The sequence below is a fragment of the Perissodus microlepis genome, chromosome 14 (assembly GCF_051167445.1).
Source record: "Perissodus microlepis isolate ML-2025 ecotype Zambia chromosome 14, ASM5116744v1, whole genome shotgun sequence".
In the NCBI taxonomy this organism is placed as follows: domain Eukaryota; kingdom Metazoa; phylum Chordata; class Actinopteri; order Cichliformes; family Cichlidae; genus Perissodus; species Perissodus microlepis.
The window spans coordinates 29,759,294-30,047,651 of NC_140474.1; the positions used below are offsets into that span (position 1 = coordinate 29,759,294).

General features: G+C 42.2%; 11 protein-coding genes, 3 long non-coding RNA genes and 4 pseudogenes across 21 annotated transcripts; 12 read left to right on the forward strand and 6 right to left on the reverse strand.

Moving 5' to 3' along the window:
* Window positions 1–2,596: 2,596 nt before the first annotated feature.
* LOC146374154 (uncharacterized) lies at window positions 2,597–201,565 on the reverse strand. 3 transcript variants are annotated; one of them, XM_084950691.1, is made up of 4 exons: window positions 201,082–201,565; window positions 15,234–15,336; window positions 7,868–14,138; window positions 2,597–7,786 (listed from the first exon to the last, which is right to left on the reverse strand). In XM_084950691.1, exon 3 carries the CDS (start codon window positions 10,966–10,968, stop codon window positions 9,118–9,120), a length of 1,851 nt encoding a protein of 616 aa, XP_084806817.1. In that variant the 5' UTR covers window positions 10,969–14,138; window positions 15,234–15,336; window positions 201,082–201,565; the 3' UTR covers window positions 2,597–7,786; window positions 7,868–9,117. The 3 variants fall into 3 exon arrangements, with proteins under 3 accessions (XP_084806817.1, XP_084806816.1, XP_084806818.1); XM_084950690.1 differs by lacking the exon at window positions 201,082–201,565 and adding an exon at window positions 16,743–16,858; XM_084950692.1 differs by lacking the exon at window positions 201,082–201,565 and adding an exon at window positions 16,408–16,725.
* LOC146374155 (uncharacterized) lies at window positions 41,011–57,073 on the forward strand. The gene is given in 5 exon segments (XM_084950693.1): window positions 41,011–41,126; window positions 42,532–42,634; window positions 43,730–50,204; window positions 50,207–51,802; window positions 51,884–57,073. Coding segments are annotated over 2 exon segments (1,788 nt in total). The 5' UTR covers window positions 41,011–41,126; window positions 42,532–42,634; window positions 43,730–48,620; the 3' UTR covers window positions 50,411–51,802; window positions 51,884–57,073.
* LOC146374156 (uncharacterized) lies at window positions 63,892–74,532 on the forward strand. Of its 3 annotated transcripts, none has more exons than XR_014802200.1 (5): window positions 63,892–65,039; window positions 66,095–66,199; window positions 67,122–72,083; window positions 72,612–72,727; window positions 72,834–74,532. It is a non-coding gene; the product is annotated as an uncharacterized LOC146374156 (long non-coding RNA). The 3 variants fall into 3 exon arrangements; XR_014802199.1 differs by having other exon boundaries at window positions 64,333–65,039; window positions 71,929–72,083; window positions 72,609–72,727; window positions 72,834–74,442; XR_014802198.1 differs by having other exon boundaries at window positions 64,339–65,039; window positions 71,929–72,083; window positions 72,834–74,442.
* On the reverse strand, window positions 74,610–80,831 carry LOC146374157 (uncharacterized). Of its 3 annotated transcripts, none has more exons than XM_084950695.1 (8): window positions 80,731–80,831; window positions 80,564–80,622; window positions 79,798–80,224; window positions 78,710–79,382; window positions 78,519–78,624; window positions 78,142–78,383; window positions 77,881–78,039; window positions 74,610–77,764 (listed from the first exon to the last, which is right to left on the reverse strand). In XM_084950695.1, the coding sequence occupies exons 3-8, from the start codon at window positions 80,198–80,200 to the stop codon at window positions 77,635–77,637; spliced, it is 1,713 nt and encodes a 570-aa protein (XP_084806821.1). In that variant the 5' UTR covers window positions 80,201–80,224; window positions 80,564–80,622; window positions 80,731–80,831; the 3' UTR covers window positions 74,610–77,634. The 3 variants fall into 3 exon arrangements, with proteins under 3 accessions (XP_084806821.1, XP_084806822.1, XP_084806820.1); XM_084950696.1 differs by lacking the exon at window positions 80,731–80,831 and having other exon boundaries at window positions 74,610–77,544; window positions 77,626–77,764; window positions 80,564–80,723; XM_084950694.1 differs by lacking the exon at window positions 80,731–80,831 and having other exon boundaries at window positions 80,564–80,723.
* LOC146374158 (E3 SUMO-protein ligase ZBED1-like) lies at window positions 82,248–84,095 on the reverse strand. The gene is made up of 3 exons (XM_084950709.1): window positions 83,723–84,095; window positions 83,275–83,425; window positions 82,248–83,169 (listed from the first exon to the last, which is right to left on the reverse strand). Exons 1-3 carry the CDS (start codon window positions 84,025–84,027, stop codon window positions 82,723–82,725), a joined length of 903 nt encoding a protein of 300 aa, XP_084806835.1. The 5' UTR covers window positions 84,028–84,095; the 3' UTR covers window positions 82,248–82,722.
* LOC146374159 (uncharacterized) lies at window positions 85,085–87,502 on the forward strand. The gene is made up of 3 exons (XR_014802202.1): window positions 85,085–86,474; window positions 86,988–87,098; window positions 87,197–87,502. It is a non-coding gene; the product is annotated as an uncharacterized LOC146374159 (long non-coding RNA).
* Window positions 87,598–101,373, forward strand: LOC146374160 (cullin-9-like; annotated as a pseudogene). The gene is made up of 24 exons (XR_014802167.1): window positions 87,598–87,630; window positions 88,815–88,956; window positions 89,028–89,215; window positions 89,566–89,752; window positions 89,837–90,049; window positions 90,126–90,285; window positions 90,490–90,691; window positions 90,768–90,958; window positions 91,033–91,229; window positions 91,314–91,462; window positions 91,540–91,628; window positions 91,839–91,944; window positions 92,015–92,242; window positions 92,332–92,422; window positions 92,894–93,065; window positions 93,147–93,252; window positions 93,331–93,426; window positions 93,497–93,672; window positions 94,096–94,223; window positions 94,754–94,945; window positions 100,189–100,295; window positions 100,373–100,555; window positions 100,640–100,797; window positions 100,872–101,373. The product of XR_014802167.1 is annotated as a cullin-9-like (transcript).
* On the forward strand, window positions 101,266–108,945 carry LOC146374161 (TRPM8 channel-associated factor homolog). The gene is made up of 10 exons (XM_084950699.1): window positions 101,266–101,369; window positions 101,487–101,829; window positions 103,529–103,830; window positions 104,035–104,209; window positions 104,482–104,576; window positions 105,222–105,435; window positions 105,838–106,074; window positions 107,177–107,394; window positions 107,555–107,668; window positions 107,931–108,945. Exons 2-10 carry the CDS (start codon window positions 101,787–101,789, stop codon window positions 108,171–108,173), a joined length of 1,641 nt encoding a protein of 546 aa, XP_084806825.1. The 5' UTR covers window positions 101,266–101,369; window positions 101,487–101,786; the 3' UTR covers window positions 108,174–108,945.
* On the forward strand, window positions 116,352–124,489 carry LOC146374162 (TRPM8 channel-associated factor homolog; annotated as a pseudogene).
* On the forward strand, window positions 138,949–140,793 carry LOC146374163 (uncharacterized). Its single transcript, XM_084950705.1, has 5 exons — window positions 138,949–139,100; window positions 139,656–139,769; window positions 140,066–140,134; window positions 140,217–140,419; window positions 140,504–140,793. Exons 1-5 carry the CDS (start codon window positions 138,966–138,968, stop codon window positions 140,700–140,702), a joined length of 720 nt encoding a protein of 239 aa, XP_084806831.1. The 5' UTR covers window positions 138,949–138,965; the 3' UTR covers window positions 140,703–140,793.
* On the forward strand, window positions 145,436–152,166 carry LOC146374164 (TRPM8 channel-associated factor homolog; annotated as a pseudogene).
* LOC146374165 (endonuclease domain-containing 1 protein-like) lies at window positions 155,117–157,110 on the reverse strand. The gene is made up of 6 exons (XM_084950701.1): window positions 157,020–157,110; window positions 156,749–156,861; window positions 156,542–156,639; window positions 156,233–156,347; window positions 155,923–156,079; window positions 155,117–155,627 (listed from the first exon to the last, which is right to left on the reverse strand). Exons 2-6 carry the CDS (start codon window positions 156,824–156,826, stop codon window positions 155,236–155,238), a joined length of 840 nt encoding a protein of 279 aa, XP_084806827.1. The 5' UTR covers window positions 156,827–156,861; window positions 157,020–157,110; the 3' UTR covers window positions 155,117–155,235.
* LOC146374166 (uncharacterized) lies at window positions 164,062–166,383 on the reverse strand. The gene has a single exon (XM_084950156.1). It carries the CDS (start codon window positions 166,381–166,383, stop codon window positions 164,062–164,064), a length of 2,322 nt encoding a protein of 773 aa, XP_084806282.1.
* On the forward strand, window positions 171,727–172,563 carry LOC146374167 (E3 SUMO-protein ligase ZBED1-like). Its single transcript, XM_084950158.1, has one exon. It carries the CDS (start codon window positions 171,727–171,729, stop codon window positions 172,561–172,563), a length of 837 nt encoding a protein of 278 aa, XP_084806284.1.
* A 26,814-nt stretch (window positions 201,566–228,379) lies between the features above and the next one.
* LOC146374168 (uncharacterized) lies at window positions 228,380–230,223 on the forward strand. The gene is made up of 5 exons (XM_084950704.1): window positions 228,380–228,530; window positions 229,086–229,199; window positions 229,496–229,564; window positions 229,647–229,849; window positions 229,934–230,223. Exons 1-5 carry the CDS (start codon window positions 228,396–228,398, stop codon window positions 230,130–230,132), a joined length of 720 nt encoding a protein of 239 aa, XP_084806830.1. The 5' UTR covers window positions 228,380–228,395; the 3' UTR covers window positions 230,133–230,223.
* Window positions 230,224–234,866: 4,643 nt separating this feature from the next.
* On the forward strand, window positions 234,867–241,631 carry LOC146374169 (TRPM8 channel-associated factor homolog; annotated as a pseudogene).
* A 2,950-nt stretch (window positions 241,632–244,581) lies between these two features.
* On the reverse strand, window positions 244,582–246,575 carry LOC146374170 (endonuclease domain-containing 1 protein-like). Its single transcript, XM_084950702.1, has 6 exons — window positions 246,485–246,575; window positions 246,214–246,326; window positions 246,007–246,104; window positions 245,698–245,812; window positions 245,388–245,544; window positions 244,582–245,092 (listed from the first exon to the last, which is right to left on the reverse strand). Exons 2-6 carry the CDS (start codon window positions 246,289–246,291, stop codon window positions 244,701–244,703), a joined length of 840 nt encoding a protein of 279 aa, XP_084806828.1. The 5' UTR covers window positions 246,292–246,326; window positions 246,485–246,575; the 3' UTR covers window positions 244,582–244,700.
* Window positions 246,576–279,165: 32,590 nt separating this feature from the next.
* Window positions 279,166–280,157, forward strand: LOC146374171 (uncharacterized). The gene is made up of 3 exons (XR_014802204.1): window positions 279,166–279,255; window positions 279,510–279,542; window positions 279,965–280,157. It is a non-coding gene; the product is annotated as an uncharacterized LOC146374171 (long non-coding RNA).
* The last annotated feature ends 8,201 nt before the right edge of the window (window positions 280,158–288,358 follow it).

A 288,358-nucleotide genomic window follows, 5' to 3' on the forward strand; every position in this document is an offset into this window, starting at 1 on the left:
CTTCTTATGGCCTCTGACAGTGGACTCATCTCTGTGCTTGTCCTGCTAGACCTCAGTGCAGCGTTCGATACTGTTGACCATAATATCCTATTAGAGCGATTAGAACATGCTGTAGGTATTACAGGTACTGCACTGCAGTGGTTTGTATCATATCTATCTAATAGACTCCAATTTGTGCATGTAAATGGAGAGTCCTCTTCACACACTGAGGTTAATTATGGAGTTCCACAGGGTTCAGTGCTAGGACCAATTCTGTTTACATTATACATGCTTCCCTTAGGCAGCATCATTAGAAGACATAGCATACATTTTCACTGCTATGCAGATGACACCCAGCTCTATCTGTCCATGAAGCCAGATAACACACACCAATTAGTTAAACTGCAGGAATGTCTTAAAGACATAAAGACCTGGATGGCCGCTAACTTTCTGCTTCTTAATTCAGATAAAACTGAGGTTATTGTACTCGGCCCTGAAAATCTTAGAAATATGGTATCTAACCAGATTCTTCCTCTGGATGGCATTACCTTGGCCTCCAGTAACGCTGTGAGGAACCTTGGAGTCATTTTTGACCAGGACATGTCCTTCAAAGCACATATTAAACAAATATGTAAGACTGCTTTCTTCCATTTGCGCAACATCTCTAAAATTAGAAATATCCTGTCTCAGAGTGACGCTGAAAAACTAGTTCATGCATTTATTACTTCCAGGCTGGACTACTGTAATTCATTATTATCAGGATGTCCAAAAAACTCACTGAAAAGCCTTCAGCTAATCCAAAATGCTGCAGCAAGAGTACTGACAGGGACTAGAAGGAGAGAGCATATTTCTCCTGTTTTGGCTTCCCTTCATTGGCTTCCTGTTAAATCCAGAATTGAATTCAAAATCCTGCTCCTCACATACAAGGTCTTAAATAATCAGGCCCCATCTTATCTTAATGACCTTGTAGTACCATATCACCCTATTAGAGCACTTCGCTCTCGCTCTGCAGGCCTACTTGTTGTTCCTAGAGTATTTAAAAGTAGAATGGGAGGCAGAGCCTTCAGTTTTCAGGCCCCTCTTCTGTGGAACCAGCTTCCAGTTTGGATTCGGGAGACAGAAACTATCTCTACTTTTAAGATTAGGCTTAAAACTTTCCTTTTTGCTAAAGCATATAGTTAGGGCTGGACCAGGTGACCCTGAATCCTCCCTTAGTTATGCTGCAATAGACGTAGGCTGCCGGGGGATTACCAAGATGCATTGAGTTTTTCCTTTCCAGTCACCTTTCTCACTCACTATGTATTAATAGACCTCTCTGCATTGAATCATATCTGTTATTAACCTCTGTCTCTCTTCCACAGCATGTCTTTTATCCTGTCTTCCTTCTCTCACCCCAACCGGTCGCAGCAGATGGCCGCCCCTCCCTGAGCCTGGTTCTGCCGGAGGTTTCTTCCTGTTAAAAGGGAGTTTTTCCTTCCCACTGTCGCCAAAGTGCTTGCTCATAGGGGGTCATATGATTGTTGGGTTTTTCTCTGTATCTATGAAGCGCCTTGAGGCGACTTTTGTTGTGATTTGGCGCTATATAAATAAAATTGAATTGAATTGAAATTGAATTGTATCTGCAGGTGAATCAGTGAAGCTACATAAACATTTACATTAGCATAGCTTTCCGGCCATCATGGAAAACCCGGTAAGAACACAGTGGGGGGGTCGCTTGACATTCTAACTTTAAACCGAGGATTTTAAAAGTGTTTGGTGTAGGTTAAAGCAGTGCACCAGTAGGCTACATGTTTGACATCCACCACACAACTTTCACTGAATTACAACAACTGTGGATCGTCGTTGATCGTCAGCGTATAGTGCTTTGGAGTTGACGTCACGCCGCAATGCATTGTGCAAGGTAAGTCAGCTCGAGTACTGCGTGTGAAATGCGTTTGATTTCCCTGCAAACATTCACATTAGTGCAGCATAAATTCATTCATGAGGGGAAATTACAGTGAGAACATGTGGAGGCTGTTAGGTGGATAACATAGTGAGTTCAGTGACATTGTCCTGAAGGATTTAGTTATTCTTTATGGTTAAAGAAATTGCAATGATTTATTCATATTATTATAAATAATTCTAATTATACATCTTACTTCCATATTTGTATCTTGTGTCACTAAAAATACATTTTATTTTAATTTTATACATTGATTAATGACCTGCAGAATCTCCTTATCATATTAAGTGATTCATAATTGTCACTTTATGCTTTCTCCATCTCTAAAGTGATGACATTACACATTACATACTTTAGGTTCATTTTCTGCAGGCAGGTTTCTGACAGAGAACAGGCAGATTTAGAATATAACATGCAGCGTTCTATAGATGGATACATAAAGAAATGAAAAATTACATGTATGTGCTAACTTTCTAAACACTTTGTTACATTTAAGTAGATAAAACACATTTATGTCGGCCTTGGCTCATAGTTCTTGTCTTTAAATGAACTTTGTCTGTGTGTGTTTCAGGTACTGCACTCTCAAAGACTGAATGAACCAGCATTACGACTGTTAAGAAATATACTCTAAAACACTTCTTCGGTAGAGACTCAGAGAAGAGAAACACACAGAACTTCTTGCTAGCAAGGGCAGCCTCCAGCACTGAGACTCGCGCTGAGAAACTGCCCCGGTCTTTATTTATACTTCAGTGGGTGCTTGTGTGTGTGTGTGTGTGTGTGTGGGGTCAGAGTGTGACCCCATAAAGACTTCCCTAAACCTGCTGGTCTCGAAGTCCAGCAGTTCATCAAACCAAAAAGCACTTAGACTAAAACAGATATAGCTACGTTAATCCTACCGTAAAACAATAAGACAAGGTACGACCTCTTCTCATGCTCCTAGGATGTGGGGGTGAAGCCAGAACACCTTAGAATGTTACAGGCCCCCTAGGATGAGACATTCTTTCAATATGTCACCAACTATATACTTCTAAACACAAATGATTACATGCAGTACTCTACCATATGCAAACTTATATCATTAAAAGATTATACTGACTACTAAGTACAATTTTCCTATTAACATTCCCTCCTGTTGTCAGTAAAAATTTAAATGAGATATTAGTATGTAACACCTTGTTGTACATTTTCTGTCACATCATCATTAATCACACAAAGTCTTCATGTTTCAACAGGTCGGGGTCATTATCATCATCACTTGTCATGGCTATGTATGCAGCAACAGCGGAAAATATTATGCGGTTAATCATGAGTTTTAGACATGGCAGTATACATATTACAAAGACACAAAATAAAAGTAAAAATATTTCAACTCCGATGAGTAGTCCTTTTAGCACCTGTAACCAGGAGCCAGTGTGAAGCCAAGAAAACCAGTCACTTGTATCACTTACATAGTCCTGATTTTGGGCCTGCTGGATCTGTCTCAAAGCATTCAGGGCGTCAGTCATGTTTAATGAGTGTACATCGTCCAGTATGTAAGTGCAGCATGTGTTGTTGAAAAGGACGCAAAATCCCTCTCTCTCTGCTAATATCATAAAGTAGTTCTTCCCTGGGAGTTGGTCCAGGAACACATATAGTGTGGGGTATGTTGACGTGCTGGGTAGATGGGAACAGACATAATAGTCTGTATTTGCCGATTCTGCTTTTGTTCTGTCGTGAATATAACGGTACCAGGCATTGTTCATCCACGGATGGATGTGGTCTTGTGTCATGTCTCTTAGGTGAGAGTTGTCATGTGTCCATCTTTTCTGCCTGCCTCCTGGTTCAGCTGTTGTTGGCATCAGCTGGGGTCCTGCAAGGGTGAGCGTCGTAGTCAAGGTAACCAAGAGGGTCCTGGTTGCACACAGGTCCGTCACGCCTCGCACTTGGTTGCCCTAGAGTTGATCAGAGGCTGGAGGTTGAAGTGCGAGCTTACCCTACGGGGGCTCAATCAGCACTCCCCCCTCACCACTGAAACAACCAAGTGTGAGATTTCCCTAATGTGCTGTCTTGGGGGTGCCGGGGTTTCCTGGGACCTCAACCTTTTTGCAGTGGCTCTGATGTATCCAGGAGGGTCTCTCCGCTATTTTGCAGGCAGTTGAAGTGGTCAGAAGCACTTGAATTGGCCTCTATCAACCCCCATCACCTCACTTCAGGCCTTCATCCTGCGGTAGGAATACTTATGACTCTTCTACTGTCCATCCTCTGCAGAAAAACCCCTCTGTGGAAAGGGTGCTGGGTCCAGTTATCTTACTGCTGTTATGATCCCAGCAGTCTTCAGTGTGCCAGCATATGCACAGTATAGTGACACAGCATTAGGTGATGTTCATAGGAAACTGCTGTCATCACCACCATAGCTTCTAGTTCCTGTGCTTTCACAGAATCATGATGACATCCTTAGACTCCCTCTGCGCTGTCGATGGAGCTTGGCACGCTCCCCTCATCCTTCAGGTGCCCGTCCGTCGTCCACAATCTCCTCTGTTGGCCTCTGGAAAGCCCCCTTGGCACAGCTCTCATTCCAACACAGTTTCATGGTCCTTGCTGTGGCTCCAAAGTCTGATCTCACGATGGGCCCCAACCAGCTCGACCTCTGACCTCAACCACTGCCTGGGCTGTCAGCTATGCCTGGAATGGTTCTCGCTTCTCACTGGGCCTCTGAAGATTTCTCAGGAGATTACTGCTGCACCTGTATTTCCTTGCTAGGAGGAAAAACTTCTATTTGGAGAGCATGTCAACAATCATCAAACCACATTCTTTTGTTCAGTGAACTTCACTTATAGGCCATCAAAGCCTCATCTAAACATGGATGCACCACTTGCATAGGTTTAATACCCGTTGAATGAACTGTTAATCACACAAATCGCTGCAAAAATCATATAAAACAAAATTTAATGTTAATTCATTGTTTCATGTTAATCCTGGATCCCTCCTCTTGACACATGGACACTCCCATGAGTCAACTCATCAAAACCAGATTCCTGTCTTAAAGAAAAAGGTTAGCTAGATCACATCCCAGGCAACATCAGGGCGTCTCCTCCTCTGGAGCAGCACCACCCTGGACCTATAATCCTGCAATAAAAGATGTTAGTGTGTTTTGCATATTAAATTTGCTTAAAAACTGGCTCCGCCAGGAGCCTGCATACACACCATCATGGCCTGGAAAGCAAGATCTGGAAGTGAAATCAAACTTCACACCTATAAACAATTGTATCATAAGAGTAATAAGTATTCAGCACTAGCAAGACAAGTGTCATGTGCAGGTTTTCTCAAATCAGTAAACTACAATTATTTCCATAATTTGCCTCAGACATGGATCATCCCTTGTACTCAGTCAACATTAATGTAATCGGTGACTTCTCTTAAGCAAAGTCACTCCACTCATCAATCACTATGAGCTCAAAAGTGGCCAGCTAATGGGCACCATATTAAACTATTCCATAAACACTGCATCTCTTATTTGTTTTTCTCATGTCACTTGTCCGCTTCTGCTGAATCCTCCATATGCACTCTTAAAGAAAACAAACATTAGCAATACACATTGACCATCGGTGGTCAGGCGCAGGTCGACAGGTTCCAGAGGTGCCATAAAAAGACCATAAAATTAGCCATCCATAGCTGTGGAAAGAATGTTATTCACATCATCAAAGTAACCTTCACATTTTCCCAACAACACAGTGTAACAGCATCACCAACTCATAACCTGTAAACACAGTTTTCTTCACACATAAACCCAGAAATCCTGTAGTAGAAAAACATTAACTAGTCCTCTTATAAATCACATGATCAAACACATGAAGAAATGTAGTGCTGTAGAAAAGAAAATACAAATGTTAGAGCTGCGCAGGCGTATGCATACTTTATCACAGTTACCTCTGTAAGCAACACAAGATAGTGAATAACACCCCCTGGTAGATGCACAGACACAGAAAATGGCATTTAAAAGGTAAAACCATCACGCAACCTCGAATGTTGCTGTGATCTTTCTGCTCCTGTAACAGGAAACACATAAATTCATCCACCCTTTTGTCCTGTCTAGGTGGAGGTTAACCTTGAGTCGTGGTCAAGTCTTGTCAGCTTTTACCAGTCAGTCAGTTTGTTTTTATTTCCATTCATTCATTCATCCATTCTTTCTTTCTTTGCTGATAGTGGAACCCATCGTCGCATTTAGTTTCCACTTTCAGCAAAATGACGTCATTTCAAAAAGAAAAAGAGGAACTTTAGATCGGATTACCTCGCTGAATCCTTTTTAGGGAGGGACTCTCATTTTCTAATTGTCCCAAATAAGTGGCTTTCTCCTGAGCCCATTTTAATGTGGAGAAACTCACTTGTAACGGTTTTCTCGACATGTCGTATAGCACTTTTAATTCCCGACGTGCAGATCTGCTTAAAGAAAAGAAATTGACAAACAGAAATCAGTGCCTGTTCAAAAAATGAAAAATAAAATGAAAAATAACAGAGATTATCAAACAAAACTTTCAGTGCACTGTGAAAGTATCAAAATAAAAAGGCCTTGTTAAGTCATGACACAAGCTCCTCATCTCAGGAGGGTAAATCATACCATTAGCATGGTTTATCATACCATCATACTAATTGGCAGGCTCAACTTCACAACAAAAGAAAAATCATCAGCTAGATTCACTCCAAACCAACCATCAGCTGCACAACACACAACATAATCCTAATATGTCTTATTAGCTATGAGTTTAATCCCCAGGTCTGTGCTTTTCACTCATTTAGGCCATAGATCTATTTTATCCAGTTTTTCTTTTTTCCCGTCATCATAAAACGTGTGACATGTTGTCATGCACTTCACAAAACACCTTTGTTCTGACGTATTCAGAGTTGTGTATCTAGGTACAGGATTCACTCGCACATCAAAACAGGAAACTCAGTGTTTTAGAGTCTCCACTCAACACACAACAAACTCCAACACATCCCATTCACTCGTGCTAGAATTCAGTCACCTTTCCTTAATCTAAGAACAATCAACTAATTTGCATATCAGCTATTAACCCACTAAGATGACAGGACAACAGAAATGCATGTTCAAAATCTTATCACAAAAATAGAATTTCCCTCATACAGTAAATTACTTGTGCTGCATCAATCAAGCAGGAAGCATCTCCCAATTTACTATATCAACGACTAAATTTATTGTCTGATCACTGGTTGGTCAAACCAGAATCTTTTTTCCCACGAAAGTTAAAACTGTTGTCCTGCAACCTAGAGAGTCAATTTTTTGCATTGGATAAATTCGGTATTTGATAACAAGTGTCGGCAGTGTTAAAATCGACACTATTTTAACACTGATGAGAGATAACAAGCTAATTTTCATTGCATGTGTGTTTGTATTATTAGGCAGGTTTAATGCATGTCTGTGGAGCTGCATATCCAGCAGAGCATGTTCTTAAAGCTGCCTTTCCTACACACTTCTCTGCTATTATTTAATCATTTTGTAACTGATGTGCTATGAGTCCACTGATCTTTGCATCACTTCTCATCACACTAAGTGACTTGGACAAGATGGTAAACAGACTCACATGCTTAAGATGTTGTCTAATCTTCATGAGCTCTCTTGTGTTTGGAAGTGTTAGTAGGGTTAATGCATGTTCTGTCACGGTTTGCCATGGCAGACCGTGGGGGGTGTAGGGAAGGAGGACCCAGGCGCGGTGCTCTGTGTGCGAACAGTGCGTTTATTTACAGTGTGGTACAAAACAACAATAAATCCCCGTGTTCTCCCCAGACTCCCGTGTCGTGTCCTCCTGGTGCTCTCTGCTCTCGTGTCTGCACTCCCGGTGCTCGCTGCTCTTCAGGCCTTCCACGCTCCTCCTGCGGGAAACAATAGCGGCAGCTGTCAGGACACTAAACAATGGCAGGCATGCACTAACTCAGTTCAACTGGATGACTAACGTGGAGACTCAGGCAATGATCCCGCGTCGGTGGGAGCTCCAAGACTCTCTTAAGTAGCTCCCCCGACGAGGCCTGATCAGCAGCAGGTGTGTGGCTCCGGGTGTGGCCAGTCCCCTAGCAGGGCCACACCCACCAGGCCTGACGGCGCCTATAAACGAGTGCTCAGACACACAGCCACCCACACACACACATATGTACAAGCATAGAGAAGAAGGGGAAGCAACACCAAAAATACATAATAATATAACAGGTCCATGACTGCCCAGGGGTCCTGGGCCGCCCAGACCCAGGACCCTGACATGTTCTGCTTGTGTGTGTGATTTTGTATGTTTCTTTTCGCAGTGTTTCAGACTCCTTCTCAATTTTCCACTTAAGCAGTCAGTTTTGTTTTCCCCTGGTTTGCTAACCCAAATTTTGATTTCCCACATTAAATAACAAAATTCCTGTGTTCTCACCACTCCTCTCACTCTGTTGTCCTCTCCCACTTCAACAGTCCAACAGCCGGCAGTTCTCCTTCAGCTTTGTCCTGTCTTTCACTGTCTCTTCTTGCCATTTTACTCCAAAGGTGGCAAATGTCAAACTCCAACAGTCTCCTCAGTTCTCCTCAAATGTTCTTGTCACATGCACAGTGAAGTTGCAGCTTGTTGGAAACACAGTGCCATTCATCCAATCAGGCAGGATGATGGGTTTGCTCTTCTTCTCTGATGCTGTTTGTCCACACTGCTGCTGCTTGCTGGGTCTCTTTGCTCAGGACTTTGCTGCTGTCTCTTTATCTGCCATGTTATTGCTCTTTGGAGCTGCATTCCTTGTCTTCAGGGAGGAGTGAGAGCTCGCTTGTGAGGTTGAGGGACACATGGTGCTGTAAATAAGTTAGCCAGAAACTTGGCCTGCATGTTTCCAATGATGTTAAACTATAACTTTCTTCCGACCGCTGCATGTGGAAAATTGATTCAGGTCTGCTTTTCACCTGAAAGTGACAAACTAAGACATTTTCATTATTATCATCACTGCTTAATCAACACACATCTCTCTCTCTCTCTGTTTTTGTGAACAGTCCTTCCTTAAAAGCAGAAAATGAGATTGTAGTTGTTCTTGGCTGATCAACACAAAACCTTTTTCCTATTATTATTTTTCATCTACAATGTAAATTTTGTCTCTTTTTCACTCTTTTTTTTTTTTTTTTAAATAGCTGGTGACCAGAACAGAACCGAAACAAGCAAAAACCACAAAAGAACAACCCCCCCCCAAGGTCACAGACCCAAAGTCCGACCGCGCATCCCGCAGCGGAGCAAAAAAGAAAAACGCCACAAAACAGTCTCAGGCGGCCCATCATTACAACACAAGAGTTCAGGAGGCCTACCTCGGGTCCCGTGACGGCAGTAGGACGCTTCAGGCGGCCGACCTCGAGTCCAGTGGGGGCAGCGTTGCAGCTCCGGCGGGCGGCCATGGGTCCGGCAGCAGCAGCAAAACGGGTCTGGGGGCCTGCCACTGATCCAGTGGCGGCGGAGCTGCAGCTCCGGTGGCTTGCCACGCGTCCAGAGGTGGCGGCGCTGTACCTCCGGCGGCCTGCCACAGGTCCGGCAGTAGCGGCAAAACGGTTCCGGTGGCCTGCCCCGGGTCCGGTGGCGGCGGCGCTGCCCCTCCGGCGGCTTGCCCCGGGTCCGGTGGCGGCGGCGCTGCCCCTCCGGCGGCTTGCCCCGGGTCCGACGGCAATGATGCTGCTCCTGTGAGCAACAGCGAGGAGTGGCACATGGCCTATGAAGCGCCGGTCGCTGACGTGGACGCGCTAGACGTGGGCGGCGTGGAGGGCGCGCTAGACGTGGAGGTCCCTCTGACTCGCTGACCTCCAGTTCTGGCTGAGCAAGTCCCTCCAGATCGCCGAGCTCCAGCTCCGGCTCGCCGAGCTCCCCCGGCTGCGGCGCGGGCTCCTCCGGCTCGCTGAGCTCCTCCTGCTCGCCGATCTCCAGCTCCGGCTCGCCGAGCTCCTCCGGCAGCGGCGCTGGCTCCACCGGCTCCTCCGGCAGCGGCGCTGGCTCCACCGGCTCGCTGAGCTCCTCCGGCTCCTGCTCGCTGAGCTGCTCCTCGGCAGGCGGCGCAGGCTCCTCCCGCTCGCCGAGCTCCTCTGCTGGCAACGCCGGTCGCTCCGGCTCGTTGAGGTCCTCCAGCAGCGGCGCTGGCTCCTCAGCTGGTGGCTTGCTGAGCTGCTCCTGCTCCGGCTCGCTGAGCTCCTCCGGCAGCGGCGCTGGCTCCACCTGCTCCGGCTCGCTGAGCTCCTCCGGCAGCGGCGCTGGCTCCACCTGCTCCGGCTCGCTGAGCTGCTCCTCGGCCGGCGGCGCGAGCTCCTCCGGCTCCCGCTCGCTGAGCTGCTCCGGCTCGCTGAGCTGCTCCGGCTCGCCGGGCTCCTGCTCCTCGGCTGGCGCGAGCTCCTCCGGCTCGCCGGGCTCCTGCTCGGGCAGCGCGAGCTCCTCCGGCTTGCTGGGCTCCGGCTCGGGCTGGGGAGGTCCGGGTGGCGACATAGCAGCCGGTGAAAAAGATGGCAGAATGGTGGCTGCAGGCAGATGAGACGACGGCGGTGCTACAGCTGCAGATGGTGAAGCAGCGAGTGGTGTGGAGACCTCTGACCGAGGTGATGTTACCTGCGCTGTCGGCTTGTCCACTGCAGACACAAACACAGATGGTGAGGGAAATGGAAAATTGTCCGTACTACTCACCACAGCCGGCTCTTGAGATGTCCGTGGATCAGGCTGCGGTGAGGAACGCCGGCGGCGCGAACGTCGTTTCCGTGTAGACGTCGGGGCCGGCGTCTCAGGCTGTGAAACCACCAGCTGTCCGGGCCGGTGAGCAGCCTGAGGAGGAGAGTGGAGGTGGAGGGTGGAAAGCAGGAAGTCCAGGACAACTGGATTAAGGGAGTCCATCAGCCAGGGGAATTTAACAAGCGTCTCCTGCAGCCGCCTCTCCACGGCGTGACGCAAACCTTCCGCGGGCTTCTCCCACCACAACTCGCATAGGCGGTAAACCTTGTCCATCACCTCCCTCCTGAGCCTCTCCTCAGAGACCGCTGGGTCCATGCTTGGCGGGATCATTCTGTCACGGTTTGCCATGGCAGACCGTGGGGGGTGTAGGGAAGGAGGACCCAGGCGCGGTGCTCTGTGTGCGAACAGTGAATCACCACTCTCACAATCAGAGGCAATTACTTTTACACAGTGCACAAAAACACTGTGACGTCAGACACATTCACACTCACTTGTTCATCTGCGTAAATAAATCATTTGGCCAGTGGCATGTGCCATGGTGATCCATAAATATGATCACAAGTTTATTTAACTATTTTTCAAACCAACAAAACAAATAAACAAAAACATGATGCTGATGCTATGAACACTCTACACACATGAGTCAAGATGCAGGAAAACTGCTCACGGAAACTCTGCACACTCCAGTTATCATAGTTATCATAGTTCTGTTTCCCTCTCTTTGAAGAGTTCTCAGGCAGCTCTCGATCTGATAATGTGTAGCTTGCTCATCAGCTCAGAAGAGACCACAACGCAACCTCACAGTGGTTTCATATTCAATTCAGCTTCTCCATCATGTAGTTTTCAGCTGTTTCATACCGGGTTCAGCATATTAGTTGTTTTCACAGGTGTGCTCTATATCTCAACAATGGCTCATATTAGGATGACAGTTTTTCAGACAGGTCAAGTGCCTCTATACACGTAATTAGTTAAAATATTTACCTATTTCACTCCATCTCAATATGTACTTAATTTGAGCAACCCTAAGCTTAATGCAGGTTACTTTCAACAATTATCCACCTCACATCATAACTGACTGAGGTGCCTCTTCATATTAATATTATTTCATCATTAATGCTATTATTTTTTATATAACAGCAATGGTATATTACAATATGTTATTTATATTTTACTTTGTATCCACCAAGGGCTGTGGGTGATCTGCAGTTTCACTCTTTCTCAAGCTGGAGACACTTTCCTTTTCACACACTTTCCTTGGCTGAACAATGACACAACCTTAATATACTTTATGCATCCCTCTATTTCATTTAATATGTGTTTGTGTGAATTATCTGCTTTCATTCATTCTATTCTGGGCATGATCTTCATCCCAACTATGTTTCATTATTAATACCAGTTTATAGGTTGTTATCCTTGCTATTATTAGTTTGAATACATTAAAGTTAAGTTGTAATTTAGCCTTTTGTTTATTTTACTTTATTCCTCTTGTATTTATATCTATTCAGTCGGGTCTGTTTCCAACCCTTTTTGAACTACTTTAAACTACTGTGATCTCTAATTTTCACTGGGTGAGGGATTATTACGTTCTTCCTAGTCTGAACTGCTCTCTTCACCTGAGCTGCTATCCTATTCTGAGTTACTGTCTTCTTTGTTTCTTACAGTCACGTACAAAATGTCCCTCTTTTCCACACCTCCAGCATGTAGTACTAAAGCCACTGTTTGGTGTGTGTGTAGCTCTGCCTCTACCTCTTGCTCTTCCACTATGCATTCCTCTCCCTTTCTTTTGGATTAGTCCTGCTCCGGCTTGCTGTTTTTCTAAACATTTCTCATCAGGTGTTAATTTTGCTTGTTTATCCCCCATTTTCAAAGATTTTGCTGGGCCGTCGCTGGCACGCTTGACTTTAGAGTGGTTTACTGATACGGCCTTCAACTTCACCCTAACGGTGAAGCGGTATCAGTTTTATGAGATGAAACTCAACCGTTCTCCTTTGTCACCAGTACGTGAGCCTCAGCAAAGAAAACAAAAATGGAAGTAGTTCAGCAGCGTATTGTGCTGTAAAACCAACTTACTTCCAGACACATACACACACATAGACATTCGCGCGCTAATTTGTCACGAAGTAATTTCGGCTACCTCTAAAACCCAAGTCTAATTCAGCTCCTTTCGGCGAACCCAACCTATTTTAATTTCTCTGTCTCAACGTGTTTTCATTTGCCTAAACGTATTTTAATTTGTCACGAAGTAATTTCAGCTACCTCTAAAACTTAAGTCTAATTCAGCTCCTTTCGGCGAACCCAACCTAATTTATCACGTTTCTTTAAACCTTTGCGGCCGTTTTATATACCAAAATAGTGTTTCTCACTCTCCGACGTCTCACTGGTGATTCAGATCATCGGACTGAATCCCACCGCCGTGGACCAGATTAAAAACACCGGCCCAGACCCGAATTTAACGTCCTGGGGCTCTCTCCTCGTCCAAGAGGGCTGTGTACAGGTTTCGGTGCTGGCTCCCCACGGCGTCAGGAATCAGTGCTGGATCCTGGAACAGAGTCACAGATAACAGTTCTGATATTTTCTGCTCCGGCTACGAAGGACCAAATAATGTTAAGAAATATACTCTAAAACACTTCTTCGGTAAAGACTCAGAGAAGAGAAACACACAGAACTTCTTGCTAGCAAGGGCAGCCTCCAGCACTGAGGCTCGCACTGAGAAACTGCCCCGGTCTTTATTTATACTTCAGTGAGCGTTTGTTCCTTACATTGGAATGTGGAGGTGTGTGTGCGTGTGTGGGGTCAGAGTGTGGCCCCATAAACGACTTCCCTTAACCTGCTGGTCTGGAAAATCCAACAGTTCATCTATATGTAAAAAAGCACTTAAACTAAAACTGACATAGCTACGTTAATCCTACCGTAAAACAATGAGACAAGGTACGACCTCTCTCATGCTCCTAGGATGTGGGGGTGAACGCCAGAACACCCTGGAATGTTACAGACCTCCTAGGATGAGACATTCTTTCAATATGCCACCAACTATATACTTCTACACACAAATGATTACATGCAGTACTCTACCATATGCAAACTTATATCATTAAAAGATTATACTGACTACTAAGTACAATTTTCCTATTAACAAGGTGTATATTTCGGCTCCATAGCCGGCTGAAGGTTTTTCCACAGATGTCACAGCTGTATGCCTTAATTCCAGAGTGGGAAACTAGATGTCTCTGTAAGCTGCTACTTTGAGTAAAAGCTTTACCACACTGATCACAGCTGTACGCTTTAACTCCACTGTGGACGACTTGGTGTGTTTTTAGGGCTTTCTTCCAGGAAAACGACTTTCCACACAAGTCACAGCTGAACGGTCTCTCTCCAGTGTGGATGAGCTGATGTTGTTTTAGTTTAGACTTCGAAGTAAAACCATTCCCACACTCATCACGGATGTATTTTTTCTCTCTCTTTCTTCTGTGAGGTTTGTCGGCCTCCTGAGAGCGCTGACTTCTCGGTCCATGTTGGTCCTGCAGTGACAGAGATACAAGCAGAGGCAGTGAGTGAAATGCAGTCATTAAACAAAATGAAGCTTCAAACTCCCTCCATTAACACTAGTTTTAAACCTGAAGGTGGAGTGTGGCACCAAACACCTTAAAGGTCTCTTATCCCCACCTACTGGTAGTAGTAACACATTACATCCAACCTGGTGTTAAAGATAATTAATGACTGTAAACACTCTAAAACCATGCCCATCCCTCCTGCTTGTACACAAATATTAATGCTAACACACTCAGAATAGTAATAAATGTTTACCAGGTCTGTACTTTTTTTATATTTCCTGTTGCTGATTCTTATTATATATTTCTACAATTTTCTAATTTATTCAATGATAATGAATGAAATGTAACAGTTACTAGCTTGGTTCAGTGAAGGATGATGTCAGAGTCTGATTGTAACCTGACATTTTTTTTACTTTTACTCTCTACATTAAAAAAAAAAGAAAAAAATCTGTATTTTCTACTCCTTACATTTTCAAAACAGGCTTGTTACTTCTGGTTTAAGGCATTTGAGGGGAGTTATTTCATCACTGCAGGTATCAAAGATCAAATCGATTTGAGCCTAAACAGTAACACGTGAAATCCAATCATGATCATGTACTAATCATAAGAGATGAAAGAGGCAAAACTGTGTGCTTTAGTCAGGGGTTAAATTGGGCCAGTGTTTATGTTTTCTGGCACAGAACCTGAACGACTGCAGGTGCTGATAAGGTGCAGTCGCTGTATTTCAACATCTAGCAATACAAAGACAACAAAGAAAGAATGGAGTAATATTTTTTATGTGGCAGGTAATTTCAAATGCAGCGTTTCTATCAGCTCAACAAACATCAGCAAACACACAACTCTTTGTGTGCATTTTGTCTCACAGTGTGATTTAAAGACTGCCGTAAAAATCCTCTGCAGGTTAGTGCGGGATAAGCAGGCAAGTTTACTGTTTACTGCATTGTATTATTACATTATTATTACATTGCATTAATATAGCACAAGGTTCAGTTAGTTTAGCATAAAACATATATCGGTACTTCAGCTTTTAATGGAGTATTTCTTAACACTAGTATCTGCCACCTTCTGTGTTGAGCTCATTGTTTTCTCTGCAGTGGCTGAGCTGAGTCCAAGTAGCTGTTGTTCCTCTGCTGCTCCGTCAGACTCTTCTCCTCCTGCTGATCAGCTGGGACACAAAACAGATCTTTGTTAGACTCCACACTGCACTGAAGTGTCTCATATGTTCATTTGAGAACACAAAGAACAAATATTTAGCTTCCCTGGGTGGGCAACTTGGTTTGAGCACCGATACCAAATTTAGCAGTATGGCACACCAGTACCAGGAGAGCAATTCCTGTTTAAAGAATGCCCTGGCCAAAAACAAACACAAAACAATCAATGGAGCTGCAAAAACTACTACAGTGTTTACTGTGCCGTGGCACATACGTGTGCCGTGGGGCACATACGTGTGTCATGAGAAATGATCAGGTGTGCCGTACAAGATTATCCTGTCTGAGTGGGTGTAGAAATCTGAGCCATGATCTGAATAACCCTCATCACTCAGTCCACCCACACTTGGATTCTATACATGGATCAAGTCCACTGCACTACTTTCAAGCATTCTGAAACCTGTCCTCTAATGTGTGCCTTCCTCCTCTTTGTATTTACTCCTCTTCTCTGTCATTTATTCTAGCTGTCTTACTATTTATGTTTTCCAAGCACAGTTGGTATGGAGCACCCACAATTTAGCTGAATATGTACAATGACAATAAAAGACTATTCTATTGTATTCTATTCTATCTATCTTTGTTCCTCCATTTCAGATTTGTTTGCAAACATGAAAATTATCTCACCCTCCAAAAAATTATGGAGCTTAAAAAAAATCAGCAGTACTTTTAAATGTGATAAAATTAGAGCACAGATCCCCTCTTAGGGTTCGAGGCTGTATTTGTTTTAAAAATGCATCTCTGGTATCTCTGGCCTATCATTATTATTTTGCTAACAGTTAAGCAGACTCACTCGCTGAATACTGATCAGTATATATCAAATAATCTTTGAAATGATTCTAACAACAGGCCTCTCAGAGTGAGGCCAGTTTTTACAATCACATGCCCTGTGGGCCGACACAACTTTGCGCTGATAAGACAAAGGCAGCTGTGTTTTAGCCTGGAATACATTTCTTTTTATATTTCTCATAAATGTATTTTATTATAGCACTTTTAAGCCAACATGTTGGAATTTTTGGAATTTAAGTTACCTTAAATGGATGAAGGGTGGCGCTAGCTAGCTTGGTTAGCTAGCTGCATTCAAAAACTGTGCAGGTGCCCCAGAGATGCTAACTAGCACTTAGTACGAAACCAAAAAAATAATAGAAACTCTGATTACACTAAGCTCATTTTAAAGCTTTCGTCTAATAATAACACTGTTTTCTTCTCTGTGTTTCATTAGCATTTGTTGATATTTTCTTGTAATTTAGTTTATAGCAGCTTGACTTGATGTAGAGGCTTTTTCTTTCACAGAGACCGAGGAGAGCAACAGAAAACTTCACTCAGGAGCTAAACTCAAGATTGACTGAACTCAGATCAAAGTTACCTTAGTGCTTCTCTTTAGATGAGCCAGAACAATAAACTAAAACACAAACGCAATCAAGCGGGAACTCTGCGGCTTCTTCTTCTTCTTTTGGGTTTTTCTTTGGCGGTTAAAGCTTTAAGGTGCATTACCGCCACCTGCTGGACTAGATGGTTAATATCCTAAATGTCATCATTCCTTTTTTATGTCTTAAACTATTTCTCATGAAAGAAAAAAGCTAATTGAGTCTCACTCTTTGTGAGCTAAAACTAGAGATTTGAAAGTATTTTAATAAACAATAAAAAATAAGACAAAATGTGTCAGTGTGTTTTATTCATGAACATAAACATCAGATGTCTTCAGCTTACCATTAGCTCCATTTATTTAAGAGGTTTTGCTTTCTGCAGGCCGCCACAGCATACATGTTGTTTTGCCTGATTTAATAAAGGTTACACTGACACACTTCTCTATCATCAGATCAAAGTGTGACATTAGCCATAATTTCCCAGGAGGGTACTTGGGTTTGGAGTCACAGCACAGTTTTCAGGTTTAATTAATGGGTTTGAGTACAGCCTGATAATTACAGGCATTCAAACTGTTTGCTGATGAACTTTGGAGGTAAAATTATAGAGAGCTTTAGAAGGTTTTTCATAGGAGAAGTATAGATAGATACTTGGTCCCACTGAATAAGGTTAGATCTTTTACTGGTTGATTGATGAACCTCACAATAACTTGTGTTGCTTTGCAGATAAACTCGGCCTGGTTGGTGCAAAAAGTCATTCATCTGCACCATGAAGCCATGAAATCTCTGAATAAGAAACACACGAGATAGGAACATTTCTTTTGTCTTCCATGTAACAATCCCTAACTCTGTAATTAACCAATGTGACATTTTATCTTGGATGTCTAAACTGGCTCATCCCAGTGTGGTTGTTGTTGCTCAAGATTTAGCACAAGTCACCTTCTGATCAGAAGCTTTGTGGTTTGATCCCTGGCTGCTCCAGTTTGTATGCCACATATCCTTGGCCAAGATACTAATTCCAAGTTGCTTTCTGATGCATCCACCGGAGCGTGAATGTTTTATGGAATTTGTCAAACAGTTTTACGTGTGGTCACATTGTTTTGTTTTTGTGTTCGGATTGAAGCGCACGCTTGTGAGTCCTCAGAAGTTACACAACATTCACTGAAGATGAAGACTTTTTAAAATCTTAGTTTGCACTTGTGGATCATACTGTGTGCATTTGTAACACTTCTGAAACAGATCTCTAAATGAGCAGTGTTCCCTGAATGCCTCACATACAGCTGCAGGACATTCAGTCAGCTTTCAACACAATCTTTCATACATTCTTCTCCCGTGTTGCATTTTGGTCTATGGGAATGATTCTCGCTTCAGGTGTGAGAGGTCCCGGGTTCAACTCCCGGACGAGCCCATGTGGTGTTATATAAACTCTATGAACATTAGATCTTACATATTTCTAGATCAGATGCCATTTGAACCACATTCAACTCTTTAACAATAAGTCTGCACCTGCTTTGTGGAGGCAACTAATTGATTTGATAAGAACTTTCCAAAAATCTCATCCAATTAATTCTCCTTTACAGATTGTATAACTGTCACTTTTTACAATAAGAATTCTCCAACAAACCTTTGGAAGAAAATTATTTTTCTTTCATTTGTTTTGACCCCAAACTAAACGAATGTAATGCTTCTTTTCATCAGCACAATAGTTTCTCAATTTCACGTTGGTCTATATTCCCCACATCCTGTTATGTCCTTATTCTCTTTGGGAATCACAGATATGAATATAATCAATTGATTAATTAACCATTGAATTCCACTGATGTGTTCATCCACAGCCTCAGGTCTTTGTTACTCTTGGAGGTGCTGGATGACCCGGTTCTTCTGGATCCATCTGTGTCTGCCTCTGGCTCCTGGGGGCCGTTATTGCAGCTTCCCACCCTCATCATCAAGTACAATGGTGACAAAGAAACACACATACTCTCTCTCTCTAACAGACACACCACAAGATGATTGCTGGTTTATGCATCTGTGGATTTATCTTCATGTGCAGTGGTTATTTGTAAAAAATAAAAAAAATCAGCAGACGTAGTGAGACGTAGACTGTGACAACACGAGCTTGACACGGGGTCTCATACTGTGATAGTGAATATAGAGGATTGTAGCTCAAGTTAACATGGAAAGATAGACGTCTAAGGTCTCTAAAACATTTGGATGTTCAGTCTCTGAAGAAGGTTTGGAGACATGTAGAAAGTTCAGTTTTGAATTGGTGAAACAAATATTTTATTTACAGTTTCTCATACACAAGGCAGATAATATTTTTCATGTACATTATTTTTACAAATACTGAAAGTACAACAAACTAAAACAAAACACATTTTCATAAATTCATCTGTTATTATATACAAAACTTCTGATGGTGTTCTGTCTCCCAGTAAGTATTTTGGATCGAACAAACTGTATTTAAAATAGCCATAACTGAATTAAAATAAAGGGCCAAAAATTCACCCAGTTCCTTTTATTTACTGGAAGAGATCAAATCTGAGACTCTGATATGTTGAGCTACATGAAGACAAGAAGATTCAAACTTAATACAAAAAAGCTGATATACATTACAATATTTGTAATTAAAGGAGCATTAGCTGCTGGCAAGGCTCTAATTTGCTCCTTCAAAACTTGTGTTGTCAACTCTGGAGTTGTTTACATTCATACCAGTGTTTAAAACAACAGGGTTGAATTCATGATGTCTGTTGCCTGGTGGCATCAACCAGCCAAACATCTGGGGTGAGGTGGGGAAGGAACACTGAAATAAACCAAACTAAACACGAGGGCACAAGACACAAAGCCTGAGAACAAAACCATAAACTGAAACACAAGATTATAAAATTCAAAACGGGATAACTAAAGAATCAGAACATAAACCATAATACAGATAAATACCAAAATACAAGAAACTGAAGATGCTGGGTGAAATGACCCAGAACTGTGACAGACAGATATGGAGGAAGAGAGGATGTTCTGCCTATTCCCAAATAAAATAGAATAACTTTAAATGCTTTGTTCACATGTCAACAGTTCATACGAATGTTCACTACAAGCAATTCAGTCTCTAAAATACACATAAGGAATATATCACAACATATAAAGTGTATTTTGTATAAACAAACTGGTCCATTGGTGAATTACATAAGCACGTGGGGAAGCGGCCTCACAGCAGAAGCATACTCCCAACCTATAATACGATTGTGTCATTCACTATTATATATAATGTATTTTTTGGTCTATTATGTTTACAAATGTCAAGAAGTCACAAGTGAAGGGAGACCACACCATGAATCATGTTTAGGTTAATATGCAGGTGATACCAGTCTACCATCTTACACAGCTGATTACAAATTTATAAACGACCTCTTGCAGCCTCACTTTGATATCACTGGTATAAAGAAATGGAAAACCTGCCGCCCAATACTACAAACAGGTCATTATCTGTGAGATTACACTTTCTTTTCTTCAGACATCAGTGGTTAAAATAATAAATTGCAGACAACGATGAATATTCAGTAAAATAAGGTGGAAAGTTGTAGTAGAGCTCATTTACTTGAAGACTTTCTAAGTGTTTTTTTTCCAGTTTTCTAAATGATGAATCAATGAATTTGGATCAATGAGGGGAAAAACATGAGTGTTTCTCAAGGTTACTAGAACATGAACTGAATTAATTTTGTGGGCAATGTTGTGCCTGGACCTCAATGGACCTTTCACAACTCGCCCCAGATGTTTGGCTGGTCGATGCCACCAGGCAACAGACATTATGAATTCAACCCTGTTGTTTTAAAGATAAGATAACTCTTTATTGTCATTGCACAGTCATACATAGTACAATAGTACAATGAAATTGGAAAACTGTCCTACGTCGGCACTACATATAACACAACACGACCTGATACGACACATCACAACACAACACAAACAACACAACACAGTATAATAACTTAGTAATAAAAAAGAAGAATAAGTGTATTTGTGTTGCACACTGTTATTATTGCACATTAATTTTTATTGCATTTTGTTATAAATATAAATATTATTATTGTTACTGTTTTTACCGTTGTTACCTCCCCCCCCCAAAAAAAAGTCCAGGTAGGTAGCCAGTCAGGTCAGCTGTTTGCATTGATCAGGGCTATCACCCTGTTGTAAAAGCTGTCCTTGAGTCTATTTGTTCGGGACCTCAGCAGCCTGAACCTCCTGCCAGACGGCAGCAGCTTAAACACCCCGTGTCCTGGGTGTGTGCAGTCCCGTAGGATGCTGCGTGCCCTCTTGAGACAGCGAGTGCTGTACAGGTCCTTCAGGGAGGGAAGAGGATGTCCAATGATTTTTTGGGCCATATTGATGACCCTCTGGAGTGCCTTTCTGTGTGCTTTGGTGCAGCTGGAGAACCACACACCAATGCAATATGTCAGCACACTTTCAATGGAGCAGCGGTAGAAGACGGTCAGCAGCTCCTTCTTCAGGTCCATTTTTCTGAGGATTCTCAGAAAGTGGAGACGCTGTTGGGCCTTCTTTAAAACCGCAGAGATGTTAGAGCTCCATTGGAGGTCTGTGTCTATGTGCACACCCAGAAACTTGAAACTGGAGACCCTTTCCACGCACTCACCATTGATGCTGACAGGCTGCAGCTCACACTTCCTCCTTCTGAAGTCAACTACCAGTTCTTTTGTCTTGGTGGTATTGAGGTCCAGGTTGTTATCTACACACCAATCTAACAGCCTCTGAACTTCAGCTCTGTACGCCGTCTCATCTCCCCCAGAGATGAGCCCCACCACGGTGGTATCATCTGCAAACTTGATGACTGCGTTGTCTGGGTGTCACGGTTCTGGGTCAGTTTGACCCAGTATTTTGAGTTGTCTAAGACACGAAAAAGAGAGCACATTACACCAGTGTTACGTTCATTACACTGGCTTCCAGTGTATGAATAGCAGCATAATATAATGGCAGTGACGGTATGGTATAGCTAAGCAGGTTCAATTGTTTTTGTGCTTATTTACTACGGTGATAGCTCTGGGAAAGAAGCTATCCCTGAATCTGTTTGTCCTGGTTTTATGTGACCTGTACCGTCGGCCTGACGGTAGTAGTTCAAACAGTTGATTGCTGGGGTGAGAGTAGTCCTTGATGATATTGCCAGCTCTGCTGAGGTACCGAGAGTTTGCAGTGACCTCCAGGCTGGGCAGAGAGCAGCCAGTGATCTTCTGGGCTGTGTTGATGACCCTCTGCAGTACTTTCCTGTCCGCAGCTGAGCACCCTGCATACCATGTTGTTATGCCGTACGTTAGGATGCTCTCTATGGTGGCTCTGTAAAATGTCACCAGCAGCCTCTCCTCCAGGTTGTTCCTCCTGAGCACTCTCAGAAAGTGGAGACGCTGCTGGGCCTTTTTTACCACCGCCGTGGTATTTGCAGTCCAGGAGGGGTCATCAGAGATCTGCACGCCCAGAAACCTCATGGAGTGTACCCTCTCCGCACAGTTCCCGTGAATGTAAAGTGGGGCCGGGTCTGCTCTTCCTGAAGTCCAAGATAAGTTCTTTAGTTTTCGTGGTGTTCAGTTGGAGGTTGTTAACTGAACACCACTCAGTCAGTCTGTTGACCTCATCTCTGTAGTCCGACTCATCCCCCCTTGAGATGAGTCCAACCACTGTGGTGTCATCCGCGAACTTTATGATGGTGTTTGAGAGATGGGTAGGGGAGCAGTCGGATGTGTAGAGCGTAAACAGGAGGGGACTCAAAACACATCATTGTGGAGACCCGGTGCTGAGTGTGATGGTGCTGGACAGGTGGGGGCCGAGTCTGACAGACTGTGGTCTATTTGTCAGGAAGTCCTTGATCCAGAGGCAGATGGAGGTGGAGAGTCCCAGGTGAGACAGTTTCTGGACCAGGATCTCCGGGATGATATGATTGAATGCTGAGCTAAAGTCCAGAAAGAGCATTCTCACATAGCTTCCTCGGTGCTCCAGGTGACTCAGCGCAGTGTGGAGCGCTATGGTGATAGCGTCCTCGGTGGATCGATTTGACCTGTAGGCAAATTGGTGGGGGTCCAGAGTGGGAGGCAGACCGGCCCTGATGTGCTGACAGACCAGTCTCTCAAAGCACTTCATCACTACAGGCGTAAGTGCAACAGGCCTGTAGTCATTTGGGCTGACCACAGCTGTCTTCTTGGCGATGGGGATGATGGTGGAGGTTTTGAGGCAGGGCGGGACGGTGTTTGATGACAAGGAAAGGTTGAAGATTTTAGTGAAGACTCCGGTCAGTTCGTCAGCACATGCTCTGAGAACCTTTCCATGTATTCCATCAGGACCTGCCGCCTTCCTGGGATTCACTGACCTTAGAACACACCTCACTTGATGCTCCCTAAGTGTTAGTGTGCCAGTGCTGGAGGCGGGTGGAAGTGGTGTGACAGCTGAGGGCCTGGTCGTCTCAAAGCGGGCGAAGAAACGGTTTAGATCCTCAGCCAGCGAGGCATCAGTCCTAGATGTCGCCTGGTTATTGCTTCTGTAGTTGGTAATGTGATTGATCCCCTGCCACATTTTTCTGGGGTCGTTGTCAGCAAAGTGATCTTCAATCCTCCTCCTATAGGCAGCCTTAGCTTTCCTGATGCCTCTACTCAGGTCTGCCCTGGCCGCCCTATACGCAGCCCTGTCCCCTGACTTGAAGGCAGTGTTGCGGCTTTTTAGGAGGGATTGCACTTCGCTATTCATCCAGGGTTTTTGATTTGGAAACACCCTGACCCTTTTGTTGACGGTGACATTGCCAACACAGTTCCTGATGTACGAGAGTACAGTGTCCGTGTACTCCTGGAGGTTGTGGCTGGAGAATAAATCCCATACAGTTGTTGAGAAGCAGTCCTGCAGTTGAGAGAGGGCTCCTTCAGGCCAGGTTTTTATTGTCTTTGTCTGGGGCTTTGTTTTTCTCAGCAGGGGGGTGTAGGTGGGGGTGAGGGACATGCAGAGGTGGTCAGATCCAGCCAGGTGGGGGAGGGGTGTTGCTCTGAAAGCATGCCTGATGTTTGAATAGACATGGTCCAAAGTGTGTTCTCCTCTCGTAGCAAAGTCCACAAACTGGACAAATTTAGGAAGCACAGTCTTTAGGCACGTTTTGTTAAAGTCGCCGGTGACAATAAAAACCCCATCGGGGTGGGCAAGCTGTTGTTTGTTTATGGTGTTGAGCAAGAGGCTGAGAGCCGTGCCAACGTTAGCATCCGGCGGTATATAAACAGCTATCACAATAACTACTGTAAACTCCCTCGGGATGTAAAAAGGTCTGCACGAGACTGCCAGAACCTCCAAATCAGGAGAACAGTGTGTGTGAATGATCCTGCTGTTACAACACCACTCGTTATGCACGTAAACACATAGCCCCCCTCCTCTGCTTTTACCTGAGTTGCTGTTTCTGTCATGCCAGTGTAGCGTGCGGCCTGCTAACTCGACTGCAGCGTCGGGAATCAGCGGGTGAAGCCACGTCTCCGTAATAAGAATAATGCTGCAGTTACGTGCAAAGCTCGTGGTGGCTATCTGTAGCTACAATTCGTCCAATTTGTGGGTGATGGATCTGGCGTTCGATAGGAAAAGGCTCGGAAGTGCTGGCCGGTGTGGATGTTTGCGTAGCCTAGCGTCTGAGCCCGACCGGCATCCCCTCTTCTGCTTTCTTTCCCTCCGTCGCCTTCTACGCTTGCTGGGCGGGCAGACCATCCACGGCGACCCTGGCGGTCTCGCTATCTCCTCCAGGATGTTGTGTGTTCGCTGATAGTCACCAGAAACAGACAAACTATATTTAAAACCTAGGTCAATTAGGTTCTGGCGACTGTAAGAGATGGCGGCGTTGCAAACATTCAAAAATATCCACATTAATAGTAAAAACAAGCACCAAACTGGAGAGCTAAGAGCCGCTGCACCCGTGCGCGCCGCCATCTTGGAATCGGGTATGTGCGTACCTGTATGTATGTGTGAGTGCACGTGAGTGAGTGTGCGTGTGGATGTGTGAATGTAACAGCTTAAGCACTGTGTGTGTGTGTCTCTGCGTACGTGACTTCCTGGGGGTCATAAAAGTAACCTCACCCAAGCTACACCAAATTCCTTTAGACCACATACAAAACAGAGTTAACATATTACAAATATTGAGACCACCACTCTGCATCCACTGGGTCGTTGGCCTCTTGTTGTCTTACATTTACAGATCAGGTGGAGAGTCTCCTGCAAACCTACTTCTAAGTTATAACAATTAGGACTTTTTATTAAAGGTACAAGCATCAGCATCAGCAACCCCCAACTGTAGCTTCCTGACTCCTTTTATTTATGACACCAGACCCCCAGTGTCCACAAATTCCTTTCTCTCTAAACAATTACACACACTCTCAGGCCACAGCTAAACCACACTGAAACACAGACCAATCCTTCCTTATTACTGTGATCTAAACAAATTTAACACATTACATTCTAATAATTATTTTCTTGTACTCACAGTAACTAATTACTATTTTCAAGTAACTTGACCAACACTAGTACTATCACCTAATGGAAAACCCTAAAAAACCATGTCAAGCCGTGCCAGGCTGACGTGAGTAGGGAGAGTAGGTACTAAAGGAAAAAAGCTGACCACTGCCCAGTAGATGTACATGCTTGAGAAGGTAGCTCTTTGGCGTTGTCTTTCATTGGTTTTTTGTTTTGCCCCAGTGATCACTGGAGTGCTTTCAGCACTTGATACAATATTGCTCTGTTTGTCCCTAAGGGACCTGATCCTTGGGCGGACCAACGTTTGGTTTAGCATGTTTTGGAGTAACATGCTGTTCCTATACTCGTTACACATTAAGGATCACCAGTGTTTTTCATTTAGGCAGCGACTGTCCTTCTTCTCTCACCTGGAGAATTCTTTAGGCATCTTCCCGCCTTTGATAAATGCCTATCTGGGATAACCACATTTATTCAGGGTTTCTTTAATATGATGTTCTTCAGCTTCTCTGCCTGCTGTCTATGTGTTCACTCTTTGTTGCAGTGACCCGATGCCACCTAATTTGCGCTCCAATGGATGATTAGAGTTAAATGTTTAAGAGTTAACCTTAAATACATTGGTTTATAGTACACTTCAACTGTGATTGCAACCATTTCCCATTTCTGTGAAAAGCATGCATGGCAATTGATCAGTAGCCATGAACTTGCATGTTAATGATGATGAAAGTGAGCTGGTAACTCAGTGATAGCCAAAGGTTTACAAGGCTTTCACTGTCTTACAATGCTGTGATTGCAGCCATTCCCCAACTCTCTGTGCAGAGTACTCATGACCAGTGGTCATGATGACAATTTGCATATCACAAGATAAATGTGTTTGTCGGTGGTGCTAGTTTCTGTGATTATGCAAATGCACTGTTTATAAGGTTAGTGAAACCTGCAGCCAGCTGAGACTGAAGAAGTCACTTGGAGGAGTGTTAAAATGTTTATCCCACTGAAAATGCAGGAACAGAGGAACAGAATCAACTTTCTGTGATTTCCTTACCCGGATGATTGAGCATGCATCAACACTTTCAATACTAATATAATTTCCCTTATTATACATTATATTCCACTCATCTTTGCACAATTGTTGTAATTCAGTTAAAACAATTGCAGGGATTTCGGGCATGAACCGCCTTTTTAAAGTCATGCAACATAATCTCAATCAGGTTCAGGTCAGGACTTTGACTAGGCCACTCCAAAGTCTTCATTTGATTTCCTTAAGCTATTCAGAGGTGGACTTGCTGGTGTTTTCAGCATCATTCTCCTGCTGCAGAACCCTAGTGCGCTTCAGCTTGAGGTCACAAACATTTTCTTTCTGATATGTTTTGGTGATTGGCAGAATTCATGGTTCTGTTTACCACAGCAAGCCTTCCAGGTCGTGAGGCATCAAAACAGCCCAAGACCTTCACACTACCACCACCATGTTCCATACACACCTTCCAAAAATTTCAGCTTTTGTCTCGTCAGTCCACAGAGTATTTTCCCAAAAGTCTTTGGGATCATCAAGATGTTTTTTTTGCAAAACTGAGACCTTTATGCCTTTATGTTCCTTTTGCTCAGCAGTGGTTTTCATCTTGGAACTCTGCCATACAGGCCATTTTTGCCCAGTCTCTTTCTTATGGTGGAATCATTGACACTGACCTTAACTGAGGCAAGCCAGCAGTTTTAAATTTCCCTCAGTGTCGCCTGCTCTGGCCCCTGGAAGACGATTGACTATGGTTGCCAGTGTCTCTAGCCTCACATGTCTGAGAACAGAATCACCAATTACCAGAGTTTGACCCGGGTGTGTCGCAGAGTGGGGAAAAACGGTTAGACACATGAACAAGTATCATTACTGCTAAAGGAGGCCGAGGAGTAACTAAACATCTGACACAATAAGTAGGACAGTGCAGGACGGACAGGTGAAGTAGCCATGGTGATAGTGAGTTGGCTACGAGCTAAGCTAAGTTAGCGAAATAGTACATACACAGTGAGTGAATACTAGTAGTGAGTACACAGAAAGTGTGCTTCGGATGAAACACATGAAGATTATACTATGAAAAAAGAATGTATTTAAAAGTTTTTAATTAAATTGCTAAGCAGATAAGCTACTCAAAACACCACCAAAAACACAGCAAAGAGAGCAAACACCAATATGGCATGATTCAGAGTTGTAGCAGAAGTCAGGGGTGTGCAGGGTGAAGAGAAGAGGGGAAAGCTAGTGTCCTGTGTATCGGGTAATCTCGGGGTAGTTTTGTGAAGCGCGTATTGAGGCTTGCTTTGGTTACGTATGCAGTGACATTCGAATTCGCCAGATTCTAAATAAATTGGGCAGCCAAACACAGCTGATTCCCCCATCACATTTTGTTGTGGAATTGGATTACATCCCAGTTACATACTTACTTGAGCATTTCTTCTTCGATGGAACCAGCAAGAAAGAAGATTTTCCCCAGTCTGGCAACATTTAGATCTCATCTCTCCTAATAAAGTATGCACACAGTAATAAATATCACAAATGATAAGTACCACAATATAAATCAACAACACCACAGATCTTATAATCTCATTGTGAAATGCACTTCACACACGTACACACACGCACAGTTGTTTGTCGCCAGATGCCACGTTTATTTATCGTTTTCATTTGTTATGACCGACCACAGTCTGACAGCTCCGGTCTCAGCTGATTTCCAGCCTCCCTTCCGCTCCTCTCCCGTCTCACTATAAAAGGGAAGGAAACCATCATCAGTCCAAACGCCATCAGCTATTCTCACCTGCGTCTCCAGCACCGCCCCGTTGAGCTCACTGCACCACTCCTCCCCTGCAGCCGCACCCGGGACCACACCTCCGCCACACTCATTTCTGTCTTTTAGTTTATTAAAAAGTGAAGCAGTTTGTGTCATTATCCAGATGTACATAAGCATGATTACACAGTTACACAATCATACCAAAACTCTGTCCTGATAGTTTCCACTTTCTCTTTTATATCAGACATACTGAGAAAATATTTGGGATAAATAACCATGAAAACAATTTATTTAAGTTTAGAGGTTTTCACATGACATCATTATAATCATTGAGCCTATTTGACTTTAATCGTCCACTTGATGGCGCAGTAGAGCCAATGAATCATCACAATGCTTCGAACCATGAGTCGACCAGTTGGATGGAAAGCTTCAGTTCATCACAAGGCTTCATCTCACCATCACTAGTGTGCAGGCAGGAGTGGTGAAATGGAGCACCCAAAGTGCAGACTCCGGAGACAAACATGAACTCAAACAGCTTTAATGCTGAACTCAAACAGAACAAAACTAAGACTACGTTCACACTGCAGGCAAAAGCGCATCAAATCCGACATTTTTGACCCTATGCGACCCATATCCGATCATGGTATGACAGTGTGAACAGCACAAATCCGATATTTTCAAATCCGACCTGGGTCACTTTCGTATGTGGTACTGAATCCGATACAAATCTGATGTTTTAGAAAGCGACTGTTGTTTGAATGGTCATGTCGCATTAAAGCTGTCTTTTACATCACTGACACAAGACAGACGCCAATTATCAGCGCCCGAGAAGACATCAAGAACGCTTCCTGGGCATTGAGTGTAGATGTTAGTGAAACTGTTGGGAAGACAATGTTGAAACATGAACATTTTATTTGTACTTCATAATCTGCAGATTCTGTCAGAAATCTGCAACTATCCTTTGAAGCACCGCTCCTCTCTAAAACAGCAATAAGGATATTTATTAGGCCATATGTAAATAACACAATAACTTTATAACTTAAAGCGAAATTGGGAAACGTAAAGTCCAAAAGTCTTTATATTAAGGCCATCAGTCAAACAACACTGTTTGGTCTGGGTCTAAACAGAGCGCACCAACGGTAATGAGACAGCTTACAGGGAGGAGGTCAGCGCCCTGACCCACTGGTGTCAAGACAACCATCTCACCCTCAACGTCGCAAAGACAAAGGAGCTGATAGTGGACTTCCGGCGGTGCAGAGAAGTACACACCCCCATCACCATCAACGGCGTTGCTGTGGAGAGAGTGAGCAGCTTCCGGTTCCTTGGTGTACATCTGGCTGAGGATCTTACGTGGTCAGGACACAAACAATACAGTGAAGAAGGCGCAGCAGCGCCTCTTCTTTCTCAGGAGACTGAAAAGATTTGGCATGAGCCCCCGCATCCTCAGGACCTGCTATCGCTGTGCCATTGAGAGCATCCTCACTGGATGCATCACCACCTGGTATGGCAACAGCACCGCTTACAACCGCAAAGCTCTCCAGAGAGTAGTGCGGTGCTCTGAACAGATAATTGGAGGTGAGCTTCCCTCCCTCCAAGACATCTACAGGAAGCGGTGCCTGAGGAAAGCGGGAAGGATCATCAAGGACTCCAGTCACCCCAGCCATAAACTGTTCAGACTACTTCCATCAGGAAGGAGGTTCTGCAGCATCCGGTCCCGTACCAGCAGACTGAGAGACAGCTTTTTCCAACAGGCCATCAGACTGCTGAACACTTCATAGACACCTCACCTTTACTACTGGAACTTCAACATTATGCACTCCACACTGTATATAAATGCCACTTGTTTTGCACATGTCCAACTACCAACCTCTGTAAATTTTATATATTTTATTTTATTGTTTACTCTATTTAATTTGTAAAATATGTATGCACACACACACACACACACACACACACGTAGAAAAACATATTTAGTATACACATCCAGTAATGCATACACTCTTATATTGTACATATATTTATTACTCTCAGATTTAGCCATTCTTATATTTTGCTTGTTTTATGCTGTTGTATTTTTACACACCTCTGTTGCTTGTGAAGCTCGCACACAAGAATTCCCCTCGCATGTACCAGTGTACCTGCACATGTGATGTGACAACAAAAGTGATTTGATTTGATTTGAGATCACGACACAGACACAGAGAAACACGGGGCTTAAATACACAGAGGAGCAATCAAGGAATGGGAAACAGGAGGGAAACACAGCTGGGGTGTGACAAAGTGGGTGAGAAAACCATTTGTCTATATTCTTAGTTAACATTCTTGTTTTATTTAACCATATTTCATATATAGTCTGCAATAGGCAAACATCTACTATCCTGGGTTTGTTTAGGTTTTGCACTTTTACAGATTATATAATATAACATCTTGGTTTAAATCAATTCCTACAAGTTTGTTAAGTTAACATGTTCTTTATTTCAACTGTTAATTTGTATTGTTTAGAACTTACCTTACCTACCTGTCTTCCAGAAACAAAAGGAGGAAATGTAGTTTTACTTCCTGCTTTATAGCTTCTGGGTTCATTTGAGGTCACAGGAAGAGACCAAGTGCAGAAGGGGAAGAACTCTTATAATTTAATAAAGTTGATTTTAGAGGGTTTAGGAAGAAATAGATTTATTGTTGTAATATGTATTAATTACACCACAGAGTTTGTTGCCAGTAAAGAGGAGTAGTAGAGGTTTGAATATAATCATGTTCATCTTACCTACCTACTGAATGGAATAGTCCAGAGGAGAAATTGTTTGGTTAAGTGGACTATTTAAGCAGAAGAACTCAGGTGTTTCAAGGAAAAGGTTCAGGTCAGTGTAGCTGTGTGCAGTTTGACCTTAATTTCCGTTGATTTAAGTTCAGTTATGTTTATTTGAACTGAGTTAATTATAGAGTTGAGTTTCTTATTTGTTTCTTTGTATATATTGTTTGGGTCACAAAATGGTGAATAAATCACTTGCTACACTGGACAGCATCAGTCTCCTGCACTTCTTTGACTGCTTAAGTCAATTCCTACCACATTGGGAAAATCTGGCCTAACGAGACAGGGGAAGCAAAACCAGACACATTAATATAAGACATGGACCTTCAAAGTAAAACAGGAAACAAAGAGATGCAGACTTGACACGGGGATACAGCAGACAGGGGATACAGCAACTATGGATCACAGACAGAAAACCAGAACACAAAAACTCTAACAAAACCCACACAGAGGACCTAAACTAAGAATAATCCTATGACCTATAAGGCAAAGCTAGAATATAATGAAATAAACAAAATCAAAGAACCAAAAACACAAGATGTGTCACCAGGGTGCAGGGGAGGCATCCCCCCCTCTGTCCCCTTCTGGCTGCCTGTGCCTCAATTTTATCCCACAACTTAGACATTCACATTACTCACACTCTCATAACACATACATATAGGATCTTGGGGGTGGGCATGCTACACGGAATCCAAAAGACCATCAGGGTGTACAACCTCACCCCTGGCGTTGTTGCCCACCTCTCAATTTTGAATACACGTAGAAACTGAGGGCTATCAGGAGGGGCTATGCACTTACCTGCTGCTCTCTGGCAGGTAGCTCCATGCCCTCCTGGGTTTTAAATGCACCTTAGAACACACAAGCATCAACACTACATATGAGCGGGCTGAGGGAGGTTTGGAGTCTTCACACACCCCCGTTCTCTGCGGCCTGCTGGAGCGGGAGGCTAGGAGGAGGAGTTGGCCGTCCGATTGGGGTCTGGAATGTGGGGCCTCCCTGCTGCTGCCGAGTTTGGGCAGTCTGCTTCTCTCCACCCCAGGGAAAAGGGTGACACCACCTGGGTCTGGGTGCAGTTTCCCCCTCCAGGGGCAAGGGTACCTAGACCCGGGGGTTTTTTGTGTCTGGGGATGGGCGTCCGGGTACCCGCCGGCTCACTCCTTGTTGGCTGCTTATCGGGGCCTGGAGCCTGGGGCTCGCTCAGGCCACTTCGGGGGTGGGGTGCCCTCGGCCTCTCGGCCTGGGGCTCTGGCACAGCTGGCTGCCGGCGGAGCTCACGGGCATGTCACTGCAACCCCCCCTGGCTTCTGCTCCGCGGCTGCTGAGTGACCCCTCATCTGGGGCTCTCCTCAGCTCTTTTTGGGATAGTGGCGCGGCTGCCCCTCTGTTGGTCTTCCTTGGTCTCTTGTGTTCTGGGGGCCTCTGGATGTCTGGAGTCTTGATCTCCTCCATACCTGCTTCATGCCCTGGAGGACGGGGCTGTGGCTCCCCACACCCTCTAGCAGATCATTACATGAAGGAACCTTTAAAATACAAGCGTGCTCATGCTCACAGGTGTACACACGGGTGCTCACAGACACAAACTACACCCTTTTTGGCTCCTACCTCAAAGCACACTGTGCGCTGTCGATCTTGCGTGCTGCACAATAATGTTTAATATGTAGTATTTACTGTTATATTCCCATAGATCATCATGGTGTTGTTTATTATTTTGCTCTTTTTTTTCTTCGGCTTGTTTTCTCTTTTTTCTTTGATATATGTATTTTTTTGTCTGCTTATTTTGTTGGTTTTTGGTTTTTGCCCTTTATTCCCATCCTTCTTCTCCACTGTTTTTCTTTCCCTCTTTCCTTCTCCCCTTTCTTTCCCACAGTCAAGTCTGTCCCGTATTTAGCAAGTGAAAATAAAATAAAATAAACAATAAAAGGTGAATCAAATAGACCATTACGGCAAGGCTGGGATGGTCCATTTGGTAAAGCAGAGTGAGACAGGATAAATTATCTGAATATGCTGTAAAAATATATAATTTTTTAATGTACATACAACTTTTTTTTTTACTGCAGTTCTTTTTTTTTGTTAAAATGTGAGTACAAGAATAAATGAATGAATAGATAAATATTATTTTCCAGCTATCTCACAGTGTTTTGTATTTATTTTTGTAGTGTCTAATCGTTGCTAAGTTGTGTTTTTGCACATTGGCTGGTTTTGTGTGGCTTTTGACAGTAGTGGTTGATTTTGAGTAAAGTTCAAATAGTTTTGGGTCAAACGTTTGGTTTTGCAAGACAAGTTAAAGGTTATGTGAGTGTAACTTGAATTTTACACTTTGTGTTTAGTGTTTTGACACAAAGAGATGAGATTTTAGGAAATGTGTTTTAGCAGCTCAGAAAAACTGTAATGACAAGTACATTCCTGTCAGGTGAGTTCCTGTGTTCAGACTCTCACTGGACCTGAGTCATCACCTGTTACACCTGTGTGTTGCCTTCCTTGATGACTCTCACGTGTGCTGCGTGGAGGCCTCTGTATCCCATTTCTCACAATAAAGATCTGCCAGGCATTTCAGAAAAGCTTACTGTCATCGGAGCAACTTTTTTGTTCATTTGTCACACACGATTGTTAGAAGATCTGATGGTTTAAATATCTATTTTTTAAAAGTGTTGTTTATTCACAAAATTGGCCCCATAACCATGCATTCGTGTCACAGTGCAATCATGGTTGCAATGCACCAGCGATCATCATTGACAGGTTGCTCAGGTCTTAAAAGAGAATTAACTTGTATTTTTTAATGTATATATTGTTTTGCTCTTATTTACGAAGTACCTGTTATCCAGTACTTTAAGATAAAAAATTACTTTATTTATTAATTTTAGGGTTTGTTTCGTTTTTTGCGCTACATTACACAACATCAAAATAGCCTTGTCAAAAATGACAACAGCGTTGGCATTTTTGTTATTTGTGTTTTGTAATCTTGATAAAAAACCTAGAAAAAACATCTCTTTATCATTGATATATTGCGAGGCGCTGTAGACACCCAAGTTTGTAATAGTGTAGATTTTTCAAAACAATACCATGATTGCATCTACTGAAACTCTCTGTGAAGCTTAAATCTCAGTGACCTTTACTTCAAGGTCAGAGGTCAACTTTTCTGAAAATCAGAGGAGTTTCACATTTATAATACAGGTATGTCTACTAGGAGGCTGAAGGGTAGCACTTTATATTTATAAACAATCAAAAACAACAATTATTACACAATTTATTTCCAATTTGTATGGAATTTATTTCTGTAAACATGGTGTTTTAGGTCTGATTGAAGGACTGATGTGATGGTAAGGTGTCCACTGCTGCGCTTTGAATATTGGTAGGCTTTCTTTTTTATTTAAAATTTTCACAGGAATTGCTACTTCCCCTTGAGTTTTGGCCACTCCAACAATCAGACGATTCCCTATGAGCAAGCATTTAGCGACAGTGGGAAGGAAAAACTCCCTTTAAAAAGGAAGAAACCTTCGACAGAACCAGGCTCAGGAAGGGACTGCCGCGACTGGTTGGGGTGGGGGGAGTGAAAATTTAAAAAAAAGAAAAAGCCAAAGTGGTCATTATTGGAGCAGCTTAATTATTTTTTCCAGTGTAATTTGCTGTTAATATCCTTTTCCAAACCCAGTTTGTGTCTTTATCACTTTTGTCCAGGGTGGAAGATGCCATGCTGGAGACTGATTCTGTATGGTTTTTCATTGTCGATACATGGGAACCTGTTAGAGAGGCCAGGGCTGAAAAAGGGATGGCGGAGAACCTCCGAGGGTGTTATCTGCTGGTTTGCATCCAAGGCCAACATCTGTTTAATAAGGGTGACAAATAAGCTTTGGCCATTTTCTAGTCCTCGTCTAAACGTCATCCAGACGTGTCAGTTTTATGTATCTTGTCTCCAAAGATTCATATCCTGTCTCATATTTAAATTGTTGGTCAGTCTTGAAGGTCCAGCGCTGTTGGTTGTAGTTGTAGTTGTCTTTTGTGAAATAGTATTCAGTGTACACGCCAGAGTCTAGAACATGATCTGGTGGCTGACCCTGAGTCTCTATGATGAATTTTAAAACATCATAATATTTTTTTCCAGGGTAGAGTGGCACCCCTGTAACAAGCTCCACAGCCACCAGCCCCAGAGACCACATGTCACTTGCTTTGTTATAAGGAAGGCCAAGCATAACCTCAGGTGCACTACAACCAACTGTCCCCACGCGGTCACCAGGCATCACTGCAGACGCAGGACATGCGAGGCCAAAGTCTATAAGTCTGACTTTGACTGGAGACTCATAGCGGTTTACAACCATGATGTTTCCAGGTTTGAGGTCAGCGTGCACTATTCCCAAAGAACCCAGGTGGGACAGAGCATTTGTTAGTTGACCTAAAATTGGCCTGACTTTTTTTGCCGGTTGCAGAATATCAGAGTGGTTCTTGTTCACCTTAATAGTCACAGCTCGGTTCCCCCACATTCCTGCCCACACCCACAAACCTCCTTAAAAGCCCAGGAGAATTGCTCTTAAGTCTTAAGTCCGTCAGTCTTAAGTCACCTTCCTGCTTGGTTTGGAGCTCTTTCAGCAGAGATACTTATTCCAGCTTTCCTGTTTTAATCACTGGCATTTCAAAGATGGAAGATTGTGGGATGCACTTTTCCCCAGGTTTGTACTCAGCATTGTTGTCTGTGAGCTAATATGAACAGAGTTGGCTAACCTCTAAGTCAACTTGCTAAAATACTCTTTTACTCTGTGTTGTAAGTCCTGATTGCAGAAGTCACCATTTCTCCCTCCACAGCTGAACAGAGTCCACTTTAAATCCTTTTTGGTTTTAAAGAATGTACAAATATCCGACTTCTTTTTTTTCTACTTTGTGGGAAACTTTTGTGTTTACGATTCATTGTGTTGATGCTCAGTCATCAGGTAAGTAAATCCCTGAAGGTTGATTCAGTTCACCTGGATGTAATGTTTTCAATGGAAGAAATGTTTGTGACTTCTTCAGTCTGAGACCTTTTGGGATTTAAGACTCATCAATTTAACCTTTGTTTATTTTTTCTGTTAGAAATCAGTCGTGCCAAAACATATCAGCAACAGATCAACTGAAGATGCCATTGCTACAACGCTCCACACCACCATCTCTCACCTGGAAGTGCAGGGCCGTTATGCCAGGCTGCTCTTTGTTGACTTTAGCTCTGCTTTCAATACCATACTCCCGGACAGACTAATACTTAAACTGCTGGAAATCGGACTTCCTTCTACCACCTGTCGCTGGATCAGAGACTTCCTCTCAGACCGTGTACAGAGAGTTAGAGTGGGGCCTCATCTTTCCTCAGCCCTCAGCCTTAACACCGGCTCTCCACAAGGCTGCGTACTGAGTCCCCTACTGTACACTCTGTACACACATGACTGTGTTAGTACCCACCCAGTGTCACAGCGAGTGGGATGAGCCGTGTGGAGAAATAAAGGAGAATCCAAACGCAGGCACTAAAGGTGTGAGGGTGGTTTATTAAACACAAAATGAAAATGGACAAATGGCAAACGGAGCAAGGACTAAACTATACTGGGAACAAACTGACTACTGAACACGAACCTGAACATGAATGAAATCGAGCAGAAGCAGACGACGGATGACAGCAGGGAAACCACACGAGTGAGACATGGGTGGATACACAGACAGACCAGCAACTACAATGACAGAAGACCAGTGTTGGGACTAACGCGTTATTAAGTAACGCGTTACAGTAACTACGTTATTATTGTGGTAACGAGCACGGTAACTAGTTATTATGCCAAAATCAGGAACGTGTTACTCGTTACTGGGATTTAGATAGGCTCGTTATTCGTTACTTCGTGTGGTGGCTATCGCGGAGCTTCCACAGATTCAGTAACATTAGCAAGTGGTGGAGGCCAGCAGGTGCATGAGAGAAAGGGGAGGCAGGAGGAGAGACCCGAAGCGGCCGCCTGTCCCAGTGTCAGGTGAACTGAACTTCAGGTAAGAAGTTATGACCTGCAGTCTATCTGGGTCAGATATAAACCAAGTTTAGTTGGAGTTTATTTTCGTTGTGCTGACTTTTTCGTACTGCGTGCTAGCTAGCATGACGGGGTTTCTATACAGCTGGGTGGTGCTATGTTGCTGATGTTGAACTTTATTTTGTTAATACAGTTAATTATTAGAGTTGCCAACCGTTCCCTAAAAAACGGAATCGTCTCATATTCAGATAAATTATTACGCGTTTCGTATTTAGGTGAAAAGGAACAGTTTGTCCCGGACTTCAGCTACAATGAAAAAGACACAAAGCTGGAGTTATTCTGTGTCTTTGCTGCACAGCTGCCTCTTCTCCTCTCATTCTCTCCCCTCCCTCTCCTGTTGCTACTTTAATCATGAAACTGATCAATGATCAGCTGATCGGCTTTTCCCTCTTGTTTATTTATCGTCCGCTTTGCGCCAGAAAGAGGAAACCACCGGATGTCACGTTAAACAACAGCAGCACGTTTGATCAGCTGTTGTTAGAATTTATTTAATATTACTTTCTAGTATCAGCTGATGTTGGCTGGAGCCACAGCTGTAAAGCTGCTGGTCATGAGATCGGTTTGTATATGTGGTGAGATGGAAACATGAAGATGAAACCAGGAGATGTCCTTACTGAATCATCAGAGCTGAACAGGTGATGGAGAAACAGGTTTACCTTTTAGTTAACATGAATGAGTTGAAGGGAAGTTATGAACTGTTTCTGAGAGATAAATAACACCAGGATCCTTTTCTATGTAGCTGACAGCTGGTAACTGTGCAGGGGCGGGTCTAGCAAAGTTTTGCCAGGGGGGCAGGTAGGGCATTAACAGGGAGAGGGGGGCACAAAGAAATACTTTCTTATTCTCATTTAAAATGTCTAGCTTTTAAAAAATAATTATCTGAGTCTTACAACAAACGATTGATAGATTGATGCATATATACCATCAAGACAGTGTACATCACTGTCACAACAGTGTTTGTTTTCATTCAAAGGCTTTATGATTTTTGCTATAATGGTGGGCCGGTCTATAGTCAAAATGCCCGGGCTGATTTTTTGTCCCAGTCCAGCCCTGTATGCAGCTCATCTGCAGTCTGGTGTTACCTACATCGTCCTATTCAGAAGGCAGAATTTCCGAGTTCTGAGTACAATCGAAAGCACCACGACTGCAGTTTTTGTGTTGGATGTAAAAAGCGCACATGACGCTGTAACGTAGGCTAGAATCATGGCGGTGGTCAACGACGGTCCAGGCGTGGGATTTCTCTCGTGGAAATATGCACATTATTTTTTCCTTTGGTAGGTGGCACAGTGCACTTGTGGCAAGTAAGAAAGCTAGAAGACTGGCACTCTTGCTGGGTATCCAGTTAGCAACACATTAACAAGAGAAGTCTGAGTAAAACCAAAGTTACTTTCCCTAGTAACTAGTTACTTTGAAAGTAACGAGTAACTTGAAGTAACTGAGTTACTTTTGATGGAAGTAACTAGTAATGTAACTAAGTTACTAATTTAAAGTAACTTACCCAACACTGCAGAAGACGCGACTTAAATACACACAGAGAAACACAGGGAGATTACACACAGGTGGTGGACACAGCTGGGAGTAATTAACGAGACGAGACAAGGGCGGTAAAACTGAACACACTCACATGAGACGCAGACCTTCACAATAAAACAGGAAACAAGAAAACACTACACAAGGACGCAGACTCGACACTGAGAGACAGACAGAAAATGACACATGGAACTAGAACTAAACCTGCAATAAACATGAGAACACAAAACCAACGAACTAATCCCTAAACAAGAATAACTGAAGCATAGATTCATAATCATCATCATCATAATAAGAAAAGAATCCAAAATGCAAAAACACACCAAATCAAATCAAATCAGTTTATTTATATAGCGCTTTTCACAGGATAAAAACCACAAAGTGCTTCACAGTAATATAAAACAGAAATACATAAAATACATTAATAATAAAACACACAGCACAAATCTAATTAAAAGCCAATCTAAATAAATGAGTCTTAAGCTGCTTTTTAAAAGAATAAATACAATCAAGGCAACGTAATGATGGAGGGAGAGCATTCCACAACCTGGGGGCCACCGCTCTAAAAGATCTATCACCTCTGGTTTTAAAATATGTTCGAGGGACTACCAACAGCCTTTGATTAGAAGATCTCAGGCTGCGAGAGGGAGCGTGGGGTTCTAAAAGATCAGAAATGTAAGCAGGGGCATCACAATTCAAAGCTTTAAAAGTCAGTACCAAGATTTTGAAATGAATTCTGAAATGTACTGGAAGCCAGTGTAATGAACGTAACACTGGTGTAATGTGCTCTCTTTTTCGTGTCTTAGACAACTCAAAATACTGGGTCAAACTGACCCAGAACCGTGACACCCAGACAACGCAGTCATCAAGTTTGCAGATGATACCACCGTGGTGGGGCTCATCTCTGGGGGAGATGAGACGGCGTACAGAGCTGAAGTTCAGAGGCTGTTAGATTGGTGTGTAGATAACAACCTGGACCTCAATACCACCAAGACAAAAGAACTGGTAGTTGACTTCAGAAGGAGGAAGTGTGAGCTGCAGCCTGTCAGCATCAATGGTGAGTGCGTGGAAAGGGTCTCCAGTTTCAAGTTTCTGGGTGTGCACATAGACACAGACCTCCAATGGAGCTCTAACATCTCTGCGGTTTTAAAGAAGGCCCAACAGCGTCTCCACTTTCTGAGAATCCTCAGAAAAATGGACCTGAAGAAGGAGCTGCTGACCGTCTTCTACCGCTGCTCCATTGAAAGTGTGCTGACATATTGCATTGGTGTGTGGTTCTCCAGCTGCACCAAAGCACACAGAAAGGCACTCCAGAGGGTCATCAATATGGCCCAAAAAATCATTGGACATCCTCTTCCCTCCCTGAAGGACCTGTACAGCACTCGCTGTCTCAAGAGGGCACGCAGCATCCTACGGGACTGCACACACCCAGGACACGGGGTGTTTAAGCTGCTGCCGTCTGGCAGGAGGTTCAGGCTGCTGAGGTCCCGAACAAATAGACTCAAGGACAGCTTTTACAACAGGGTGATAGCCCTGATCAATGCAAACAGCTGACCTGACTGGCTACCTACCTGGACTTTTTTTGGGGGGGGGAGGTAACAACGGTAAAAACAGTAACAATAATAATATTTATATTTATAACAAAATGCAATCCGAACACAAAAACAAAACAATGTGACCACACGTAAAACTGTTTGACAAATTCCATAAAACATTCACGCTCCGGTGGATGCATCAGAAAGCAACTTGGAATTAGTATCTTGGCCAAGGATATGTGGCATACAAACTGGAGCAGCCAGGGATCAAACCACAAAGCTTCTGATCAGAAGGTGACTTGTGCTAAATCTTGAGCAACAACAACCACACTGGGATGAGCCAGTTTAGACATCCAAGATAAAATGTCACATTGGTTAATTACAGAGTTAGGGATTGTTACATGGAAGACAAAAGAAATGTTCCTATCTCGTGTGTTTCTTATTCAGAGATTTCATGGCTTCATGGTGCAGATGAATGACTTTTTGCACCAACCAGGCCGAGTTTATCTGCAAAGCAACACAAGTTATTGTGAGGTTCATCAATCAACCAGTAAAAGATCTAACCTTATTCAGTGGGACCAAGTATCTATCTATACTTCTCCTATGAAAAACCTTCTAAAGCTCTCTATAATTTTACCTCCAAAGTTCATCAGCAAACAGTTTGAATGCCTGTAATTATCAGGCTGTACTCAAACCCATTAATTAAACCTGAAAACTGTGCTGTGACTCCAAACCCAAGTACCCTCCTGGGAAATTATGGCTAATGTCACACTTTGATCTGATGATAGAGAAGTGTGTCAGTGTAACCTTTATTAAATCAGGCAAAACAACATGTATGCTGTGGCGGCCTGCAGAAAGCAAAACCTCTTAAATAAATGGAGCTAATGGTAAGCTGAAGACATCTGATGTTTATGTTCATGAATAAAACACACTGACACATTTTGTCTTATTTTTTATTGTTTATTAAAATACTTTCAAATCTCTAGTTTTAGCTCACAAAGAGTGAGACTCAATTAGCTTTTTTCTTTCATGAGAAATAGTTTAAGACATAAAAAAGGAATGATGACATTTAGGATATTAACCATCTAGTCCAGCAGGTGGCGGTAATGCACCTTAAAGCTTTAACCGCCAAAGAAAAACCCAAAAGAAGAAGAAGAAGCCGCAGAGTTCCCGCTTGATTGCGTTTGTGTTTTAGTTTATTGTTCTGGCTCATCTAAAGAGAAGCACTAAGGTAACTTTGATCTGAGTTCAGTCAATCTTGAGTTTAGCTCCTGAGTGAAGTTTTCTGTTGCTCTCCTCGGTCTCTGTGAAAGAAAAAGCCTCTACATCAAGTCAAGCTGCTATAAACTAAATTACAAGAAAATATCAACAAATGCTAATGAAACACAGAGAAGAAAACAGTGTTATTATTAGACGAAAGCTTTAAAATGAGCTTAGTGTAATCAGAGATTCTAATATTTTTTTGGTTTCTTACTAAGTGCTAGTTAGCATCTCTGGGGCACCTGCACAGTTTTTGAATGCAGCTAGCTAACCAAGCTAGCTAGCGCCACCCTTCATCCATTTAAGGTAACTTAAATTCCAAAAATTCCAACATGTTGGCTTAAAAGTGCTATAATAAAATACATTTATGAGAAATATAAAAAGAAATGTATTTCAGGCTAAAACACAGCTGCCTTTGTCTTATCAGCGCAAAGTTGTGTCGGCCCACAGGGCATGTGATTGTAAAAACTGGCCTCACTCTGAGAGGCCTGTTGTTAGAATCATTTCAAAGATTATTTGATATATACTGATCAGTATTCAGCGAGTGAGTCTGCTTAACTGTTAGCAAAATAATAATGATAGGCCAGAGATACCAGAGATGCATTTTTAAAACAAATACAGCCTCGAACCCTAAGAGGGGATCTGTGCTCTAATTTTATCACATTTAAAAGTACTGCTGATTTTTTTAAGCTCCATAATTTTTTGGAGGGTGAGATAATTTTCATGTTTGCAAACAAATCTGAAATGGAGGAACAAAGATAGATAGAATAGAATACAATAGAATAGTCTTTTATTGTCATTGTACATATTCAGCTAAATTGTGGGTGCTCCATACCAACTGTGCTTGGAAAACATAAATAGTAAGACAGCTAGAATAAATGACAGAGAAGAGGAGTAAATACAAAGAGGAGGAAGGCACACATTAGAGGACAGGTTTCAGAATGCTTGAAAGTAGTGCAGTGGACTTGATCCATGTATAGAATCCAAGTGTGGGTGGACTGAGTGATGAGGGTTATTCAGATCATGGCTCAGATTTCTACACCCACTCAGACAGGATAATCTTGTACGGCACACCTGATCATTTCTCATGACACACGTATGTGCCCCACGGCACACGTATGTGCCACGGCACAGTAAACACTGTAGTAGTTTTTGCAGCTCCATTGATTGTTTTGTGTTTGTTTTTGGCCAGGGCATTCTTTAAACAGGAATTGCTCTCCTGGTACTGGTGTGCCATACTGCTAAATTTGGTATCGGTGCTCAAACCAAGTTGCCCACCCAGGGAAGCTAAATATTTGTTCTTTGTGTTCTCAAATGAACATATGAGACACTTCAGTGCAGTGTGGAGTCTAACAAAGATCTGTTTTGTGTCCCAGCTGATCAGCAGGAGGAGAAGAGTCTGACGGAGCAGCAGAGGAACAACAGCTACTTGGACTCAGCTCAGCCACTGCAGAGAAAACAATGAGCTCAACACAGAAGGTGGCAGATACTAGTGTTAAGAAATACTCCATTAAAAGCTGAAGTACCGATATATGTTTTATGCTAAACTAACTGAACCTTGTGCTATATTAATGCAATGTAATAATAATGTAATAATACAATGCAGTAAACAGTAAACTTGCCTGCTTATCCTGCACTAACCTGCAGAGGATTTTTACGGCAGTCTTTAAATCACACTGTGAGACAAAATGCACACAAAGAGTTGTGTGTTTGCTGATGTTTGTTGAGCTGATAGAAACGCTGCATTTGAAATTACCTGCCACATAAAAAATATTACTCCATTCTTTCTTTGTTGTCTTTGTATTGCTAGATGTTGAAATACAGCGACTGCACCTTATCAGCACCTGCAGTCGTTCAGGTTCTGTGCCAGAAAACATAAACACTGGCCCAATTTAACCCCTGACTAAAGCACACAGTTTTGCCTCTTTCATCTCTTATGATTAGTACATGATCATGATTGGATTTCACGTGTTACTGTTTAGGCTCAAATCGATTTGATCTTTGATACCTGCAGTGATGAAATAACTCCCCTCAAATGCCTTAAACCAGAAGTAACAAGCCTGTTTTGAAAATGTAAGGAGTAGAAAATACAGATTTTTTCTTTTTTTTTTTAATGTAGAGAGTAAAAGTAAAAAAAACGTCAGGTTACAATCAGACTCTGACATCATCCTTCACTGAACCAAGCTAGTAACTGTTACATTTCATTCATTATCATTGAATAAATTAGAAAATTGTAGAAATATATAATAAGAATCAGCAACAGGAAATATAAAAAAAGTACAGACCTGGTAAACATTTATTACTATTCTGAGTGTGTTAGCATTAATATTTGTGTACAAGCAGGAGGGATGGGCATGGTTTTAGAGTGTTTACAGTCATTAATTATCTTTAACACCAGGTTGGATGTAATGTGTTACTACTACCAGTAGGTGGGGATAAGAGACCTTTAAGGTGTTTGGTGCCACACTCCACCTTCAGGTTTAAAACTAGTGTTAATGGAGGGAGTTTGAAGCTTCATTTTGTTTAATGACTGCATTTCACTCACTGCCTCTGTTTGCATCTCTTTCACTGCAGGACCAACATGGACCGAGAAGTCAGCACTCTCAGGAGGCCGACAAACCTCACAGAAGAAAGAGAGAGAAAAAATACACCTGTGATGAGTGTGGGAATGGTTTTACTTCGAAGTCTAAACTAAAACAACATCAGCTCATCCACACTGGAGAGAGACCGTTCAGCTGTGACTTGTGTGGAAAGTCGTTTTCCTGGAAGAAAGCCCTAAAAACACACCAAGTCGTCCACAGTGGAGTTAAAGCGTACAGCTGTGATCAGTGTGGTAAAGCTTTTACTCAAAGTAGCAGCTTACAGAGACATCTAGTTTCCCACTCTGGAATTAAGGCATACAGCTGTGACATCTGTGGAAAAACCTTCAGCCGGCTATGGAGCCGAAATATACACCTTGTTAATAGGAAAATTGTACTTAGTAGTCAGTATAATCTTTTAATGATATAAGTTTGCATATGGTAGAATGCTGCATGTAATCATTTGTGTGTAGAAGTATATAGTTGGTGGCATATTGAAAGAATGTCTCATCCTAGGAGGTCTGTAACATTCCAGGGTGTTCTGGCGTTCACCCCCACATCCTAGGAGCATGAGAGAGGTCGTACCTTGTCTCATTGTTTTACGGTAGGATTAACGTAGCTATGTCAGTTTTAGTTTAAGTGCTTTTTTACATATAGATGAACTGTTGGATTTTCCAGACCAGCAGGTTAAGGGAAGCCGTTTATGGGGCCACACTCTGACCCCACACACGCACACACACCTCCACATTCCAATGTAAGGAACAAACGCTCACTGAAGTATAAATAAAGACCGGGGCAGTTTCTCAGTGCGAGCCTCAGTGCTGGAGGCTGCCCTTGCTAGCAAGAAGTTCTGTGTGTTTCTCTTCTCTGAGTCTTTACTGAAGAAGTGTTTTAGAGTATATTTCTTAACATTATTTGGTCCTTCGTAGCCGGAGCAGAAAATATCAGAACTGTTATCTGTGACTCTGTTCCAGGATCCAGCACTGATTCCTGACGCCGTGGGGAGCCAGCACCGAAACCTGTACACAGCCCTCTTGGACGAGGAGAGAGCCCCAGGACGTTAAATTCGGGTCTGGGCCGGTGTTTTTAATCTGGTCCACGGCGGTGGGATTCAGTCCGATGATCTGAATCACCAGTGAGACGTCGGAGAGTGAGAAACACTATTTTGGTATATAAAACGGCCGCAAAGGTTTAAAGAAACGTGATAAATTAGGTTGGGTTCGCCGAAAGGAGCTGAATTAGACTTAAGTTTTAGAGGTAGCTGAAATTACTTCGTGACAAATTAAAATACGTTTAGGCAAATGAAAACACGTTGAGACAGAGAAATTAAAATAGGTTGGGTTCGCCGAAAGGAGCTGAATTAGACTTGGGTTTTAGAGGTAGCCGAAATTACTTCGTGACAAATTAGCGCGCGAATGTCTATGTGTGTGTATGTGTCTGGAAGTAAGTTGGTTTTACAGCACAATACGCTGCTGAACTACTTCCATTTTTGTTTTCTTTGCTGAGGCTCACGTACTGGTGACAAAGGAGAACGGTTGAGTTTCATCTCATAAAACTGATACCGCTTCACCGTTAGGGTGAAGTTGAAGGCCGTATCAGTAAACCACTCTAAAGTCAAGCGTGCCAGCGACGGCCCAGCAAAATCTTTGAAAATGGGGGATAAACAAGCAAAATTAACACCTGATGAGAAATGTTTAGAAAAACAGCAAGCCGGAGCAGGACTAATCCAAAAGAAAGGGAGAGGAATGCATAGTGGAAGAGCAAGAGGTAGAGGCAGAGCTACACACACACCAAACAGTGGCTTTAGTACTACATGCTGGAGGTGTGGAAAAGAGGGACATTTTGTACGTGACTGTAAGAAACAAAGAAGACAGTAACTCAGAATAGGATAGCAGCTCAGGTGAAGAGAGCAGTTCAGACTAGGAAGAACGTAATAATCCCTCACCCAGTGAAAATTAGAGATCACAGTAGTTTAAAGGGTAGTTGTCAAACAGCTAACAGATCATCTGCAGAGGAATGGTTTATTTGAAGAGTTTCAGTCAGGTTTCAGAGCTCATCACAGCACAGAAACAGCTTTAGTGAAGGTTACAAATGATCTTCTTATGGCCTCTGACAGTGGACTCATCTCTGTGCTTGTCCTGCTAGACCTCAGTGCAGCGTTCGATACTGTCGACCATAATATCCTATTAGAGCGATTAGAACATGCTGTAGGTATTACAGGTACTGTGCTGCAGTGGTTTGTATCATATCTATCTAATAGACTCCAATTTGTGCATGTAAATGGAGAGTCCTCTTCACACACTGAGGTTAATTATGGAGTTCCACAGGGTTCAGTGCTAGGACCAATTCTGTTTACATTATACATGCTTCCCTTAGGCAGCATCATTAGAAGACATAGCATACATTTTCACTGCTATGCAGATGACACCCAGCTCTATCTGTCCATGAAGCCAGATAACACACACCAATTAGTTAAACTGCAGGAATGTCTTAAAGACATAAAGACCTGGATGGCCGCTAACTTTCTGCTTCTTAATTCAGATAAAACTGAGGTTATTGTACTCGGCCCTGAAAATCTTAGAAATATGGTATCTAACCAGATTCATACTCTGGATGGCATTACCTTGGCCTCCAGTAACGCTGTGAGGAACCTTGGAGTCATTTTTGACCAGGACATGTCCTTCAACGCACATATTAAACAAATATGTAAGACTGCTTTCTTCCATTTGCGCAACATCTCTAAAATTAGAAATATCCTGTCTCAGAGTGACGCTGAAAAACTAGTTCATGCATTTATTACTTCCAGGCTGGACTACTGTAATTCATTATTATCAGGATGTCCAAAAAACTCACTGAAAAGCCTTCAGCTAATCCAAAATGCTGCAGCAAGAGTACTGACAGGGACTAGAAGGAGAGAGCATATTTCTCCTGTTTTGGCTTCCCTTCATTGGCTTCCTGTTAAGTCCAGAATTGAATTCAAAATCCTGCTCCTCACATACGAGGTCTTAAATAATCAGGCCCCATCTTATCTTAATGACCTTGTAGTACCATATCACCCTATTAGAGCACTTCGCTCTCGCTCTGCAGGCCTACTTGTTGTTCCTAGAGTATTTAAAAGTAGAATGGGAGGCAGAGCCTTCAGTTTTCAGGCCCCTCTTCTGTGGAACCAGCTTCCAGTTTGGATTCGGGAGACAGAAACTATCTCTACTTTTAAGATTAGGCTTAAAACTTTCCTTTTTGCTAAAGCATATAGTTAGGGCTGGACCAGGTGACCCTGAATCCTCCCTTAGTTATGCTGCAATAGACGTAGGCTGCCGGGGGATTCCCATGATACACTGAGTTTTTCCTTTCCAGTCACCTTTCTCACTCACTATGTATTAATAGACCTCTCTGCATTGAATCATATCTGTTATTAACCTCTGTCTCTCTTCCACAGCATGTCTTTTATCCTGTCTTCCTTCTCTCACCCCAACCGGTCGCAGCAGATGGCCGCCCCTCCCTGAGCCTGGTTCTGCCGGAGGTTTCTTCCTGTTAAAAGGGAGTTTTTCCTTCCCACTGTCGCCAAAGTGCTTGCTCATAGGGGGTCATATGATTGTTGGGTTTTTCTCTGTATCTATGAAGCGCCTTGAGGCGACTTTTGTTGTGATTTGGCGCTATATAAATAAAATTGAATTGAATTGAATTGAATTGAATTAAAGTAGTTCAAAAAGGGTTGGAAACAGACCCGACTGAATAGATATAAATACAAGAGGAATAAAGTAAAATAAACAAAAGGCTAAATTACAACTTAACTTTAATGTATTCAAACTAATAATAGCAAGGATAACAACCTATAAACTGGTATTAATAATGAAACATAGTTGGGATGAAGATCATGCCCAGAATAGAATGAATGAAAGCAGATAATTCACACAAACACATATTAAATGAAATAGAGGGATGCATAAAGTATATTAAGGTTGTGTCATTGTTCAGCCAAGGAAAGTGTGTGAAAAGGAAAATGTCTCCAGCTTGAGAAAGAGTGAAACTGCAGATCACCCACAGCCCTTGGTGGATACAAAGTAAAATATAAATAACATATTGTAATATACCATTGCTGTTATATAAAAAAATAATAGCATTAATGATGAAATAATATTAATATGAAGAGGCACCTCAGTCAGTTATGATGTGAGGTGGATAATTGTTGAAAGTAACCTGCATTAAGCTTAGGGTTGCTCAAATTAAGTACATATTGAGATGGAGTGAAATAGGTAAATATTTTAACTAATTACGTGTATAGAGGCACTTGACCTGTCTGAAAAACTGTCATCCTAATATGAGCCATTGTTGAGATATAGAGCACACCTGTGAAAACAACTAATATGCTGAACCCGGTATGAAACAGCTGAAAACTACATGATGGAGAAGCTGAATTGAATATGAAACCACTGTGAGGTTGCGTTGTGGTCTCTTCTGAGCTGATGAGCAAGCTACACATTATCAGATCGAGAGCTGCCTGAGAACTCTTCAAAGAGAGGGAAACAGAACTATGATAACTATGATAACTGGAGTGTGCAGAGTTTCCGTGAGCAGTTTTCCTGCATCTTGACTCATGTGTGTAGAGTGTTCATAGCATCAGCATCATGTTTTTGTTTATTTGTTTTGTTGGTTTGAAAAATAGTTAAATAAACTTGTGATCATATTTATGGATCACCATGGCACATGCCACTGGCCAAATGATTTATTTACGCAGATGAACAAGTGAGTGTGAATGTGTCTGACGTCACAGTGTTTTTGTGCACTGTGTAAAAGTAATTGCCTCTGATTGTGAGAGTGGTGATTCACTGTTCGCACACAGAGCACCGCGCCTGGGTCCTCCTTCCCTACACCCCCCACGGTCTGCCATGGCAAACCGTGACAGAATGATCCCGCCAAGCATGGACCCAGCGGTCTCTGAGGAGAGGCTCAGGAGGGAGGTGATGGACAAGGTTTACCGCCTATGCGAGTTGTGGTGGGAGAAGCCCGCGGAAGGTTTGCGTCACGCCGTGGAGAGGCGGCTGCAGGAGACGCTTGTTAAATTCCCCTGGCTGATGGACTCCCTTAATCCAGTTGTCCTGGACTTCCTGCTTTCCACCCTCCACCTCCACTCTCCTCCTCAGGCTGCTCACCGGCCCGGACAGCTGGTGGTTTCACAGCCTGAGACGCCGGCCCCGACGTCTACACGGAAACGACGTTCGCGCCGCCGGCGTTCCTCACCGCAGCCTGATCCACGGACATCTCAAGAGCCGGCTGTGGTGAGTAGTACGGACAATTTTCCATTTCCCTCACCATCTGTGTTTGTGTCTGCAGTGGACAAGCCGACAGCGCAGGTAACATCACCTCGGTCAGAGGTCTCCACACCACTCGCTGCTTCACCATCTGCAGCTGTAGCACCGCCGTCGTCTCATCTGCCTGCAGCCACCATTCTGCCATCTTTTTCACCGGCTGCTATGTCGCCACCCGGACCTCCCCAGCCCGAGCCGGAGCCCAGCAAGCCGGAGGAGCTCGCGCTGCCCGAGCAGGAGCCCGGCGAGCCGGAGGAGCTCGCGCCAGCCGAGGAGCAGGAGCCCGGCGAGCCGGAGCAGCTCAGCGAGCCGGAGCAGCTCAGCGAGCGGGAGCCGGAGGAGCTCGCGCCGCCGGCCGAGGAGCAGCTCAGCGAGCCGGAGCAGGTGGAGCCAGCGCCGCTGCCGGAGGAGCTCAGCGAGCCGGAGCAGGTGGAGCCAGCGCCGCTGCCGGAGGAGCTCAGCGAGCCGGAGCAGGTGGAGCCAGCGCCGCTGCCGGAGGAGCTCAGCGAGCCGGAGCAGGAGCAGCTCAGCAAGCCACCAGCTGAGGAGCCAGCGCCGCTGCTGGAGGACCTCAACGAGCCGGAGCGACCGGCGTTGCCAGCAGAGGAGCTCGGCGAGCGGGAGGAGCCTGCGCCGCCTGCCGAGGAGCAGCTCAGCGAGCAGGAGCCGGAGGAGCTCAGCGAGCCGGTGGAGCCAGCGCCGCTGCCGGAGGAGCCGGTGGAGCCAGCGCCGCTGCCGGAGGAGCTCGGCGAGCCGGAGGAGCTCGGCGAGCCGGAGCTGGAGATCGGCGAGCAGGAGGAGCTCAGCGAGCCGGAGGAGCCCGCGCCGCAGCCGGGGGAGCTCGGCGAGCCAGAGCTGGAGATCGGCGAGCGGGAGGAGCTCAGTGAGCCTGTGGAGCCCGCGCTGCCACCGGAGGAGCTCGGCGATCTGGAGGGACTTGCTCAGCCAGAACTGGAGGTCAGCGAGTCAGAGGGACCTCCACGTCTAGCGCGCCCTCCACGCCGCCCACGTCTAGCGCGTCCACGTCAGCGACCGGCGCTTCATAGGCCATGTGCCACTCCTCGCTGTTGCTCACAGGAGCAGCATCATTGCCGTCGGACCCGGGGCAAGCCGCCGGAGGGGCAGCGCCGCCGCCACCGGACCCGGGGCAGGCCACCGGAACCGTTTTGCCGCTACTGCCGGACCTGTGGCAGGCCGCCGGAGGTACAGCGCCGCCACCTCTGGACGCGTGGCAAGCCACCGGAGCTGCAGCTCCGCCGCCACTGGATCAGTGGCAGGCCCCCAGACCCGTTTTGCTGCTGCTGCCGGACCCATGGCCGCCCGCCGGAGCTGCAACGCTGCCCCCACTGGACTCGAGGTCGGCCGCCTGAAGCGTCCTACTGCCGTCACGGGACCCGAGGTAGGCCTCCTGAACTCTTGTGTTGTAATGATGGGCCGCCTGAGACTGTTTTGTGGCGTTTTTCTTTTTTGCTCCGCTGCGGGATGCGCGGTCGGACTTTGGGTCTGTGACCTTGGGGGGGGGGTTGTTCTTTTGTGGTTTTTGCTTGTTTCGGTTCTGTTCTGGTCACCAGCTATTTAAAAAAAAAAAAAAAAGAGTGAAAAAGAGACAAAATTTACATTGTAGATGAAAAATAATAATAGGAAAAAGGTTTTCTGTTGATCAGCCAAGAACAACTACAATCTCATTTTCTGCTTTTAAGGAAGGACTGTTCACAAAAACAGAGAGAGAGAGAGATGTGTGTTGATTAAGCAGTGATGATAATAATGAAAATGTCTTAGTTTGTCACTTTCAGGTGAAAAGCAGACCTGAATCAATTTTCCACATGCAGCGGTCGGAAGAAAGTTATAGTTTAACATCATTGGAAACATGCAGGCCAAGTTTCTGGCTAACTTATTTACAGCACCATGTGTCCCTCAACCTCACAAGCGAGCTCTCACTCCTCCCTGAAGACAAGGAATGCAGCTCCAAAGAGCAATAACATGGCAGATAAAGAGACAGCAGCAAAGTCCTGAGCAAAGAGACCCAGCAAGCAGCAGCAGTGTGGACAAACAGCATCAGAGAAGAAGAGCAAACCCATCATCCTGCCTGATTGGATGAATGGCACTGTGTTTCCAACAAGCTGCAACTTCACTGTGCATGTGACAAGAACATTTGAGGAGAACTGAGGAGACTGTTGGAGTTTGACATTTGCCACCTTTGGAGTAAAATGGCAAGAAGAGACAGTGAAAGACAGGACAAAGCTGAAGGAGAACTGCCGGCTGTTGGACTGTTGAAGTGGGAGAGGACAACAGAGTGAGAGGAGTGGTGAGAACACATAGGAATTTTGTTATTTAATGTGGGAAATCAAAATTTGGGTTAGCAAACCAGGGGAAAACAAAACTGACTGCTTAAGTGGAAAATTGAGAAGGAGTCTGAAACACTGCGAAAAGAAACATACAAAATCACACACACAAGCAGAACATGTCAGGGTCCTGGGTCTGGGCGGCCCAGGACCCCTGGGCAGTCATGGACCTGTTATATTATTATGTATTTTTGGTGTTGCTTCCCCTTCTTCTCTATGCTTGTACATATGTGTGTGTGTGGGTGGCTGTGTGTCTGAGCACTCGTTTATAGGCGCCGTCAGGCCTGGTGGGTGTGGCCCTGCTAGGGGACTGGCCACACCCGGAGCCACACACCTGCTGCTGATCAGGCCTCGTCGGGGGAGCTACTTAAGAGAGTCTTGGAGCTCCCACCGACGCGGGATCATTGCCTGAGTCTCCATGTTAGTCATCCAGTTGAACTGAGTTAGTGCATGCCTGCCATTGTTTAGTGTCCTGACAGCTGCCGCTATTGTTTCCCGCAGGAGGAGCGTGGAAGGCCTGAAGAGCAGCGAGCACCGGGAGTGCAGACACGAGAGCAGAGAGCACCAGGAGGACACGACACGGGAGTCTGGGGAGAACACGGGGATTTATTGTTGTTTTGTACCACACTGTAAATAAACGCACTGTTCGCACACAGAGCACCGCGCCTGGGTCCTCCTTCCCTACACCCCCCACGGTCTGCCATGGCAAACCGTGACAGAACATGCATTAACCCTACTAACACTTCCAAACACAAGAGAGCTCATGAAGATTAGACAACATCTTAAGCATGTGAGTCTGTTTACCATCTTGTCCAAGTCACTTAGTGTGATGAGAAGTGATGCAAAGATCAGTGGACTCATAGCACATCAGTTACAAAATGATTAAATAATAGCAGAGAAGTGTGTAGGAAAGGCAGCTTTAAGAACATGCTCTGCTGGATATGCAGCTCCACAGACATGCATTAAACCTGCCTAATAATACAAACACACATGCAATGAAAATTAGCTTGTTATCTCTCATCAGTGTTAAAATAGTGTCGATTTTAACACTGCCGACACTTGTTATCAAATACCGAATTTATCCAATGCAAAAAATTGACTCTCTAGGTTGCAGGACAACAGTTTTAACTTTCGTGGGAAAAAAGATTCTGGTTTGACCAACCAGTGATCAGACAATAAATTTAGTCGTTGATATAGTAAATTGGGAGATGCTTCCTGCTTGATTGATGCAGCACAAGTAATTTACTGTATGAGGGAAATTCTATTTTTGTGATAAGATTTTGAACATGCATTTCTGTTGTCCTGTCATCTTAGTGGGTTAATAGCTGATATGCAAATTAGTTGATTGTTCTTAGATTAAGGAAAGGTGACTGAATTCTAGCACGAGTGAATGGGATGTGTTGGAGTTTGTTGTGTGTTGAGTGGAGACTCTAAAACACTGAGTTTCCTGTTTTGATGTGCGAGTGAATCCTGTACCTAGATACACAACTCTGAATACGTCAGAACAAAGGTGTTTTGTGAAGTGCATGACAACATGTCACACGTTTTATGATGACGGGAAAAAAGAAAAACTGGATAAAATAGATCTATGGCCTAAATGAGTGAAAAGCACAGACCTGGGGATTAAACTCATAGCTAATAAGACATATTAGGATTATGTTGTGTGTTGTGCAGCTGATGGTTGGTTTGGAGTGAATCTAGCTGATGATTTTTCTTTTGTTGTGAAGTTGAGCCTGCCAATTAGTATGATGGTATGATAAACCATGCTAATGGTATGATTTACCCTCCTGAGATGAGGAGCTTGTGTCATGACTTAACAAGGCCTTTTTATTTTGATACTTTCACAGTGCACTGAAAGTTTTGTTTGATAATCTCTGTTATTTTTCATTTTATTTTTCATTTTTTGAACAGGCACTGATTTCTGTTTGTCAATTTCTTTTCTTTAAGCAGATCTGCACGTCGGGAATTAAAAGTGCTATACGACATGTCGAGAAAACCGTTACAAGTGAGTTTCTCCACATTAAAATGGGCTCAGGAGAAAGCCACTTATTTGGGACAATTAGAAAATGAGAGTCCCTCCCTAAAAAGGATTCAGCGAGGTAATCCGATCTAAAGTTCCTCTTTTTCTTTTTGAAATGACGTCATTTTGCTGAAAGTGGAAACTAAATGCGACGATGGGTTCCACTATCAGCAAAGAAAGAAAGAATGGATGAATGAATGAATGGAAATAAAAACAAACTGACTGACTGGTAAAAGCTGACAAGACTTGACCACGACTCAAGGTTAACCTCCACCTAGACAGGACAAAAGGGTGGATGAATTTATGTGTTTCCTGTTACAGGAGCAGAAAGATCACAGCAACATTCGAGGTTGCGTGATGGTTTTACCTTTTAAATGCCATTTTCTGTGTCTGTGCATCTACCAGGGGGTGTTATTCACTATCTTGTGTTGCTTACAGAGGTAACTGTGATAAAGTATGCATACGCCTGCGCAGCTCTAACATTTGTATTTTCTTTTCTACAGCACTACATTTCTTCATGTGTTTGATCATGTGATTTATAAGAGGACTAGTTAATGTTTTTCTACTACAGGATTTCTGGGTTTATGTGTGAAGAAAACTGTGTTTACAGGTTATGAGTTGGTGATGCTGTTACACTGTGTTGTTGGGAAAATGTGAAGGTTACTTTGATGATGTGAATAACATTCTTTCCACAGCTATGGATGGCTAATTTTATGGTCTTTTTATGGCACCTCTGGAACCTGTCGACCTGCGCCTGACCACCGATGGTCAATGTGTATTGCTAATGTTTGTTTTCTTTAAGAGTGCATATGGAGGATTCAGCAGAAGCGGACAAGTGACATGAGAAAAACAAATAAGAGATGCAGTGTTTATGGAATAGTTTAATATGGTGCCCATTAGCTGGCCACTTTTGAGCTCATAGTGATTGATGAGTGGAGTGACTTTGCTTAAGAGAAGTCACCGATTACATTAATGTTGACTGAGTACAAGGGATGATCCATGTCTGAGGCAAATTATGGAAATAATTGTAGTTTACTGATTTGAGAAAACCTGCACATGACACTTGTCTTGCTAGTGCTGAATACTTATTACTCTTATGATACAATTGTTTATAGGTGTGAAGTTTGATTTCACTTCCAGATCTTGCTTTCCAGGCCATGATGGTGTGTATGCAGGCTCCTGGCGGAGCCAGTTTTTAAGCAAATTTAATATGCAAAACACACTAACATCTTTTATTGCAGGATTATAGGTCCAGGGTGGTGCTGCTCCAGAGGAGGAGACGCCCTGATGTTGCCTGGGATGTGATCTAGCTAACCTTTTTCTTTAAGACAGGAATCTGGTTTTGATGAGTTGACTCATGGGAGTGTCCATGTGTCAAGAGGAGGGATCCAGGATTAACATGAAACAATGAATTAACATTAAATTTTGTTTTATATGATTTTTGCAGCGATTTGTGTGATTAACAGTTCATTCAACGGGTATTAAACCTATGCAAGTGGTGCATCCATGTTTAGATGAGGCTTTGATGGCCTATAAGTGAAGTTCACTGAACAAAAGAATGTGGTTTGATGATTGTTGACATGCTCTCCAAATAGAAGTTTTTCCTCCTAGCAAGGAAATACAGGTGCAGCAGTAATCTCCTGAGAAATCTTCAGAGGCCCAGTGAGAAGCGAGAACCATTCCAGGCATAGCTGACAGCCCAGGCAGTGGTTGAGGTCAGAGGTCGAGCTGGTTGGGGCCCATCGTGAGATCAGACTTTGGAGCCACAGCAAGGACCATGAAACTGTGTTGGAATGAGAGCTGTGCCAAGGGGGCTTTCCAGAGGCCAACAGAGGAGATTGTGGACGACGGACGGGCACCTGAAGGATGAGGGGAGCGTGCCAAGCTCCATCGACAGCGCAGAGGGAGTCTAAGGATGTCATCATGATTCTGTGAAAGCACAGGAACTAGAAGCTATGGTGGTGATGACAGCAGTTTCCTATGAACATCACCTAATGCTGTGTCACTATACTGTGCATATGCTGGCACACTGAAGACTGCTGGGATCATAACAGCAGTAAGATAACTGGACCCAGCACCCTTTCCACAGAGGGGTTTTTCTGCAGAGGATGGACAGTAGAAGAGTCATAAGTATTCCTACCGCAGGATGAAGGCCTGAAGTGAGGTGATGGGGGTTGATAGAGGCCAATTCAAGTGCTTCTGACCACTTCAACTGCCTGCAAAATAGCGGAGAGACCCTCCTGGATACATCAGAGCCACTGCAAAAAGGTTGAGGTCCCAGGAAACCCCGGCACCCCCAAGACAGCACATTAGGGAAATCTCACACTTGGTTGTTTCAGTGGTGAGGGGGGAGTGCTGATTGAGCCCCCGTAGGGTAAGCTCGCACTTCAACCTCCAGCCTCTGATCAACTCTAGGGCAACCAAGTGCGAGGCGTGACGGACCTGTGTGCAACCAGGACCCTCTTGGTTACCTTGACTACGACGCTCACCCTTGCAGGACCCCAGCTGATGCCAACAACAGCTGAACCAGGAGGCAGGCAGAAAAGATGGACACATGACAACTCTCACCTAAGAGACATGACACAAGACCACATCCATCCGTGGATGAACAATGCCTGGTACCGTTATATTCACGACAGAACAAAAGCAGAATCGGCAAATACAGACTATTATGTCTGTTCCCATCTACCCAGCACGTCAACATACCCCACACTATATGTGTTCCTGGACCAACTCCCAGGGAAGAACTACTTTATGATATTAGCAGAGAGAGAGGGATTTTGCGTCCTTTTCAACAACACATGCTGCACTTACATACTGGACGATGTACACTCATTAAACATGACTGACGCCCTGAATGCTTTGAGACAGATCCAGCAGGCCCAAAATCAGGACTATGTAAGTGATACAAGTGACTGGTTTTCTTGGCTTCACACTGGCTCCTGGTTACAGGTGCTAAAAGGACTACTCATCGGAGTTGAAATATTTTTACTTTTATTTTGTGTCTTTGTAATATGTATACTGCCATGTCTAAAACTCATGATTAACCGCATAATATTTTCCGCTGTTGCTGCATACATAGCCATGACAAGTGATGATGATAATGACCCCGACCTGTTGAAACATGAAGACTTTGTGTGATTAATGATGATGTGACAGAAAATGTACAACAAGGTGTTACATACTAATATCTCATTTAAATTTTTACTGACAACAGGAGGGAATGTTAATAGGAAAATTGTACTTAGTAGTCAGTATAATCTTTTAATGATATAAGTTTGCATATGGTAGAGTACTGCATGTAATCATTTGTGTTTAGAAGTATATAGTTGGTGACATATTGAAAGAATGTCTCATCCTAGGGGGCCTGTAACATTCTAAGGTGTTCTGGCTTCACCCCCACATCCTAGGAGCATGAGAAGAGGTCGTACCTTGTCTTATTGTTTTACGGTAGGATTAACGTAGCTATATCTGTTTTAGTCTAAGTGCTTTTTGGTTTGATGAACTGCTGGACTTCGAGACCAGCAGGTTTAGGGAAGTCTTTATGGGGTCACACTCTGACCCCACACACACACACACACACACACAAGCACCCACTGAAGTATAAATAAAGACCGGGGCAGTTTCTCAGCGCGAGTCTCAGTGCTGGAGGCTGCCCTTGCTAGCAAGAAGTTCTGTGTGTTTCTCTTCTCTGAGTCTCTACCGAAGAAGTGTTTTAGAGTATATTTCTTAACAGTCGTAATGCTGGTTCATTCAGTCTTTGAGAGTGCAGTACCTGAAACACACACAGACAAAGTTCATTTAAAGACAAGAACTATGAGCCAAGGCCGACATAAATGTGTTTTATCTACTTAAATGTAACAAAGTGTTTAGAAAGTTAGCACATACATGTAATTTTTCATTTCTTTATGTATCCATCTATAGAACGCTGCATGTTATATTCTAAATCTGCCTGTTCTCTGTCAGAAACCTGCCTGCAGAAAATGAACCTAAAGTATGTAATGTGTAATGTCATCACTTTAGAGATGGAGAAAGCATAAAGTGACAATTATGAATCACTTAATATGATAAGATTCTGCAGGTCATTAATCAATGTATAAAATTAAAATAAAATGTATTTTTAGTGACACAAGATACAAATATGGAAGTAAGATGTATAATTAGAATTATTTATAATAATATGAATAAATCATTGCAATTTCTTTAACCATAAAGAATAACTAAATCCTTCAGGACAATGTCACTGAACTCACTATGTTATCCACCTAACAGCCTCCACATGTTCTCACTGTAATTTCCCCTCATGAATGAATTTATGCTGCACTAATGTGAATGTTTGCAGGGAAATCAAACGCATTTCACACGCAGTACTCGAGCTGACTTACCTTGCACAATGCATTGCGGCGTGACGTCAACTCCAAAGCACTATACGCTGACGATCAACGACGATCCACAGTTGTTGTAATTCAGTGAAAGTTGTGTGGTGGATGTCAAACATGTAGCCTACTGGTGCACTGCTTTAACCTACACCAAACACTTTTAAAATCCTCGGTTTAAAGTTAGAATGTCAAGCGACCCCCCCACTGTGTTCTTACCGGGTTTTCCATGATGGCCGGAAAGCTATGCTAATGTAAATGTTTATGTAGCTTCACTGATTCACCTGCAGATACAATTCAATTTCAATTCAATTCAATTTTATTTATATAGCGCCAAATCACAACAAAAGTCGCCTCAAGGCGCTTCATAGATACAGAGAAAAACCCAACAATCATATGACCCCCTATGAGCAAGCACTTTGGCGACAGTGGGAAGGAAAAACTCCCTTTTAACAGGAAGAAACCTCCGGCAGAACCAGGCTCAGGGAGGGGCGGCCATCTGCTGCGACCGGTTGGGGTGAGAGAAGGAAGACAGGATAAAAGACATGCTGTGGAAGAGAGACAGAGGTTAATAACAGATATGATTCAATGCAGAGAGGTCTATTAATACATAGTGAGTGAGAAAGGTGACTGGAAAGGAAAAACTCAATGCATCTTGGTAATCCCCCGGCAGCCTACGTCTATTGCAGCATAACTAAGGGAGGATTCAGGGTCACCTGGTCCAGCCCTAACTATATGCTTTAGCAAAAAGGAAAGTTTTAAGCCTAATCTTAAAAGTAGAGATAGTTTCTGTCTCCCGAATCCAAACTGGAAGCTGGTTCCACAGAAGAGGGGCCTGAAAACTGAAGGCTCTGCCTCCCATTCTACTTTTAAATACTCTAGGAACAACAAGTAGGCCTGCAGAGCGAGAGCGAAGTGCTCTAATAGGGTGATATGGTACTACAAGGTCATTAAGATAAGATGGGGCCTGATTATTTAAGACCTTGTATGTGAGGAGCAGGATTTTGAATTCAATTCTGGATTTAACAGGAAGCCAATGAAGGGAAGCCAAAACAGGAGAAATATGCTCTCTCCTTCTAGTCCCTGTCAGTACTCTTGCTGCAGCATTTTGGATTAGCTGAAGGCTTTTCAGTGAGTTTTTTGGACATCCTGATAATAATGAATTACAGTAGTCCAGCCTGGAAGTAATAAATGCATGAACTAGTTTTTCAGCGTCACTCTGAGACAGGATATTTCTAATTTTAGAGATGTTGCGCAAATGGAAGAAAGCAGTCTTACATATTTGTTTAATATGTGCTTTGAAGGACATGTCCTGGTCAAAAATGACTCCAAGGTTCCTCACAGCGTTACTGGAGGCCAAGGTAATGCCATCCAGAGGAAGAATCTGGTTAGATACCATATTTCTAAGATTTTCAGGGCCGAGTACAATAACCTCAGTTTTATCTGAATTAAGAAGCAGAAAGTTAGCGGCCATCCAGGTCTTTATGTCTTTAAGACATTCCTGCAGTTTAACTAATTGGTGTGTGTTATCTGGCTTCATGGACAGATAGAGCTGGGTGTCATCTGCATAGCAGTGAAAATGTATGCTATGTCTTCTAATGATGCTGCCTAAGGGAAGCATGTATAATGTAAACAGAATTGGTCCTAGCACTGAACCCTGTGGAACTCCATAATTAACCTCAGTGTGTGAAGAGGACTCTCCATTTACATGCACAAATTGGAGTCTATTAGATAGATATGATACAAACCACTGCAGTGCAGTACCTGTAATACCTACAGCATGTTCTAATCGCTCTAATAGGATATTATGGTCAACAGTATCGAACGCTGCACTGAGGTCTAGCAGGACAAGCACAGAGATGAGTCCACTGTCAGAGGCCATAAGAAGATCATTTGTAACCTTCACTAAAGCTGTTTCTGTGCTGTGATGAGCTCTGAAACCTGACTGAAACTCTTCAAATAAACCATTCCTCTGCAGATGATCTGTTAGCTGTTTGACAACTACTCTTTCAAGGATTTTTGATATGAAAGGAAGGTTGGAGATTGGCCTATAATTAGCTAAGACTGCTGGGTCTAGAGATGGCTTTTTGAGTAAAGGTTTAACTACAGCCAGCTTGAAGGCCTGTGGTACATAGCCGATTATTAGAGATAGGTTGATCATATTTAAGATCGAAGAATTAATTAATGGCAGGACTTCTTTGAGCAGTTTTGTAGGAATGGGGTCTAAAAGACACGTTGATGGTTTGGAGGAAGTAATTATTGAAGTTAACTCAGAAAGATCAATTGGAGAAAAAGAGTCTAACTTAACATCAATGGTACTAAGAGTAGCTGTAGATAATATTACATCTGTGGGATGATTACTGGTAATTTTTTCTCTAATGATAAAAATTTTATTTGTGAAGAAGTTCATGAAGTCATTACTAGTTAACGTTAAAGGGATGGTTGGCTCAACAGAGCTCTGACTGTTTGTCAGCCTGGCTACAGTGCTGAAGAGAAACCTGGGGTTGTTCTTATTTTCTTCAATCAGTGATGAATAGTAAGATGTTCTGGCTTTGCGGAGGGCTTTCTTATAAAGCAGCAAACTATTTCTCCAGGCTAAATGATGATCCTCTAAATTTGTGACACGCCATTTCCTCTCCAGATTACGAGTCATCTGCTTTAGGGTACGTGTTTGAGAATTATACCACGGAGTCAGGTACTTCTGATTAGAGACCTTAGTTTTCACTGGAGCTACAGTATCCAGAGTCATACGTAGTGAGGAGGTGAAATTATTAACAAGATAATCGACCTCTGTTGGGGTAGCGTTCAGATAGCTGCTCTGCTCTGTGTTGGTACAGGGCATTGAAGATGATAACAGTGGGTGGATTATATTCTTAAACTTAGTTACAGCGCTTTCAGAAAGACATCTACTGTGATAAAATCTACTCTCCACCGCTGTGTAATCAATTATTGTAAATGTAAATGTTATCAGGAAATGATCAGACAGGAGAGGGTTTTCAGGAAACACTGTTAAATGTTCAGTTTCTATGCCATATGTTAAAACAAGATCTAGAGTGTGATTAAAGTGGTGGGTGGGTTCTTTTACATTTTGAGAGAAGCCAATTGAGTCTAATAACAGACTAAATGCCATGTTGAGGCTGTCATTTTTAGCATCTACATGGATGTTAAAATCACCCATAATAATTATTTTATTTGAGCTCAGAACTAAATTAGATATAAAGTCTGAGAAATCAGACAGAAACTCTGTGTAAGGCCCAGGTGGACGATAGATGATAACAAGTAAGACTGGTTTCTGAGTTTCACAGCTGGGGTAGACAATGTTAAGCATCAGGCTTTCAAATGAATTAAAAGTCTGTCTTGGTCTTTCATTAATTAATAGGCTGGTGTGAAAAATTGCTGCCACACCTGCTGCTACAGAATGGTCACATGTCTGTCTTTACATTACAAGTGATCACGTGCGGTGAGTTTCAGCCAGCAAAGAGTCCATTAAATTTTTGTTGATAATTTAATTGAATCTTGTTTTTTATTAAAAAATATTTTCATTCCAAGTCTTTATAGCCTATAACAAACTTACACAACAGAAGCTGACCCAAACTCCTTTAAAGACAGCACATTTACATTTCAGGTCTCTAAAAATCCACAGTATCAATACACAAGAAAACTGTGTTAACTAGTATATTACTGTGGGTTGTTAAACTTACAACATTGTTGTGTTGATGTTCATGAAAATGTGTTCCGAACTTGGCAAATGTACGATGATTCAGCTCATAAATAATAACACACTGCTCTCCCCTACATAAGCTCCCTTTATAGGTTAAAAGTATCGGTATCTGCAATACTGCTCTTAATTTACTCGATAATGAAATTTGCAGGATGCACAGCACTGCTGCTGATGAGTAGCAAAATAACTGAATATGTCAGGAAATACTTCACTAGATATATAAATAAGTAATTAAAATATACATTGACTTAGTTTAAAATGCTCTGTATTTCTATTTTTAAATAATTAATTACACATTTTTAATTAATTCTAGTTTTATTCCAGACCCCAATATACTGAGGCTATGTATTTGCATAATGATCTTAACTGCTTTCATAGAGAAACACCTTATAAAAAGCCTTATAATTTAACTTATAACTTTCTTACAAGTGTGGTGTGTATTGTCAACATAAGAATGTACCGCATTAGGATTTAATGCCACATTTGACCTCCGACCTTTTGTTCTGACTTGTCATACAGACTATAGTGAGGGTCAAAAAGATGATAATGTTATTTAGAGCTATGTTCCTTACTGCCATTGGCAACATTTAGGAGATTATATACCAACATATGTGGATTCTAATATCACATATCCTGTCATCCTGTATCTCTGTAAGGTCAGAGATCAAATTTACAAATAAATACCTCTTATCTGTGACCTACTCCTACATAAAGTTTGTGTAATCAGAGTAAAACATCTGCCATATTTTAATACAGTAGTTGCTACTAAAATGTTTGATTTTGAATAGAAGACAAACACACATGTTCAGTCTAGGCTGAAAATGTACACATTTGTGTGACAATGAAAACATGCAATATTCACAATATAATCTTTTTAGGACTTTATTAATGAATAAAAAAAATCAATTTGGAATGCCCAATAAGATCGCAGGGCTCGCAAAATCGCCCGTCGGGCTTTATGATAACCCGATGGGCGGGGCTGAGATAGATTTTGGTCGCCCAACCGGAGATATCGCTAGCTCCGGGACGTCGGGCTAGAGATTTTGCGAGCCCCGAGTTGTGTATTAGTTGACAAAAAATAAATAAAACCCCAATAATCTGACAATTCCCTCTGAGCAAGCACTCGGCGACAGTGGGGAGGAAAAACTTTCTTTTAAAAGCAAGAAACCTCCGGCAGAACCAGGCTCAGTGAGGGACGGCCATCTGCCTCGACCGGTCGTGGGAGTTTTAAAGTGACTCATTGGATGTGAAATAAATTAGCTTGTTTGAATCGTTTGTTGTTAGCCAATTTAAAGAGTCACTTTGATGTCAACTAATACACTTAAACTGTCCAAATAATTTTAAAGAAATATTTAGAGTCAATCCTGATGGATTGCTCTAAATATTCATTTTGTTTTCTTGGAAATATAATATCTTTAAATTCGTTCAAAAGTGTCTGGGAGATATTGTCAGTTTCTGGTAGCTGGTCTTCATCGTCCTATGTTTTTCCACACCATGCGAAAAACCTTGTAAGTAGGTTTCGCTTTTTTCGGAACAGGTGGTCTTTGAATATCGAAATCACCACTTGTTGGTACGGCGAAGCTGCAGCCAACGCAATGATAACAAGGTTAGGTGTAATACCCAGTACCTTTGTAATGTCTTTGAAAATTGCCTTTTCAAGACTTTTGATCCTCTTTTTTTTTATATTTAGAGTTTCTTCTTTAAGTTGCTCCCACAGAGCTATGAAGAGACCCTGCTGAATCTCATCGGATGGCGACACATTTGCCTCTCTTGAGGCATGTGTGATTACTGCCTTTATGAGCTCTTTAACAAGCAACTGTTGCTCTGACAGTGGAGCTTCCACTGTCACATCATTACAAGGTGCAGAGGGCTCAGCCTCGCACACGTCACACTCCTTTGTGGAGTCCTTGGTGGGCTCAGGCACTGGTGCATCTTTTGGCCCCTCATGATTCAGTTGCTGGGTGCATGAATTGGGGCAACATGCACAGTGCTCCGATTTCTCTTGCTGTTTCTCTTGAAGAAACTCTTTGTTTTTCTCCAGGGCTTCATCAAGTTTTACTTGAAGCTGCAGATTCTTGTTCTCAGTGTCTTTGAGATTCCCATAGAGCTCCTGATTAATAGCTCCTGTTTGTTGAAGGTGGTAGGACATTTTTCTTGACTGGTCGCAGTTCTGCTTGTTTGTTGTCATCAGGCTTAAAATAATCGGCTGATCTTCACTCAAGATTATTTCCCAGCCCTTATTTACAATATCTACACTGGGCAGGTTTTGTGTATCTTTATTTTCTTCGTCTTGCTGGTTTATGAGACTTTCATCGTGAAACATTTCTGCATTTCTGTGCAATGCTTCATTAAGCTTTACTTCCAAGACTTTATTTTGTTTCTTCACGTTCTGAAGTATCCATTTCATTTTTTTCTCCTTTCTTTCCTGTTGTGTCTTCTCTTGAAGCAACTTTTCCCTTTTTTCCCAGGCTTCATCAAGTCTTTCTTCCATCTCCAGGTCCTTAAACTTGAGTTTCCCACAGAGCTCCCAAATAATGTCTTCTTTTTCTTTAAGCAGGTGGGACATTTGTCTTAATTCAGCACACTTGTGTTTGTTTTTTGTCATCAGGTTTAAAATCTTCTCCCGTGCGCTATTAAACTTTATTTTCCAGCCCTCATTTATATTATCCACATTGGGCTGCCTTCGATTATTTTCTTTTTCTCGTTGGTTCTTGACAAATTCATTATGCCTTTCTTCCAACTGATTATTTAGGGCCTTCATGTGTCTGCACTTCTCTACAAGCTGAATTTTCTCTGCCTGGAGTTGTTTAATCGTGTTGTGTAGATTTTGGTTTTCCTGCCTATAGGCACAAAGTATACTTTCAGTTAATGTCCTTTGGAGCTGAGGGCCAGCGTAAGCTTGTTGTTTTTTGCTGTCTTTTCTCTGAGACATGTTGGAATCTTAATAAAACAACTGTGTAAATGATCCAACTGTTTCAAAATGTTTCTCAGGTTTATGTTTCAATGCTGCGAACACGAGTGCTGCGAATAAACTGACTAAAAGTTTGCAATTCTCACCCCTATTTATGCCTTTCCGAATGGATCAGATGCCTTTGATCTGCATGATGTCATAGGGCTTTGGAGCGTGATGTCACGGGGTGGGCGTGGAAAGAATTTTGCCTGTTGTCCGTATATTTATATATTTCCGAAATCACATTGTAGTGACGTATACTGAACACAATAAATTATATAATGTAAACGACTACCTGAAAAACAGGTAGAACGATACTTTTGTATCGTTTATTGCATTTATGGAGGGAGTGATGTATGCTGGGTAATGGCACAGCTAGCGACTGGATGACTTTATTCACCCGCTTCGGCTGTTATCAGTCCATACAATGGGCGTTATTAGCACAAATCAGTCCCATAGATATGGGCCATCTCCTGCTAGATTGTTCAGAAGGTTGTTCTCATCCATCCAGATGGAGGATCACTAACAGGAGCGTGGAAGACTCCAGAATCCACTCTGGCTGGAATCCGGTGGATATGCAGTGTGTACAGGTAAGACCATTTAAACGGACAGCATTTATAGAATGACTATTAAAAGTCAGTAATGTTAATGTGGTTAGGTTAGTAATACACCGAGTGCTAATATAACAGCTTTAAGATGCATTTGTAGATATTATTACGTGTTTTACCGTCTTTATGGTGCTAGCTTAAAGTTACGGTGTAAACGTTAGCTTATATTGTAGTAAGGCTGTTACTGTTTAAACGATGTTAGCACAGAAATATTAGCTTCTGTCATGACTGATGAAGTTACTAGTTAATAAAGTTTTCAGTAAAGTGTTTAATCGCAGCCACAGACTGACAGCAAATATGTCGATTAGCTTCAGTGCATCTATAATAAATATGTGCAAGTTTCAGTGCTTCGTTTAAACTGTATGATACTTATACTGACCCAGGGTCAGTTTAAAATACAATCCTAGCTGTGTGAACAAAGCCTAGCTCCTTTGATCCTGCATGACAAACCTCAGAATGCAGGTTATTATTACTCTTTCCTGCTGGCACACCTGAGAGTCAGCTAGAAACTTACAGTGACGTGGACATCATGCAAAGACTGCCAGACTCTGTAATACTGCAAATGATCAGTGACTCATGTTAACACTAAACTTTAAACGGTACCTCTGTGTCTCTGTGTGCTGAACATCTAGGATTGAGTCAGGCTGCATTGACTGTGGGACTTTAATGTGTTAAAAGCAGGTTGAAGACGGCTCAGAAACATTTGAAGATTAAAATTTAGCATTATGGCTGCTGGTGGTTTGTAAAGCCTCTACTCAGCTGTATTTTTGTTACTAATTTACGTTCGTTGTTGTTTAACACAGATTTCAGAAGGGCAAATATGCTTAATAGTTTACCTAGATTTCATTTGTCAGTGTGGGACTGCTGAGTCACCTGAAGAACTCATTTCATTCATTCTCCACATGATGTTCATTTACAGAAATGTTTCACAGGAACTGATTTCTCCCAAAGGGTGAACTAGTGTGTTTCCATAGATTACCTCTGCATGAATGTACTTCTTAAATGAAGGCAAGTGTTTGTCCTTTTTTGTTCCTCAGGTACAGTACGTGATATCAAGGGCAGGCGGTCAACACTGGGGGTAGACAAGAAGCAGACGTACTTCCAAGAGGGAGCTGCAGTGAGGACACAGCCAGGTCACTGAGGTCAGAATCTGAAACAGCTCAGGTTTATATTTTAGGTGTTATAAAAAATCAAAATGTATTTATAAAGAAACCTTTAAATAATAGTCATAATTATGATTATTATAAGAAATATCAAACATTTAAGTGGATTTTCTGTTACACATATTGTGTTAGCCCTGCAATAAACTGGCAGCCTGTCTTTGTCCTGTATCAGCTGGGATAGGCTTCATCCTCCCGCAACCCTGAATTGGATACATTGTATTCCAATTATGTAATCTGATCATTTACAAACTCAAGGTATCTAATCAAAATGTAAGTAATAATTATAAAATGGGAAAGCAGAAATAAGTGTGACATGAATGTAAATGTGTGAGCTGACATAGAGGACAGCTACATGTAGTCTGAAAAACCTTTGTTGTCAAGTTTGCAGGTATATCAGCACGAGACATTCTTACATAGAAGAGACTGTTAAAGTCTCTAACTCAGTGAAGCATTATTATATATTATATATTTGGCCCTTCAAAAAAAACAAAACAACTTTTTTTTTTCTTTTTTTTTCAAATAATGGTACCAGGCACATCTCTTTCCAATAAAATGATGGGGGGAAGGTGGTGTGACTTTCATTTGGGGGAGGGGAGACTTCTTTCTGTAAGCTGCACTACATGAGAGACATCTCCATTAGGACTGTCACTATTTTACATGTTTATAGTGAAATAAATGTATATAAAAATACTTGCATGTGCATGAATATGTTAAGAAGTATATTTGATTATTTGTTCTACTTTTTAAAATTTATTTATACAGTAAAACTGTTAATTTTCAATCATGCCTCAAGGCAACACTGCGCAGTTAGCTTAATTTTTTTCCGGCAATATAATGCATTGGCATATGTGTCTAGAGATGTTTGTGTGCATTAATATGATCATAGTTTTTTATTTTACAGTCTGCTGATAATTACATGACATGGATGTAAAAAGCCTTTATGGAAGGAACCCAAGGGAAAGAAAGTGAGGACAGTGAGCTTTCAGGGAGTGACAGTGAAGTTGAGGAGTGGATCCCTGAATCAGGTTTGAGGGACACATAGGAGCTCAGGGGTCAGTTGGTAAAGTAATTGTGTGTGTGTGTATTACTTATTGTTGTGGGTACACAAATCTGTTTACACACTGACATTGTGAGGTCTCGTCTACTTTATGGGGACAAATTGCAAGGTAAATTATTCACTTTTTTTTCCACTTTAAATGAGTCAGTCTTTTAAAACTACTAATGCCTTAAATATTCATATTAAATTTTAATTATTTCGTGTGGTTTAACCCTTTAGATCCCAGTATCTTTACATAACCGCACAGGTTTTTTAACAGAAAAAAATGAAAAACTTAAATATTTTCCATAAAATACATTTCAAAAAATATTTGATTGTTATTAGAATTAGGTCTTTAGATGGGTCAAAGATTTCCACCAACATTCATTTTGATCCATCATTAGTTTTTTGCATGGGCAAATAAAAAAAAAAATCCCTCACATTTGTGTCCCTAAGGCCCCAAAACGGTCCCTCCCCAAAAAGTGCTAAAAATTTTAATATATTAATATTGTTTTCCACTTTAAATGAGTCAGTCTTGTGTTTTTAACATGTTTTAATGCTTAATATCTTGTTCTATTTAATCTCAACAAGCCCCTAAAAACAGTCAGTGATCACTGTCTGCCTCCTCGGTTTTTATTACTGCATTTTAAAACTCAGTCCGTTTTTTTGGGGAATGTCCCCAAACCTTACGATGTAACTACAGCCCAGGCGATGCATTAATGACTAACCCTTATATTGTGGATGGATTATCTCAGTTGTTCTCCTGACAGAAGTTTGGTCCTTTTACAGCATCCTGCCATGTGATTACACATGACTTGTCCTTAACCGGGATATCGGGAACCCTCACGTTAACTTTGATTGAGTGGAAAAAAGTTAGCGTTCATCCTTCAGCTTCACTATGTAATTCAGTATGCTGAATCTTAGCATTGAATGTCCACAATATTCTAATCAGTACAATTTAGGCATTCACTCCACCTACAGTATCTACACCTGTGTGGCAAATGTGTGGTAAAGATATAGATAATGAAATGTAATTATTATTAAATGCCATGCCCTGAGTCCCCATAGCCAATTATGCTAAGTTTAGCTAGTAAACTAGTTTGCTAGTGTAGCTGTTGAAATGAATTTTGATGGTACGGATATAATAGGATTCACATTATTGACATTTTACTACATATACACACCATTATTTGAAAACAAAAAAATCCTCAGTTGTGAAATGTAACTCAGTTGTCTCAAATATTACATTTCAGTTAAAATTCAAGGTATATATATTTCTGTTTCATATCATTTATAACTTGTGACTATCTAACAGACAATTATTAGTATACAATGAACACTGGCTGAAAGCTTTAGTTATATTTAAGGGCAATATCCCAAAAATAAACTAAAAAGATTTGATCCTTGTACGTTTCACATAAAATGGAAGTCAAACTGATGCAGGAAATATTCTTTAATTGGACAGAAAACTGGGCAATATAATTTACTTATGATGTGAAGATATCAGAGCATTAAAAAGGCTGATGTTTGGGTAAGAGGCTCTAACAGGAGAGAGATGATGCAGAAACATGACATTCTTATAAAATACTGACACACTTTATGAATAATAATAATAATAATAACTTTATTTATAAAGCGCTTTCAAAAAAAAGTGCTGTACAACTAAAATAAAAAAATAAAAGCGATACATAGCAATACAGGTAAAAGACACAATACAAGTTAAAAACAGTAAAAATTTAAAAACTAAAAGCCATAGAATTAAGACATGTAAGATAGGGTGAACAAATGTGTCTTCAGCTTAGTTTTAAAAACCTCCACAGAGCATGCCTGCCTAATATCTTGAGGGAGGGTGTTCCACAGAAACGGGGCACGAAAAGAAAAAGCACGCTCTCCAATTGTCTTTTTTCTGGCTCTAGGAACCTTTAGAAGGCCAGAGTCCTGAGATCAGAGAGCACGGGATGGAACGTAAAGATGTAAAAGGTCGGAGAGGTATGAAGGTGCCAGTCCGTTTAAAGCCTTGTAGGTGAGCAGCAGGACCTTTAAAATCTGCTTGAACCTGACAAGGTAGCCAATGAAGAGAGTTCAGTACAGGGCTAATGTGCTCAAATTTCCCAGTTCTTGTTAAAATGCGAGCAGCTGCATTTTGCACCATCTGTAGACCTCTAAAACTTTTCTTTGGTAACCGAGAAAGAAGAGCATTACAATAATCAATACGTGAGGACACAAATGCATGGACAAGAACCTCTGCAGTGTCGCTTGACAAAACTTGTCTGATTCTGGCTATGTTCCTCAAATGATAAAAGGCGGTCTTTGTTATCTCTTTTACATGAGACTCGAAAGAGCACCATGTCGAACCACACATGGTGTGTACAACTTTGCACAGGTCTTTGAACCTTTGATTTAAATGAGCTGCATACTTTTCCCATTTAAAACCTTCACATCCTATGAAAGAATTGTTATTATCTCCTCTAGACCTTTTTGAAAATATGAAATGTAGAATGAGCTCCACCTGTGCTTCTTTCTTTCTCTTGTCTGTAGATTAACAGTTCACAGGCTGGGTTCTCGTTAAAAATCTTTAGATTTCTATTTGGTTTCTTAACAATGTCTCCATGAAGCCCTGTGACACAAATCAATTAGTTAAAGTACAGTCATGTCTTAAAGACATCAAGGCCTGGATGACCTCGAATTTCCTGCTTCTAATTTCAGGTGAAAGCGAGTTTTTGTGCTCGACCCTAAAAATGTTAGAAACACAGAGTCCAGATACTTGACTCCCTCTGCATCCTTGTCTTTCCCCTCATCCCCAACCAGTTGCAGCAGATAGTTGCCCTCCCTGAACCTGGTTCTGCTGGAGGTTTCTTCTCTTTTAAACAGTCGTTCCCTCCCAATGTTGCCAAGTGCGTGCTCATAGGGAACATCTGGTTGTTGTGTTTTTCTTCTCTAATATTATAGGGTCTTTAGCTTAATATGCAAAGTGACTTAAAGCAATTACAGTTGTGAAGTAGTGGGAAATAAATAAAATTCAAATTGGCTAATTGCAAATGATAAATGATCATTTATACAGTCTATCAAAGTGATTATGGGGGATTTCTGCTAAGCTGCAGCCTCTCTTCACTATAACTCCTGTTAAAACTATTTTAGGATCATGTTCTGTTACCAAAACAAATACCACAACATTGAAGTCTAGGGAGCCAGCTTCAGTGTTAACTTAAGCACAGCTCAGTAATTTCTTAAGCTGATGGGTAGTTTTTGTTTTTACTACCCAAGTTACTAGCTGCTTGTTAAACAGTAACTTCAAACTGTCAGTAAAACCAAGTCCAGCTCAGTTAACTCATGGATCATTCCATTTGTAATCAACACGGGTCTTCTGCTCAACCATCCATCATTTTCATAAAAAATGTTATGATACAAAGTGTGGGCACATATGATGAGTGCTGTGAAATTTTAGGTTCAAATAATAAATACTCCTCAAAATAAGTTCCTTTGAAAAATGCTCTGTCAGCCCACTTTCAGGCATGTTATTTTTTCACGCACTGAAATCTGATGCCATCTCAAAGACCAAGAAAACTCCCTGAAGTTTTCAGACATCAAAATGAATGAGGCTCTATAATTTTGGAAAAATGATGCTCTTTCATTTTATTTTCAACCTGGACTAAGCAAAGTTGTACTACTAAAACAAAAATATCAGTAGATTTTCCTGTCCAACAAGAATATGTGCATATTTTTCATTTGCGAGACTTGAGGGACTCCATTTCAAATCATCAGAGGTGCGGTTGCAGGGTGGTTGGTGCCTGTTGTGGTGGTAACCACTGAACCATACCGCCTAAAGATTATGGCCACCCGTCTGGTGACTCAGGAGGGGAAAGAGGTGATCTACCTGCACTGTGCATAGTGAGGGTGGAGTGCTGCTGACTTCGAATGAGAACACTGTCAGGTGGTGGAAGGAATGCTTTAAGGACCTCCTTAATCCCACTGGCATGTCTTCCATGGAGGAAGCAGGGTCTGGAGACGAGAGGCACAACTCGTCTATCTCGCGGGTGAGGTCACTGAGGCAGTTAAACAACTCCTTGGTGGCAGGGCCCCTAGGGAAGATGAGGTTTGCCCTGAGTTCCTGAAGGCTCTGGATGTTGTAAGGTTATCTTGGTTGACACGCTTCTACAATGTTGCGCGGCGATCAGGGGCGGTACCTCTGGATTGGGAGACTGGGGTTCCCATTTTTAAGAAGGGGGACCGGAGGGTGTGTTCCAACTATAAGGGTATCACACTCCTCAGCCTCCCTGGGAAAGTCTATGCCAGGGTGCTGGAAAGGAGAATCCATCCGTTAGTTGAACCTCAGATACTGGACGAACAATGCAGTTTTCATCCTGGTTGTGGACCACTGGACCAGCTCTTTACCCTCACGAAGATACTGGAGGGTGCATGGGAGTTTGCCCAACCAGTCTACATGTGTTTTTTGGCCTCGGCATTCGACCGTGTCCCTCGGAGTGTCCTGTGCATTTGATGTTTGATGTGGAGCTCTTATGTAGTGATTACATTTTTAAGATGTAATTTTCAAGTGAAAAACATAATATTTATCTGTTGCATAGTTTATAGTGCGCTGTTTTATGCACTGGGTTATCATGTAGAGTTCTGTTTGTCATCTAGCACCATAATCAGGTTTTGTTTTCCATCTTAGATTTTCCAGCTGCTGTGCCTGAGCAGCCACCCAGAGACCCTTTGCTGCAGTTAGTCTCCCTGCAGGAGGCGTCTAGCTGCTGGCTGCTTGATCCAGCTCTGGCTGCTGCACTGGGACAGACCAACGAGGAGGTGGAAAAGTCAAAGCCTGAAAAGGTGCACTGCTGTCAATTTAAATATTAACACAAAATGATGATGTGAGATAAAACAGATTTGATTCTATAATTTGAACAAAAACACACAATGTAATTAAAAACACACCATAAAACAAATAAAATGAAGTCAAACTAAATGTAGGCCTGCCTCACAGCCTGAGAATAAACATCTGCATATCAGAAGCTAAAACACTGGTGGTAATCACACTCCTAACCTCCCACTGAGCTGCACCAGCGTCTGATATTATCCAGAAACCACACGGCAGCAGAAATTATTTTCCTCATCAGTTGTTGTAAAAACATGTCAGCACATTATTTTAGAGCATTTATGATATCACAGTTTGGGATTTCATCAGGAAGAGCATCCAGTGTAATAATCTGCCAAATCAAATATGCAGAGCTGCCCACCTTGGTGACCCTGTGTGACAAAGAAGTACACAAACATATGTAATATTACTGGTTGTAGAAAGTAAAATGTGTGTTCTGTCTGTTTTATTTGATTGATTGATTTGGTGAATTAAACCAGCAGTGAAGTGTGGGCCACCATTCTGGCTCTGATCTGGCTTCATGGTTTCAAGATGGATGCAAAGGACGAGTGGGAGCTTCTGGCTATGAAGGCTGCCTCGTGGCTCTGTGCTCACAATGGTACTAGCAATGATCGTAACAGATAAAATAACAGCTTTAAAAAACTGTTTCATTCTACAGCTTTCCTCCCACAATCATTATTTTAATATTTGTGTTGTGTTTTTAGCACCGTGTGTGTCAGAGTGTGTGGATGCTGGAAATGTCCTGCTGGGTTGCAGCGTGAAGAAAGAAGCTCTGGGACTCTGAGGGTTTTCTTAAAGTAGCTTCATCTTCAGAGTGAACAGAAGCAGGTCTGCTTACTCCACACTGCCTTTGATACAGAGCTGTTTTATATCATCAACCCCTTTTACATGTTTATTTGTCATGAATTATGTACCTAATTTTGGTTTTACCATTGTGGAAAAAAAGTATGTCAAAATTGTCTGAATACTCCTAACACAGTAGAAGATTGGACCACTGCTGTGGCAGCTCATTCAGAAAGTGTTTTAATTCCTTTTCTCTGCCACTAGATGGCGATTATGTTCATACTTTTACTGATTTCACACAGAAACACCAAAACCAATCTAAGAAGAGTCTTTTCCCTTCCTGTTATAGTTCTGAAAATGGCTTCAGTTCAGGACATTTTCAAGATGGTCCTCAGTGAATTGGAGTGAATAGAGCTAAACATTTAAAATAGCTATTTACAGTGTTTACACCATCTTCAAAACAAAAAAGTCTATCCTAGCTTTTATTTTTAAAAAAGTTATATTTTTATGGTCAAATTGAAATGAAACTATACAGAACATCATTCTGTTTCTCTCGCAGGAGTTACAATTTTATCCATAAAACACTTTCATTCTGCTAATTGACACTGATTGATCCTTGAACATCTTAAGACAGCACATAGTCTTCATTCATGTTTGCTTATTCATGACTGTAGTTATATTTACATCTGAATTTTCAAAAACTGCCTGTTTTGTAATGACTTTTCAAATAATAATTAGCATAAAAAGTTATGAAATCTATGTTTGGTTTTTTATTTCTTTGTTGTAACAATTTTGGAAATAAATTGTATATTGGCGTAAAAGTATCAATATATTTGAGGTTTGAGCAGCAAAGTTGAGTACCAGGGTTATGCTCCTGAATAACTTCCCAAGTCTTCTCTGCCAATGCCAAATAGCTTTCTGGGTGCTGCGCTGCACTGTCAGAGCACACCTCCTTATCTAAGGTTTTATGTGTTTCTTATTCTCTTTAAAAGTTCTGCTGAGGGCCTCCTATACTCGAAGTCTAAGAGCCAACTCTGTTCTTTGGCTCGACTTTCTTCCATAATCTTTTCACTTTTGTGAGAAATAAAACACAATTTAAGAACAGATTGTCATAAAAAGAAATGACATCAATAACTACACCAAGGACATTCAAAACAAATTTTAAACTTGGCTTAAAGACCATAAGTCTGATCTGAAAATGTCGACCAACTTCAACATTTAGCTTGTGACACTAACTTGTCTCTCTTCCACAGTGTGTTTCTTTTGTCCTGCTCCCCTCTCCCTTAACCAGTTGTGGCAAATGGCTGCCCCTTCCTGAGCCTTGATCTCCCAGAGGTTTCTTCCTGTTAAAAGGGAGTTTTTATTTCCCACTGTTGCCAGGTACTTGCTCAAAGAGGATCATTCAATTGTTGGGTTTTTTTCTGTATTACTTACTGAATTTACCTTACAATATAAAGCACCTTGAGGTGACTGTTGTGTTGATTTGGCGCTATATAATTAAAACTGAATTACATCTCTGAAGAAATGTTACATGCATGTTTTGTTGCCTTTTTAAAGTGATGGGGGAATAATTGTAATGGGCTAATAAAAAGGGACAGACGTGCTCTGTGTAAAGATCAACCCTTTGACCATCATTCACTGCATCATTAATTGCTTTAACTTATAGTCCATAATGCTGTAAAAACAAAAAAAGAAAAAGCTGAGTCATTTTCACATTTTTATTGAGGTTTGAATTCAGAAAGTCTGTTGCTGATCTCAGTAAATGTAACAGGATGTCTCCGTCCCTGCCTGAAAATTTACAGATGTGGATAAAACAGGATAATGTGTTATTGTCAGGTTTGAGTGAATAACAGGACCCAAATGCAGGACTTCCTGAGAAGCCACAGGCAGTTTATTTACTTCACTTACTATTTATATCAGTTTGGTCAGCAGTCACGTATAGGTTCAAACAAAATGGCACGAGGCTGCAAAAATATTTATCATCTAGTAATCTTTATTAATGAAAGCATGAGTGTACCCACCAAAACACACCAAAGAACCCAACCCCTGTTACAGCAACTGGCTTCTTTTTATTCTCTATCATTCAGGTGAGCATCTGGAATAGCCCAAGTCTGGGGGAAGCAAACCAAATGAGAAACAAAACATCCACATATGCAAACATCAAACCACAATATAACACATGGAAGACATTTATATTTTGTACAAAGTCCTATGAATAATTCAATATGTATATGCTTCAGTCAATTGCATATAAATTAGAAACACCAAGAGTGAAACTTCCCCAACCTGGCACATTGGTTTACTCCAGGAGCTCATAGACAAGTAACAAAATCAGTTGTTGTGCTTCACCTTTGCTCCCAGTGTGTCCTGCCCATTATTAACCAAGCTCTCCCTCTGTTACACTGGAGTCCTTGCCAGTGTTTCTCACCCACGTTCATGTGATTAAGATTCCTGTAACAAACAAAACTTTGTATTCCCGTGAAAAGATCTTTTTTTATTGAGTCTGCTTTTGGGTAAAGGCCAACGTATCGACCTTCCTTGGGACAGAAAATAATCTGTGTCTCAGTCTTAACACTCGTCAACAACACACACCAAACAAAAATGAGCATTTAAATTTAAATGACATAAATAACACTGAATATAAACAGTCTGGTTTTCTAATATTGAAATGAAAGAAATTCTATTTTTTAAATTCAATCATTTTGAATTTTTAGCAGCACTGCCAAACTCTGATTCCTTCTTTAATAAACCTGGAGAGTCACTTACCTCTGTGTCAGTACTTACCAAAATATTGCCTCTTGCCCCTCTGACAGATGACCTCGCCTGAGAAAAAAAAAATAAAAATAAAAATTAAAATGGCTGCAACTGCTGTGCTCCCTAAATTAGTACAAATGGGGGGGAAAAGGAGAGTGGGCATGTTAAATATTACAGTTAGATTTTCTTAAACTTTCACTCTTAGAAAGCATTCTGTTTTAAAGCGAGCACTTCAAAGACATGATGTTTGTGCAGGTCTCCACTCCTTCCTTCTCATGTTATCCAGCCACTGGTTCAGTCTTGCTGCTCCATCATAACCTTTAGTAAAACGAGAGGCTCAGAAGCAACAAGAGTATTGTGTGAAAAGAGATCTTAATAAACAAAGAGTGGCAGACCCCCCGGCTGTGTTGTGTTCTTGCTATTAGCAACTTTATGGTGATTCAGAACATACACCACTTAGTGCACATCAGAACAAAATGTCGGTATTCGTCATGAAAACTGTGCAGAACATTAGGAAAGAAATATACTGTGCAGGAAGACTAGCAGCATAAAACCAGTTTACCTTCATCACTCCAGGCATGATATTACACTGTCCCAAATATAGTCATGGTCCAAGTGAGGAAATGCAATATTTGCTTTTGAAGGAATCCTTTAAAAGCCAAAGATCCTTTTTTATAGATGATGTTTGGTGAGTATTCATGCATGCATCATCCATTAATGTTTGGGATGAGGGGCTGATTGACTTTGTCAGGACTGCTTTTCCCAATAAGCCACCAATATTAAACTTTGACAAGCCTTATGGCCAACTCAACCCATCAGATCTTTGATGTGTTAAAGCCAAAAACCTGCTACAAGACACAATCGAGAGGACTGATGAGAAAAGAAAATGAACTGGATTTTCTTCAAATTTAAAGAGCACCGTTAGGTTTAGCTCATTTAGCTTTGTTAGTGAGCATACATGTAGCTTACAAATAAGTAAATTGAATTAGGGGAGGGAAGAATCAACTTGAAGGCTGATCTCCAGGAAAAACTAGGAAGCTTGAAAGGGAAACAGCAGTTACTTTGGCTGCTGCCACAGCCGCTCCTTAAATACCTGGTCTTGCTGACACACTTAATTATCAAGCTGGTGCCTACATGAAGGTGAGAATTTCACTCCCAACCACTGAATAGACAAGATTGTATCCACACGACGGCTTTATTGATCCCTTTGCAGAGGTTTGAAATTTCTTAAAATAAATCTCAGAAAATCGGTTTGGTTTCGATGTTTAAATTATTTTTCCACAACAACAAACAGAAGCATCGATGTGAGCATCGGTCCAAACAAAAACAATACAAAGATATTATTAGTAGCTAACATATTGCACTGTGGGCTACTGACTAGATAGCCACTAATTACGCGAGGAAATACAAGAATAACTCTGAATGCAATTTGATTTATTGAATTTGTTTATTGAAAATGACTTGAAGAAAGACGAGAACATTTGTTGTCGTTTAAAGTTTTCTTTATTTTGTGCCAAATTGGTGCCAAATCAATAAATGAGCGGTAGAAGCTACCGTTCACAGATGGAAAATGTAAAACACTCACTTGCCACTCTATTAACAACATGTTGCTTTTTGGTCAATGTGACGGACCAAAAAGCAACAAAGTTATTGTACCCAATTGATCCCTATGAGCGACCGTGGAGAGGAAAAACTCCCTTTTAACAGGAAGAAACCTCTGGCAGAACCAGGCTCAGGGAGGGCGGCCATCTGCCTCGACCGGTTGGTGGATAAGTGAGTGTTTTTTGTGCATATTAAATATTTAATTACTGTGAATGTTATATTAAATATTTAAATGACATATATACTTAACTGAAGCAGACGTGATGTGGGAAATTTCTGAAAATACCACACAGAAATGAGCAGCCTTCAAAGTGGTTTCTTAATTTGAAGGCTGCTCATGTATGCTGTGCGGCTTACCCGTGTCTGTTATTTCTGAAATTTGCCTCCGAGTCTTCTTTCCACCTCCCAGCGGGATTTATCCGAGACGCTTTCTTTCCACATCTTTCTGAAGTTCCTCTGTTCGACCAGGTCTTTTAGGATGGCCTTTCCATGAGCTCTGCAGAGAGAAGCATTTTTAATCAGCACTTTATTTTCTAAGTAAATGCAGAGAATTTATCAAAAGAAAGTCAAAATAGAAATATCAGCCTATAATTGTTAAAAGTTCACACTGACCTGACTTCAGAGGAAGCATCCTGACACAGTTCACTGACTGCCAACAGGAAGCATTTGGTGAAAATCTGTCCTGTAGACAGAACTTTCTCCGCTTCCATGAATTCATTGATGATACGAAGCCCCAGTGCGGCACCAGCTCTCACGAGAACGCTCTTATGTCTGAGGAAGGAAACACAGACAAATCCACTCAGTGTGTTTGATTTTCACCTGATCTGATTGTGATGCTGGGGTCACAGATACTCTTCACAGGTGTGAACTTACTTCAAACCCACAGTCACCAGGCTGTTTAGAAAGCGACTCGGGCTGCAACCTTGAACCAGAGCTGTCAGAGCTTCCTTGGCATGCTGCTGAATGAACACATTGGCATTTGCCCTTGCAAACACCTGGAGTAAACTCCCACAGGTCAATTCAGCTTCTTTGTCCATCCTCTCTTTGAGGTGAACACATAAATATACTACGGTGTCCAGTGCCGCACAGGACACACAAGAGCGATTGTTTTTAATCTAAAGAATCAGAGGAAATTTCAGCAGTTAGAAATCAAACCTGTTACAAAGCTGCATGAGACAGGGCACGCTTGCAAACATGGACAGAAGAGAGTGGCAAAAACACAGATGTAGAGAGAAAAACAGCTGGTATACCTCTTGTGTCACCCCCAAGCAAACTGTACGGAGGTTTAACTCCAACTCCTCTTGGTGATGCCACGCCAGGGTGCGGATGTATCGTAGCCCCTCTATCTTTTTCTGCCTGTAGGAAGATCAAATAGTTTTAAAACTCATATCCTCACATTAAATTGAAAATAATTAATGATAACAGTAGAAAATCATTTTACCAGTCGTCCTGACTCAGCAGGCTGAGGCTCAGCCGGAGAGTCTCTGAAGGATTCGAGACTGGCTGTAGCTCCTCCGCTAACTTTTTGTCAATTGACTGGAGGTACCCCATGATAAGCCCTTTAAAGTCCACCTCTGGAGGGTGTCTAACAACCGCTCGAGGTTTCCTTTGTTCTGGAGCTGGAGGAGCTGGAGCTGGAGAAGCTGGAGCTGGAGGAGCTGGAGTTCGAGCAGGGGCTGGAGCTACAGGAGCTCCTCTTCCAGCTCGTGGAGCTGGAACTCGAGGGGGGGCAGGAACTGGAGCTCCAGGAGGAGCTCGAGCAGGGGTCGGAGCTACAACCCTTGCTTGAGCCCCAGCTCCTCTTCCAGCTCGGAGAGCTGGAACTCGAGGGGGGGCATGAACTGGAGCTCCAGGAGGAGCTGGAGCTGGAGCAGGGGTCAGAGCTACAACCCTTGCTCGAGCCCCAGCTCCTCTTCCAGCTCGTGGAGCTGGAACTCGAGGGGGGGCAGGAACTGGAGCTCCAGGAGGAGCTGGAGCTCGGGAAGGAATTAGCCTCTGACGAGCTGCAATAGTTTGGGGCAGAGAGGCATCCACAATTTTTTTAATTGTTTGATACAATGCCTCAAACATATGTTGGCCTGTCACCAGCCTGACACCACCGGCGACTTCTTTGTCTGCACAGATTAGATCATGAAATATTTATTACTCACATTTCAGTTTGTTTGCAGCTGAAAATGAACAAGACTAAAGTGCACTTTAAAGGGGAGAGCAAACCATGTATGTCTATAAGTGTGTTTATTAAATTAAAGTACAAGTTTTCAATTCAACATAATCAATCTTAATTAACCATTTACCAAAATTTGTATTCAAATAAAACCAAATCACAGGCTGGATAAAAAGTGAAGCTGAAATGTCAAACTTTTGACCTCTATAGATATTTTACCATGGCAACTCCTTAACATTCAATGTGTTTTAGCAATGTGTAAACTCTGGTTGGAGGGTTTATCTCTCACACAACAGCTGATTAAAAGTCTGAAGGGTTTAAATGTCTGACATTCTGACTCTTTACTGCGTGATATAAGAACTGACCTGTTTCTCTGTAGTTTTTTAACCTCACTGGAATCTGACTTCTGTGAGGTGGAGAGGATGATGGAGGACACGGAGCAAATGGTGGAGGAGGAGAGGGTGTCTTAACTAATGGGATAGCCCTGAGCTCCTCGGGAGTGCGACTGTCTCGAGGTGTTATTGAACTTCCATCAGAGCTCAATGAAGATGCCAAGCTCAATTCCCGCTGCGGCTGCACCTCCTCAAAAATTTCACCAAGTGGATGCAGGCTGTCCCTGGGTGTTTCTCTAAAGGCTGTCACGTTTCCAACAGCCACCCTGGATTCCAAGTGACCATTGAAAATCCGGTCACGGATCCGATTTTGTAAGTCCTCTACAGGTCGAAGAATGTCATCAATTCGGGAAAGAATGTCTGTCCTTCTCTCCATGTTTTCTATATCCTCCGTATATCTCTAGACAATCAGATTAAAGGAAAAAAAGCTGAGTTGACTTGAAATGTTTAAAAATTATTTCACAAAAATAGATTCACAATTTTACTGTAATAAACTAAACGACATTACACCATCACATCTAATCCTAGAAGGTTTGTTTTTTAAATGACCAAAGTATTTTAACTTTATGCCATAACAACAGAAAGCATGAAAACAGAAAAAGTGATGAGCTGTCTTCATATCTCAGTTATTGTTACAACAGTCTTTATCTGTTTTTACTTTTTAGCATCTACGTTTTCTGTTCAGGATTTTGAGATGTGAAAAGTATGTTTAGAGAAGTAAAAAGAAGCTTGTACTTACATTAATTTCTATAAAGCGATGATTTTCGTTGCGCTATCGTGTAAAGTAATAATTTTTGCCTGTTTAAGCAAACAAAAGTGCAGTTAATGCAGCGAAAGCTGTATTCTCCCAAAGTAACGTCTCAAAAACGAACGCGTGTACCAGTGGTAGGGTGTTTGTGACCTTACACAGAATGTCACGTGCAATGTCTTGCCGTTGTAAAGCTGCATCCATGGTAACAAAACAGCCAGGGCGGGGGAGATTCCAAGATGGCTGCCGAGTAGAAGCCTCTCCGCTGAACAAAATAAATCTTAAACTGGTTTTAAAAAAGAAACCTGTTCTCCATTTTTAAACCGATCTTGTGTTAGAAGAAACTGAGATATATAAATGTCGAATCGTAAGAGAATGAGAATGTAGCAGGCCAGAGCAAGTTTACTGAAGTTTCATCAGGTAATATTTTTATATTCAATTCAATTCAATTTCATTTAAATCGCATCAAAAGTCGCCTCAAGGCGCTTTATATTGTACATTAGATACAGAGAAAACCCAACAATCATATGACCCCCTATGAGCAAGCGCTTTTGCGACAATGGGAAGGAAAAACTCCCTTTTAACAGGAAGAAACCTCGGCAGAACCAGGCTCAGGGAGGGGCGGCCATCTGCTGCAACATGGCCTGTTATGAGTAAGCTAGCACCTTGAATCCGGCGACGCGTTTCCAAGTCCCCAGCTGCGAAAAAGTCTCTCTGTGAAATGGAGAGTAGCTCTTCACAGCAAGACTGTTTTTTTTATATGGAGTCACTGAGGAAGCCAATGGAAATATAAAGGGGAAAGTGGTGGAGCTGTGTCGGAAAATTCCAGCGGATGGTCAGGCTGCTGCTGCTGTGGACAAGAACTCACCCGAAACTGTTAGCGGCCAACCCAGGATCCAGGTAGTAAAACTTGAGTTAACAAGCATCCCTCACTTATACTTTTGAGATTTGCTATTTAAAATATATTTTTGTTATTTCCTAGAAATGTTCAAAGTGTTAATGTGTATTTGAGCTCAGCGAGAGCATCTAAGCATCCATTGTTGATGTTCTGGAGGAGGACAGACATTTGTTCAGAACTCTTAAATATGTGGAATAAGCAAGCTCCGTAAGCAATTACTTAGGTGTTCCTCCACCGCAAAAGAAGCGTGTATTCACTGAATTTCCGGGAATACTTTTATTTTGACAGCGAATGCACACCTGCGGACCACTTATGTGTAGCCCTGACAATAAATCGTGTATGTTACTGTGTAAAAATGAATTCTTGATCCATCAGAAGTGTAAGTTGGTCAGCCAGAGTTACTAAGAATGAAAGTTTCATAGCAGATTCCACAGGAACTGCTTGGGGTCATTTTTGACCCCACTTGTGGAAGAGTGGGGTAGTGATACAAAAACTGCATTTTACACTAAGTTGTTAAAGCATCTCTTTTTCTGTTATTTTGTTAAATGCAAGGGGTTTAAGAAATATTAATATTTATATTAGACTATATTAGACTTTATTCCTGTTTCAAAAGCAGCTAAATACTACATTTAGTTTTTGTCAAGAATCTCACTCTATAGCTGTGGTTCTGTTTATATGTGGTACTGCCTGTAGGGCTGGGTATCGTCACTGATTTCTAGAATCGATTCGATCCACGATTCGATTCGTTTCGATTCAATTTTGAATCATTTCGAAATATTATTATATGAACCATAATATATATAAAATTATGATAATTCACCTTGTATATGTACTGTCAAAAGAACCCTCTAAGCCTTGTGAATGAATTATATAAATTTCAAAATTAAGAACAGATACTAAAGCAGTTACAATAATGTAATTTTTAATTAACATTAGTATATATTTATTTTCATACATACATTTCAAGTGGATCAGGGATCCAGTGCAAATAGAACATATCTTTTGTAAACATCAGTAAAACCTCAGAGAAATAGTTTTGCTGTTAGTGTCTCACACAGCTTTTCTGAAATCCACTATTGTGTTTTGGAGACACGCAGGATAACACAGCGTGTACAAGTGAACTGACAGAAACTAACCGATCAGAAAATGAAAAACTGCCTTTTAAAATACTTCAAAAAATGAAAACATACTGAACGGTATTGTAAAACCTCTGTGAAACTCATGCAATTTAGCCTTATTTATAACTACCCTCTCACTTCTTTGAGACTGTAAGGTTTTTCTGCAAGAAGAGAAGCTGGTCTACATGTTGTGGAGTCAGGTAGCTCCTTTGTGCGGTAACAGTGTCACCAGCAGTTGAAAACACTCGTTCAGAAGGAACACTGGTCCCAGGTATGGAAAGATACTGCTTTGCTTGTAGAGCCAAAAGAGGATACTCCCTTTCACGGTCCCTCCACCAGATCAAAGGATCCTCAGAAAGTGCAACAGGCTCAACGTCCCTGTATCGATTCACTTCTTCCTTTGCCTTCTGAGTTGGTGTTTTCTGTGGTGCTGATGTTTTTGTTGAGTAGGCTGGCCCAAGGAGAAAAATTAATGCAGAGTCCTTTGACCTCTTAATTGGAGGGGCATAATCCACTTCATCAACACCACCAAGAGAGATGTCAGGGACAGTTTCCTCAGATGTGTCACCATCAGACTGTCGCTGTAGAAAAATGAAAACTTAATTAATAAAGAAATTACTATTTATATTCTAACTCGAGTAGTGCAAAAAAAACAATAATTTTTTGTTTTTGTTTCTGTAACTCACAATAGCTGTGTCCACGTTCTCCAAACCTGCTGCTTCCGACACCAACTGAGAGAATGTGTTGTTACAGGTCTCTTTGGACAAGAATGGCAGGGCCTTAAAGCGAGGATCTAATGCTGATGCAATGTACAGCTTGTCCTTTAGGGCCACATATCTTGAAAAGAGATTTTGCACATTTAACTCAGTTTATTATGTTAGATATACATGTGCATGGTTACATACACTCATGCAAGATCAGAAACATTAATATACGACTTTGTTTCCATAATTTATATATAAACATCTATAGATAGATAGATATAAAATCAAAAGGCCTATTACTAGACGAGAGGGCTTAACTAACATTTTTATAATATATATATTTTTTCACTATAGTAAGAATTTTCATGTAATACATGCATCCATACAGTTACACTCATTCATGGCATATACACACAATTCATAAACATACCTTGACTTCAAGTTGTCGTATACAGCAGTCTTGAGGTCTTTAATCAGTGAGGAGTCGTGAGAGACACTGATCATCTTCTCCAGCAGCTGTGCATGCAGAGGTGCAATGATGGAAAGGGTCGGGGACTTTTCTTCAGACATAACCAGTGTGGCTGCTTTCAGCGGCTTCAAAGCTTTCACTATATCTTCTCCATCAGTTATGTCAGCCTCTGTAAGACTACAGAGATTACTGTCACTTCTCCTCACTTCAGGTGAGAGTAGAGCTGCAGAGATTGCTGGTTGTTGCTCTAGGAAGTGTTCCAGCATGTCCAACGTGCTGTTCCATCTGGTCACCCCATCAGTCACCAGCTTATGGGCAGGTAGATTCAGTATCTTTTGCTTCTCTTTAAGCTTGCCACTTGCAACAGTGCTGCGATGAAAAAAGGATGCTATGGGTCTCACTCAGCCAAGCAGCTGAGCAACAGCTGGAACTTTCAGTCCTGCTTGTGAAGCTAAATTGAGTGTGTGGGCAAAACAACCAATGTGCAACCAGCCCGTTATTTCCACAGCTCGCACCATATTTGCAGCATTGTCAGTTACGATGACTGGATTTTTGTTTGTAAGCTCCCATTCTTCGATTGCTTTGAACATAATTTCAGATAAATTAACTGCTGTGTGGCTTGCTTCAGTGGTTCTTGTCTGTAAGACATGAGACACGAGTCTCCACTCCTGGTCGATATGGTGTGAGGTGATAGTCAGGTAGTTATCTGTTGCTCTGGATGTCCAGCTGTCACAAGTTATAGTGACTCTCTCTGCTGACTTGAGTGAGGCTGTAACATCGTGTTTCACTTTTTCATACATGTTTGGGATTACCACTTCACTCAAATGTTTGCGTGTTGGTAAAACATAGCGTGGTTCTAGCGTATTAATGAGGTTTTGGAAGCCATCATTTTCAACAACGCTGTACGGACGTATATCTTTACATATGAAAGTTGCGACAGACTGGGTTATTTTTTGGGCACGTGGAGAAGTGGATGCCAACTTCACTGCAAATGCCTTTTCGAGTGAGCGTTGCTTGGTGTCGGCCGTTTTTGCTAGCGGGATATCTGGATGATGCCTCGTTAAATGATTTCTGAGATTTGTGGTATTTCCACAGTGCTTTACCTCCATTTTGCACATCTTACATACGGCTTTGCTTTTGTCCGGCTCTTCACTGTCTTCACAGTTCTTAAATCCAAAGTGTTGCCAGACATCTGCCTTTAGGCTTGGTGGCACATTCCCGGGAGTAGCCATGATGGTTCATGCGTCCAGGTCACTTAACTCTGGCGTGACTTCCTCATGTTAACCGCTTGCAAGTTTCATACGCGGCAAACTACATATGTATATAAAAGAATTGATTTCAGGATTTAATGAATCGATATCGTTTTATTCCAGTTAGAATCTATTTTAATCGATGAATCGATTTTTTTAAACCCACCCCTAACTGCGTGCTTTATATCTTGTTGAGAGCGCACAGAGTGATCTCACAGCGACTGCATACTTTGCAGGGCCCCGACTGATGTATGTAAAGGCCACAGGCGGTGTGGGCTGTGAACGCTGAACAAATAGTATGGCATCAAAAGAGGCAGGGCAGCAGGCACTTTACATCTTCATGTTTCCCTCTCACCACATATCCAAACCAATATCATGACCAGCACGGCTGTGGCTCCAGCAAACGTCAGCTGATACTAGAAAGTAATGTTAAATTATTCTAACAACAGCTTATCAAGCTTAAATGTGCTGCTGTTGTTTATCCACTGGTCTCCTCTTTCTGGTGCAAAGTGGGCAATGAACAAACAACAGAGACGGACTTGCGACAGAAAAGCCGATCGGCTGATCATGATTGAAGTAGCAACAGGAGAGAGATGGGGAGAGAATGATAGAAGAAGAGGCAGCTGTGCAGCATAAAGACACAGCATAACTCCAGCTTTGTGTCGATTTTCATTCAACTTGAAGTATGGGACAAATCGCGTTCCTTTTCACTTCAATATGGAACTTTAAAGTTTGACCTCCTCGGCTGTAATTGGCCAGCACAGAGTCGATCATGACCAATTGGCCAATCCACCACCTTTCATTGTTTATACGGTTACAATAATAATAATAATAATAATATAAGCATCTGCCCAAATGAAAAATCACCATCAGTAGCCGATGGCCAGTCCAGCTGTGGCTCCAGGAGAGAATGTTTCAGGCTCTCTGAAACACATGAAATGGCTTCATGTGGAGGGTTAGTGTTCTTAGTGAATCGATCTGAAAATATGAGTAATACTCACATCAGCAGTGCCAGGGTATTCATAAAGTGGTGTTAGAGTTACAAAATATTTCCTCAAATCTTTTGTAAAATTGTTGCTCTCACACAGTGGCCTCACCATCTTTTCTCTCTTCCCTTCAGGACTCTCCTCTGCTCCTGTTGAAGAGCTTACCAATGGGCTGCTATTCCAACATTTAGTTTTGGGTCTAGTTATGAACACATCTTCCCGTCAGTTGTATTCATATGATCTCCGTGATATCAGTTTTCTGTCACTTTTTTCTGTAAATGTGTGATAAGATATCTTTCCTGCTGTTAGACAACATGTTATGTTTGATCTCACTTGTGTGTTTGTCATGGCAGTAAGAGTGTAGAGTATAGTGAGAAGACCATGGAGGCTCTGAAGGCTGATCTTGGAGGAACAGAGATCCTGGAGCCCCTCAAAAATACTTACGGTCAGCCCTGCATTCCCACTCAGCCTAAACAGGTAACTCACACACACACACACACACACACACACACACACACACACACACACACACACACACACACACACACACACACACACACACACACACACTTTAATGATGCCATTCTTTATTATATCTTTTTAATCATTCATTATTCCAACATGTAAGTTAACTATGAACCAAGCCCTGTATCACTTGTAACATATCTTATATAATCTGTTAATTATATACAAGTTGATCTGTTGAGTGGCTCCTACTGTTCCTCTCAGTCTTGCTTCTCTTATGTTGTTTTACTAAAACAGTTTACTGACAGCATACTTGTATACCTGTCAGAGAGTTGTGTTTCAGCTTGTGTAGATGTGTGTAAACTCTCCTCTCTGGCTGTTTGTCTTTACTGATGAAGAGGTGGGGAACATCAAAGAAGTGATCGATCTGGTGAAGAAGATCTCTCACATGAAAAACAAGAAAAAGATGATGACATGTGCTGCGTACCAAACCTGTGTGTCTTAAAAACAGCTGTTGTATTGCAGGTGTTTCTCTTTTGGGATTGGGGAAGGGGCCAGCTCTGCTCTCATCAATGGGATGGCCAAGGAAGGAGGAGGTCACGCTCAGTTCATCACAGGGACTGACAGGAACCAAAAGTAAGACAATGACTCATAACAATTACAGTAATGTTTGTTTTATTATTTATTTTCCATTGAAGAGATGAAATTGGTTTAACACTGTAATTCTGTGTCAGAGCTCAGAGGCAGCAGAGGGCTGTGTGACGCTGAAGTACAGCCTGGCAGGTCATCCCTCTGAGAACCAGCCGCACTTCAGTCTCAGACCTGCAGAGAACTCTGGGTAAATGAGCGGTTTATCCACTGGAACAATTAGATATTACCTCGTGTTGCTTGTATGTATGATCTAAAACATTGTCATTGTGACCATATCAGCATACTGATATCTGCACTGAGCTCATAGCATTACACTCCTTAAGTATTTGATGTCTTTTTGAAAGATGATGGTGTTTATGTCTGATTTCCATCCTATGAAAGAATTGTTATTATCTCCTCTAGACCAGGGCTCTAGAGTGCGACCAAATTTTTCAGTGGTGCGACTAAAAAAAATTACAGCCCCTGGGAACCATCCTCAGAAGGCATGGATTATCCTTCCACTGCTATGCTGACGACTGTCAGATTTATCTGCCTCTGAAGCAGAAAGATGACTTCTCTATTAAGCCACTTCTAGCATCTCTAGAAGACATTAAATCTTGGATGTCCCTAAACTTTCTAAGTTGTAATTCATGCAAAACTGAGGTGATTCTGTTTGGTCCTAGTGGACCATGTGAAACCTCCGCTATTGATTTGGGACCCCTGGCAGAGTATTTTAAACCTGTTGTTACAAACCTGGGTTTAAAGATTGACAGTGATTTTAAATTAGACAGTCAAATTAGGGCTACTGTCAAGTCCAGTTTTTATTATTTAAGGCGCTTGGCAAAGATAAGACCTATTTTATCTCAGCCGCATTTTGAAACAGTAACCCATGCTTTTATTCCATCTCATTTGGATTACTGTAATGTGCTGTATTGTGGAGTTAGTCGGTGTCTTCTCTCTCGTCTGCAGCTGGTCCAAAATGCTGCTGCACGACTTTTAACCAGAACTCGTAAAAGAGAGCGCATAACTCCCATCATCGCCTCACTCCATTGGCTGCCTGTATATCTTAGAGTTCATTTTAAAATTCTCATGTTTGTTTTTAAATGCTTAAACGGTCTTGCCCCAACTTACCTCTCTGAGCTTCTGCATCCTTACTCACCCCCCAGGTCTCTCAGGTCAGCTGACAAGCTGCTCCTGGAGGTACCCAGGTCCAAGAGGAAGCTCAGAGTGGGCGGGGCCTTCTCTGCCCCAGCACATTAGAGAGGCCCCCTCACTGTCCACTTTTAAAACACGTCTTAAAACCCATTTTTACTCCTTGGCTTATGACACAGTCTGACCCTGATTTTATTGTTTTAAATGTGATTCTAATTATCATTTTATACTATTTTATTATTGTTTTTGCTATTTGTGTCAATATTATTGTTTTAAATGTCATTTTAATTTTTTTTATTATTATTATTTTTCTTATTCTTTAACATGTTCAATGTATCATGTTTGGCATGTCAAGTGTTCAGCACTTTGTGTTCAGCTGGGGGCTGATCTGAAAGTGCTATATAAATAAATTGCTTGCTTGCTTAATGCTGTGAATACTTTCAGAATAAAAGCACTCGGAGTACACGGAGGTGCATCCACATTTCGTGCTCTTAACTGAATGAGTTAGAAACTGCACTCGGATCAGCGTGAACCTGAGTCTGCTTCTGACCCGCTCTCTGCTGTGTTCAGGTGTACTGAAACTCCCTGTCCAGGACTTACTGGGTCCACTGGCACACGGTGGAGATCCTGGGCAGCGGCAGCAGCAGTCAGGCCGAGAAGGAGACACAGGAGAAGGCCTCCTCGCTGACAGAGACGCTCAAACTCTCAGCAGGTAAGAGCCGAGCACCGTCCGCTGCTCCTTTGCTTTCCTCCGCAGTCTGAGCACGTCTCTTCTTCTCTCAGTGAGCCAGACCTTCTTCTCGAAGCCTCCCGGTCTCTACTCTCTACCCTACCTGTCCGAGGGTCTGAACATGGAGCCGGTCACTCTGAGCAGAGCCGAGTGGTGGGAGATCCTCTTCTTCATCAAGAAACTGGAGCCGAAGCAGCAGCAGGAGGTCAACGGCGTCCTGCTGCAGAGCCTCGACGACCAGGTAGGAGACCCCTTCGTCTTTGAGTTTTAAAGTCAGAGCGCGGGGAGGCGGATCATTGCGGTGAGAGGACCTGACCGTCAGCTGCCTGTGACATAAGAGTGCCGCTAAATCACCTTATGTCCTTTGATAAGAGTCGCTGCGCGAGAAGCTGAAACATTCTCTAAAAATAAAAATCAGTCTGCAGAGTTTATCGCGGCGACGGTGAGCGAGGGCGCCTCCCAGTCACATGGTACAAAGCAGCCTGAGCCTGAGGGTGGGACGGCGGCCGCCTGGCTTGTCTGCGTTGAGCGGTGAAATGTGATCTGGGTTTGTGGTTTGAAAAGCCTGCTTGTCACCACGTCTGTCCTCAGGAGGCGGAGCTGGACGACTTGTCTCTCATCGGCCTGTCGGTGCCCGGAGACGTGGCCAAGAAGCTGCTGCACTACCTGAAGCAGAAGCTGCCATCGTCGTGCCTCGGCGACCTGCTGTGCTCCCACGCCTTCACCAAACATTACCTGAAGAGAGGCGGAGCCAGCCTAGAGGACGAAGAGCTGCTGGGTAAGAAAACAAACAACACGCCTCTCGTAAGGCGCGTCCTCGACACACCCTTGTCTCACTGTGCTCGTTTGTGCGTCTCTGCAGCTGAAAGCTCGTCCGGGCTGGGTGGAGGTGGTGGAGGAGGGCAGGGCTTCTCGTCTGCCTCGACCTCCTCGTCCTCAGCGATGGGCTCCATCTCCAAAAAGGCCAAGAAAGAGCTTCCTGTGGATTCTGGCTGTTGCAACTCTGAGACGGAGAGTGACCTACCCACAGAGGACGTCAGCAAATACCCCGACGACCTGGAGGACAAGATGAAAGGTGGGGGCGGGGCCTGTTCCAGACTTGGTTCAGGTATCAGAGCGAGCTGTTACTCACCTGTGTTCTCTTCCTGCAGTGTTTAACAACCCATGGGTGCAAGGCAAGAAGACTGTGCTGGAGAAGCTGGGGGAGGTGGTGGACGTCCTGAAGAAGGGCGGGTCGAGCTCAGACCACGCCCAGCAGCTCGACGCGCAGGAGAAGGACACCACGAGGAGAGACTCGGCCCAGACTGTACGGTGAGACACCGCCAAACGGTTTCCTGTGTCGTCCCGATGTTAACCTTCACCCTCGGTATGTGGGCGGAGTCTCGTCACAAACGCGGTCAGATTGCCTTATTTCTTTGTGGCGTTACCGTAAAAACTTGACCTGCTGCGCTGGCGGGCGCTGGTTGTGATAGTGTTTGGCAGGAAGTAGAAGGTGACGGCGTGTTACTCTCATAGGGACAAAGTGCTGAAGCTGCTGGTGGAGCTGCTCGGCTCCGCCTCCAAAGACGTGGTCGTCAACACGCTCCGATTGACCCACCTCCTCATGCTCAAGTACGAGTGGAGGGTCTCCTTCGCCACCGAGGGTGGGGTCAAAGCCATCCTGTCCTGCATGCAGGAGTTCTCGGGCGTGGTGCATGTGCAGCAGCTGGCGCTGGCGGTGAGAAAACTTCTGTTCATTGCTCATCTGCCGCTTTGCTGTGAAATGATTCCTGACTGGCTCCTCCCCCTCTCAGACTCTGAAGGTCATCACGGGCGCCAGCAAACACGACCTGCGCAGCGTAGGCAGCAGCCCGCCGCTCTCCGAGTCAGGCACCCAGATGATGCTGGAGATCTTTGCCAGCATCGGCTCGGCCACGCCCGAGGGCTCCAGAGGCCTGCTGGACGCCATTCCGGCCGCCATCGACCTCATGCTGACCACAAAAGGGTGAGTGACTTTTGGGTCGGCGAGTACAGTTAACGCCGTGTGCTCGCCGCGTTGACACTGCCTTCTCTGTGCAGCTGCGTGCCGTCGGTGAGGAACAGGCTACTCGTCATCATCATGCTCATCTCCAACCACAAGAGCCTCGCGGAGCAGCTGGTCGCCTGCAACGTCACCAGCGTCCTGAAGAAGTGTCTGAGTCTGTCCCGTGCCGAGACCATGCTCGCCATCATTGCGCTCAACCACATCTCCATGGTGCACAAGCTGGAGAGCAAAGGTACGCACGCTTTGGATCACTCCCGGCAAAGTCCATTCAGATTTGTGCTAATTTTAACTCGTGCTCGTTAACCTGCGCGCTCAGAGAGCCGCGAGCAGCTCGACTTCAAGGACACGGAGCTGCAGATGCTGGTCGTCAGTCTGAAGGAGATGACGGCCACCAAGGAGGTGATCCAGACGCTGGAGCAGCTGCTGTGTGACGACGCCTCACAGCTGGAGGAGGAGCGCAGCCAGGTGATGTGACGCACGCATGAGCACACGTGCACGCGCCGCAGGTGTGTTTTCTAACCCCGGGTCTTGTCTCCGTGCAGGTGACTCACAGTCGGGACACCTACCAGGACCTGGACCGTCTGATTGAGCAGCACCGAGGCGATCGGGCCGTCCAGCTGTCCATCCTCAGGTATGCTGACCTCTGACCCTGCTCACCTTGATGATGATTGATCAAAATGCTGTGTTCAGGTGCAACAGGTGCTGGTAAAGGGGTGTGCACTCCCACCGCCGCCACACGTTTATAGCTCAGTCACGTTGTGCAGCTTCTTCCTGAGTGGATGTAATATGTTTAATATTGATGAGGATGCTCTTGTCTGATTGGCTCTTTACGCTCCCGCAGGATCCTGAACAAGTTCCTGGACAACTACCAGGAGGACGTGCTGCCGTGGCACGAGAGCATCGAGCCCTGCCTGTCCTCCATGACGGCCTTCATCAATGACAGAGAGGTCAGCTAGCTCCGAGCGCACTCACAGGTAAAGCTGCCAACATCCGCTAACCTCCCGCTTCCTCCCGCAGGTGGTGCAGCTCTTCATCCGCTTCCTGTACCGGCTGGCGTCTCTGAACAAAGACTACGCCGTGGTCATGTGCCGCCTGGGGACCAAGGAGGCGCTGGTGAAGGCGCTGGACAAGCACAGCACCAACCTGCTGCTGGTCACCGAGCTCCGAGGCCTCATCACCGACTGCGAGAAGTACGCCAGCCTCTACAAGAAGATGACCACCAGTGTCCTCGCAGGATGCATCCAGGTACACGGGGGTGGGGCTTCTGTCACCTGGAGACGATCCTGGCTCGGTTGAAAGCAAACGTAAAGCAACGTCTTCCCGTTTCCTGTCAGATGGTGCTGGGGCAGATCGAGGAGCACCGCCGCAGCCACCAGCCAATCAACATTCCCTTCTTCGACGTGTTTCTCAGGAATCTGTGCCAAGGTTGGTTAAATCCTGACGTTTCACCGCAAAACAAAAGAATAGCGAACGTCCAATCCTGGTCGAGTGTCAGGCGTGGCAGCCACCCGCTGCCGTGCGAAACGGGCTTAGCTCGCTCATGACTGACGTCTCAGTAACCAATGAGCATGCAGTGTGACAGTCAGAGCCGCCCCCTCAGTGTTCACCGTAGGTTGGAGAACAGATGTCCATCTTTTATATACAGTGTGTGTGTTATTGTTGGTGCTGATTTAAATCCAGCCCTGAGTGTCACAGGTGGAGGATGGCATCAGGTGGTGTGTTTCCTCAAAGGCTGCTGATAATCGGCGTCGCTCTGGTTTCACAGCTCGCTGAGCTCCGTGAGCAGAGCCGCTTCACGCTGCCCTCCGGTGGTGGTTTTCTACCTTAAATCTGCAGTGGGAGGGGCTGTTGGCGCACTGGGGGAGGTGTGCTTCTAACTGTCTGTGCTGCGTCCAGGGTCCAGCGCGGAGCTGAAGGCGGACAAATGCTTCGAGAAGGTGGAGGTGTCGTCCAATCACCATCGAGTGAACAAGCTGACCGACAAGAACCCGAAAACCTACTGGGAGTCCAACGGCGGCACTGGCTCGCACTTCATCAACATCTTCATGCACAGAGGCGTCATCATCAGGTAGGCGGGATCCCAGCTCCTCGCTGTCTCCTTCCGCCACTCGGGTAATGCTGACACCTGACAGTCTGTGTCTCCGCTCAGGCAACTCGCCATCCTGGTGGCCAGCGAGGACTCGAGCTACATGGCGGCCCGGATTCTGGTCCTGGGGGGAGACGAGCCCACCAACATCAACACGGAGCTCAACACGGTGAGTGCGAGTCTCCATACAATTCGTGCTGCGCTCGCTCAGAGCGTTCCCTCACCCGTCTCGTCTGCATCTCCGCAGGTGAACGTGCCGCCGTCGGCCAGCCGCGTGGTTCTGTTGGAGAACATGACCCGGTTTTGGCCCATCGTCCAGATCAGGGTCAAGCGGTGCCAGAAGGTCAGACCGAGTTCACGTCAGCTTCCTTCACCTTCCCGTCCTCTCGCTGACCCCTCCCTCTCTGTCACAGGGCGGTGTCGACACCCGCGTCCACGGCTTCGAGGTTCTCGGTCCGAAGCCGACGTTCTGGCCCGTTTTCAAGGAGCAGCTGTGCTGCCGGACCTACCTGTTCTACAGCACCAAGGCCCACACCTGGTGTCAGGAGGTGATGGAGGACAAGACGCAGCTGTTGCAGCTCTTCAACAAGTATGAATACTGCATACAGAGTACTGCCGCTCTCTAGCACGTACAAGTACTGCAGGAAATACTATTAAAATGACGTGACAGTACTGTAAAGTACAGCGTGTCAGAAAGCAAAGATGATGTTTTCTGTAATGGACGCAGAAGCCTGCAGGAAATGTTAGAGCACAAAGTTTTACATGCAAACCGTTCACATGTACTCAGACTGTGGGCGTGTCCAATGACAGTCCAGCTCGCTGTGAGCGTGTCTGCGCAACCACGAGAAACTCGCCAAGCCGCTCTAATGGCGTTTCAGTCGTGACGATGAACGGCTGCAGTACAACTACTCACTGAAAATACTGTTAGAGTACTAGTAAGTACTCTGTTACTGCATCTAGTCAAGTACAAGTATCTGGAAAAACTGGTGTCTGTGTGTGTGTGTGTGGTTAGACTGAACAGCGCTCTAAGACATGAGCAGATGTTTGCCGATCGTTTCCTGCCGCACGCCAAGGAGGCCGAAGCCCTGCGTCGAACCTGCTGGGAGGCTCTGATCACCCCTGTCATTCACAGCATCACAGGTACACACAGGGACACACACACACACACAGCGACACACAAAGAGACACACACACACACACAGCGACACACACAGAGACACACACACACACACACAGAGACACACACACACACAGAGACACACACACACACAGAGACACACACACACACACACAGCGACACACACAGAGACACACACACACACACACAGCGACACACACAGAGACACACACACACACAGCGACACACACAGAGACACACACACACACAGCGACACACACACAGGTGTCTTCATGAATACATCTTTTGTGGTTTTTGTGTGTAGTTGTTCACGTTGTCTTGCTGTATTATGTCTGTCGGAGATTTTGAGGTTAGTTTTCTGTGTTTGTTGATTTGATCAAAGCGTTTGGATTCATGTCTGTAGAAACATGGTTTCCTTTCCCGTTACAGCCGCAGGTCGTCCTCGTTGATTAGATTATTAATTATTGAATTCTAATGTTTTATTTTATGACCTCGTTAAAGCGGACCGTCTGTCGGCCCGATGTCTGTGTGTTCCCAGAATCCTCTGCGTGCAGCCCTCTGTCCTGGTTGCTCAGTGAATATCTGGATAACTCGGAGGCGCCTCGCCGCTGTAAGAGTCAGGCCACCATCTTTAACTCCCGAGTGAGGTGGCTCACGCACCTGCTGGTCCACGTGGACACGAGCCAAGTGGACGGCGAGGAGCTCAAACCGCCCGTCAAATCCAGTGAGTCGGAGCATGTTCGTGGCTTTTTTTGTGATAGCTTCCTCGTGTTTTTCTGACTTCCTGTTGGGTTTGTCTGATCCTGGGATTAAAGTGCATTAGTTTGTCTTTAGGTGTCAGTGGTGGTCGGGGTCAGAGGATCTTTGATGATACAAACAGGAAGTTCTGTTTCAGGAGCAATGTGTGTTTAAAAGCTGACCTTTGACCCTTTGTGGATACTAATAACTTAAAGGAGTTTATTTTGTCTCCAGAAGGTCTCAACAGAATCAAAGAGCTGAAGAGTAAGTAAGAGCAAAGTTCAGAGGCCACGTCTGTTTCAGGGTCCAGCTGCGCTCCTCCTCCCTCCTCCTCTCTGAGCCAATCAGGTCGAGCGTTCTTATCTGACCTCGACCGCAGTCTCAGATCTGCCATCCTGTCTGAGTCTGCCGTTGTCACGGTGACTGTGAGGACAGTTTAAGTGACCTCACAGTGAGGGTGATGATGGCTGCTTGATGTCAGCCGTGCTTCACACTCACCTGTGACTCCAAAAAAACAGCTGGGCTTGAAGGTCCAAGGGGTCAAAGTGCACGTCAGGGTCGGCATGAGTCGGACCGATCTCACTTTTCTTCCTGCCGTTGAAACAAAAGCAAAACGCAAGCTCGTCCGCCATCTCCGGGTTGGACCGTAACGCCGTCGTATTTCATCCCGAACAAAAGAAAACGCAGACTCAACCTGACGCCTTCTGAGGGTGAGTGCCCACCATTCAGGCCACGGGGACGCCGTCGCAGGTCGGTCATGGGGAGAGTTTAAAAAGATTTCAGTCTCCATAAAAACAGTGATCTCGTGTCGTCCTTTTAGTTATCATTGTCGGCATTCAAACATCCCACAGAGCTGATGATTGGGCGGAGCTTAAACCTCTGGGGTCGACGGACACCCCGGTTCGTCAAAATCACATGACCAATTTAAGACGACACAGCTACAAGATGCAGCGACTCTGAGTCTCAATTTCAACTTGGGTCGAAAGTAGAGCTGGGCGATATAAGATTTTTTCATATCACGATATGTTTTTTTCATTTCAGGCGATAACGATATATATCACGATATAAGCCAAATAACTATATTTGTAAGATTTAAATGTGCCGTTGCTCACAAGTAAAATGTGAAATAATCAACAGGTTGTTTTGATTTAAATATTTATTTCCCATAATAAGTTCAACAGGGTAGATGTACTTAACCCTTTAAAGCCGGTCAGAGCGGGCACGCTCTGTTTTGCGTAACTATTTTTAAATCCCGGTAGCTCTGCAACCACGTAAGCTAGCGCAATAATTTTTTTTGCATATGAAACCGGAGGAGTTGTACTTACATCTTGTGCCATCAGCTTGTCCTAGGTCACAGTTTCCTTCCACATATAGCTTTGCAAAAACTGCATAAAAAGCGCTTGCAGCAACAAAAACATAATATTCCAGAAACACGCTTTGCCGATCCGATCAGCTGTTTGTAACACTTGCTACGTTGGAATAGACGTCAGCGCGAACTTTTGCATGTCCGCCATGACCTGCCCGAAACTGGAAGTGACGTCATTTTGCGGAAATGTAGTTTTTTACCATCAGGGCCTCATGAGCCTATTCTGGTTTTTTAAAAAGTTTTCTTTGACTTTATGACTTTCTGTGTCGTTTCTGGGATGCTTAGGACTCATATTGCACTGCTGGAAATAGTTTATTTTGATGCATATGCTGCTTTTTTGCAAATTTGCAGTATAATATTTATTTTGGTTTTTCCTGCAGTATATAAAAATTGGTGTATTTCAAAAATAAAACTATGAAGACACTCAAAACAAATTTCCTGTGGTAAGAAACTATTTTGTGCAACTTTTTTGTATTTACAGTTTTGAGGGATAAGCCTCTTAAATTTCGCTAACTAGAAATATATGTTAAAAAAACAAAAACGATTTTCAATTTTTTTGTAGTTTATTGCACTTTTTTGCAATTTATGTAATTACTATGCACTTAATGCAGACATATTATTAAAATCTGGGCTATAGTGGTTGTATTGATGTATATCAAGTTGAAATGCTCCCAAAAATGGCACTACAGCATGTAAAAATATAATATAAGCTCTGGCGGACTTTGTTCTATGGTAGGTCTTAAAGGGTTAAGGAACATGAGACTTTTTCAGATAAATAAAGGCAAATATTGCAAACTACACAAAAGGCAGCTGCTAAAGCGTTTAAGTTTCAAAACAGAACAAACAAAACAGGCTACTAAATTGTCAATTCCACTTAGAAACAAAATATTAATTCTAAAAATAAATCTTAGTTTGTTTTACAGAAGAACAGACAAAATTGACTAACTTTTGTCAATATCAAATAAACTGAGAACTAAAAGGAAATTCTCAATCTCTCCTTGTTGTATAGCTTAGCTTTTCAAACAGTTTTAACAGTTACGTTAGTCTGACAAAAGCCGAATGACGAATTAGCGCTTCCAGTCAGAGATTGAGCATGCACCAGTTTATTGTATTTCCAGACTTGCTTTCGGCACAATTTACAGTGCACGCTACTCTGTTTTTTGTCAGACTTGAAGTAGCCGAAATACCTTCACACTACGGAACTTCTATGGCTCTTCCGTTCAACAGTCTCTCCGGCATTGGAACCATCATCTGTTTTCTCTTCGGTAACCTTCGGTCACGCTCTCGGTTGATTTTTCTCTAGTCAGCACACTCATTTCCTCCATTACCCGGGCGGCACGGCGGCTGGCTGCTTCCCAAACAAATACACGTGTGCGGCTTGGCACTTGTGCTGTACGTAACAAGTCACGTGACGTGACGCTGTGGCTGTGATTGGTTCGGCTCTGCGCTAGTTAATTTGGATTGGCTGTTCTTTTTTTTTTTTTTAAGAGGACAAGAGCGGTGAGGCCTATCGCAATAGTTTAATTTTTCTATCGAGAAAAAGTTATTTCGCAATACATATCGTTATCGTTCTATCGCCCAGCTCTAGTCGAAAGTGCAGATGTCAAACTATACACCAGTTTTTGAATTGTGTCGATGGGCCACGTAAAACCAGAGTTATGATAAAAAATACACGCGATGTTTTTTTCTGAACAAAACAGTTTACAGCGGGAAGAACGGCAAAAACGGCATTTTCACGGACAGCGCTAGCAAACAGAAAAAACAGCCCTTCCCTATTGGTGTTAGTTTACCATGTCAGCCAATCAAAAAATGATTAGTGACGTTTAGCGTGTTTGGAGGCTGTAGTTAGTGTGTTGTGTAGTCATTGTTTTATATTGTGTGTCAGTTATACTGCTGAATTTCATATTTGCTCCAAAAAAGCCGTCAAAGGCAGATTCCAGTGTAAACTGGACTGATGCACCTCCTGCTGTCAGACCTGCAGGGTTTAGGCCTGTGGTGTTCTCCTCTGTCTTATACTGAACACAAACTAGTTTATTGGACAGGCACAAATAATTTGTGTGCCTTCTCATTTGATGCAGAACACCTGATTGTTCTGTAAATAGATGTAAATGGTTATATAAGACACGCCTGAGGCCTTGGCTGCATTTTTAGGTAAATAGTACCATATAACTTTGTTGTTTGCAAAACTTGTGCATAATTTTTAGAAATGTATAATTTCTATTTGCATTTCAAGTTATGAAAATGATTCGTTAAACATGTTTGTGGGTTTTAGAGTAAAATATAACTTTTTTCTACTCTGATTTTGAATTTTTTGTCTGAATTTAGATCAATTGTGCTAATATAGTCAAAATGAAAAAATAACCTCAAAAAATATCTGAGGTGGTGCTGAAAATAATGATACCAAACAAGGCAAGATAAACAGTTTTTAAAGGTGAAATATAGAGGTAGAATCAAAAACAGCCAATTACACGCTGGACCCCAGAGGGTTAAAGACTTCAGCATGACTGTCGGGAACCTCCAGGCCGTCACAGTGAACGTGTTGCAAGAAATCGACACAAAATTCAATATTTTCGGGATGTGAACTGCTCTGTGACCTGCACTCGCCGAGCGCGTCGTCAAAAACAAAAAAAGGAATCGACATGAAGCGATGACGAGCTGGTCGCAACTTTACTAAACCAGAAAAGGAAGAAACAGATTCTGGGTTCATGCAGCTCTTGTAGGCAGGCAGCAGCAGTGAGGAGTTCCTGGTTTGATCCTGCAGCTGAAGCTGGATGGTTTCACGCTGGTTTCTTAATGTTTCAGGGTGTTCGTGATGGTTTTAAGACGTTCAGGATGTCAGCAGTTTGAGCTCCTGTTGGCACCTGAGTGACACTGAGCAGGTGTAGGTGAACGTCTGCGGTAAAACGGGTCGGTGTCACTGTTTGTCTTCAGCACCGGCGTGCGTTTTGAGCAACAGCACCAATCCGATGTGTTTATACATCTGATTGGTCAGATGTGTTTATACGTATCTGAAACATCAACCTTGATCTGAAAAATAAATGCCACACATTCGTTGTGCACAGTGATGCGTTCGGTGTGAACAGCTGTGTTACGAATAGATCAAATATTTGCATTGAATTTACACGTCTGCTGTTTAAAACCTCACAAAGGAAACATCAAAGACTCGCAGCATTGAACAATCGCCTGTTCCTGTTTGTCCGTCAGATCAGAACATACTGAGAGGAGGTGAAGCTTGTTGTTTGTGGTGCGTTTGTGAGTCGGATTTAAAGTGAACCCTCCGGTTTTTAAACGGTGGCATGGCGCTCTGTTTTGGTGCAGTACCCCCTCCTCACCAGCAGAGGCGATTAAAACGTTGCTGAGAGGGCGGAGGCGTTGCAGTCGGACCCTGTTAGTTTGGTTTTTACGCTTTGACATTTCATGCGTCCACATGAGGGCAGGAAGCTGGTGTCGCCCCCTGCTGGCTGTTGAAACATGATGTTTGTAGCTGCTGATGCTGGGGGAGGAGTCTGACAGGCAGCCCAAAAGCACCCGTTTTTGTTAGAAACGCCTCCAGCAGGCGGCGCCCGGCGACCTTCCTCGTCCTCATCTGAACCGACTGAAACATTCGGCTTCCTTCAGACGAGCCTGTCCTCCATCTCGTTTTCCTTCAGTTGGGCCGCTCTTTGTTTACTTCCTGTCAGTCCCTGACGCAGTTTCTTTTCAGTGGGAAAAGAAGGACCGACGCTCGGCTTCACTTTTCGTTTGTGGCTGCCGCGCTCTCATCTCACTTCCCCGTCACTCATCGCCGGCGAGCATGCGCTCCCCAAATCCGACGTCTGAAATGTCGTCTTCTTGCAGATGGAAGAAAAAAGAGGCCTCCGCAGCCGCCTCCACCTCCTCCTCCTCATCGTCCTCAGCCAAACCCAAAGTGAAGAGCAGCAGCAGCATCGCGGGCATCGCCCTCTGTTGGCAGGGAGTGGTACAACGCCAGGTGAGTCAGCTGTTCAGTGTTGTTTCCTGTTTGAGGGTTTAGATGCTAATGAGCTAAACGTGACTCCTTCCCCTCAGGTGAAGAAGTTCCTGGAGGCAAGCTGCACTCTGCCGGACTTCGTGGAGCGATATCGGAGGCTCTACCTTCGGCTGAAGAACACCATGGAGGAGCTTTTTGGCCAGCAGACCGCCTTCGTCCTTGCCCTGCGGCACGGTTTCTCCGCCGCCCTGTTGCAGCTCTCCATCCTCAGAGCTATGCACGTGAGTGCCTGCGCCGCTGCGCATCCGTCCAAGCTCTCGTGTTCTCGGTGCACGGTGTGACGTTGTTGTGTTTGCTGCACGCAGGTGAGCGAGCGCTTCGCTCAGTACATCGATCAGATGATCCAGGCGAGCGGCATGGCATCCGGCTGTGTGGAGACTCTGGAGCAGCTGCAGCAGTTTCTGGAGCCGATGCTCTTCCTGTCAGGCCTGGAGCTCGCCAGCACCTTCGAGCACTTCTACAGGTGCGATCACACGAGCACCGTGCTGCGCCGAGCGTCCCGCGTTTCTAACGCTCACCGTCTCTCGCTCTGTGCAGGTACTACCTGGGTGACCGGCTGCTGGCTCAGGGGAACGTGTGGCTGGAGCACGCCGTGGCGGAGCAGATCGGCAGTTGCTTCCCGAGCCGCTTCCCGCAGCAGATGCTGAAGAACCTGAGCGAGTCGTCCGAGCTGCAGCAGGAGTTCCACCTGTACCGGCTGCAGCAGCTGCACCGCAGCCTGCAGGAGCACGACCAGGTTGCATGTCTGCCCCGCCCCAAGGTACCCATCGCTGCCTGCAGGGTCTCATTGTGTGTCCTTGTTTCTGCAGGTGATGGAGGAGGAGGAGGCGGAGGTCCAGGTCCTGGTTCTGTCGCCGCGCTGCTGGGCCGTCTCTTCACTCTGCTACCTGGACGAGCCGGCGAAGCACCTCCCCCTGTAATTCTGTGTCAGAGCTCAGAGGCAGCAGAGGGCTGTGTGACGCTGAAGTACAGCCTGGCAGGTCATCCCTCTGAGAACCAGCCGCACTTCAGTCTCAGACCTGCAGAGAACTCTGGGTAAATGAGCTGTTAATCTACTGGAATTATTAGATAATAACTCTACAATAGTTTACTTTGCATGTAACATGGTAATTGTGACCATGTCACCATACCAATATTTTCTCTTGTCTGTAGCTTAATAGTCCACAGGTTAGCTGCTCGGACTCTTATTTGCTTGCTAGAGATGGAAGCAGAAAACAATGAGGAAAAAGAAGAAGTAAAAAAGAAGGTGGTGCAGCTGAGTGTCCAATCAGGAGTGAGCAGTTCTTTCACTGCTTTCATTGCTGTCAGTAATGACAACAACAAGGAGATTCACGGACCTCTTCTGCACCGAGATATTCCAAGTAACAAGAATAATTAGCAATCCTATCTACTTCATATTGTTCTTGGGGCATTCTTATCTTATCTTATCTTATCTTATTAGTGGCTGGTCTAATGAGATGTGTTGCTACCCCTTGCTGTTCCTCTTTTTCGCCCGGTGAGTACAAGGTTTGTTACCTTTGCAAACACAGTGTGAGTACTTCTACAAACACAGGTGTGTGTGTGTGTGTGTGTGTGTGTGTGTGTGTGAAAAATAATAATTAGTTATAAGGACAAATTAGAGACTATTAGATACATATGATGCAAACCACTTCAATGGACTTAAATACCTTTTGTATACAATAATACAAAAAAGTGAGAGAACTCCGACAATTAGTTAATTAGTTTTGTGTCATCTGGTTTCATGGGTATATGCAGTTGAGAGTCATCTGCAAAGCAATGCAAATGTATGCAGTGTTTTCTAATAATACTGCCTAAGCAGGTGTAACATAAGTAGTATTGGTCCTAATACAGAACCTGGTGAAATTCATAAAATATCTTTTGTATACAGTAATACAAAAAAGAGAGAAATCCAACAATCATATGACCTCCTATGAGTAAGCGCTTTGGTGACTGTGGGAAGAAAAACTTCCTTTTAGCAGGAAGAAATCTCCAGCAGAACCAAGCTCAGGGAGGGGCGTCCATCTGCTGCGAGGGGTTGGGATGAGGGTACGAAGACAGGACAAAGACATACTGTGGAAGAGAGCCAGAGAGAACCAAAACAAGCAAAAACAACAAAATAACAAACCCCTCCCAGGTCACAGTCCCAAAGTCAGACCGCGCATCCCGCAGCGGTGCAAAAAAAAGAAAAACGCCACAAAACAGTCTCAGGTGGCCCCTCACTACAACAAAAGAGTTCAGGCGGCCGATCTCGAGTCCAGTGGCGGCGGCGTTGCAGCTCCGGTGGGCGGCCATGGGTCCGGCAGCAGCGGCGAAACAGTTCCGGTGGCCTGCCACTGATCCAGTGGCGGCGGCGCTGCTCCTCCGGCGGCTTGCCCCGGGTCCGGTGGCGGCGGCGCTGTAGCTCCGATGGCCTGCCACGGGTCCGATGGCCTGCCCCGGGTCCGGTGGCCGCGGCGCTGCTCCTCCGGCGGCCTGACCATGATCGGATATGGGTCGCATAGGGTCAAAAAAATCAGATTTGATGCGCTTTCGCCTGCAGTGTGAACGTAGCCTAAGAGATTAAGTATTCTGCACAGTATCTTTGGTGCTTCTTGGACTGTGCACTTCTTGATAGAGATCTCGGATGTTGGTCTTGGAATCTGCTGGAGTCACTCGCACAGTTTACGGGTGACTGCCCTGAGGAAATGATACTACTACTACTACTGATACTACTACTACTACTACTACTAATTATTATTATTATTGACCCAGCATTGTTTCCAGAAGTCCTGCAAGGCTAAAAAGCTTATTCATGGCCAGAATGGACTATGCATTTTTCCACTTGAAACTGACAGTTGGAGTCTTCTCTTGTCCAACAAATAATGGACCTAACTGTATGTGGTATACATGAGTCACTAAATGTGAAAAAATATTTTTGGGCTTGTTTTCAAACTCAAAATTACTGGTAGTGTTTTTATAGTTTGCCTGTATCATTTAAATCCTTTTACACTACAACCCATGATTGCCCATAAAAACATCGTAAAGCTCTTTTATTATATACATACAGAGCTCTAATAGCCTACAGTGATGATAGGGTGGCACCTCTTGGGCAAAAAAACCCCAACCTTCTGCAGTTTAATGAAAAAACCAAAGTCATTACACTTCCAACAGTAAACGAGAGTATATTAAGTCAGATTTGCTTTAATATCTTCCAGGGAACAAGATCCTGAACCAAATGGGATTGAGCCTGTTGCCAGCAACAATCGGAGGAGGATCATACAAAGCCCCTGTATCCAGCCAGGCTATTAAAGACAGCTACCACTTCCGCCACCTTCTAAACTGCTTCGCTGCCCATGTGACTGCAGGTGAAGAACTTAGCCAGCATGAGGAGGGATATCTGAAAAAGCTGGGCAACGACTGCAACGTCTACTTGCAGATGAAAGCCCATGACTCCTCCCACTACAGACAAGTTTTGGTCATACTCACGGATATATTAATACCATCAGGCCTGCCAGAAGTGAGTAGACAACATAATATGATCATCTTAAAAAATTCCAAAAGAATGAAACAGTGCTGGTTGACTTCTCACAGCTATAAGTGACCAATGACTGACAGCTGCCCAATCTATGAGTGTTTGGTTTTGGTAGGTTTCTTTTGGCTGCAGATGCTGTGATAATGTGCGAAAGATAATTTTTTATAACATTCACCACTCATTTTCAAGGTGAGTGACACCTGCCCTGTAAAGAGTCCCAAAGACCACCTCCTCCTCGCTGTGGGTACCCAGGTATATAAGGTTTCCCCAGACCCTGACGCTCTCCTGCCCTACCTCATTAAGGACAACCCAATGATGCCTGTTGTCTATAACCACCGGATCAAGGTTGATGTTAATACAGCAGGTCAGATCTCTCCGCTGTGTTATGTGAACTGGTTATAATTTTACAATTTACAATATGTGTACAGTGGTTATTGTTTTGCTAACACATTTGAATCACATAGCAATGTTCACCATGATGCAGCAATGTTTGTTACTTGATGTTACACAGTTTTAATCTGTGAACCTCACTGTAGACACTGAAAACTGTGAAATACAGTTTTTAAAATACTGATTTTATACCTGCAAATGTCCCTGACTGTGTTGTTTTATTTTTTAAATATAATTGTGTTTCAGATGGGGAAGAGTGGATCAGCACAGGTCTCTACCTCTCTCCTGGTATGAAAACCTACATGGCCATACCACCTCAGATTGTCAACAAGGATTGGAAGGTACTGCATATGAAGTCAATTGATTTTAATTTCAGTGATAATGCTGACCCCATGCAAGTCTCTGTCCTCAGGAGGCATCTAATCGGGATGCCTCCTAAAGGTTGGGGTCCACAATATTTTATTCTCATTATTTATTTTAAATATGCATTTTCTAGCCTGATGTGATACTTTGAAGATTATAGACCATCATAAGTATAAGCTGAGGTTCCAGTCAAGCCCACTAGACTGCCCCCAGCAGTATAATGATATGGCATGCCTCAGCCTTCAATATCAATCCACCTATATCTAATGGGTGGGTGACATCACCCACTGGTTTTAAAGCTTAAAGCCTCAACTTCAGTGCTTTGGCTACAATCATGTTGGGGTTTTTTTTAAACTGCAAGTGACCATATTGGGATGAGACAGAGTTAAGTTACCCAATTTAACAAGGTCACGCAGATACAAAAACATAACTGCAGGGATAATTACTTTAAAAATGTAAAAAAAAAAAGTTGGTAGAAAGATCAGATTTGGCAGGGAGATTCCTATCAGCCAATGCGGCAATGGTCCAAAATCTAAGGCTTAAAAAAGAGAGAGACGGCAGTTTCTGGCACCTATTCAGTTAACTAACACGTGCTAATAATGCATTTTCCTTTTCTTCTGCAGATTCAGATAGGATGTCAAACTGACTCACTGCATCACAATGAGGAGCTGAAGAGACCACCATCTGTCCATGAGCGATTTCCTGTCACTGCACAGATGATAAAGGTTTGGAACCTGTGGGGAGGACTCATTTACCTGGTGGCCCCACCCAAAACACAAGTGAAGGGGTTGGAGGTCATAGTGCAGATGGCTGTACCTGCTCCATATTACAAGTCTGGTGAGTCTGTGGTGGATTTAACTTTAATATGTGTTTATCCAAGTGTGTCTCCAAGTAACAGTTTAACTGTGAAACAGGGTTTCTTAACTGTTAATCAAAGCTACTAACTGAACAATAATCATTGTGTACGTCATAATGTATAATGTACTGTATAAATGAAAAGACTTTGTGATTTATATCATGAGCATTAATTTCCTGTGGACCATTGTTATCTATGAAACCTCATCATTATAAAGTCGTTATTTGTCTCTGTAGATCTTGATGTGACACAAGTTTGTAATCTATCTAGTATGAGACATTAGCTAACTTTAAGTTAACGTTAGCTAACCCCTAGTCCTTTTTTTATATATGTTATAGCCCAAAGCGTTTTAGTAGATCCACTCCTCTCTTTGCTCTTTTCAGGTGTGACAACTGCAGCTCAGTGGTTAACGCTGCGCACGGCTCCTTCACCCTGGGCAGAGTTGGAGTTTGAAAACATCATTCTCACCATACCATCAGATGTTGTTCGGGGTCTGGAGCGCCCAGATGAGCTGGCTGCTCTGTGGGATGAAATCATCAGGGCCATTGCAGATCTGGCTGCCAAACCACACAAAATTCCCCGCAAAGAGCGCTTTGTGGCAGATGTGCAGATTTCTCACGGTAAGTGCATTTTGCCTCATGTTGTACAGTACACACCTTGCACTTATTTGCTTGTTCTTAGAGACTCCCAAGAACATAAGGCCTGACCAAAAAAACGCTGGGTGACTAACTGGTTACATGTGGACCAGTCTTTGGACCAGCTGGCACTCCTAACACTTGGAAGGAATTAAGTGGTTTAGATGAGTAATTCATTCTTTTTTGCTTGGGATGGAGTCACTGGGAACAGGAAGACAGACTCAGAAGAAGAAAACAGAGTAACCAAGCAAGAAATCAGTGTGGACTCTCCTGAAAGCTCAAGTTGAATACCTGCCATCCCAAGTCTGCTCTCTCTGCTTCAACCCCTCATGTCAGACATCTTGCAGCCCATTTGGTGTACTTCCTTTCCTTCCAAAGCCAATTACTGCTTCACTCATCAGCTTCTGATAGTGATGGCTTGAATCCACATTTTCTCCTCGGGGACCTGGTTGTTGTCCTCTGCAACCCACCTCTACATGAAATACCTAGGTACACCTTGTTCTGCATCGGCTGCTATGTCTATATGTTTGTGATCGGAACCTCACAGAGTGTTGAAGGCCACAACAAATGGGAGAGTAATACGAACTGCCGACACCGTATTTTTAATTTACGAGAGTAGCAGGTTCTATCTATGACAACAAGGCCTTTCTTCCTCAGTTAGTCAATATGGTCTGAGTCTTTAAACCTCGCATTCTATCACTGCCCTGAATGCTTGACTGATTGCTCTGCCAGCACTGGAGTGGATATTTCATGGATAGCCTGCAAAAGATAAGCTCCAAGATTTGCTGGGCTTCAATTTCATGTCACCCATGTAGGTGTGAATAGGAGGCAGCTGCTGTCCAGCCTGTAGATGCTCTGCTCCAACAACCCACTTGAAAGCTCAGATGAGCTGTGGTGAAGGTTGCTGGGGAGTTCGGGCATTCTGCCACTATTCACACTTCCAGTGATCAACTATAGTGTAATGATGCTTTTGTTTGGTTCTTTGCTCAGATAGATACAATGGCATTCTCTCTTTTTTGTCTATCAAAGCTGTAAAATCTGAAAGAATCATCACTATACTACTGTTTATTGCTCCTTTTCTGTTCAGGCTGGATGCATGCAGGTTATCCTATCATGGCACACAAAATGACAGCTCATGAACTGGTTGGCGTCAAAAAAGGTAATCCGATGTGGGGCCCCATCCATGAACTGGGACACAATCAACAGAGAGCTTGCTGGGAGTTCCCACCAAACACCACAGAGTGTACATGCAACCTGTGGTCAGTGTATGTGAATGAAGAGGTGCTGGGCGTCGACAGGGAGAAGGTGGAGTAAATGACATGTCTTTGAGACAAATGGCCAGAAAGATCTTATATTGTTACGCTTTTTAGGAGAACTTCTTTGATGTTATATGATGACAAACCACTTAACTATGTTTTAGAGTAAAATATTTTACGATCATCTCATCCCATGTTGTTTAATGCAGACTGAAGGAGCCATGACTTCAGCAAACCGACAAAGTCGAATAAATGACTATGTCGCGGGAGACAGGACACTTGAGAGCTGGAGCATGTGGGTGGCTCTGGAAACATATATGCAGGTGAGAGAATTCTGCTCTGTAGAGAAACTGTCCTTTGTCCACACTGGAGTGACCTGCTTTCACTGGAAAAAAAATTATTGCATATAAAACTGAAAGCCAAGTGTGAAACAAGGAGAGTTCAAGAAATGTTTTCAATCAAGTCACTTTTAAGAAAGTGTGGAGACATAATTATAAACAGTATCTTAACAGTCAGTCCTTTGTCCACACTGGAGTGCACATAACACGACTACCAGCATTATGATTCTTGTCTCCTCATCTGCAGCTCCAGGAAAGGTTTGGCTGGGATGCCTTTAAGAAGGTGTTTGCTGCGTATCACCACATAAAGGACTTCCCCGGTGACAACAAAGGAAAGATGAACCTGTATGCTGAGACTTTTTCCCAGACTGTGGGGATGGACCTGACTGGCTTCTTTAAGGCCTGGGGCTGGCCAATAGAAACAGCCACTGAGGAGAAGCTGTCCCAGCTGCCTCCCTGGAATGATCACCCCATGACCCAGTATCAATAAACCTCAGACCACTGAAGGGTGGTTTTAACCAGTATCTTAACTTGAAGTGAATGATGGGCAACACAGTGAATTGATTTGGTGTTTGGTGTTCTGTTTTAACAACATTTATTAGAGTATCTGAATAGAAAAACAGAAATGATGTACTGAGGTTGCAGGGTTTGAATTCAGTATTGTAACTGGTTTGTGATTCTCATGTTCCCGAGGGGAAGCACAGTAGGCTTCCACTTACTGCCAGGTAGACTAGACTTTTGATGGTATAAGGAGTGGCATCTTTGCCTTTATTTCATAGTTGATGTGAAGATACAGGCAGGAAATATGACTTGTTATACATGTTCTGGGCTGAAATCATACCAAGGCATTGCACTACTATAGCATACATTTCAATCATTTGTTCTCTATAAAGAAATACAATGCATTATGTTTCTGTTTTGCTCTTGGTTTCTGTTTGCCAACCTGTTTCGGTTTCTTTTACTTGCACTGCAACCCTTTCCTTATGTAAAATGAATTTTTATAAAGAAATTAATATTCAAAAGAATACAAGGGATTTTCTACAGGTTTATACTGTAAGAGTGTGGATGTGGAAGATGTGTATTGTCTTTGTGTGAGTAAGTAAACTGCATCTTTCATTTGATCTGCTGTTGTATATTTGAATTATGCTGGTTCATAATACAGAGGTCAGACTTTATATAAGCAAACCTTTGTCTTTGCTTTCACACTGATATCTGTTTGCTCACAACTGAAACACTAATAAACGTGAGTTATACCTCTCAGACACTTCCTTTTTCATTCAGCTCTGGAGAGAAACTTTAGAGTTCACGTTTTTTTCTGTGCTGAAGAAGATTATCTGTTGAAGACAAATGCAGGTATCAATAAGAGACAACTAGAGTACAGGTGTGTGTGAGTGGGTGGGAAGATCAGTAGAACAGATGCATGTCAGAGTCGGGTGACAGGTCAAGAAAGAAAGGCTGAGGACATCTACTGGTGATATGGAGAGCTGCATGAAGGGGAAACTGAATGTGGCAAAAGGAAGCGACCAATAGAAATAGAGTAAACACAATATAATTGGGAGTCAGGTGTGTCAGGTGACAAGAGACATATGGATGGTGTGTTACTGTGAGTCAGTTGAAAAATGGCAGAGAGTTGGGGTAGTAGTGTAGCCTTGAGAAAACATGCCATGGCAACCATGACATCACATATGTTGTCCTTATTTCCCCATGAGGGATACACACACATGTATAATCCTTGTTTAAATGGGATTGATATTCTCACTCGCAGCTATCCCTACACCTGTTTTCTCTTCTGTAGCTCCTTTGGCTGGGATGCTGAAAAAAAAAGTGTTCACTGCTTGCCACCACATAAACAACTTCCCCATGACAACACAGGAAAGATGAACCTGTTTGCTGAGACTTTCTGGCTGGGCCATAAAAAACGGCTACTATAGCTCTCCTTCCTGGACTGATCACCCCCCTCTGGCTCAGTATGACTGAAGCTTAGAACACTACAGACTGAAAAACAAAGATTATAAGTTTAAGTGATTTTTTTGTTGTGTAGTTAATCAATATTGTTCTTTATATAAAATGCATTGTAATATTGGAATGAAACCATTCAGCTGTTAAATCCGATACCTTCTTTTATAAACAAAAGAATGTGATCATGTTAGTGGGGAAATGTTAACTGTTACATTTTCTAGAGGGTTCACCAAAGTCACCAAAGTCTGTTAGTCAGAGTTTGTGAGACTGTTTTAACACACTACTATTGGCATCCCTATTTGTACACCTTATGTCTATTATTTCCAGATAAAGTAAAGTTAAAGTTCCATCCATTCGCTTCTGCTTATCCTTTTCAGGGCCGCTGGAGCCTATCCCAGCTGTCATAGGGCAAGAGGCAGGGTACACCCTGGACAGGTCGCCAGTCTGTCGCAGGGCTAACACACAGAGATAAACAACCATTTACACTCACATTCACACCTAAGGGCAAATTGGATTAATCAATTAACTTATCCCCACAAACTGCATGTCTTTGGATGGTGGGAGGAAGCCGGAGTACCCGGAGGGAACCCACGCAAACACGGGGAGAACATGCAAACTCCACACAGAAAGACCCCAGCCTGATGGTGGAATTGAGCTCAGGACCTTCTTGCTGCACAGCAACAGTGCTAACCACTGTGCCACCGTGCTGCCCTTAAAGTTCAAGTTAAGTAAGTTAAAGTTATTCATTGTTATAAAAGATGTTGCATTTGCAGGCTGCTCTGTGGCAGCTGTGATAGGGTCCAGCCTGCGATGGATGGGCATGCCATATAATGATAGGTATTCAAGTATTATATGCTGTAAGATTAAAATATTAAGACACTTCTGATCTTTCTGGGTCCCACTATTTATAGTGCTATCAGAAACATTTCTATAATAATTTCCATGCTGACTTGAGAGAAGGAGGCAAACTATATAAATATGATTTGTGGTGTTTTCTACTTTCTTTTTTAGCAGATGCATTGCTTCTTTTTCTTGTTTTTTCAGCTCTTTGAGTGCCTTTTTACATATAGCCTCCTGTCCTCACGGTTTGAGTGTATTCTATTGAGTGAGTGTCTAATTGTGTATTTTCTGAGGTTCTAGTCCACCAGTTTATAATAAATGTCAGTCTTTCAGTTTAAGCTTTCATCAGCTTTCATAAAGGTCAAAATTAATGAGTGTTTTTTGTGTTGTACATTTAATGAAAAATGTGACTGCTGATTTCCACCAGCCACATTTTTCGCAGTATGCAATTAACCATACACCTGACCCAGGTTAAAAGGAAATATGTGTAAACCTGTGTGTACTTGTTTTATGTATCACACATGCACATGACATCCTTTCTTGTTGCTTGCCTTTTTTAAAGTTTTATTTTAAAGCACATTTCCATTTTGGAGAAAAGCCATTCACTGGTTGGATGAGGGGCACACAGGGGTTGTTGGTGTTATGGTGAAACCCGCACTCAAAGTTTTCAGTGAGTCAGAGCTGAAGTGTGAGGAGACAAATTTCAGGAATGACCTAAGCGGGTTTGTGTGTATAGCATATATCACTGAGCAGCTGGAGGCCTGTAATGTCTTTTAATGCCGTTTTCATTTACTTTTAAGGTTAGCGACAGCTGTACTTTATCGACTCCAAAAGACTGCCTACTCAGAGCGGGATCAGCTGTATATAAAGTTTCCCCAAATCCTGATGCCCTCCTGTCCTACCTGATCAAGGTTAATCCAGTAATGCCTGTTGTCTGAAACCACAGGACCAAGATCAATGTTAACACAGTAGGGCAGAGCTCATTATTTTTGACAAATATGTGACTTATTGACGAGTCCAACCTATGTGTGTGCATAAGTTATTGTTACATTAATATATACAGCTTATTGAAAACAATGAAGTTAGTGAAATGCAGATTTTACATTTGTAGATTTCACTGACTTTTGATGTTGTATGTAGGGGTATCACAATACACTATAATGTCTTTCAAATTAAACATTTGATTTGTTAAAAATATGACAACAACAATAATAATAAACCAACAAACCAAAGCAGAATTTAAAACGGCAATACAATTTTAAAATGAAAAACAAAAGCTGACCTCAATGCTGCTTTATTTATGTACTTGTGCCTAGTATTGTCATCATATATATATGTGTGTGTGTGTGTGTGTGTGTATAAAGTTCAGTAAAAGGCTGCATTTTCTTAGGAAATTCAAAACAAATGACTGCATTGAATCTGTATTACTATTTAACTCAGTTCTAAGGCAACAGTTAATCAGTGGTGCATACTAGACAATTGGAAAGACGTAGGCTAATTTAGATGGGCTTTTCTTTTATTGTAAGGTGTTCACTGTAGCCTCTAACCGTGTTTTGATTCAGTCATACAATGTGAGGCCCCTTGCTTAATTCTTAGAGTGAATTGATGCTGATTTAAGCTAATACTAACGCCTGTAGATTGTTGCTACTGTGCCCTGAACCTCGTCTCACAGGTGGGTCTTCAGTTTGTTTTTGCCCTGATTCAGTCAGTGCAGTTTGGGTCTCTCTTTATAGTTTGTGTTCAAAGAGATTACTGTACCCGCCAGTGACAGCTGTTCAAATTGGTTTAGCAAGCCTATATGTTCTTTTCTGTAATACTTTTCTTATTACTGACAGTAGTGAATTAATAAAGTTCAACAAATTCAGCGAGGTTAAGGACAACTTTGTCTGATAGTTTTTTTATTTGATTCGATTTTATGTGTAACAGATGGCTCAGTACAGGTCTCTACTTGTGACTTGAAATAAGGACAAATGTTGTCATACCAGCTGAGATTATCAACAAAGATTGGAAGGCACTGTATGCAAAATCAGTTAATTTTGAGTTCTTCGTTCTTCTGATAATGCTCTCTGGTAGAACTAAGACCACCTCCAGTGACACTCAGGTCCAAGTTCATCCCACTGAGCTGTCCTCACTATTACCAGTGCCTTGCCCCAAAAGTGCACCTGTAGACCACCAAGAGTTAGCAAGCCTCAAACCCCAATGTGTCTTTCCTGAAAATCCATCCATCCATCCATCGTCATCCGCTTTATCCGAGGCCGGGTCGCGGGGGCAGCAGCCTAAGCAAAGAGGCCCAGACCTCCCTCTCCCTAGCCACCTCCTCCAGCTTATCCGGGGGAACACCAAGGCGTTCCCAGGCCAGCCGAGAGATATAATCTCTCCAGCGTGTCCTGCGTCTGCCCCGGGGCCTCCTCCCGGTGGGACATGCCTGGAACACCTCACCCAGGAGGCGCACAGGGGGCATCCTTGTCAGATGCCCGAACCACCTCAGCTGGCTCCTTTCGATGTGGAGCAGCAGCGGCTCTACTCTGAGCCCCTCCCGGATGGCCGAACTTCTCACCCTATCTCTAAGGGAGAGGCCAGCCACCCTTCGGAGGAAGCTCATTTCTGCCGCTTGTATCCGCGATCTCGTTCTTTCGGTCACTACCCACAGCTCGTGGCCATAGGTGAGGGTAGGGACGTAGATCGACCGGTAAATTGAGAGCTTCGCTTTTACACTCAGCTCCCTCTTCACCACGACAGACCGGTGCAGCATCCACATTACTGCAGCTGCAGCCCCAATCCGTCTGTCGATCTCCGGCTCCCTTCTCCCATCACTCGCGAACAAGACCCCGAGATACTTGAACTCCTCCACTTGGGGCAGGAACTCATCCCCGACCCGGAGTGGGCACTCCACCCTTTTCCGGCTGAGAACCATGGCCTCAGATTTGGAGGTGCTGATCCTCATTCCCGCTGCTTCACACTCGGCTGCGAACCGCTCCAGTGCGAGCTGGAGGCCCCCACCCGATGAAGCCAACAGAACCACATCATCCGCAAAAAGCAGAGATGAGATTCTGAGGCCACCAAAGTGAAAGCCCTCCGCCACTTGGCTGCGCCTAGAAATCCTGTCCATAAAAATTATGAACAGAACCGGTGACAAAGGGCAGCCCTGGCGGAGCCCATCACCCACCGGGAACGAGTCCGACTTATTGCCGGCAATGCGAACCAAGCTCTTGCAACGGTTGTATAGGGATCGAATGGCCTGTAGCAATGGGCCAGACACCCCATACTCCCGCAACACCTCCCACAGGACACCCCGAGGGACACGGTCGAATGCCTTCTCCAAGTCCACAAAACACATGTAGACTGGTTGGGCAAACTCCCATGCACCCTCAAGTATCCTCGAGAGGATAAAGAGCTGGTTCAGTGTTCTGCGACCAGGACGAAAACCGCATTGTTCCTCCTGTATCCGAGGTTCGACTAGCGGACGAACTCTCCTTTCCAGCACCCTGGCATAGACTTTCCCAGGGAGGCTGAGGAGTGTGATCCCTCTTTCCTGTACAATGTAATTGCAAAGAGACACTGTAACCATTTTAGACCTCTGACTTTTTTGTATCGAAACTGTAAACGAAAAGGAAAATGTATATCATGTCGATGAAATTGCAAAGACATTATTTCACTATTGTTAATAGCATTGTCACCAGATCTAAATATATTACTATATATTAAATATTACTATATATAATAATGTAATAATTTTAAACAAGGTCATACATTTGCTTGTGCTGCTAGTTTCAAAATAGGAAGGCCATGGGAAGTACGGGGTGTTGCAGCATCCCTTATTGTAAAAGGCAGCAATCACAACATCATCTGGCAAATGCAAAAAAATAGATGAAGGTGATGAAACATTTTAAACATTATTCTTGTAGTTATTTGTTTCAGAAATGTGTGGTTTAGGAAGTTATGATAAACAAGTGAAAATGCTGGTCATAGTCAAATGATGCTACATACTAATCTCCAGTTTTTGAAATTGTTCTTGGATTTCTCCCTGCACAAATATAGAGTGTCATCTCAGTGGCAATTCTGTTTTGAAAATGACAGGGTTGGGTCTTTCTGACTATCTTCAGTACCGCTGGTTCTTGATCTGAAGGATTTGGTGCTCAGGCAGTATGTTAAGCAGTGCCCGAGCATTCAAGCCAGCAGACAGCTGGCTTGAATGCTCTTTCAGAGGAGCAGTGCCACAGCACTTAGAGAACCTAGACACGAGGAAAAGCAGACTTAAAGCCATTCAAGCCACAGAATTCTTATACATGTGGCTGGATGCCAGGAGAGGGACCTTATTGTTAACCCCTGTGAGATATGCCACCCTCAGGACTTGCTTGTTCCAGATTTAGTTGGTGTCACGAGTGACCTGGAGGTTATACCCATACCTTCTGCAACATGGGGCTAATGGCAGCAACAGTATACATATTCCCACTGGCTCTTCTGAACATGTGTCGTGTTCAGCAATATCTCTTTGGACTGGGACTTTGCCCTTTGGCTCAGAAGCACCTGAAACCAGATTACTGTGATGCGTAGGTTGCAGGTAACTCCCCATTGGTGGGAAGGGCTAATCAATATGGATATGGTCCCAATCCTTTGTCACCAGGTTGTGTCATCAGATGCCTCCTTGGTTGGCAAGGGATTAATTCACAAGGGCAAGGGTGTCCGGAGAACTGCAAGACATGTTGAGGAGCTAATTCAGCCATTTGAATCAGCTGTGTTGGATCAAGGACACATCTAAAAACTGCAGGACACTGGCCCTCGAGGCCTGGAGTTGGGGACCCCTGCTCTGCATGCACACACACATTTACTAAATAAATAAATGAATAAAAACGCCTCAAGAAAAGGGCACTTGGGGCATCCAAGAGGAAAGGGGCAGGCTCTCTAAAACACATTCACACAGACTCAAATACAAAAATAACTTACTCTGTTGTTGATGTTATAAATGTAGTGCTTGCAGGGAAATAGTTTAGGAACTCATTTGTTTCCAAAGAGGGGCTTTGTCAAGACAAGTTGTCTTCAGTAACTAAAAACCCACCAGCCTGTGCACTGAGGTCACAGTGATGATCAGTAAGCCTGAGCCAAAAGGGGGAGTACTTGTTTTTTTGTCAAGTAGCTCAAAAGCCAGTGGTAATCTGTCTTAACTTGCTTTGGCATGTGTGTTTGATTTTGAGGCATGCGGACTGCGATTGTAAATGTGAACTTCAGATGTTAAAGGTGTATATGATGAGTTAAAGATTGCACAGTATTTGTGCTGAGTGAAGAACTTTCTGTGTCTTACAGAAACAAAACAAACACAAGTCTGAACTCAAATAGCAAAGAAAACTAACACAAAGGTCTGTGACGGAATATAATTGAGTACATTTATATACATACTTACATAAAAGGAGCTGTCTCTCATCAGTAGTTCTTTCCTTGTTTGTCCTCACTAAAGTCCCTCCTCTTCTTGTCATATCTTCTGATATAAACATCACCTTTCCCTGCTCTTTTTACATTCCTTCTCCTGTCCTGTCTGGTAGAGCTCCTGGTGTTTTTCTTTAAAGCTGTTGTGCTACAGAAAGGCAACGTTCAGGTAACCAAAAAGACAAAAAAAAAAAGTTGTGTGTGGTTGTAATGAGATCAGTGGAGAACAGCTTTTTATTTTCTCACCAGCTGCAGTTTGACAATTTGCTGTGAGGCTTGATGTTTAAAAGAATAATACTTTTATTTTTATGTTAAGTGAGTCTTTTTTAAATCCATCAACTTAGCTTGGCATACATATATGTAAGAAAAACTATTAAAGCTGATGTGCTAACAACCTTTTTCCCCTGCATCCTAACCTTCACCTTCTTCATAAGTCTACAGAGTATAAATCCTCTACACTGTGTCATCTAACCAGTCATTCAAAATCAAACATGAAGAGGCCTACGCCTCCCTGATGAGAGGCCTGAAGGAGCTGGACCTACAGGGACCCTGTGTTCCCAGTGACCTGTTGCTGATCGGAGACCATGCCTTTCCTTTAGCAATGAACAGTCGAGGTCAGGTGCTGATGGCTGCCTCTCTGTACGGCAGTGGAAGGATTGTGGTCCTGGGTCATGAGGGCTACTTGACAGCCTTTCCTGCTCTGGTAGAAAATGCTGTGACCTGGCTGAGAGGTGATGGCTCTGATAACCTCTCTGTAGGGGTGCACAGAAATGTCAGTGCAGCTGCTAATAGCCTAAAAAAATCCAGCTTCCAAGTAGAAGTTGTGGGAGCCTTCAGTGACAGACTGGGAGTTGGTGTTTATGTGACCGATGCCTACAGCGTGGGTTCAGACCCAAAGGAGCTGGTGGCGTTTCTGAAAGCTGGAGGAGGGGTGCTGATAGCTGGACAGGCGTGGCATTGGGCTGCAAATCACCCCAAAGAGAACATATTGCATCAGTTTGATGGGAATAAAGTGTCAGGAGTGGCAGGAATCTACTTCACTGAGCGTTATGGTGAGGTGGAGAACCTGCCCGTCTACCCTCAGATCCCGTCCTCCTGGATGTCGTTAGCGTGAGTATATGCTGGAGTTCTGTTTTACTGCAGATTTCTAGAAGTTCCACTTTTCAGATAATAACTTTAAATGTGAAAACATTTTTTCTCTCTTGTTTGATACAATTTATTAAAGTGAAATTTGGCATTGAATCTATTCCTTTGCGTTACCTAATTATTAAGTAGAAATAGCTTTTATAAAAATTACAATTTTATATAAAGTTTTTTTCCCATTAGTTTTACTTTTTATTGTATTATCCACGAATACATTTTCTAAGACGCTTGTCTAACCCTTGCTCCTAGTTTAGTTTTTTCCCAGTTTAGTTTAGCTGTTGGTTTTGGTTTCTCTTACTTTGAACCTTCGTGCTCTGCCTTCAAAAAACTGCATGTTTTTTGTTAAATGCTGTCCCTCCCCCGAGTGTCTGTGTTTGGATTCTCTAAAGAGAAACACAGTCTGCTGCCACAGACCTTTTAAACTATTTTTCTTTTTTTGTGGGCTCATTTTTGAAGTAAATCGAACTTTTTTTTATATAACTTACAATTCAACATCATACATTTAATATTTTTTTTTTCTCCTTTTTTTCTTTCCTCCTTGTTTTGTCCATCAATTCAACTTACATTTTTCCATGAGTCCATCACAGGAATTTTTTTAATTATAATGAAATAATACATTTGATCTATTATTTGAAGAAAATCATTTTTTTGTCCTAGTACACACTTTGTGTAGTTTTCAAAAAATTGAGATTAAAAAATAATGTGGCTTAAAGTTTCCTATTATTTTGCATAAACAGCTTTTTTTTGTTTAATTTTGGCAAGTGTTATTTATTTGTCAGTTACTGATCAAATGTAGAATCAATTTAGAGTTAAATTCAATTGAATTGTTATTTTACAACATTAATATATTTTTTGAGGACATTGATTTTAGAGATTAAACATTTTACACTTTAATTTCATAATGACAAATAAGGTAAAAAACAAAACAACAACAACAACAACAACAACAACAGATTTTTAGTAAAAAGACTCTGATTTCACTTTGATATATTGTATCTATAATTCTCAGCCTCTTTCCTGTTCCTCTTTGACCTTTTAAATACAGGACAGGCAGGGATTTTAAGGATGACTTGGAGTTCTTACTCCAGGGGGTTTTTGGAATTCAACCTCCCCTCTGAGTATCTGTGTTCTGAGGTTCTAGTCCACAGCCCACTAGCCTTTCCCATCGGCACTACAGAAGATGGACGACCATTCCTGGCAGGAGCCTACTATGGGCGAGGACGAGTCATTGTGGTTACACATGAAGGATGTCTGAAATTTGAGGTATAGTTGCTCTGAAAAATAACTTTGAAATTTTAAGACCTTCTAAGTCAAAATCAACACATAAGAATTTATTCATGTTGTACATTTACAAATGCATTTGTGTCACACTACATTTGTTTCCACCAGCAGTCTGTCACAATCACAATCAGTGTGGTGGAGGGTTTAAGTGTGATGGAGTACTGGCAAAACAACTTTCAAATTCCAAAAATCACTTACTTTAATGAGGTTATGTAATAAACCTCAGAGTGGAAAAAAGTGAGAAAATGAACTGTATGCTGATTGGACTTTTTTGTATATCACACATACACATGACAGCCTTTGTTGCTGCTTTCCTTTGATTTTAGAGCATGGCTCCATTTTGGAGAAACGCTATTCACTGGTTGGATGAAGGGCGCAAAGGGGTTGTTGGTGTCATGGTGGATCCTGCACTCAAAGTTCTGAGTGAGTCTGGGCTGAAGTGCGAGAAGACAAACTTCAGGAAAGACCTCAGTGTGTTTGTGTGTAAAGCGTATATCACTGAGCATTTGGAGGAAATCCAAAACTTTGTGGCAGAGGGAGGAGGCCTGCTGATTGGAGGACATGCCTGGTACTGAGCACAGACACACGCTGGGCAAAATGTACTAACAGATTTCTCAGGTATGATATTTTACCTTCCAGGGTTTCTCGATATACAGAACAGAAATACTTTTATTGTCCTTATTTTCCACCTAATTGTTCATAAATGCACCTCATTAATATAGAGCTCTTGTCCTCTTATCAACCAAAGCAATACTTTAAAACGTATTGTATACATGCAGTGCTGTAACAGACAACCACTAATACACTGATGACGAGGGATGGGAATCGAGAACTTGTTCTCTCCAAGAACCGATTACCAGGTCAATTTCTTTGAATTGTTAGTTTGTGTCTGTAGCCACTGTTTCTACCTTTTCATGTCTCATGTCTAATTAAGTAATATACTGCAAGTGTTCTATGTAATATTCGTAACTCATTACTTTTTTGAGTAACAAAACCAACACTGATCACAGTAAATTAGAGGACGTACTTATACAAACACACAACATTTGACCACATAGCATGCTATTAAATTGCATGAATGCAATGTCTTTGATATGCTACTTAGTGATGGTGGTGACTTAAGATGGAGCCAATGACAATCAATAAAGAATCGTTTAATGTCTTTCAGGAAACAAGATCCTCAACCTAATGGGATTGAGCCTGTTGAAAACAACAATCAGCACGGGATCATACAAAGCCGCTATTCCCAGTGAGGCTATTAAAGATACTTACCATTTCCGCCACCTTCTGTACCGCTTTGCTGCCCATGTGACTACAGGTGGAAAACTAAACAAACATGAGGAGGGATGTTTGAAAAAGCTGGGCAGCGACTGCAATGTCTACTTGCAGATGAAAGCCCATGACTGCTTCCACTACAGACAAGTCTTGGCTGCACTCACTGACGTGTTAAAGAGGTCAGGCCTGCCGCAGGTGAGTGGAAGATCATGCAGTATCTCATATAGTACACTACAGCTATCAACTAGATGTGTTAGATCAACAGCCACTGAAATTTTCTTTCAAGGTGAGCGACAGCTGTCCTGTAATGACTCCAAAAGACCACCTACTCCTCAGTGTGGGATCAGCTGTATATAAGGTTTGCCCAAATCCCGATGCCCTCCGGCCCTACCTCATCAAGGATAATCCAGCAATGCCTGTTGTCTGTAACCATAAGATCAAGATCGATGTCAACACAGCAGGTCAGAGCTTATTTTTGTTGACAAATATGTGAACTATTGATGAGTCCAACCTACACACCATATACGTGCACTTATTGTTTAAGTAATATATCTGATTTAGACAATGACCCTCTATATGTTACAGTAATGTTTACATAACATGAATATATCAATTTAATTGAAAACCATAAAATAAGCGAACTGCAGATTTTGCATTTGCAGTTGTCAGTGACTACAAACTTTAATGTTGCATGTCGGGGTATGGCTTCTTTCAAATAAAAAAATGATATCATTCACAATGAGCTACTACTACTACTACTACTACTACTACTAATAATAATAATAATAATGATAAAACAAGTAGCTTTAAAAGGGTTATAAAATGCTGAAATGAAAGAGGAAATGCTCTCTGGTAGACAGGTATATTGCATAATAGAGGGTGATGGCATGTGGTATTAAAGACTTTGTGTATCTGCCCTTCTGCCAGTGGAGCTGAATCAGTGCAGACTGTGGTCAAGATTATCCATTATGTATAACTGTTTGTTCAGTGATCTCTTCTTCACCACAGCTTTGAATGTGTTTAGTTTGCAGTCAATTACAGAGCCGACCTTCCTAATCAGTTTATTCAGTCTGTTGGTGTCATTAGTACTGATGCTGCTCCCACAGTAGATGACAGCAACGTACACTGCACTCACCACAACTAAGTGATTGAGTCAATCGCTAGCATTTTTCTGCATACAGTATGTCGAAAGATTGCAGCTTCTTAAGAATATTTTTTCTATATTCTCTTTGTTGTCAATTTTATTTCTAAAGTACATTTAAAACAATGGCTGTTGACCAAAGTGATGCACATCTAAAATAATGAAATCACATACATAGGACAAGATGACAGAATTTAAGAAAGGAAACCACAAATAATAATAAGTAATCAGAACTCATTATGATTTACAAGTCAGAGGATAAAAATTGGTATTCAAATGGGTATTGAAAATGTCTATTGTTGGGCAAGTCCTGATGTGAAGGGGCAGTTTGTTTAGGAGCAGCAACAGGAAGATTGGAAGGTTTGTGCCAACTATAGGAGATCACACTCCCCAGCTTCCCTGGGAAGGTCTATGCCCGGATACTGGAAAGAACAGTTCATCCGTTAGTTGAATTTGAGATTCAGGAGAAAGAAAGTGGTTTTCGCCCTAGTTGCAGAAAGCTGGACAAGCTATTTATCTTCTCAAAGATTTTTGATTGTGCTTGGGAGTTTGCCCATGTTCGCACATGTGTTTTGTGGATTTGGACAAGGCATATAATTGTGTCCCTTGGGGTATCCTGTGCAAGATGACATGGGAGTACGGGGTGTCTTGTCTGCTGTCACATTTATAATTGCAGAAAAAGCTTGGTCTGCATTATCAGCAATAAACTGAAATCATTCTCGGTGTGTGATGGACTCTATTCTTTCACATTAAAAGGAGCCAGTTGAAGTGGTTCTGGCAGCTCCTCCTGGTTTTTTGTTATTGTGCCCCTTAAACCTTGACTCACAGATGTTTCTTCAGTTTGTTACTGAGTCACTACAGTTTGGTGCTCTCTTTAAGCCTTGTTATAGTTAGTGTACAAACTTAGTACTCCACATCTCAATGGCAGTTGTTCATACTGCTTTAGCTACCTTATATTTATTTTCTGCACATTTTTTCTTATTAACAACAATAGTGAATTAATATAATTCAACAAATTAATAAAAGTTAATAGTTAGTATAGTATTTTCTTTTTCATTTTGTGTGTGCCAGGTAAGGAAGAGTGGATCAGTACAGGTCTCTACCTGTGTCCTGGAATGAAGACCATCGTGGTCTTACCAGCTGAGATTATCAACAAAAACTGGAAGGTACTGCAAACAAAATCAGATTATTTTGAGTTCTTTGTCCCTCTGATAATGCTGCATGTTGTCTGGTCTTTGATAGAAACCATAAGAAACCATAACTCACCTCCAGTGAGGTTTAAGGCCAAGTTCATCTTACTGAGGCGTCCCTTTCCTTTCCCTCGCCCCCACTGTTTGCGATAGTTGACTGCCCCTCCCTGACCTTGGTACTAGCAGAGGTTTCTTCCTGTTAAAAGGGAGTTCTTCCTTACCATTGTTGCCAAGCGCTGCTCATAAGGGGAAATTTGATTGATGGGGTATTCTCTGTATGTATTATTGTAGGTTTTTTACCTTAAAATATAAAGCACAATGAGTCAACTGTTGTTGTGATTTGGCACTATACAAATAAAATTGATTTAAATTGAATTGAAAATCTAATTTTGCAGCCTGTTATCCTTTTATTTATCTTGTAATGTGTAGCTAAAAAGTATTAGGCAATGACACAATTTTCCATTTTATCTACAGATTCAGATAGGCTGTCAAACTGATGAGCTACATGACAAGGATGAGCTGAAGAGACCACCATGTGTTCATGAGCAGTTTACTGTTACATCAGACATGATGCATGTGTCCAACCTGTGGGGGGGACTCATCTATCTGGTGGCTCCACCCAACACACAAGTGAAGGGTTTGGAGGTCACAGTCCAGAAAGCTGTAACTGCTCCATATTACAAGTCTGGTGAGTCTGTGGTTTATAACAGTGCTGTGTACTTTGTGCACTTTGTGTCAGTTGATTTAATGGAAGATATCTGATAAGTCTTATACTTGTTGAACTGGATCACTTTCATTCTGATCGAAGGTACAGTGTTTTCATTGGACAATACAGGTGACTTGAGCTCAACATATTTCTAGTAAAGAAAGCTAAACAAAGAACCTTTTAACAGCTTTACCCCTCTTCTAAACCAGTACACAAAGTTTAATAATCCAAGGCATTTTTATGGGTCTGTTCCCCTTTTGCTCTTTTCAGGTGTAACAACTGCAGCTGAGTGGTTAACGCTGCGCACAGCTCCTTCACCGTGGGCAGAGTTGGAGTTTGAAAACATCGTCCTCACCGTACCATCAGATGCTATTCGGGATCTGGAGCGCCCCGACAAGGTGGCTGCTCTCTGGGATGAAATGATGAGGGCCATTGCAGATCTGGCTGCCAAACCACACAAATTTCCCCGCAAGGAGCGCTTTGTGACAGATGTGCAGATTTCTGTCGGTAAGTGCATTTTGCTTCATGTTTTATACTTGCCCACTGTCTCCTGCTGTGGTGACCCCTTGTGAAAAAGGGAGCAGCTGAAAGCTTTTGTATTTACTTGTTTCTTATTTGCTTTGCTTATGGAGAGTCCCAATGACATGAAGCCTGTCCATGACACATATACAGACAACCATTTACATTTATAAATCACAAAAATTTGTAGTTTCCATCCTAACTTAAACAGGAAATGAATGTTTCTGTCATATATACACTGTTAGAATGATGAATGGTAATATTTGATATGTTGCACTGTTCTCTTACAAAGCTATGTAATCTTAAAAAAGTACTAGTATCCCATTGTAGACCAACTTTCTATTATTTGGTTAAGGCTGGATGCATGCAGGTTATCCTATCATGGCACACCATGCTTCAGCTGCTGAATTAGTTGGTGTTAAAAACAGTAAAGAACTGTGGGGTCCCATCCATGAGTTGGGACACAACCAACAGAGAAGCTGCTGGGAGTTCCCACCACACACCACAGAGTGTACATGCAACCTGTGGTCAGTGTATGTGCATGAAGAAGTGCTGGGTCTCAACAGAGCACAGGTAGAGTAAATCAATTGGTGTTGAGATTGAAAATCTGTTATTTACTTTATCAGACATGATCATAAAACACAAGCACTTTTTCCAATTGTTGTTCAATGCAGGCTCATGACGAGTTGCCTTTAGCAAAGCGAAAGAGTCGAGTAGAGAAATACATCAAGGGAGGAAGGAAACTCAGTGACTGGAAGCTGTGGGTTGCCCTGGAAACATATCTGCAGGTGAGAGAGTTATAGAGAAATTTTGCTTGGTCCACAGTGAAGAAAATGCATGATATGAATAAGACTGAAAGTCTGTAACTCCATTTCACCCAGTCACACTTTAAATTTAGCAAGTCAAATTGCATCATATACAGGAGAAAATTACATAGCAAGGGGTAGACATGACCCTTAGAACAATAATAAACCAGTCACTGGTGGTTGTCAAGAGGCAAATACTCCCAACAAACAAACAACATAACAAACAGCAACAATTTTGTATAAAAGTAGTTTGGCTTGTTGTCATATCTACCTTCTCTGTAGCTCCAGGAAAAGTTTGGCTGGGATGCCTTCAAGAAGGTGTTTGCTGCGTATCACCACATGAGTGACTTCCCTGATGACAACAACACAAAGATGAACCTGTATGCTGAGACTTTCTCTCAGACTGTGAAGATGAACCTGACTGGCTTCTTTAAGGCCTGAGGCTGGCCAATAGAAGCAGCTGCTGAAATGAAACTGTCCAAGCTGCCTTACTGGAATGATCACCCCATGACTCAGTACAGATGAACCCAGTGCCACTGCAGACTACAGAAAATTAATGTTAGTTTTAATGAGTGAAATTCATTTTGACTCATTTTGACCTCAGGCCATACTCGGTACAGTTGTTTCTGTACACTACGCCAGCCACTTGGTTCCTTTGTTTTTTAGGTCTGTTACACATAGAGCAAAATTAACCTGTGTAATTATTTAGTACGCTCACTGGTGGTGGTTTGTGGTTATGATGGTGTTTTTGTGTGGTTTTTAGTGGAACTAGTAATCGTGTTTTTGTAGTAAGTATCACTTTAGTATGTTACATTATAAGCATGACACTTAATATGTAAACCATTCACTGTCAAAGTTTCATGTCTGTATTATACCAACAGGATAAGACAGAACTGGATTAGTTGTTTTCCCATTGACCGAGAACTGATACATAGACTAAATGACAGTAGTATAATGATCCTAGTAATCTTGATTGTTTGTGTAATTAAGTAAAAGTTTTGTCTAATAGCATGGAATCAATGCAGTTAAACTTAAAAAACAATACAAGAATTGATGCCTACATTTGTTCTGTTGTTGAATGATTGCGTTTGGCTGAACCACAGATTCTGTGCAGTGAATCTAAGAACATTACATGGACTGTGTCAGATTATAATATTATTTTATGCCATGTTAGACCCTTAATTAAAGATGGTGAATTATTATGTAGTTTTAGTTTGCATTATTCTCCTGAATTAGAAGAAGGTGATAACTATTGCATTTGTTAAGCTGAGTTGCATTACATTAGACTGCTGGTTTATTGTGAATGAATGATATTGTTTTATGATGCATTATACTGCTGAGTTATGAGAAATACTGTTTGCAGAAAGTCATCGCCTTATTTGTCTGATTAGAAGAGAACAGAACATACTGGAGTTTTCTGCCCCATCTCAGCGGGAGCAGATAAACAGGGAGCCAAGGTTGTAGCTTAGCCACTGTGTGAGAGAAAGAATGTGAATGTTTAGGCTTTTATGATTAGGTGGGGCCACTAGAGGCTATAAGAGTTTGATCAATGCTCCACCATTTTGAGATCTGATGCTGTCTGCGTACGGTGTCCATCTCCCACGCGTGTGATCATTAAAATCATCGTTTGACTCAACCCGGCCGGACCAGTGTTGTTATTGTGGTTTTTCCTCTTGTATCCATCCCCAATATTTGAGTCCGTAACAGTTTTGGGGGCTCGTCCTGTGATATTGGGGTGGAATTTTGGAGGTTTGGACGGTCCGAGGTTGTCGAACGGACAGGCACAAGCCAGTGGTCTGACGTGAGTGGGCATAAGCGGGCTTATACAAAGGTAAGGCACTACCTGTTGAATTATTTCCAAAGTGTGCCAAATTGGACATGACAAAATTGAAGTCTACTCACTGAAGTTACTGGTAGATGTCTGTTTTGATTTTGATGAAAAATCTCATGAGAACTGTGACAGTACTGAGTAGTTAGAGCAGTTGGACTGCTGATTGAAGTTAAAGCAGTTGGACTGCTGAGTGAATTTAGTTGGATAGGGAATTGGTCATTTTGTGGGTTAGAATCCCCATTGGTCAGACAGGTTGGACCTGCGTCAGTCATACACTTGTTTTGGGGTGTTGACTGTTGTTTCAAAGTATTATAAATTTTTCAAGAACGGCAGTTGGACTGCTAAGAAGCGCATAGCCCGGAGGTTACGCTCCCTCCTGGCCGTGGACGCGCGACCTTGACCTGTCGGCGAACAGGGTTAGTTCAGTTTGGCTTAACTGTGGGGTACAGGGCATCCTGGAATAAGCTAGGAGTTAGAGTCTCCTCACCGTTTGGAACGGTGTCTGCGCTTTTTTGGGCAGCAAAGGTTGGACCTTGGGTGTTGGACACTTTTAAATTGAGTTAGGGACTTTAGAGATGAGGCCAGATACAGTTAGAGGCTGATACTGGTTAATTGATCACAAAAAAGTTGGACTTTTTCGGTTGGACCCGTTAACTTAAATTTGTCAAAATTGTGTAGGCGCTAAATCTGTCAGGCCTGACAGTGGTTGTAAATATAAGACGTCTTTGTAATATAAAATAATAGAACTGTGTGTGAGACTGTTTGTGACGACAGCGCGCTGCAGCGCTGCGAGCTATTTTTAGACGGTGTGTGAACATGCAAATGAGGTGGCTGCTGTGAAGCGCACAGAGGACTTTTGCTTCCGGTTTAGCGTGTTTTTTGAGTTTTATAATTATGATTTGCAAATACTGTTAAAGACCTGTAAATAAGACGCTGATTTTGCTGATTATAATATTACAAATAAGGTTTTGAATGACTAGGGGAAATGTTTGATGTTTGGCTGAGTTTTGATATAGAAAAGACAAATCGTGCATGATTTAGACCGACACTTCAGTCGGCAGAGTAAGACTGAGTGATAAATACAGCTGTGATTTGTTTCAGTTTTATGGTAGGAAGCAGGATTTATAAGATTTTTAAAGTGTCCCTTGGTTCAGCCCAATAATATAAGCGGTTACATTTGATTTACTGTTGGTTTTATCATAATATAGGGTGTGATCAAGCACGAATTTCAGCTGTGTGTGTGACAGGAACTCTGCATGCCCATAAAAGGCAACGGCCAGACTGTGAGAAGTATGCACCGAGAGAGAGAGAGTAAAATCTAGTCAGATGAAGTGAATCAGGAGGTTTTCAGAAAAGAAATAGTAAATGAAGGTTTTCAGAAAAGAAATGGTAAGTGAATGTTTTCAGAAAAGAAATGGTAAGTGAATGTTTTCAGAAAAGAAATAGTAAGTGAATGTTTTCAGAAAAGAAATAGTAAGTGAATGTTTTAGTGTGTTAATACAGGTGGATTTCTCTCAACCTGGAAACCTGAGTACAGCGGCAAAAGCATAAACAGAATTGGGACGACAGACAGGCCAAGCTTTGGCTCAAAAGTTTACAGCTTGACCTCACTTTCTCCCCACCCTGAAAAGAAACTTAAAGGACATCTTCTCCTCCAGTTATCGGTTACCATCACTGGAAATTTGCAGGCAAGTTTTTGACTGAATTGTTGTTGGCACCATGTGTCCCTGAATCTCACAAGCAAGCTCTAACTCCTGGCTGAAGACATGGAATGCTGTTATTTAAGGTGGGGAATCAAAATTTGGGAAACAAAATAAAAACACACACACAACCAGAGAAATATATGAGAAAGGCACGTGTTAGAGGAATGCCTTGTTTGAGAAAAAAGTTAAAATAACCCACCTACAAACGCACACACACGCAATGAAGAAACAGCTTACATTCATGAACACGTGAAGATTTTCCAGCAAGGTAAAGCAGCGAAACTTAACATACACCTGTTGTTAAATGATAAAGTTTATCCACTACTAACAAATAAACTCTCTGGGTTGCAGGACAACAACTTAACTTCAAAAAAAAGACACTGGTCTGACCAACCAGTGATGACACGACAAATTTAGTGGTTAGAAGATTCAAATTGTGACATGTTTTCTGCTGATTGATTAATACAAGTGATTACTGAATGAAAGAAAATTATTTTTTGGGCTTTTAAACATGATCTTAACAATTTTAACATGTACCTGTGTTGTCCTGTCAGCTTGGTGGGTTATGAGTTGATTATATGGTGGACACTGTACTGCTGAACAACAAACAATTATATTGCCATCACTGTTATAATCTTACAGTGACACAAAGTCTCAGATTTAGTTATTCTGAAAATAAGTTTATCAGACCAACTTTTATTTTCAAACACAACAAAGTATAACAGCCAACATACATACATACATACATACATACATACATACATACATACATACATAACTTTGAGAAAAAACAAAAAAAAGGGGGAGAGAATGCTGACACAGGGCCTGGCCCCGTTGTTTCTCCCATCTCTGAATAACACAGCCAACACAACATCATTTTCCTGTTCGTCTGTTTTTGTTTTGTTTTTGTTTTTTCTCTTTATGCTTGATTACAGGCTGCTTTGCCGAGGCTGACCTGGACTCCTGCTCTCCCCTCTACCATCTTTGCTCACTCCTCTACCATCTTTGATGTGACCCTGACCAAATGCTACAGCAGCTGGACCCACAACAACAACCTGAAAATGTCAACAGAGCTGCAGGAAAACGATCTCATGCAGCGGAGACGGAGAGCGTTAAATCCAAGGCCCGTTTCACTACACGGGGGAGATCTCCAGACAGCTTCAGCTAACAGAGCTCTGATGAGACGCCCATTAAGCCCAGAGGAAAAGTGAGGCCGAGCAGAAGAGTGCTGACCTTAACAACTCTGCATTAAAACTGTGCAGGACAGTGACTGACCAACACGGATGATCGGGCAGCAAAAAGGGCGTGCCAGAGACAGGAGGAGTAACTGAGGTCAGGAGGCACCTCAGAATGGACAAAAGCACCAGAAGAAAAGCTGAAGGCACAGGTGTCGGGGCTCGGCCAGGAGCTGACCTCTGAGAAGAGCCGAACAGCAGAGCTGCAGAAGGCCGTGGGAGCAAAGCAAGGAAAACATCAATGGACTTTAATCTGACGTGTACGGAAAAGACTCTGAGGTTTCTGCCCTCAGTAAGAGCTCAAGGCATCAGAGCAGAAACTGAGCATGGCTCAGGAGGAGCTGGCTGATAATCGAACCCATCAGTCAGGCTTGGAGTCCCAGACACAGGACTTGAAACCAGGCCGGAGCTTGCTGGAGCAGGAGGTCGCCAAACCTGACAAGAAGCTCCTACAGCAGGAGCAAACCCTGAAGGAGCTACAGAAGCAAAAGGGTCAAGTTAAGGAGGAGCTGGACAAGGAGAAGATGCAGGACACTGGAGAAAAGGACTGCCTCAATTGGGGCCAGAACCAGTATGGACAGAACTTTGAGCAGCAGCACCAATGGATGCAAACAGACTGAAATGGAGGAGGGCAGGACCCCAGGGCACGCCTCAGGCTGTGGTTTACCCAGAACACCAGAACAGGAAAGTGATGAACACACACACACATCTACATACACTGACTCAGAATGAAGAGAAACGCACATATGAACACATATGCACTCGTTGATTCACTGACACACACACACACACGCGCTGAGTCAATTGAGTGAGAAATGACGCACACACACGCACACAAATCGAAATGCTGATTCAGTCCACTGAGAAGTGATCCACACACACACACACACACACACACACACACGCACACAAATCGAAATGCTGATTCAGTCCACTGAGAAGTGATCCACACACACACACACACACACATATATGCACACGCTTGTGCAATGAAGAGTGATACGCACACACACACACTGCTGCAATGAAGAATGCTTTACTAACAAATGCTTATGCTGACACGCAAAATGCTGCACACAAACGTCCAAATACAGAATCTGTTACAACAACAAGAAGCCATTGATTGTTTATTGGTTAAATGCATTTCATGTCACCCAGAGGGCATTTGTGTAGGTTTAGGGGACAGGGTCTAAAGCAGTTTGGTTATGAAAACAATGTCTGTGCGTGATGTCTGTCTATGGCTCAAGGCCTTGACTGAATTGTTTACTGTGCTTCACACAGCCTGATAAGGAGCAGTGGTACAGAGTGAAAATGATGAATTAACGGTGTGAGTTTTATTTCGGAGCGCCACATTTTTGATTGAGATTTAATTGAAGGAGGAACACACTGGAAAAAAAAAAGGAAAAAAGGGCCACCCCTTGGATTTACGTAAGCATCTCGCGTGTGTTAACACAATTGCCTCAGGCTTTAAAGATCTGTACGAAATCCAACAACTCAACTTGTTCTCATTGAGACGACACAATACAATCTAATAAGAGTGGTTAGTTGCTGAACTCACGGAATCCACAACACCGCATAAGATTTCAAACTGCAGGAAAATCACTGGAGTTATAAGAGGCCGACAGCAACACACACACCCCATGCATGCTATTGCTATTTATTGTGGATTAACCTGTCAAGGGCAAGAACAAAATAATTCTGCATCAAATACAGGAAATCATAGCTTTCCTGTATTTCCTACATTGTTGGCATGTTGGTTGGTGCTGTTGCTCCACACTAAGAAGGTCTTGGGTGCAGGTCCACAGTCTGGCTAGTTTGCAGTGGTTTCTCTCTGGGTATTCTGGTTTCCTGCCACAGTGAAAAGTCATGCAGCTATTAGAGCTAGGTTAATTGATGATTCTAAATTATCCATGAATGTGAGTGTGAATGGCTGTTTGTTTCTATCTGATAGACTGGTCAGCGGTCCGGGGTGTACCCTGCCTGATAACCTATCACTTCAGGGTTATTTCCCAGCCCTGGTGCAACCAGGAGAAAGATAGGAGGATGGTAGTTGTTGTAGACCCATTCAATTTTTATGGTAACCAGGATCTAGACTTTGTTGAGCCGTATGCAATATGAAGACAACATGTAGTATTTAAGTGACCAAGTAGAATTTGGATAAAAGTTACTGAATAGTGTTGAAATAAACTGACAGAATTGAAGGATCAAAATATTCCAGAGATCAACTTACTCCATCTGAACATGTTTCAATCGTGTTTTATGAACACAAAATGCACAGGTTTGCTGAATATGAAAAGGTTGTGTTGATTTAACTCAGTTGTTTAAGTTTCTGTTGGAGCAAAACATTTGTGTGCAACCAGTGTCCATTATTGAATCAAGTAGATCAACACGTTTTTTGTCAGGGCAAAAAGGAGTTACGGTCCCTGTATTCCTACACAATATTGTCCCAGGAGGGAGGAAAAACTTTCTGGTGAATTTTAGTTGATTTCTGGGTTTTACTTAACACTAGGTTGATTTCATCAGTGAGGTTTGGATTGTTTTCTTTCTCTAAGAGAGAGAAAGATGGTTTTATGCTTCGACATGTTTGCAATGGGCCCCAGTATTTGTTATTATATGAGTATTTTATTGGTTACGTTTGTTTTTGCTTTTGTTACAGTGCACTGAAATAAGAACATCTGAGAGGTGTGATCCACCGGTGGTGATATTTAAGTATTTTGTGAGTTCCTGATTTAACAAATCAGCTCTTTAATCCAGGCCTGAGAGATTGAACTTTAAAGCGCTATAAAATATTCTTACTGAAAACAGTCGCAAAGTGTTTTTCTCCATGATTATAATGGGCTTGGGAGAAATTCGCTTATATGGGACACTGATCACATGAGAAGTCCTGAGCCTAAAAGGATTGCAGCGAGTCAATCCAGTCAAAAAACAAGGAACTGTTTTCCTTTAAAATGATGACGTCATCTTGCTGGTGAGGGAGGCTCGAATAGGTTGCGCGTGAGACTCCATTATCAGCAACTTCTGGTATGAATGTGTGTGGATGTATGCATGTGGCTGGACTGTGATGGACTGACGACTAAAAGTTTTAACTGACTTGATACTGAGACAAAAATGGTACCGACTTTAGGATTAGTAAATGTCCACAAACAATTCACCCAGCCTGTAAAAGAAGAGTGGATGTTTTGTCTTGCTTTGATTTGTTTTTACAAGAACAGAAGGATGACAGAGACTAAAGGGGGAGACTGTATCTTCACATGAGCGTGAACTGCAGACTTAACCCTTTGGTTGCTAATTTTGAGTTACTGATGTTTGCATTAAGAAAATTGTGTTTTAGTAGCGGTGTTTCGATTAGTGTATCACATTATATTGTTGGGAAGGTTAAATGCTAAATTGAAGAAAAGGTTTGATTTCACTCATGACTGAACATGTTATTATTAACCATAGCAGGCCACTGTTAAAGTCAATTAACTTTTATAGAGGAAAAAAGAAAAGAAAAAAGCAAAAAAAAAACCCTCTATTGATGTCTATGAATAACAGGGGAATGATAGCCGTGTCACATTCAAAATGGAGATATGTAAGGATAAACACTGGTCCCCATCTTTTAGGTCCTTTCATTGAAATAGTCAATAATTCAGAAAAGTAGAGATATGACCGACAGGGGCATGTGCTGAGAGGTGGTGCTGCACAGGAACAAGAGCAAAATAAAGAAAATTATTGTGTTTAGCTTTGAGAAATTCAAATTAAAATGTACCATTACAGTCAGAGGATCAAGATGAAATCAAATATATGCTAATTTTGTATGAAGTACATGACTGGTGACTGTTCTGTCCTGAGCTTTTGTTTTTACAGCACCCACTTGACCACACCAACAGTTTCTCGCCACCAAAAGGGGGTGATAACACCATAACTTTCACTTATGGTCAAATTCTCAAAATTTGATCCCAGGCTTGAAAAATTCTTCAAAACATTTAGAGACAGAGTGGAGTTTTAGATAAATATAATGTACCAAACCACATGCGGACGGAAAGTTGGAATCGATAAGATGGTGAAATAACACACAGGAAAATATTGACCATGTTGATTATGTTGATTCCAGAGTGCAGAGATTACCTAACCTGACCAGGAAATGTTATAAAATGAATTGTCGGAACAGTCAGCGTTAAAGTCACCTTTGACAGTCCAGAGCAATGTTATTATCGTTAATAATTCGGTCTAATCTGCTGCAAGTGAATTGGAAACAAAATTTGAATGAATTTAGAACACTTCATACTTATAACACAAGTGATTTTAAGCCATAACTTGATTAGGTAAAGCTATTATGATAATTATGAGCTGCCTTGACACAAAGAAAGTGGAGTCCTTCACCCTGAAAGGATGGAGTGATGCTCTGCCTCTGTAGTCAAGTTCAGACATAGGCCTTAAGCAATCATGAGCCACTAATAAGCGTGACAGAATTAATAAGCTTAAATAAACCACATTGGGTGAGCGACCCTGACAAGAGAAAATCTATATCTATAAAGTGGATTTGTTAGAGCCCGTTTAACATTTGCCTTTCAGAAAAATAAATAAATAAATTGATTTGCATTAACAGACACACACTAAAAAAATCCCATTTGACACTGATAAATCCCTGTTCAAATAGAGTACATGTAAACGAAATATCGAAAACTAGAAGTGAAAAGGAAAAAAAACATTTTCATTAACAGAAATAAAAATAAGAACAAAAAAGGAAAACTAACTAAAACTGTAATGAGCGTTCACAAAACTAACTAAAATTAACTGAAGTTATAGCAAAATGTGTTTAGTTTTCATTGAGGTGTGCGTGTCCTACAATAGTCACGGGTCATAATGAAGTTTAGTTTCCAGATTTTTTTCTTGCCGTCTCATTAGGCCAGCAGGTGACCAGTACGTTAGGCGAGTCATCTGTGTTGCTGCTCCGTCCACACGCAGAATCATGTCAGGAAAAGTCGGGAGAAAGTGCCAGAGTCCAATTTGGGATTACTTTGAATATGACTGTGTTTTGGATAAAGCAAGTGTCATGTAGTGAAAAGAGACAAATTATGAGGGACACTTCTAAAGGGAAAAAATCCCACAGACCTTAAAGTGCACTTGAGAAGCTCACACAAGAAGGCTGACCTGGCTTACCTTGAAAAGGTAAGGGGGAGCACACTCCCCCTCCTCAGAGAGCTCCCCCCACTCAACCCTCATCCCCAGAAAACAGAAGCGAACCCCATGCAAGGCAGTGTGATGCATCCCAAGACAACAGGACTGGGACATCTATATAACTGTGTGAGTCAATTGCCTACAAAAAGATTATCAATTGACTTGAACCCAAATTGCGAACACCCGGTGCTGCAAGAGTTAATAGTTTCAATACCCAAGGATAAGCAGAAGAGCATGACTGATATGATGAAACTGGGATTTTGTTACACTTAATTATTGCAAACACAACTAAAACTATAACTGAAACTGATCAAAACTAAACTGAAACTAAGGATTTTCAAAAAATAAAAACTAGACTGAACTAGCAAACAATTGGTAAAAACTAATTACAACTGATATAAAATTGAAAATCTGAAGTCGAAACTAAATCATAGTCAAAACTAATGAAAATTGCAAATCTATTAGAACCCTGATCCAGACTAACATGGCGTTGGACATCTTCAGGGCAGAAAAAGGTTGGTGTGACCAAGGTGTGGTTTGGCTTGTTGTATGTATATTTCGAGATGATATGGCTCTGGATGGACCAGTTACCAGGGCATGGAAGGAGGACTGACTTATTAAATGAGGAGAAGGAATTTTCTGGGATTGAAGATCCTCTGGGTGAGTGGTTGACTAAAAGCATGCATAAAATAAAAGCTATTTTTCATTATTGATTGGTAATAGATTGATAATTGGCCACATTTACAGCTGTATTGACTTGTTGTGGACGTAGTCTACTTCAGGTTTAAGCACTCTAATTAACAGATTGAAAATAAAGACATTGAAGGAAGAGTATGCAGCGCCACCCTGTCAGATGCCAGTGACGATGGGGCTCAGTGATGAATCAGGTGAGCTTGATTCATGGCTGAAGCAAAACAAAGGTTCCCTTGCTGTGGTCAGTGAGGGAAAAACAGGGGGAAATAAAATTAAAAGAGGCATGGATAAACGTTTATTTGTGAAGTTTGTAAACGGGATAAAAGGGGGTGTTTTACTGTTATTTTAGCATCAGCATTATTATTGCATCAGAATCAGATAACAAGCATTGCATTAATGATTTATTGAAGCTTTTGACATTATATTAACATTTGTGTTCCGGTGATTGTCATAACCTCAGGTTCTTCTATTTGCAGGTGTCAGGATAATCGTATGATCTTTCATTGCAGGTGTAACCATGATCATTTTTATACATATTGCAGTTTGTTGCTCATTATAGAGTTGTGCTCAAGTTAATAAGGGTTAAAAGCTACAGTCAGCGCGATGTCTGGCTGATCTATGGACTGGAGTGACTTTGAGCATAGAAGGCCGCACGCGCTTACACAACGCAAATATCATGCTTTTCTTGGCTCCGGGCGGAGCCTACTGGAGCTACGACACTGGATAGGAGAAAGTCTGAGACTTTCTGAGAGATGAGGTCACTAACCTTTTCTGTTAATTTTCTAGCTCCGTTGATTTGACACATTGGAATGTGTCAAAAAAGGGGGGGAAGTTGGGTTTTAACATCAAACAAGGGTTATATGAACATTTTTATGACTACATTTGTTTTAATAACTTAGGTATGGTAAAGCTTAAGCCAATAGTGACCCAAGAGGTCTCCGGACCTTTTTTAGAGAACCAGTGAGAAGCATAAATCATTTTTAATCCATGTTTAAGCATTAATCATTGAAATGAATTGAATAGCGTTTAGAAGATAAAATGCCTGTGATCACGAGAAGCTGAGTACCACACTGGAGAGGAAACCGTGGGACAGTAGGCGGAAGGAAACACATGAGTGGTTTTAATAATTTTCTTACACACCTTGCAAATGTGCTTATAATGAGTTGGCACTTGGTCTTTTGAAGGGCATAAGCTTCGTCCGGCGTGATGGTCCGGACTGATATATTGCAGGTATTGACTTTGAGTGCAGAGGGCTAAATGCAAACACGCTTACACACACATAGGATATGATTAGAATAAGTCCCGGGGACATTCTGAATATTCTAAACCAATTCTGAATCACCAGAAGGTCAGTAGATAACAACAGTAGATTATTAGAGCTAGGCAGAGAGGTGTTTTGGTTTTCTGTCTCTTACAGAGAAAGGAACAGACACCAGACGAGGTCACAGATATACGAGGATCCTTCGCAGCAGAGGCAGACACAGTGACTGCCGAGACACCAACTGGGTCCAAGTGTCATGGCGTTTGGCCTCTGATTAGTCACCTCAAAAGGATGGATCCCATAAACACAGCAATAACCATGAAGGGGTTGGCGGAGATCCAGGAACACCAGACCAACGAGGTTCGAGAGGCTCTTGGGCAAAAGGGGGACACGTTCCGGTTCCTTTTTCTGGGGGATACACAGGATACACAGGACCCGAGGATACACAGATTGTTGTTTGACATCGGGGCAGAATAATCCCCTGATCTGTGCAACGACTGAAGGGTTGTCTAACCCCTGAGGTTAAAGAAAGAAGAGCAGTGGATCACCCAACTGGAAGACACTGGTGGCTGCAGCAATAAAATAAAGGCTAAAAGCTCCTCGGACAGAGGTTCTAGTCTGAGTACGTGTGAAGGGTATAAGGTAGCACCAAAATAAAGCTGTGGGAGAACTGGGGAGTGTCATCTGTACCTGCTACTGTTGGAATAATAGTTCTTCTTGCATCTGGACTGCGCAAACACAGAGGTCATCTCACATATGGTTCGCCCAACAGGGTGACAAAGAGCCTCAGGCGTAAGAAGAAATGAACCCGGCCGCATTGGACTACAGGGTGTAGGTGTGCTCTTTATTCTAAAGAGCACAAAAGGGGGAGTGTCAGATTATAATATTATTTTATGCCATGTTAGACCCTTAATTAAAGATGGTGAATTATTATGTAGTTTTAGTTTGCATTATTCTCCTGAATTAGAAGAAGGTGATAACTATTGCATTTGTTAAGCTGATTTGCATTACATTAGACTGCTGGTTTATTGTGAATGAATGATATTGTTTTATGATGCATTATACTGCTGAGTTATGAGAAATACTGTTTGCAGAAAGTCATCGCCTTATTTGTCTGATTAGAAGAGAACAGAACATACTGGAGTTTTCTGCCCCATCTCAGCAGGAGCAGATAAACAGGGAGCCAAGGTTGTAGCTTAGCCACTGTGTGAGAGAAAGAATGTGAATGTTTAGGCTTTTATGATTAGGTGGGGCCACTAGAGGCTATAAGAGTTTGATCAATGCTCCACCATTTTGAGATCTGATGCTGTCTGCGTACGGTGTCCATCTCCCACGCGTGTGATCATTAAAATCATCGTTTGACTCAACCCGGCCGGACCAGTGTTGTTATTGTGGTTTTTCCTCTTGTATCCATCCCCAATATTTGAATCCGTAACAACTGCTGGGTAATAAAGTCAGCTCAAAGTTACGCTTTCTGTTTTACAGTGAACTGTTTAGTGCTGTTAGTGCTATGTAATGCTTTTACATCATACACTGCTGTTTGGCTGCAGCTGCTCATGTTAATGGCTTCTGTCATTAAATGTAAGGAGAGCCCCCACCCACATCCATCCATCCATCCATCATCCATCCATCATCCATCCATCCATCCATCCAGCAATTCTATGATTGGAGCGATGATTGAAATTCAGTCTCACAGCAAGCTGGTCCTGAGTTCAATTCCATCATCAGGCCAGGCTATTTCTGTGTGGACGTTTGCATGTTCTCCCTGTGTTTGCATGGGTTCTCTCTGGGGACCGTGGCTTCCTCCCACAGTCCAAAGACATGCAGTTATTGGGTTTAAGTTAATTGGTAACTTGCCCATAGGTGTGAATGTGTGTGCAAATGGTGTTTGCCCTGTGACAGACTGCTGACCTGTCCAGGGTGTACCCTGACTCTTGCCCTCAGACAGCTGGGATAGGCTCAAGACCGCTGCGACCCTGAAAAGGATAAATGGAAGAGAATGGATGGATCTGTACTTTGAACCAGCAGCTCAACAGGGTTGCCTGATTATGAAATATTATGTTTGCAGCTGATCAATTAGATTTGCAATCGCATGAACAGAGAACACATTACATATTCATTAGATACTTATCCTCTATTTTAGAAAATAACTTTAAGTGACACACAGAAGTCATACATGCTGATTTTGAAACATCTGGACGGTAAGTCAAAGTTCAACATAGAAGTGGAGCTCTGTGCATTTCGCACTTTTGAAACATAAAGAGGCCCGAAAACAGTTGTGCTTTAAAAAGCTGATCTCAGGTGCTGAGATCAGCTTTGTGGAGCTGGCCACATCTTGAAAATGCTGACCTCCAAATGTTTCCTCTTTATTGATCTGTGTATAACAGCAAAACTGTCTAATATGAAGAAACCGCAGCCAGTTATTACCATCAGAATCAGAATACTTTATTGATCCCTAGGGGAAATTATCACTAAGATGCAGCTTTGTCACCAGATCTAAATATACTCATGAATGAAGATACCGCTGCTGTGCCATGTGCACAAAATGAAGAGTCTGAATTATGGAGTAGTCAAAGGTAAACATGCTGTACAGTGACATGAACCTCTAGGTAACGCTCCCTAATCTAAGACACTAGGTTAAATTAGGAGCTTTTGATGTGCAACAGATGTGATGAGGAGTTTTGTGATGTTTGTAGATGTGTTTGTTGTTGATTTCTACTCTATTAAAACTTAATCCATTTTCAAAATGTGTGCTAATGTGCAGACAGAGCCTTTAATTTCTGCATGGCTGTATCTTTTTGCTTTCTTCTTATTTAATCCACACTCTGTTGGGCTAACAATAAGGCTGGTTATTTTAAGGCTCTACAAGCACATGCACAAATACAGTCAGCTTTTCATAGAAAGACTGAGAGCACAGTTAAAGCAGGCACTGTGAGTGAGGATGCAGTCAGACTGTCTGTCAGAGACAGTCACACAGGTGAGATGTGTCAAAACACCGAGTTGTTTACAAAAAACAGCTGTGCACTACATGGATACCCAGGGTTCCACAGTTGCCATGGTTCCCCTGCAGATGCCTCATTTCTGTCTATTCATCATTTAAACCTAAACAAACAATCTGATGCTCAAGATCCTTTTCGACACTTTTGACACAGCGATTTCTAGCAAACTATCAGTTTTATTGAAGAATATTTTCATCCTGATGAGGACTAAAACTTCCCAGAGCCAGAAGAAAGTGACTTCCATCATGGAAAATGTGAGATTTGATTTGTTTTCAGTGTGTTTCACTTCTGAGATTTTTGTAGGCCTGAAAGTTTAGATTTAAGATTTTCTCATATCTTAAAAAACAAAACAGTATTTATTGTAAATATATAACCAATGAAGTCTTTTCAAGGTCAATTTACTCAATTTACTTTATTTACAATTTACCTGAGAGTGTGAATCGACGTGCATTCGGTAGCACAATCGGTAGCACTCAAAGTTGCCTAAACTTAGTCTAATTCAAAACAAATGCAAATGCATGCATAAATGTTTTTCTGCATCTGTTGTAATTAAACCTTTCCAATCAGTTGGATCTTATTGTTTTAAACAAGTCAACCCAGTGAATCTGAAATACTATAACCTGATATTATGTATTTAGCTAAAGTTTCACTTAACTGCTGTTTGCATGTAAACTGTAGGTGGCAGGAAAACACTGTGGTGTTCAGTCTTCCAGAAAATCTAATTTAGTTGCAGGAAATTTGTTAAAACTGACATTATTACATATGCTGTGTTAGAAAGGCTTTTTTCTGATGTGTATGAAATTTTGCAGTGTGCTGCTGAAGTCCAAGACAGCCTCACAGCAAAGAGAGTCTCTGCACGGCTATCAGAGAGGAGGAGAAAGCCTGGAGCCTGTAGACCGTGTCAGTGTTTCAAGGATGAGCAGGTTACACATCTGATTCTCAAATGTTAAACGATAAAATACGTGAATATATTAGAAACGATGCTACTCTGCTTGTTTGATTCATTTACAACACTTGTTTACTTTCCATCAAATCATGAGTAGCAACAGAGCACAACTCATGTTTTAAATCTCTTCTTACATCTTAAGATCTGGCAACTTTTTGAGGGTCATCTCCTGTGAGAGTGGTCAATGTATCTGATGGAAATTTGTCTCTGCAGGATTGTTAAAGGATGTTCTTAAGGATGTTCTTGTTTCTTACTGCCTTTTTCCACTTACAGCACACTCAAGTGAAACGCCAGCGCTCTCCAAGTGCAGTCATCCTTCCCCAGAAAAGGAGGAAAACCAAGGTTGTCTGTCTCTTCTAGACTTTCTGCAGTGGTGCTAAATTGATAACAAATAAATGATAGCTATATGTCTTCCACCCCTCAGGCCTCTACCTCAGATGCAGACGACACGTTCACAAGACCATCAGCCACCATCCCTGATTCTGAGCTGCCTCCGGTCTCAAATACAGCCCACAATCTTCGACCCTCTACTGTTGCACCTCGGCCAGACAGCCCTCTACAGATCCACAACCGCTCAGTAGAAGAGTACCAGCAGGTGTACCATGAAGTGGTTGATGATATGCTGAGGTCAGTGTGGATCAAACCTCTTTTGTCCCCCGCCCGACAAAAAAAAAATGGCTTAAAATTTTCTATTTCTTCTGTTTCTCACAGAGACGAGAACGGACAGCTCCGTCCATACAGTTTGGAGCTGGGACGCCTCATAAAGAAGAAGCTATGGGAGAGACTGAACCGTCCCACCATGATTATGTCTACTGATGAAGACGGCCGCCTTCACGTGGACGTGAGTTACGGAGTTGAAGAGTGTCCTCCTGAATTTAATGTGGATACTACGAAAGAACCCGAGTGCTGAGCTGAACAGCTCGGAGAAACAGTGAAAGAAATGAGAACAGTTACTGAGTCTGTGTAAATAAGCTTTAAATAATCTGTAAATAAAACTTTTAAATGAATTCATTAGTGACAAAATCATCTGCAGGACACAAATTGCTGAGGCACCACCCCTCAGCTCCACCTTCACACTTTGCATTCACCGTAATACTGTCTGCCCACTCGGATAAACTCCTCTTGCTCCTACTACAGCCTCCATCCTCTTCTAGAAGTTCTTGCAAAAAACTAAAAAAACTAAATGTAACCAGAGTAAAGCAATCTCTCTCTCTTCTTATCTCAGAAAGAGCTCTCGTAAAGCTTCTCACCTGTCAATTCATCTGTGCATCCAGCCTTTACATTACTCCCAAAATGTTGCCACAGTTGGCTATCGCAGTCAATGAAAAATGTGCTTATGGTCAATCTCATAAAAAACTGTAGTTGTGTTCATATACAGGTGTGTCCCTCTACCCTTAACAATGACTTAAGCTGGGGAAGCTGAGAGGTCAGCAGGCATTTTCTGTTGAAAAGTTGAAAGTGATGCAAAAAATAAAGAAGAAGTTAGAGGAAAAATAAAGACATTTTGAATGCCAGTGACAGCATTTTAAAGAATCATTCCAGTCTTTTCAAAATCTTGTTTCTGCCCAGGTTTTCTCAGCTTCTTGCTGCAGATAGACAAACGGACACCTGTCCATTCTTAAGATGAAGATATCACCATAAGATGAAGTAACACAAGATATCATAGTTTGACTGTCTTCTCAAAATATGTCACTATACTCTGAGCTGATCCATTGATGTTAATGATTCATCAAACACATCCATCAACACCAACGCCCATGTGAACACTCATAGCTACAACTGGAAACCGTTGGTTGAGTCATTGGCCTGATAACCGCCTTCGTTTGACCTCTTAACCTGACAAATATTTGCTGAATTGATGATTTCCATGTCAGGTTTTGCACAATTGCTTTTACTTATACTTCTTTTTATTTTATTATTTTTTTTATTAATCCTTTATTTATCCAGGTAAAAAATCTCATTGAGATTAAAAATCTCATTTCCAAGAGAGACCTGGCATCATGGCAACAAAAGTCACATACCACATAGGTATATAACATTTAAAACAAATACAATATCCCATACAAACAATCAAACAATTTTGCACAGAAAGATTTGACCTTTAGTTGTTAAACATTGGACTGAGCACATACACACATACACAGCACATACACAGCAGAGTGTAAAGTGTCTGTACATCTTTAGGTGTGTTTGCTGAAGAAGTAGTTTGACCAAATAACTGTAGTTCTGTGTTTCTGTCCTTCTGTGTATGTGCTTTCGTGTCTATTCCATTTATGTTGGAGACAAGAGGAAAAATGCCCATTAAGCTTTTGCTACATGCACTAATGTCACGCAACACAGGGATGATGTGTAGTGTAAAACAGACTAACACTGGGTCTCATTTGTTTGGTGTCTGTAGGCTGTTCACAGGTCACTTTTTCTAAAGACTCTAAACTTGATACATGTAAGCTTTAGACTTTTAATACGTCAAAGAATTGCTTTTGTATTAACTTTGACTTGAGTCTAATTAGACTTAAGCATGTTGTGTCTGATCTAATGAAAAGACAAACATCCTTTTTTTGTTTGTTTAGTGATAAAGAATAAGGAGTATCCTCAGCTACAAGGAGTATTGGCAGGATAAGGTCAAAGGTCTCTCGATCACACAGTATTTCATTGTTTTGTCATATGCAGCAACACCAACACCCAGTCCAACTACATCATAGGTAGATTTGGAAATCCTGAGTTGACTTAAAAACCTGATAACCACTTTCGTGTGACCTCTTGACCTGATCAGAATTTACTAAAATCATGATTTTCATGCATTCCTTTTTATTTTGCACAGAAAGATTTGACCTTTAGTTGTTGGACTGAGCAGATTTACATTTTATACACAGACACACACACACAGACAAGAACTGCTGTGTGTGACTCTGATATTGCTGTTGTAACTATGATGCTTACAGGGAACTAGTTTAAAGGGGCATTTTCAAGGCTAGTCATAAATCTTCAGTCAATAACAACCCACCAGGCTGTGCTGTGAGGTAGCAGTGAGAACAATGAGAACACCTGAGCCTAAAAAGGAAGTATTTTTTGTTTCTGTGAAAAAACTCCAAGCCAGTAGGACTCTGTCTTAACCTGCTTTGGTTGTATGTTTCATTATGGAGGCATGTGGGTTTTAAACGGCATAAAGTACAGTCTTCCATGGAAAACTGAACTGACTGATGAATGTCGGTTGGAAAGAATTTACACATCGGCCAACCTCACTGGGTGTCTCACTGCCTCTATCAAGATTTTGGTGGATGAGCGTAACAGAAAGAAGTTTAAACTCAAATAGCAAAGAAAAATAACACATCGGTCTGTGATGGATTGTAACTAATGATGTAATATAAAAGAGGTCACCTAAACACATGAGATATCAATGGAAAGCCCAGGATGTCCTGGACTTAGTACATCGGGACTTAGCAGGATAGCTTAAATAAGTCAAAAAGATATTGACCAAAAACAAATGTCCATTACAGAGGACATACATGAATAGGTTGGTTCTCAGGAGGATATAACACATCAAAGTTCTCATTCCCATTCTCATATTTACATAACATTTATAATCTTTATAAACATTTGACCCATTTAGGATAGCCGCACGTTTTGAGTGCTTCCTTTACATGTGTGTGTTCCTTCTTTTTTTTTTTTTTCCTTCAGGCTTAGAGGGAACATGTTCCCTCTAAGCCTGAAGGAAAAAAGAAGGAACACACACATGTAAAGGAAGCACTCAAAACGTGCGGCTATCCTAAATGGGCGTTCTTAAAGTCAGCAAAGAGGCACAGAAAAGAAGACCAGACACCAGCGAGGGAGGATAAGAAGGACAGACGCAACAACATTGTCATCCCCTATGTAGCCGGTGTATCAGAAAAACTTAGGAGAGTTTTCTCCAAGCATGACATCCCGGTGCATTTCAGACCCAGCAACACGCTCAGACAAAAACTGGTTCACCCGAAAGACAAAACGCCAAAACACAGACTTAACAATGTGGTGTATGCTGTACAGTGCAGCGAGAAATGCCCAGACCTCTACATTGGAGAGACCAAACAGCCACTTCACAAGCGCATGGCACAACACAGAAGAGCCACCTCCACAGGACAAGACTCAGCAGTCCATCTGCATCTTAAGGATAAAGGACACTCTTTCGAGGATGCCAATGTTCACATTTTGGACAGAGAGGACAGATGGTTTGAAAGAGGAGTGAAAGAAGCCATCTATGTCCACTGTGAGCGACCATCTTTGAACAGAGGCAGGGGTTTACGACACCAACTCTCTGCCATCTATAATCCAGTTTTGAGATCCCTTCCCAGACGCCTTAACGCCCACTCACATCCTGGGCCATCTGACCTCAGGAATTCGCATGATAAGGTGGGGCCAGGTTTCACAATGAACACACCCGAAACTCTGGCTGATTGGGACCCACACCCAGTTTCACACCTTGGCTCAGGCGATTAGAGGATCATCAGGGGGTCCTTTTGTCCCTCTGTGGGGGGATACTCCCACTAGGTTTATATCTGGGACTCTCCACCATTTGACCTTAGAACTGAAGAAGCTTCTCGGATGAGAGGTGAAACGTCTTCAAGTAACTTAAAGAAGTCCAGACGCTTTTCTTTGCAAGCTCCTTTGTCTTCGATGTAATGTTAAGTATTTTGTGTGATTTGGTGCTTCTCAAATTAATTAATGAATAATCCAAAAAGAAGCGATATTAATGCTAAAAAAAAAAACAAGAAAAGAAAGAAAAATGTTTCCTCCAAACAAAGCTTCTAAATTTTAAATACGCAAATCAGTCCGCGCATGATTACATTGCTCCGCCCATCAAAAAGTCGACTGCGCGATATCGCCTCATTTATTGGAATGACGAATGTCGGTTGAAAACATTTACATATCGGCCAACCATACTGTCTGTCTCACTGCCTCTATCAAGATTTTGGTGGATGAGTGTAATAAAGTTTCTGGCCACACTCTTTACTCCCTTGTCTAAATTTGGATGCTGGCCTTACAGAAAGAAGGCAGACACAAGTTGGATATAATTAAGGACATTTAGACATCTAATGTATTTGGGTATGCAAAATGAGGTACTTTTACTGTTTTCATTGCACATTTGCAGCTTGGTCCAGAAACTGAACTCCTGGTCAGTTACTAGGACCATACTGCCAAATTCACCTTCTTCTTGGAAGATTTTCTTTCCTTCCCTGCTAACCCTGAAGTAGCTGTGACACACTTCCTTTCATCATTTTTTCAGTGGAAATACATTTTAAAACAATGATCTTTGCAAATTTACAGAGGACACATCATATTCTGATTAAACATTCCTTTATGGTCACATTTTGCCCCAGTGGTGATAAAAGGAGCTGTCTCATATCAGTGGTTCGTCCCCTTGCTTTTTCCTCCTTAGCACATAACCTTGTATAACCAGCTCCATTCTCTGCTTTCATTTTTATTCTTTCTCCTGTCCTGTCACGTAGAGTGTGTTTCTCTTAAAAACTGTTGGGCTACAGCGTAATACCACAGAAGGAAACTTTCAGGCATTTGGTTGTAATGAGATTAAACCTGATGTGTTAACAACTTCCTCTTTCTGCATCCTAACCTTATTCATCAGTCTACAGAGTGTAAATCCTCTACACTATGTCATCTAACCAATCATTCAAAAACCAACATGAAGAGGCCTACGCCTCCCTGATGAGAGGCCTGAAGGAGCTGGACCTACAGGGACCCTGTGTTCCCAGTGACCTGGTGCTGATCGGAGACCATGCCTTTCCTTTAGCAGTGAACAACCGAGGTCAGGTCCTGATGGCTGCCTCTCTGTATGGCAGTGGAAGGATTGTGGTCCTGGGTCATGAGGGCTACTTGAAAGCCTTTCCTGCTCTGGTAGAAAATGCTGTGACCTGGCTGAGAGGTGATGGATCTGATAACCTCTCTGTAGGGGTGCACAGAAATGTCAGTGCAGTTGCTGATAGCCTCCAAAAATCCAAGTAGAAGTTGTGGGAGCTTTTAGTGACAACCTGGGAGTTGGTGTTTATGTGACCGATGCCTACAGCGTGGGCTCAGACCCAACAGAACTGGTGGCGTTTCTGAAAGCTGGAGGAGGGGTGCTGATAGCTGGACAGGCGTGGCATTGGGCTGCAAATCACCCCTAAGAGAACACACTGCATCAGTTTGATGGGAATAAAGTGTCAGGAGTGGCAGGGATCTACTTCACTGAGCGTTATGGTGAGGTGGAGAACCTGCCTGTCTACCCTGAGATCCCGTCCTCCTGGAAGTCGTTAGCGTGAGTATATGCTGGAGTTCTGTTTTACTGCACGTTTACAAAAGTTCCACTTTCCATATAATAACTTTTAAATTTTGTGTGACCTTTTGAGCTTTTGAAAACAGTTTTTCTCTCATTGAAAGAGTCTTCCTAAAGTCAAATTTGTGATTGATACCATTTCCTTATTAGCTAATTTAATTTATATTGGGATCTTCCCCTCCCAGCATTCCTGGATCTTGGATGAGGGGAGGATCATCCACAAAAGTCCATCAAAGGACTTAGTTTGTGTGTGTGTGTGTGTGTGTGTGTGTGTGTGTGTGTGTGTGTGTGTGTGACTATCTTTTCAGAAAAGTCAGTTTATTTTTACAGAGTTCATATAGTTTTCACAAATAGGTTAATTTACAAACCACTGATTTTTTTTATATGAAGAAATGTGTACAGTTATTCTTAAATCTCTTTAATTCTGCACATGTCACTTTTCTATTCCACTTTTCAAATACAGGACAGGCAGGGATTTCAAGGATGACTTGGAGTTCTTACTCCAGGGGGTTTCAGAATTCAACCTCCCCTCTGAGTATCTCTGTTCTGAGGTTCTAGTCCACAGCCCACTAGCCTTTCCCATCGGCACTACAGAAGATGGACGACCATTCCTGGCAGGAGCCTACTATGGGCGAGGACGGGTCATTGTGGTTACACATGAAGGATGTCTTGGAGTTGAGGTAGAGTCAACATTAAATGTTAGTCATAAAATTTCAAAGTCAAAATCTTTAGAGGGTTAGTTATTAGACCTCAGGATGATTTAAAGTGAAATGTGTGCTGATTGGAGTTGTCTTTGATATATCACCAAATCCATGACTTCCTTTGCTGCTGCTTTCCTTTCCTTTTAGAGCATGGCTCCATTTTGGAGAAACGCCATTCACTGGTTGGATGAAGGGCGCAGAGGGGTTGTTGGTGTCATGGTGGATCCTGCACTCAAAGTTCTGAGTGAGTCTGGGCTGAAGTGCGAGAAGACAAACTTCAGGAAAGACCTCAGCGTGTTTGTGTGTACAGCGTATATCACTGAGCATTTGGAGGAAATCCAAAACTTTGTGGCAGAGGGAGGAGGCCTGCTGATTGGAGGGCAAGCCTGGTACTGGGCGCAGACACATGCTGGGCAAAATGTACTAACAGATTTCTCAGGTATGAAAATGCACCACAAGGGTTTCAAAATATACAGAGTAGAAATACTGGTAGTGTTCTTATTTTCCACCTAATTGTCCATGTGTAAAATGTGTTGTATACATGCAGTGCTGTAACAGACTCATACATTATAAGGTGTAATATCTTGTGATAAGTCAAGGATCAAAAAGGAGTCTTCTCATTACTGGAAAAAAACAAAGTCAAGACATTTCCAACCATATAACTCAGTATATTAAGTCAAACTGGCTTTACTTTTTTTCAGGGAACAAGATCCTGAACCAAATGGGATTGAGCCTTTTGGGAGCAACAATCCGTGCAGGAACATATAAAGCCTCTGTACCCAGCTGGCCGATTAAAGATACTTACCACTTCCGCCACCTTCTACACCGCTTCGCTGCCCATGTGACTACAGGTGTAGAACTTAGCAAGCATGAGGAGGGATGTCTTAAAAAGCTGGGCAACGACTGTGATGCTTACTTGCGCACAAAGGCACATGGCTGCTTCTATTACACTCAAGTGTTGGCTGCACTCACTGACATGTTAAAGAGGTCAGGCCTGCCACAGGTGAGTAGAGAAAAAACATTTGAACAGCACAGACTAGTGCACTGATCATTATATGGCAGCTGTTAACCACTAAGATGTTACACTAATATGTTCTTCTTTCAAGGTGAGTGACAGCTGCCCTGCAAAGACACAAAAAGACCATCTACTCCTCAGTTTGGGATCACCTGTATACGAGTTTTGCCTAAATCCTGAGGCCCTCCTGCCCTACCTCATCAAGGATAGGCCACTGATGCCAGACGTCTATAACCACAGGCTCAAGATCGATGTTAACACAGCAGGTCTGATTTCATGTTTGTGGACAAATATGTCAACTGTGAATATGTCATAACCAGTGTGCAAGCCACAGTCAAACACAAAACTCAGTGGGTCAGATTCAGTGAGTTTATTTACAGTCCACATACTTACAAAATCTTCAAGGAAGAGAAAATCCACAGTTTCTATCTACTAAGTCTGTAGAGACTCGTAATGTTCACTAGTGAAATCCTGAACTTCTGATCCCACATGACACAGAAACGGATTCTCCTCCACAAATTTCTCTCTCTCTCAGAGATAGACGCCCAGTGACACTTTTTTTTTTTTTTTCAAATTTGTGTGGGTGTGTGTGTGTGTGTGTGTTAGATGGGGAAGAGTGGATCAGCACTGGTCTCTACCTCTCTCCTGGTATGAGTACCTACATGGTGATGCCAACTGCGATTATCAACAAGGAGTGGAAGGTGAAACCTACAAAATTGTATAATTTAAAGTTCTTTCTCCTTCTGATGACACTACATGTTCATGAAAACCTCAAGTGAGGTTTGCATTACTCCTTTTTACCCCTTGTAAATGTAACAATGTCCATTTGTAGTTGCAGCTATTTAAAAGATTGATGTAACCACCATGACATCACTCACAGGTGATGCTCTGTTTTGAAGCTTTTTGGAGTGTTGTTGAGTTATGTTGTGTTGTGCTGCATGGCGTGCCGTAACAGCCCCTTAGGTTCTGCCTGTTTGCAGCAAAGGTTCATTCAATCTAAAGGACCAGCCCCACTTGATTTTTTCTGTCATTTAACAGCTCAAACCATCCTTGAAATCTCTTACTTGATTGGACGATATTGACACAGGAAACTAATAGCACACCACAAGAAAGAAAATGTAATCATGACATCTATAAACTGCTTTGTAAATCATTCCTGAATGAACAGGGGTCTCTGTATTCAGGAATGGGGCTGTTTGCAAAGGCGACTGGTGTTGTAATTTGACGCTATATAAAAAAAATGAACTGAATTGAATGTGTTTTGTCAAAAACCTGATATCCAATAGATTTTCCATTTCATCTACAGATTCAGATAGGCTGTCAAACTGATGACCTACACAGAAAGGATGAGCTGAAGAGACCTCCACGTGTTTATGAGCAATTTCCTGTTACTTCAGAGATGATGCATGTGTCCAACCTGTGGGGGGGCCTTATTTACCTGGTGGCTCCACCCAACACACAAGTGAAGGGGTTGGAGATCACAGTGCAGAAAGCTGTAACTGCTCCATATTACAAGTCTGGTGAGTCTGTGGTTTATAACTTTATGTCCATGGAGTTAATGGAAGATATCTGATAAGTCTTCATCTTATTCACTTGGATCACCTTCATTCTGATCCCAAGTGTTTTCAATGGACGATGCAGTTGAAACAATTTCAGTTCAACATGTTCAAAGTTAAGTAAAGAAAAGTAAACAAAAATCTAGTTAACAGCTTAACCCTCTCGTCTAAAACAGTGCACAAGGTTTGCTTAATTAGAGTTAATGGAAGATATCTGGTGAGTCTCACTTGGATCACCTTCATTCTGATTGAACATACAGTGTTTTTATTGGACAATACAGGTGAATTAACTTGAGCTCAATATATTTTCAGTAAAGTAAAACCCTCTCCTAAAAGACTTCACAAAGTTTGCTAAATTATTCAGAGGCCTTGTGTGCACTATCATCTTTTTACACCATAGGCTGTTTAAAGAAATGAATGAAATGCATTTGTTGAATTAGATAAAGCAAAATTTATTTATTTAAAGAATTTATTCATATGAGATGCATCTGGAGTTTTTTATCCACCTGTGTTACAAGCCTTTAAGAAATTATGGAATTACCAGATTCTTTACTTTGTGATCCAATCAAACTTTATTTATAAACCACTTTAAAATAGCCAACACAGGACCAAAGGACTGTACAGTAATTAAGTTAAGAAAATTAGATAAAACGAAACAGCAAAAAAAATAGAATAAAACACATAATGAATAAAAATAAAAACAGCCCTGTATTCAAATATATATATATATATATATATATATATATACAAATATATGTATACATAAGTATATATATATATATACTATACTAGAGGCCTGTCTAATCTCTAAAGGCAGATTGTTCCACAGTTTTGTTTAAGAACAAGCCGGATTTTTCTCGGAACTGTCACACAAGTTTGTACTTTGAATAGAACATTTTATATATGTTTTTAATATGCAATGATTCAAAGCATTATAATAGATCTGCTCCTCTCTTTATTCTTTTCAGGTGTGACAACTGCAGCTGAGTGGTCGTTGCTGCGCACGGCTCCTGGGCCCTGGGCAGAGTTGGAGTTTGAAAACATCGTCCTCACCGTACCATCAGATGCTGTTCGGGGTCTGGAGCACCCAGACAAGGTGGCTGCTCTCTGGGATGAAATCATGAGGGCCATTGCAGATCTGGCTGCCAAACCACACAAATTTCCTCGCAAGGAGTGCTTCGTGACAGATGTTCAGATTTCTGCTGGTAAGTGCACTTTACACCAGTTAGCCATCACCAATAAGCAGAGCAAGAAGGCTGTCATGATAGACCAAGCTATACCAAATGAATGCAACATCAGGAAGAAGGAACACAAGTAGCTCACCAAGGGCTGAGAGAGGAGCTGGAGAAGATGTGGTGGGTGAAGGCAACAGTGGTCCCTGTGCTAATCGTAATGTAATGTAGTGTAGTAAGCTCCAGGGCCTCTGGAACAGCTTGAAGCATTAAGACCGCCGACAAGGCAAATAGGGATTTTGCCCCTTCTTTTGTTAATAACTAAATTGTAGGAATTTATAACAACATGTGATAATATAAGGCTTTTGTTTAAATCATTCGGATTAATTTCTCTCCTTCACATTTTATAGCTTTTCTCTCACAAAGTATTCGCAATATAATCTTGCAACAATTATTAATATACTGCAACGTTATATTTACTTTTCTTCTGTTAAGGCTGGATGCATGCAGGTTATCCCATCATGGCACACCATGCCTCAGCTGCTGAAGTAGTTGGTGTCAAAAAAGGTGAACTGTGGGGCCCCATCCATGAACTGGGACACAACCAACAGAGAAGCTGCTGGGAGTTCCCATCACACACCACAGAGTGTACATGCAACCTGTGGTCAGTGTATGTGCATGAAGAGGTGCTGGGCATCAACAGAGCACATGTAGAGTAAATCAATTATTTTTAAAACTCATTTTAAAACATATTTTTTTTACATCAATCGTCATCAGAAAACTTATGACTGAGTTTTCTGTGGTCACATGATTTAGCAACTATCTCATTCCATGTTCTTTGGTGCAGGCCCATGGTCATTTGACTTTAGCAAACCGAAAGAGTCGAGTAGAGGAGTACATCAAGGGAGGAAGGAAACTCAGTGACTGGAGTGTGTGGGTTGCCCTGGAAACATATCTGCAGGTGAGAAATTATAGAGAAATTTTGCTTGGTCCACAGTGAAGAAAACACATGATATGAATAAGACTGAAAGTCTCTAACTCCATTTGATCCAGTCACACTTAAAATCGACCAAGTCACCAAGAAATCACTTAGGGGTAGAGTTAGGTTCAAGTTGTATTTTAGCCACATGCTAAACAAGGATAGTGTCAGAAACTACAAGATGATACCTTTCAAATCAAATCTCTGACATGCACTTTGCCTTCTATTAAAAGAGTTTGATTTGGGTGTGCCATATAGGTGACAATTCCATGTAGACTTGTGGACTTATAGTGAAGCTAACATTAAATCGTAACAGGTTATGATGCTTTGGTCAAGAGATTATTGCTCCTAACATAAAAGACAGCAAATAGTTTAAGTTGTTGTTATACTTACCTTTTCTGTAGCTCCAGGAAAAGTTTGGCTGGGATGCCTTTAAGAAGGTGTTTGCTGCGTACCACCACATGAGCAACTTTCCTGATGACAACGGCACAAAGATGAACCTGTATGCTGAGACTTTCTCCCAGACTGTGGGGATGAACCTGACTGGCTTCTTCAAGGCCTGGGGCTGGCCCATCGAAACAGCCAGTGAGAGGAAACTGTCCCAGCTGCCTTATTGGAATGATCACCCCATGACCCAGTACAGATGAACTAAACACGACTGCGGAATAAAGAAATGTAACGAGTGAAACTTTAGTTCATTAAACGCTTTATATTAATCTTTTTATAACATTTATTGCATGCAGAGGAACGTTGCAGCTTTTTTCACAGTATTTGCACTGATCATTTGCTCCAAATTAGTATCCCTCCAATTTAACTAGATTTCTTTGAGTAAACTTGGACATTAACATGTCCTCTGTGCTTATTTTTATATCTGGGATTGTAAGAGAGGAGGTGAAGAACTGTAAGTTGGGTTGCAGTGTAGAGGAGCTAAATATTATTATTGCTGTTCCTCAAAGTGAAGCTCTGTTGCCATAATGTCAAAACGGCTTAGCTCTGTGAATTATAAAAAGGTAATTATTTAGCATACACACAGATTGCAGCTGGATTGTGAGTTGTGTTTATGCTGTTGCTTTTTGGTTTAATCAGTAATCATGTTTTTAATGCAGCAAGTAGCATTTCAGTAAGTCTGTAAAATTCTGTAACCCATAATTATCACTCTGTAATAACCATGTAATGCTTTCACTGAACTTTGAACTTGTCAATCGCTATGGGACAAAACTGGACTCGTTTTTTTGCCTCTTAATTGAGAACTGATGCACACAATAAACAATAGTTGTATAATTAAGTCTGTCGTTTTGGTTTTTTCTTTTTACTATATACACCTTCCTGCAACACAGGCTGTTTGTTTTCCTTTTCAGACATAATTATGATGAAGAAGCCATCATTCACAGCCTTGCTCCCAGTACTTACTACTTTGAATGCATTTATTTCCTCTCACGCCCACGTCAACATACTCTTGCCTTCCTTCGACATTGCTAGGTTGTGGATATGATAGAGTCGCAACATATGCTCATTAATCAACTATCTAAATTGCCACATTCTTGTCTTAGCAGGATCAATTTCTTTGCAAAACTACTCACTGGTGCCCGATGCTCAACCTCAAATGAAACAACTGCAGTTCAGATTTTCAGTATGTTAATTACGGTTGAACAAAAATATTGCATAACAAACACAATCCTTTCATTTCATGGGGTGAAAAGTAATTGGACAAATTAAAGAACTGAAAATAAAATGTTCATTTCTAATACTTGGTTGAAAACGCTCTGCTGGTAATAACAGCCCGAAGTCTTGAGCTCATGGACATCACCAGATGCTGGGTTTCCTCCTTTTTAATGCTCTGTAAGGCCTTTATGCAGTGGCCTTGATTGATTAAACTCCTGACTTCCTTTGACTGCATGTTTTTGTCATTGTCCATCTATATAGTAAAACAGCACCCAATCAATTTGACTTTTTTCCTAAACTGTGCTGGCTTTTCTTGGCAACTTAAGGATGGCTTGTTTTTCTGCATGGAGAGCTCTTTGGATTGCATTTTCTCTGTTCACAGTGAACTCTTCCAAATGCAAGCACCACATCTCAAATCAGCTACAGGACTTTTGTCTGCTTAACTGATAATGACATAATGAAGGAACTGCCCACACCTGCATTTGAGTCAATTGTTCAACTACTTTTGTTCCCTTCAAAAATAGGGCGGCACATGTTAAGGAGCTAAAACTCTTAAACCCTTCATCCAATCTGAATGTGGAGGCTGAGAGTCTGTATATTATGTCCATGTCCATTATATAACTATAATTGGCATATGTTGCAGTGAACAGGTAATAAAAAAAAAAAACTTGTGTCAGTGTTGAAAAATATATGTACCTAACAGTATGTATATGAAGAGCCTCAGCTGGGCTCAGGCAGTCTGAATCATTCATAAGTCTGTGATTGTATCATTATTTCCTCTTCTTTTTTGTCATAGTTTTTTCTTTTTTTTAAACCAGTACAGTCTCCCAAACAGAGGGTCATCCCTGACCTGACCTGAAGTATTTCAGCTGTGCAAGAAACTCAGTATTGGAACATGTGGGTGGCCCCAAAGACACATGAAGCTCAGTGAGCTGGGAGCCGTGGATCCTCCAGGCATTCTGGTTCAGCTTGGGATTCTGAGGAACCACATTCGTCTGGGTGGCATTGAGGCTAGGGACTGCAGGTAAGAAGTAAAAGAGGGACAAGATTACAGTTTCTCAGTCCAAATAAAAGGTGAGAGTCTAGATGAGTCTAGAAGTGGCTTAGTCAGTACTTCAAATATTGTAGAAAATTATTAACCTCCTAAGACCCGAACTCTTCCACGGCATGCATTTTTTATTTCTCTTTGATATTTGGGCATATTGGGGCCTGATGAATGTAAAAACAAAGCATCACCAGATTTTTTTTTTTTTACATTATTTTAGTTTTTATGAAAAATAAGAGCCACATATGAGGATATGTGTTTAAAATTTTGATAGAACGGTAGCAGTATAATGTCCTCGTAAGTGGATATCAGGCCCTTGTAGAGCAAAATTGAGTATTTTGGTCTAAATAACCCAAAATGTGATGTCCACATATGTGGACGCCAGGTCCTAGGAGGTTAAATACAAGCATGTCTAGAAAAAAACATTGAAACATAATGCTGGAGATGCTGCTTGTTATTTAAGTCTATCTATCCTCAGATGCTGCTGTGTGCTGCATTTTGTATTTAAGTATGGTAAAGCTGAAGAAGCATTTTAAATGTCTTTAAATAAAAAATGTTAAGCTTTGCCTGGCCTTTCTCATAATGGTAGTCAATCTAAACTTTACTTTGCAAGTCTAAGCTGTAGGTTTATATGTAACATTTTATTATGTCAGCTTAAAGTGTAGCTAATATAACACCTCCTGAGAGTCAGTTTAATCACCAATTTCCATCTTATTCACTGTATGACAGCATTTACAGTTTAATTACGGGTTTAAGACTCCTGTTGTTGCTCTGTCTTTATCACAGGCCCTCAATTGGGCCGAGTGTGTACATTGAATACAGTACTGTAGACTGCACAACCTTCTCGCCTTCCTTTGCGACACAGTTACTAATAAATAACCACATTATCCTTGTGCTTCTCATTTTTATTCATTTATTTAATATTTAATAGTAAGGATTCATTGGTTTAAAAGCTGTAAAACAACAATGTACAATTAAAAGATCCTTAAATTTACTGCCATCATTGCTTTTATGCTCTGCAATTGTTGTAAAACAACTCTCCCACTGGCTGTGCCGTGAACTGCTGCAAGAATGTTTCCAGTTTATCCAGAGAGAGCTGCTCCACCAAGTTGTCCTCTGTGTTTCTTGCTCTGGCAGCGCCGCTCTGAATGGGTCTGTCGTTGTTGTCCACACAGCAGTAGGCATTCCACAGGTAGTCTGGGATGTTGACACGCTTAACATTGTTTTTAACAATCCAGCTGTCTGCAGAAGGAATGGCACCGACCAGCACGTACGCCTTAGGGCACTTCTCCAGAAAAAGCTCAGTGAGCTGGGACTCGTGGATCCTCCAGGCATTCCGGTTCAGCTTGGGGTTCTGAGGAACCACATTAGTCAGGGTAAAAGTGGCGTTGCGACTAGGGACTGCAGGAGAGAAGGAAAAGAAGGACAAGCTTAAAGTCTCTCTGTCCAAAGAAAAGGTGACAGCCACGATGAGTCAAGAAGTGGGTTAGTCATTTTCATTCAGCAATTAAAATATTCTAGAAAATTATAAATTTCAAGCATGTTTAGCAGAAAACATTGAAACATAAGGCTGGAGATGCTGCTCGTTAGTTAAGTCTATCTATCCTCAGCTGCTGCAGTCAAAAACAATTCCCCAGTCCTGTACTGCCATCTACTGTCTACCCTCCTGAAAAACATACAATCTGTCCTCAACTACCTGGATGGTGTCCGTTGGGGTTGAGGTGACCACGGTCAAAGCCTGAATTTGTGTAGTCCTCATTCAGAGCTTGTCTCTCTCCAAGGTAGACACCAGGGTGATCCTGCCCCAGCCAGTATCCATCTTTCATCTCTCCCTGCCAAGACCGATCTACCAGCTAAGATGCATGGAAACAAGATAGCAAATAATTAATTCCTTACAATCTGAAAATGTCTAAAAGAACAGAAAATGTACATTTTATGACTCTGTATTCTCCATACTTTCTCTCTGACATAAATATATATGCAAAATAAGCTCGTGTGGAACAAACCTGTGGCTCTACAAACCACCCGTTCTCCCTGCCACCTCCATTACTGGGCTGGAATTGATAGGCAGAGTAGACAGCAATGCGATGGATGGTGTCATACAGTGTGGCAAAGTGGTACCTGATGGTGCAAATATTAGCAATAGATCAGAAGTGCTACTATGATAAATAAAGAACAAAGAAAGTTTTTGTTCTAAAAGTGATAAACAGCAGTTGGATTTTCAAAGATACCATAAAAAACAGTATTCTGAGTACACATTACAATGCTGTGTATGCTGATTCAGTTTTAAAGTATTCTTTCTGCCGGTTTACTACCTGTTGACAAAGCGCTGACAGAGGCGGGCAGCACCAGGTGTGGATGCTCCCAACTCAGGCACCTTTTCTTTGTAAAAGTGCATGCATTCTGGTGCATCCTGGGGCAAAATGATAAAATACATAATAATTAATAGTAACAGAAGTGAAGCTATTTGATAAGACACATATTTAATTATTCTGATAATCTGGAATAAGAAACCAACAAACCTCAAAACGTTCCACAACATCTCCGTGGACAAAACAGAGGAGCGGGAGAAGAGCACACAACGTTATGAATGTTTGCATTCTGGATCAGAAGTGTGGTGTCTGAGATTATTGACCTGAATAAAACACAAAGCAATAACACTTTTGTTAACAAGGCGCTACGTTACAAAGTATATGCTGCCATGTATGTATAGCTCAGGCCATCACGTATGGTACAAATAAGCTAATTGCTGCTTTGGACCATCTGTGTTGATATTTGTGTGTTTCCACTCACCTGCTGGTGCACCTGTCTGCTGCCACAGTTCACCCTGAAGAAACTGGCTTTTATATGTGACTTCTCACCACTCCCTTTCACTCTGTTTGTTCAGTTTTATCTGAGCACATAATATTTGTGTGGAATGAACCAGAATCTGCTTACCAAAGAGCGGGTGCGGCTGACTAGATGATGTAGAAAATGGTAAAATTAGCACTATGATAGTGAGAGTGTGAGTAAATCTTAGTCACTTGCTTGAGTACAAGTGAGTACAGTGTTCTGTTTAAAAAAGAAAGAAAGAAAGAAAGAAAGAAAGAAAGAAAGAATATATCAGCAGTAATATAGTATTCCAAAATATGTTTTATGCTCTAAATATATTCTGACAAAATGACATTTTGATTAGAAAACTTTTACCTCAAAGTATTCAAAACAAACACTTCCTGTTTCTGGTTTTAAACCCTGGTGTGCCTAATACTGTATGAAATCAAGAATCACATCCAGTAAATATTTTTAGCTACTGTCTGATTCCTTGGAAACAAGAACATTTCACTGCATGTCAGGCAGAAAGTTGCATGTTTTTAATGATTGGTAGGCGAGACACTGTTTTCCTACTAATAGGCTCATACAACATAAAACACTCTTACTTCCAATGCAGTTATTTGCACTTCAGATCACCTCCTGGAATATTACTAGCATGCGGTTTTGGCAGATTTACTTACACTCTCCAACAATCAGTTCTTGGTTGGGCAACACAGCCTATCTGTTCATGTGCTGATTTTCCCACGATTACAACAGGAGCTACAGTTAAACCTCACATATGGACTCTTCACAGATATCCAATATATTTAGTTCAGCTGATTAATCTAACAACTTGTTTGCATTTTGACTTGTTCCATTTACTCAAATAGGCCAAGAGGTCATCACAGAAAGTTAATACTGTTCATCTGGAAGCAGCGCTTCCAGAGGTGTGGGAGAAACATTTCATCACCAATCAAAGTGACTTCTTCGGTCTCAGCTGACTGCATGTTTCCCCAACCCTATCCGGTCGTTAAGTCTGACATCACTAGCCGTGTCTGGGCCTAAACTCCGCTGCAGGTCCATATAACAAACGATCACTATGGCATTACTGAGAGTTGAAAAACTGTCTAAAGTCTTTCATCTTTAATAAAATGATCAGCGTTCTGCTCTACCAGGTGTAACAATTGAGTTTAACATCCAGGCATCCATGAAAACGGAATTTATGACATTTAACGGAGTTAGAAGTTAGCAGGAAGTTAGCTCGCTAGCTTCTATCTAAATACAATATAGCATGTCCTGACTGCGGGGTTTTGGAAACAAATTAAAACGTACAGCTCTGTTATCACTTCCAACATAAATGAAGACAGAAAACTAAACAGCAGTGACGTTTGTAGGGTTACTGAAGTTTGGCTAGCTGGTATATAATGATGTGCTACGTGACCGCTAGCGACACAGCCATGTTAGCATAATATAAACAAGCTAACTTTTTTTCCACTCGATGAAAGTTAACGTGAGTGTTCTTGGTAGTCAGGAACAAATGTAATCGCATGGCAGGATGCTGTAAAAGGACCAAACTTCAGCCAGGAGAACAACTGAGATAATCCATCCACAATACGAGGTTAGTCATTCATATACTGCTGCATGAGCTGGGCTGTAGTTACATCCTAAGGTTTTAAAAACTGAGCTTAAATAAATGATTAGCGGTAATAAAAGCCGAGGGAGGTCAACAGTGATCACTGACTGTTTTAGGAGCTTTTTGAGATTAAATAGAAGAAAATACAAAACATTAAACATGTTAACAACACAAAAGCCATATTGAACGCAGACTACTTTAGGCCCGGAAGTAGGATTCGTCACGTCATCACTTAACGACCGGATAAACCGTACAGCTGAAACAAAAACTAGCATCATTTCCTAACAATAAGCCATAAACTCAGCTTCATGATCATTAATATGTAAACTGTCTTGACCATTGATTAAAGGCCATGATTACAGTTCAGAGAGTTGGGGAATAGACGCAATCAAAGTATTGTAAGCTTGTGAAAGATGGACCCTTAGGCCAGATTCTTGGTTCCAAAATGGTTTTTCCCTTTGCACATAAATGGCATCTATAGCCTCTTTTCCACGTTACCTACTTGGGTTGGCTCAACTCAAGACAACTCTACTCTAGTCAGTTTCAGTTGTTTTCCATTACAATTGATCCATTACAACCAACTCAGTTCACTGAAGTAGGCGCTAAAAAAGTAAGTGGTACCAGGTACTATCCAGAGATGAGCAGTAATACTCTTTAATTACTAATTGCTTTTTTCAAGTAACGAGTAAAGTAAGGGATTACTATTGCAAAAAAGTAATTAGATTACTATTACTTTCTCGTGAGCTCGCTGCTTTACTGAGTTACTAAACCGTGATTTTGTTTGTGAGAGTGTCTCATGACAATGACATACGAGCATGCGATGTCTGTGGCTGCAACATGTGTGTAGATCAAAAATGTATAATATGGATTAGATTAGATTAGATTAGTTGAAACTTTATTAATCCCTCTGGTGGGTTCCTCCAGGAAATGCGGTTTTCACTGCACCGACAGAAGTTACAGAATGTGAGCAGAAATATACCATATATACACATATATAACTACAGAGACATATATAAATACAGAGAATACAAAAGGGATAAATAGAATAAATAGGAATACAAGGGAATTGCACATTTCAAGTATGTTGCACCGTTGGATATTAACAAAAAGTATTGCACAGTGAAGAGGCACTACAGCTTAGTTGACCCCCCCCCCTCCTTTGTCCTCCTGTTTCCCCTCCCTCTCCCCTCCAGAGGGGAGTTAAACAGTTTGATGGCGTGTGGGACAAAGGCGTTTTTAAGTCTGTTGGTTCTTGTCTTTGGGAGAAGCAACCTGTCACTGAACAGACTCCTCTGGTTGTATATGGCTGTGTGCAGAGGATGCCCAGCATTGTCCATAATGTCCAGAAGTTTCTTTAGTGTCCTTTTCTCTGCCACTGTCACCAGAGTGTCCAGCTTCATGCCGACCACAGAGCCAGCCTTCCTGATCAGTTTTTCCAGCAAGGATGCTTTCTTCTTTGCTGTGCTGCTCCCCCAGCACACCACAGCATAGAACAGTACTCCAGCAACCACCGACTGGTAAAACATCCTCAGGAGCTTCCTGCAGATGTTAAAAGACCTCAGCCTCCTGAGGAAGTACAGTCTGCTTTGGCCTTTTTTATACAGGAGCTGAGTGTTGCATTACCAGTCCAGTTTGTTGTCCACCCACAGCCCAAGGTACTTGTATGTGTTGACCATCTCCAGCTCCTCTCCTCTATCTGAATTGGCAGTGTACCTGCTCTGGACCTCCCGAAGTCCACAACCAGTTCCTTGGTCTTTGAGGTGTTGAGTTGCAGGTGGTTTGTGTGACTCCATGTGACAAAGTTCATCACCAGACTCCTGTATCCCTCTTCCTGATCATCCAAGATACACCCCATGATGGCCGTGTCGTCTGCAAACTTCTGAATTCAATTCAATTCAATTTTATTTATATAGCGCCAAATCACAACAAAAGTCGCCTCAGGGCGCTTTATATTGTACAGTATATCCTATAATAATAGATACAGAGAAAAACCCAACAATCATATGACCCCCTATGAGCAAGCACTTTGGCGACAGTGGGAAGGAAAAACTCCCTTCTAACAGGAAGAAACCTCCGGCAGAACCAGGCTAAGGGAGGGGCGGCCTCCCTGAGAGCTGCTCCATCCAAAGTGGAGGAAACATCTGGAGAAGTCAGACAACCATATAGAGCAGAATGTTGTTGAACACGGAAACTTGTTTAACTGTCATTAATTAAAACCTGTGCATGTGATATTCTTTCTGACGCGAGAAGGGGCGTGAATCCTGACATAATAAAACCATTTTGAATTTATGCTGTGACGGAGATCTGTGTTGACAATATAGAGCTGTGTATCTTCCCACACGTGTTTAATAAAATCATTGTTTTGACGCACTTGGACCAGTGGTCGTTTGTCTCACACCTCAATCACGAATCGGGACAATGGAAAGCTTCAGTTCATCACGAGCTTTATCTCACCATCACTAGTGTGCAGGCAGGAGTGGTGAAATGGAGCACCCAAAGTGCAGACTCCGGAGACAAACGTGAACTCAAACAGCTTTAATGCTGAACTCAAACAGAACAAAACTAAGGCTACGTTCACACTGCAGGCGAAAGCGCATCAAATCGGACATTTTTGACCCTATGCGACCCATATCTGATCATGGTATGACAGTGTGAACAGCACAAATCCGATATTTTCAAATCCGACCTGGGTCACTTTCGTATGTGGTACTGAATCCGATACAAATCTGATGTTTTAGAAAGCGACTGCTGTTTGAATGGTCATGTCGCATTAAATCTGTCTTTTACATCACTGACACAAGACAGATGCAATTATCAGCGCCCGAGAAGACATTGTGAATGCTTCCTGGGCATCCAGTGTAGATGTTAGTGAAACTGTTGGGAAGACAATGTTGGAGAAATGTGAACATTTTATTTGTACTGTATAATCTGCAGATTCTGTCAGAAATCTGCAACTATCCTTTGAAGCACCGCTCCTCTCTAAAACAGCAATAAGAATATTTATTAGGCCATATGTAAATAACACAATAACTTTATAACTTAAAGCAAAATTGGGAAACGTAAATTCCAAAAGTCTTTATATTAAGGCCATCAGTCAAACAACACTGTTTGGTCTGGGTCTAAACAGAGCGCGTTGTGTGTGATGTCTTCTTTTGTGCATGCGGGCCACTTTGAGGATTCACACTAGAGTGTTTGTAGTGTGAACAAGCAGACAAAATCCGATTTGATCAAAAAGTCGGATTGTGATACGCTTCCGCCTGCAGTACGAACGCAGCCTAAGAACACAAATAACTTACACAGGCAGCCAGAACCCACAGCATATATGATGGCAGATCACGACACAGACACAGAGCAACACGGGGCTTAAATACACAGAGGCGCAATCAGGGAATGGGAAACAGGAGGGAAACACAGCTGGGGCAAATCAGGCCTAACGAGACAGGGGAAGCAAAACCAGACACATTAATATAAGACATGGACCTTCAAAGTAAAACAGGAAACACAGAGATGCAGACTTGACACGGGGATACAGCAGACAGGGGAGACAGCAACTACGGATCACAGACAGAAAACCAGAACACAAAAACTCTAACAAAACCCACACAGAGGACCTAAACTAAGAATAATCCTATGACCTATAAGGCAAAGCTAGAATATAATGAAATAAACAAAATCAAAGAACCAAAAACACAAAACACTGGGTCGACGTCCCAGGCATCCTAACACTTGTACCCAGAATGGTGCACGCAGGCGACAGAGGTTAAACACAACTAACACACTGTTAAGGGAAAGGATCAGTTGACAAAGAGCGAGCGAGTGAATTCGACAAAGTCTAAAGCTGACGGCAGCTCGCGGCCCTTGCTGTCGAGGTAGGGCTTCATGTGTTTTGTATTTATTTTTGTAGTGTCTAATCGTTGCTAAGTTGTGTTTGCACATTGGCTGGTTTTGTGTGGCTTTTGACAGTAGTGGTTGATTTTGAGTAAAGTTCAAATAGTTTTGGGTCAAACGTTTGGTTTTGCAAGACAAGTTAAAGGTTATGTGAGTGTAGCTTGAATTTTACACTTTGTGTTTAGTGTTTTGACACAAAGAGATGAGAATTAAGGAAATGCGTTTTAGAAATTCAGGAAAACTGTAATGACAAGTACATTCCTGTCAGGTGAGTTCCTGTGTTCAGACTCTCACTGGACCTGAGTCATCACCTGTTACACCTGTGTGTTGCCTTCCTTGATGACTCTCACGTGTGCTGCGTGGAGGCCTCTGTATCCCATTTCTCACAATAAAGATCTGCCAGGCATTTCAGAAAAGCTTACTGTCATCGGAGCAACTTTTTTGTTCATTTGTCACACACGATTGTTAGAAGATTTGATGGTTTAAATATCTATTTTTTAAAAGTGTTGTTTATTCACAAAATTGGCCCCATAACCATGCATTCGTGTCACAGTGCAATCATGGTTGCAATGCACCAGCGATCATCATTGACAGGTTGCTCAGGTCTTAAAAGAGAATTAACTTGTATTTTTTAATGTATATATTTTTTTGCTCTTATTTATGAAGTACCTGTTATCCAGTACTTTAAGATAAAAAATTACTTTATTTATTAATTTTAGGGTTTGTTTTATTTTTTGGGCTACATTAGACAACATCAAAATAGCCTTGTCAAAAATGACAACAGCGTTGGCATTTTTGTTATTTGTGTTTTGTAATCTTGATAAAAAACCTAGAAAAAACATCTCTTTATCATTGATATATTGCGAGGCGCTGTAGACACCCAAGTTTGTAATAGTGTAGATTTTTCAAAACAATACCATGATTGCATCTACTGAAACTCTCTGTGAAGCTTAAATCTCAGTGACCTTTACTTCAAGGTCAGAGGTCAACTTTTCTGAAAATCAGAGGAGTTTCACATTTATAACACAGGTATGTCTACTAGGAGGCTGAAGGGTAGCACTTTATATTTATAAACAATCAAAAACAACAATTATTACACAATTTATTTCCAATTTGTATGGAATTTATTTCTGTAAACATGGTGTTTTAGGTCTGATTGAAGGACTGATGTGATGGTAAGGAGTCCACTGCTGCGCTTTGAATATTGGTAGGCTTTCTTTTTTTATTTTAAATTTTCACAGGAATTGCTACTTCCCCTTGAGTTTTGGCCACTCCAACAATCAGACGATTCCCTATGAGCAAGCATTTAGCGACAGTGGGAAGGAAAAACTCCCTTTAAAAAGGAAGAAACCTTCGACAGAACCAGGCTCAGGAAGGGACTGCCGCGACTGGTTGGGGTGGGGGGAGTGAAAATTTAAAAAATAAAAAAAAAAAGCCAAAATGGTCATTATTGGAGCAGCTTAATTAATTTTTCCAGTGTAATTTGCTGTTAATATCCTTTTCCAAACCCAGTTTGTGTCTTTATCACTTTTGTCCAGGGTGGAAGATGCCATGCTGGAGACTGATTCTGTATGGTTTTTCATTGTCGATACATGGGAACCTGTTAGAGAGGCCAGGGCTGAAAAAGGGATGGCGGAGAACCTCCGAGGGTGTTATCCGCTGGTTTGCATCCAAGGCCAACATCTGTTTAATAAGGGTCACAAATAAGCTTTGGCCATCTTCTGGTCCTCGTCTAAACATCATTATTTGTTTAAGGTCATCCAGACGTGTCAGTTTTATGTATCTTGTCTCCAAAGATTCATATCCTGTCTCGTATTTAAATTGTTGGTCAGTCTTGAAGGTCCAGCGCTGTTGGTTGTAGTTGTAGTTGTCTTTTGTGAAATAGTCTTCAGTGTACACGCCAGAGTCTAGAACATGATCTGGTGGCTGACCCTGAGTCTCTATGATGAATTTTAAAACATCATAATATTTTTTTCCAGGGTAGAGTGGCACCCCTGTAACAAGCTCCACAGCCACCAGCCCCAGAGACCACATGTCACTTGCTTCGTTATAAGGAAGGCCAAGCATAACCTCAGGTGCACTATAACCAACTGTCCCCACGCGGTCACCAGGCATCACTGCAGACGCAGGACATGCGAGGCCAAAGTCTATAAGTCTGACTTTGACTGGAGACTCATAGCGGTTTACAACCATGATGTTTCCAGGTTTGAGGTCAGCGTGCACTATTCCCAAAGAACCCAGGTGGGACAGAGCATTTGTTAGTTGACCTAAAATTGGCCTGACTTCGCTTATAGGGAGACGCCGGTTATTTGGGTCCCGTATGTAGTCCCATAGGCATTGGTCTAGGAGTTCGAACTTAAGGCAAACCCGCTCTCTGTCAAGGAAAAAGCCGTTCCATTTAACAATGTTGGCGGCATCTGGATCCAGCCTTCGCAGCTGCTCCAGGATGAAAATTTCCTTTTTTGCCTGTTGCAGAATATCAGAGCGGTTCTTGTTTACTTTAATAGCCACAGCTCGGTTGGTCTTGGTATCACGGCATTTGGCTACAATACCAAAGCCCCCTTCTCCGAGGAAAGCCTCTACCTTGTAGTGGTTTCCCAAAATGCTCCCTTCAACTATTTCAAGCTCATCTGAGCTGAAGGATGGGCTGGCTGACGTGTGGATGAATACTTGCTGAGAAAATTCAACCGAGTTTTGGAAACTGCAGTTGATTTTCTCTGATCTCTTGCATTTCAAGTTTGAAGGGTGCTGAAAGACCACCGGGTTTTGTGATCTTTCAGCACTCATGTCAATGCAAGGGGAACTCTTGGGGTTGAAAAAGGGATGCCGGAGAACCTCAGAGGGTGTTATGCGCTGGTGTGCATCCAAGGCCAACATTTGTTTAATTAAGCTGACAAACAAACGTTGGTCATTTTCAGGTCCTCGTCTAAACATCATTACTTGTTTGAGGTCATCGAGACACGTCAGTTTTATGTATCTTGTTTCCAGGGACTCATATCCTGTCTCATACTGAAATTGTTGGTCAGTCTTGAATGTCCAGCGCTGTTGGTTGTCGTTGTCTTCAATGAAATAGTCTTCAGTGTACACGCCAGAGTCTAGAACATGATCTGGTGGCTGACCCTGAGTCTCTATGATGAATTTTAAAACATCATAGTCTTCATTTCCAGGGTAGAGTGGCACCCCTGTACCAAGCTCAACAGCCACCAGCCCCAGAGACCACATGTCAATTGCTTCGTTATAAGGAAGGCCAAGCATAACCTCAGGTGCACTATAACCAGCTGTCCCCACGCGGTCACCAGGCATCACTGCAGACGCAGGACATGCGAGGCCAAAGTCTATAAGTTTGACTTTGATGGGAGACTCATGGCGGTTCACAACCATGATGTTTCCAGGTTTGAGGTCAGCGTGCACTATTCCCACAGAACCCAGGTGGGACAGAGCATTTGTGAGTTGACCTAAAATTGGCCTGACTTCACTTATGGGGAGACCCTGGTTTTTCCGGTCCCGTATGTAGTCCCACAGGCATTGATCTAGGAGTTCGAACTTCAGGCAAACCCGCTCTCCGTTGTGGAAAAAGCCGTTCCATTGAACAATGTTGGCGGCATCTGGATCCAACCTTCGCAGCTGCTCCAGGATGAAAATTTCCAGTTTCGCCTGTTGCAGAATATCAGGGCGGCTCTTGTTCACTTTAATAGCCACAGCTCGGTTGGTCTTGGTATCACGACATTTGGCTACAATACCAAAGCCCCCTTCTCCGAGGAAGGCCTCTACCTTGTAGTGGTTTCCCAAAATGCTCCCTTTAACTATTCCAAGCTCATTTGAGCTGAAGGATGGGTTAGCTGACATGGTGAAATGTGTCAGCTTGGTCAGTGAATTGCTGAGTAACGCGAAATTCTATCAAAACTCTCCAAAAGGGTTTGCTTACTGTCAGGTCAAGGTCCGTTGAGCAGCAAAGTTTAACAGAGCAAAGCTCCTCCTACTTAAGGGTTTTTTCTCTCAGCAAGATGATGACATAACAAAGGATCAAAGGCATTCTATTTTGGATCAAAAGCATTCTATTTTGGATCAAAAGCATTCTATTTTTTCAGTTGAAACACTGAATAAAAACAATGTTTCAACAGGGCAGGCTGTATTTTCTGCTGCAACATCTCCTCGTTCCAACGATGTAAACAAAAACATTCATTGTGCTTTCTACAATGACTAGTAATCTTTTTGTCCTACTGTTCATTTACAGTACAGGAAAGGTTTTGTTTGGTTATGATTGTTTTGCAAGAAATACTTCGATCACAGTGGGGTAGTCTTGATTAAAATGTTATATGAGAACTGTGGCGCCATGTGTGACCAGATATTGGCATGTAGTCGTCGCCAGACTGTCATCAAACGTGAAGTTTGGGACAGACTGGACAAAATACACTTTTAGAGATGAAAATCTTATGTCCAGTGGTAAATGATCAAAATTCCACCACAAACATGGCTTTGACCAAGATGTCCCTTTCTGAAGTAACCCCAACAATTTCCTGAAGTAACCAAATGGAATTTAACCAGTGACCTCTCACTTTGCAGGCGAATGTGTAAACCAGCGATGCCTGGAAAACACTAAAACTGTGCCAAAATGTCATTTTACATTCAAAATGACGGACTTCCAGACTTCCTGTTTGGATTTGGTTCACTGAATCTCTGTGTAATAAATGTCATACACGTATTTCAAGCTGTAAATAAGCTGTTAGAAGTTTATTAAAGTTTCTTAAGTGGTGCTGTAGATCCATTTCCGCAGTGCCAGTGACTTAAAAAAAAAAAAACTGTTACATTTTACAGTGCATTTTGACCTGATGTGAAGAATGCAAAAAATTTCATTCGTTTAGAAGCATGTTTGATATATGTTGTTGTTGTTGAATGGGGCCTTTCCCCTGTGAGATTCCAGCTCCCAGCTAAAATGTGGATTTTGTGCCATCTGGCGGTCAGGATTTATAAGGTCAGTGCTTTATCATACCTTAAACTGTGCAGGGTAAAGGCCTCAGTTGCTGGGAAAAGCACAGGTGTATTACAGTTTTTCTGAACTGTTAAAACACTAAACCCCATTGTAAAAACTAAACTGTCAACTATGAAAACTCTTTCATCAAATCAATCCCACAGTTGCCAAAATCTTAAACACTATTCATCTGGTTAGGACACCATTTGCAAATCTCAGTCTCCCATTTACCAAAACTCTAAACACAAAACACACTTAGCAGTGTGGTGCACTTGTTGTCGTGTGAAGGCTGTGTGCAGGCAGGAGTGGTGAAATAGAGGACCCAAAGTGCAGACTCCGGAGACAAACGTGAACTCAAACAGCTTTAATGCTGAACTCAAACAGAACAAAACTAAGAATCCAAATAACTTACACTGGCAGACAGAACACACAGCATATATGATGGTAGATCACAACACAGAGACAGAGAAGCTTCAGTTCATCACAAGGCTTCATCTCACCATCACTAGGGACACCACAGTTCCCTGTGGGGCTCCTGTGCTGCTGACCACAGTGTCAGACGTGATGTCCTTCAGCCTGACGTACTGTGGTCTGTCGGTGAGGTAGTTTGAGATCCAAGCGACCAGGCAGGGGTCCACCTGCCCTGTGCAGGTGGAGTGCAGGAGAGAGTGCGACCATGCAGCGTTTAAAGCTTGGAAGTACTGACATTACTTTGAGCTTGATTCTGTAAAAAGTGACAAAGACATTAGTGTCCGCTGTACACTCTGCGTGGGAAGAAAACCTCTTTCTACAGTGAAAAATTAAACTTCAAATCTCAGCAAACACCTAGCTCGCTGCCACAGGTATGTGAAATTCACAGAGAAACCCCCAGATCCCCCCACTGACATGACCACTGTGACACCGAGTAAACCTCCACTTGCCCCACTCCTGCTAAACAGGTAAAAATAGACTTAAGGACGACAGGACTTATTGCTGCTAAATCTTTGATTTGATTTATTTTTTGCTGTGTTTTACTTGCAGCTATTTGACAAAGTGAGTGTAAACACAAAAACATAATTTTATTTTATATGCTGGAATATGCAGAAAAAAGGGTTAAAAGTTAAACAAATTTCTTCAAGTCAAAGACTGTTGCAAATAATTTGAATTTTTGCTTGATGCAATGTGCATAAAGTTAAAAGATTAAAACTAATAGAACAAGTTTTAAAAAGAAACTTTTTCCATTTGATTCAGTTTTATATGCAGAAAAAAAAGAATTGAAAGGTCTATTGCTTTATTACGTATTCAGGTTGTGTATCATGTTTTTAAATAGTAACTAAGTAATAAAGTCACCAATTACTTTTGAAAATAAGTAATGAGTGAAGTAACAGGATTACTTTCTTGGAGAAGCAATCAGTAATTAGTAATGTTGCGAAATCAGTTTCACCCCGGTTCGTTTTATTCCTCGAAGCTTCCAGAGACGGCACCGGACTCAGTAGTCATTTCACAAAACCTTTATTCATCTTTATTCATCTTCATTTAAGCATACATCTTCTAGAAGGGAAGACTTGCCAGGCCGGTGTCCCTCTGCAAAATCTTCACTCCTTTGTTAGTTACAGTCAGCTTTATAGAAGTGACCCCATCATAAAACCCCCACGGTGTGCTGCAAACTCTGTGTCTGTGTCTATGTGCACAAGCACATGAGTGCCTGTGTGTGCACGTACCCGTATGCCTATGTGAGTGCACGTGAGTGAATGTATGTGCGTACCTGTATGTATGTGTGAGTGCACGTGAGTGAGTGTGCGTGTGGATGTGTGAATGTAACAGTTTAAGCACTGTGTGTGTGTGTGTCTCTGCGTACGTGACTTCCTGGGGGTCATAAAAGTAACCTCACCCAAGCTACACCAAATTCCTTTAGACCACATACAAAACAGAGTTAACATATTACAAATATTGAGACCACCACTCTGCATCCACTGGGTCGTTGGCCTAAATATGGAAGACATAAACTATATAGCTTGGAAGGTCATGGAAGGTCCATTATGCATGCGGTGGTGACCGTGGATGTTCACAGTGTCCAGTGACTTATGACATCGTGATTGAGGAGTTATAGAGTCTAACTGCTGTTGGGATGAATGATCTGCGAAAGCGCTCCTTCCTGCAGCGAGGGTGTTTCAGTCTCTGACTAAAGGAGCTGCTCAGCCCACTCACATACTCATGCAGTGGGTGATGTGGGTTGTTCATGATGGATGTCAGCTTTACTAACATCCTCCCCTCACCAACCACCTCCACAGACTCCAGGGGACATCCCAGCACGGAGCTAGACCTCCGCACCAGTTTGTCAATCCTGCTCCTGTCCCTGTCCATGCATCCACTCCCCCAGCAGGCCACTGCATAGAAAAGGGCAGATGCTACCACAGTGTCATAGAATGTCCTTAACAGAGTCCTGCAGACTCCGAAGGACCTCAGTCTCCTCAGCAGGTGGAGTCGACTCTGGCAGGACGTCTGTATTTGTAGTCCAGTCCAGTTTATTGTTGAGGTGAACACCCAGGTACTTATAAGAGTCCACTATCTCAATGTCTTTCCCTTGGATGTTCACCGGTGTTGTAGGGGGTGACTTCCTCCTGAAGTCTATGATCATCTCCTTTGTCTTGCCAGCGTTGATTTGGAGTACGTTGTTCTCACACCAGCCAACAAAGTCACTGATGACCCCCCTGTATTCCTGATCATTCCCGTCTGATACGCATCCAATGATGGCTGTATCATCTGAGAACTTCTGTATATGGCAATCGTCCGAATTATAACCGAAGTCTGAAGTGTAAAGGCTGAACAGGAAAGGTGAGAGAACCGTGCCCTGTGGTGCCCCCGTGCTGCAGATTACCACCTCAGACACACAGTCATGGAGCCTCACATACTGTGGTCTGTTGGTAAGGTAGTCGATGGTCCATGCAGTCAGCTGTTTGCCTACTCCGGCTCCCTCCAGCTTCCCTCTCAGTAGTGCGGGTTGGATGGTGTTGAAAGCACTGGAGAAGTCAAAAAACATGATCCTCACAGCGCTCCCCGCCTGCTCTAGGTGAGAGAGGGATCGGTGTACCAGGTAGATGACAGCGTCATCCACCCCAATTCCAGAACGGTAGGCAAACTGCAGGGGGTCCAACACTGAGCCCACCAGTGGCTGAAGGTGGTGCAGGATGAGCCTTTCCATGGTCTTCATCAGATGAGAAGTCAAGGCAACAGGCCTGAAGTGGTTGGGCTCCCTGGGGTGTGCGATTTTTGGCACCGGAACCACACAGGAAGTCTTCCACAGTTCAGGAACCCTCTCCAGGCTCAGGCTCAGGTTGAAGATGTACAGGGCCACCTGACAGAGCTGGTCTGCACAGTCCCTGAGCAGTCTGGAGCAGATTCCATCCGGACCTGCTGCCTTCCTAGTAGGGAGTAGGGAGAGTAGGGAGTAGGGAGAGTAGGTACTAAAGGAAAAAAGCTGACCACTGCCCAGTAGATGTACATGCTTGAGAAGGTAGCTCTTTGGCGTTGTCTTTCATTGGTTTTTTGTTTTGCCCCAGTGATCACTGGAGTGCTTTCAGCACTTGATACAATATTGCTCTGTTTGTCCCTAAGGAACCTGATCCTTGGGCGGACCAACGTTTGGTTTAGCATGTTTTGGAGTAACAGAGAAAAACTGTGTCCCTGCTGTTCCTATACTCGTTACACATTAAGGATCACCAGTGTTTTTCATTTAGGCAGCGACTGTCCTTCTTCTCTCACCTGGAGAATTCTTTAGGCATCTTCCCGCCTTTGATAAATGCCTCTCTGGGATAACCACATTTATTCAGGGTTTCTTTAATATGATGTTCTTCAGCTTCTCTGCCTGCTGTCTATGTGTTCACTCTTTTTGCCTGTCAGCAAAATTTAAAAAAGTAAAAGTACAATAAAAAAAAGTACAATCATAGCAAGTAAGTGGGTTTTCAGGGCAGTGAATTTTATTTGTGACTGAAAAAAAAAATCAAAAATCTTAAATTAATTTCTGAGGTTAATATGTGCTATTATTTACCTTTTTATCCACAGAAAAAGCCGGCAAAGACAAGAGGGTGGAGCGAGCTGTGGCCGTGTGTAAGAGAGCGGTGGCCGCCTTCAGTTTCTCTTGGAAGAAGAAAAGGGAATTGACTGCTGCTCAGGAGGAGCTTCACCTACCCCAGCACAAGTTAGTGACAGAGTCGCCCACCAGGTGGGGCTCACGCCAAAAAATGGTTGGGAGGGTTCTGGAGCAACATAAAGCTATCTCTCAGGTCCTCAGTGCAGATAAGAAGACCAGGCACTTGGTTCCCTCCTGGCAAGATCTAGATGTTCTGGAGTCTGTGCATGTGGCCCTGAACCCACTACTGGAATTCACAGATTCACTTTCTGGAGAGTGTTACGTGAGTGTGTCCTACCTCAAGCCGATGCTTCACCTTTTCAGAACACAGATTCTGAAACCATCTGAGGATGAAACACAACTTACAAAAGACCTTAAGATGACAGTCATGACATACCTTGATGAAAAGTACAATGACCAGATTACAAATGAACTGCTTGATGTTGCAACCCTGGTAGATCCGCGCTTCAAAGTACAATACATTAATGCAGAACACGTTGATGCCATCAAAATGAGAGCAGTGTCTGAGATGTTGGGGCAAATTGAGCACCCGTCCACTTCAGCTGGAACGGAGGAAACAGAAGATGGTGGAGCTGCTGCAGTACTACCAACCCAGAAGAAACAGAGAAAGTCACTGGGCAGTTTCTTTAAGAAATCCCACCCCACCAGCACAGGGCTCACTGAGAAAGAGACAGTTGAAAAGGAGCTTGAAAAGTACTTGCTGGCACCTGATGCAGACAGTGAAATGGACCCACTTGAGTGGTGGAAAATCAACAACAGAAGCTTCCCAAGAGTTAGCTGCCTGGCAAAGCGCTACCTGTGCATCCCCGCAACCAGCAGCCCCTCTGAGAGGGTATTTAGTACAGGGGCTAATGTTGTGACTTGCCACAGGGCCGCTTTAAAGCCTGAAGCAGTGGATAGACTTGTCTTCCTGTCCCACAACCTGTAGGCTTTTGTCAGACTAAAGTTTTATATATATATATGTTGTAACTTGGATGTGTACCTAGGATTTAAAGAATGTTCTGTTAGCATCTTTATTTTAAAACTGTTTGAAAAGCTAAGCTATACAACAAGGAGAGATTGAGAATTTCCTTTTAGTTCTCAGTTTATTTGATATTGACAAAAGTTAGTTAGTCAATTTTGTCTGTTCTTCTGTAAAACAAACTAAGATTTATTTTTAGAATTAATATTTTGTTTCTAAGTGGAATTGACAATTTAGTAGTCTGTTTTGTTTGTTCTATTTTCAAACTTAAACGCTTTAGCGGCTGCCTTTTGTGTAGTTTGCAATATTTGCCTCTATTTATCTGAAACTGAAGTCTCATTTTCCTTAAGTACATCTGCCCTGTTTAACTTATTATGGGAAATAAATATTTAAATCAAAACAAGCTGCTGATTATTTCACATTTTACTTGTGAGCAACGGCACATTTAAATCTTACAAATTTAGTTATTTGGCTTACATCGTGATATATATCGTTATCGCCTGAAATGAAAAAAACATATCGTGATATGAAAAAATCTTATATCGCCCAGCTCTAATTTAACGTTAGCTAACTACAGTAATATTCTGTTTAGACTCATGGTAATGGCCGTATTTAACCAAAGAGAGGTGCAGCCTGCACTGATGAGATGTTGAGGTACCATTAACATCAGTTAGTTAGTCCTGCTGCACACTGAGATATGCACACAACCCTGTCTCCAGAACTGTAAAGACAAGGACACAGCAAACATGCGGTCACATTGTCTGCTAAATCTAGCCTAGCTAAATAGATTTTAAGCAATATTTAGTGTGGACAGGCTAACTCAATGTAAGAAAGTGTTTATTGATTAAGTTATACGCAGTTTACATAAAGTTACCATAAACAACCTCTTCTTCTTGTGTTGTATTTCATAGTAGTAAAGGTATTTTTTTCCGTAGGTGGCCAAGATGTTGATAAAAGTAAAATACAGAGAGACAAAGAAATATGCAAAATTGGAAGAAGTCAGCTTCACAGATTTTGTGAGAGCAGGTAAGTTATGGTTTGTACTAAGTCATTAAAGAGGAAATGATAATGTTGTTAGTAACTGAGTGATGATTTTACTTCAGTGCAGCAGAAGTTTCTCATACCAGAAAATGCAGCACTGAAAGTCACAGATGAGCAGGGTATAGAGGTGGATGAGGATGTCTTTCCTGAACTTGCAGCAGTCAAAGAGGTGTGTTTTGTAATCTATACAGGTGAAGGTAAGTAAATATATGCTCTGATAGATTTTGAAGGATTTGATTTGTACAGTTACTCTTAAATAAACATTTTTAATTTGTCTAATATCCTGTGATAACAATCACAAAATGCTGTTTTCATGGCTCAACAGTAAGTTGGATTTATCACATGCATTTCAGACATCCTGGAAACACAATCATCCAAGAAGCTGTGTGACTGCTCAGACCTAACACACTATGTGACACTCACACCTTGTGGTATGTAAATTGTATATTACCATAATAAAATACAAAATAACCATCTGTTCTCCTGGGAGAAAGTATAATTTAATCAAAGCGTGCAATTTACTGGCCCTGTGTGCATAAATGGTATCTTTGTTGTGTTGTGTTTTTGATTGTATATACCTTATATTCTAATATTTTTATTTGTCACCCTCAGATTTGACTGTCCTGAAGCAACATGTGGAAGAGCCCTCCTCTCCAAGACTAACAGATACATTGTCTGTCTCAACCACCAGCAGTCAGAGCAGTGATGCCGGACTTCAAATGGTTCAGCCTCTATTGGACAGCATACATGAAAGAAATGTAGATACAGTAATAATTGACTTATACTTGACTCTTTAGTTGCCATTACTTGAAAAAGCTTAAACACGAAGATAAAACAGATTAGAGAAAAATAATTTAATATAGTATTTCATGTAGTTTGCTCTGCAACTGTAGTGTGTAATAAGACTTGCTCTCTCTTTCTCTCTACAAATATATAGCTGTTTTTGTTATATATGTTAGCCATGAAACGTGTTTCCATGATCAGTGTCCTGCTTTTCAGGTAAATGAAACCATTTCTAAGAAGATACTGGTCCTAGAAAGGGAGAAAGTAAGACATTTCAAATGTTTTGATGCCCAAATGTCATATGGGTGGGATTCACAATTTTATGTTCTGTGAGAGAGTTGCATTACTTAATTTGTTGGCTTGATGGAGACTTTACAGAGTCTTCCTCACGTTAACACTGCATTACAAGAAGTGCTTATTCTATAGTCATTTTTTCCTTTAATTCAGTTTTTTTTTTCCTTTTCGCCCAATGTTAGGCCTATCTGACCTCAACTGTTTAGCTGCCAATAATGGTGGATGTTATGCTATTACAGTACTGTTACACAGAATGTATGTTAATCCATGCAGCATTCATATTTGAATATGTTATTTTTGATAAATAAAATTCATACATTCATAGTAATCAGTATTGTGTTTTTGTAGTAATTTGCACCTAAAACCTAAAACTTTTTTCATTTGATGAGTAACACTATAAAATAGTTAATATCAAACTTAACTCTAGTTATGAGTTAAATTTTACTCTATATGGTAGTAGAAATTTTACTCCATGAGAGTTTAGTTTTAACTCCTATAAAGAGTTGAAAAATCAACTCCCGGAAAAGAGTTACTCTAACTCTGCACTAGAGTTCATTCGATGGTCACGCATGTACACTTAAATGTAGTTCATCTAAACTCCCAGAGAGTTTATTCCAAAGACCAGAATTTGCTGTGTAGCCAAAGGTTTACAAGGCTTTCACTGTCTTACAATGCTGTGATTGCAGCCATTCCCCAACTCTCTGTGCAGAGTACTCATGACCAGTGGTCATGATGACAATTTGCATATCACAAGATAAATGTGTTTGTCGGTGGTGCTAGTTTCTGTGATTATGCAAATGCACTGTTTATAAGGTTAGTGAAACCTGCAGCCAGCTGAGACTGAAGAAGTCACTTGGAGGAGTGTTAAAATGTTTATCCCACTGAAAATGCAGGAACAGAGGAACAGAATCAACTTTCTGTGATTTCCTTACCCGGATGATTGAGCATGCATCAACACTTTCAATACTAATATAATTTCCCTTATTATACATTATATTCCACTCATCTTTGCACAATTGTTGTAATTCAGTTAAAACAATTGCAGGGATTTCGGGCATGAACCGCCTTTTTAAAGTCATGCAACATAATCTCAATCAGGTTCAGGTCAGGACTTTGACTAGGCCACTCCAAAGTCTTCATTTGATTTCCTTAAGCTATTCAGAGGTGGACTTGCTGGTGTTTTCAGCATCATTCTCCTGCTGCAGAACCCTAGTGCGCTTCAGCTTGAGGTCACAAACATTTTCTTTCTGATATGTTTTGGTGATTGGCAGAATTCATGGTTCTGTTTACCACAGCAAGCCTTCCAGGTCGTGAGGCATCAAAACAGCCCAAGACCTTCACACTACCACCACCATGTTCCACACACACCTTCCAAAAATTTCAGCTTTTGTCTCGTCAGTCCACAGAGTATTTTCCCAAAAGTCTTTGGGATCATCAAGATGTTTTTTTTGCAAAACTGAGACCTTTATGCCTTTATGTTCCTTTTGCTCAGCAGTGGTTTTCATCTTGGAACTCTGCCATACAGGCCATTTTTGCCCGTCTCTTTCTTATGGTGGAATCATTGACACTGACCTTAACTGAGGCAAGCCAGCAGTTTTAAATTTCCCTCAGTGTCGCCTGCTCTGGCCCCTGGAAGACGATTGACTATGGTTGCCGGTGTCTCTAGCTTCACATGTCTGAGAACAGAATCACCAATTACCAGAGTTTGACCCGGGTGTGTCGCCGAGTGGGGAAAAACGGTTAGACACATGAACAAGTATCATTACTGCTAAAGGAGGCCGAGGAGTAACTAAACATCTGACACAATAAGTAGGACAGTGCAGGACGGACAGGTGAAGTAGCCATGGTGATAGACACAAAGCTGGAGTTATGCTGTGTCTTTATGCTGCACAGCTGCCTCTTCTTCTATCATTCTCTCCCCATCTCTCTCTTGTTGCTACTTCAATCATGATCAGCTGATCGGCTTTTCTGTCGCAAGTCCGTCTCTGTTGTTTGTTCATTGCCCACTTTGCACCAGAAAGAGGAGACCAGCGGATAAACAACAGCAGCACATTTAAGCTTGATAAGCTGTTGTTAGAATAATTTAACATTACTTTCTAGTATCAGCTGACGTTTGCTGGAGCCACAGCCGTGCTGGTCATGATATTGGTTTGTATATGTGGTGAGAGGGAAACATGAAGATGAAACCAGGAGACGTCCTTACTGAATCATCAGAGCTGAACAGGTGATGGAGAAACAGGTTTACCTTTTAGGTGACATGAATGAGTTGAAGGGAAGTTATGAATTGTTTCTGAGAGACAAATAACACCAGGATCCTTTTTTTAAGTAGCTGACAGCTGGTAACTGTGTTTTCATTCAAAGGCTGTATGATTTTTCCTATAATGGTGGGCTGGTCTCCAGTCAAAACGCCCGGGCTGATTTTTTGTCCCAGTCCAGCCCTGTATGCAGCTCATCTGCAGTCTGGTGTTAACTACATCTTCCTATTCGGAAGTCAGAGTTCTGAGTTTAATCAAAAGCGCACATGACGCTGTGACGTAGGCTAGAATCATGGCGGCGGTCAATGACGGTCCAGGCGTGGGATTTCTCTCGTGGAAATATGCACATTATCTTTTCCTTTCTATTGGTAGGTGGCACAGTGCACTTGTGGCAAGTAAGCAAGCTAGAAGACTGGTAATCTTGCTGGGTATCCAGTTATGGAAGCAACCCATTAACAAGAGAATTCTGAGTAAAACCAAAGTTACTTTCCCTAGTAACTAGTTACTTTGAAAGTAACGAGTAACTTGAAGTAACTGAGTTACTTTTGATAGAAGTAACTAGTAATGTAAGTAAGTTACTAATTTAAAGTAACTTACCCAACACTGGATATTTCTGAGTTCATATGTAAATCAAAGCCTAGTACATGTCATCTTGAGCCTATGCCTACAGTACTTGTGAAATCTTGCCTCTCTCCCACTCATCTCTGCTATCATTCACTCTTCACTCACCACCGGTATCGTATCTTCTTTGTTCAAGATTGCTTCAGTCACTCCTATACTGAGAAAAGAAAAACCTTCCTTGGATCCTAACAATTTTAACGACTTCTGTCCGATTTCTAATCTACCCTTCATTTCTAAAATACTCGAAAAAATAGTCCCAGCTAATCTTTATTCACACCAGGTTAATAATAACATCTATGAGAGATTTCAATCTGGCTTTTGCTCATGTCACAGTACAGAAACTGCTTTGCTTAAAGTTACTAATGATCTTTTACTCGGAGCTGACTCTGGTCTTCTCAACATCCTGGTTCAGTTCAGCCCTCGACACTATCTCTTACTCCGTCCTTCTAAACAGACGTTTTTCTCTTGGCATCTCCAACAAACCCCTAGCCTGGTTTCAGTCATATCACCTTGACCGTCAGAGTTTATCAAACTTAGATTATTCTGCTCTTGTCTGTTCCCAGTCACTTCTGGTGTACACCAAGGCTCAGTCTTAGGCCCTCTTCATTATATACATCCTCCCTCTTGGTACCATTTTCCGGAATTTGATCTTCAAATTTCACTGTTTTGCTGATGACACCCAGTTATATCTCTCCTGCAGGCCTGACTCCTCCCTCCCACCTTCTTCTCTTACAGAAAGCTTATCCTAATTAAAATCCTGGTTCAGCTCTAATTTTCTTAAGTTCAATTAGGATGAAACTGAAATCCTTCTTATCGGCAGTAAATCCAACCTGCTGAAGGCAAATCATTTCACTCTCACTATTGAAAACTCCAGTTTTTCCTTCACCTCAGGTTAAGACCCTTAGTAACCTGTTTAGGATGACACCATCCTATAAATCTCACATCAGTGATCTCACGCCCTCTGTTTATTTCCATCTACACAACATTAACCAATTACGTCCTTCACTTTCCACCCAGTGTGCATCCATTCTTGTTCAGTCTTGTTATCTCTCGCATTGACTATTGTAATTGTCTCTTGCATGGTCTCTCCCAGAAATCCCTCCACAAGCTTCAACTGGTTCAAAACTTCGCTGCCCGCATTATTACCAGAAGCCCCTCCTACCAGCACATCATCCCTATCCTTCAGGAACTTCACTGGCTCTCCGTGAAATAGTATACAAGCCTCTTCTGCTCACCTTCAAGGCCCTTCATAACCTTGCTCCTCCTTACTTTTCTGACCTATTAACCACTAGCTCAACTGCTCACTCAGTTCAGTCTTCTTCTTCTATCCAACTTGCTGTGCTTTCTTTGTGCCACAGCACCATGGGAAGTAGAGCTTTCAGTTGAACTCTCTTTCCTCAGATATAAGACACATTGGTTCTCTCCTCCAGTTTAAATCTCAACTTAAAACCTGTCTGTTCAAGTCTGCATATTCACTGTGAACCTGTTTTTTTTATAGTTCTTTGTTTTGTGGCGATTGTGGCGATTGTGGCTCAACAGTTGGCAGTTCGTCTTGTAATCGGAAGGCTGCCGGTTCGAGCCCTGGCTCCGACAGTCTCGGTCGTTGTGTCCTTGGGCAAGACACTTCACCCGTTGCCTACTGGTGGTGGTCAGAGGGCCCGGTGGCGACAGTGTCCGGCAGCCTTGCCTCTGTCAGTGCGCCCCAGGGCAGCTGTGGCTACAATGTAGCTTGCCATCACCAGTGTGTGAATGGGTGGCTGACTGAATGTAGTGTAATGTGCTTTGGGGTCCTTAGGGACTAAGTAAAGCGCTATACAAGTACAGGCCATTTACCATTTGTCATTATTCTACTTTTTGTTTTATTCTTTTGTTAAGTGTCCTTGAGTGTCTTGAAAGGCGCTTTTAAAGTAAATGTATTATTATTATTGGTAGTAGTGTTAGTAGCAGTAACAGTAGTAGTAGTAGTAGTAGTAGACCCCTCCCATGTTTTAAATGGACTTTAGAACAGCAGACAGCAACATCACAAATGAGTGGGCGGAGTGAGTTATGGGGTCTTCACACCCCTTTTCTCTGTTCGCCATCTTGGGCAGAAGGGCTGAGAGGAGAAGCTGGGTGTGGGTATGTACTGGCTCACTCCTGGTGGCCCCTGTGGCTCGATCAGGCCCCTTCCGGGATGTAGAGATATTTATTATTTACTATAACTTGTGCTTATGTTGGTTTTTGCTGTGGTTTCGCTACTGTGTTATTTCTCTTTTTTTGGCTTGTTTTTATTTTCCCAGCAGGTGATCAAACAGATTTTTAGTGTCTTCTCTCTCTGTGTCTCTCTTCTCCTATTTTTTGCTTTGCATCTCCTTCTGTTGAGCATCTTCCCAACTTCTCTTTTCTTCATCTTTCTCTTTCCCATCCCCCAGTCCTGTCCGTTCTGATTGTAATAATTTCAAAGTAAAGAAAAGAAAGAAATAATAAAGAGCTAATACACTTTGACAATCAAGTGGACCAGTGTGGCAAAAGCTGTAATGATCCATTTGGGAACATAAATCTGTTGGACTGGTAAACTAATATACTATAATAATATGGTATGAAAAATGACAAACATGAGAATTCTGTGTGTTTTCCTTCTTATCTGCAGACTAACAGTCCACAGGTTTGGTGCTCAGACTCTGATTTGTTCCCTGGAGATGGAGGAGAGAGAACACAGAGGACAGCAAGGTGGAGGAGTGAAGGAAAAGGTGGTGCAGCTCAGTGTCCAATCAGGAGTGAGCATCTCTATATATGTATATAGAATATATATATTTCAAGATTTTGTTTTGAGTTTTTTTTTTTTGTTTTAGATTTTTAAAGCAAACACTAAAACTGTCACCCACACCTCTGAAGATAAAGATTACTAATCATAAATAAAGGGAATATTATCACGATGAGGACACTATCAGAGATAGTTCAGGGAACTGTTATACTTCATACCAGAAAAATCGTTTTTCTTTTCTTGTTTTTTTGGCTCGACTTCATGGTAGACAAAATGAAGAAGAGTGCTTGATTGCGCCTAAGTAAGTAAAAGCTGCATGGCAAAACAACACACACCTTCACTGCAGATGCATGCACAGAAACCAGTATTTTTTGTATCTTAAATATTAAGTAGTGTGTGTACAGTAGTCAATATAATGGGATGTGTCCTAAAGCAGCGAAAGAAGAACTGAGTTCTTACAGCATTTTTTTTTTTTTTTTTCTTTGTCCCGTTTGGATCTTTAGCCATCAGAATTGTTGTCTTAAGGCCAAGAAAGATGCCAAGCGGATTTATTTTACCAAGTGGATCATCATGGCCTTGCCATATTGGTCCATTTGATTGACCTTTATTATAATTATGAATTTATTTTATTTTCGGTTGCTACAAACGGGACAGACATGACTGGGGGATAGGACAGGGAGAAAGAATGAAAGAAAGAGAGGGAGAGAAAGAAAACCAAAGGGGAGAAGAGACGGTGAGAAGGGGGGGAAGAAAGAAAAAAACAAACAAACAAACAAAACACCTGGATCACCTGTATGGAGAAAAAAAACAGAAGAGAAAGAAAACAACAAAGAGCAACATAATAAAAAACAGCACCATCACAATAAACTAGCTAGCAGTAGATAACAGTAGATACTAAATAATAAACGATATTGTGCAGCACGCAAGATAGACAGCGCACAATGTGCTTTGAGGCAGCAGCCAAGAAAGGTGTAGTCCGCGTCTGTGAACACCCGTGTGTACACCTGTGTGCATACCTGTGTGGATCAGCATTCTTGTATTCCAAAGGTTTCTCCATGTAACGATCTGCTAGGGAGTGTGGGGAGCCATAGCCCCGTCCACCAGGGTATGAAGCAGGTATGGAGGAGATCCAGGCCCCAGACATCCGGAGGCCCCAGAGTACAAGGACCCGAGGAGGACCACCAAAAGGGGGGGAACCGTGCCACCCTCCTGGGAAGAGCTGAGTAGAGCCCCAAAGGAGAGGTCACCCCGCAGCTACGTTGCAGAGGCCAGAGGGGGTTGCAGTGGCGTGCCCGCGGGCTCTGCCGGCAGCCAGCTGTGCCAGAGAGGACCGAGCTTCAGGCCCCAGAGGCCAGAGGCCTGAGGGCATCCCACCCTCAGAAGGAGCCCAGCCGGGCCACAGGCGCCCGGCCCCGCCAATCGGCCACCAGGAGTGAGCCGGTACATGCATGAGCGCCCAGCCCCAGACGACAAGGACCACCAACACACCAACGTCTGAGGGCATCAGCCACCGGCAGGGAGTGTGGTGAGGGGAGATAGGCCTCCGTACTTTGGAGGGCCTGAGATGTACCCAGAGAGGTTGAGTCTAAGACCCAACCTGACATATAGACACAGACGAACAGGCACACGCGGACACAGACGTGCATTCCCACCCCCATATGCACAACCAAATACTCGGCACTCACCCAGCGTGTAGACAGACACAAATAGACACTGCACAGACAGTCGCACTCCCCAAACATACTCTATATCCCAGGTCCAGGTACCCCCGCCCCCAGAGGGGCAAGCCGCACCTAGACCCAGGAGATGTAACCCTTCTCTCTGGGGTGGAGGCAAGCGGACCACCTCCTTATCTGCAGTAGCAGGGAGGCCCCGCATCCCAGACCCCAGTCTGACGGCCAGCACCTCCTCCCAGCCCCCCAGCCCTGACGGCTAACAGAACCGGGGTGAGTGAAGACCTCAAACCTCCCTACGCCCGCTCATATGTAGTGTTGCTGTGTGCTGTTCTAAAGTGCATTTAAAACTCAGGAGAGCATGGTACTAGCTTCCTCTCAGAGAGCAGCACGGCTCCTCCCGAAAACCCTCAGTGTCTAAATGCATTTAAAATTGAGGGTAGGGCACCAGCGCCAGAGGTGGGTTGGTGTACAACGACCATCCTCTGGATGCTGTAAAACGTGCCCACCCCCAAGGCCCTATATGTATGTGTTATGTGAGCGTGTGAGTAATGTGGATGTCTAGGTTGCAGAATAAAATTGAGGCACAGGCGGCCAGAAGGGGACAGAGGGGGAGTGCCTCCCCTGCACCCTGGTGACATACCTGCACCCCAAGCCCTGCGTGTGTGGGTGGGTGTGGTAGAGCGGGAATAGGGAGGCAGCTGAGGATGGGGAGGGAAGAAAGGGAGGGGCAAGCGGCCCCTCCCTGGGGCCAGCTCCCCCGCTGACCCCAGTAGGCACCCCCACGCTCTGGAACCCACCAGGGCAAGGGGGCCCAGGCCCATCCGGACCGGGGCCCGCAGCAGCAGCACCGCCCAGCACCACAGAGTCCGGGGCAGCCCACCCAACTCCACCCCAGAGAAAACTGCACCCACCCCATCATCCAATCATCTCCCAAACTACACAAGACAATAGACACCCAGGTTGAGTTCATTCTCCACCTCTCCTATATCTCTCCCCCCACCTGCAGAGTGAGCTCCTGTAGTGAGGAGACCACCTGCAAAGATATAACAACCTCCCCACCAGTTAGAGAGCCCCCTAGTTGGGCCGATGCACCAGAGGTCCCCTGCACTGGGGCCGAGCCCCCCTGCACCCACCCGCCCACTGCTCCGGCGACACAACAGCCAGGACCCAAGCCCCCAAGGCCCGGCCAGCACCCCAGACCGGGGGGCGGAGCACCCCCAGACCCCTAAGCCTCCACGCCCGTCCCGGACCCTCCCAGGGGCAGCCAGGCTACCAGGCCAGTAACCAACGTCCGCCAGCACAGACCCTCCCCCATCTCCGCTGTACGCAGCCACAAGGAAAACACCATCCAAGAGCCCCAGAGCTTCTAACCAGGTCATGGCCACATCCCCCAGGTTAGGCCCTCCAGGGAAACGTCCCTAGCGACTCCCCAGACGCCCTAAGGCCGTCCCTACCCCCATATCAACCATGACCCCCCACCCCCACTAGGTGATGAAGCCGATCAAAGGAGCCCAAAGGGATTGATCAAATGTGATGGCAGAGGTTGTATCAAGACTAATGTGATCTATTAGATGGTTTTTATATTGGTTAGAATTAAGATTATTTTTATTTTTCCAGTTAATGAGGACCATTTTCTTGGCAATGCATAGGGCTGTAAAAACAACGTGGGCTGTGTTTATTTCTGCAGTGACCTCATCCAAGTTGCCCAGCAAGCACACTAAAGGGGAGGCTGGAATGTTACATTTCAGACACTTTGATAAGTCTTCACATATCTCACGCCAAAATTTCTGAACTGGTGGACAGAACCAAAGAGCGTGGATGTAATTGTCCGGTGTATTTGCTGTGCAGTGTGAGCAGTTGTTGGAAGGCGTATAGCCCATCTTGAACATCCTATGACCAGTATAGTGCACTCTGTGTAATATTTTGTATTGTATTAATTGCAAACTGGGATTTCTGATCCATTGAAAGGTTTTTGAGCATATCTGAGACCAAAGGTTTGGGTCTAAGTTGATTGATAAATCTGCTTCCCATTTTGCAATAGGAAGGGATATTGATTCATCTATTTTAGAAAGTGTTCTGTATATTTTAGACAATAATTTGGGGGGGTTTTAGACTAAAAAATTGTACCACACTTGGTGGTGTTTGTAATTCAGCTTCACTGGGATTAAATTTCTTTTTTACTATGGATTTAATTTGTTGATATTCCAAAAATCGTTTCTTGTTGATCCCATATTGTATAACTAGTCTGTCAAACGAAATAAAGTCTGTTCCTTCCAATATATGTTCCAAGTATTTAATTCCTTTGCAACTCCAATCTAAAAAGTTTATCATATTATTGTTTTGTAATATGTCCGGGTTGTTCCAGATAGGTGTACGTTTGCATGGGATTAATGAAGACTCTGTCATTTTTAGAAACTCCCACCATGCTGTCAGAGAAGAGCTAATATTGATGCTTTTAAAGCATTCATGTCGTTTGATGTTTGAGCTGATAAATGGTAGGTCTGAAATTTCTAGGTTATTACATAGTGCCTGTTCTACATCTATCCAAGGTTCATCTAAGAGGGTGTGTTTAAACCATCTAGAGATGAACTGAAGCCTGTTGGCTAAAAAATAGTGATTAAAGTTAGGCAGATCTAATCCTCCTTTATCCTTGGTCCTTTGTAGTGTTTTTAAGCTGATACGTGGGGGTTTATCTTTCCAAAGGAATTTAGAAATATACGAGTCTAGAGATCTGAACCAATCTTGTGATGGCTTATTTGGGATCATTGAAAATAAATAGTTTATTTTTGGCAAGATCATCATTTTTATAGCGGCGACCCTTCCCATGAGTGATATGGGTAAAGATTTCCATCTAGCCAGGTCGCCTTCTACTGTCTTTAAAAGTGGGATGTGGTTTAATTTAGTTAATTCTGAAAGTTTAGGAGAGACATTAATACCTAAATATTTTATATTTCCACATTGCAGTGGGGAAGGAGAAGAATTATGGAAGGAGCAATTAATCGGAAGAACTGTTGATTTCGACCAGTTAATTGAATAATCTGAGACACTTGAGAAGGAATTTATCAATGCAATTACCCCAGAGATATTGGTTTGTGAGTTTTGGAGAAAAAGTAACACATCATCTGCATAAAGGCTGATTTTATGTTCTATATTCTTACATTTTATGCCCTTAATTGTTGTAGCCTGTCTAATTGCTGCTGCTAATGGCGCAATAAAAATTGCAAACAGTGAAGGGGAGAGTGGGCATCCCTGTCTGGTGCCCCTCAGAAGAGAGAAGTTGGAGGATGTTTGGTCATTTGTTCTGACACAAGCTGTTGGGGAGTTATATAATATTTTTAACCAGTTTATGAAAGAGGGTCCAAAACCAAATTTATGTAAAGTTGCAAATAGAAATTTCCAGTTAACTCTGTCAAATGCTTTTTCTGCATCTAAAGAAAATATTATGGTTTCAGTGTTTTTACTGCATGAGTAGTCTATTAAATTAAGTAATCTACGTGTATTTGTTGATGAGTGCCTACCTTTTATAAAACCAGTTTGGTCAGGATGAATTAAAAGGGGGGTTATTTTCTCTAATCTCTTTGAGAGAGCTTTGCGGATTATTTTAAGGTCTACATTAATAAGGGATATTGGATGATAGCTTGAAGGAAATACAGGGTCTTTGCCTGGTTTTTGTAAGAGACTGATATTTGCAGAGTTCATATTTGGTGGTAGTCTACCATTTTCTTTGATTTCCTGCAACATCCTGTGAAAAACTGGTGCCAGAATTGTCCAGAATTCTTTGTAAAAATCTGTTGGAAAACCGTCTGGACCTGGAGCCTTATTATTGGGCATACTTATCAGAGCTTCCTGGAGTTCACCTGGCGTCAGTGGCGAATCCAGTGCCATTGCTTGGGTGTCTAATAATTTTGGAAGAGTTATGTTGTCGAGAAATTGATCAATTTCGTTTTTAGATGGGTTTATTTGTGGTGTATATAAAGTTTCATAGAAATCCCTAAAAATCTTATTTATTTTTTAGGATCATATATTGTATTCCCAGATAAATCTTTAACAGCACATATAGTTGTTTTTTCTTTATTGATTTTTAACTGGTTAGCAAGAAATTGTCCGGATTTGTTACCGTGTTCATAATTTTGCAGGCGAAGTCTTTGTACTAAGAATTTAGTCTTTTTATTAATAATTTCATTTAATTCTAGTTTTGTCTTGCGTATTTTGTTTAATATTTCTTGATCTTGGTGTGACACATAGGCTTTTTCTAAGGATTTGATGTTTTTCTCTAGTTCCTGAATGTTTTTGTTTTCTTCTTTCTTCTTATGTGATGAGAAAGAGATTATTTTACCTCTCATCACGGCTTTCCCTGCTTCCCAGAGGACAGGTGCTGATGCTCCAGGAATGTCATTAAAGCCTAAATATAGAGTCCATTCTTTTTTAAAGTATTTGATAAACTCTTCGTCTTTGAGCAGTGATGTATTAAATCTCCAGTTTTTTCTTGGTGTAGTATTATTCATCTGTATTAGTGTTAAAGATACAGGAGCATGATCGCTGACAGCTATAGGATGAATCTCAGTGTCTGTAATGTTACTCAGCAGTGAGCTGCTGACCAGAAAATGATCCAGACGAGAGTAAGAGTGATGGACATGTGAGAAGAAAGAATATTCCTTACTTTTGGTGTGAAGGGAGCGCCATGCATCGCAAAGACCAAAGTCGCTCATATACTGTTTGATTATATTTGTGGACTGCCAGTTACGCTGAGTTCCTGCTGTATTGAGCCTATCCATTTCTTCATTTAGTCCCAGGTTGAGGTCTCCCCCCAGAACAATTGTGCAGTCTAGGTGTTCGGAGAGTGTACTAAAAAAACCGTGGAAGAATGAGGGGTCATCAACATTTGGACCATATATACTTACAATACCTAGCTTTTGGTTAAGTATAGATAGTTTGACGATTAGGAATCTGCCCTCTGGATCTATAACTGTATCGAGTACTGTGAAATTAATATTTTTATGTAGTAGAATTGCTACTCCTCTTTGTCTAGAATTATAACAGGCTGAGAACACATTAGGAAACTCAGGTGTTTTAAGTTTATTCAAACCTGTGACAGGCATGTGGGTTTCTTGCAATAAAACAACGTCTGCCTGTAATTTTTTAAGTTGGTTAAGTATTTTTAACCTTTTTTCCCTAAAGCCAGCTCCATGCACATTCCATGTAACAAATCTTAGCGTGCCCATAGTTGTGTGTTTGTGGCTAATGATGTACGCTGTGTGTCTCGCTTAGACGGGTGAGGAAAATGGAAACACCTCATTTTTTTTTTTTTTTTTGGTAAGTAAAGAGAAGAAAATGCGCGGCAAGAAGCTCCATAGGTCTGACTATGTGTGTGCATAATAACTAATATGAGCAAATGTGTGCATGTGTCCTATATCTGTGTGCGCTGTGTGGCTGTTGTAAATGTGTTGCCTTTAAACGCATGTGTGTGCGTGATCGTGCAGAGTAAGCATGTAGAAATAGACAGTGTCGTTTGTGGATGGATAGGGAAACAGGTGATCGACATAGTGATAGAAAAGAGAAGCAAATAAACCAAAGAGCAAGGTGCGCGACAAGAGAGAGAGAGGAAAAAAGAAATAAAAACGGAAACATTCCAATTAAAGCATTGGCGGAGAGTGACGGTGACGTTATACTAAATTAGCAAACTGAAATTACATAGTTAAGCAAAAGTTAATACAAGAGAGTGTGAGTGAAGAGAATAGTGTAGCGGATTCTTATCTGGTGTGCGGTCAATACAGCCATGGAGTGGTGCCAGGGTCGCAGTAGAGCTGTCTGTCCACGTAGAGCCGGTCCACGGCGATGACAGCCTGGGAGCCTTTCTGGATAAAACTACGTCGGACTGGGAAGAGGACCCTGCGTCGTTCTAGGATCTCTCTGGGGAACTGATCGTTCACGCTGAAATCCGTTCCTTTCAGCTCTCTGCCGTGACTCTTCACCTGCTCCTTCTGCTTGAAGTGGCCGAATTTGGCTACAATAGGACGTGGTCTCCCGCTTCCTGTCTTCGGAGCCCCTATGCGATGCACTCTATCGAACCCTATGTTTTTCACCATGTCCTCCGGCAGCTTCAGGTGGATTTTAATGAAGCTTCTCACGGTCGTTTCCGGGTCCTCTCCGGCAGACTCTGGAATACCAGAAAACACCAGATTATCTCTCATGCTACGGGCTTGTAAATCTATAACGGTCTCTTTTATTTTTTTATTTTCTATGTTTAATTGGGTCACATTTTCGGTTAGAGATTTGACTGAGTCCCGTAGCGTGGCGTTTTCCGCAGCAAGTGTTTCCACCTGCCGCTGGCTGAACTCCAGGGATTCTTTTAGAGATTTAAATTCCCGGTGTAAGATCTCCACCAGGGACAGCCTTGCATCGAAAATGGACAATCGCTTATCGATTGACTCCAGGATGTCAACGATATCTTTGCCGGCAGGCGATGTTGTGCCGGGGGAGTCTGCCGGGCGATATCTTTTAGATGACGGCGTCTCAGCTTTGGCCGGGGAAGACGCGCTCTGGGCCTTCTTCATTACTAAATATTCAAAGCACCGGTCAATGTATTCTTGGAGAGCGTCTAAACTCTCCTCGTTGTCCTCCAGGGTGTTAGAGATGATAGGACAGATGTTGTTAGTTATATGACAGTTGGTTAGTTTATTTGGCAATACTGAAGTTAAAAGAAACTTTGTTAAATTCTATGCTACCATTCGCTTTTTTTTTTTCCGCCAAATCTCCGGCGTCTGACGTCACCTACAACATGGGTCGCTTACCTTTCCCCGTCACTTCCGTCACTTACCTCCTCAAGAGACACTTCACCCGTTGCCTACTGGTGGTGGTCAGAGGGCCCGGTGGCGACAGTGTCCGGCAGCCTTGCCTCTGTCAGTGCGCCCCAGGGCAGCTGTGGCTACACTGTAGCTTGCCATCACCAGTGTGTGAATGGGTGGCTGACTGAATGTAGTGTAATGTGCTTTGGGGTCCTTAGGGACTAAGTAAAGCGCTATACAAGTACAGGCCATTTACCATTTGTCATTATTCTACTTTTTGTTTTATTCTTTTGTTAAGTGTCCTTGAGTGTCTTGAAAGGCGCTTTTAAAGTAAATGTATTATTATTATTGGTAGTAGTGTTAGTAGCAGTAACAGTAGTAGTAGTAGTAGTAGTAGACCCCTCCCATGTTTTAAATGGACTTTAGAACAGCAGACAGCAACATCACAAATGAGTGGGCGGAGTGAGTTATGGGGTCTTCACACCCCTTTTCTCTGTTCGCCATCTTGGGCGGAAGGGCTGAGAGGAGAAGCTGGGTGTGGGTATGTACTGGCTCACTCCTGGTGGCCCCTGTGGCTCGATCAGGCCCCTTCCGGGATGTAGAGATATTTATTATTTACTATAACTTGTGCTTATGTTGGTTTTTGCTGTGGTTTCGCTACTGTGTTATTTCCCTTTTTTTGGCTTGTTTTTATTTTCCCAGCAGGTGATCAAACAGATTTTTAGTGTCTTCTCTCTCTGTGTCTCTCTTCTCCTATTTTTTGCTTTGCATCTCCTTCTGTTGAGCATCTTCCCAACTTCTCTTTTCTTCATCTTTCTCTTTCCCATCCCCCAGTCCTGTCCGTTCTGATTGTAATAATTTCAAAGTAAAGAAAAGAAAGAAATAATAAAGAGCTAATACACTTTGACAATCAAGTGGACCAGTGTGGCAAAAGCTGTAATGATCCATTTGGGAACATAAATCTGTTGGACTGGTAAACTAATATACTATAATAATACGGTATGAAAAATGACAAACATGAGAATTCTGTGTGTTTTCCTTCTTATCTGCAGACTAACAGTCCACAGGTTTGGTGCTCAGACTCTGATTTGTTCCCTGGAGATGGAGGAGAGAGAACACAGAGGACAGCAAGGTGGAGGAGTGAAGGAAAAGGTGGTGCAGCTCAGTGTCCAATCAGGAGTGAGCATCTCTATATATGTATATAGAATATATATATTTCAAGATTTTGTTTTGAGGTTTTTTTTTTTTTTTGTTTTAGATTTTTAAAGCAAACACTAAAACTGTCACCCACACCTCTGAAGATAAAGATGACTAATCATAAATAAAGGGAATATTATCACGATGAGGACACTATCAGAGATAGTTCAGGGAACTGTTATACTTCATACCAGAAAAATCGTTTTTCTTTTCTTGTTTTTTTGGCTCGACTTCATGGTAGACAAAATGAAGAAGAGTGCTTGATTGCGCCTAAGTAAGTAAAAGCTGCATGGCAAAACAACACACACCTTCACTGCAGATGCATGCACAGAAGCCAGTATTTTTTGTATCTTAAATATTAAGTAGTGTGTGTACAGTAGTCAATATAATGGGATGTGTCCTAAAGCAGCGAAAGAAGAACTGAGTTCTTACAGCATTTTGCAATATTTAGGATTTTATTGAACACTTTTACCTTTCAACATTTGTAACATTAATGAGTAATGAAGCATTGCAGAATAATCCTGTGTTTTTGATTATTTATTGTGCACTACAGTAAGTAAACAACAATAAGTTAAACATCTGTCAGAAGCTTGGATACATTTACTCCTACAAGGATTTTTCTCTTATGAAATGTAAAAAGAACTCTGAAATTATATTTTACAGTTTTTCACATAAACTGTTTTGCTTTGCTTACAGTTTTATGCATTACAGATATCATCTTTCACTTGTGTATTTTAATGTGTTTGAGAACAATATTTCTGTTGTGCAGACTTACGGTTGGTAAACAGCAAATATCCAAGTCATTCAAAATAACATCTGTCATGTAGCTCCTGACTCCCTAAGAGTCAAAAGCTTTACAGTATTTTATGAAGACATACAAAAGTTTAGCTTCAAACTAATAACTGAGTTACAGGGTCAAAAGTAAAACATTAACAGTCAGTACTTTTGTTGTTCTTTTTGACAAATTCCTGTTAAATGTATTGGACCCTCTGTTTTTAGGTTTTATTTTTTTCATCTTGACTTCCTTGGAAATGCTAGCAAGAAGTCAGTTCAACAGATGTAACTTATAGTGAGATTCGAGGCGGTGCAGCATTAATATCAGAATCCCTTAGTTTTGATTATTAATCCTCTGGTTGACCCCATATTGCATTTTTTCATCTTAAAATGATGCACAGTCTTTATGTGAAATGTACTGTCTTCTTGATATTTATCAACCCATCAGTTTGTATTTCTGGGTGTTAATAAAGTTCCAACTTTTGTATTGTAACATTTTTGTGTTTTTCTTTCTTTAGTTTTTCAGACAACTCAAACTTTTATACACTTGTAATGAGCTGAGTGTGTGTGTGCGTGCCTGCGTGCGTGTGTGTGTGTGTGTAAGAAGTACCACTTTTAACAACTTCTTTAATATTGTTTTGTATCATAGTAATAAAGGTTAGTTTTAATGTCTGTATCTCCTCCTTATTTAATCCTGGATGTTCTTTTCTAAAAACCTCAGGATTGTGCAAGTACTTGGTGAGTTTAGAAGGTAAGTGAAACACTAAACAGAAAAGAAAAGAGACAGACGTGTGTTTTCTGTTAATACCATAATTGCAGTCATCTTAAACAAACACATGCCATTTCTTTGGCACGATTGCTTTTTCACTGATTTGAAACTTTAATGTGTGGGACAACAATTCTTCTAGTTAAATAATTCTACAAGAATTATTTAACAGAGGATAGAAAAAAAAAATACATCTGTGCCAGATTTCCTGGTTAAATCGGCTGTCTGTGTAAAAAGCATAAATGGCTGTTTGTCTTGGTGTATTGGTCTTGTAACAGACTTGCAACAGAGTAACTGGGATTTTGAGAGTGAACAATTTTGCCAGCCTGGCAAACTAGATCAATCTGCTGGGACATCTGATTTTAGGACAATCACTTGCTTTTCCACAGGACACTGACAACCAGACATTAGATGCCACAGCCCTGGCCCACGGTATCCCCCATGCATGCGGTGGGCCTTTTGTAGCCAATCAGCACTAACGATTAATCAGAGGAAAGAGAGCAGCTTAATGAAGGTGACAAGGTGAAAATAGGATGATTGATGTGCCGGTGCTGTGAGGGCATGTATAACACCACCTACCCAAGTGTTGAATATAAGGAGGCTTTGAAGAATCTACAATAATTGTGTGTTGTTTGTACATGAATCACAATGTGTTACTTCAGAGGTGTGATGTTTTCAGGGGTTTTTTTCTACACTGCAGAAAATGGTAAAAATACTGTGAACTTGGTGGATCTGTCCAGATCTTTGACTGGAAACTATTTCTATGAATGAGTGGTTCAAAAATGTGTAAGTGAAAAGCTGCCATATTTTCTGCACTATAAGGTGCACTTAAAATCTTTTAATTTTTTCAAAAATCGACAGTGCGCCTTATAATCCGGTGCACCTTATGTATGAGTTCTGGTTGTGCTTACTGACCTCGAACTGATGTTATGTGGTACAGGGTTCTCAAAAATCTGTCAAAACATGTTTTACTACAACTTTGGTGAGCTACGAAGCCGCAGGGCTTGATGGATTCTCAGAGCATTACGGTCACCGTAGTCAGGAGCCTCGCGGAGTAATCTGGGTCCAAAACTCCGTCAGCTTCAGGTCCCAAAGTCAAACGAACACTGAGGGATCACTGAGAGCTAAAAACGGTCTAACTTCTTTCATCTATAATAAAATGATCAGCGTTGCTGCTTTACCAGGTTTAACAATTAAGTTTAACATCCAGGCATCCATGAAAACAGAGTTTATTCAATTTAACTGAGTTAGAGGTTAGCAGGAAGTTAGCTCGCTAGTTTCCACCTAAACATGATCATCATAATCAGTGTTACCAATTCATACACTGGTTTATCATCTAGACTTTTTATGTCGTCTTGTTGTGGAAGTTTTCCATTTAAATAAAGCCTGCAGACGAGCGGTGAGCGGTAGCTAACATTCTTTAATCAAAACACACAAAGAACAGACAACCAAGCTTGTGGAGAGCCTACATGACCGCGGGGCAGACGGTCAGCAGAGTCTCACTGAGCCTAACATGGCTCTCAGTTAAATACCTTCTCCAGGAACAAAAGGCAGTACACAGCTTTTTCACACCTTAAGGTTCACACTCCCTTGCTACCTCCCAGAGTCCTCAAAGAGACAAAAGACTCTTCCTGTGGAGCTGTCTGCTTCCCCCAACTTCCTTACTACACCCCCACCATTTGTCTTATAGTATGAGTGCGGAACATGTTTAAATCCAGTGGCACCAAGGCATTATACAATAAAATAATGTGATTAATACATAAGTAAAAGAAATTGATTCTTAAATCAAGAATCACATTAATACCAGAATTTCTTTCCTGACATTCTGTATATCACATCAACATTATTGTACACTTAAAGGAGTTTCACACTGTGTATCCTCACTTCACTGTTCTCCCACCACCCTTTGTTCATCTTTAATCTTCCCCACAATCTAAGCTCTCACATGCAAATGGCAACAACAGTGATACAGAGGAAAGGTCTTCTCCAGAGTGTCAAAGTACTTTGCATGGCAAAGTGAAGCAGCATTAGGTGGTCATTCCCAGTCACAGTCATGGCTCCTGGTGTCTGTGCCGTTTACAGAGTCATAATTCCAACGCTGATCTCCCTGTGTGCTGTCACCTTTGGAGCTTGGCACGCTCTCTTCATCCTTCAGTTTCTGTTCCAACGCGGCTGTAGATTAGGAGCAGAGCAAGTTGTACACTCCTGTAGTCTTCCTCAACGTCAACATAGAAACTCTTTCACTTTATTTTAAGATTTTGCTGTTCAAAATCTCCTCATGACAATCCCTGCTTCTCACTGGTCCTCTTGAAGCGTTCTCTCCCAGTCATGGTCTGCATTTGCACCTCAGTCAATCCTTCCATATCTCTCATGTCACGGTCTCTGCAATTTAAAAATGAAAGCTCCCCGGAAAACCCTCTTTTGCCCTGTGTCAGCTCAGCTCAATTAGATATGCACAATAAAGTTATGCACTGTCTCTTAAAAATTCCAGGGATTCTCCCCTGGAGTAGTTTCACTCCAGGCCCTGTTGTAAGAAAAAACATTAGCCAGCGGTGTGTCCTGCTGTAAATTATGTGATTAGATCCCACGATTAACCCTCTGCTGTGGAAAAAGTGATGTAGATGTTAGTGCAGCGCATCTGTATGCACACTTTCTCACAGTGACCTCTGCACTGTAAACAATACAAGGTCATGAATAACACACCCCTGGTAAATTCACAAAGACACAGAAAGTGGCAATTAAAAGGTTAAGTCAGCACGGCCCAAAAGCCCATGCAACCTGTTGCTGTGACCTTTCTGCTCCTGTAAAAAGAAACATACATACATCCACCCTTTTGTCACTGTGTAGGTGGAGGTGCAATCTTGCATACTGGTGTCAACTCAGTCCCCATTTTTTATTTGCTGACAGTAGAACCTCTCGTGACGCAATAAGTTTCTACTGCCAGCAATGACGCCATTTCAAAAAAAGAGAAAAGAAAATTTAGACTGGATTACCTCGCCGAATCCTTTTTGACAGGGACTTGTTTTCTGATTGTCCCAAATAAGTGGCTTTCTCTTGAGCCCATTTTAATTTTGGAGAAGCTCACTTGCGATTGTTCAACATGTTGTGTAGCGCTTCCAATTCCGATGTTGCAGGCCTGCTGGAAAAAGAGAAAATTGCCAAACAAAAAATCTCAGTGCACTGTTAAAAATCGAAAAATATGAAGGCCTAGTTTTAGGACTTGTCTAAGCATACTCTCTTAGAATGATGAAAAAACAAAACTAATTGACAGGTTCAAAGTGGTACCAAAAGAAAATGCATCAGTCAAGTAAATCCCCAAAACATTCATCCACCAGTCACACACCTCACACAACAGCAATATTCTATCAGATAATGAGTTTTGTTTTCCCCCATGTACCCAGATGTGTGTCATGATAAGACCTCACATCAGAAACAAGAAACTCAATAATCTATTAGTCTCCACTCATCTGACCCTCCTGCAGCATCCTGTTCACCCCTGCTATGATTCAATCATTTTTGCCCAAAATAATACTAGTTCACTAGTCTATGTATCACTTCTTAACCTACTAAGTGAACCGGACAAGATGATGGTAACAGAAATGCATGCTTAAAAATACTATTTGATCTTCATGAGCTTCATGGCATGTGTGTATGTGTTAGTAGGATTAATGAATTTTTCTGTTTGTGTAATTTTTGTGTACCTCTCCTCTTTGCGGTGCTCCAGACACTTTTCAATTCTCCACGCAAGGCAGTCGTTTTTTCTTCCCAGTTTCCTAAACCCAAATTTCATTCCCACACTAAAACAGCCTTCCTCCATGTCCTCCCCTGCTCCTTCCACTGTGGTCTCATCCCATCTCCCCCCCTTGCAGCAGTCCAGTGAGAGTCAGTTGTCCTTCAGCTTTGTCCTGTCTTTTCCACTGTCTCATCTTGCCATTTTGCTCCAAAAGTGGCAAATGTCCAACTCAGGCAGTCTTTTCAAAAGTCCATTCACACACAGTGAAGTTGCAGCTCGTTGGAAATGCACATCCATCCATTCAGTCATGATGATGCCATTTTTCTCCTTGCTGTCGCTGTCTTGCACAGCTGCTGCTGCTGGACCTTTTCTTCACTGCTCAGGATACTGCTGTGAGCTCTTGACCTGCTGTGAGCTCTTGATATCCATCTCGTTATTCTGGAACTGCATTTCTTGTCTTCAGGGAGAGATTTTTGGAGCTTGTGTTCTCAGGGTGACAAACTGTCAAGAGATGTATTCTAAAACACTTCTTCAGCTGAGAATCAGAGAGGAGAAACACACAGTTTTACTTGTTGCTAGCAAGGGCAGCCAAAGAACGCTCGCACGAGACTGAGGGCTCAGGGACTCGCAGCTCTGAGACTGCCCTGGTCTTTATTTTATACATCAGTGGGTGTTTGTTCCTTACATTGGAATGTGGATGTTTATGTGTGTGTGTGTGTGTGTGTGTGGGTGTAGGTGTGGAGTCAGAGTGTGACCCCATAACCGACTTCCCTAAATCTGCTGGTCTGGAAGTTCAACAGTTCATCTAAGCACTTAGACTAAAACTTGACATAGCTACGTTTATCCTACCATAAAACAATAAGACAAGGTACGACCTCTCCCACACTCCCAGAGTGTGGGTGTGAATGCCAGAGCACTCTGGAATGCACACAAAGCCTTTGCAGACTATTAAGGATCGCACATCCTATCACTACCATATGCAAACTTATATTATTAAAAGATTATACTGACTACTAAGTACAATTTTCCATTGACATATTTCATCTTCAATTATTCTTGTATGAAATTCCCTTGAAGTAACAACTGAATTTCAACCAACTCAGCTAGCTCTGCATATTTTATTTCCTCTGTTAAAATAAAACGTGGCGGAGCCCAGCTGTAATTGTACCTTGCATTAATATGGTGTATTATTAACGGTGACACAGCACTGCTTAGCATGTCGTCCTGAATCTCACAGGTGTGCTGATGACCTGTGCAGTATATGAGGCACTAAAATCCTGGTTTATTTCTGGGATATGAACTGGAGGGAGTCATGTGAGCTCTATCAATATTGCACGACTTACGTCTCAGACCTGTATTTATGTATTTATGCACTGAAATTGCGCTGTAATATCCAGTTAACTGTTCACATTTGTACTCTGTTTTTCCATTTATTATATTTTTTTCATTAATTAGCCTGAAAAAAGATCCACATAGTAACCAAAGAGAGCCTAAATTGATGGTCTCTAATAGCAGCCAAATTATAAGAGCTTTCATTAGTGATGGTGAGATGAAGCCTTGTGATGAACTGAAGCTTTCCAGCTAACTGCTCGACTCATGGTTCGAAGCATTGTGACGATTCATTGGCTCTACTGCGCCATCAAGTGGACGATTAAAGTTAAATAGGCTCAATGATTATAATGATGTGATGTGTAAACTTAATAAATAAATTGTTTTCATGGTTATTTATCCCAAATATTGTCTCAGCATGTCTGATACAAAAGAGAAAGTGGAAACTATCAGGACAGAGTTTTGGTATGATTGTGTAACTGTAATCATGCTTATGTACATCTGGACAATGACACAAACTAGTGTGTGGTGCTTCACTTTTTAATAAACTAAAAGACAGAAATCAGATTATAAGATCTGTGGTGTTGTTGATTTATATTATGGTACTTATCATTTGTGATATTTATTACTGTGTGCATACTTTATTAGGAGAGATGAGATCTAAATGTTGCCAGACAGGGGAAAATCTTCTCTTCCTTGCTGGTTCCATCGAAGGGGAAATGCTCAAGTATGTAACTGGGACATAATCCAATTCCACAACACAATGTCATGGGGAATCAGCTGTGTTTTGCTGCCCAATTTATTTAGAATCTGGTGCGAAACGGCGAGCCAGTTCCTGAATCAGTCACGTGGTACGGACTGCCCGCGAGGCCTCGAACGTCACTGCATACGTAATCAAAGCAAGATACGCGCTTCACAAAACTACCCCGAGATTACCCGACACACGCTTCAAAGCTTCGACACACAGGAGACATCACTACTTTTCATACAGATGATGTAATAGTTAAAACTGACACCAAACCTGCAGAAAACTGTGCTTACAGACCTACACAATCAAACACTGAGGTCAAATTAGCTGCGGTCCTATTTTATGAACAGTGGTTAGTACTCTGTGTTGTGGTTTTATTTACATAAAACGTGAATATAAAGAAAAAGGAGAAAACTTTATGAATGTGAAGGTTGCATGTTTAATGTAAAGAGCTATTGACTCAGGTAATGTTTGCCATGGGTCCTAAATTAATGTAGCCAATCCAACAGCGTGAAGGTGAGTAGGGGTACAGTGTCAGTGTAGCAGTGACATGTGTGACATGACCAGGACTCCAGCTGTCTCAGGTAGATCCAGTGACATCTTCAATGTTCTCATGACTTATTTGGAAAGTTCCCCATGCAGATGAAGAAAGGAGACTTTTCATAGCATAATATGCAGACAAATGCCATTCTGCTGCCTTTAGTGTGCCCAGGCAATTCTTTTATATAAGTAGACCTGAAGAAAGCATATTTTCAGATCTGCATTTACCTGCCTCACAGGAAATTCCTGTGATTTGTGTTTCAGGGCAGAATGTGCATGTAACTAGTCCTGGCATTTGGTCCCTCACACAGCCCAAAGGGATATTTGAAATGCATAGAGGCATTCATAGGCCTGCTAAAGAGGCGGGGTAACGGCATAGCAACGTACATAGATGAATGGCTGTTGCTATCAGAGTGAGAAATGTTGAGAAAAGAGCAGGTTAAAGTGGATCCACTGATGACTCTGGGTTTCACCATAAACTACGAAGAGTGTCCTGCAGCCAACCCAGCTCTTATCTTTCATAGGAATATCTCTAAATTTCACCTCATACAGAGCGTGTCTCTGTAGGCACAGAAGGAAAAATGCTGTCACATGCAGGCATGTTTCAGGTGGGACGATATCTCTCATTCAGACAATGGCTGCAGATGCTTCACTAGAAGCTGTCACAGAGAGGAAGGTGATACCATGGATGCAAGTCTCATGGGCTGGGGTGCCACTCACAGCAGCATAGTAGTGGGTGGGACTACTGGGACTCACCTCAAAGGGGTGCTCACATCACCTGGCTAAAATTACAAGCAGCATTTTTCACACTGAATAATTTCCTCCCTTCAGAGTTGAAGTGATAATCTTTACTACTGGGGGTATAACACTGAGGACCGATGAGTCAATTTTTTTTACTTTGTTGATGTAACCATAGGGGTTTGTCGTGGTTCGAATTTTGAGGAAGAGACATACGACTGGAAGTCCATAGTGGGTCAACACAAATTATTTTATTAAAACACACAGTACAGTGTGGGAAGAAACTTGCAACAGCAACCTTACAATCTTCCTCGAGCAGACCGCTCCCCATCCTTATATTACCCTGATGACATCACAGTTAGATCTTACTGGAAATGATAACAGTTCAAAAAGTTCTCCTTATATAGACATCCAAGGCTACTTTAGAGACAAACAAGTGTGTGATATGTTGTGCAACTTTGTGAGACTGTGTGTCCAACCGAGAGATTGTCCTGAGACGACCTCCCTGTTCTTAATACGTGCGGATGTGAACGTGCGTATTTTCCATGACTCTCTATGTGCATGTTGGTGTAGGCCTGAATATGTGTGTAAGTGAATGTAGAAGGCCCTACTGGACCCACAGCTTCGAGAGGTGTGAATACAATAATATGGATACCATTTGCAACAGCTTAAGCAGATAGAAAGAATGATAGAGAACAACAATAGATTAATTAAAGTGATGATAAACTGTACTAATAAAGTAACGATGAAACAATGACAGTGCATGTAACTGATAACAAAGTGACCGTAAAATAACATGTTTTTCTTGACAACTCCTCCTCTTGGGCTCGCTTGCGAGTCCAACCTAACAAACAAACACGTTATAACACTTATCAACCCCAACATCCCCGTTATTCTCTAATTCTCCCACAGTTTCATGATCAGTGTTCCCAGGCTCTTTTACTTTTACTCTAAACTCCGTGATAAGAGTATAAGGTTATGAGTATAAAAGTAAAAAACGTACAAAACTATTACGATTCCTTTAAACTATCAAATACTTTAGACTAGAGCCCTAGCCTATTAGGAGGCTGGAATGAATTAATGCTTGGCATGTCACGCTCCTCTTCTTTCTTCGTGTCCCCAGCTAGACTCCTGGGGAGAACCGCGGCACAGGGGGAGAGGATTATTCTGCCTCTATGTTCCCCCCCGTGTTACTTGGGGTGGAGCTTATCTCGAGTAAGCTCTCTTCCGGGGCCACCTCCTCTTGGGCCTTCCTGGCCTCCTCCCACATGTTGACTCCCTACTGAGGCCTGTACAAGAACGTTACACATTTTCTCTAAAACAATCTCCTGCCAACCTGTAAGCTTGTGTAAAAACATCAGTCAGCAGTTACAGGTTAAGCTCATTTAACTCCCAGCTCCACCTGGAACCTGTATCCTGGAAAACAAATCTGCTAAATCAAACATCTTATTTATAACCAACTATAGATCACGAAAGTGATAAAGTATTCAGCACAACAGACAAGTATCACGTTCAGGATTTCCCAAATCATTACATCACTATTATTGCCGCAATTTATTTTATCCCCAATTTAATCAGTGACTTCCCTTAAGCAATGTCACTCCACTTGCTTTATCCCTACGAACCCCATATTAAACTGTTCCATAGAAACTGCATCCCTTATTTGTTTTCTCATGTCACTTGTCTGTTTTCTACTGCATCCTCCACATGCCAAAACAAACATTAGCAAACCACATTTGACCATCTCGGGTTAGGCGTCAGCCATCCACATTCCAGAGGTCCTGTAAAACATTTCCTGTAAAAAGAATCACCCTGTTTCAAAAGAAGAAAATGCAAATGTTAACGCTGCGCAGGTGTGTACACACTTTCTCACAGTTATCTCTGTGAGCAACACAGCACAAACCCCTGAACAACCACCCTGGTAGGTTCACGAACACCGAAAGTAGTATTTAACAGTTAAATCGTCATGCAACCTCAGATGTCGCTGTCATCTATCTGCTCCTGTAAAAAGAAACACACCTAAATTCATCCACCCTTTTTCCTATCTAGGTGGAGGTTAACCTTGAGTCGTGGTCAAGTCCTGTCAGCTTTTACCAGTCAGTTTGTTTTATTTCCAGTCATTCATTCATTCATTCATTCATCGCTGATAGTGGAAACCATCGCCGCATTTAGATTTCCGCCCTCAGCAAAATGACGTCATTTCAAAAAGAAAAACAAGAACTTTAGATCGGATTACCTCGCTGAATCCTTTTTAGGCAGGGACCCTTATTTTCTAATTGTCCCAATAAGTGGCCTTCTCCAGAGCCCATTTTAATGTGGAGAAACTCACTTGCAACAATTTTCTCGCCGACGTGTAATGCTTGTAATTTCCGATGTGCAGATCTGCTTAAAGAAAAGACTCTCAAACAAAAATCAGTGCACTGTTCAAAATATAAATCAAAAATCAAACAGGTGGCACTCACCTTCTACTTCGCCTGGCGTGTCACTCAGATAAGCTGCTGGCCTTCCGTCCCTTTGGCACCTCCAAGCCGCACGCTCCTCTCTTCCCCAACCGGGTTTTCGGCACCAAGAATTGTTGAAAACTTGTTCGATTTGGGTAAGAGAAGTAAGCAGACTGAATCCAGGTAGGTGGCCAAAAATAGTGATCTTTATTTACACACTTGCGCAGAGTGTGGGAAGAAACTTGCAACAACAATCTTACAGTCTTCCTCGAGCAGACCGCTCCCCATCCTTATATTACCCTGATGACATCACAGCTAGATCTTACTGGAAATGATAACAGTTCCAAAGTTCTCCTTATATAGACATCCAATACTACTTTAGAGACAAACAAGCGTGTGATATGTTGTGCAATTTTGTGAGACTGTGTGTCCAACCGAGAGATTGTCCTGAGACGACCTCCCTGTTCTTAATACGTGCGGGAGTGAACGTGCGTACTTTCCATGACTCTCTCCTACGTCTGGCTGTCAACACACCCGTGTCCTGCTGTGAAACTGTTTCTACTCTACTTCCTATAAGCATCAACGGTGCACCTAGGCGCACCAGAGCACATGTTCCCACACTCCCCAGGGGAACCTGCACCAAAAGGGTGTACTGCCCACAATAATAATATAGCCCACCCCTTGCCCAGGTGCCTATGATTGTGGTTGGGTCACTTACATTATTAGTAGTCCTACCTGGGATCGTCCTCTGACACCAGCTTGGATCAATCCTTCCTAACGTATATCTTACGCTGTCTGTAGAGAACTCAAAACATGTATAATTATCTCGTTTAGGTGTGAATGAACCTGGTTGTGTACGTTTATCAATTGGCGGATATAAACCTGACAAAGTGGTGCAGTTACCTGTGTTCACCGCCTCTCTAGTTAATCTCAGCATACAATTATAACCCCACTCATCCTCTGGATACAGAGGAGCGGGTTCAGTGAACAGACGAGGTCGAGCTGTAGCACAAGCAACACAATCAACCACTTCCTGCTCTTTAGCATTTTGAGCCACCCAATCTAACCAAAGATTCCTATCACCAAAACCCGTGGCCCGCTCTATTAACTCTTGGGGTTTTAATCTAGTGTAATCTGTGGCAACAAGCCATTTCTCTTCTGAATCCTTGTAAGTACCTGTCTCTAGGGGGTCCATTTGCTCTGTGAGATTCATTGCAGTGTCGTTCCCTATCGGTTTAGGTCTTGGATTGAATAAATTCACCCGAATTATCCCTGCTGGATCTGTCCCTGCTTTATCTACCCCTATGACTAGATAAAACGCACCCCCGTCATACCCCGCTTCAGGGAGTCCGCTCCATGGTCCTAGGGAAAGAGTGACAGGGTTCTGTGTAACAGAATAATCTCTCTGAATGGCTATCCCTTGCAGGGCCTGTGGCACTGTTGGCCGCCATCCTACTCCTGTCCAAGCAACCACATCCTGCCAAGAACACCACTGATCTGTTATATAAGTGTAAATGTCTCCTTCCATTGATGGACCCCACACCGACTTAGGGTAACATACCATAGGGTGATAACAAATCCACACATCATATGTTCTCCAGCTGCTACCGTCTCCTGGGCATCTAATTACCTCACACAAATCGAATGTGAAGGCTGTCGTGGACCCATTAACATACCCAAACTCAACTCCCCCACTGGCTGTGAGACACCCATCGTTCCCACCTGAGCCAACCTCGCGCTTGAATTTCCTTGACGACTTGATCGGTTTGGACTCTGGAGCGGATAGACCTCTGCGTCTGGGCAATTCACCTGTCTGCCAATAAACAAACAAACACATTATAACACTTATTAACCCCAACATCCCCGTTATTTTCCAATTTTCCCACAACTTCATGATCACTGTTCCCAGGCTCGTTTTACTTTTACTTTAAACTTCGTGATAAGAGTATAACGTTCTGAGTATAAAAGTATGCGATTATCGTACAAAACTATTACGATTCCTTTAAACTATGAAATACTTTAGACTAGAGCCCTAGCCTAATAGGAGCCTGAAATGAATTAATGCTTGACATGTGACGCTCCTCTTCTTTCTTCGTCTCCCCAGGTAGACTGCTGGGGAGAACCGCGGCACAGGGGGAGAGGATTATTCTGCCTCTATGTTCCCCCCTGTGTTACTTGGGGTGGAGCTTATCTCGAGTAAGCTCTCATCGGCCACGGCACATTGAGACCAATGGAACCAGGTCTCACCCTTTCCCTTCAGCCGAACCGCACTGGTAGTGCGAGCCGTCACCTCGAATGGCCCCGTCCACCTTGGATCTCTCCACTTTCGCTTAATGACCTTCAGCCACACCGCCTTGGCGTCGGGTACGGACCTGTCCTCCGCATTCACCCCCTCTCCAACCTGTTGTGTGAAACTAGACACAAGAGCTTTTAATTCTTTCCAGCATTCAGTATGGTTTCTGTTACTTTTTATACTTTCTTCCGCTGGGACTGTTGTCCAAGGACCTGGAAACTGTCGTCCTGTCAACAGCTCATATGGTGTGAAACCTGTGGATTGATTAACACAACATCTTATTATCATCAATGCAATTGGCAGGGCTGCCACCCAATTTAGCCCCGTCTGAGCAGAAATTTTAGCGATTTTATTTTTCAGGTTTAGATTCATTCTTTCTACTTTCCCCTGCGACTGGGGATGATATACAGTGCCAAATCTGTGTTGCAACCCCAGCTTCTGTTCTACCTCTGCCAAATCTTTGTTTTTGAAATGAGTCCCATTGTCTGACCTAATTCTCTTAGGAAAACCATGCCGGGGGATGTAATGATTGATTAAACACTTAATCACACTTTTTGCATCCTCCCTCTTTGTTGGCCACGCTTCGGGCCATCCCGTCAGAGCATCTACACTTACCAGTAGATATCGAACTCCTCCTGGCCCTGGATCAATCATGTCAGTGAAGTCGATCACAATCTCTTCACCTGGTCTCTCTGGGATGGGAAATTTTCCTGCCTCCGGCTTAATTACTGGTTTTGGATTGTGCCTCCCACAGATCAGACACGTCCTGGCTTTCTCCTTGATCATATCCTTCAAAAAGGGATGCCACCAATGGCTCAGATGTCTTCCCATCTGGGCCACACCTACATGGCCAAGCCCATGCGCTTCGGCAATCTTCTGTTTTGCCAGGTTGGCCGTCAACACTGGGCGTCCGTCAGGTCCTCGCCAGAGACCTCCTTCTTCCCAGGCTCCTCGACTCTTCCAGACCCCCTTCTCTTCCGGGGACGCCTCCACTTGGGCCTTCCTGGCCTCCTCTAGCATGTTGACTCCTACTTCTTCCTCCGCGGTTATTTGCACCATCTGTCGTAGTGCTTTATAGCCTGCTGCCTCCTTGGCCGCTCGGTCAGCTTCCTGATTTCCCCTGGCCACCATGCCAGTCCCTGAGGAGTGACCTTTGCATTTTATGATGCTCACCTCCTCTGGATCTCCCAAGGCCTGCTCAAGTTCCTCCATTTCCTTCTTGTGGCAGATTGGTGCATTATCTGCTGTCCTGAATCCTGCTCTTCTCCATTGGGCCAGCTCCACGTGAGCTGCTCCAAAGGCATAAGCTGAGTCCGTGTAAATGTTGACTCTTTTTCCTTTTGCAAGTCTCAGAGCTCGACTTAGAACAATTACTTCTGCTCTTTGGGCTGACTGCTGCCCTTCAAGTCTTTCAGCCTCCTTCACTTCAAATTCAGCCCCTTTTCTGCAAACTACCGCGTAGCCTGCTTTCAATCCTTCCTCATCTCTGTAGCAGCATCCATCCGTGAACCAATCTTCAGCTCCCAGTACAGGTTCCGCTTTCAAGTCTTCTCTTATCTTCTCGTCGACTTCAGCTCTCTTTGCACAGTCGTGCGGCTCTCCTGACCCCATTAAATCTGCCATGTTGATTCCTTCATGTGTGAAGATCAAGTTGGGAGCGTCTAAAACTTTACTCACTCTCTGTTGTGTCAATGGTGTCATGGTGAAGGCTTGTGAGTTAACATATGCCACCACACTGTGGGTGGTCAGCACCTTCAATGGATGGTCCCTCACTATATGTGCTGTCTTTTGTATAATCTTTGACACCCCAATGGCATGCTGTGTGCATCCCGGGTGCCTTGTCTCTAATGGATCCAGTCTGACGCTGACGTACATAAGTACATCTCTCCCTCCCCCTTTTTTCTGAAACAACACCCCATTAACTATCCCGTGTGTTTCTGAAACATCAAGATAGAAGGGTTCATCATAATTAGGGATGGCAAGATCAGCCGATCTTGACAAGTCCTGTTTCAATGCGATGAACGCCGACTCAGTGGCCGATGTCCATGGCAGTTCAGCCTTCAGGTTACGGACACCCACCGTTTTCACCAAATCCCTCAACAGGGCTGTTTTCCCTGCATAATTTGGAATGAAGTAACGGCTGTATCCTGTTAAACCTAAGAATGAGAGCAACTCCTTAACCGTACGCGGTTTTGGATGTGTCAAAATCTGATCGCGATGGGTGTTTAGCAAACCCACTGATTTGTGAGCAATGACACGGCCCAGAAATGTTACTTCTGGTCGGACCAACTGCAACTTTTCTTTACTCACTTTGAAACCGCACTCAGCGAGTCTCTTCAGTATGGTAAGTGAAGCTGCCGTACAGGCCGAAGCAGACGGAGCCGCAATGAGCAAATCATCAACATATTGCACCAGTGAACACCCCTCTGGTAGGTGGCATGGCGATAGAGCTTCTTTCAACACTTGGTTGAAAATGCCCGGGGAGAGTGCAAACCCTTGTGGCAACCGTGTGTATCTGTACTGTTGCCCCCTGTATGTGAATGAAAAAATGTCCCTCAGAGACTCATGTAATGGGAGACAGAAAAATGCATTCGCTAGATCAATACATGTAAACCACTTCTGTTCTGGTGTTAATGCCGCCAATGCTGTGTATGGATTTGGGACAGGCACCGTGTCAGTACGTAAAATGGCATTAATGGCTCTTAAGTCATGTGCCATTCTGTACTTTCCTGTCCTGTGCTTTTCTACTGGCAAAATAGGCGTGTTCCAGTAAGATTGTGAGGGCTCAAGCACCCCTACTTTCAATAGCCCTTCAATGGTTTCTGCAATTCCCTCTTCAGCTGCTCTCTTTTGCCTATACTGCGGTTTCCAAATTGGCGTTTCAGACTTCAGCTGGAACAAAACAGGCGAGCAAGTTGCCAGGCCCACATCCGTAGACCCTGCTGACCATAAGGTGTCAGGAAGAGTTGCAAGTGCGGCAACTGCATCCGCATGGTCTATTCTTTCTCTCCCATGGATTCTTGAGATTTGTTCATGCTCCAATATCACTGTGTCCTCTGATAGACAAGTGATACGGTAAATTTTGCATTTTGGCGAGTACCAAACGTCTGGAATCTGAGTAGCTTGCCAGCCTGGTTCATCGAGGGCTCTCTTGACCATTGTTCCCAGCTCCTTCGCCTGATGACCCTCATGGACCGCCAATGTAATATGGGGCACTGAATCAGGTCCCATTTTGAACCAAGGCCGTTGTTCTTCGGTTAAATTTACTCCTGCAGCGACGCCTTCAGGACCAACATAGATGTTCTGAGAGCGTATGTTCCAAGTCTGACTCTCAAGTTCAGTCTGGAACTGGTCCCTATAAATTTCGTCCTCGTTCTTATCATAATAGAGGGTCACATGGTATGGATCTCGCGGAGAAGAATAGACAGCCAAGGCCATAATCCAAGGTTTCCACAGCTGATACAGTCTCAAAATGCCTTCATCCACCAACCGACCCCAGTAAATGTCAGCTGTAGTTTGTTCACAGTCTTTCAGCAAATACTGGTTCTTTGAAAGTGTCCCCAGGCACAGAAACTCTTTTCCTCCTGGAAGTATAACTGTTAATCCATCAGCTGAGCACATGACAGTGGCTCCCAATTTAATGAGCAGGTCCCTGCCCATCAAATTCACTGGCACCTGAGGGGACACCACATAGCTGTGCTTCAATGTCTGATTTCCCAGCACCGTCCGGGCTGGATTGGTTATTGGCAGAGTCATTGGAACCCCAGAGAAACCCACCACACTAACCGTGTGTTCGGAAAGTGTGACACTGCTTGGTCTTTGTCTCAGCATTGAGTAAGTAGCTCCAGTGTCCACAAGGAAGGTCATTTCAGTCCCTTCCACACTCATTGACAACATTGGATCTGCCATTCCCATGTCGTCTTGTCTCTGTGGGTCCCGTCAGTACAGCTCCTCCTCTCCGCCCCAGTAGGCCAGGGGATACTGAGCCACCGGCGCCATGCCTGGGTTTGGAGCTTGATGTCCCCTTGTCTGGACCACTCTGCCTCGAAGAGCTCCCTGTGCCTGGGGTGGAGATGGATAACCAAGTTCTAGCTGTCGTGGTGTAGGACAATCACGAACCCAATGTCCTCGTCCTCCACACCTTCTGCATACATTCGGGTCCAGCATAGGTCCCCCCAGACCACGGCCCCTTGGTCCGCCTCCTCTTTGAGATCCACCACGCCCCCTCAACGACCTAGTAGCCCCCCAATTCCCCGCGGGTCTTCCTTGCCTTGGTCCATTGGCGGGCCATCGGTCATCAGGGTACAGAACCGGATCCAAATCTGGCCAATCAGGCTCCGGATTGCCCTGTGGCTGCGCCACCAGCATCTTCTTAGCTCCATCTTTGTTTTCCTTTTTCTTTTCGTTTAGTTTTTCTCTCGCCTCAGCCAATTTCAATTTTACTAACTGCCCTTGCGCCTTCTCCAGCTCCTGTTTTTTCTTGCTCACCTCGTCTCTTTCCAGCTCAAGTCGATGTATGATATGCCTCTCCCATTTTGCTGAATCCGCCACCGCAAAGTCTGGATTCTTCTGTAGATCTGCTCTCACTCGTTCTGGCAGACCTGCTAACACCGCACATCGGAACCACGCCCGAGGTTCCCCATCTTGCCCAGGATGCTCTCCAGTTTGGAGAATCCACTGTTCTTTTGCGTGCTCTATAAACTCTCTAGGGGAATGTTCTGGGCTCCAAACAATCCTAGGTGTAGTGCCAATATTATGGGTCGGATACTTCTCACGCACTGCATCAGAGAGAGCATTTCGCACCCTTGCATAGGGGATATCGTTTGGTTGGCATGCAGTTCTTGCTATCTCTTCCACGTCTGCGAGGCCTCCACCTCTGAAGGTCCTCCCACCGATAGCACGAAAATCTCCCAGGGCAAGTTCTTCTCCTTCTGTAAGACTTCCTAGTCTTCTCAACCAAGCCGCTCCTCCCTCTGTGATCGGGGGCAGCTGCTTCACCAGAGCCTCAAGATCTCTGATATTATAGGGATGGTAGACTGGTTCGCCCTGTAAACCCGTCAGTAAAGGCATAGTGAGGGGCAATTCCTCCTCTATGTCACACTGCCCTTCTCCGGTTTGCAATGCAACGTTCTGCTTCCGATTCTTTTCAAAGATCGACGGTCGTTTGTCTCTTATTTCTTCCAGAACCCTCCCAGAGGGAGTAGGGCTTGATTCCTAAGCCCTACTTAATTTATAACTGCTTCCCGCCAGGCAACAAGGACCTCCACCAGCCACGTGAAATATCACAGTTCACGCTTTTGGCTTTACTTAAAGTTCACAAGTCCCCGACGTTAAATAGTCGCAGCCGGGTCGCACCCTGTCACTCAAACAGCGCAGTAAGGAAAGTGATCCCCTTGATCACTTTAGTTTTTAAGGGGGGCTCGAAATCCCCCGGGTACCACCCGAGCTTTTAACCTGACCGTGCGTCCACGATCAGGGGTCGCCGCTACACGCTGAGCAACTGCGCTCTTAGGGGCCACACCCCAGTCCTAAGACAATTTATTCAAGTGTATTATAAGCATCACTCCCGGGTCTTAGCCCGCGGTTATTTCGACGCCCGAACCGCGTTCTGCTGATCAATCAGACCGAATACCCTAAACTACTGGTTGGCTGGCTGGCCTCCCCAGTCAACCCACATCACTTTAAACACACACTGTATTGACTTAGACACATAACCTCTTAACTCAAAATTCGCCCCCAAAATAAACAGCAATAAATTTAGTCAGTCCAATATTCCCCAAACTTTTATCACTAATTACCCCAAAATCACCACGGACACAGACCAGAAGCTCTACTGAGTGAACATTTAATTTAGCTTAATTTCCAATTTAGCACCTTTGGATATTTCTTGATTCAACAGGTGGTGCTTACCTCCTATTTCGGGGCCCATCACTCAGTCGACCTCCTGACTGTCCGTCTGTTTGACACCACTATACCTCAGCCAAACTCCATTTGTCCCTCCTCAAACCGGGTTTTCGGCACCAAAACTGTCGTGGTTCGAATTTTGAGGAAGAGACATACGACTGGAAGTCCATAGTGGGTCAACACAAATTATTTTATTAAAACACACAGTACAGTGTGGGAAGAAACTTGCAACAGCAACCTTACAATCTTCCTCGAGCAGACCGCTCCCCATCCTTATATTACCCTGATGACATCACAGTTAGATCTTACTGGAAATGATAACAGTTCAAAAAGTTCTCCTTATATAGACATCCGAGGCTACTTTAGAGACAAACAAGTGTGTGATATGTTGTGCAACTTTGTGAGACTGTGTGTCCAACCGAGAGATTGTCCTGAGACGACCTCCCTGTTCTTAATACGTGCGGATGTGAACGTGCGTATTTTCCATGACTCTCTATGTGCATGTTGGTGTAGGCCTGAATATGTGTGTAAGTGAATGTAGAAGGCCCTACTGGACCCACAGCTTCGAGAGGTGTGAATACAATAATATGGATACCATTTGCAACAGCTTAAGCAGATAGAAAGAATGATAGAGAACAACAATAGATTAATTAAAGTGATGATAAACTGTACTAATAAAGTAACGATGAAACAATGACAGTGCATGTAACTGATAACAAAGTGACCGTAAAATAACATGTTTTTCTTGACAGGTTCCTTGAATGGTTGCTGCACATCAGACCTACACACACTAAGTGCAGACATGTTAGCAGCTGCACTGTCAATAGTAGTCCCAGAAACAACTAATATAAAACCCTCACAGTCACACGAGACTGCTGCACTGCTGCTAGCACTAGCCAGGAAGAAGTGCAGGAGGAGGGACAGCAGTCCCAACAAGAGAGTGAGGAAAAGACAGAGGGAGGTGTAATCAGCATGGTAAGAACATAGATGGACAGAATTAGGAAGGGAGAGCTTCAAGGAAAATGAATGGCTACTTTAACCATGAGGCACTGCTAATAGCTAATGTAGCTTTTAATTGTCACATGCTGCCCTGCACATGTTGCCTTTTAAACTGACCATATGGAGCAGCATTCATCTGTTGTCACTGAGAGCTACTCACATTCTGAGAACTACTGTCCACTGGCACCCAGCACCCACAGCTGGTGACCCAAATCTGGGCAGGATTTGACCAGCCACAGGTCAACATGTTTGCCTCTAGGTAGAAAGTGCAGTGTCCACTGTATTTCTCCCTGATGGACAAGGAAGCTCTACTAGTGGTGGGCCCATTAGCTCACGAATGGCTGCATGCTCTGCCTTTTGCATTTCCTCTGCTGGCCTTGATTTCACTCACTCTGAGAGAGAGATGGCTGACCACGATGTCCCTTTGGTTAGTGGAAATTATGCCCAGCTGTTTACTTACATGACATAAATTGAAAAAATGAAAGATATGCATTGGAATAAGGAAGAATTTTGGACAAGTATGTTTAGGGCTGTTCGATATAACGATATATATCGGATGACTATATAAAAACATCTATCGTTTCATTTTACGCTATCGTTTGTTTCGCGGTGTCATAGAATAAACTGTTTACAGCAATATTTTTTCATTGTTTTGATGGTCACTGTAGTGGCTATATTAGTTTCTATAAGTTCTCTCTTTCTCCTGTATTTAATATAACCACACTACTGATGTTCAAGCGCCTGTTTTTACGTGTTGTCGTTAGCAACAACGACGGTAAAACCATCACGTGGCTCCGCTGTCCGCTTATTTGTTTTCTACATAAACCTTTCACAATAAAGCTCAAGATCCTGTTGAGACTTTTCAAAATAAACTGAATCACGTGAAAGAGTATGCAGAGAGTTTACGGATGAGAAGAAAAAAAGAGCCGTCAGGTGCTAAAAAATAAATCTTAGACTCAAACTTTGAAAGAAAATGGTGGCCGTTACAACTTATGTCTAAAAATGTATAGTTTCATGCATTGGTTAAAACACTCGAATCCAGGTAAAGGACGCCCAGCTGGAAAAAGTTCACGCAAGTCGAATTGCCTGAGATTCACAGAATTTACAGAAAATATTACATTTGTGTGATTTCTATCGTGGTCAGGACGATAAATGTCTTATATCGGGATATGAGATTTTTGTCATATCGCACAGCCCTAAGTATGTTAGTCTTTTTAAAAAATGTGTTTTATTATGACTCATGAAAAGAAATGAAGGGAAAAATACTCACCTGTGCTTTGATTTATTTACTATAAATAATACATTAATAAAACACAGCAACATTAAAGTTAGAATACAAAAGCAATAATCTCTGGTCCTCCTACAAAGCTGACTTTGGACACATGCAGCATAAAATAAGGTACATTAATAAGGCACAAGTTGGACGATGCAAAAATTAATGTGGGTGAAGTATGAATTAAATCTGCTTCTGTGTATGAATCGTAAAGAAGTCGATTTAATAAAAACCTCAGAGGCCAAGGGCAGTTTTTTGCACACTGCAACCCAACAATACATTTCCAGCTTCCACACACTCTGTCACAGATGGTGCTGGAAAAAAAAAAAGGAAACAAAAAATAAAATATTCACTTAGCATCTTAATAACTGATCGACTGCAGCAGCTCAGTATAACCATCACAAACTGAATGCTTATTTTTGTGTTTACTACCTTTTTGCGCACTGAGCCATGATACAGCCTTTGCAGCCAGAAGCTCCCACTCGTCCTTTGCATCCATCTTGAAACCATGAAGCCAGATCAGAGCCAGAATGGTGGCCCACACTTCACTGCTGGCCTAGTGTATAGAATCAGCAATCATGTAGTTAAATACTAAATTAAGTGAGGCAGCATGCAGATGTTCGTTAACATGAGTGTGTAATTTTGAAAATTCACTTTTGAAACCATTTTAATGAATATGTTACAAACACCCACTATTACTGTGTTATTATTTATTTAATAGCCCATCTTTTCAGGCTTTGACTTTTCCACCTCCTCGTTGGTCTCAGTGCAGCAGCAGAGCTGGATCAAGCAGCCAGCAGCCAGACGCCTTCTGGAGGGAGACTAACAGCAGCAAAGGGTCTCTGGGTGGCTTCTTAACAGGTGGAAATTCTTCATCCGGCAGTGCTAAAGGGGAAATTTAAATACAAGTACATTCATAAAGTTTTTTATGCTGATCACTCTCCTTCTATTTAGTTAATAAAATCATCTTAATTGGCGGAATTAACAGAGCAATATTTTAGAAAAAGAGTTTAGTTAATTAAGAAAATAGTTCCATTGATTCGGTTAGCATCCACATGTTGTAATCTTTTTTTCCTCACATATAAGGTGTTGAATAATCGAGCTCCACCTTATATTAAAGACTTTATAGTATCGTATCAGCCGCTCTCTGACTGAGCTGTACTTGTGTTTAACTCCTGTGGAACCAGCTCCCAGTTTGGATTTGGGTGACAGACACCCTCTGTACTTTTAAGACTATGATAAAAACGTCCCTTCTTGATAAAGCATATAGTTAGGGCCTGATCAGGTGACCCTAATTCCTTCCTTAGTTATGTTGCATTATGTCTAGACTGCCGGGAGATTCCTATGATGCATTGAGTATTTCTTCTTCAGTCACCTTCTTCACTCCCTATGTGTTTATACACCTCTCTGCATTGAACTATTCTTCCTCTCTGGCTCTCTTCCACAGTGTGTCTTTGTCGTGTCTTCCTACCCTCATCCCAACCTGTCGCAGCCAGGAGGGAGTTTTTCCTTCCCACAGTCACCAAAGCGCTTGCTCATAGGGGGTCATATGATTGTTGGATTTCTCTCTTTTTTGTATTACTGTATACAAAAGGTATTTTATGAATTTCACCAGGTTCTGTACTAGGACCAATACTTCTTATGTTACACCTGTTTAGGCAGTATTATTAGAAAACACTGAACTCTTTTGCATTGCTTTGCAGATGACTCTCAACTTTATATACCCATGAAACCAGATGACAGAAAACTAATTAAACTACAGGAATGTCTTAAAGATATTAAGGTCTAGATGACTTTTAATGTCCAACTAAAGCTAAACGTGTCCATCTAAAGCCAAGAAGTCAAAACTGCATTTCTTTACGGAATTTGTAACGAATCCATAATCCACCACACAATCTGCTTTTTCAAAGGAAATGCAACAGTGAGCACACACACTTATAATTCTACTCCCAATGAAAACACAATTAAACATGTTTTCTTTCATTGCACACAAAATTTAGTAGAAGCTTATCTGATGTGGGATCTCATTTTACTTGTCTGACTGGAATTTGTCAACATGAGCAAATCATCTGACGTTATATCACCCAGACTAACTCGGTCTGTGTCCATAATCAGAAATCCAAGTGAATTTACTTGCAGCAACCCCAGTTCTAACTACCAGAGATACATATACATATGGCTGTGTGTGTACTCTTACTGAGTAGGGCAGCATCCCATTAGATCCACTGATAAGATAAGAATGAAACAAGAACAATATCGTTGGAGTCCACAGGATTCAAGTTGTTCTTGTTACTTGACACTTGTAAAAAAAAACTCACTGGGTGCTGGAATATCTCGGTGGAGAAGAGCCTTGAATCCTCTTGCCATTGTCTTTACTGACAGCAATGAAGGCAGTGAAAGAACTGCTCACTCCTGATTGCACACTCAACTCCACCACCTTCTCCTTCACACCTCCATCTTCTTCTACCTCATCGTCTTCCTCTCCGTTCTCTAGTGAGCAAATAAGAGTCCGAGCACCCAGCCTGTGAACTGTTAATCTACAGACAAGAGAAAGAAAGAAGCACAGGTGGAGCTCATTCTACATTTCATATTTTCAAAAAGGTCTAGAGGAGATAATAACAATTCTTTCATAGGATGGAAATCAGACATAAACACCATCATCTTTCAAAAAGACATCAAATACTTAAGGAGTGTGATGCTATGAGCTCAGTGCAGATATCAGTATGGTGATATGGTCACAATGACAATGTTTTAGATCATACATACAAGCAACACGAGGTAATATCTAATTGTTCCAGTGGATAAACCGCTCATTTACCCAGAGTTCTCTGCAGGTCTGAGACTGAAGTGCAGCTGGTTCTCAGAGGGATGACCTGCCAGGCTGTACTTCAGCGTCACACAGCCCTCTGCTGCCTCTGAGCTCTGACACAGAATTACAGTGTTAAACCAATTTCATCTTTTCAATGGAAAATAAATAATAAAACAAACATTACTGTAATTGTTATGAGTCATTGTCTTACTTTTGGTTCCTGTCAGTCCCTGTGATGAACTGAGCGTGACCTCCTCCTTCCTTGGCCATCCCATTGATGAGAGCAGAGCTGGCCCCTTCCCCAATCCCAAAAGAGAAACACCTGCAATACAACAGTTTTCACAGATGTATAATACATAAATAAAAGTCACTGCTGTTTAGTTTCAAGTCTTCATTTATGTTGGAAGTGATAGCAGAGCTGTATGTTTACATTTTTTCAGAAACCTCTCAGTCAACTTCTAACTCTGTTAAATTGAATAAATCCTGTTTTCATGGATGCCTGGATGTTAAACTTAATTGTTACACCTGGTAAAGCAGCAACGCTGATCATTTTATTACAGTTGAAAGAATTCAGACAGTTTTTAACTCTCAGTGATGCTGCAGTGTTTGTTTGACTTTGGGACCTGAAGCGGACAGAGTTTTGGACCCAGATTACTGGGCTCCTGACTGATCACGAGGCTCCTGACTACGGTAGCCGTAATGCTACGACAATCCATAAAGTGGTGCGGCTTTGTAGGTTACCAACGTCGTACGAAAGCATTTTTTGACAGATTTTTAAGTGCCGTGTCTCACATAAAGTTCGAGATCAATAAGCACAACCCAAATTCATTCATAAGGCACACCGGATTATAAGGCGCACTGTCTTATAGTCCAAGCAATACAGTACAAGTATTTGGATTTCAAATACCTGTAAATATGTTAAAATTTTATTCTCTCCTGGAGCCACAGCTGGACTGGCCATCGGCTACCGATGGTGATTTTTCATTTGGGCAGATGCTTATATTATTATTATTATTATTGTAACCGTATAAACAATGAAAGGTGGTGGATTGGCCAATTGGCCCGCTGTTGAGAGTAGGAGCGATACGCGCTTTCACGTTAAAAGTCGTCATAAATAAGTCTCCAAGAACACTAGAAAAAGTCACCAGATTTGTCGCTAGTCGCTTTTTTTTTAGAAAAAAAGTCGCTAAGGGGGTCTGAAAACTCGCTAAACATAGCGACAAAGTCGCTAAGTTGGCAACACTGCATGTCGCAGCAGATGGCCGCCCCTCCCTGAGCCTGGTTCTGCCGGAGGTTTCTTCCTGTTAAAAGGGAGTTTTTCCTTCCCACTGTCGCAAAAGTGCTTGCTCATAGGGGTCATATGATTGTTGGGTTTTCTCTGTATCTAATGTACAATATAAAGCGCCTTGAGGCGACTTTTGATGTGATTTGGCGCTATATAAATAAAATTGAATTGAATTGAATATAAAAATATTACCTGATGAAACTTCAGTAAACTTGCTCTGGCCTGCTACATTCTCATTCTCTTACGATTCAACATTTATATATCTATTTATATTATGAAAAATAATGACCATGAAAGAATATTTCACAATAATAAGTAAATTTATATAGCAGAATGTAATATATTTCACAATAATGAGCATTTTTTTCAAAATGTGTTCCATTATTTCACAATATCATTCTCACATTACATATCTGTGTCTTATTTATTCACATAGTTATTTATTTCATCATGACCTATTTATTTATTGAATTTTGAACACTTTGGATTTCCATACGCGTGCGGAGTGAAGCGGAAAAAAAGTGCGAGAGAGTGGGTGAGAGAAGGAAGAAAAAAATCCACGGCTTGCGATAAGGAGCCGGCTCGCGTCGTTCACGTCAAAGATACGGCTCTAAGAGCCATTTCGTTCGCGACCGACACATCACTAATTGTCACTCTTTATATGTTCGCAGTGACAGTCGGAGGCGGAAGAGCGGACGTGACAGCAGAGAGCGGGAGTGACAATTGCGGAATCACTGACGTTCAAGTAAACGACATTTCCCAGAATGCGCCGCGGCTTCTAGTGACATCCACGCCACGACGAGCTGAAGCAGTTATTTACGTCCCGATGTTACGAACTTGGTCCCCTGACCTGAGCTCTAACCACTGTTACACCTGAGTTAAGGCGCTGCCCCTAGTTTGTTGTCCTCCGGAGTCACCCCCAGACTGACGCCATAAGCCAGACCAGCTTGGTTTTCGGTGAGTCAATTGCTATGCTATCATCGGTTCCCACCAGGCTATTTGCGCGAAGGTTGCGCAGCCTGTCACTGTGCAGTCGCGTGCTTCAGACCAGCGCCAGCGCGTGCCAGGGCATCCTCGAGACTCCGGCGGAGGCCAAGCGCAACCCCATCATGTCCACTTCCAGGGTCTCCAGGAGGGGGATTTTGGCTGAGGAGACTGCTGGAAACAGCGTGAAACCATCGATGCAGTACCACCACCTCGCCCCTAGATGGCTGTCCAACCTGGAGAATCGCCGCAGTTCCTGGGCAGCTCTGGCCAGCAGAGGTCGTAACAACAACCAGTACTGGGAGGAAAGCGGCGGAGACAGGGGAATAGGGCTGCCACAAACGATTATTTTGATAGTCGAATAGTCACCGATTATTTTTGCGATTAGTCGACTAATCAGAGCATGCATCCATTAGACATAAAACGTACAGTTTATTGCACCAGCATGCATCTGCTCTTATATAACTATCATTAGCTTACAGCTTTAAGTGTTTAAGGTATGTGCTAACTAAAAATAAAGGCAAGATGATAGTTTATTAAATTTGCAGATTGTTTCGGTGAAGTTTAATAAACTCCTTGCTATCTAAAATATAACAGGACACCGGAGTATATTCTCGAGCATCTCACACTTCTGATAATCAGTTGTCTGCTTGACATTTATTCAGCTGTGAAAAACTAGAACTTTAATCTCAGCCAAACCGATTTACTCAGGAATAAATAAAATACTAAAAAAAAGCAAAACAATAACATTTTTAAGTTATCTAAGTGACTTATATATCATGTTTAACCTGAGTAGCGAAAGACGGCAGTGGGTTTGAAAACGATTTGCCCAGAGTCCAGGGTTCTCACCGGCTCTAGTGAGCTTTGCCCCTGGCTAGCTATCGAGCTAGTGGGTAACAGAGGTTGGAGCACTTTTGAAAATATGTGGTGTCTTGATAAACTGAGCAGATATTTGAGGTTTACACAGCTACATTCTCGCCTGAAAATATGTTAAACGTTTATTTTGTGACCCAGAAAGAATAATAAGAGTAATATTAAAACTAACTAGCTACCGCCATTGTTGGAAACTGAGCTGGGCTGCGTTATGAATTCTGGGACAGAGCTACTTCTTCTTCTTCGGGGTTTAACGGCAGCTGGCATCCTTGTACATGCAGTGCTGCCATCTTCTGTTTCAGTCCGTTATTACACTCTTAAATCCAACAACTTATTCCTGCCTCTTTTGTGATCTTACAAAGCTTCAAACGACGCCTCGACTATTAAATCAGTTGTCGACGATTTTCATAGTCGACGTAATCATGACTAGTCGACTAATCGTGGCAGCCCTACAGGGGAACAGGTGGAGGACCCATGCGGGCAGGAGTAGCCTCTGCCGGTGTCCTCTCTGCTGCGGCCGTGGCCTTCTGTCTGAAGAAAGACCCCGAAAACAAAGGTAAGCTTATAATTAATTATAATCAGCTGACACTGATTAGAGACCAGCCGTTCATTAAATGTTTTTATAATATAGTAAATACTGATGGAACGATGTTATATGATATAAACTGGTCTGTAGAGTTAGTTTTAACCCAGCTTGTTTTATTTAGTAAAATCTTTAGTGTAGTTAATGTTTTCTCTCTGCTTTTTCAATAACCAGATGATTCTCTTTTGGAAGCAGCAAGGACCAATAATGTTCAGGATGTAGCCAGGTAATACCCAAACATGAACACTTAAAAAAAAAACATATTTGCTTGTCTTCTTTTGTCTTGAGTTCAACGTAGGCATTGTGTTTTAAATGTACGCTAATATATGCTGGCTCTAGATATTTAACACACACCTGTAAATGCTAGAATGGAGGTGGCGTTAGGACCACCTTTATTCTTCAACACACGCTGAACTCTCTTTGGCAGCTTTCTTGTAATGTCTTTAAGTAGTCTTCAGGATTAGTCCTCCCGGCTTCTTGAAGGACTCTTAAAGCTCTTCTTTGGATGTTTTTGCCTTTTTGCTGTGTTCTCTGTCAGCATGATCCCATGATGCTTCAATAATGTTGAGGTCCGGGCTCAGGGGAGGCCAATGCAGCCTCATGTCAGAGCCTACTACACCAAGTTTTACAGATGGCTGTATACACTCACTGCTGTACATACTGATGAAGATTTGAACCAAAAATGTCATATTTAGATTCATCACTCACACATGCTGACGCTGATTTTTTTTTCAGTTCAGTTCTTATGTAATTTTGCATAGCTGAGCCTTTTCTCCATGTTTCCCTTCCTTATGAATGGAGTGACTGTGTCCCAGTGAACTGAAAACCACAGTATTAATAAAAGTATTGCTGTCCTCACACCTGCGTCCCGTGGATGCTTTACAGGACAAAGGTTACACTGGTGCCGAAACCCTGTTGCGATGTCTGCTCCACCCGCTCCCCTGGGGGCTCCGCCGCCCGCCCAGCCACCCGCCCAACCGCTGCAGATCTTGGGCCAGATGATGTTGGACATGGCGGCGATGGCGGCTCGTCAGGCTGCCGTGCAGGACCACCAGCTGGCCTTGCTTCACCAGAAATCGGAGCAGCAGACCGCGGCGCTGGGGCAGCTGCTAGGGACTGCTGGCGGAGGACCATCTGGCGGCCAACCCGTGAGGAGCCGCGGCGGAGCGCCCGTATTCCGCCGCCCAGGCCACCGGCGGCGGTGTCACAGCAGGGGGACAGCGGCCCTGTGAGAACGGAGCAGGCAGCGGGGTGGAGCCCCAGGAACCCGGCGGCCGCAGAGGTTGCCCCGGAGCCACGGGGAGCCGCGCAGACGCCGGGGCCGGACTGCTGGAAGTATGGGCGGCCGGGGCACCTGCGCCGAGAATGTCCGCTCATGGAGGTGGGGCAGGTGTTCCGTGTTGCCGGCGCTCCAGCGCCCGCCCACGGTCCAGGAGGGACGTACCGCGTGCCGGTAAGGTGTCAAGGGGGTATTCGCCATGCTTTGATGGACACGGGCTGCACGCAGACCCTGGTCCACCAAAGTTTGGTTCGCCCCCGGGCATTGTTGGAGGCTTACTGGGTGGAGGTTAAATGTGTGCATGGGGATATTCACAAGTACCCGGTAGTGTCACTGTTGCTGAAATTCAGGGGCAAAATGCATAGAGTGAAGGCGGCGGTTAGCCCAGCTTATTGGGGCAGTACGCGGGGATGCGATCGCGGTCTGTGAATTTATGTAACGTTTGCGCGGCGCTCAGTCATGACTAGTATGAATATACTTTTCACATCTCAAAATCCTGAAGAGAAAACGTAGATGCTAAAAAGTAAAAACAGATAAAGACTGTTGTAACAATAACTGAGATATGAAGACAGCTCATCACTTTTTCTGTTTTCATGCTTTCTGTTGTTATGGCATAAAGTTAAAATACTTTGGTCATTAAAAAAAACAAACCTTCTAGGATTAGATGTGTGATGGTGTAATGTCGTTTAGTTTATTACAGTAAAATTGTGAATCTATTTTTGTAAAATAATTTTTAAACATTTCAAGTCAACTCAGCTTTTTTTCCTTTAATCTGATTGTCTAGAGATATACGGAGGATATAGAAAACATGGAGAGAAGGACAGACATTCTTTCCCGAATTGATGACATTCTTCGACCTGTAGAGAACTTAGAAAATCGGATCCGTGACCGGATTTTCAATGGTCACTTGGAATCCAGGGTGGCTGTTGGAAACGTGACAGCCTTTAGAGAAACACCCAGGGACAGCCTGCATCCACTTGCTGAATTTTTGGGGAGGTGCAGCCGCAGCGGGAATTGAGCTTGGCATCTTCATTGAGCTCTGATGGAAGTTCAATAACACCTCGAGACAGTCGCACTCCCGAGGAGCTCAGGGCTATCCCATTAGTTAAGATACCCTCTCCTCCTCCACCATTTGCTCCGTGTCCTCCATCATCCTCTTCACCTCACAGAAGTCAGATTCCAGTGAGGTTAAAAAACTACAGAGAAACAGGTCAGTTCTTATATCGATGCAGTAAAGAGTCAGAATGTCAGACATTTAAACCCTTCAGACTTTTAATCAGCTGTTGTGTGAGAGATAAACCCTCCAACCAGAGTTTACACATTGCTAAAACACATTGAATGTTAAGGAGTTGCCATGGTAAAATATCTATAGAGGTCAAAAGTTTGACATTTCAGCTTCACTTTTTATCCAGCCTGTGATTTGGTTTTATTTGAATACAAATTTTGGTAAATGGTTAATTAAGATTGATTATGTTGAATTGAAAACTTGTACTTTAATTTAATAAACACACTTATAGACATACATGGTTTGCTCTCCCCTTTAAAGTGCACTTTTGTCTTGTTCATTTTCAGCTGCAAACAAACTGAAATGTGAGTAATAAATATTTCATTATCTAATCTGTGCAGACAAAGAAGTCGCCGGTGGTGTCAGGCTGGTGACAGCCCAACATATGGTTAGGGCATTGGAGCAAACACGTCAAAAAATTGTGGATGCCTACCTGCCCCAAACGTTTGCAGCTCGGTGGCGGCTTCTTCCTTCCCGAGCTCCAGCTCCTCCTGGAGCTCCAGTTCCGCCCCCCCCCCCTCGAGTTCCAGCGCCTCAAACTGGAGGAGGAGCTGGAGTTCGAGCAGGGGCTGTAGCTCCAGCTCCTCCAGCTCCTCCTCAAACTCCAGCTCCAGAAAATAGAAAACCTCGAAGGGTTGTTAGACACCCTCCAGAGGTGGACTTTAAAGGGCTTATCATGGGGTACCTCCTGTCAATTGACGAAAAGTTAGGGGAGGAGCTTCAGCCAGTCTCTGATCCTTCAGAGACTCTCCGGCTGAGCCTCAGCCTGCTGAGTCAGGACGACTGGTAAAATGATTTTCTACTGTTAGCATTAATTATTTTCAATTTAATGTGAGGATATGAGTTTTAAAACTATTTGATCTTCCTACAGGCAGAAAAAGATAGAGGGGCTGCGATACATCCGCACCCTGGCACGGCATCACCAAGAGGAGTTGGAGTTAAACCTCCGTACAGTTTGCTTGGGGGTGACACAAGAGGTATACCAGCTGTTTTTCTCTCTACATCTGTGTTTTTGCCACTCTCTTCTGTCCATGTTTGCAAGCGTGCCCTGTCTCATGCAGTTTTGTAACAGGTTTGATTTCTAACTAAATTTCCTCTGATTCTTTAGATTAAAAACAATCGCTCTTGTGTGTCCTGTGCGGCACTGGACACCGTGGTATATTTGTGTGTTCAGCTCAAAGAGAGGATGGACAAAGAAGCTGAATGGACCTGTGAGAGTTTACTCCAGGTGTTTGCAAGAGCAAATGCCAATGTGTTCATTCAGCAGCATGCCAAGGAAGCTCTGACAGCTCTGGTTCACGGTTGCAGCCCGAGTCGCTTTCTAAACAGCCTGGTGACTATGGGTTTGAAGTAAGTTCCCATGGAAAGGCCATCCTAAAAGACCTGGTCAAACAGAGGAAATTCAGAAAGATTCGGGAAGAAAGCGTCTCAGATAAATCCCGTTGTGAAGTGGAAAGAAGACTCAGAGACGTATTTCAGAAACAGCAGACACGGGTAAGACGCACAGCATACATGAGCAGCCTTCAAATTCAGAAACCACTTTGAAGGCTGCTCATTTCTGTGTGGTATTTTCACAAATTTTAAAACTACTTCTGCCTAAAATATTCGTATCCAGTTTTAATTTTTATTTTACTTTTAATTAGCTCATGGTTTAACTATTCGGTCTTTAAGTGATGACATGATGACTCCTGCTTCTGGGCCCAAATTACTCTACGTTTAATAAAGCTGTTGTGTTTTTAACATGTTTTAATGCTTAATATCTTGTTCTATTTAATCTCAACAAGCCCCTAAAAACAGTCAGTGATCACTGTCTGCCTCCTCGGTTTTTATTACTGCATTTTAAAACTCAGTCAGTTTTTTGGGGGAATGTCCCCAAACCTTACGATGTAACTACAGCCCAGGCGATGCATTAATGACTAACCCTTATATTGTGGATGGATTATCTCAGTTGTTCTCCTGACAGAAGTTTGGTCCTTTTACAGCATCCTGCCATGTGATTACACATGACTTGTCCTTAACCGGGATATCGGGAACCCTCACGTTAACTTTGATTGAGTGGAAAAAAGTTAGTGTTCATCCTTCAGCTTCACTATGTAATTCAGTATGCTGAATCTTAGCATTGAATGTCCACGATATTCTAATCAGTACAATTTAGGCATTCACTCCACCTACAGTATCTACACCTGTGTGGCAAATGTGTGGTAAAGATATAGATAATGAAATGTAATTATTATTAAATGCCATGCCCTGAGTCCCCATAGCCAATTATGCTAAGTTTAGCTAGTAAACTAGTTTGCTAGTGTAGCTGTTGAAATGAATTTTGATGGTACGGATATAATAGGATATACATTATTGACATTTTACTACATATACACACCATTATTTGAAAACAAAAAAATCCTCAGTTGTGAAATGTAACTCAGTTGTCTCAAATATTACATTTCAGTTAAAATTCAAGGTATATATATTTCTGTTTCATATCATTTATAACTTGTGACTATCTAACAGACAATTATTAGTATACAATGAACACTGGCTGAAAGCTTTAGTTATATTTAAGGGCAATATCCCAAAAATAAACTAAAAAGATTTGATCCTTGTACGTTTCACATAAAATGGAAGTCAAACTGATGCAGGAAATATTCTTTAATTGGACAGAAAACTGGGCAATATAATTTACTTATGATGTGAAGATATCAGAGCATTAAAAAGGCTGATGTTTGGGTAAGAGGCTCTAACAGGAGAGAGATGATGCAGAAACATGACATTCTTATAAAATACTGACACACTTTATGAATAATAATAATAATAATAACTTTATTTATAAAGCGCTTTCAAAAAAAGTGCTGTACAACTAAAATAAAAAAATAAAAGCGATACATAGCAATACAGGTAAAGGACACAATACAAGTTAAAAACAGTAAAAATTTAAAAACTAAAAGCCATAGAATTAAGACATGTAAGATAGGGTGAACAAATGTGTCTTCAGCTTAGTTTTAAAAACCTCCACAGAGCATGCCTGCCTAATATCTTGAGGGAGGGTGTTCCACAGAAACGGGGCACGAAAAGAAAAAGCACGCTCTCCAATTGTCTTTTTTCTGGCTCTAGGAACCTTTAGAAGGCCAGAGTCCTGAGATCAGAGAGCACGGGATGGAACGTAAAGATGTAAAAGGTCGGAGAGGTATGAAGGTGCCAGTCCGTTTAAAGCCTTGTAGGTGAGCAGCAGGACCTTTAAAATCTGCTCGAACCTGACAAGGTAGCCAATGAAGAGAGTTCAGTACAGGGCTAATGTGCTCAAATTTCCCAGTTCTTGTTAAAATGCGAGCAGCTGCATTTTGCACCATCTGTAGACCTCTAAAACTTTTCTTTGGTAGCCGAGAAAGAAGAGCATTACAATAATCAATACGTGAGGACACAAATGCATGGACAAGAACCTCTGCAGTGTCGCTTGACAAAACTTGTCTGATTCTGGCTATGTTCCTCAATTGATAAAAGGCGGTCTTTGTTATCTCTTTTACATGAGACTCGAAAGAGCACCATGTCGAACCACACATGGTGTGTACAACTTTGCACAGGTCTTTGAACCTTTGATTTAAATGAGCTGCATACTTTTCCCATTTAAAACCTTCACAATCCCACTGTGATGAAAACATTTTAACTAAATATATTCTGGATAAATCAAAGCATTATCAGAGTTGTCCTTGGTTCCTTTTCTTTTTCCTTCTTTCCCTGTCAGATCCTGTCCTGCAGGGTAAACATAAGTGAGTGGTTTCCTGTATGCAGCTGTTATAGTTTGTGTTGGAGATACTTGTGCAAATGCACAAAAAACAAAGAACCTTTTAACAGCTTTACCCCTCTTCTAAACCAGTACATTTATGGGTCTGTTCCCCTTTTGCTCTTTTCAGGTGTAACAACTGCAGCTGAGTGGTTAACGCTGCGCACAGCTCCTTCACCGTGGGCAGAGTTGGAGTTTGAAAACATCGTCCTCACCGTACCATCAGATGCTATTCGGGATCTGGAGCGCCCCGACAAGGTGGCTGCTCTCTGGGATGAAATGATGAGGGCCATTGCAGATCTGGTTGCCAAACCACACAAATTTCCCCGCAAGGAGCGCTTTGTGACAGATGTGCAGATTTCTGTCGGTAAGTGCATTTTGCTTCATGTTTTATACTTGCCCACTGTCTCCTGCTGTGGTGACCCCTTGTGAAAAAGGGAGCAGCTGAAAGCTTTTGTATTTACTTGTTTCTTATTTGCTTTGCTTATGGAGAGTCCCAATGACATGAAGCCTGTCCATGAGACATATACAGACAACCATTTACATTTATAAATCACAACAATTCTTAGTTTCCATCCTAACTTAAACAGGAAATGAATGTTTCTGTCATATATACACTGTTAGAATGATGAATGGTAATATTTGATATGTTGCACTGTTCTCTTACAAAGCTATGTAATCTTAAAAAAGTACTAGCATCCCATTGTAGACCAACTTTCTATTATTTGGTTAAGGCTGGATGCATGCAGGTTATCCTATCATGGCACACCATGCTTCAGCTGCTGAATTAGTTGGTGTTAAAAAAAGTAAAGAACTGTGGGGTCCCATCCATGAGTTGGGACACAACCAACAGAGAAGCTGCTGGGAGTTCCCACCACACACCACAGAGTGTACATGCAACCTGTGGTCAGTGTATGTGCATGAAGAAGTGCTGGGTCTCAACAGAGCACAGGTAGAGTAAATCAATTGGTGTTGAGATTGAAAATCTGTTATTTACTTTATCAGACATGATCATAAAACACAAGCACTTTTTCCAATTGTTGTTCAATGCAGGCTCATGACGAGTTGCCTTTAGCAAAGCGAAAGAGTCGAGTAGAGAAATACATCAAGGGAGGAAGGAAACTCAGTGACTGGAAGCTGTGGGTTGCCCTGGAAACATATCTGCAGGTGAGAGAGTTATAGAGAAATTTTGCTTGGTCCACAGTGAAGAAAATGCATGATATGAATAAGACTGAAAGTCTGTAACTCCATTTCACCCAGTCACACTTTAAATTTAGCAAGTCAAATTGCATCATATACAGGAGAAAATTACATAGCAAGGGGTAGACATGACCCTTAGAACAATAATAAACCAGTCACTGGTGGTTGTCAAGAGGCAAATACTCCCAACAAACAAACAACATAACAAACAGCAACAATTTTGTATAAAAGTAGTTTGGCTTGTTGTCATATCTACCTTCTCTGTAGCTCCAGGAAAAGTTTGGCTGGGATGCCTTCAAGAAGGTGTTTGCTGCGTATCACCACATGAGTGACTTCCCTGATGACAACAACACAAAGATGAACCTGTATGCTGAGACTTTCTCTCAGACTGTGAAGATGAACCTGACTGGCTTCTTTAAGGCCTGAGGCTGGCCAATAGAAGCAGCCACTGAAATGAAACTGTCCAAGCTGCCTTACTGGAATGATCACCCCATGACTCAGTACAGATGAACCCAGTGCCACTGCAGACTACAGAAAATTAATGTTAGTTTTAATGAGTGAAATTCATTTTGACTCATTTTGACCTCAGGCCATACTCGGTACAGTTGTTTCTGTACACTATGCCAGCCACTTGGTTCCTTTGTTTTTTAGGTCTGTTACACATAGAGCAAAATTAACCTGTGTAATTATTTAGTACGCTCACTGGTGGTGGTTTGTGGTTATGATGGTGTTTTTGTGTGGTTTTTAGTGGAACTAGTAATCATGTTTTTGTAGTAAGTATCACTTTAGTATGTTACATTATAAGCATGACACTTAATATGTAAACCATTCACTGTCAAAGTTTCATGTCTGTATTATACCAACAGGATAAGACAGAACTGGATTAGTTGTTTTCCCATTGACCGAGAACTGATACATAGACTAAATGACAGTAGTATAATGATCCTAGTAATCTTGATTGTTTGTGTAATTAAGTAAAAGTTTTGTCTAATAGCATGGAATCAATGCAGTTAAACTTAAAAAACAATACAAGAATTGATGCCTACATTTGTTCTGTTGTTGAATGATTGCGTTTGGCTGAACCACAGATTCTGTGCAGTGAATCTAAGAACATTACATGAACTGCTGGGTAATAAAGTCAGCTCAAAGTTACGCTTTCTGTTTTACAGTGAACTGTTTAGTGCTGTTAGTGCTATGTAATGCTTTTACATCATACACTGCTGTTTGGCTGCAGCTGCTCATGTTAATGGCTTCTGTCATTAAATGTAAGGAGAGCCCCCACCCACATCCATCCATCCATCCATCCACCATCCATCATCCATCCATCCAGCAATTCTATGATTGGAGCGATGATTGAAATTCAGTCTCACAGCAAGCAGGTCCTGAGTTCAATTCCATCATCAGGCCAGGCTATTTCTGTGTGGACGTTTGCATGTTCTCCCTGTGTTTGCATGGGTTCTCTCTGGGGACCGTGGCTTCCTCCCACAGTCCAAAGACATGCAGTTATTGGGTTTAAGTTAATTGGTAACTTGCCCATAGGTGTGAATGTGTGTGCAAATGGTGTTTGCCCTGTGACAGACTGCTGACCTGTCCAGGGTGTACCCTGACTCTTGCCCTCAGACAGCTGGGATAGGCTCAAGCCCCCTGCGACCCTGAAAAGGATAAATGGAAGAGAATGGATGGATCTGTACTTTGAACCAGCAGCTCAACAGGGTTGCCTGATTATGAAATATTATGTTTGCAGCTGATTAATTAGATTTGCAATCGCATGAACAGAGAACACATTACATATTCATTAGATACTTATCCTCTATTTTAGAAAATAACTTTAAGTGACACACAGAAGTCTATACATGCTGATTTTGAAACATCTGGACGGTAAGTCAAAGGTCAACATAGAAGTGGAGCTCTGTGCATTTCGCACTTTTGAAACATAAAGAGGCCCGAAAACAGTTGTGCTTTAAAAAGCTGATCTCAAGTGCTGAGATCAGCTTTGTGGAGCTGGCCACATCTTGAAAATGCTGACCTCCAAATGTTTCCTCTTTATTGATCTGTGTATAACAGCAAAACTGTCTAATATGAAGAAACCGCAGCCAGTTATTACCATCAGAATCAGAATACTTTATTGATCCCTAGGGGACATTATCACTAAGATGCAGCTTTGTCACCAGATCTAAATATACTCATGAATGAAGATACCGCTGCTGTGCCATGTGCACAAAATGAAGAGTCTGAATTATGGAGTAGTCAAAGGTAAACATGCTGTACAGTGACATGAACCTCTAGGTAACGCTCCCTAATCTAAGACACTAGGTTAAATTAGGAGCTTTTGATGTGCAACAGATGTGATGAGGAGTTTTGTGATGTTTGTAGATGTGTTTGTTGTTGATTTCTACTCTATTAAAACTTAATCCATTTTCAAAATGTGTGCTAATGTGCAGACAGAGCCTTTAATTTCTGCATGGCTGTATCTTTTTGCTTTCTTCTTATTTAATCCACACTCTGTTGGGCTAACAATAAGGCTGGTTATTTTAAGGCTCTACAAGCACATGCACAAATACAGTCAGCTTTTCATAGAAAGACTGAGAGCACAGTTAAAGCAGGCACTGTGAGTGAGGATGCAGTCAGACTGTGTCAGAGACAGTCACACAGGTGAGATGTGTCAAAACACCGAGTTGTTTACAAAAAACAGCTGTGCACTACATGGATACCCAGGGTTCCACAGTTGCCATGGTTCCCCTGCAGTTGCCTCATTTCTGTCTATTCATCATTTAAACCTAAACAAACATTCTGATGCTCAAGATCCTTTTCGACACTTTTGACACAGCGATTTCTAGCAAACTATCAGTTTTATTGAAGAATATTTTCATCCTGATGAGGACTAAAACTTCCCAGAGCCAGAAGAAAGCGACTTCCATCATGGAAAATGTGAGATTTGATTTGTTTTCAGTGTGTTTCACCTCTGAGATTTTTGTAGGCCTGAAAGTTTAGATTTAAGATTTTCTCATATCTTAAAAAACAAAACAGTATTTATTGTAAATATATAACCAATGAAGTCTTTTCAAGGTCAATTTACTCAATTTACTTTATTTACAATTTACCTGAGAGTGTGAATCGACGTGCATTCGGTAGCACAATCGGTAGCACTCAAAGTTGCCTAAACTTAGTCTAATTCAAAACAAATGCAAATGCATGCATAAATGTTTTTCTGCATCTGTTGTAATTAAACCTTTCCAATCAGTTGGATCTTATTGTTTTAAACAAGTCAACCCAGTGAATCTGAAATACTATAACCTGATATTATGTATTTAGCTAAAGTTTCACTTAACTGCTGTTTGCATGTAAACTGTAGGTGGCAGGAAAACACTGTGGTGTTCAGTCTTCCAGAAAATCTAATTTAGTTGCAGGAAATTTGTTAAAACTGACATTATTACATATGCTGTGTTAGAAAGGCTTTTTTCTGATGTGTATGAAATTTTGCAGTGTGCTGCTGAAGTCCAAGACAGCCTCACAGCAAAGAGAGTCTCTGCACGGCTATCAGAGAGGAGGAGAAAGCCTGGAGCCTGTAGACCGTGTCAGTGTTTCAAGGATGAGCAGGTTACACATCTGATTCTCAAATGTTAAACGATAAAATACGTGAATATATTAGAAACGATGCTACTCTGCTTGTTTGATCCATTTACAACACTTGTTTACTTTCCATCAAATCATGAGTAGCAACAGAGCACAACTCATGTTTTAAATCTCTTCTTACATCTTAATATCTGGCAACTTTTTGAGGGTCATCTCCTGTGAGAGTGGTCAATGTATCTGATGGAAATTTGTCTCTGCAGGATTGTTAAAGGATGTTCTTAAGGATGTTCTTGTTTCTTACTGCCTTTTTCCACTTACAGCACACTCAAGTGAAACGCCAGCGCTCTCCAAGTGCAGTCATCCTTCCCCAGAAAAGGAGGAAAACCAAGGTTGTCTGTCTCTTCTAGACTTTCTGCAGTGGTGCTAAATTGATAACAAATAAATGATAGCTATATGTCTTCCACCCCTCAGGCCTCTACCTCAGATGCAGACGACACGTTCACAAGACCATCAGCCACCATCCCTGATTCTGAGCTGCCTCCGGTCTCAAATACAGCCCACAATCTTCGACCCTCTACTGTTGCACCTCGGCCAGACAGCCCTCTACAGATCCACAACCGCTCAGTAGAAGAGTACCAGCAGGTGTACCATGAAGTGGTTGATGATATGCTGAGGTCAGTGTGGATCAAACCTCTTTTGTCCCCCGCCCGACAAAAAAAAAATGGCTTAAAATTTTCTATTTCTTCTGTTTCTCACAGAGACGAGAACGGACAGCTCCGTCCATACAGTTTGGAGCTGGGACGCCTCATAAAGAAGAAGCTATGGGAGAGACTGAACCGTCCCACCATGATTATGTCTACTGATGAAGACGGCCGCCTTCACGTGGACGTGAGTTACGGAGTTGAAGAGTGTCCTCCTGAATTTAATGTGGATACTACGAAAGAACCCGAGTGCTGAGCTGAACAGCTCGGAGAAACAGTGAAAGAAATGAGAACAGTTACTGAGTCTGTGTAAATAAGCTTTAAATAATCTGTAAATAAAACTTTTAAATGAATTCATTAGTGACAAAATCATCTGCAGGACACAAATTGCTGAGGCACCACCCCTCAGCTCCACCTTCACACTTTGCATTCACCGTAATACTGTCTGCCCACTCGGATAAACTCCTCTTGCTCCTACTACAGCCTCCATCCTCTTCTAGAAGTTCTTGCAAAAAACTAAAAAAACTAAATGTAACCAGAGTAAAGCAATCTCTCTCTCTTCTTATCTCAGAAAGAGCTCTCGTAAAGCTTCTCACCTGTCAATTCATCTGTGCATCCAGCCTTTACATTACTCCCAAAATGTTGCCACAGTTGGCTATCGCAGTCAATGAAAAATGTGCTTATGGTCAATCTCATAAAAAACTGTAGTTGTGTTCATATACAGGTGTGTCCCTCTACCCTTAACAATGACTTAAGCTGGGGAAGCTGAGAGGTCAGCAGGCATTTTCTGTTGAAAAGTTGAAAGTGATGCAAAAAATAAAGAAGAAGTTAGAGGAAAAATAAAGACATTTTGAATGCCAGTGACAGCATTTTAAAGAATCATTCCAGTCTTTTCAAAATCTTGTTTCTGCCCAGGTTTTCTCAGCTTCTTGCTGCAGATAGACAAACGGACACCTGTCCATTCTTAAGATGAAGATATCACCATAAGATGAAGTAACACAAGATATCATAGTTTGACTGTCTTCTCAAAATATGTCACTATACTCTGAGCTGATCCATTGATGTTAATGATTCATCAAACACATCCATCAACACCAACGCCCATGTGAACACTCATAGCTACAACTGGAAACCGTTGGTTGAGTCATTGGCCTGATAACCGCCTTCGTTTGACCTCTTAACCTGACAAATATTTGCTGAATTTATGATTTCCATGTCAGGTTTTGCACAATTGCTTTTACTTATACTTCTTTTTATTTTATTATTTTTTTTATTAATCCTTTATTTATCCAGGTAAAAAATCTCATTGAGATTAAAAATCTCATTTCCAAGAGAGACCTGGCATCATGGCAACAAAAGTCACATACCACATAGGTATATAACATTTAAAACAAATACAATATCCCATACAAACAATCAAACAATTTTGCACAGAAAGATTTGACCTTTAGTTGTTAAACATTGGACTGAGCACATACACACATACACAGCACATACACAGCACAGTGTAAAGTGTCTGTGCATGTTTAGGTGTGTTTGCTGAAGAAGTAGTTTGACCAAATAACTGTAGTTCTGTGTTTCTGTCCTTCTGTGTATGTGCTTTCGTGTCTATTCCATTTATGTTGGAGACAAGAGGAAAAATGCCCATTAAGCTTTTGCTACATGCACTAATGTCACGCAACACAGGGATGATGTGTAGTGTAAAACAGACTAACACTGGGTCTCATTTGTTTGGTGTCTGTAGGCTGTTCACAGGTCACTTTTTCTAAAGACTCTAAACTTGATACATGTAAGCTTTAGACTTTTAATACGTCAAAGAATTGCTTTTGTATTAACTTTGACTTGAGTCTAATTAGACTTAAGCATGTTGTGTCTGATCTAATGAAAAGACAAACATCCTTTTTTTGTTTGTTTACTGATAAAGAATAAGGAGTATCCTCAGCTACAAGGAGTATTGGCAGGATAAGGTCAAAGGTCTCTCGATCACACAGTATTTCATTGTTTTGTCATATGCAGCAACACCAACACCCAGTCTAACTACATCATAGGTAGATTTGGAAACCCTGAGTTGACTTAAAAACCTGATAACCACTTTCGTGTGACCTCTTGACCTGATCAGAATTTACTAAAATCATGATTTTCATGCATTCCTTTTTATTTTGCACAGAAAGATTTGACCTTTAGTTGTTGGACTGAGCAGATTTACATTTTATACACAGACACACACACACAGACAAGAACTGCTGTGTGTGACTCTGATATTGCTGTTGTAACTATGATGCTTACAGGGAACTAGTTTAAAGGGGCATTTTCAAGGCTAGTCATAAATCTTCAGTCAATAACAACCCACCAGGCTGTGCTGTGAGGTAGCAGTGAGAACAATGAGAACACCTGAGCCTAAAAAGGAAGTACTTTTTGTTTCTGTGAAATAGCTCCAAGCCAGTAGGACTCTGTCTTAACCTGCTTTGGTTGTATGTTTCATTATGGAGGCATGTGGGTTTTAAACGGCATAAAGTACAGTCTTCCATGGAAAACTGAACTGACTGATGAATGTCGGTTGGAAAGAATTTACACATCGGCCAACCTCACTGGGTGTCTCACTGCCTCTATCAAGATTTTGGTGGATGAGCGTAACAGAAAGAAGTTTAAACTCAAATAGCAAAGAAAAATAACACATCGGTCTGTGATGGATTGTAACTAATGATGTAATATAAAAGAGGTCACCTAAACACATGAGATATCAATGGAAAGCCCAGGATGTCCTGGACTTAGTACATCGGGACTTAGCAGGATAGCTTAAATAAGTCAAAAAGATATTGACCAAAAACAAATGTCCATTACAGAGGACATACATGAATAGGTTGGTTCTCAGGAGGATATAACACATCAAAGTTCTCATTCCCATTCTCATATTTACATAACATTTATAATCTTTATAAAGATTTGACCCATTTAGGATAGCCGCACGTTTTGAGTGCTTCCTTTACATGTGTGTGTTCCTTCTTTTTTTTTTTTTTTCCTTCAGGCTTAGAGGGAACATGTTCCCTCTAAGCCTGAAGGAAAAAAGAAGGAACACACACATGTAAAGGAAGCACTCAAAACGTGCGGCTATCCTAAATGGGCGTTCTTAAAGTCAGCAAAGAGGCACAGAAAAGAAGACCAGACACCAGCGAGGGAGGATAAGAAGGACAGACGCAACAACATTGTCATCCCCTATGTAGCCGGTGTATCAGAAAAACTTAGGAGAGTTTTCTCCAAGCATGACATCCCGGTGCATTTCAGACCCAGCAACACGCTCAGACAAAAACTGGTTCACCCGAAAGACAAAACGCCAAAACACAGACTTAACAATGTGGTGTATGCTGTACAGTGCAGCGAGAAATGCCCAGACCTCTACATTGGAGAGACCAAACAGCCACTTCACAAGCGCATGGCACAACACAGAAGAGCCACCTCCACAGGACAAGACTCAGCAGTCCATCTGCATCTTAAGGATAAAGGACACTCTTTCGAGGATGCCAATGTTCACATTTTGGACAGAGAGGACAGATGGTTTGAAAGAGGAGTGAAAGAAGCCATCTATGTCCACTGTGAGCGACCATCTTTGAACAGAGGCGGGGGTTTACGACACCAACTCTCTGCCATCTATAATCCAGTTTTGAGATCCCTTCCCAGACGCCTTAACGCCCACTCACATCCTGGGCCATCTGACCTCAGGAATTCGCATGATAAGGTGGGGCCAGGTTTCACAATGAACACACCCGAAACTCTGGCTGATTGGGACCCACACCCAGTTTCACACCTTGGCTCAGGCGATTAGAGGATCATCAGGGGGTCCTTTTGTCCCTCTGTGGGGGGATACTCCCACTAGGTTTATATCTGGGACTCTCCACCATTTGACCTTAGAACTGAAGAAGCTTCTCGGATGAGAGGTGAAACGTCTTCAAGTAACTTAAAGAAGTCCAGACGCTTTTCTTTGCAAGCTCCTTTGTCTTCGATGTAATGTTAAGTATTTTGTGTGATTTGGTGCTTCTCAAATTAATTAATGAATAATCCAAAAAGAAGCGATATTAATGCTAAAAAAAAAAACAAGAAAAGAAAGAAAAATGTTTCCTCCAAACAAAGCTTCTAAATTTTAAATACGCAAATCAGTCCGCGCATGATTACATTGCTCCGCCCATCAAAAAGTCGACTGCGCGATATCGCCTCATTTATTGGAATGACGAATGTCGGTTGAAAACATTTACATATCGGCCAACCATACTGTCTGTCTCACTGCCTCTATCAAGATTTTGGTGGATGAGTGTAATAAAGTTTCTGGCCACACTCTTTACTCCCTTGTCTAAATTTGGATGCTGGCCTTACAGAAAGAAGGCAGACACAAGTTGGATATAATTAAGGACATTTAGACATCTAATGTATTTGGGTATGCAAAATGAGGTACTTTTACTGTTTTCATTGCACATTTGCAGCTTGGTCCAGAAACTGAACTCCTGGTCAGTTACTAGGACCATACTGCCAAATTCACCTTCTTCTTGGAAGATTTTCTTTCCTTCCCTGCTAACCCTGAAGTAGCTGTGACACACTTCCTTTCATCATTTTTTCAGTGGAAATACATTTTAAAACAATGATCTTTGCAAATTTACAGAGGACACATCATATTCTGATTAAACATTCCTTTATGGTCACATTTTGCCCCAGTGGTGATAAAAGGAGCTGTCTCATATCAGTGGTTCGTCCCCTTGCTTTTTCCTCCTTAGCACATAACCTTGTATAACCAGCTCCATTCTCTGCTTTCATTTTTATTCTTTCTCCTGTCCTGTCACGTAGAGTGTGTTTCTCTTAAAAACTGTTGGGCTACAGCGTAATACCACAGAAGGAAACTTTCAGGCATTTGGTTGTAATGAGATTAAACCTGATGTGTTAACAACTTCCTCTTTCTGCATCCTAACCTTATTCATCAGTCTACAGAGTGTAAATCCTCTACACTATGTCATCTAACCAATCATTCAAAAACCAACATGAAGAGGCCTACGCCTCCCTGATGAGAGGCCTGAAGGAGCTGGACCTACAGGGACCCTGTGTTCCCAGTGACCTGGTGCTGATCGGAGACCATGCCTTTCCTTTAGCAGTGAACAACCGAGGTCAGGTCCTGATGGCTGCCTCTCTGTATGGCAGTGGAAGGATTGTGGTCCTGGGTCATGAGGGCTACTTGAAAGCCTTTCCTGCTCTGGTAGAAAATGCTGTGACCTGGCTGAGAGGTGATGGATCTGATAACCTCTCTGTAGGGGTGCACAGAAATGTCAGTGCAGTTGCTGATAGCCTCCAAAAATCCAAGTAGAAGTTGTGGGAGCTTTTAGTGACAACCTGGGAGTTGGTGTTTATGTGACCGATGCCTACAGCGTGGGCTCAGACCCAACAGAACTGGTGGCGTTTCTGAAAGCTGGAGGAGGGGTGCTGATAGCTGGACAGGCGTGGCATTGGGCTGCAAATCACCCCTAAGAGAACACACTGCATCAGTTTGATGGGAATAAAGTGTCAGGAGTGGCAGGGATCTACTTCACTGAGCGTTATGGTGAGGTGGAGAACCTGCCTGTCTACCCTGAGATCCCGTCCTCCTGGAAGTCGTTAGCGTGAGTATATGCTGGAGTTCTGTTTTACTGCACGTTTACAAAAGTTCCACTTTCCATATAATAACTTTTAAATTTTGTGTGACCTTTTGAGCTTTTGAAAACAGTTTTTCTCTCATTGAAAGAGTCTTCCTAAAGTCAAATTTGTGATTGATACCATTTCCTTATTAGCTAATTTAATTTATATTGGGATCTTCCCCTCCCAGCATTCCTGGATCTTGGATGAGGGGAGGATCGTCCACAAAAGTCCATCAAAGGACTTAGTTTGTGTGTGTGTGTGTGTGTGTGTGTGTGTGTGTGTGTGTGTGTGTGTGTGTGTGTGTGTGTGTGTGTGTGTGTGTGTGTGTGTGACTATCTTTTCAGAAAAGTCAGTTTATTTTTACAGAGTTCATATAGTTTTCACAAATAGGTTAATTTACAAACCACTGATTTTTTTTATATGAAGAAATGTGTACAGTTATTCTTAAATCTCTTTAATTCTGCACATGTCACTTTTCTATTCCACTTTTCAAATACAGGACAGGCAGGGATTTCAAGGATGACTTGGAGTTCTTACTCCAGGGGGTTTCAGAATTCAACCTCCCCTCTGAGTATCTGTGTTCTGAGGTTCTAGTCCACAGCCCACTAGCCTTTCCCATCGGCACTACAGAAGATGGACGACCATTCCTGGCAGGAGCCTACTATGGGCGAGGACGGGTCATTGTGGTTACACATGAAGGATGTCTTGGAGTTGAGGTAGAGTCAACATTAAATGTTAGTCATAAAATTTCAAAGTCAAAATCTTTAGAGGGTTAGTTATTAGACCTCAGGATGATTTAAAGTGAAATGTGTGCTGATTGGAGTTGTCTTTGATATATCACCAAATCCATGACTTCCTTTGCTGCTGCTTTCCTTTCCTTTTAGAGCATGGCTCCATTTTGGAGAAACGCCATTCACTGGTTGGATGAAGGGCGCAGAGGGGTTGTTGGTGTCATGGTGGATCCTGCACTCAAAGTTCTGAGTGAGTCTGGGCTGAAGTGCGAGAAGACAAACTTCAGGAAAGACCTCAGCGTGTTTGTGTGTACAGCGTATATCACTGAGCATTTGGAGGAAATCCAAAACTTTGTGGCAGAGGGAGGAGGCCTGCTGATTGGAGGGCAAGCCTGGTACTGGGCGCAGACACATGCTGGGCAAAATGTACTAACAGATTTCTCAGGTATGAAAATGCACCACAAGGGTTTCAAAATATACAGAGTAGAAATACTGGTAGTGTTCTTATTTTCCACCTAATTGTCCATGTGTAAAATGTGTTGTATACATGCAGTGCTGTAACAGACTCATACATTATAAGGTGTAATATCTTGTGATAAGTCAAGGATCAAAAAGGAGTCTTCTCATTACTGGAAAAAAACAAAGTCAAGACATTTCCAACCATATAACTCAGTATATTAAGTCAAACTGGCTTTACTTTTTTTCAGGGAACAAGATCCTGAACCAAATGGGATTGAGCCTTTTGGGAGCAACAATCCGTGCAGGAACATATAAAGCCTCTGTACCCAGCTGGCCGATTAAAGATACTTACCACTTCCGCCACCTTCTACACCGCTTCGCTGCCCATGTGACTACAGGTGTAGAACTTAGCAAGCATGAGGAGGGATGTCTTAAAAAGCTGGGCAACGACTGTGATGCTTACTTGCGCACAAAGGCACATGGCTGCTTCTATTACACTCAAGTGTTGGCTGCACTCACTGACATGTTAAAGAGGTCAGGCCTGCCACAGGTGAGTAGAGAAAAAACATTTGAACAGCACAGACTAGTGCACTGATCATTATATGGCAGCTGTTAACCACTAAGATGTTACACTAATATGTTCTTCTTTCAAGGTGAGTGACAGCTGCCCTGCAAAGACACAAAAAGACCATCTACTCCTCAGTTTGGGATCACCTGTATACGAGTTTTGCCTAAATCCTGAGGCCCTCCTGCCCTACCTCATCAAGGATAGGCCACTGATGCCAGACGTCTATAACCACAGGCTCAAGATCGATGTTAACACAGCAGGTCTGATTTCATGTTTGTGGACAAATATGTCAACTGTGAATATGTCATAACCAGTGTGCAAGCCACAGTCAAACACAAAACTCAGTGGGTCAGATTCAGTGAGTTTATTTACAGTCCACATACTTACAAAATCTTCAAGGAAGAGAAAATCCACAGTTTCTATCTACTAAGTCTGTAGAGACTCGTAATGTTCACTAGTGAAATCCTGAACTTCTGATCCCACATGACACAGAAACGGATTCTCCTCCACAAATTTCTCTCTCTCTCAGAGATAGACGCCCAGTGACACTTTTTTTTTTTTTTTCAAATTTGTGTGGGTGTGTGTGTGTGTGTGTGTTAGATGGGGAAGAGTGGATCAGCACTGGTCTCTACCTCTCTCCTGGTATGAGTACCTACATGGTGATGCCAACTGCGATTATCAACAAGGAGTGGAAGGTGAAACCTACAAAATTGTATAATTTAAAGTTCTTTCTCCTTCTGATGACACTACATGTTCATGAAAACCTCAAGTGAGGTTTGCATTACTCCTTTTTACCCCTTGTAAATGTAACAATGTCCATTTGTAGTTGCAGCTATTTAAAAGATTGATGTAACCACCATGACATCACTCACAGGTGATGCTCTGTTTTGAAGCTTTTTGGAGTGTTGTTGAGTTATGTTGTGTTGTGCTGCATGGCGTGCCGTAACAGCCCCTTAGGTTCTGCCTGTTTGCAGCAAAGGTTCATTCAATCTAAAGGACCAGCCCCACTTGATTTTTTCTGTCATTTAACAGCTCAAACCATCCTTGAAATCTCTTACTTGATTGGACGATATTGACACAGGAAACTAATAGCACACCACAAGAAAGAAAATGTAATCATGACATCTATAAACTGCTTTGTAAATCATTCCTGAATGAACAGGGGTCTCTGTATTCAGGAATGGGGCTGTTTGCAAAGGCGACTGGTGTTGTAATTTGACGCTATATAAAAAAAATGAACTGAATTGAATGTGTTTTGTCAAAAACCTGATATCCAATAGATTTTCCATTTCATCTACAGATTCAGATAGGCTGTCAAACTGATGACCTACACAGAAAGGATGAGCTGAAGAGACCTCCACGTGTTTATGAGCAATTTCCTGTTACTTCAGAGATGATGCATGTGTCCAACCTGTGGGGGGGCCTTATTTACCTGGTGGCTCCACCCAACACACAAGTGAAGGGGTTGGAGATCACAGTGCAGAAAGCTGTAACTGCTCCATATTACAAGTCTGGTGAGTCTGTGGTTTATAACTTTATGTCCATGGAGTTAATGGAAGATATCTGATAAGTCTTCATCTTATTCACTTGGATCACCTTCATTCTGATCCCAAGTGTTTTCAATGGACGATGCAGTTGAAACAATTTCAGTTCAACATGTTCAAAGTTAAGTAAAGAAAAGTAAACAAAAATCTAGTTAACAGCTTAACCCTCTCGTCTAAAACAGTGCACAAGGTTTGCTTAATTAGAGTTAATGGAAGATATCTGGTGAGTCTCACTTGGATCACCTTCATTCTGATTGAACATACAGTGTTTTTATTGGACAATACAGGTGAATTAACTTGAGCTCAATATATTTTCAGTAAAGTAAAACCCTCTCCTAAAAGACTTCACAAAGTTTGCTAAATTATTCAGAGGCCTTGTGTGCACTATCATCTTTTTACACCATAGGCTGTTTAAAGAAATGAATGAAATGCATTTGTTGAATTAGATAAAGCAAAATTTATTTATTTAAAGAATTTATTCATATGAGATGCATCTGGAGTTTTTTATCCACCTGTGTTACAAGCCTTTAAGAAATTATGGAATTACCAGATTCTTTACTTTGTGATCCAATCAAACTTTATTTATAAACCACTTTAAAATAGCCAACACAGGACCAAAGGACTGTACAGTAATTAAGTTAAGAAAATTAGATAAAACGAAACAGCAAAAAAAATAGAATAAAACACATAATGAATAAAAATAAAAACAGCCCTGTATTCAAATATATATATATATATATATATATATATATACAAATATATGTATACATAAGTATATATATATATATACTATACTAGAGGCCTGTCTAATCTCTAAAGGCAGATTGTTCCACAGTTTTGTTTAAGAACAAGCCGGATTTTTCTCGGAACTGTCACACAAGTTTGTACTTTGAATAGAACATTTTATATATGTTTTTAATATGCAATGATTCAAAGCATTATAATAGATCTGCTCCTCTCTTTATTCTTTTCAGGTGTGACAACTGCAGCTGAGTGGTCGTTGCTGCGCACGGCTCCTGGGCCCTGGGCAGAGTTGGAGTTTGAAAACATCGTCCTCACCGTACCATCAGATGCTGTTCGGGGTCTGGAGCACCCAGACAAGGTGGCTGCTCTCTGGGATGAAATCATGAGGGCCATTGCAGATCTGGCTGCCAAACCACACAAATTTCCTCGCAAGGAGTGCTTCGTGACAGATGTTCAGATTTCTGCTGGTAAGTGCACTTTACACCAGTTAGCCATCACCAATAAGCAGAGCAAGAAGGCTGTCATGATAGACCAAGCTATACCAAATGAATGCAACATCAGGAAGAAGGAACACAAGTAGCTCACCAAGGGCTGAGAGAGGAGCTGGAGAAGATGTGGTGGGTGAAGGCAACAGTGGTCCCTGTGCTAATCGTAATGTAATGTAGTGTAGTAAGCTCCAGGGCCTCTGGAACAGCTTGAAGCATTAAGACCGCCGACAAGGCAAATAGGGATTTTGCCCCTTCTTTTGTTAATAACTAAATTGTAGGAATTTATAACAACATGTGATAATATAAGGCTTTTGTTTAAATCATTCGGATTAATTTCTCTCCTTCACATTTTATAGCTTTTCTCTCACAAAGTATTCGCAATATAATCTTGCAACAATTATTAATATACTGCAACGTTATATTTACTTTTCTTCTGTTAAGGCTGGATGCATGCAGGTTATCCCATCATGGCACACCATGCCTCAGCTGCTGAAGTAGTTGGTGTCAAAAAAGCTGAACTGTGGGGCCCCATCCATGAACTGGGACACAACCAACAGAGAAGCTGCTGGGAGTTCCCATCACACACCACAGAGTGTACATGCAACCTGTGGTCAGTGTATGTGCATGAAGAGGTGCTGGGCATCAACAGAGCACATGTAGAGTAAATCAATTATTTTTAAAACTAATTTTAAAACATATTTTTTTTACATCAATCGTCATCAGAAAACTTATGACTGAGTTTTCTGTGGTCACATGATTTAGCAACTATCTCATTCCATGTTCTTTGGTGCAGGCCCATGGTCATTTGACTTTAGCAAACCGAAAGAGTCGAGTAGAGGAGTACATCAAGGGAGGAAGGAAACTCAGTGACTGGAGTGTGTGGGTTGCCCTGGAAACATATCTGCAGGTGAGAAATTATAGAGAAATTTTGCTTGGTCCACAGTGAAGAAAACACATGATATGAATAAGACTGAAAGTCTCTAACTCCATTTGATCCAGTCACACTTAAAATCGACCAAGTCACCAAGAAATCACTTAGGGGTAGAGTTAGGTTCAAGTTGTATTTTAGCCACATGCTAAACAAGGATAGTGTCAGAAACTACAAGATGATACCTTTCAAATCAAATCTCTGACATGCACTTTGCCTTCTATTAAAAGAGTTTGATTTGGGTGTGCCATATAGGTGACAATTCCATGTAGACTTGTGGACTTATAGTGAAGCTAACATTAAATCGTAACAGGTTATGATGCTTTGGTCAAGAGATTATTGCTCCTAACATAAAAGACAGCAAATAGTTTAAGTTGTTGTTATACTTACCTTTTCTGTAGCTCCAGGAAAAGTTTGGCTGGGATGCCTTTAAGAAGGTGTTTGCTGCGTACCACCACATGAGCAACTTTCCTGATGACAACGGCACAAAGATGAACCTGTATGCTGAGACTTTCTCCCAGACTGTGGGGATGAACCTGACTGGCTTCTTCAAGGCCTGGGGCTGGCCCATCGAAACAGCCAGTGAGAGGAAACTGTCCCAGCTGCCTTATTGGAATGATCACCCCATGACCCAGTACAGATGAACTAAACACGACTGCGGAATAAAGAAATGTAACGAGTGAAACTTTAGTTCATTAAACGCTTTATATTAATCTTTTTATAACATTTATTGCATGCAGAGGAACGTTGCAGCTTTTTTCACAGTATTTGCACTGATCATTTGCTCCAAATTAGTATCCCTCCAATTTAACTAGATTTCTTTGAGTAAACTTGGACATTAACATGTCCTCTGTGCTTATTTTTATATCTGGGATTGTAAGAGAGGAGGTGAAGAACTGTAAGTTGGGTTGCAGTGTAGAGGAGCTAAATATTATTATTGCTGTTCCTCAAAGTGAAGCTCTGTTGCCATAATGTCAAAACGGCTTAGCTCTGTGAATTATAAAAAGGTAATTATTTAGCATACACACAGATTGCAGCTGGATTGTGAGTTGTGTTTATGCTGTTGCTTTTTGGTTTAATCAGTAATCATGTTTTTAATGCAGCAAGTAGCATTTCAGTAAGTCTGTAAAATTCTGTAACCCATAATTATCACTCTGTAATAACCATGTAATGCTTTCACTGAACTTTGAACTTGTCAATCGCTATGGGACAAAACTGGACTCGTTTTTTTGCCTCTTAATTGAGAACTGATGCACACAATAAACAATAGTTGTATAATTAAGTCTGTCGTTTTGGTTTTTTCTTTTTACTATATACACCTTCCTGCAACACAGGCTGTTTGTTTTCCTTTTCAGACATAATTATGATGAAGAAGCCATCATTCACAGCCTTGCTCCCAGTACTTACTACTTTGAATGCATTTATTTCCTCTCACGCCCACGTCAACATACTCTTGCCTTCCTTCGACATTGCTAGGTTGTGGATATGATAGAGTCGCAACATATGCTCATTAATCAACTATCTAAATTGCCACATTCTTGTCTTAGCAGGATCAATTTCTTTGCAAAACTACTCACTGGTGCCCGATGCTCAACCTCAAATGAAACAACTGCAGTTCAGATTTTCAGTATGTTAATTACGGTTGAACAAAAATATTGCATAACAAACACAATCCTTTCATTTCATGGGGTGAAAAGTAATTGGACAAATTAAAGAACTGAAAATAAAATGTTCATTTCTAATACTTGGTTGAAAACGCTCTGCTGGTAATAACAGCCCGAAGTCTTGAGCTCATGGACATCACCAGATGCTGGGTTTCCTCCTTTTTAATGCTCTGTAAGGCCTTTATGCAGTGGCCTTGATTGATTAAACTCCTGACTTCCTTTGACTGCATGTTTTTGTCATTGTCCATCTATATAGTAAAACAGCACCCAATCAATTTGACTTTTTTCCTAAACTGTGCTGGCTTTTCTTGGCAACTTAAGGATGGCTTGTTTTTCTGCATGGAGAGCTCTTTGGATTGCATTTTCTCTGTTCACAGTGAACTCTTCCAAATGCAAGCACCACATCTCAAATCAGCTACAGGACTTTTGTCTGCTTAACTGATAATGACATAATGAAGGAACTGCCCACACCTGCATTTGAGTCAATTGTTCAACTACTTTTGTTCCCTTCAAAAATAGGGCGGCACATGTTAAGGAGCTAAAACTCTTAAACCCTTCATCCAATCTGAATGTGGAGGCTGAGAGTCTGTATATTATGTCCATGTCCATTATATAACTATAATTGGCATATGTTGCAGTGAACAGGTAATAAAAAAAAAAAACTTGTGTCAGTGTCGAAAAATATATGTACCTAACAGTATGTATATGAAGAGCCTCAGCTGGGCTCAGGCAGTCTGAATCATTCATAAGTCTGTGATTGTATCATTATTTCCTCTTCTTTTTTGTCATAGTTTTTTCTTTTTTTTAAACCAGTACAGTCTCCCAAACAGAGGGTCATCCCTGACCTGACCTGAAGTATTTCAGCTGTGCAAGAAACTCAGTATTGGAACATGTGGGTGGCCCCAAAGACACATGAAGCTCAGTGAGCTGGGAGTCGTGGATCCTCCAGGCATTCTGGTTCAGCTTGGGATTCTGAGGAACCACATTCGTCTGGGTGGCATTGAGGCTAGGGACTGCAGGTAAGAAGTAAAAGAGGGACAAGATTACAGTTTCTCAGTCCAAATAAAAGGTGAGAGTCTAGATGAGTCTAGAAGTGGCTTAGTCAGTACTTCAAATATTGTAGAAAATTATTAACCTCCTAAGACCCGAACTCTTCCACGGCATGCATTTTTTATTTCTCTTTGATATTTGGGCATATTGGGGCCTGATGAATGTAAAAACAAAGAATCACCAGATTTTTTTTTTTTTACATTATTTTAGTTTTTATGAAAAATAAGAGCCACATATGAGGATATGTGTTTAAAATTTTGATAGAACGGTAGCAGTATAATGTCCTCGTAAGTGGATATCAGGCCCTTGTAGAGCAAAATTGAGTATTTTGGTCTAAATAACCCAAAATGTGATGTCCACATATGTGGACGCCAGGTCCTAGGAGGTTAAATACAAGCATGTCTAGAAAAAAACATTGAAACATAATGCTGGAGATGCTGCTTGTTATTTAAGTCTATCTATCCTCAGATGCTGCTGTGTGCTGCATTTTGTATTTAAGTATGGTAAAGCTGAAGAAGCATTTTAAATGTCTTTAAATAAAAAATGTTAAGCTTTGCCTGGCCTTTCTCATAATGGTAGTCAATCTAAACTTTACTTTGCAAGTCTAAGCTGTAGGTTTATATGTAACATTTTATTATGTCAGCTTAAAGTGTAGCTAATATAACACCTCCTGAGAGTCAGTTTAATCACCAATTTCCATCTTATTCACTGTATGACAGCATTTACAGTTTAATTACGGGTTTAAGACTCCTGTTGTTGCTCTGTCTTTATCACAGGCCCTCAATTGGGCCGAGTGTGTACATTGAATACAGTACTGTAGACTGCACAACCTTCTCGCCTTCCTTTGCGACACAGTTACTAATAAATAACCACATTATCCTTGTGCTTCTCATTTTTATTCATTTATTTAATATTTAATAGTAAGGATTCATTGGTTTAAAAGCTGTAAAACAACAATGTACAATTAAAAGATCCTTAAATTTACTGCCATCATTGCTTTTATGCTCTGCAATTGTTGTAAAACAACTCTCCCACTGGCTGTGCCGTGAACTGCTGCAAGAATGTTTCCAGTTTATCCAGAGAGAGCTGCTCCACCAAGTTGTCCTCTGTGTTTCTTGCTCTGGCAGCGCCGCTCTGAATGGGTCTGTCGTTGTTGTCCACACAGCAGTAGGCATTCCACAGGTAGTCTGGGATGTTGACACGCTTAACATTGTTTTTAACAATCCAGCTGTCTGCAGAAGGAATGGCACCGACCAGCACGTACGCCTTAGGGCACTTCTCCAGAAAAAGCTCAGTGAGCTGGGACTCGTGGATCCTCCAGGCATTCCGGTTCAGCTTGGGGTTCTGAGGAACCACATTAGTCAGGGTAAAAGTGGCGTTGCGACTAGGGACTGCAGGAGAGAAGGAAAAGAAGGACAAGCTTAAAGTCTCTCTGTCCAAAGAAAAGGTGACAGCCACGATGAGTCAAGAAGTGGGTTAGTCATTTTCATTCAGCAATTAAAATATTCTAGAAAATTATAAATTTCAAGCATGTTTAGCAGAAAACATTGAAACATAAGGCTGGAGATGCTGCTCGTTAGTTAAGTCTATCTATCCTCAGCTGCTGCAGTCAAAAACAATTCCCCAGTCCTGTACTGCCATCTACTGTCTACCCTCCTGAAAAACATACAATCTGTCCTCAACTACCTGGATGGTGTCCGTTGGGGTTGAGGTGACCACGGTCAAAGCCTGAATTTGTGTAGTCCTCATTCAGAGCTTGTCTCTCTCCAAGGTAGACACCAGGGTGATCCTGCCCCAGCCAGTATCCATCTTTCATCTCTCCCTGCCAAGACCGATCTACCAGCTAAGATGCATGGAAACAAGATAGCAAATAATTAATTCCTTACAATCTAAAAATGTCTAAAAGAACAGAAAATGTACATTTTATGACTCTGTATTCTCCATACTTTCTCTCTGACATAAATATATATGCAAAATAAGCTCGTGTGGAACAAACCTGTGGCTCTACAAACCACCCGTTCTCCCTGCCACCTCCATTACTGGGCTGGAATTGATAGGCAGAGTAGACAGCAATGCGATGGATGGTGTCATACAGTGTGGCAAAGTGGTACCTGATGGTGCAAATATTAGCAATAGATCAGAAGTGCTACTATGATAAATAAAGAACAAAGAAAGTTTTTGTTCTAAAAGTGATAAACAGCAGTTGGATTTTCAAAGATACCATAAAAAACAGTATTCTGAGTACACATTACAATGCTGTGTATGCTGATTCAGTTTTAAAGTATTCTTTCTGCCGGTTTACTACCTGTTGACAAAGCGCTGACAGAGGCGGGCAGCACCAGGTGTGGATGCTCCCAACTCAGGCACCTTTTCTTTGTAAAAGTGCATGCATTCTGGTGCATCCTGGGGCAAAATGATAAAATACATAATAATTAATAGTAACAGAAGTGAAGCTATTTGATAAGACACATATTTAATTATTCTGATAATCTGGAATAAGAAACCAACAAACCTCAAAACGTTCCACAACATCTCCGTGGACAAAACAGAGGAGCGGGAGAAGAGCACACAACGTTATGAATGTTTGCATTCTGGATCAGAAGTGTGGTGTCTGAGATTATTGACCTGAATAAAACACAAAGCAATAACACTTTTGTTAACAAGGCGCTACGTTACAAAGTATATGCTGCCATGTATGTATAGCTCAGGCCATCACGTATGGTACAAATAAGCTAATTGCTGCTTTGGACCATCTGTGTTGATATTTGTGTGTTTCCACTCACCTGCTGGTGCACCTGTCTGCTGCCACAGTTCACCCTGAAGAAACTGGCTTTTATATGTGACTTCTCACCACTCCCTTTCACTCTGTTTGTTCAGTTGTATCTGAGCACATGATATTTGTGTGGAATGAACCAGAATCTGCTAACCAAAGAACGGGTGCGGCTGACTAGATGATGTAGAAAATGGTAAAATTAGCACTATGATAGTGAGAGTGTGAGTAAATCTTAGTCACTTGCTTGAGTACAAGTGAGTACAGTGTTCTGTTTAAGAAAGAAAGAAAGAAAGAAAGAAAGAAAGAAAGAAAGAAAGAAAGAATATATCAGCAGTAATATAGTATTCCAAAATATGTTTTATGCTCTAAATATATTCTGACAAAATGACATTTTGATTAGAAAACTTTTACCTCAAAGTATTCAAAACAAACACTTCCTGTTTCTGGTTTTAAACCCTGGTGTGCCTAATACTGTATGAAATCAAGAATCACATCCAGTAAATATTTTTAGCTACTGTCTGATTCCTTGGAAACAAGAACATTTCACTGCATGTCAGGCAGAAAGTTGCATGTTTTTAATGATTGGTAGGCGAGACACTGTTTTCCTACTAATAGGCTCATACAACATAAAACACTCTTACTTCCAATGCAGTTATTTGCACTTCAGATCACCTCCTGGAATATTACTAGCATGCGGTTTTGGCAGATTTACTTACACTCTCCAACAATCAGTTCTTGGTTGGGCAACACAGCCTATCTGTTCATGTGCTGATTTTCCCACGATTACAACAGGAGCTACAGTTAAACCTCACATATGGACTCTTCACAGATATCCAATATATTTAGTTCAGCTGATTAATCTAACAACTTGTTTGCATTTTGACTTGTTCCATTTACTCAAATAGGCCAAGAGGTCATCACAGAAAGTTAATACTGTTCATCTGGAAGCAGCGCTTCCAGAGGTGTGGGAGAAACATTTCATCACCAATCAAAGTGACTTCTTCGGTCTCAGCTGACTGCATGTTTCCCCAACCCTATCCGGTCGTTAAGTCTGACATCACTAGCCGTGTCTGGGCCTAAACTCCGCTGCAGGTCCATATAACAAACGATCACTATGGCATTCCTGAGAGTTGAAAAACTGTCTAAAGTCTTTCATCTTTAATAAAATGATCAGCGTTCTGCTCTACCAGGTGTAACAATTGAGTTTAACATCCAGGCATCCATGAAAACGGAATTTATGACATTTAACGGCGTTAGAAGTTAGCAGGAAGTTAGCTCGCTAGCTTCTATCTAAATACAATATAGCATGTCCTGACTGCGGGGTTTTGGAAACAAATTAAAACGTACAGCTCTGTTATCACTTCCAACATAAATGAAGACAGAAAACTAAACAGCAGTGACGTTTGTAGGGTTACTGAAGTTTGGCTAGCTGGTATATAATGATGTGCTACGTGACCGCTAGCGACACAGCCATGTTAGCATAATATAAACAAGCTAACTTTTTTTCCACTCGATAAAAGTTAACGTGAGTGTTCTTGGTAGTCAGGAACAAATGTAATCGCATGGCAGGATGCTGTAAAAGGACCAAACTTCAGCCAGGAGAACAACTGAGATAATCCATCCACAATACGAGGTTAGTCATTCATATACTGCTGCATGAGCTGGGCTGTAGTTACATCCTAAGGTTTTAAAAACTGAGCTTAAATAAATGATTAGCGGTAATAAAAGCCGAGGGAGGTCAACAGTGATCACTGACTGTTTTAGGAGCTTTTTGAGATTAAATAGAAGAAAATACAAAACATTAAACATGTTAACAACACAAAAGCCATATTGAACGCAGACTACTTTAGGCCCAGAAGTAGGATTCGTCACGTCATCACTTAACGACCAGATAAACCGTACAGCTGAAAAAAAAACTAGCATCATTTCCTAACAATAAGCCATAAACTCAGCTTCATGATCATTAATATGTAAACTGTCTTGACCATTGATTAAAGGCCATGATTACAGTTCAGAGAGTTGGGGAATAGACGCAATCAAAGTATTGTAAGCTTGTGAAAGATGGACCCTTAGGCCAGATTCTTGGTTCCAAAATGGTTTTTCCCTTTGCACATAAATGGCATCTATAGCCTCTTTTCCACGTTACCTACTTGGGTTGGCTCAACTCAAGACAACTCTACTCTAGTCAGTTTCAGTTGTTTTCCATTACAATTGATCCATTACAACCAACTCAGTTCACTGAAGTAGGCGCTAAAAAAGTAAGTGGTACCAGGTACTATCCAGAGATGAGCAGTAATACTCTTTAATTACTAATTGCTTTTTTCAAGTAACGAGTAAAGTAAGGGATTACTATTGCAAAAAAGTAATTAGATTACTATTACTTCCTCGTGAGCTCGCTGCTTTACTGAGTTACTAAACCGTGATTTTGTTTGTGAGAGTGTCTCATGACAATGACATACGAGCATGCGATGTCTGTGGCTGCAACATGTGTGTAGATCAAAAATGTATAATATGGATTAGATTAGATTAGATTAGTTGAAACTTTATTAATCCCTCTGGTGGGTTCCTCCAGGAAATGCGGTTTTCACTGCACCGACAGAAGTTACAGAATGTGAGCAGAAATATACCATATATACACATATATAACTACAGAGACATATATAAATACAGAGTATACAAAAGGGATAAATAGAATAAATAGGAATACAAGGGAATTGCACATTTCAAGTATGTTGCACCGTTGGATATTAACAAAAAGTATTGCACAGTGAAGAGGCACTACAGCTTAGTTGCCCCCCCCTCCTTTGTCCTCCTGTTTCCCCTCCCTCTCCCCTCCAGAGGGGAGTTAAACAGTTTGATGGCGTGTGGGACAAAGGCGTTTTTAAGTCTGTTGGTTCTTGTCTTTGGGAGAAGCAACCTGTCACTGAACAGACTCCTCTGGTTGTATATGGCTGTGTGCAGAGGATGCCCAGCATTGTCCATAATGTCCAGAAGTTTCTTTAGTGTCCTTTTCTCTGCCACTGTCACCAGAGTGTCCAGCTTCATGCCGACCACAGAGCCAGCCTTCCTGATCAGTTTTTCCAGCAAGGATGCTTTCTTCTTTGCTGTGCTGCTCCCCCAGCACACCACAGCATAGAACAGTACTCCAGCAACCACCGACTGGTAAAACATCCTCAGGAGCTTCCTGCAGATGTTAAAAGACCTCAGCCTCCTGAGGAAGTACAGTCTGCTTTGGCCTTTTTTATACAGGAGCTGAGTGTTGCATTACCAGTCCAGTTTGTTGTCCACCCACAGCCCAAGGTACTTGTATGTGTTGACCATCTCCAGCTCCTCTCCTCTATCTGAATTGGCAGTGTACCTGCTCTGGACCTCCCGAAGTCCACAACCAGTTCCTTGGTCTTTGAGGTGTTGAGTTGCAGGTGGTTTGTGTGACTCCATGTGACAAAGTTCCTCACCAGACTCCTGTATCCCTCTTCCTGATCATCCAAGATACACCCCATGATGTCCGTGTCGTCTGCAAACTTCTGAATTCAATTCAATTCAATTTTATTTATATAGCGCCAAATCACAACAAAAGTCGCCTCAGGGCGCTTTATATTGTACAGTATATCCTATAATAATAGATACAGAGAAAAACCCAACAATCATATGACCCCCTATGAGCAAGCACTTTGGCGACAGTGGGAAGGAAAAACTCCCTTCTAACAGGAAGAAACCTCCGGCAGAACCAGGCTAAGGGAGGGGCGGCCTCCCTGAGAGCTGCTCCATCCAAAGTGGAGGAAACATCTGGAGAAGTCAGACAACCATATAGAGCAGAATGTTGTTGAACGCGGAAACTTGTTTAACTGTCATTAATTAAAACCTGTGCATGTGATATTCTTTCTGACGCGAGAAGGGGCGTGAATCCTGACATAATAAAACCATTTTGAATTTATGCTGTGACGGAGATCTGTGTTGACAATATAGAGCTGTGTATCTTCCCACACATGTGTTTAATAAAATCATTGTTTTGACGCACTTGGACCAGTGGTCGTTTGTCTCACACCTCAATCACGAATCGGGACAATGGAAAGCTTCAGTTCATCACGAGCTTTATCTCACCATCACTAGTGTGCAGGCAGGAGTGGTGAAATGGAGCACCCAAAGTGCAGACTCCGGAGACAAACGTGAACTCAAACAGCTTTAATGCTGAACTCAAACAGAACAAAACTAAGGCTACGTTCACACTGCAGGCGAAAGCGCATCAAATCGGACATTTTTGACCCTATGCGACCCATATCTGATCATGGTATGACAGTGTGAACAGCACAAATCCGATATTTTCAAATCCGACCTGGGTCACTTTCGTATGTGGTACTGAATCCGATACAAATCTGATGTTTTAGAAAGCGACTGCTGTTTGAATGGTCATGTCGCATTAAATCTGTCTTTTACATCACTGACACAAGACAGATGCAATTATCAGCGCCCGAGAAGACATTGTGAATGCTTCCTGGGCATCCAGTGTAGATGTTAGTGAAACTGTTGGGAAGACAATGTTGGAGAAATGTGAACATTTTATTTGTACTGTATAATCTGCAGATTCTGTCAGAAATCTGCAACTATCCTTTGAAGCACCGCTCCTCTCTAAAACAGCAATAAGAATATTTATTAGGCCATATGTAAATAACACAATAACTTTATAACTTAAAGCGAAATTGGGAAACGTAAATTCCAAAAGTCTTTATATTAAGGCCATCAGTCAAACAACACTGTTTGGTCTGGGTCTAAACAGAGCGCGTTGTGTGTGATGTCTTCTTTTGTGTATGCGGGCCACTTTGAGGATTCACACTAGAGTGTTTGTAGTGTGAACAAGCAGACAAAATCCGATTTGATCAAAAAGTCGGATTGTGATACGCTTCCGCCTGCAGTACGAACGCAGCCTAAGAACACAAATAACTTACACAGGCAGCCAGAACCCACAGCATATATGATGGCAGATCACGACACAGACACAGAGAAACACGGGGCTTAAATACACAGAGGAGCAATCAGGGAATGGGAAACAGGAGGGAAACACAGCTGGGGCAAATCAGGCCTAACGAGACAGGGGAAGCAAAACCAGACACATTAATATAAGACATGGACCTTCAAAGTAAAACAGGAAACACAGAGATGCAGACTTGACACGGGGATACAGCAGACAGGGGAGACAGCAACTATGGATCACAGACAGAAAACCAGAACACAAAAACTCTAACAAAACCCACACAGAGGACCTAAACTAAGAATAATCCTATGACCTATAAGGCAAAGCTAGAATATAATGAAATAAACAAAATCAAAGAACCAAAAACACAAAACACTGGGTCGACGTCCCAGGCATCCTAACACTTGTACCCAGAATGGTGCACGCAGGCGACAGAGGTTAAACACAACTAACACACTGTTAAGGGAAAGGATCAGTTGACAAAGAGCGAGCGAGTGAATTCGACAAAGTCTAAAGCTGACGGCAGCTCGCGGCCCTTGCTGTCGAGGTAGGGCTTCATGTGTTTTGTATTTATTTTTGTAGTGTCTAATCGTTGCTAAGTTGTGTTTGCACATTGGCTGGTTTTGTGTGGCTTTTGACAGTAGTGGTTGATTTTGAGTAAAGTTCAAATAGTTTTGGGTCAAACGTTTGGTTTTGCAAGACAAGTTAAAGGTTATGTGAGTGTAGCTTGAATTTTACACTTTGTGTTTAGTGTTTTGACACAAAGAGATGAGAATTAAGGAAATGTGTTTTAGAAATTCAGGAAAACTGTAATGACAAGTACATTCCTGTCAGGTGAGTTCCTGTGTTCAGACTCTCACTGGACCTGAGTCATCACCTGTTATACCTGTGTGTTGCCTTCCTTGATGACTCTCACGTGTGCTGCGTGGAGGCCTCTGTATCCCATTTCTCACAATAAAGATCTGCCAGGCATTTCAGAAAAGCTTACTGTCATCGGAGCAACTTTTTTGTTCATTTGTCACACACGATTGTTAGAAGATTTGATGGTTTAAATATCTATTTTTTAAAAGTGTTGTTTATTCACAAAATTGGCCCCATAACCATGCATTTGTGTCACAGTGCAATCATGGTTGCAATGCACCAGCGATCATCATTGACAGGTTGCTCAGGTCTTAAAAGAGAATTAACTTGTATTTTTTAATGTATATTTTTTTTGCTCTTATTTATGAAGTACCTGTTATCCAGTACTTTAAGATAAAAAAATTACTTTATTTATTAATTTTAGGGTTTGTTTTATTTTTTGGGCTACATTAGACAACATCAAAAAAGCCTTGTCAAAAATGACAACAGCGTTGGCATTTTTGTTATTTGTGTTTTGTAATCTTGATAAAAAACCTAGAAAAAACATCTCTTTATCATTGATATATTGCGAGGCGCTGTAGACACCCAAGTTTGTAATAGTGTAGATTTTTCAAAACAATACCATGATTGCATCTACTGAAACTCTCTGTGAAGCTTAAATCTCAGTGACCTTTACTTCAAGGTCAGAGGTCAACTTTTCTGAAAATCAGAGGAGTTTCACATTTATAACACAGGTATGTCTACTAGGAGGCTGAAGGGTAGCACTTTATATTTATAAACAATCAAAAACAACAATTATTACACAATTTATTTCCAATTTGTATGGAATTTATTTCTGTAAACATGGTGTTTTAGGTCTGATTGAAGGACTGATGTGATGGTAAGGTGTCCACTGCTCCGCTTTGAATATTGGTAGGCTTTCTTTTTTTATTTTAAATTTTCACAGGAATTGCTACTTCCCCTTGAGTTTTGGCCACTCCAACAATCAGACGATTCCCTATGAGCAAGCATTTAGCGACAGTGGGAAGGAAAAACTTTCTTTAAAAAGGAAGAAACCTTCGACAGAACCAGGCTCAGGAAGGGACAGTCATCTGCCGCGACTGGTTGGGGTGGGGGGAGTGAAAATTTAAAAAAAAAAAAAAAAAAAAGCCAAAGTGGTCATTATTGGAGCAGCTTAATTAATTTTTCCAGTGTAATTTGCTGTTAATATCCTTTTCCAAACCCAGTTTGTGTCTTTATCACTTTTGTCCAGGGTGGAAGATGCCATGCTGGAGATTGATTCTGTATGGTTTTTCATTGTCGATACATGGGAACCTGTTAGAGAGGCCAGGGCTGAAAAAGGGATGGCGGAGAACCTCCGAGGGTGTTATCCGCTGGTTTGCATCCAAGGCCAACATCTGTTTAATAAGGGTCACAAATAAGCTTTGGCCATCTTCTGGTCCTCGTCTAAACATCATTATTTGTTTAAGGTCATCCAGACGTGTCAGTTTTATGTATCTTGTCTCCAAAGATTCATATCCTGTCTCGTATTTAAATTGTTGGTCAGTCTTGAAGGTCCAGCGCTGTTGGTTGTAGTTGTAGTTGTCTTTTGTGAAATAGTCTTCAGTGTACACGCCAGAGTCTAGAACATGATCTGGTGGCTGACCCTGAGTCTCTATGATGAATTTTAAAACATCATAATATTTTTTTCCAGGGTAGAGTGGCACCCCTGTAACAAGCTCCGCAGCCACCAGCCCCAGAGACCACATGTCACTTGCTTCGTTATAAGGAAGGCCAAGCATAACCTCAGGTGCACTATAACCAACTGTCCCCACGCGGTCACCAGGCATCACTGCAGACGCAGGACATGCGAGGCCAAAGTCTATAAGTCTGACTTTGACTGGAGACTCATAGCGGTTTACAACCATGATGTTTCCAGGTTTGAGGTCAGCGTGCACTATTCCCAAAGAACCCAGGTGGGACAGAGCATTTGTTAGTTGACCTAAAATTGGCCTGACTTCGCTTATAGGGAGACGCCGGTTATTTGGGTCCCGTATGTAGTCCCATAGGCATTGGTCTAGGAGTTCGAACTTAAGGCAAACCCGCTCTCTGTCAAGGAAAAAGCCGTTCCATTTAACAATGTTGGCGGCATCTGGATCCAGCCTTCGCAGCTGCTCCAGGATGAAAATTTCCTTTTTTGCCTGTTGCAGAATATCAGAGCGGTTCTTGTTTACTTTAATAGCCACAGCTCGGTTGGTCTTGGTATCACGGCATTTGGCTACAATACCAAAGCCCCCTTCTCCGAGGAAAGCCTCTACCTTGTAGTGGTTTCCCAAAATGCTCCCTTCAACTATTTCAAGCTCATCTGAGCTGAAGGATGGGCTGGCTGACGTGTGGATGAATACTTGCTGAGAAAATTCAACCGAGTTTTGGAAACTGCAGTTGATTTTCTCTGATCTCTTGCATTTCAAGTTTGAAGGGTGCTGAAAGACCACCGGGTTTTGTGATCTTTCAGCACTCATGTCAATGCAAGGGGAACTCTTGGGGTTGAAAAAGGGATGCCGGAGAACCTCAGAGGGTGTTATGCGCTGGTGTGCATCCAAGGCCAACATTTGTTTAATTAAGCTGACAAACAAACGTTGGTCATTTTCAGGTCCTCGTCTAAACATCATTACTTGTTTGAGGTCATCGAGACACGTCAGTTTTATGTATCTTGTTTCCAGGGACTCATATCCTGTCTCATACTGAAATTGTTGGTCAGTCTTGAATATCCAGCGCTGTTGGTTGTCGTTGTCTTCAATGAAATAGTCTTCAGTGTACACGCCAGAGTCTAGAACATGATCTGGTGGCTGACCCTGAGTCTCTATGATGAATTTTAAAACATCATAGTCTTCATTTCCAGGGTAGAGTGGCACCCCTGTACCAAGCTCAACAGCCACCAGCCCCAGAGACCACATGTCAATTGCTTCGTTATAAGGAAGGCCAAGCATAACCTCAGGTGCACTATAACCAGCTGTCCCCACGCGGTCACCAGGCATCACTGCAGACGCAGGACATGCGAGGCCAAAGTCTATAAGTTTGACTTTGATGGGAGACTCATGGCGGTTCACAACCATGATGTTTCCAGGTTTGAGGTCAGCGTGCACTATTCCCACAGAACCCAGGTGGGACAGAGCATTTGTGAGTTGACCTAAAATTGGCCTGACTTCACTTATGGGGAGACCCTGGTTTTTCCGGTCCCGTATGTAGTCCCACAGGCATTGATCTAGGAGTTCGAACTTCAGGCAAACCCGCTCTCCGTTGTGGAAAAAGCCGTTCCATTGAACAATGTTGGCGGCATCTGGATCCAACCTTCGCAGCTGCTCCAGGATGAAAATTTCCAGTTTCGCCTGTTGCAGAATATCAGGGCGGCTCTTGTTCACTTTAATAGCCACAGCTCGGTTGGTCTTGGTATCACGACATTTGGCTACAATACCAAAGCCCCCTTCTCCGAGGAAGGCCTCTACCTTGTAGTGGTTTCCCAAAATGCTCCCTTTAACTATTCCAAGCTCCTTTGAGCTGAAGGATGGGTTAGCTGACATGGTGAAATGTGTCAGCTTGGTCAGTGAATTGCTGAGTAACGCGAAATTCTATCAAAACTCTCCAAAAGGGTTTGCTTACTGTCAGGTCAAGGTCCGTTGAGCAGCAAAGTTTAACAGAGCAAAGCTCCTCCTACTTAAGGGTTTTTTCTCTCAGCAAGATGATGACATAACAAAGGATCAAAGGCATTCTATTTTGGATCAAAAGCATTCTATTTTGGATCAAAAGCATTCTATTTTTTCAGTTGAAACACTGAAAAAAAACAATGTTTCAACAGGGCAGGCTGTATTTTCTGCTTCAACATCTCCTCGTTCCAACGATGTAAACAAAAACATTCATTGTGCTTTCTACAATGACTAGTAATCTTTTTGTCCTACTGTTCATTTACAGTACAGGAAAGGTTTTGTTTGGTTATGATTGTTTTGCAAGAAATACTTCGATCACAGTGGGGTAGTCTTGATTAAAATGTTATATGAGAACTGTGGCGCCATGTGTGACCAGATATTGGCATGTAGTCGTCGCCAGACTGTCATCAAACGTGAAGTTTGCAAATCTCAGTCTCCCATTTACCAAAACTCTAAACACAAAACACACTTAGCAGTGTGGTGCACTTGTTGTCGTGTGAAGGCTGTGTGCAGGCAGGAGTGGTGAAATAGAGGACCCAAAGTGCAGACTCCGGAGACAAACGTGAACTCAAACAGCTTTAATGCTGAACTCAAACAGAACAAAACTAAGAATCCAAATAACTTACACTGGCAGACAGAACACACAGCATATATGATGGTAGATCACAACACAGAGACAGAGAAGCTTCAGTTCATCACAAGGCTTCATCTCACCATCACTAGGGACACCACAGTTCCCTGTGGGGCTCCTGTGCTGCTGACCACAGTGTCAGACGTGATGTCCTTCAGCCTGACATACTGTGGTCTGTCGGTGAGGTAGTTTGAGATCCAAGCGTCCAGGCAGGGGTCCACCTGCCCTGTACAGGTGGAGTGCAGGAGAGAGTGCGACCATGCAGCGTTTAAAGCTTGGAAGTACTGACATTACTTTGAGCTTGATTCTGTAAAAAGTGACAAAGACATTAGTGTCCGCTGTACACTCTGCATGGGAAGAAAACCTCTTTCTACAGTGAAAAATTAAACTTCAAATCTGAGCAAACACCTAGCTCGCTGCCACAGGTATGTGAAATTCACAGAGAAACCCCCAGATCCCCCCACTGACATGACCACTGTGATACCGAGCAAACCACTTGCCCCACTCCTGCTAAACAGGTAAAAATAGACTTAAGGACGACAGGACTTGTTGCTGCTAAATCTTTGATTTGATTTATTTTTTTGCTGTGTTTTACTTGCATCTATTTGACAAAGTGAGTGTAAACACAAAAACATAATTTTATTTTATATGCTGGAATATGCAGAAAAAAGGGTTAAAAGTTAAACAAATTTCTTCAAGTCAAAGACTGTTGCAAATAATTTGAATTTTTGCTTGATGCAATGTGCATAAAGTTAAAAGATTAAAACTAATAGAACAAGTTTTAAAAAGAAACTTTTTCCATTTGATTCCGTTTTATATGCAGAAAAAAAAGAATTGAAAGGTCTATTGCTTTATTACGTATTCAGGTTGTGTATCATGTTTTTAAATAGTAACTAAGTAATAAAGTCACCAATTACTTTTGAAAATAAGTAATGAGTGAAGTAACAGGATTACTTTCTTGGAGAAGCAATCAGTAATTAGTAATGTTGCGAAATCAGTTTCACCCCGGTTCGTTTTATTCCTTGAAGCTTCCAGAGACGGCACCGGACTCAGTAGTCATTTCACAAAACCTTTATTCATCTTTATTCATCTTCATTTAAGCATGCATCTTCTAGAAGGGAAGACTTGCCAGGCCGGTGTCCCTCTGCAAAATCTTCACTCCTTTGTTAGTTACAGTCAGCTTTATAGAAGTGACCCCATCATAAAACCCCCACGGTGTGCTGCAAACTCTGTGTCTGTGTCTATGTGCACAAGCACATGAGTGCCTGTGTGTGCACGTACCCGTATGCCTATGTGAGTGCACGTGAGTGAATGTATGTGCGTACCTGTATGTATGTGTGAGTGCACGTGAGTGAGTGTGCGTGTGGATGTGTGAATGTAACAGTTTAAGCACTGTGTGTGTGTGTGTCTCTGCGTACGTGACTTCCTGGGGGTCATAAAAGTAACCTCACCCAAGCTACACCAAATTCCTTTAGACCACATACAAAACAGAGTTAACATATTACAAATATTGAGACCACCACTCTGCATCCACTGGGTCGTTGGCCTCTTGTTGTCTTACATTTACAGATCAGGTGGAGAGTCTCCTGCAAACCTACTTCTAAGTTATAACAATTAGGACTTTTTATTAAAGGTACAAGCATCAGCATCAGCAACCCCCAACTGTAGCTTCCTGACTCCTTTTATTTATGACACCAGACCCCCAGTGTCCATAAATTCCTTTCTCTCTAAACAATTACACACACTCTCAGGCCACAGCTAAACCACACTGAAACACAGACCAATCCTTCCTTATTACTGTGATCTAAACAAATTGAACACATTACATTCTAATAATTATTTTCTTGTACTCACAGTAACTAATTACTATTTTCAAGTAACTTGACCAACACTAGTACTATCACCTAATGGAAACCCCTAAAAAACCATGTCAAGCCGTGCCGAGCTGACGTGAGTAGATAAGAAGATAAGATAAGATAAGACTTTATTGATCCCACAACGGGGAAATTTTTGCGTCTCCTCAGCCCAGGTACAGATATTAGAAGGAAATATAAAAATACAAATAAGTACAATCAATGAAAAAAAAGTAAGATAATACACTATAGACAATGGTAGCATACACAGTATGTGATTATGGATATAGTTGGAAATATGGAAGACATAAACTATATAGCTTGGAAGGTCATGGAAGGTCCATTATGCATGTGGTGGTGACCGTGGATGTTCACAGTGTCCAGTGACTTATGACATCGTGATTGAGGAGTTATAGAGTCTAACTGCTGTTGGGATGAATGATCTGCGAAAGCGCTCCTTCCTGCAGCGAGGGTGTTTCAGTCTCTGACTAAAGGAGCTGCTCAGCCCACTCACATACTCATGCAGTGGGTGATGTGGGTTGTTCATGATGGATGTCAGCTTTACTAACATCCTCCCCTCACCAACCACCTCCACAGACTCCAGGGGACATCCCAGCACGGAGCTAGACCTCCGCACCAGTTTGTCAATCCTGCTCCTGTCCCTGTCCATGCATCCACTCCCCCAGCAGGCCACTGCATAGAAAAGGGCAGATGCTACCACAGTGTCATAGAATGTCCTTAACAGAGTCCTGCAGACTCCGAAGGACCTCAGTCTCCTCAGCAGGTGGAGTCGACTCTGGCAGGACGTCTGTATTTGTAGTCCAGTCCAGTTTATTGTTGAGGTGAACACCCAGGTACTTATAAGAGTCCACTATCTCAATGTCTTTCCCTTGGATGTTCACCGGTGTTGTAGGGGGTGACTTCCTCCTGAAGTCTATGATCATCTCCTTTGTCTTGCCGGCGTTGATTTGGAGTACGTTGTTCTCACACCAGCCAACAAAGTCACTGATGACCCCCCTGTATTCCTGATCATTCCCGTCTGATACGCATCCAATGATGGCTGTATCATCTGAGAACTTCTGTATATGGCAATCGTCCGAATTATAACAGAAGTCTGAAGTGTAAAGGCTGAACAGGAAAGGTGAGAGAACCGTGCCCTGTGGTGCCCCCGTGCTGCAGATTACCACCTCAGACACACAGTCATGGAGCCTCACATACTGTGGTCTGTTGGTAAGGTAGTCGATGGTCCATGCAGTCAGCTGTTTGCCTACTCCGGCTCCCTCCAGCTTCCCTCTCAGTAGTGCGGGTTGGATGGTGTTGAAAGCACTGGAGAAGTCAAAAAACATGATCCTCACAGCGCTCCCCGCCTGCTCTAGGTGAGAGAGGGATCGGTGTACCAGGTAGATGACAGCGTCATCCACCCCAATTCCAGAACGGTAGGCAAACTGCAGGGGGTCCAACACTGAGCCCACCAGTGGCTGAAGGTGGTGCAGGATGAGCCTTTCCATGGTCTTCATCAGATGAGAAGTCAAGGCAACAGGCCTGAAGTGGTTGGGCTCCCTGGGGTGTGCGATTTTTGGCACCGGAACCACACAGGAAGTCTTCCACAGTTCAGGAACCCTCTCCAGGCTCAGGCTCAGGTTGAAGATGTACAGGGCCACCTGACAGAGCTGGTCTGCACAGTCCCTGAGCAGTCTGGAGCAGATTCCATCCGGACCTGCTGCCTTCCTAGTAGGGAGTAGGGAGAGTAGGGAGTAGGGAGAGTAGGTACTAAAGGAAAAAAGCTGACCACTGCCCAGTAGATGTACATGCTTGAGAAGGCAGCTCTTTGGCGTTGTCTTTCATTGGTTTTTTGTTTTGCCCCAGTGATCACTGGAGTGCTTTCAGCACTTGATACAATATTGCTCTGTTTGTCCCTAAGGGACCTGATCCTTGGGTGGACCAACGTTTGGTTTAGCATGTTTTGGAGTAACAGAGAATAACTGTGTCCCTGCTGTTCCTATACTCGTTACACATTAAGGATCACCAGTGTTTTTCATTTAGGCAGCGACTGTCCTTCTTCTCTCACCTGGAGAATTCTTTAGGCATCTTCCCGCCTTTGATAAATGCCTCTCTGGGATAACCACATTTATTCAGGGTTTCTTTAATATGATGTTCTTCAGCTTCTCTGCCTGCTGTCTATGTGTTCACTCTTTTTGCCTGTCAGCAAAATTTAAAAAAGTAAAAGTACAATAAAAAAAAGTACAATCATAGCAAGTAAGTGGGTTTTCAGGGCAGTGAATTTTATTTGTGACTGAAAAAAAAAATCAAAAATCTTAAATTAATTTCTGAGGTTAATATGTGCTATTATTTACCTTTTTATCCACAGAAAAAGCCGGCAAAGACAAGAGGGTGGAGCGAGCTGTGGCCGTGTGTAAGAGAGCGGCGGCCGCCTTCAGTTTCTCTTGGAAGAAGAAAAGGGAATTGACTGCTGCTCAGGAGGAGCTTCACCTACCCCAGCACAAGTTAGTGACAGAGTCGCCCACCAGGTGGGGCTCACGCCAAAAAATGGTTGGGAGGGTTCTGGAGCAACATAAAGCTATCTCTCAGGTCCTCAGTGCAGATAAGAAGACCAGGCACTTGGTTCCCTCCTGGCAAGATCTAGATGTTCTGGAGTCTGTGCATGTGGCCCTGAACCCACTACTGGAATTCACAGATTCACTTTCTGGAGAGTGTTACGTGAGTGTGTCCTACCTCAAGCCGATGCTTCACCTTTTCAGAACACAGATTCTGAAACCATCTGAGGATGAAACACAACTTACAAAAGACCTTAAGATGACAGTCATGACATACCTTGATGAAAAGTACAATGACCAGATTACAAATGAACTGCTTGATGTTGCAACCCTGGTAGATCCGCGCTTCAAAGTACAATACATTAATGCAGAACACGTTGATGCCATCAAAATGAGAGCAGTGTCTGAGATGTTGGGGCAAATTGAGCACCCGTCCACTTCAGCTGGAACGGAGGAAACAGAAGATGGTGGAGCTGCTGCAGTACTACCAACCCAGAAGAAACAGAGAAAGTCACTGGGCAGTTTCTTTAAGAAATCCCACCCCACCAGCACAGGGCTCACTGAGAAAGAGACAGTTGAAAAGGAGCTTGAAAAGTACTTGCTGGCACCTGATGCAGACAGTGAAATGGACCCACTTGAGTGGTGGAAAATCAACAACAGAAGCTTCCCAAGAGTTAGCTGCCTGGCAAAGCGCTACCTGTGCATCCCCGCAACCAGCAGCCCCTCTGAGAGGGTATTTAGTACAGGGGCTAATGTTGTGACTTGCCACAGGGCCGCTTTAAAGCCTGAAGCAGTGGATAGACTTGTCTTCCTGTCCCACAACCTGTAGGCTTTTGTCAGACTAAAGTTTTATATATATATATGTTGTAACTTGGATGTGTACCTAGGATTTAAAGAATGTTCTGTTAGCATCTTTATTTTAAAACTGTTTGAAAAGCTAAGCTATACAACAAGGAGAGATTGAGAATTTCCTTTTAGTTCTCAGTTTATTTGATATTGACAAAAGTTAGTTAGTCAATTTTGTCTGTTCTTCTGTAAAACAAACTAAGATTTATTTTTAGAATTAATATTTTGTTTCTAAGTGGAATTGACAATTTAGTAGTCTGTTTTGTTTGTTCTATTTTCAAACTTAAACGCTTTAGCGGCCTTTTGTGTAGTTTGCAATATTTGCCTCTATTTATCTGAAACTGAAGTCTCATTTTCCTTAAGTACATCTGCCCTGTTTAACTTATTATGGGAAATAAATATTTAAATCAAAACAAGCTGCTGATTATTTCACATTTTACTTGTGAGCAACGGCACATTTAAATCTTACAAATTTAGTTATTTGGCTTACATCGTGATATATATCGTTATCGCCTGAAATGAAAAAAACATATCGTGATATGAAAAAATCTTATATCGCCCAGCTCTAATTTAACGTTAGCTAACTACAGTAATATTCTGTTTAGACTCATGGTAATGGCCGTATTTAACCAAAGAGAGGTGCAGCCTGCACTGATGAGATGTTGAGGTACCATTAACATCAGTTAGTTAGTCCTGCTGCACACTGAGATATGCACACAACCCTGTCTCCAGAACTGTAAAGACAAGGACACAGCAAACATGCGGTCACATTGTCTGCTAAACCTAGCCTAGCTAAATAGATTTTAAGCAATATTTAGTGTGGACAGGCTAACTCAATGTAAGAAAGTGTTTATTGATTAAGTTATACGCAGTTTACATAAAGTTACCATAAACAACCTCTTCTTCTTGTGTTGTATTTCATAGTAGTAAAGGTATTTTTTTCCGTAGGTGGCCAAGATGTTGATAAAAGTAAAATACAGAGAGACAAAGAAATATGCAAAATTGGAAGAAGTCAGCTTCACAGATTTTGTGAGAGCAGGTAAGTTATGGTTTGTACTAAGTCATTAAAGAGGAAATGATAATGTTGTTAGTAACTGAGTGATGATTTTACTTCAGTGCAGCAGAAGTTTCTCATACCAGAAAATGCAGCACTGAAAGTCACAGATGAGCAGGGTATAGAGGTGGATGAGGATGTCTTTCCTGAACTTGCAGCAGTCAAAGAGGTGTGTTTTGTAATCTATACAGGTGAAGGTAAGTAAATATATGCTCTGATAGATTTTGAAGGATTTGATTTGTACAGTTACTCTTAAATAAACATTTTTAATTTGTCTAATATCCTGTGGTAACAATCACAAAATGCTGTTTTCATGGCTCAACAGTAAGTTGGATTTATCACATGCATTTCAGACATCCTGGAAACACAATCATCCAAGAAGCTGTGTGACTGCTCAGACCTAACACACTATGTGACACTCACACCTTGTGGTATGTAAATTGTATATTACCATAATAAAATACAAAATAACCATCTGTTCTCCTGGGAGAAAGTATAATTTAATCAAAGCGTGCAATTTACTGGCCCTGTGTGCATAAATGGTATCTTTGTTGTGTTGTGTTTTTGATTGTATATACCTTATATTCTAATATTTTTATTTGTCACCCTCAGATTTGACTGTCCTGAAGCAACATGTGGAAGAGCCCTCCTCTCCAAGACTAACAGATACATTGTCTGTCTCAACCACCAGCAGTCAGAGCAGTGATGCCGGACTTCAAATGGTTCAGCCTCTATTGGACAGCATACATGAAAGAAATGTAGATACAGTAATAATTGACTTATACTTGACTCTTTAGTTGCCATTACTTGAAAAAGCTTAAACACGAAGATAAAACAGATTAGAGAAAAATAATTTAATATAGTATTTCATGTAGTTTGCTCTGCAACTGTAGTGTGTAATAAGACTTGCTCTCTCTTTCTCTCTACAAATATATAGCTGTTTTTGTTATATATGTTAGCCATGAAACGTGTTTCCATGATCAGTGTCCTGCTTTTCAGGTAAATGAAACCATTTCTAAGAAGATACTGGTCCTAGAAAGGAAGAAAGTAAGACATTTCAAATGTTTTGATGCCCAAATGTCATATGGGTAGGATTCACAATTTTATGTTCTGTGAGAGAGTTGCATTACTTAATTTGTTGGCTTGATGGAGACTTTACAGAGTCTTCCTCACGTTAACACTGCATTACAAGAAGTGCTTATTCTATAGTCATTTTTTCCTTTAATTCTGTTTTTTTTTTCCTTTTCGCCCAATGTTAGGCCTATCTGACCTCAACTGTTTAGCTGCCAATAATGGTGGATGTTATGCTATTACAGTACTGTTACACAGAATGTATGTTAATCCATGCAGCATTCATATTTGAATATGTTACTTTTGATAAATAAAATTCATACATTCATAGTAATCAGTATTGTGTTTTTGTAGTAATTTGCACCTAAAACCTAAAACTTTTTTCATTTGATGAGTAACACTATAAAATAGTTAATATCAAACTTAACTCTAGTTATGAGTTAAATTTTACTCTATATGGTAGTAGAAATTTTACTCCATGAGAGTTTAGTTTTAACTCCTATAAAGAGTTGAAAAATCAACTCCCGGAAAAGAGTTACTCTAACTCTGCACTACAGTTCATTCGATGGTCACGCATGTACACTTAAATGTAGTTCATCTGAACTCCCAGAGAGTTTATTCCAAAGACCAGAATTTGCTGTGTAGCCAAAGGTTTACAAGGCTTTCACTGTCTTACAATGCTGTGATTGCAGCCATTCCCCAACTCTCTGTGCAGAGTACTCATGACCAGTGGTCATGATGACAATTTGCATATCACAAGATAAATGTGTTTGTCGGTTGTGCTAGTTTCTGTGATTATGCAAATGCATTGTTTATAAGGTTAGTGAAACCTGCAGCCAGCTGAGACTGAAGAAGTCACTTGGAGGAGTGTTAAAATGTTTATCCCACTGAAAATGCAGGAACAGAGGAACAGAATCAACTTTCTGTGATTTCCTTACCGGGATGATTGAGCATGCATCAACACTTTCAATACTAATATAATTTCCCTTATTATACATTATATTCCACTCATCTTTGCACAATTGTTGTAATTCAGTTAAAACAATTGCAGGGATTTCGGGCATGAACCGCCTTTTTAAAGTCATGCAACATAATCTCAATCAGGTTCAGGTCAGGACTTTGACTAGGCCACTCCAAAGTCTTCATTTGATTTCCTTAAGCTATTCAGAGGTGGACTTGCTGGTGTTTTCAGCATCATTCTCCTGCTGCAGAACCCTAGTGCGCTTCAGCTTGAGGTCACAAACATTTTCTTTCTGATATGTTTTGGTGATTGGCAGAATTCATGGTTCTGTTTACCACAGCAAGCCTTCCAGGTCGTGAGGCATCAAAACAGCCCAAGACCTTCACACTACCACCACCATGTTCCACACACACCTTCCAAAAATTTCAGCTTTTGTCTCGTCAGTCCACAGAGTATTTTCCCAAAAGTCTTTGGGATCATCAAGATGTTTTTTTTGCAAAACTGAGACCTTTATGCCTTTATGTTCCTTTTGCTCAGCAGTGGTTTTCATCTTGGAACTCTGCCATACAGGCCATTTTTGCCCAGTCTCTTTCTTATGGTGGAATCATTGACACTGACCTTAACTGAGGCAAGCCAGCAGTTTTAAATTTCCCTCAGTGTCGCCTGCTCTGGCCCCTGGAAGACGATTGACTATGGTTGCCGGTGTCTCTAGCTTCACATGTCTGAGAACAGAATCACCAATTACCAGAGTTTGACCCGGGTGTGTCGCCGAGTGGTTAGACACATGAACAAGTATCATTACTGCTAAAGGAGGCCGAGGAGTAACTAAACATCTGACACAATAAGTAGGACAGTGCAGGACGGACAGGTGAAGTAGCCATGGTGATAGACACAAAGCTGGAGTTATGCTGTGTCTTTATGCTGCACAGCTGCCTCTTCTTCTATCATTCTCTCCCCATCTCTCTCCTGTTGCTACTTCAATCATGATCAGCTGATCGGCTTTTCTGTCGCAAGTCCGTCTCTGTTGTTTGTTCATTGCCCACTTTGCACCAGAAAGAGGAGACCAGCGGATAAACAACAGCAGCACATTTAAGCTTGATAAGCTGTTGTTAGAATAATTTAACATTACTTTCTAGTATCAGCTGACGTTTGCTGGAGCCACAGCCGTGCTGGTCATGATATTGGTTTGTATATGTGGTGAGAGGGAAACATGAAGATGAAACCAGGAGACGTCCTTACTGAATCATCAGAGCTGAACAGGTGATGGAGAAACAGGTTTACCTTTTAGGTGACATGAATGAGTTGAAGGGAAGTTATGAATTGTTTCTGAGAGACAAATAACACCAGGATCCTTTTTTTAAGTAGCTGACAGCTGGTAACTGTGTTTTCATTCAAAGGCTGTATGATTTTTCCTATAATGGTGGGCCGTTCTCCAGTCAAAACGCCCAGGCTGATTTTTTGTCCCAGTCCAGCCCTGTATGCAGCTCATCTGCAGTCTGGTGTTAACTACATCTTCCTATTCGGAAGTCAGAGTTCTGAGTTTAATCAAAAGCGCACATGACGCTGTGACGTAGGCTAGAATCATGGCGGCGGTCAATGACGGTCCAGGCGTGGGATTTCTCTCGTGGAAATATGCACATTATCTTTTCCTTTCTATTGGTAGGTGGCACAGTGCACTTGTGGCAAGTAAGAAAGCTAGAAGACTGGTAATCTTGCTGGGTATCCAGTTATGGAAGCAACACATTAACAAGAGAAGTCTGAGTAAAACCAAAGTTACTTTCCCTAGTAACTAGTTACTTTGAAAGTAACGAGTAACTTGAAGTAACTGAGTTACTTTTGATAGAAGTAACTAGTAATGTAAGTAAGTTACTAATTTAAAGTAACTTACCCAACACTGGATATTTCTGAGTTCATATGTAAATCAAAGCCTAGTACATGTCATCTTGAGCCTATGCCTACAGTACTTGTGAAATCTTGCCTCTCTTTCTTACTCCCACTCATCTCTGCTATCATTCACTCTTCACTCACCACCGGTATCGTATCTTCTTTGTTCAAGATTGCTTCAGTCACTCCTATACTGAGAAAAGAAAAACCTTCCTTGGATCCTAACAATTTTAACGACTTCTCTCCGATTTCTAATCTACCCTTCATTTCTAAAATACTCGAAAAAATAGTCCCAGCTAATCTTTATTCACACCAGGTTAATAATAACATCTATGAGAGATTTCAATCTGTCTTTTGCTCATGTCACAGTACAGAAACTGCTTTGCTTAAAGTTACTAATGATCTTTTACTCGGAGCTGACTCTGGTCTTCTCAACATCCTGGTTCAGTTCAGCCCTCGACACTATCTCTTACTCCGTCCTTCTAAACAGACGTTTTTCTCTTGGCATCTCCAACAAACCCCTAGCCTGGTTTCAGTCATATCACCTTGACCGTCAGAGTTTATCAAACTTAGATTATTCTGCTCTTGTCTGTTCCCAGTCACTTCTGGTGTACACCAAGGCTCAGTCTTAGGCCCTCTTCATTATATACATCCTCCCTCTTGGTACCATTTTCCGGAATTTGATCTTCAAATTTCACTGTTTTGCTGATGACACCCAGTTATATCTCTCCTGCAGGCCTGACTCCTCCCTCCCACCTTCTTCTCTTACAGAAAGCTTATCCTAATTAAAATCCTGGTTCAGCTCTAATTTTCTTAAGTTCAATTAGGATGAAACTGAAATCCTTCTTATCGGCAGTAAATCCAACCTGCTGAAGGCAAATCATTTCACTCTCACTATTGAAAACTCCAGTTTTTCCTTCACCTCAGGTTAAGACCCTTAGTAACCTGTTTAGGATGACACCATCCTATAAATCTCACATCAGTGATCTCACGCCCTCTGTTTATTTCCATCTACACAACATTAACCAATTACGTCCTTCACTTTCCACCCAGTGTGCATCCATTCTTGTTCAGTCTTGTTATCTCTCGCATTGACTATTGTAATTGTCTCTTGCATGGTCTCTCCCAGAAATCCCTCCACAAGCTTCAACTGGTTCAAAACTTCGCTGCCCGCGTTATTACCAGAAGCCCCTCCTACCAGCACATCATCCCTATCCTTCAGGAACTTCACTGGCTCTCCGTGAAATAGTATACAAGCCTCTTCTGCTCACCTTCAAGTCCCTTCATAACCTTGCTCCTCCTTACTTTTCTGACCTATTAACCACTAGCTCAACTGCTCACTCAGTTCAGTCTTCTTCTTCTATCCAACTTGCTGTGCTTTCTTTGCGCCACAGCACCATGGGAAGCAGAGCTTTCAGTTGAACTCTCTTTCCTCAGATATAAGACACATTGGTTCTCTCCTCCAGTTTAAATCTCAACTTAAAACCTGTCTGTTCAAGTCTGCATATTCACTGTGAACCTGTTTTTTTTATAGTTCTTTGTTTTGTGGCGATTGTGGCTCAACAGTTGGCAGTTCGTCTTGTAATCGGAAGGCTGCCGGTTCGAGCCCTGGCTCCGACAGTCTCGGTCGTTGTGTCCTTGGGCAAGACACTTCACCCGTTGCCTACTGGTGGTGGTCAGAGGGCCCGGTGGCGACAGTGTCCGGCAGCCTTGCCTCTGTCAGTGCGCCCCAGGGCAGCTGTGGCTACAATGTAGCTTGCCATCACCAGTGTGTGAATGGGTGGCTGACTGAATGTAGTGTAATGTGCTTTGGGGTCCTTAGGGACTAAGTAAAGCGCTATACAAGTACAGGCCATTTACCATTTGTCATTATTCTACTTTTTGTTTTATTCTTTTGTTAAGTGTCCTTGAGTGTCTTGAAAGGCGCTTTTAAAGTAAATGTATTATTATTATTGGTAGTAGTGTTAGTAGCAGTAACAGTAGTAGTAGTAGTAGTAGTAGACCCCTCCCATGTTTTAAATGGACTTTAGAACAGCAGACAGCAACATCACAAATGAGTGGGCGGAGTGAGTTATGGGGTCTTCACACCCCTTTTCTCTGTTCGCCATCTTGGGCAGAAGGGCTGAGAGGAGAAGCTGGGTGTGGGTATGTACTGGCTCACTCCTGGTGGCCCCTGTGGCTCGATCAGGCCCCTTCCGGGATGTAGAGATATTTATTATTTACTATAACTTGTGCTTATGTTGGTTTTTGCTGTGGTTTCGCTACTGTGTTATTTCTCTTTTTTTGGCTTGTTTTTATTTTCCCAGCAGGTGATCAAACAGATTTTTAGTGTCTTCTCTCTCTGTGTCTCTCTTCTCCTATTTTTTGCTTTGCATCTCCTTCTGTTGAGCATCTTCCCAACTTCTCTTTTCTTCATCTTTCTCTTTCCCATCCCCCAGTCCTGTCCGTTCTGATTGTAATAATTTCAAAGTAAAGAAAAGAAAGAAATAATAAAGAGCTAATACGCTTTGACAATCAAGTGGACCAGTGTGGCAAAAGCTGTAATGATCCATTTGGGAACATAAATCTGTTGGACTGGTAAACTAATATACTATAATAATACGGTATGAAAAATGACAAACATGAGAATTCTGTGTGTTTTCCTTCTTATCTGCAGACTAACAGTCCACAGGTTTGGTGCTCAGACTCTGATTTGTTCCCTGGAGATGGAGGAGAGAGAACACAGAGGACAGCAAGGTGGAGGAGTGAAGGAAAAGGTGGTGCAGCTCAGTGTCCAATCAGGAGGGAGCATCTCTATATATGTATATAGAATATATATATTTCAAGATTTTGTTTTGAGTTTTTTTTTTTTTTTTTTTAGATTTTTAAAGCAAACACTAAAACTGTCACCCACACCTCTGAAGATAAAGATTACTAATCATAAATAAAGGGAATATTATCACGATGAGGACACTATCAGAGGTAGTTCAGGGAACTGTTATACTTCATACCAGAAAAATCGTTTTTCTTTTCTTGTTTTTTTGGCTCGACTTCATGGTAGACAAAATGAAGAAGAGTGCTTGATTGCGCCTAAGTAAGTAAAAGCTGCATGGCAAAACAACACACACCTTCACTGCAGATGCATGCACAGAAACCAGTATTTTTTGTATCTTAAATATTAAGTAGTGTGTGTACAGTAGTCAATATAATGGGATGTGTCCTAAAGCAGCGAAAGAAGAACTGAGTTCTTACAGCATTTTTTTTTTTTTTTTCTTTGTCCCGTTTGGATCTTTAGCCATCAGAATTGTTGTCTTAAGGCCAAGAAAGATGCCAAGCGGATTTATTTTACCAAGTGGATCATCATGGCCTTGCCATATTGGTCCATTTGATTGACCTTTATTATAATTATGAATTTATTTTATTTTCGGTTGCTACAAACGGGACAGACATGACTGGGGGATAGGACAGGGAGAAAGAATGAAAGAAAGAGAGGGAGAGAAAGAAAACCAAAGGGGAGAAGAGACGGTGAGAAGGGGGGGAAGAAAGGAAAAAACAAACAAACAAACAAAACACCTGGATCACCTGTATGGAGAAAAAAAACAGAAGAAAAAGAAAACAACAAAGAGCAACATAATAAAAAACAGCACCATCACAATAAACTAGCTAGCAGTAGATAACAGTAGATACTAAATAATAAACGATATTGTGCAGCACGCAAGATAGACAGCGCACAATGTGCTTTGAGGCAGCAGCCAAGAAAGGTGTAGTCCGCGTCTGTGAACACCCATGTGTACACCTGTGTGCATACCTGTGTGGATCAGCATGCTTGTATTCCAAAGGTTTCTCCATGTAACGATCTGCTAGGGAGTGTGGGGAGCCATAGCCCCGTCCACCAGGGTATGAAGCAGGTATGGAGGAGATCCAGGCCCCAGACATCCGGAGGCCCCAGAGTACAAGGACCCGAGGAGGACCACCAAAAGGGGGGGAACCGTGCCACCCTCCTGGGAAGAGCTGAGTAGAGCCCCAAAGGAGAGGTCACCCCGCAGCTACGGAGCAGAGGCCAGAGGGGGTTGCAGTGGCGTGCCCGCGGGCTCTGCCGGCAGCCAGCTGTGCCAGAGAGGACCGAACTTCAGGCCCCAGAGGCCAGAGGCCTGAGGGCATCCCACCCTCAGAAGGAGCCCAGCCGGGCCACAGGCGCCCGGCCCCGCCAATCGGCCACCAGGAGTGAGCCGGTACATGCATGAGCGCCCAGCCCCAGACGACAAGGACCACCAACACACCAACGTCTGAGGGCATCAGCCACCAGCAGGGAGTGTGGTGAGGGGAGATAGGCCTCCGTACTTTGGAGGGCCTGAGATGTACCCAGAGAGGTTGAGTCTAAGACCCAACCTGACATATAGACACAGACGAACAGGCACACGCGGACACAGACGTGCATTCCCACCCCCATATGCACAACCAAATACTCGGCACTCACCCAACGTGTAGACAGACACAAATAAACACTGCACAGACAGTCGCACTCCCCAAACATACTCTATATCCCAGGTCCAGGTACCCCCGCCCCCAGAGGGGCAAGCCGCACCTAGACCCAGGAGATGTAACCCTTCTCTCTGGGGTGGAGGCAAGCGGACCACCTCCTTATCTGCAGTAGCAGGGAGGCCCCGCATCCCAGACCCCAGTCTGATGGCCAGCACCTCCTCCCAGCCCCCCAGCCCTGACGGCTAACAGAACCGGGGTGAGTGAAGACCTCAAACCTCCCTACGCCCGCTCATATGTAGTGTTGCTGTGTGCTGTTCTAAAGTGCATTTAAAACTCAGGAGAGCATGGTACTAGCTTCCTCTCAGAGAGCAGCACGGCTCCTCCCGAAAACCCTCAGTGTCTAAATGCATTTAAAATTGAGGGTAGGGCACCAGCGCCAGAGGTGGGTTGGAGTACAACGACCATCCTCTGGATGCTGTAAAACGTGCCCACCCCCAAGGCCCTATATGTATGTGTTATGTGAGAGTGTGAGTAATGTGGATGTCTAGGTTGCAGAATAAAATTGAGGCACAGGCAGCCAGAAGGGGACAGAGGGGGAGTGCCTCCCCTGCACCCTGGTGACATACCTGCACCCCAAGCCCTGCGTGTGTGGGTGGGTGTGGTAGAGCGGGAATAGGGAGGCAGCTGAGGATGGGGAGGGAAGAAAGGGAGGGGCAAGCGGCCCCTCCCTGGGGCCAGCTCCCCCGCTGACCCCAGTAGGCACCCCCACGCTCTGGAACCCACCAGGGCAAGGGGGCCCAGGCCCATCCGGACCGGGGCCCGCAGCAGCAGCACCGCCCAGCACCACAGAGTCCGGGGCAGCCCACCCGACTCCACCCCAGAGAAAACTGCACCCACCCCATCATCCAATCATCTCCCAAACTACACAAGACAATAGACACCCAGGTTGAGTTCATTCTCCACCTCTCCTATATCTCTCCCCCCACCTGCAGAGTGAGCTCCTGTAGTGAGGAGACCACCTGCAAAGATATAACAACCTCCCCACCAGTTAGAGAGCCCCCTAGTTGGGCCGATGCACCAGAGGTCCCCTGCACTGGGGCCGAGCCCCCCTGCACCCACCCGCCCACTGCTCCGGCGACACAACAGCCAGGACCCAAGCCCCCAAGGCCCGGCCAGCACCCCAGACCGGGGGGCGGAGCACCCCCAGACCCCTAAGCCTCCACGCCCGTCCCGGACCCTCCCAGGGGCAGCCAGGCTACCAGGCCAGTAACCAACGTCCGCCAGCACAGACCCTCCCCCATCTCCGCTGTACGCAGCCACAAGGAAAACACCATCCAAGAGCCCCAGAGCTTCTAACCAGGTCATGGCCACATCCCCCAGGTTAGGCCCTCCAGGGAAACGTCCCTAGCGACTCCCCAGACGCCCTAAGGCCGTCCCTACCCCCATATCAACCATGACCCCCCACCCCCACTAGGTGATGAAGCCGATCAAAGGAGCCCAAAGGGATTGATCAAATGTGATGGCAGAGGTTGTATCAAGACTAATGTGATCTATTAGATGGTTTTTATATTGGTTAGAATTAAGATTATTTTTATTTTTCCAGTTAATGAGGACCATTTTCTTGGCAATGCATAGGGCTGTAAAAACAACGTGGGCTGTGTTTATTTCTGCAGTGACCTCATCCAAGTTGCCCAGCAAGCACACTAAAGGGGAGGCTGGAATGTTACATTTCAGACACTTTGATAAGTCTTCACATATCTCACGCCAAAATTTCTGAACTGGTGGACAGAACCAAAGAGCGTGGATGTAATTGTCCGGTGTATTTGCTGTGCAGTGTGAGCAGTTGTTGGAAGGCGTATAGCCCATCTTGAACATCCTATGACCAGTATAGTGCACTCTGTGTAATATTTTGTATTGTATTAATTGCAAACTGGGATTTCTGATCCATTGAAAGGTTTTTGAGCATATCTGAGACCAAAGGTTTGGGTCTAAGTTGATTGATAAATCTGCTTCCCATTTTGCAATAGGAAGGGATATTGATTCATCTATTTTAGAAAGTGTTCTGTATATTTTAGACAATAATTTGGGGGGGGTTTAGACTAAAAAATTGTACCACACTTGGTGGTGTTTGTAATTCAGCTTCACTGGGATTAAATTTCTTTTTTACTATGGATTTAATTTGTTGATATTCCAAAAATCGTTTCTTGTTGATCCCATATTGTATAACTAGTCTGTCAAACGAAATAAAGTCTGTTCCTTCCAATATATGTTCCAAGTATTTAATTCCTTTGCAACTCCAATCTAAAAAGTTTATCATATTATTGTTTTGTAATATGTCCGGGTTGTTCCAGATAGGTGTACGTTTGCATGGGATTAATGAAGACTCTGTCATTTTTAGAAACTCCCACCATGCTGTCAGAGAAGAGCTAATATTGATGCTTTTAAAGCATTCATGTCGTTTGATGTTTGAGCTGATAAATGGTAGGTCTGAAATTTCTAGGTTATTACATAGTGCCTGTTCTACATCTAGCCAAGGTTCATCTAAGAGGGTGTGTTTAAACCATCTAGAGATGAACTGAAGCCTGTTGGCTAAAAAATAGTGATTAAAGTTAGGCAGATCTAATCCTCCTTTATCCTTGGTCCTTTGTAGTGTTTTTAAGCTGATACGTGGGGGTTTATCTTTCCAAAGGAATTTAGAAATATACGAGTCTAGAGATCTGAACCAATCTTGTGATGGCTTATTTGGGATCATTGAAAATAAATAGTTTATTTTTGGCAAGATCATCATTTTTATAGCGGCGACCCTTCCCATGAGTGATATGGGTAAAGATTTCCATCTAGCCAGGTCGCCTTCTACTGTCTTTAAAAGTGGGATGTGGTTTAATTTAGTTAATTCTGAATTATAATATAATAATTCTGAAAGTTTAGGAGAGACATTAATACCTAAATATTTTATATTTCCACATTGCAGTGGGGAAGGAGAAGAATTATGGAAGGAGCAATTAATCGGAAGAACTGTTGATTTCGACCAGTTAATTGAATAATCTGAGACACTTGAGAAGGAATTTATCAATGCAATTACCCCAGAGATATTGGTTTGTGAGTTTTGGAGAAAAAGTAACACATCATCTGCATAAAGGCTGATTTTATGTTCTATATTCTTACATTTTATGCCCTTAATTGTTGTAGCCTGTCTAATTGCTGCTGCTAATGGCGCAATAAAAATTGCAAACAGTGAAGGGGAGAGTGGGCATCCCTGTCTGGTGCCCCTCAGAAGAGAGAAGTGGGAGGATGTTTGGTCATTTGTTCTGACACAAGCTGTTGGGGAGTTATATAATATTTTTAACCAGTTTATGAAAGAGGGTCCAAACCAAATTTATGTAAAGTTGCAAATAGAAATTTCCAGTTAACTCTGTCAAATGCTTTTTCTGCATCTAAAGAAAATATTATGGTTTCAGTGTTTTTACTGCATGAGTAGTCTATTAAATTAAGTAATCTACGTGTATTTGTTGATGAGTGCCTACCTTTTATAAAACCAGTTTGGTCAGGATGAATTAAAAGGGGGGTTATTTTCTCTAATCTCTTTGAGAGAGCTTTGCAGATTATTTTAAGGTCTACATTAATAAGGGATATTGGACGATAGCTTGAAGGAAATACAGGGTCTTTGCCTGGTTTTTGTAAGAGACTGATATTTGCAGAGTTCATATTTGGTGGTAGTCTACCATTTTCTTTGATTTCCTGCAACATCCTGTGAAAAACTGGTGCCAGAATTGTCCAGAATTCTTTGTAAAAATCTGTTGGAAAACCGTCTGGACCTGGAGCCTTATTATTGGGCATACTTATCAGAGCTTCCTGGAGTTCACCTGGCGTCAGTGGCGAATCCAGTGCCATTGCTTGGGTGTCTAATAATTTTGGAAGAGTTATGTTGTCGAGAAATTGATCAATTTCGTTTTTAGATGGGTTTATTTGTGGTGTATATAAAGTTTCATAGAAATCCCTAAAAATGTTATTTATTTTTTAGGATCATATATTGTATTCCCAGATAAATCTTTAACAGCACATATAGTTGTTTTTTCTTTATTGATTTTTAACTGGTTAGCAAGAAATTGTCCGGATTTGTTACCGTGTTCATAATTTTGCAGGCGAAGTCTTTGTACTAAGAATTTAGTCTTTTTATTAATAATTTCATTTAATTCTAGTTTTGTCTTGCGTATTTTGTTTAATATTTCTTGATCTTGGTGTGACACATAGGCTTTTTCTAAGGATTTGATGTTTTTCTCTAGTTCCTGAATGTTTTTGTTTTCTTCTTTCTTCTTATGTGATGAGAAAGAGATTATTTTACCTCTCATCACGGCTTTCCCTGCTTCCCAGAGGACAGGTGCTGATGCTCCAGGAATGTCATTAAAGCCTAAATATAGAGTCCATTCTTTTTTAAAGTATTTGATAAACTCTTCGTCTTTGAGCAGTGATGTATTAAATCTCCAGTTTTTTCTTGGTGTAGTATTATTCATCTGTATTAGTGTTAAAGATACAGGAGCATGATCGCTGACAGCTATAGGATGAATCTCAGTGTCTGTAATGTTACTCAGCAGTGAGCTGCTGACCAGAAAATGATCCAGACGAGAGTAAGAGTGATGGACATGTGAGAAGAAAGAATATTCCTTACTTTTGGGGTGAAGGGAGCGCCATGCATCGCAAAGACCAAAGTCGCTCATATACTGTTTGATTATATTTGTGGACTGCCAGTTACGCTGAGTTCCTGCTGTATTGAGCCTATCCATTTCTTCATTTAGTCCCAGGTTGAGGTCTCCCCCCAGAACAATTGTGCAGTCTAGGTGTTCGGAGAGTGTACTAAAAAAACCGTGGAAGAATGAGGGGTCATCAACATTTGGACCATATATACTTACAATACCTAGCTTTTGGTTAAGTATAGATAGTTTGACGATTAGGAATCTGCCCTCTGGATCTATAACTGTATCGAGTACTGTGAAATTAATATTTTTATGTATTAGAATTGCTACTCCTCTTTGTCTAGAATTATAACAGGCTGAGAACACATTAGGAAACTCAGGTGTTTTAAGTTTATTCAAACCTGTGACAGGCATGTGGGTTTCTTGTAATAAAACAACGTCTGCCTGTAATTTTTTAAGTTGGTTAAATATTTTTAACCTTTTTTCCCTAGAGCCAGCTCCATGCACATTCCATGTAACAAATCTTAGCGTGCCCATAGTTGTGTGTTTGTGGCTAATGATGTACGCTGTGTGTCTCGCTTAGACGGGTGAGGAAAATGGAAACACCTCTTTTTTTTTTTTTGGTAAGTAAAGAGAAGAAAATGCGCGGCAAGAAGCTCCATAGGTCTGACTATGTGTGTGCATAATAACTAATATGAGCAAATGTGTGCATGTGTCCTATATCTGTGTGCGCTGTGTGGCTGTTGTAAATGTGTTGCCTTTAAACGCATGTGTGTGCGTGATCGTGCAGAGTAAGCATGTAGAAATAGACAGTGTCGTTTGTGGATGGATAGGGAAACAGGTGATCGACATAGTGATAGAAAAGAGAAGCAAATAAACCAAAGAGCAAGGTGCGCGACAAGAGAGAGAGAGGAAAAAAGAAATAAAAACGGAAACATTCCAATTAAAGCATTGGCGGAGAGTGACGGTGACGTTATACTAAATTAGCAAACTGAAATTACATAGTTAAGCAAAAGTTAATACAAGAGAGTGTGAGTGAAGAGAATAGTGTAGCGGATTCTTATCTGGTGTGCGGTCAATACAGCCATGGAGTGGTGCCAGGGTCGCGGTAGAGCTGTCTGTCCACGTAGAGCCGGTCCACGGCGATGACAGCCTGGGAGCCTTTCTGGATAAAACTACGTCGGACTGGGAAGAGGACCCTGCGTCGTTCTAGGATCTCTCTGGGGAACTGATCGTTCACGCTGAAATCCGTTCCTTTCAGCTCTCTGCCGCGACTCTTCACCTGCTCCTTCTGCTTGAAGTGGCCGAATTTGGCTACAATAGGACGTGGTCTCCCACTTCCTGTCTTCGGAGCCCCTATGCGATGCACTCTATCGAACCCTATGTTTTTCACTGTGTCCTCCGGCAGCTTCAGGTGGATTTTAATGAAGCTTCTCACGGTCGTTTCCGGGTCCTCTCCGGCAGACTCTGGAATACCAGAAAACACCAGATTATCTCTCATGCTACGGGCTTGTAAATCTATAACGGTCTCTTTTATTTTTTTATTTTCTATGTTTAATTGGGTCACATTTTCAGTTAGAGATTTGACTGAGTCCCGTAGCGTGGCTTTTTCCGCAGCAAGTGTTTCCACCTGCCGCTGGCTGAACTCCAGGGATTCTTTTAGAGATTTAAATTCCCGGTGTAAGATCTCCACCAGGGACAGCCTTGCATCGAAAATGGACAATCGCTTATCGATTGACTCCAGGATGTCGACAATATCTTTGCCGGCAGGCGATGTTGTGCCGGGGGAGTCTGCCGGGCGATATCTTTTAGATGACGGCGTCTCAGCTTTGGCCGGGGAAGACGCGCTCTGGGCCTTCTTCATTACTAAATATTCAAAGCACCGGTCAATGTATTCTTGGAGAGCGTCGAAACTCTCCTCGTTGTCCTCCAGGGTGTTAGAGATGATAGGACAGATGTTGTTAGTTATATGACAGTTGGTTAGTTTATTTGGCAATACTGAAGTTAAAAGAAACTTTGTTAAATTCTATGCTACCATTCGCTTTTTTTTTTTCCGCCAAATCTCCGGCGTCTGATGTCACCTACAACATGGGTCGCTTACCTTTCCCCGTCACTTCCGTCACTTACCTCCTCAAGAGACACTTCACCCGTTGCCTACTGGTGGTGGTCAGAGGGCCCGGTGGCGACAGTGTCCGGCAGCCTTGCCTCTGTCAGTGCGCCCCAGGGCAGCTGTGGCTACAATGTAGCTTGCCATCACCAGTGTGTGAATGGGTGGCTGACTGAATGTAGTGTAATGTGCTTTGGGGTCCTTAGGGACTAAGTAAAGCGCTATACAAGTACAGGCCATTTACCATTTGTCATTATTCTACTTTTTGTTTTATTCTTTTGTTAAGTGTCCTTGAGTGTCTTGAAAGGCGCTTTTAAAGTAAATGTATTATTATTATTGGTAGTAGTGTTAGTAGCAGTAACAGTAGTAGTAGTAGTAGTAGTAGACCCCTCCCATGTTTTAAATGGACTTTAGAACAGCAGACAGCAACATCACAAATGAGTGGGCGGAGTGAGTTATGGGGTCTTCACACCCCTTTTCTCTGTTCGCCATCTTGGGCAGAAGGGCTGAGAGGAGAAGCTGGGTGTGGGTATGTACTGGCTCACTCCTGGTGGCCCCTGTGGCTCGATCAGGCCCCTTCCGGGATGTAGAGATATTTATTATTTACTATAACTTGTGCTTATGTTGGTTTTTGCTGTGGTTTCGCTACTGTGTTATTTCCCTTTTTTTGGCTTGTTTTTATTTTCCCAGCAGGTGATCAAACAGATTTTTAGTGTCTTCTCTCTCTGTGTCTCTCTTCTCCTATTTTTTGCTTTGCATCTCCTTCTGTTGAGCATCTTCCCAACTTCTCTTTTCTTCATCTTTCTCTTTCCCATCCCCCAGTCCTGTCCGTTCTGATTGTAATAATTTCAAAGTAAAGAAAAGAAAGAAATAATAAAGAGCTAATACACTTTGACAATCAAGTGGACCAGTGTGGCAAAAGCTGTAATGATCCATTTGGGAACATAAATCTGTTGGACTGGTAAACTAATATACTATAATAAATATGACAAACATGAGAATTCTGTGTGTTTTCCTTCTTATCTGCAGACTAACAGTCCACAGGTTTGGTGCTCAGACTGATTTGTTCCCTGGAGATGGAGGAGAGAGAGCACAGAGGACAGCAAGGTGGAGGAGTGAAGGAGAAGGTGGTGCAGCTCAGTGTCCAATCAGGAGTGAGCATCTCTATATATGTATATAGAATATATATATTTCAAGATTTTGTTTTGAGTTTTTGTTGTTTTTTGTTTTTTAAAGCAAAAACTAAAACTGTCACCCACACCTCTGAAGATAAAGATTACTAATCATAAATAAAGGGAATATTATCACGATGAGGACACTATCAGAGATAGTTCAGGGAACTGTTATACTTCAGATACCAGAAAAATCGTTTTTCTTTTCTTGTTTTTTTGGCTCGACTTCATGGTAGACAAAATGAAGAAGAGTGCTTGATTGCGCCTAAGTAAGTAAAAGCTGCATGGCAAAACAACACACACCTTCACTGCAGATGCATGCACAGAAGCCAGTATTTTTTGTATCTTAAATATTAAGTAGTGTGTGTACAGTAGTCAATATAATGGGATGTGTCCTAAAGCAGCGAAAGAAGAACTGAGTTCTTACAGCATTTTGCAATATTTAGGATTTTATTGAACACTTTTACCTTTCAACATTTGTAACATTAATGAGTAATGAAGCGTTGCAGAATAATCCTGTGTTTTTGATTATTTATTGTGCACTACAGTAAGTAAACAACAATAAGTTAAACATCTGTCAGAAGCTTGGATACATTTACTCCTACAAGGATTTTTCTCTTATGAAATGTAAAAAGAACTCTGAAATTATATTTTACAGTTTTTCACATAAACTGTTTTGCTTTGCTTACAGTTTTATGCATTACAGATATCATCTTTCACTTGTGTATTTTAATGTGTTTGAGAACAATATTTCTGTTGTGCAGACTCACGGTTGGTAAACAGCAAATATCCAAGTCATTCAAAATAACATCTGTCATGTAGCTCCTGACTCCCTAAGAGTCAAAAGCTTTACAGTATTTTATGAAGACATACAAAAGTTTAGCTTCAAACTAATAACTGAGTTACAGGGTCAAAAGTAAAACATTAACAGTCAGTACTTTTGTTGTTCTTTTTGACAAATTCCTGTTAAATGTATTGGACCCTCTGTTTTTAGGTTTCATTTTTTTCATCTTGACTTCCTTGGAAATGCTAGCAAGAAGTCAGTTCAACAGATGTAACTTATAGTGAGATTCGAGGCGGTGCAGCATTAATATCAGAATCCCTTAGTTTTGATTATTAATCCTCTGGTTGACCCCATATTGCATTTTTTCATCTTAAAATGATGCACAGTCTTTATGTGAAATGTACTGTCTTCTTGATATTTATCAACCCATCAGTTTGTATTTCTGGGTGTTAATAAAGTTCCAACTTTTGTATTGTAACATTTTTGTGTTTTTCTTTCTTTAGTTTTTCAGACAACTCACACAATGAGCTGAGTGTGTGTGTGTGTGTGCGTGCCTGCGTGCGTGTGTGTGTGTGTGTAAGAAGTACCACTTTTAACAACTTCTTTAATATTGTTTTGTATCATAGTAATAAAGGTTAGTTTTAATGTCTGTATCTCCTCCTTATTTAATCCTGGATGTTCTTTTCTAAAAACCTCAGGATTGTGCAAGTACTTGGTGAGTTTAGAAGGTAAGTGAAACACTAAACAGAAAAGAAAAGAGACAGACGTGTGTTTTCTGTTAATACCATAATTGCAGTCATCTTAAACAAACACATGCCATTTCTTTGGCACGATTGCTTTTTCACTGTTTTGAAACTTTAATGTGTGGTACAACAATTCTTCTAGTTAAATAATTCTACAAGAATTATTTAACAGAGGATAGAAAAAAAAAATACATCTGTGCCAGATTTCCTGGTTAAATCGGCTGTCTGTGTAAAAAGCATAAATGGCTGTTTGTCTTGGTGTATTGGTCTTGTAACAGACTTGCAACAGAGTAACTGGGATTTTGAGAGTGAACAATTTTGCCAGCCTGGCAAACTAGATCAATCTGCTGGGACATCTGATTTTAGGACAATCACTTGCTTTTCCACAGGACACTGACAACCAGACATTAGATGCCACAGCCCTGGCCCACGGTATCCCCCATGCATGCGGTGGGCCTTTTGTAGCCAATCAGCACTAACGATTAATCAGAGGAAAGAGAGCAGCTTAATGAAGGTGACAAGGTGAAAATAGGATGATTGATGTGCCGGTGCTGTGAGGGCATGTATAACACCACCTACCCAAGTGTTGAATATAAGGAGGCTTTGAAGAATCTACAATAATTGTGTGTTGTTTGTACATGAATCACAATGTGTTACTTCAGAGGTGTGATGTTTTCAGGGGTTTTTTTCTACACTGCAGAAAATGGTAAAAATACTGTGAACTTGGTGGATCTGTCCAGATCTTTGACTGGAAACTATTTCTATGAATGAGTGGTTCAAAAATGTGTAAGTGAAAAGCTGCCATATTTTCTGCACTATAAGGTGCACTTAAAATCTTTTAATTTTTTCAAAAATCGACAGTGCTCCTTATAATCCGGTGCACCTTATGTATGAGTTCTGGTTGTGCTTACTGACCTCGAACTGATGTTATGTGGTACAGGGTTCTCAAAAATCTGTCAAAACATGTTTTACTACAACTTTGGTGAGCTACGAAGCCGCAGGGCTTGATGGATTCTCAGAGCATTACGGTCACCGTAGTCAGGAGCCTCGCGGAGTAATCTGGGTCCAAAACTCCGTCAGCTTCAGGTCCCAAAGTTAAACGAACACTGAGGGATCACTGAGAGCTAAAAACGGTCTAACTTCTTTCATCTATAATAAAATTATCAGCGTTGCTGCTTTACCAGGTTTAACAATTAAGTTTAACATCCAGGCATCCATGAAAACAGAGTTTATTCAATTTAACTGAGTTAGAGGTTAGCAGGAAGTTAGCTCGCTAGTTTCCACCTAAACATGATCATCATAATCAGTGTTACCAATTCATACACTGGTTTATCATCTAGACTTTTTATGTCGTCTTGTTGTGGAAGTTTTCCATTTAAATAAAGCCTGCAGACGAGCGGTGAGCGGTAGCTAACATTCTTTAATCAAAACACACAAAGAACAGACAACCAAGCTTGTGGAGAGCCTACATGACCGCGGGGCAGACGGTCAGCAGAGTCTCACTGAGCCTAACATGGCTCTCAGTTAAATACCTTCTCCAGGAACAAAAGGCAGTACACAGCTTTTTCACACCTTAAGGTTCACACTCCCTTGCTACCTCCCAGAGTCCTCAAAGAGACAAAAGACTCTTCCTGTGGAGCTGTCTGCTTCCCCCAACTTCCTTACTACACCCCCACCATTTGTCTTATAGTATGAGTGCGGAACATGTTTAAATCCAGTGGCACCAAGGCATTATACAATAAAATAATGTGATTAATACATAAGTAAAAGAAATTGATTCTTAAATCAAGAATCACATTAATACCAGAATTTCTTTCCTGACATTCTGTATATCACATCAACATTATTGTACACTTAAAGGAGTTTCACACTGTGTATCCTCACTTCACTGTTCTCCCACCACCCTTTGTTCATCTTTAATCTTCCCCACAATCTAAGCTCTCACATGCAAATGGCAACAACAGTGATACAGAGAAAAGGTCTTCTCCAGAGTGTCAAAGTACTTTGCATGGCAAAGTGAAGCAGCATTAGGTGGTCATTCCCAGTCACAGTCATGGCTCCTGGTGTCTGTGCCGTTTACAGAGTCATAATTCCAACGCTGATCTCCCTGTGTGCTGTCACCTTTGGAGCTTGGCACGCTCTCTTCATCCTTCAGTTTCTGTTCCAACGCGGCTGTAGATTAGGAGCAGAGCAAGTTGTACACTCCTGTAGTCTTCCTCAACGTCAACATAGAAACTCTTTCACTTTATTTTAAGATTTTGCTGTTCAAAATCTCCTCATGACAATCCCTGCTTCTCACTGGTCCTCTTGAAGCGTTCTCTCCCAGTCATGGTCTGCATTTGCACCTCAGTCAATCCTTCCATATCTCTCATGTCACGGTCTCTGCAATTTAAAAATGAAAGCTCCCCGGAAAACCCTCTTTTGCCCTGTGTCAGCTCAGCTCAATTAGATATGCACAATAAAGTTATGCACTGTCTCTTAAAAATTCCAGGGATTCTCCCCTGGAGTAGTTTCACTCCAGGCCCTGTTGTAAGAAAAAACATTAGCCAGCGGTGTGTCCTGCTGTAAATCATGTGATTAGATCCCACGATTAACCCTCTGCTGTGGAAAAAGTGATGTAGATGTTAGTGCAGCGCATCTGTATGCACACTTTCTCACAGTGACCTCTGCACTGTAAACAATACAAGGTCATGAATAACACACCCCTGGTAAATTCACAAAGACACAGAAAGTGGCAATTAAAAGGTTAAGTCAGCACGGCCCAAAAGCCCATGCAACCTGTTGCTGTGACCTTTCTGCTCCTGTAAAAAGAAACATACATACATCCACCCTTTTGTCACTGTGTAGGTGGAGGTGCAATCTTGCATACTGGTGTCAACTCAGTCCCCATTTTTTATTTGCTGACAGTAGAACCTCTCGTGACGCAATAAGTTTCTACTGCCAGCAATGACGCCATTTCAAAAAAAGAGAAAAGAAAATTTAGACTGGATTACCTCGCCGAATCCTTTTTGACAGGGACTTGTTTTCTGATTGTCCCAAATAAGTGGCTTTCTCTTGAGCCCATTTTAATTTTGGAGAAGCTCACTTGCGATTGTTCAACATGTTGTGTAGCGCTTCCAATTCCGATGTTGCAGGCCTGCTGGAAAAAGAGAAAATTGCCAAACAAAAAATCTCAGTGCACTGTTAAAAATCGAAAAATATGAAGGCCTAGTTTTAGGACTTGTCTAAGCATACTCTCTTAGAATGATGAAAAAACAAAACTAATTGGCAGGTTCAAAGTGGTACCAAAAGAAAATGCATCAGTCAAGTAAATCCCCAAAACATTCATCCACCAGTCACACACCTCACACAACAGCAATATTCTATCAGATAATGAGTTTTGTTTTCCCCCATGTACCCAGATGTGTGTCATGATAAGACCTCCCCCACACATCAGAAACAAGAAACTCAATAATCTATTAGTCTCCACTCATCTGACCCTCCTGCAGCATCCTGTTCACCCCTTCTATGATTCAATCATTTTTGCCCAAAATAATACTAGTTCACTAGTCTATGTATCACTTCTTAACCTACTAAGTGAACCGGACAAGATGATGGTAACAGAAATGCATGCTTAAAAATACTATTTGATCTTCATGAGCTTCATGGCATGTGTGTATGTGTTAGTAGGATTAATGAATTTTTCTGTTTGTGTAATTTTTGTGTACCTCTCCTCTTTGCGGTGCTCCAGACACTTTTCAATTCTCCACGCAAGGCAGTCGTTTTTTCTTCCCAGTTTCCTAAACCCAAATTTCATTCCCACACTAAAACAGCCTTCCTCCATGTCCTCCCCTGCTCCTTCCACTGTGGTCTCATCCCATCTCCCCCCCTTGCAGCAGTCCAGTGAGAGTCAGTTGTCTTTCAGCTTTGTCCTGTCTTTTCCACTGTCTCATCTTGCCATTTTGCTCCAAAAGTGGCAAATGTCCAACTCAGGCAGTCTTTTCAAAAGTCCATTCACACACAGTGAAGTTGCAGCTCGTTGGAAATGCACATCCATCCATTCGGTCATGATGATGCCATTTTTCTCCTTGCTGTCGCTGTCTTGCACAGCTGCTGCTGCTGGACCTTTTCTTCACTGCTCAGGATACTGCTGTGAGCTCTTGACCTGCTGTGAGCTCTTGATATCCATCTCGTTATTCTGGAACTGCATTTCTTGTCTTCAGGGAGAGATTTTTGGAGCTTGTGTTCTCAGGGTGACAAACTGTCAAGAGATGTATTCTAAAACACTTCTTCAGCTGAGAATCAGAGAGGAGAAACACACAGTTTTACTTGTTGCTAGCAAGGGCAGCCAAAGAACGCTCGCACGAGACTGAGGGCTCAGGGACTCGCAGCTCTGAGACTGCCCTGGTCTTTATTTTATACATCAGTGGGTGTTTGTTCCTTACATTGGAATGTGGATGTTTATGTGTGTGTGTGTGTGTGTGTGGGTGTAGGTGTGGAGTCAGAGTGTGACCCCATAACCGACTTCCCTAAATCTGCTGGTCTGGAAGTTCAACAGTTCATCTAAGCACTTAGACTAAAACTTGACATAGCTACGTTTATCCTACCATAAAACAATAAGACAAGGTACGACCTCTCCCACACTCCCAGAGTGTGGGTGTGAATGCCAGAGCACTCTGGAATGCACACAAAGCCTTTGCAGACTATTAAGGATCGCACATCCTATCACTACCATATGCAAACTTATATTATTAAAAGATTATACTGACTACTAAGTACAATTTTCCATTGACATATTTCATCTTCAATTATTCTTGTATGAAATTCCCTTGAAGTAACAACTGAATTTCAACCAACTCAGCTAGCTCTGCATATTTTATTTCCTCTGTTAAAATAAAACGTGGCGGAGCCCAGCTGTAATTGTACCTTGCATTAATATGGTGTATTATTAACGGTGACACAGCACTGCTTAGCATGTCGTCCTGAATCTCACAGGTGTGCTGATGACCTGTGCAGTATATGAGGCACTAAAATCCTGGTTTATTTCTGGGATATGAACTGGAGGGAGTCATGTGAGCTCTATCAATATTGCACGACTTACGTCTCAGACCTGTATTTATGTATTTATGCACTGAAATTGCGCTGTAATATCCAGTTAACTGTTCACATTTGTACTCTGTTTTTCCATTTATTATATTTTTTTCATTAATTAGCCTGAAAAAAGATCCACATAGTAACCAAAGAGAGCCTAAATTGATGGTCTCTAATAGCAGCCAAATTATAAGAGCTTTCATTAGTGATGGTGAGATGAAGCCTTGTGATGAACTGAAGCTTTCCAGCTAACTGCTCGACTCATGGTTCGAAGCATTGTGACGATTCATTGGCTCTACTGCGCCATCAAGTGGACGATTAAAGTTAAATAGGCTCAATGATTATAATGATGTGATGTGTAAACTTAATAAATAAATTGTTTTCATGGTTATTTATCCCAAATATTGTCTCAGCATGTCTGATACAAAAGAGAAAGTGGAAACTATCAGGACAGAGTTTTGGTATGATTGTGTAACTGTAATCATGCTTATGTACATCTGGACAATGACACAAACTAGTGTGTGGTGCTTCACTTTTTAATAAACTAAAAGACAGAAATCAGATTATAAGATCTGTGGTGTTGTTGATTTATATTATGGTACTTATCATTTGTGATATTTATTACTGTGTGCATACTTTACTAGGAGAGATGAGATCTAAATGTTGCCAGACAGGGGAAAATCTTCTCTTCCTTGCTGGTTCCATCGAAGGGGAAATGCTCAAGTATGTAACTGGGACATAATCCAATTCCACAACACAATGTCATGGGGAATCAGCTGTGTTTTGCTGCCCAATTTATTTAGAATCTGGTGCGAAACGGCGAGCCAGTTCCTGAATCAGTCACGTGGTACGGACTGCCCGCAAGGCCTCGAACGTCACTGCATACGTAATCAAAGCAAGATACGCGCTTCACAAAACTACCCCGAGATTACCCGACACACGCTTCAAAGCTTCGACACACAGGAGACATCACTACTTTTCATACAGATGATGTAATAGTTAAAACTGACACCAAACCTGCAGAAAACTGTGCTTACAGACCTACACAATCAAACACTGAGGTCAAATTAGCTGCGGTCCTATTTTATGAACAGTGGTTAGTACTCTGTGTTGTGGTTTTATTTACATAAAACGTGAATATAAAGAAAAAGGAGAAAACTTTATGAATGTGAAGGTTGCATGTTTAATGTAAAGAGCTATTGACTCAGGTAATGTTTGCCATGGGTCCTAAATTAATGTAGCCAATCCAACAGCGTGAAGGTGAGTAGGGGTACAGTGTCAGTGTAGCAGTGACATGTGTGACATGACCAGGACTCCAGCTGTCTCAGGTAGATCCAGTGACATCTTCAATGTTCTCATGACTTATTTGGAAAGTTCCCCATGCAGATGAAGAAAGGAGACTTTTCATAGCATAATATGCAGACAAATGCCATTCTGCTGCCTGTAGTGTGCCCAGGCAATTCTTTTATATAAGTAGACCTGAAGAAAGCATATTTTCAGATCTGCATTTACCTGCCTCACAGGAAATTCCTGTGATTTGTGTTTCAGGGCAGAATGTGCATGTAACTAGTCCTGGCATTTGGTCCCTCACACAGCCCAAAGGGATATTTGAAATGCATAGAGGCATTCATAGGCCTGCTAAAGAGGCGGGGTAACGGCATAGCAACGTACATAGATGAATGGCTGTTGCTATCAGAGTGAGAAATGTTGAGAAAAGAGCAGGTTAAAGTGGATCCACTGATGACTCTGGGTTTCACCATAAACTACGAAGAGTGTCCTGCAGCCAACCCAGCTCTTATCTTTCATAGGAATATCTCTAAATTTCACCTCATACAGAGCGTGTCTCTGTAGGCACAGAAGGAAAAATGCTGTCACATGCAGGCATGTTTCAGGTGGGACGATATCTCTCATTCAGACAATGGCTGCAGATGCTTCACTAGAAGCTGTCACAGAGAGGAAGGTGATACCATGGATGCAAGTCTCATGGGCTGGGGTGCCACTCACAGCAGCATAGTAGTGGGTGGGACTACTGGGACTCACCTCAAAGGGGTGCTCACATCACCTGGCTAAAATTACAAGCAGCATTTTTCACACTGAATAATTTCCTCCCTTCAGAGTTGAAGTGATAATCTTTACTACTGGGGGTATAACACTGAGGACCGATGAGTCAATTTTTTTTACTTTGTTGATGTAACCATAGGGGTTTGTCGTGGTTCGAATTTTGAGGAAGAGACATACGACTGGAAGTCCATAGTGGGTCAACACAAATTATTTTATTAAAACACACAGTACAGTGTGGGAAGAAACTTGCAACAGCAACCTTACAATCTTCCTCGAGCAGACCGCTCCCCATCCTTATATTACCCTGATGACATCACAGTTAGATCTTACTGGAAATGATAACAGTTCAAAAAGTTCTCCTTATATAGACATCCGAGGCTACTTTAGAGACAAACAAGTGTGTGATATGTTGTGCAACTTTGTGAGA

Excerpts from the sequence above, each read along its gene's own strand:
- LOC146374167 (XM_084950158.1), top strand. The coding sequence starts at position 171,727 with ATGGTTGGGAGGGTTCTGGAGCAACATAAAGCTATCTCTCAGGTCCTC.
- LOC146374166 (XM_084950156.1), bottom strand. The coding sequence starts at position 166,383 with ATGTCAGCTAACCCATCCTTCAGCTCAAATGAGCTTGGAATAGTTAAA.
- LOC146374158 (XM_084950709.1), bottom strand. The coding sequence starts at position 84,027 with ATGCTGGAACACTTCCTAGAGCAACAACCAGCAATCTCTGCAGCTCTA. Across the intron at positions 83,426-83,722 it reads TACGACAACTTGAAGTCAAG|ATATGTGGCCCTAAAGGACA; the intron begins GTATGTTTATGA and ends TCTCTTTTCAAG. Across the intron at positions 83,170-83,274 it reads AGAACGTGGACACAGCTATT|CGACAGTCTGATGGTGACAC; the intron begins GTGAGTTACAGA and ends ATTTTTCTACAG.
- LOC146374168 (XM_084950704.1), top strand. The coding sequence starts at position 228,396 with ATGCTCAAGATCCTTTTCGACACTTTTGACACAGCGATTTCTAGCAAA. Across the intron at positions 229,200-229,495 it reads AGTGTTTCAAGGATGAGCAG|CACACTCAAGTGAAACGCCA; the intron begins GTTACACATCTG and ends TTCCACTTACAG. Across the intron at positions 229,565-229,646 it reads AGAAAAGGAGGAAAACCAAG|GCCTCTACCTCAGATGCAGA; the intron begins GTTGTCTGTCTC and ends TCCACCCCTCAG.
- LOC146374165 (XM_084950701.1), bottom strand. The coding sequence starts at position 156,826 with ATGCAAACATTCATAACGTTGTGTGCTCTTCTCCCGCTCCTCTGTTTT. Across the intron at positions 156,640-156,748 it reads ATGTTGTGGAACGTTTTGAG|GATGCACCAGAATGCATGCA; the intron begins GTTTGTTGGTTT and ends ATTTTGCCCCAG. Across the intron at positions 156,348-156,541 it reads TGTCAGCGCTTTGTCAACAG|GTACCACTTTGCCACACTGT; the intron begins GTAGTAAACCGG and ends TTGCACCATCAG.
- LOC146374161 (XM_084950699.1), top strand. The coding sequence starts at position 101,787 with ATGAGATGTGTTGCTACCCCTTGCTGTTCCTCTTTTTCGCCCG. Across the intron at positions 103,831-104,034 it reads TACCATCAGGCCTGCCAGAA|GTGAGTGACACCTGCCCTGT; the intron begins GTGAGTAGACAA and ends CTCATTTTCAAG. Across the intron at positions 107,669-107,930 it reads CTCTGGAAACATATATGCAG|CTCCAGGAAAGGTTTGGCTG; the intron begins GTGAGAGAATTC and ends CCTCATCTGCAG.
- LOC146374163 (XM_084950705.1), top strand. The coding sequence starts at position 138,966 with ATGCTCAAGATCCTTTTCGACACTTTTGACACAGCGATTTCTAGCAAA. Across the intron at positions 139,101-139,655 it reads TGACTTCCATCATGGAAAAT|TGTGCTGCTGAAGTCCAAGA; the intron begins GTGAGATTTGAT and ends GAAATTTTGCAG. Across the intron at positions 140,420-140,503 it reads GTGGTTGATGATATGCTGAG|AGACGAGAACGGACAGCTCC; the intron begins GTCAGTGTGGAT and ends TGTTTCTCACAG.
- LOC146374154 (XM_084950691.1), bottom strand. The coding sequence starts at position 10,968 with ATGGCAAACCGTGACAGAATGATCCCGCCAAGCATGGACCCAGCGGTC.
- LOC146374170 (XM_084950702.1), bottom strand. The coding sequence starts at position 246,291 with ATGCAAACATTCATAACGTTGTGTGCTCTTCTCCCGCTCCTCTGTTTT. Across the intron at positions 246,105-246,213 it reads ATGTTGTGGAACGTTTTGAG|GATGCACCAGAATGCATGCA; the intron begins GTTTGTTGGTTT and ends ATTTTGCCCCAG. Across the intron at positions 245,093-245,387 it reads CCCCAACGGACACCATCCAG|TCCCTAGTCGCAACGCCACT; the intron begins GTAGTTGAGGAC and ends TCTCTCCTGCAG.
- LOC146374157 (XM_084950695.1), bottom strand. The coding sequence starts at position 80,200 with ATGGAGAGAAGGACAGACATTCTTTCCCGAATTGATGACATTCTTCGA. Across the intron at positions 78,384-78,518 it reads GCTTGGGGGTGACACAAGAG|ATTAAAAACAATCGCTCTTG; the intron begins GTATACCAGCTG and ends CTGATTCTTTAG. Across the intron at positions 78,040-78,141 it reads CTGGTGACTGTGGGTTTGAA|ACATAAGAGCGTTCTCGTGA; the intron begins GTAAGTTCACAC and ends TTCCTTCCTCAG.